The 236,329-nt window shown below is 44.3% G+C and overlaps 3 protein-coding genes across 4 annotated transcripts; 2 read left to right on the forward strand and 1 right to left on the reverse strand.

Moving 5' to 3' along the window:
- The first annotated feature begins 13,167 nt into the window (after nucleotides 1–13,167).
- Nucleotides 13,168–22,706, forward strand: faima (Fas apoptotic inhibitory molecule a). The gene is made up of 4 exons (XM_084309999.1): nucleotides 13,168–13,654; nucleotides 15,643–15,871; nucleotides 20,600–20,649; nucleotides 21,226–22,706. Exons 1-4 carry the CDS (start codon nucleotides 13,541–13,543, stop codon nucleotides 21,373–21,375), a joined length of 543 nt encoding a protein of 180 aa, XP_084166125.1. The 5' UTR covers nucleotides 13,168–13,540; the 3' UTR covers nucleotides 21,376–22,706.
- A 607-nt stretch (nucleotides 22,707–23,313) lies between these two features.
- On the reverse strand, nucleotides 23,314–67,496 carry parp9 (poly(ADP-ribose) polymerase family member 9). Of its 2 annotated transcripts, none has more exons than XM_084311076.1 (8): nucleotides 67,432–67,496; nucleotides 46,905–47,810; nucleotides 44,661–44,894; nucleotides 34,138–34,353; nucleotides 29,930–29,990; nucleotides 29,350–29,822; nucleotides 27,357–27,516; nucleotides 23,314–24,759 (listed from the first exon to the last, which is right to left on the reverse strand). In XM_084311076.1, exons 2-8 carry the CDS (start codon nucleotides 47,781–47,783, stop codon nucleotides 24,479–24,481), a joined length of 2,304 nt encoding a protein of 767 aa, XP_084167202.1. In that variant the 5' UTR covers nucleotides 47,784–47,810; nucleotides 67,432–67,496; the 3' UTR covers nucleotides 23,314–24,478. The 2 variants fall into 2 exon arrangements, with proteins under 2 accessions (XP_084167202.1, XP_084167201.1); XM_084311075.1 differs by lacking the exon at nucleotides 67,432–67,496 and adding an exon at nucleotides 63,600–63,820.
- On the forward strand, nucleotides 66,587–137,511 carry parp14rs1 (poly(ADP-ribose) polymerase family member 14-related sequence 1; the record flags this gene model as incomplete). Its single annotated transcript, XM_084311373.1, has 17 exons — nucleotides 66,587–66,764; nucleotides 66,866–66,957; nucleotides 90,871–90,901; nucleotides 93,027–93,329; nucleotides 94,622–94,846; nucleotides 94,956–97,237; nucleotides 97,462–97,689; nucleotides 102,768–102,989; nucleotides 103,377–103,452; nucleotides 104,142–104,288; nucleotides 114,702–114,764; nucleotides 117,060–117,236; nucleotides 126,622–126,840; nucleotides 128,052–128,648; nucleotides 134,503–134,642; nucleotides 135,570–135,744; nucleotides 136,063–137,511. 17 exons carry the CDS (start codon nucleotides 66,587–66,589, stop codon nucleotides 136,335–136,337), a joined length of 5,430 nt encoding a protein of 1,809 aa, XP_084167499.1. The 3' UTR covers nucleotides 136,338–137,511.
- Between the last annotated feature and the right edge of the window lie 98,818 nt (nucleotides 137,512–236,329).

Raw genomic sequence — 236,329 nt, forward strand, 5'->3', positions numbered from 1 at the left:
GAGCTCCACTGCCCCCGTCAAGTGCGACCTAAGGAGAGGGTGACCATGGAGGAAGTAGACGGAGGCGTCCGAGTGACGGCGATTGAGGCTCGAGACAGCCCACCCGAAGTTGTACGGGAGAGTCCGAGGACTGGCCGTGCCCGTGCAGGCGAATCTGCAAGATCTCACGCCGGCCCAAGTGAGCTGACTAAATCAAGTGCTGGAGAAACACAAGGCGGTGTTCTCCGTGGACGACGGAGACTACGGTTACACTACCACGGTCACTCACTACGTCCCCACCGGCAACGCGTTCCCGGTCAAGCAACGGCATCGCCGAATACCGCCTCACGTGTTTCAGGAGGTGAAGCGGCACGTACAAGACCTGGTGGACCAGGGGGTGCTAGTAGAGAGCTGCAGCCCGTGGGCGTCACCGGCCGTGATCGTCATAAAGAAAGACGGCTCCGTGCGGTTCTGCTGTGACTACCGCCGCCTCAATAACGTGACGCACCGAGATGCCTACCCCCTACCTCGCATTGAGGAGTCCCTAGACGCCTTGGGGCAGGCCAAGATCTTCTCCTCACTCGACCTCACCGCTGGCTACTTCCAAGTGGCGGTGACAGAAGAGGATCAAGAGAAAACAGCCGTCACGATGCCCTTCGGCCTCTATCAGTGGACCCGCATGCCCTTCGGCTTGTGTAACGCACCCGCAACCTTCCAGCGGTTGATGACCGCCGTGCTGGGAGACCTGGCCTTCGACGTCCTACTCGTCTACTTGGACGCCGTCTTGGTGTTCGCCCGGGACTTCGAGAGCCATTGCCAGAAGTTAGACCTGGTGTTTGGACGACTGCGGGAACATGGGCTCAAACTCAAGCCCCGAAAGTGCTTCCTTCTGAAGACCGAGGTCAAATTCCTGGGGCACATTGTCTCCGCGGCCGGCATACAGGTCGACACCGACAAGGTGAAGGCGTTGGAGGACTGGCCAGCGCCACGCTCTGCGAAGGAGGTGAGGCAGGTTATCGGGTTCCTGTCCTATTATCGGCGGTTCGTGCCCCGCTTCGCCCAAGTGGCCCAGCCCCTGCATGCCCTGATGGGAAAAGAAAAGAAGGGGTTCGCTAAAGGCCGGCCCGAGGCCTTCAAGTGGACTCTGCAGTGTCAGATGGCCTTCGATCATCTGCAAGAGTGCCTCTTGATGCCTCCGGTGCTGGCCTACCCCGATCTCCAACTCCCCTTCATAGTGACCACCGACGGGAGCTATTTGGGACTGGGAGCAGTACTAAGCCAGAAGCAAGAGGGCGTGGAGCGAGTCATCGCCTTTGTGAGCCGAGGTCTACGGGGGTCCGAAAAGAATGACCAGAACTATAGCGCGTTCAAGCTGGAACTCCTCGCCCTGAAGTGGGCAGTCACTGAGAAGTTCCGAGACCTCTTGATGTACGCCCAGTTCACCGTGATCACCGACCATAACCCACTGAAACACCTAGGTACGGCCAACCTGGGAGCAGTGGAGCAGCGTTGGAACGCTCAGCTCGCAGAGTACGACTTCGTGGTCCAATACAAGCCTGGTCGACTCAACCAGAACGCAGACGCCCTGTCTCGCATGCCGATGCGGACCGAACCTGAGGTAGAAGATACCGAAAAAGACTTCCTAACCATACCCACGACCGGCACTCACACCCGTCAGGGTCTACCGGAACGGACCGCCTCCTTGTGCGCCCCCGCCTCAGTCGCCCGCGATGGCTACGTCCTGGTCCCAGCGGAAGAGGTACGGGCCCTGCTAGGCCCCGAGAGACCGACCGAGACATGGGAAGTCCCGAGCGCCAGTGCTTGTCGGATAGCAACACAGAAAGGGAACAGCGGGTATGACTGGGCGGAAATGTGGCAGCTCCAGGCGGACGATCCCGAGTTGGGCCCGGTGTGGCGGGCAGTGACCCGGGGAGTTTCCCCCACCAATGTACAGTTAAAGGAGGGAGACCCGAGACTCTGCAAGTTATACGGGCAGTGGGAGCGGTTCCGTCTTCACCAACAAGTACTGTTTCGACGAGTCAGTGACCCCCGGGACGGGGAGGAGGTTCTGCAGCTGGTGGTGCCCACGGCCCTGCGACGGAGGATCTACGAGACCCAACACGAAGATGGAGGACACTACGGAGGGCAAGGGACAGTGGACCTGATGAGGCGAAGTTATTACTGGATCGGGATGGCAGAAGAGGTGAAGAAATGGGTGCAGCAATGCAAGCGATGCGCATTAGCCCAGGACGTGTTTCCTAAAGCTCAGGCCCTGATGACCTGCACCACGTGACAGCCCCCATGGAGGTCCTTGCTATGGACTTTACCGTGTTGGAGAGATCAGTGGGTGGCTATGAGAACGTACTGGTGCTGACCGACATGTTCACCAGATTCACTATTGCCGTACCGACCAAAGATCAGACGGTGAAGACCACCGCCGCCGCCATCATCAAGCATTGGTTCGTGTACTATGGTTGCCCTGCCCGACTCCATGCCGACCAAGGGCGTAATTTCGAGTCGAGCGTCATCAAGGAACTCTGCCGACTGTACGGAATCTCCAAGAGCCGCACCACGCCGTACCATCCCCAGGGGAATGGGCAATGCGAGAGGTTCAATCGGACGATGCACGACATGCTGCGGAGTCTGCCCGCAGAGAAGAAGCGAGACTGGAAAGAGCACCTACCCGAGTTGGTACTCACGTACAAGGCCACGGCGAAGCAGGCGTCCCATCGACGCAAGAGGATTTACGACAGGAAGAGCAGAGGTGCACTCCTGCGGGCCGGAGACCGGGTCCTGATACGCGACCACCGAATCCGGGGCCGTAATAAGATACAAGACAAGTGGGAGCCTACGACATATGTGGTGGTTAAGCAGAGCCACGAAGGGACTCCCGTGTTCACGGTCAGGCCCGAAGCAGGGGGCCCTGAGAGGACCGTGCATCGAGACCAGCTCAAGACCTGTCCGTTTCCAGCCTCCGACCCAGAAGCAAGGGTGAGGGCCCCTCGACAGACTCCTATGGCGCTGCGGAGCTCGTCCGAGTCAGACAGTGGAGATGCTTTCGGGTGCCGCCGAGAACCGCATCCTAGGGCGTGTAACCACCCCAGGCCCGTGCGGGACGCCCCGGAAGAAGCAGCGAACGCTGGGTCCGACGCGGAGTCGACCCCGTCGGGAGGAGACGGGGAGGAAGGCGGAGACGGAGTTGCAGAGGAGGCCGCGGGCGGTCCACCGATGGCCCCGGAGGGCGAGGCCGTGGTCCATGACCCGCCGACGGACACTGAAGAATCCGACACAGAGTTGGAGGCGGGGGAGGTGGAACCCCCCAGAGTGGAGCCCGCTCGGCCCCAGAGGAGCACCAGAGGACGGCTACCCGCTCGGTATCGTCAGGACTATGTGCTCAAGCGCGTGTTCGCGGAACAGTGTGTCCAACTCCTGAAGGAGTGTGTAAAACTGTTGGCATAATGTGTAATTGTCAACCGATGTGTGAAACTGTTGGTCTCAGGACCGTTGTCATGCATGCGTGTGTTTTGTTGTTAACTTGCAGAGGACTTAGCAAGTTCAAAGTGGGGGGAAATGTAGCAGTCTGGAAAATATGGTATATTATTCAGAACTGCTGACTGTGTTTATATCCCTTTTTGTACACAAAGACATTCTAACTAGTGTCATTGATTCACACGAGCAATGACACAAACGTCCCCTTCCGAAGAGCATTGGAATACGGATTATAAATGACAGTACTGATTCATATTCTACAATGCGTCTCCCCTTGTGACTGGCAGGCGGGACCTGCAGGGGGCAGTAGCAGGCAGAGAGTGGCGGAGAGAGCTGGGAGATGATAAAGGGAGGAGTCCAGCGGAAGTCGCTCTCTTCGGCAGTGAACTTGACAAACGAGTAGTCGCAGCTAACGGGGCTCTGGATAGCCCTGTTGCTGACGTTATGCCAGGGGGCCCCGTAAGAGGACAACGGGTGATAACGAGTACTGGCTAGTGGACACGATATCCTAGCAGTACCAGCGGTATTATATGAACAATGAGTGCAGAGCCAGGCACTAGCAATCGAGTTATAGCAGTTACAGTGTGCGGTATAGGTAACGTGCGGTTAAACAATTATCCAAGTCTTTAAGTACCGAGTTATAGTAGCTACAGTGTGCGGTATAGAGCGCACGCCCCAGGACGAACGTGGGCCAACAACCAGTCTGCTCCGGCTGACTTCGACCAGACCTGCGACCGGCTGCCTGCGTTCAGCCTGCCCCGGAGGACTTCACTCAGATCTGCACCAGGCTGCCTGCGGCCGACGGGAGTTCCGCCCATCCAACAGGGGTCGCCATCACTCAGTACATGCTCTCAGCCGGCGCTGCCTCTCTGCCTAGCTCCGCCTGCTGACATCCTCGCGAGAGCGTTCGACGCCATCTTGCCTCCCGGACAACAGTGGAGTGGCGAGGCGGCCATTTCGGATGAGTACAAATGAGCATTGATGCTCCCGATTCCATATACAGTACACAGTGTGGTGCAGCCCGCGGGCGAAAGTAACGTTGCTACTACCAGTTCATAGGGGTACCCCGAACAATATATGCCGGCATTAAGATAGGACTTTATAGGTATTTTGTGGGCTCACTCTTTTATTTCATTCCTTTTCTTTGAGCGTGATAAGGCGTGTATTTCATAAATAATTCCCGTTCAGTGAATCCCTTTATTCTCTTCCCTATGCTCCCCCTTCCTTCCCCATATTCTCAACCGGGGATAGTATGAGTGTAATAGACCTGTCTCAAACCCTGCCCCTTTTCTTGATCCTCCAATCACAGCTGTCGCTTACCTCTGACTTCCTCGTACAAACTTTGTTTGTACGAGGAAGTCAGAGGTAAGCGAGAGCTGTGATTGGAGGATCAAGAAAAGAGGGCAGGGTTTTGAGACAGGTCCATTCCTTAGAGAAGGTAAATACTGTGTTCCGCCCAGACGTGGGCAGCGTTTAGTCTGGGTACCTGAGAGCACTTGGTGCCTGGTTGTAATACGATAATTGATTCATGCCATTGATTCATGCCAGTGTAATTATTGTATGGATACCCATGGTGCAGTAATCACCAGACGTAGCATTGTTGTAACTAGGCTGAGTTACAATACATTCATCCAGAACGGGAGCACTGTGTGCGTGTCTTTTATTATTCCTAACCCTAACCTTAACCCTTTGATGCGGGTAATATATTTAACCTTAACCCCTTCCTATTCTACCTTCCATTTCTATTGTAAGGTTTCTGGTGTCACTAAGGGAGGGTACTGCTTGCGGGGGGAACCAAGTTATTTCTCTACCATCCGGTCATTAGGTGTGGGAGGGCAAAAGAGACAATCGTGGAGGGTGAGGGTGTGTTGGGGAGTACTGCTGACTGCTCCAGAGAGAGGGAGGAAGACCAGAGTACCGGACCAGGTTTGTAAATCCTGGGCCTCATACATCCCCACTGCCAGCCTCCAGTTGACGCTCCGGACCCCAAAGACGGAGGTGCAGCTGGCCAGAGTGCTACTGTGTCTCGCTACCTATTGACCGCACACCACAGTTCCCACGAAGCAGGGATAATCCACCTTGCTACACATGTATAGAAAAATGTTCCCCCAACGAGTAGGCGTGATCAGGAACGGAACGCAACAGTTTGGTGTTACCATAGTTAGTAAGTAAAGCTGCTCCTTGTATTTCAAGGAGCAGCCATGATATTAATAATGGCTCTGGTCAGCATCGCAAACACGTAAACCAAGCTACTGTAGCTACCTTATATTGGTGAACTACGCAGAGGCTGTGACTTGACATTTCTGGCTTAAACATCTAGCCCAGGAAACTAGCAACCCTGCTAATGTTGGCATATTTACAGTTTTTTTTTTTTGTATATTTATAAATGTATAACTGTTGACATGCACTGTCCCTGATCAAATAAACTGAGTAAACTAAACTAAACATAAAGGCCATAAAGGTAGATACATGAATAACCAATTCGTGAGCTAACAAATTGGTTAACAAACTTGATAGATAACTTGATAGCGTTCAACATAACATTATTGTCGTATGGCAGCAGTATAGCTTCAGTACTTCCGTTTCGGTTTTCCAAAATAAAAGCTCAGTTGAAAAAGACTAGGCTACATGCAGTAGTGGATGAAGTACACGGTTCCTTTACTCCTTTTTTGTAGAAATACCAAGATTAAATAGTACTCTGGTCTCTTGAGAAGTATTTTTACTGAATGTACTTAATGGATAACTACGCTCAATTTCATAATTCATGATGTTATTGCTTCATAGACAGTGAATTGTGAAATATTTTATAGATGACATTGAGAGAACCCAGGGAAGTGTTATTCTGTTTGTTCGTAGGTATATTTTCTGTTTTTCAGAACTGAGACTACTACTATAGAATAAAGCTAATTTAGATATAAAAAGTAAACAAACTATGTATGTATGTGGCATCGGTATTGTCAATACCTAAGCTCACATCAAAGGAGCCATTGAACTTGGAAATGCTGTTTGGGGGCCATGTAATACATTTGTAGTGTGTAATTCCATAGTATACGTATAGGCACGTTATCATCTAGGTTTTGTTAAGGTCCTTTGGCAGGCTTCAAATTTAAATCTTCATCAATCTTTGCCATGTGTTCTATGAAAAATCTTCAAAGTAACTAGTAACTGATGGGTTCAGATGTATGTAATGGAGTAAAAAGTACTATTTCATTTGAAATGTAGTAAAAGTACAAAGTTCCCTAAAATGAAAATACAAAGGTTGCATCCTACAGTATGCAATCAGTATAATACAGTATACTTAACAGGGTAACACAGGTCAGCCTGTACTAGAGGCAGATTATCTGTAATTTACTGCAAAAGTGACTAAGTCATCAAAAATGCAGTCAATGGTTGACAATTGTCTTTAACTAGTGAACAACCATTTAATCGCTAGTTGAATTTGTCATTGTGGCATAGCAAATATTTCACATATTTTATTTAAAGGTCCCATATTATGAAAAACACACTTTTTCACTGCTTGTGCACATACATTTGGGTCTCTGATGGCCTACTTTGATTGATTGATTGATTGAAAAGTTTATTAACAGATTACAGAATGGGTACAGTACAGTACAGCTCGATACATACAATTGTTAAGAGGATGCAGACCTGAGAAAGACTTTCGTCTTGTTTCCATCAGGGTCCCCCATTTTCAATTCATCATATGACACACATGACATACAGATAGACAGTACTGCTACATCTATACATTTATGACATACCAGATTTTCAAATACAGTACTGTTTGTGATACTAAAAAAATCCAGAAGAAGAGTATATACATTTGACATAGAAACTGTGCATTGGGGGAGGTTGGGTAGGTGGGGTGGGGCTGTACATTGGAGGTGGGGGGGGGGTTGGGTAGGGGGGGGGGGGACACTGTACATTGGAATACTGACATACATTTGACATGGAAACTGTACATTGGAGGAGGTTGGGTAGGTGGGGTGGGGTTGGGTGGGGTTGTACATTGGAATACTGACAAAGCCATGCTTGGTCTTTATTGTACAACTGGGTTAGGACATTTGTAGGGGCCAGTTTTGAATTGCAGTCTCCCGTAGGTGTTCTTTGAGAGTGTTTTTGAAGGTGGGTAGTGATTTACATTCCTTTACAGCTTTGGGTAGGGCGTTCCACATTGTTGTGGCATAATTGCGAAACGTGTTTCGTCCCTTGTTTGAGCCGAATCTGGGTTTTACATGGATGCAATCCTACCTTGAGGGGAGGGAACAGATGGTGGAGGTAAACGGTACTCTATCCCCCCCCCTCACAGTGAGCTGTGGTGTTCCACAAGGAAGCATACTAGGACCGCTACTGTTCCTAATTTATGCAAATGACATGTCGTCAGCTTGTGACTGCAATTTGTTCCTGTTTGCGGACGACTCAGCCCTGCTGGTCTCTGACAAGAACAAGTTACAGGTTGAAAAAACCCTCAGCTCGGAACTAGGCAGAATCTGCATATGGCTCGCTGATAACAAACTATCATTACACATGGGCAAAACAGAGTCCATTCTCTTCGGTTCAAATAACAAACTCAGCAAGACCGACGGCTTCTCAGTTACAGTGGGTGACAATATTGTCACAAGGAAAGATGAAATTACCTACCTGGGTTCCATCCTAGAGGCTAATCTCTCCTGTGACAAAATGGCATCCAATGTAATAAAAAAAGTCAACCAACGAACTCGATTCTTGTACCGGATCTCCTCTCTGGTAAACAAGAACACCCTGAAGACTCTGGCAGGAGCACTCATTCAGGGGTACTACGACTATGCTTGCACCTCATGGTACCAAAGCACCTCAAAGGCGCTAAAAACAAAATTACAAACATCTCAAAACAAACTGGTCAGACTACTGCTTGACCTTACTCCTAGAACCCACCTCACCCCTGCCCACTTTGACAACCTAGGATGGCTTAGAGTAGACGACAGAGTACAACAACTTGCAATGGGCCTGGTCTACAAGATACACTACACGACCAAGGTACCCATGTACATGTCAAAATACTTCCCAAAGGTCAGTGAATACCACGATCACAACACCAGAGGGAGCTCCACAAATCATGTTAAACCCAGATTCGGCTCAAATAAGGGACTAAACACGTTTCGCAATTATGCCACATCAATGTGGAACGCCCTACCCAAAGCTGTAAAGGAATGTGGATCACTACCCACTTTCAAAACCTCTCTCAAGGGACACCTACGGGAGACTGCAATTCAACACTGGCCCCTGTAAATATCCTAACCCAACCCCCTCCAATGTACAGTCATTTACCTAGTATGGTTTTGTCAATAGTTCAATGTACAATTGTGTTTGTTTGTACAGTGTCTCCTCCCCCCCCCCCTCAATGTACAGTGTTACTTGTTTATACAGTGTGCCCCCCGCCCCCCCCCCCCAACCACCTCCAATGTAAATTACCCAGTATGGTTGTCAATATCCCAATGTACCCAACCCCCCCCACCCAACCTCCTCCAATGTACAGTTTCTACGTCAAATGTATATACTCCCTTTTCTTGACTCCTTCTGTATCACAAAAAGTACTGTATTTGCAAATCTGGTATGTCATAAATGTATAGATGTAGCAGTACTGACTATCTGTATGTCATGTATGTCATATATGTCTATATGAATTGAAAATGGGGGACCCTGATGGAAACAAGACAAACGTCTTTCTCAGGTCTGCATCCCCTTAACAATTGTATGTATTGAGCCGTACTGTATTGTACCCATTCTGCAATCTGTTAAATAAAGTTTTCATTCATTCATTCATTCACATGATTTGTGGAGCTCCCTCTGGTGTTGTGATCGTGGTATTCACTGACCTTTGGGAAGTATTTTGACATGTACATGGGTACCTTGGTCGTGTAGTGTATCTTGTAGACCAGGCCCATTGCAAGTTGCTGTACTCTGTTGTCTACTCTAAGCCATCCTAGGTTGGCAAAGTGTGCAGGGGTGAGGTGGGTTCTAGGAGTCAGGTCAAGCAGTAGTCTGACTAGTTTGTTTTGAGATGTTTGTAATTTGGTTTTTAGTGCCTTTGAGGTGCTTTGGTACCATGAGGTGCAAGCATAGTCATAGTACCCTTGAACGAGTGCTCCTGCCAGAGTCTTCAGGGTATTCTTGTTTACCAGGGAGGAGATCCGGTACAAGAATCGAGTTCGTTGATTGACTTTTTTTTATTACATTGGATGCCATTTTGTCACAGGAAAGATTAGCCTCTAGGATGGAACCCAGTATAATTTCATCTTTCCTTGTGACAATATTGTCACCCACTGTAACTGAGAAGCCGTCTGTTTTGCTGAGTTTGTTATTTGAACCGAAGAGAATGGACTCTGTTTTGCCCATGTGTAATGATAGTTTGTTGTCGGCGAGCCATATGCAGATTTTGCCTAGTTCCGAGCTGAGGGTTTTTTCAACCTGTAACTTGTTCTTGTCAGAGACCAGCAGGGCTGAGTCGTCCGCAAACAGGAACAAGTTGCTAACAGTCACTGTTACAGTTAACAACCCAGTCAGCTGTTGCACACTGCCCATATTCAGAAACTGCACCTTTTAACAAGCTGTTTGGACTTCTATTTACATTTTTCTATTTTCATTTCAAATCTCATTGCAATGCATGGTCCTTGACTCATGTGTGAGTGTAAAAAAAATAGAAAATAGTACACAAATGTGGCTTGCTCATAAACTTTCTTTTCTACCTAAAGTGGAACCTAAAATATGTTTCTGACAACATTTTAAGCAGGAAGTAGGATATGAAATTGATGGATCTTGAGTCATATTTGAGCTGCAATCAATGCCTAGTTTGACAATTTTAACATTTACGCACAGTTCCCGTGGGGAGCGGGAGCAGCTAATTTGCATTTAATTGTACAGACACAGAAACAGTCTGTCGAGATCAGGACAGAAACAGAGGGTATAGAAGCATGCTAGAATGCATCATCTGAGTGTCAATTCCAAATGTAGAGAGGTACAATATGCAGTATGCACACTTTGTTTCTCCACAACTAAATTTGGCAATTTCGCTGTCTGGAAACATATAGCGCTGAAAAGCTCACCTGTTATTAAGCACACAAACTGTAAACATTTGGCAATGTGTTAAACTGTGTTAGCAATGTGGCTCTTAGACTAGATAACAAAATGCATAATCCTCCTGTAAAACGTAATTGTACCTCTCAACCTTGAACCTTGACTAAACACGTTTCGCAATTATGCCACAACAATGTGGAACGCCCTACCCACAGCCGTAAAAAAAAAATGTAATCCCTACCCACATTCAAAACCGCTCTTAAAGAGCACCTACGGGAGGCTGCAATTCGAAACTGGCCACCGTAAATGTCCAACCCCCCCCCACCCCCTCCTAATAGACAGTCTCCTCCCCACCGTATGTATATATTTTCTATCGTATATGTCACAAATGTAACAGTACTATATACCTGTATGTCATGTATGTCCCTATGTCATAAATGTCATGATGTCATGTATGTTGTGTATGTCATAAATGTCACTATGAATTGAAAATGGGGGACCCTGATGTAAACAAGACAAACGTCTTTCTCTGGTCTGCATCTCCTTAACAATTGTGTGTATTGAGCCGTACTGTATTGTACCCATTCTGCAATCTGTTAAATAAAGTTTTCATTCATTCATTCATTCAACCTTCATACAGTTTAACAGACAATATTACTGGTAAACGGGAAAAGAAAACACTTATTTTTCAGAGAATATTCAAAACTTTTCCAAAACATTTTGTTAGTTCCAAACCATTTTCTTTATTTTATTTCATACATTTTCATGACCATGGGGAAGCCTAAATCATAAAACAAGACGAGGCTTTCGTTTTGGGAGAAAGGGCTTGTTTCGCGTGGCTCATTGCTGCCCTCTAGTGGTCCGAAAATAATTATTACAGATTTAAACATATAGTCGCTTTTATTTTTTAAAGATTCTGACCGGAAGCCTTATTCTTGGGGGTAGAGAGAGTGTTGAGGACTTCGCGACGGTGCTCGAGGAAACATGGATGATAATGATGATGATGATGATGATGACTATGACTGCTATGATCCTTTCCCGAGGTCGAGAGCCAGAAGTAGGAGTAGGAGTGAACGAAGTATGGCGCCGTTTTCGGGCCCTAGTTCCCAGGGTTCGACGTCGGGGGCGGTGGAGCAAGTGGTGGCCGTGATGAAGGAGAGGGGATGGATAGTGATATGGAGTGTAGAGTAGGTGAGGAAAACGGGGGAGAGGTGTGGGAAAAGGTGGGGGAAAAGAGCAGGGAAAGTGGGGGGAAGGGGAGTAAGAGGAAGAAAGAGGGGGGAGATAGCTTGAGTGGGTCAGAGGATGAGGGTAGAGAGGAGTTTGTAGGGTTGAATGTAGTGGTACGATTTGAGGGAGTAGACAGAGTTAGGAACATAGAGCCGAGTCAGCTGTCAAAACTCATTCGAGCACAGTTAGGGGAGGTAAGGTACGGAAAGGTGTTAGACGATGGGAACTTGTTTATAGGGTGTGTAAGTGTAGTGCAGGTTGAGAAGGCAAGGGAAATGAAGAGCATTGGCAAAGTGAAGGTCTGTAGAGTAGTGATAGTAGGGGAGAGAAGGGATGGTGGGTGCAAGGGGGTGATTAGTGGAATTCCAATTAAGGTTAGTATGGAGCAGCTGTTAGAAGAGTTGAGGAGTGACAAACGTAATGGGAAAGTTAAGAGTGTAGATGGGATGAAGAGAGGTGTAGAGAAGGAGGTGACAGGGACGATAGTTATTCAGTTTGAGGGTGAGGTTAGTCAGAGAGTATTTTTAGGGTTTTTGGCATATAGGGTTAGGGAGTTTGTGCCGAAACCATTGAGGTGTTACAGGTGCCAGGAGTTTGGACATATAGCTAGGTCATGTAGGAAGGGACAGAGATGTGGTAGATGTAGTGGGGAGCATAAGTATGGGGAGTGTGAACAGAGAGTGGAGCCGAGGTGTTGTAGTTGTGGTGGGAAGCATAGTGTAGCGTATTGGGGTTGTGAGGCAATGAAGCGAGAGGTAGTGGTACAGCAGGTGAGAAGGGAGGATAGGATTTCGTATGCAGAGGCAGTTAGGAAGGTAGGACAGGGAACGCAAGATAAGGAAGGAGAAGGGCATTTGGCAGTAAGGGTAGTGCAGGAGGATCAGGGGAAGCAAGGTGAGGATAAGGGGTTTAGAAAAGGGCATTTGTCAGTAGAGGAAGTACAGGAGGAGAAAGAGAGGGTGTGGGGGGAGAAGTTGGAGATAGTGGCATTTGTGACAAGAGTAGTGAATACAATAGTGATGGTTAGCAGTAGGACAGAGAGGTTAAAGTTAGTAGTTGAAGCAGCAGTACTAGACATGTGTATGAAGGGGTTGACAATGGGGCAAGTATCAAGGAAGTTAGGGAAGAAGGTTGTTGTGAGTGATCAAGTAAGAGAGTTAGGGAAGGTGGTGGTGAGTGTTCAAAAAAGCCAGAGTCAGCCCACAGGAGGCAATAAATGACTCATAGATTAGGTTTGGATAGGGTGGTGAATCGTGATGTTAGGGATGGGGGTTTATTTTGTGTGTTATGGTGGGGTTGAATGGATTGTACATTATGTGGCGGTATGCGCCTTTTGTGGTCGCGATCTGCCATTAACTCATAGAAGAAGAAGAAGAAGAAGAAGAAGAAGAAGAAGAAGAAGAAGAAGAAGAAGAAGAAGAAGCCTTATTCTTGTTCTTGCTAGCGGAAAGCTCGTCTTGTTTTTGCAGTCTTGGAAACGGCAGATAAAACAAACAACAAGCGAATTAATAATAGCCACGACTGTAAAGTTGGATGTAATCTTCGCAACTATATAGCTAGCGTTACCAATACCTAGTATCTACAGTGTCGAATACGAATTATACAGAAATGGACCGACGACGCTGATGTTAGCTATCTTGTATGTAGCTGTTTACGTTAGCTGGCCAGCTATGAAATCACTGGGAGACTTCATGTTCGATCACGTTAACAGCGGTGAAGAAAGACTTGTACTTAACGTTAACTAGCTGCCCCGCATTCATTTACCTAAACAGGTGTTCAGGTGTGGAACATGTCGAACGACCTTGTTGGAGTGTGGGAGGTGGCACTGAGTGATGGAGTCCATCGAATAGAGTTTGAACATGGAACAACAACTGGGAAGAGGGTCATCTACATTGATGGAAAGGTAACTGTTGAACTAACACTCTTGATAGCTAGTAACGTTTGCGAAGTTAACTTAATACCAGGCTCCAGCATGTTTCTTAATTATTATGTATCTCTCTCTCTCTCTCCCTCTCCCGCTCCCTCTCTCTCCGTGTACAATTGTATACATGTGTTGGACGTTTTTGATTCCAGTCATTTATCTGTGTCGTTTGATGTCAGGGTGGTGTTGATGATATAGTTGCTTGATTGATTGAATGAAAACTTTATTTAACAGATTGCAGAATGGGTACAATACAGTACAGCTCAATACATACAATTGTTAAGGGGATGCAGACCAGAGAAAGACTTTCGTCTTGTTTACATCAGGGTCCCCCATTTTCAATTAATCATAATAGTAACGTTGAGCAAATATGTTTGGGCAATGTAGATGGGAAACACTACCAGTATGGGGCAACGAATTAAGTGGGAAGGTCAAACATCCGTTATTCAGATGTTTTCTGTCAACAGGATGTCCCTCTAAGAAACGGTCCTTAATGTTTCCCTGTGTACAGCTGTCCCTGTGATGGGCATGGGCAGAGGCACACATACTCGCATAGCAATATCGTAAAGGAACCATCCTTTGGTCAACAATACGCTCAGTCTGTTCAACCCTGTTACACCCTGATGAAGACTCGTTGGAGTCTAATTGCGTCGGCGATCCTTGTCTAAAATAAAGAAGCCTCGGCTTCTTTTTCAGACTGCCAGCCTCTACCATGGACTTCCTATAAAAGTAAGCTGGAGTCACAGTATTTAACCCTATATTATTTGCCCCATCCTTGAAGAGCACATGTTTTCTTACCTTTTAACATTACCATCATTATAATTATTTTGACCCAGCTCCCTATTTTTAGTTAGTCATGCAACTCTATGTACATGCCCAATGCTCAAGGCCTTGGTAAAAGTCAAGTCAAGAGTTTTATTTGTCACGGCATACGAGTATACAATGAAATGCGGGTGGTCTTGCCCGCAACGATGTGCAATACAGTGGGTACAACATATAATAGAATCCAATACAAAAACATTGTGCAATAACAGGTAACAGGTAAGTAGGTAACATGGTGTGACATCAAAATCGGTATCTGTACATAGTTATTTACAGAGCATATAGGACATGCTAGGTAGCTTTGGTAGTGCAATACACTGTTACTGTTGCTACTACTGATTTAAAGTGGCCTTTCCTTTTGGCAATAAGTGTGAGTGTGCGCATGAGTGTGTGCCCGCTCATGTTAAAGTGTTAAGTGGCTGCTAGTGTGTGAGCGTGCACAGCGTGCGTGTCGTGTGTGTGCTCATGTGTGCTTATGTGTGGATAGTTCAGTGTTCTGTGGTACTCAATGTTCATTGTTCAGGACTCTGATGGCCTGGGGGAAGAAGCTAAGCCTAAGCCTCTCTGTCCTAGTAGCTGGGGTTCGCAGGCGTCTGCCTGACCTCAGCAGCTGAAACAGGCTGTTATTGGGGTGGTGGGGGTCTTTCATTATTCTGCAGGCTCTGGATTTGCACCTCTTGTTGTATAGAACCTGCAGGGGAGGTAGTGCAATACCCGTGGTACGCTCGGCTGAGCGCACCACTCTCTGTAGGGCCTTCTTGTCCTGTGCCGTGCTGTTTCCATACCAGGCAGTGATGTTTCCGGTCAGGATGCTCTCTACCGCTCCTGAGTAGAAGGACTCGAGTATCTTCCCCAATACTCTGAACTTCCTTAACTGTCTCAGGTGGTAGAGGCGCTGTTTCGCCTTCTTTACTACTGTGTCTATGTGTGTTGACCATGTCAGATCCTCTGAGATGTGGACCCCCAGGTACTTAAAAAAGTTTTTCTGGGTAACGTTAGTGTAGCACTAGAAGAGATTCTATGATTCTAGCACTAACCCGGAAACACGAGAAGGGATTTGTGATGTTTCTTGTTCCATAAGAAGACATAACTGGGGTCCTCAGACAGACATGTTCCTGAGAATTTCTTGTTCTGTTTTTTTTTAACAGGAAATAATAAGGAGGGACTGGATGTTCAAACTGGTGGGGAAGGAGACCTTCAACGTGGGCAGCTCGGAAACCAAAGCAACCATCAACATCGATGCGGTCAGTGGCTTTGCCTACGAGTACACCTTGGAGATCAATGGCAAGAGCCTGAAGAAGTACATGGAAAACCGCTCCAAGGTCACTAGCACCTGGGTGCTCAACTTGGACGGCATCGACTGTAGAGTGGTCCTGGGTAAGAACCCTAGTTGTGTATGACCGGCCAAATCATAATCACACATTTTCATGTACCTGGAATTTGTTCTGGAGGATTGCTGCTGCATACCAAAAAAAAGAATGCAGAGAATCAGTGTTGCATGCACACACTTCTTTCTATTACTTGAAGTGTTTTCCGTTCACATCTTATGTCAGAGTTGACGCACTAATCTCTTTATCTGCTTAAGCCCTCAACCCCATCTTCAGTGGGCATGTATCACCTGGGCCTTCTGCTTCTTGTAGCAGTCTTCAAATAATCAGATCACGTAACAGCTTGGATAGTTTAAACCCTTTTAATAGCCCACACTGGTATCCTATAGAGATCTACAGATCTGGACAGGCTACTCGATGTGTTCTGTATACAGTGAGTGTGTCCTGGCATCCACATCCAAAAACTCTTTTGCATACTTTCATTTAGTTTGACCTTATTATTATTGAGAATAAATTAGGTTGAATATGGCTACCAGTGATGTCATCTGGGACATTGAATCCTTGTGTTACAGCTCAATGAAATGATAAGGTAGCAGTCACTATAAGACAACGCATTGCTATTATCATTTAATTGAGCTGTAATTAATAACACAAGGATTCAATGTCACGGATGACATCACTGGTGGCCATATTCAAACTAATTTACTGTCAATAATAATAATAAGATCAAACTAAATGAATGTGTGTAAAACTGTTTAGTTTTTTGGATGTGTGTGAGATTATGTGCTAAATAAATCGGAATCGTTTTTGGTGCCCCTCAAGATCAAAACAAGATACTGACACCTTTGTCAGAACTGCTCAGGCAGGCTAATTGGACCATTGTGTTGTTTCTAAGGTGACTATTGTTTATAATGCAGGGCTTTCCCTAAACAATGGTATATAGCGCAGCGCCACTATGACAAGGTGCCAGCACCACCGTGTTTAAAATGTGTTCCGGACCAAACCTAAAGTTGTGATTCAGCACCATCTTGTTTGAAAATCCTGGGAGAAAGCCCTCAATGACTACACTTTACAAACAACCAAGCATTTATAGGGTTAACCAATCGTTCAAGTTTCAAGTTTCTTTAATAGTTGTCATACAGAAGTACAGAATACTTTTGTACAAAATGCTTCTTACTGTTGCGCTCCAGAGACTGTGCATGACAAGATAAGTATGAAATAAAAACATAGTAAAAATTAGAAGTAAAAAAAGAGGTCACAGTGTTCAGTTTAGACATATGTACAATGTTCGTAGACGTAGTTACCATACAATATACAATACTGTGCAGTGTACTAATATACAATACTATATAGTGCAAGGCATAAATGGACGAGGTGCAGTTTAGGTACAATTCACAGTAGGTGTACGAGTTGTAGTGCAAATCCTTTATCAATAAATATAAAGTGTAAGTGTGTTTGTGTGATCTAAAGTGTGGAGAGTGGGTGCTGCAGTGTGTTGTTTGTTTGAGTGAGTGTGTGCGTGTGGGTGTGTGTGCTGTGTGCATTTGATGGTTGTTGCATAGTGATTATTGTTCGTTTAGCGATTATTGTTCGTTTAGCAGCCTGATGGCCTGGGGATAGAAGCTCCTTCTGAGTCTTTCTGTGCTCGCCTTAAGACTCCGGTATCGCTTGCCTGACGGCAGCAGTTCAAAGAGGCAGTTGTTCGGGTGGCTCGAGTCCTTAATAATTCTCTTAGCCTTCCCCTTGCACCGCTTGTTGTAAATGTTCTGGAGGGTGGGAAGCCCCCCTCTAATTGTGCGTTCGGCTGAACGTGTCACTCTTTGTAGTCTGCTACGGTCTTGTGCAGTGCTATTCCCAAACCAGGAGGTGATGTTGCCGGTCAGGATGCTCTCTATTGTACATGAGTAGAAGTTCCTAAGGATCTTCTGACTGACTTGGAACTTCCTTAGGCGCCTGAGGAAGTAGAGGCGTTGTCGTGCCTTCTTCACAACACTGTCAATGTGTGTGGTCCATGTCAAGTCCTCGGATATGTGGGCTCCGAGGTACTTGAAACTGTTCACTCTCTCAACTGGTGCCCCGTCGATGCTGAGGGGGCTGTAGTCCTTGACCCCCGACCTCCTGAAGTCCACAATCATCTCTTTTGTTTTGCTGACGTTCAGGGAGAGGCAGTTCTCCTGACACCACTGTGACAGGTTCTCTACCTCTTCCAGGTAGGCCCTTTCGTCGTTGGCAGAGATCAGGCCCACCACTACTGTGTCATCAGCAAATTTGATGATGGTGTTGTTGTTCCGCTGTGCTACGCAGTCATGTGTGTACAGGGAGTAGAGGAGGGGGCTCAGAACACAGCCCTGGGGGGCCCCTATGTTGAGCGTGATGGATGAGGAGGTGCAGTTGCCGGCTCTTACCACCTGGGGTCTGCCCGTCAGGAAGTCCAGGACCCACTGGCACAGGTCATAGTTCAAGCCCAGGTCCCTGAGCTTGGCTATGAGTTTGGAGGGGACTATGGTATTGAATGCTGAGCTGTAGTCGATGAACAGCATTCTCACATAGTTCCCCTGCCTCTTGTCCAGATGTGATGCTGCTGTGTGCAGCACATGGGCTATGGCGTCCTCCGTGGACCTGTTGGGGCGATATGCAAATTGCAGAGGGTCCAGGTTGATGGGGAGGGAGGAACAGATGTAGCCCTTCACTAGCTTCTCAAAGCACTTCATGGCTATGGAGGTGAGGGCTACAGGGCGGTAGTCGTTGAGGCAAGCGGGCGTAGATTTTTTGGGTACAGGGATGATGGTGGACTTCTTCAGACAGGTGGGGATGACGGCCTGTTCCAAGGACAGGTTGAAGATGTCGGTGAATACCGGGGCCAGTTGGTCGGCACAGACTTTTAGGACGCGGCCGGGGATGCCGTCCGGTCCTGCTGCCTTCCTGATATCCACTTTTTTAAAGATCCGTCTCACCTCATGCTCTGTTACCCTGAACACTGAGTCTCCATCAGCAGACCCCCCCCCCCCCCCATTGCCGTGGTTTGTAGGCTGGTGTTGTTATTCACAGCCTCAAACCTCGCATAGAAGGAGTTGAGATCATTTGCTAAGGAGATGTCACTGTTCAGTTTGAGGGGGGTTCCTTTGTAGTCTGTCATTGTTCTGAGGCCCTGCCACATGCCTCTAGAGTCAGCCTGTTCAAACTGAAGTTCAACTTTATCCCTGTAACGCCGTTTTGCCTCTATTACTGCTCTCCTGACGTTGTATCTTGCCATCTTGTGTTCTTCCATGTTGCCTGTCACCAGCCCGGTGTTGTATGCTGATGTGCGCACTTTCAGAGCCTCACGGACGGATTTGTCTACCCAGGGCTTTTGATTTGGGTAGATATTAATTTTGGTGTTGGGGATTATTACTTCTACCTGAGTACAGACATAGTCAATCACCGTTTCGGTGTATTCGTTAATATTGGCTGTGTTATCACGGAATACACTCCATTCTGTGCTTCCCAGCACTGCTTGGAGTGACTCCACTGACGTCACGGCCCAACGCTTAACCTCTCGCGAGACCACCGGCGTTCGCTTGAGACTCTGTTTGTACTTAGGCAAAAGGAAAATGGCGGCGTGATCGCTTTTACCGAATGGACTAAGAGCCTGTGACTTGTACCCATTCTTAAATTGCGAGTATACATGGTCTAATATGTTCTCGCCTCTGGTGGGACAGGTCACATGCTGATAGAAATTCGGCAGCACCTTTTTAAGACGCGCGCTGTTGAAATCCCCCAAGACCAAAATGGCAGCGTCAACATTAGCTGCCTGGAGTTTGTTTACCTCGTCGTGAAGTTTTGAAAGTGCGACCCCAGTGTTCGCGTGTGGTGGAATGTACACTCCGATGAGGATGATGGACGTTAACTCTCTTGGGAGGAAGAAGGGTCGACATTTTATCGTGATAAACTCCAGGTCTGGGGAGCAGTGGTTAGACAGTTCCTTTGTGTTGCCTAAATCGCACCACTCCTTGTTTATCATGAAGGCAATGCCGCCTCCTCTCGTCTTTAGTGAATCTTCTGCCGTCCGGTCTTTGCGGAGAACGAAGAAGTGGTCTGCCGGTTCTATTGCGTGATTCGGGACATCTGGACTCAGCCAAGTTTCTGTGAAACAGAGGACGTTACAATCCCGAATGTCCCTCTGGAATTGGATCCTTGCTCTGATGTCGTCCAATTTGTTTCCTATCGATTGCACATTGGCCAACAATATGCTGGGCAATGTGGTTCTGTGTCGTTTGGACCTCAGTCTGTTCCGGACGCCGGCTCTCTTTCCTCGTCTTCGCGGCGGCTTCTGGCCTTGGCCATGGCCGGCATAACAAAGGATCTCGGCGGGCCATTTCTGCTGTTCAGCGATCCGATCCAGAGAGCAATCCAAACGGTAAGTTTTTCTTAATCCAATGTCAATGATTGACTGACGGTCATACACATATAATGCACCAACAGTTGGTGCAAATAAAACTCCTAATACTATAAAAATTAACAAAATAAAGCACAGTCTCGTCGGAGCGATCAGAAATATGTTCGTTGCTATGAAATATGTTTGACCTTCACGATAATTTCCCTCTAGAGATTTCTTCAAAATTAGCAGTGTTGTTTTTCACACAGCACCTCGCCCACACAGCAGCATGCTTTGTAATTGTGCTTCCAGAAACAAGCCGGGCGTAAGCATCTTCACTTGGTGTAAATGGCAGCGATGACGCTGTGTTCTTGTTTCCAGTTGTAGCATTAATTGATTTCATGTCTGTTTCATTCTCCTTAGAGAAGGACACCATGGATATTTGGTGCAATGGACAAAAGATGGAGACGGCGGTGAGGACGATATTTATTTTAAAAGTTTTTGTTTGAGTTTACGGATTTTCAATGCATTTGCAGGGTTTAAATATGAGGTTTTAAAATGTCTTAGGTTTCTCTTTTTTTCTGATACATGCAATGATCAGATTCCTAAGCTTGAAGACACCACAGGCAATCATTCCGTCAGCCCTATTAGAAAGGATAGGGTAGACCAGGGGTAGGCAACCCTAGGCACGCGTGCCTGCAAAAATGAATGGGCAAATGTGAGTGAAATGGTCGCACTGTATGCAGCTGTTTGTCTGCATTGCATTCCCCCCCTCCCAACTCAGATTTAGGGTTGATACAACCATCATAATAATATTGTTAATAACGATAACAATAATGATGTAATAATGTAAAAATTATCATTAAAAATACCTGATTATGAGAAAAAATAATTACGATGCATGGAATATTGTTGAGGCACACTAGTTACAAACTATATTTCAAACAGGCACTCCATGTCAAAAAGGTTGCTGACCCCTGGGGTAGACCTAGAGCAATCTTTAAAATTTGGAGCTGAAACGTAACTTTCTCTAAACCTCTCGTCTGCAGGGGGAGTTTGTGGATGATGGTACGGAGACACACTTTACACTCGGTGACCACGACTGTTGCATCAAGGCTGTCAGCAGCGGGAAGAGACGAGACGGCATCATTCACACACTGCTTGTGGACGGCACAGAGATAGCTGAATGCACTGAATGATCGTGTGTGTATCCGCTTGTATGCACATGATTGACTGTGTGAGAGAGAGAGTGTTGCTAAGACAATATTGGAATCGGCGTCTGACTGCTGAGAGGCAACACCGGCCATGTAGATTTAGGTTCGTACAAGCCATCATCATATGATTCCCACGGCTGAAAGCAATTTCACATTTGACGACCCAACCTCATTCCAGGGAGTACACTGCTCTATCAGGAGTGATTTTACAGTACCGTGTTTGTCAAAGGAGTAACTAAACATATCCTCCCTTTGCTGCCCCTAGTGGTTGATATTTTCACCCTGCTGCTGCACTGTGCCCCCAATCATAATTTCGGTCAGATTGCCTCTTTTCTGTGAAAGAGCAAGAAATCACCCGGAGGAGAGCAGACCTCTAGTCTAGCACATGTTATTTCTTAAACTCTCCTTGAGTTGGGCCTACTACAGTTGAAAATTGTCTAAAGTTCACTAGAGGTCTGCTCTCCTCTGGGGGTTTTTGGGGGGCCGGCCGATATAGCTGGGCTTTCAAGACACAACAAAGTCCCATTATAATGGCCTCCTCACAACAGAACCATAGGATTAAGGTAATAAATCGGCAAAATGCCTCTTTAATGAAATGCCTTTCCTATGATTGATGCAGGTGGGAGATTTTTGCAACAATGTGTCAGTAATTTGTAGGGCTGACCCCGACTAGTCAAATAGTCGACTAATCGATCGAAAGGAGCCGTAGTCGACTGCCAACCTTAGTCGAACACAAAAAAACAAAAAATAATAGTAGTAGACTACCTGTCGACTATCTGCAAATTTTGGCCAAGTAAAGTCGACTATACAAATCCTTAGTCGGGGACAGGCCTAGTAATTTGCTTCTTGTAGGCTGCTGAAGAGGTTGTTGCAGAGGTGTCGAAACATGTTAGTGCATAGTCTGTATCCAAACAGCAACTTTGTGTCTTTTGTCCTAAATCTGTTGAGTTCATAACAATTTCATACAGCGAAATCCATTGATAATACAGTAATGGCAGCCAGGTATGGATGGATCATAGTGGTAAAACTACAGGCAGGAAATTGTAAGTTGTACATCAGTCTGAGAAGTGGGGCAGTGGTACCATTTGTATACAATAGTTTGTAGTGAGATTGGTGTTAAGAGATTAATACGCTGTTATCCTCAGAATCTGAGAGTATGGTGTGTGCACTTAAGTCTTAATAGTTCCATTCAATAAATTCAGGAATTGGTACCTAATGTTTATATGATTATTTTAATTTGTTAGGTGTTATTACATGTTTGTATGATAGTGTTCAAGCCTCCAGATCTTATTTTATTAAATCTATAGTATATACTTTCACTTGCGCAGCTTTCTTTATTGTACTCTTCTGAGGTAAACTACCTTTTACTGGAACGGAATGTTAAGGTCAGCTGATACTTTGGCTTCACTGTCACAATTTCAGTTGACTGGATTTTTACTGTAGTCAGTCTCCATTGTAAATTGGACATATTGTGTGCAATCTGACACACTTGATTTCTGCACAAGCTACCATATACTGGGACAGAATGTGAAGGTCATCAAATGATCAATTGGTTGTTCGTCATCAGGGCCCAGGAGTTCAAACCTTTTAATCCCTATCTGATCAGATTTGGATTCATTCATTTCAACTCATGAATTGAAAATGGGGGACTCTGATGTAAACAAGACGAAAGTCTTTCTCTGGTCTGCATCCCCTTAACAATTGTGTGTATTGAGCTGTACTGTACCCAGTCTGCAATCTGTTAATTAAAATGTTCAATCAATCAATAGGGATTACAAGTTTTGAACTCCTGGGCCCAGATGATCAAGTAGTTATCTGATGTTACTGAAGGAATGTTGCCACACTTCCTTGGAATGGTTCAGCCGGTTCTTGAGTCAGAGAGGGAAGCAGATTAAAACTCGGAAGCACATTTTATTTTTAGTCAAGTTACAATTTAATTTGAGAAATATAGCCACAAGCGGCAATTAAGGGTCCTAGCACAATATGCAACACAGTAGCAATGGGGGCAGGAATAACAGAAGCATGATGAATTGGAAGATAGCACCACCTTGAGGCCAATTAACTTTTTCGTAGTATTAAACTTTGGTCCATACTAGTAATGAACAAACTATACATAAACATCTTTGCATAGAATAAGGTTTTGTTCCAAATCATTCATGAGTAACATCAATTGAGTCTGGCGTTCATACGGTTTAACCTATCAACTTGATAAGTATGCATTCAAATCTGTTGGATTAATTGAGACATGATCAGTAGGGGTGATCGAATTGTAGCAAACCTCATGGGTCCTTATGGCAAATTATCCATGAGAAGATGCATCTCTGGGTGCAAGTTTAACGACAGACAGGTTAGGTAATACACTTAAACTTTGTTTAGTTTGTCCTTATGGCAGCACCAAGAAAAGTTCACATAAGGTCAATCTTGACACGCCTAATCTAGACGAGATGAACAAAATAAATAAAGATTTGATTAAGCAAGATCTTTATGGTAAAGATGAGTTTGTTTTAATGTGGACAAGATTTGTCAAAATGAAAATTCCTTTAATCCTACAAGCAGTGTACAGCAAAGTTATAATAATGCGCTTGTATCATGATTCCTTGTATTGTGGCGCCTTAAGTCCTACCCTGCTTGGCCAAGCCTTGTACGCATTGTGCATCTGATGCACTATTTTCCAAGACAACATAATCTTTCTCTGAACAAAACCAGGTCATTTATCATTTCAGGAAATCAGAAATGTAAAGTTATTGCCTTTCTCTGAAGGCACTTGTGGGAATAGGTAACGTATCATTCATTGTTGCAGGCAAACATTAATAAACACAACATGTTGATATAATATGAAGAATAAGGCTTTCAAAATCAATCATGTTAAAATCACTACAGATTCACATCTGTCTTTGATTGATCTACACAACTGACTGCAGCTGATTGCAACACCAGATTGTCCCCCGATATACACCCCAACAATTCACAATCTCTTCCTTGACTCAATAAAACAAACGTCCACAAACGTGGTAAGAAAATCTGAACTAAATTTTTTTTTAAGAATTCTTTTAAAGAAGACAAAAAAAACAAGCTGAATTAACTCAACTCATCGCTTACTGCAGATGATAATGTACTCGGGCAGAGCCTGGTACCCATTGAATATGACATGGGTATCTTGGACTCCGTGAACACTGTCGTACAGGGTGAGTGGATCAGCGGAGGTGTTTGGAGGCACGATCAGATCTGGTGAACCGTGGGTGGACTTCCCTGCCAGAACCCGGGCCTCCACCAAGTAGACGTACTGGTCATCGTCCTCTGGGTTCTTCCACACCTTCATGGCTTCACCCACAGAGCCGGTGAAGTAGATGCCCTCTCCATACTTTGGGTCTGCGTATGGAGGAAATGGCACAAGACAGTGAAAACTCTTGTAACATTAAAAAGGAACACGCCAACATTATGGGAAATGCACCTACCGTCTTCTCCGGAGTCACACAAAAAGATGGATACCAGTTTCCTCTCTGTGCGATCATCCGGCTGTAAGCTAGCCTACTAAGCCTAGCTTAGCACAAATTAATGGAAGCGGATACTAAACACCTATGGGAGAGGTGTTTTTGGTCAACAGCTAGGCTAGTGGTCCATATCCGCTTCCATTCCTTTGTGCTAAGCTAGGCTAGCTTTCGACTGAACACGAAGAGAGGAAATTGGTATCGATTTTCTTGTTTTGACTCTGGAGAAGACGCATTTCCCATTATGTTGGTGTGTTCATTTAAGTTACAAATGGTTGCTTCCCATTCAAAATACCCTGGGGCATTTTCTAAGGAGACATATTATAGAAAATGGGTTTAGCCTCGTCTTTGTATGGATGTGGCAGCCTGAAATGTTATTTAGGTGCCGATTAGGATGAGGCGCTGACAAATTACATAGGTACTCCTTGCCGTTTGACCTGGTTTTGAAATCGACATTAACAAGTCTAAACAAACTGTTCAGAATTGCTTCCCCTCTATGATGTCACAATGGGAACACAAGCAATGAATTAGCTGTACTGCCCAGTTTGTAAAAGTAAACTTATTTTTTACCTCTTGGGTGTAGGGTAGCCAGGCAGGGAAGGTAATAATTAATAAAATATTTTGTCTCCGTTATACCCACCAAACGCATGTTCAATACAAGGAAAGAAAGAGATGCTTGAAACATAAATAATCTAAATTAGATTTGGACTTAGTTTCTTTGCACAAAACTTAAAACATGTTCCACAGAGTCATAAAATACTGAGAATATACATAATGTCCCCTTTAACAAAATGTCTCCAAGTTACAACATACTGTGGCTTTACAAACTACCGGTAACTAGGACTGGGATAATCAGCGCGCACAGTTAATAATAATTTATTTATTATTTATATATAATCGGAAATAATGTTTTATATAAATAACAATATAGAGTAGGCTATTAAATATTGATGTCAGAAACTCACAAATAAATAATCCAATTGATGTTCATCGCATTGAACTGATTGGTACTTGTGTGATATCAAACACTCATTCTCTTATAACATTTGTGCAAAATTGTAGTTGCTTGTCATTCATTTGTGCACATTTGTGTTCCACGATATCATAATTTTATCATCATTCACAATATAATCCCACTGAAAGACATTAATAGAAAAGATGCTCCAATAAAAGGAACATGGCGCATTAAAAGTTGTGCCAATTGGATGCAAATGTCACAGTTACCTTCTCCTAAATGGACGGGACTTTTACACAGGTGCTATTGTTAGCACAGATTGCAGGACAAGCCTCAAACAAACTAGTTTTATGCTGGATCTTCTTCTGGATTCTTAGTAGATAAGATGGCGGCGCTACGCCCGACAGCAGCCTGCCTCGTCCTGCCGTTCTTGTTTGACACCGTGGGTCCACACATCCTCGCTATTGTCTCTCACTGGCCACTGGTACCGTTCCATCCTGCCTCAAACAAGCAGTGGTTCAACCTCTCCTCAAAAAATGCAGCTTAGACCCCACTCTCCTAAGTAATTACTGGCCCATCTCAAAACTGCCATTCATAAGAAATCCTGGAAAAGGCTGTCCTGAGTCAGCTGATGATGCCCTACCTCAAGAGGAACAACATCCTGGAGAAATTCCAGTCCGAGTTTAGGCAGGACACAGCACTGAGTCCGCCCTCCTGAAGGTCCTCACTGACCTTCTCTTCACCATGGACATTGGGAAATGTGCTGCACTGGTCCTCCTCGACCTGAGTGCAGCATTTGACACAGTGGACCACTCCGTCCTCACTGACCGCCTCCAACAGGGGGTTGGCATCACCAACACCGCCCTCTCCTGGTTCAGATCCTACCTAAATAATAGAACCTACTCGGTGAGTCTAGCCAACTTTTCCTCCCAGCAAGCCAACCTCACCTGCGGGGTCCCACAGGGTTCAAGCCTGGCACCCATTCTCTTCAATCTTTACATGCTCCCCCTCAGTCAAATCATCACTTGGCACAACATCTCCTTCCACTGATATGCCAATGATACCCAGATATACCTCCCACTCACAACAGCTGACTGCCTGAAGACCTGCCTGGGCAACATAAAGGAGTAGATGTCACAATACAACCTGCAGTTAAATGAGAGCAAGGGGGAGATCATTCTGTTTGGCACCACTTCAGTCACTCGGCTCCAGAAACATGGGAAGCCTCTCCTCCTTGGTGAAACCCAATGTGAGAAACCTGTGGGTCTTATTTGACTCAGATCTCAACTTCGACCAGCAAGTGAGATCAGTGGTACGGTCCTGGTTCTTCCAACTGCGCATCATCTCAAAAATCAAGTCCTTCCTCTCCCCCAGCGACCTACATAAAGTCATCATTTTTTCACGACTGGAATACTGCAATTCCCTCTACTCTGGTCTTCCTGACAAAGGGCTTGGTTAGTCTACCTTTGAAATGTCTCTGTTAATAGGATATAATTAAATTATTGTCCAGCCCTCAAACTTACCGTCAGGTGGCGCGTACTCTCTCTGGAAGCCAATGTGGCTGACCAAGCTGTAGAACTGCGCTGGTATGCGTTGGTACATTTGAGTAGTGCCACATGAGTTCAGCTGTTTTTTCTTCAACTCAAAGAGTGCTTTCAGGACAGGGTTCTCCAGTTTGATCAGCTAAGAGAGCCAGGACCATTAACATAACATTTTTATAAAAGAACAATCGTCATACAGTATAGTGGTATAACAGAATCCTATGAATGCATTACAATTTAAGTACATAGAATGCTTCATTTATCCCTTGCATCAATGGACCTCATTCAGGAAACTCAAAAGATTCAGTACAATGAAGAATCTCATAGCATTTTTTTTTAAATGGAAATTGACCCAAAATGTTAGAACTGTTGTTGCAGCATGTCCAGTACAGCCCACTTTTGCAAAAACTAGTGTGACCGTAGTATTAAAGCCCAAATCATCTCAGCTACTCCCACATTGGTTGAGCATAGGTGTGTGAAGCAATTACGGAACCAATTTGAACTTTGACCCAAGTGAGTGAGGCAGAATTCCTTTGCAATTGAAGGCGAACGGCGTGGCCGTTACACGTGGTCCCATTATATCCGCGCCGTCACAGTTCTATTATAGATAGGGATGCACAGAATGGGAAATTCTTGGCCGAAACCGATACCGAAAATAGGAAACAGTTGGCCGAAAACCGAATGCCGAAAGGCCGAAAATGATTAATAGAAATATATATATATAATGTATTTATTTTGTTCAGCTACCTGATTATGACAAAAGACATGATTATGGCAAAACTTAACTTAAATAATATTAATAAAATTCAAGTGCATTTTCTTTTCTCTGTAGTATAACTACAACCAAGTGCATTCAGAACAAAGCCAAGGTGCTTTAAAACTGCATAAAGATCTGCACACATGAGAGGGAGAATAGCTTATAGCAGACTTAATGATGTTACTGTAGTGGCTACAGTAAGCATTTTATATAAAAGTACTCTGTATTTTTGTATGACAACTAATAAAGAAACTTGAACTACTGTCATTCACTGCATTCTAGCCTACATGGAAGGACTTGTATTTACTACATCTCCCGTGACTCTTAGCGGGGGATGACGTAGTTTAAGAAAGACGAGTGAAAGAGGAACTGAAGCGTTGTTAGCTAGCTTAACGCTAATGTTAGTTAAGGTTTTTAACCGCGACGGGCATATAGTAATGGCGAGGATATAAAGCATGTTAAAGACGCATTTATTGGACGCGTTGCGCGCAGAGTTTACATAGAAACAGCGCGAGTCCCAAGAGGAGTTATCACAGGCTGCAGAACGCAGGACTGAAGAGCTCACGTTGCGCATGTAATGACTGAAGCCGCGTTTTGATGACATCATCACAACAACACGCGTTAGGTTACAGGTTGTTTCGGTGAAAAAACTCTTTCGGCCAGAAGCCGAAAGGCCATTTTTGGCCATTTTTGGCCATTTTCGGCCGAAAACTTTCGGTGGCCGAAATTTCGGTGCATCCCTAATATAGAACTTGAAAAGATTTTCCTCCTAGGGTCGTTTAGCCACAGCTTCTTTTTGCAGACAAGACTCATTTGTGCAATGCCTTTTATGAGGTTGACTCCTCACTGTATGCTAAGTAACATGAAAAGTCACACGCATCCCATATTGGGAACAATTGGCATTCGTCATCTGGTATAAAAATTTAGGGTCTGCATGCACATTTTCCCCCACATAAATTTTTAGGCCCTTTTCGAAAGAACAAAAGTAAGAAAATTTTTACATTTTGTGAATGAGGCCCACTGTGTCCACTTTTGACTGGCAATGTAACTCACTCATGATTAATCACTCTGCCCCTAGTGGCAACTCACAGGCATGGCACTTTGCATAAGACCAGTTCATGCAAGAATGCTTCACATCTATGACACAGTGTGTCCTTGTACAATTAACAGTTACAGTTGGGACTGGAGTCCATAATGTTAATGTTACTCTTACTGTACCTTGATCATTCGAAGCCCTTGATCGTCAAAGACACGTCTTCTATTAACGTACTCATCACTGCCGCTGTCCACCGGCTTCATACTAGCCAAGACACGGAGGCTGGTTGACATTTGCATGGTTTGCACTTCCTCCCGGACAAACTCCTTCTGAACATCACAGAGCATGGCCTCCACCTCCAACCCCACAACTGTGACATCTCTAGCAGATTTGCCACTGATCATTATGCCAGCAGCACCTTTGTTGAAGAACTCATTGATGGACACGCCTGGCTTGGCTTTACTGTTTAACTGTTGGAATTCCTGCAGGCCAACGTGTTGGATGAAGTTGTTTTGCGCAATGATGGGGCCAGAGGAATAGAGAAGCCTTTCAAGCCATCGTTTGGCTTCATGAGCCATTTCATCAATGCAAGCGCTCAGCTTGATCTGCGGAGTGGAGGTCCTTCTGTCAGCAAATGTATTCTTGTGCTCAAATCCTGGATGAAAGGATATAGAAAAAGAGCCCAATTACAAATAGAATTATCTTAACAGTTTAACTATCATTTGTTTTTAAATAAATAATATTAGGATGTTCTTTTCTCACCTTGTGAGGAGCTAGGCTGATTCTCTCCATCTTGACAAGATCTCAGTTGATGCTCAAACGCCTGGAGGGATTTATTTATTTCGTTTTTTTTACAATATTAATAGTATTCATGTAGCACATTTCAAAAGCAGTGTTACAAAGTAGTTTACCAAATCCTCATTTTTGTTTATAAGGCAATGACTGGCGTAGCCCCCATGTACTGTATATCTCAGACCTCCTAACCCCCAGGTCCCTTAGATCATCCAACATGGCCCTCCTGACTGTCTCTCGCTCCAAGTCTAAGACTCGAGGTGACCGCTTGTTTGCAGCAGTGATCTGCTCGGATAAGATCTTCTCCCTCTGTGGATGCTTTTAAATCCCGCCTCAAAACCCACCTCTACTCCATAGCATTTGACTAGGATTAATCCCCACTCCCTCCCTTACCATTCTCTTTACATTTTTCTCTGTCAGCCTAGTTCTTATTCTGTCCCCCTTGTGTTGCTGTTCTGTGTTCGGAACAGTGTCCATTGTATGTCATACTGTATCATCTGTATACTAGTGTCTTGTGGTCCTACTGTATTGACTGACCACATCCTGTCTTTTGTCATGTTGTATTGTCATCTGTTTCACTTTGTGACTATGTCTATAGTTTTTAATTTTGTAGTTACTGTACAGCACTTTGGTCGGCTTTAAGCTTTTAAATGTGCTATATAAATAAATGACTTGACATGAATAATAAATTACAGAAAAAGAAAAAAGGAATGAAAATGCCTTTAAAAATCCCTTTAAAATCAAGACTTAAAATCAAGCAATAAAATAATAATGTATGATAAGATAATCACTAGGAAGAGAAACAGTATGGGAAGATGAAGCAAGAAATGTTCTGCTGCTAAAAACCTTTATTTTTTTTCACTATTCAAAGTCTAGCAATGAAAATGATATGAGTGAATGGAATATCTTGATAAAATGTCCCAAAATTTATGATTTGTGAAATACAGGCCACCGCAAACTAGTAGTAATGTTAGTAGAATAAATACAGGGATAGCCCGTTTCTTTTTTTATTGTAGCAAAGGTAGACATAAATGTGATGCCACTTCCAAATAATTAGATTATCTCTATGGCTGTTATATTTCATACTGGCTGCTTGTCTATGCTCACGCTTATGGGCGCTTGTTGAAAGAACCTTTCATGCACCCATCATTCACCTAGCCATGCCCACCACCACAACAGTTCTTCAGGACTACACCACTGCCAGTGTTCTAGCCGTCGCGGGGGATCCTTGGACTGGCATGCTCTCACAACAAGCTTGCAGGTGTCCAGAGGAGGCGTAGCGGAGGGAGTGTGAGACGGCCAGTGGCCACAGTGAGTCCTTCTTATGGGAGAAGGACCCCTGGCCCTGGTTCCAGCGGTCTCTTGGGGACGAAGCGGGTTTCGCCTCAGGGCCTTTAGTTCCCTTGATGGCTCACTCCCGGGGCACGCACTCAATGCACCAATCCATCGGAAAGCGAGAGCAGCAGCCAGTCTGTGGAGGTATGTTATGAGTCATGTCTTTTGCCTGAAATGATGTGCGCGCTGATCAGAAGCTTTTACCTAGAGGGGTAAACTGGCGGATAAAACCTACACCTTTGTAAAGTGCGGCCGCAGGCAATAACATTGCCTTGTTGGCCTCGTATTTATCATTGGACTTATTTATCAGAGAGAAGAGGTGCATCTAGTGATAAATACCTCGTATTTATTCAAGGTGGTGATGGGCAAGGCAGTCTTGGATTCCCAGGATACCTAGACCCATGCCTGGGCTTAACTGCTATACTTAACACAGTGCAGGCTATAGCCTCGAGGAAGGTGATGACCCTAGCCACGATATCCCATAAGCATCCCTGGAGCGAGGTGAGGAAGGTTCGTCTTCTCAAAGCCCCCTCTGAGGAAGGCCATTTTTGGCTCTTCCATAGATGAGGTAGTGGCAGGGTTTCCGTTAGAAAAAATTGTTGCCGGTCTCCGTGACGGCAAGATTTCAATCTACCGGACAAATGAGATTAATTCCGGTCATAGTTTATTGAGCTTTAAAACAATTGATAGGCAGGCTATATAAAGAATGTCATCCTCAAGGCATGTAGATTTATAATATTATTACTTAAAACTATAGGCTACTTTTGCGTATACAGTCATTAATATATTCCAAATAAAATAAGTCCCTCGATACTCCGTGCTGCTGCTGACTTGAAATAAAATAGACCGCGTATGTGGGCAGTCGGTCCGACACTAAACAGCAGTCTGTTATAATCACATTTTTATGAGCTAACGAATTCCGTTATATTGGACATTTGTATTAATTATATCAAGCGAAGAACTGAGAAAGCAGAGAGACGGCAACATTATCGTGGTTTGCGTGACGACTCTCTCCACCTCGCAACGACTTATTTGCAAAGAGTATGGCGCTGCAGAGCAGCTGATCCAGCTGTTATTGGCTCTTTTCTGGGAACCGCACAGCAGCGCCCCCCACCCAACATTGGCTGAAAATGGCTGAATTGGAGTACTGCTGGAATACTGCATTGGGCTGCTGGTGCTATGGCTCTGCAGCTTCACAAAAGTTCGCACACCCAGCACTAAGCTCTCGGTGACAACGTCGTTGTCATTATTAGAAGCAACGAGGAAACAAATGTAATGATCGTTTCGTTCATCGCATAGGCTATTTAATTTTAGCCTATTTTAATACAATTCAAATAATCAAATTGTGCTTAGACTCAGGGAATTATTTTCACCGGACATTAAGACCGGAGAGATGAAATATGTCGGACTTCAACAGATTTTGCCGGTCAAATACCGGTAATTACCGGCTAACGGAAACGCTGGGTAGTGGTGACCTGTAATCCAACATTAACGTTGGATGCGCCTCCAGGCTCCTAGATAGCTTCACCACCCCCATCCGAGTGAAGGAGTGCAACCGTCTCTCCACCAGCAGCACCAATACCATGGCTCTGCAGGGCCCATTTGGGCAACCATGGCATGGCATAAAGCAGAAAGTGACAGTCTGGGGAGGCCGGGATAACACCTGCCCTGACTTCAATAATTTTTTTTTAAAGTTTATTCTTAAGCTTAAAATCGTGTCCAGGGAGCTCCCGTAGCTCACCGCATATCTCAGCGCTATTTCTGCGTCGGGGAAAACCGTGCTCGTCACGGATCTGGGGGACACGAGTTCGATTCCCGGACCCGCCGTCATTTCTCAGAATGTCTTCCCCTGCTCTACATCCCATTTTCAACCTGTTTCTGTCGGTCATGCTTGACCAGAAAAAGCGATAAACGCTAAAAAATAAAGTTTTAAAATCGTGTCCAAAACACCCAACAGACCACAGCAGGTGTGTGCTTGTGTAAACAGAATATGCGTGCCTTCTCTCAGAGAGGGTCAGCGCCGTCATTCTGCTGCGTATACTCGCCATTGATCAACTAGTGTTGTTCACATTAGGGGCTCTGCTTTCCCTTGAGACTGTCTGGCTGCACTAACTCAGTTATAGCAAGCAGCCTTCAATAGGTTCTATCTGATAGACATGGCTGAGAGTTCTGTGTCTCATGTGGTCCTTAATGCTGGGACCTCATCATCATCCCATTGTTAGTAATAGCTGGGATGTGTGATGTAGACTGTCGTTTTACGCACAGTTTACTCTGTGTGTTTTAGGGAGCTGCGCCCTGTTACGCACAGTGTCTGTGTTCTATCCGATCTGTGGTGCTGAATTTCCCTCGGGATTAATAAAGTACTTCTATATTCTATTATGCTCCTCATTAGGACGAGTGTGGGGCTAGGACCCTCCCCACTTTCGATGGTCTGAAGGGACCTCAGTGGGTACATTCATCAGGGCTACAGTACACGCTTGCTTTCCACCCATTAGTTCAATAGGCAAAGCAATACACGCAGCCAGTATGAAATATAACAGGTTATCCTATAACCCTAGTTATATGATTACTGGTCAAAGCGGCTTGCTTTTTTAGGACCGCAGTACTTTTGTACTAACAACACTTTTGGAGGGACAGGAGGTGAACTTTGAAGTAATTTCTTTCTGCATCACTACACAGCACAGTTACTGTCATTTGCCTCTGTATGGTAATATTTATTTTGTATCCCTTTAGAAAAAACCTTCGGATTTGCAAGATTTCACAATTAATCATACCTGGAGACAATTTGGATCGAAGGCCCAGAGAATAGGCACAGCAAGCTTTTTTTTCATTTGCAACATTACCTTCCATGTGTCATTGTCAGAAGGATATATGACAAAGTGGACATCCATCCTTGTTCTGCATAACGAGGCAAATCCACGCACTGCGTCTGTCATGATCTGGGCAACTTCTGTTTTAAGGAACCCCAGGTTACCGGTACCGATAGCAGGAAAGGTGATTGACTGGTGCTCTTTCTTGACTGCCAACTCTAAACACTTCATAATGGTGTCATGGAGAGTCTGGGGTGGGAGGAAAAAGAAAATGACCTATTCTGTCAGTTTACAGTAATCAAATGAGTTAATAACACATAATAAAAGAATGCAATGGAATTGAAAAACGTGATTTTCATTGTACTAAATCTTTCAAACAATGTATGTCATGCTATTCCAATGATCTTGGACAATTCAGTCAATATCTATAAAACCTTTGTCTCCATAAGCTGGAAATCGGAGCACCAAGACTTGATTCTGTGATGTCATCAAATTACTTTTTGGAATTGGGCCATTGAGTTATTTATTGATTGATTTAGCAGGCGCATAGAATTGATCTTTGAGCCATTACGTCCAAATTAGTTTTATTTAAATGTAGGGCTTACAGATATGAATAATTTTTTTTAACCATATCCTAGTAAAATCCCCATGGGTACGGTCAGTGATTCTAGGTGTTCCACTAATCACGGTCTATGAAGCAACTCCCTGATTTATCTCTAGACCAGTGTTTCTCAACTGGTGGGTCGCGACCCAAAAGTGGGTCGCGGGGCCATTTTGAGTGGGTCACGGATGTGTGTGTATATAAAAAAAAATTATAATTTTAATGTTTAAAAAAGGAACATGCCAACATTATGGAAAATGCACTTACTGTGAAAGCGGATACGGACCAGCTAGCCAAAAACACCTCTCTGAGTTTTAAGCCATCTTTTTAAGCAAAGTTTCACTTTAGTTTTGTAATGAGTCTGACCTCCTTTGATTGACAAGGAGCACCAATGATTTCGAGGAAGATCGCGTAGACCAATCGAATTGAAGCACAAGGTCACGTTTACACGCCTCCAGTGCACTCTTTGTTTTCCCCATGCATGTGCGTCCTCGTGCGTGTGCTGGAAGAACGTGTGATACAATTTTCGGGGGCCCTTTCCTCCTACTGTGTGATATAGCAGTGGGTCTCAAAATGGGGTCCGGGGACCCCCAGGGGTCCTTGAGAGGCTTCTAGGTCCCCAGAAAAATGGGGAATAGTTTAATTTCACTAATATTAATATCACTAATAATATTACTAATATTTTATTCACTGGAGGTTCAAGTTAATAGTATAAGAATGACTATTCTGAGCATAGGTTTTGGGCCTTTAGCTTTCATAAGACCGTAACTGGAATATGGGCAATAGCTTGGATACCCCATGCATGCGTAAATGCATGGGGTATGCATTTACGCATCCCTTGACTCCCTCTGCAGTGATGCAGTCAATAAGTGCATATTTTAAAGTCACCAGTCCCTTGTGCTAATGTGTGTTTGCAAAGAGCCATGAGTAAATATACTGGTATTCTCAATAACACCGGTCTAAGGCACTCATGTGGATTAAAGGGATGGTTCTGATTTTTGGAACCCTAGCCCCATTTCTTACTGACCAATGATGAAGTTGATCGGTAGAGTCCTTTCTCCTGCTGGTCTCTGACAAGAACAAGTTACAGGTTGAACAAACCCTCAGCTCGGAACTCGGCAGAATCTGCACCTGGCTCGCTGATAACAAACTATCATTACACCTGGGTAAAACAGAGTCCATTCTCTTCGGATCAAATAACAAACTCAGCAAGACCAATGGCTTCTCTGTTACAGTGGGTGACAATATTGTCACAAGGAAATATGAAATTACATACCTGGGTTCCATCCTAGAGGCAAATCTTTCCTGTGACAAGATGGCATCCACCGTAATAAAAAAAGTCAACCAACAAACAAGATTCTTGTACCGGATCTCCTCTCTGGTAAACAAAAATACCCTGAAGACTTAACAGAAGCACTCATTCAAGGGTACTACGACTATGCTTGCACCTCATGGTACCAAAGCACCTCAAAGGCACTAAAAACAAGATTACGAACATCACAAAACAAACTGGTCAGACTACTGCTTGACCTTACTCCTAGAACCCACCTCACCCCTGCCCATTTTGACAACCTAGGATGGCTTAGAGTAGACGACAGAGTACAGCAACTTGCAATGGGCCTGGTCTACAAGATACACTACACCACTAAGGTACCCATGTACATGTCGAAATACTTCCCAAAGGTCAGTGAATACCATGACCACAACACCCGAGGGAGTTCCACAAATCATGTCCAACCCAGATTCGGCTCAAACAAGGGACTAAGGCCTAACAAAATTAATAGTTGGTTTCAGGTTGGTTGTCAGTTTGGCCATGGGTAGGTAGGGAATTTATTTAATTTCTTTATTTTATTCTTTCCCACGGCGACTATGGATAGGGAATTTCTTTATTTAATTAAAATGTTCACAACAACATGGATGCATGCACTCTGCCAGCATGTTTAATATCCATAATACTAAATGTTTGACTAAGATTTCTATGAAACTTTATTCTTAAAAAAAGAAAAAAAATCGCATTTTTTTTTTTTTATATATATATATATTTTTTTAAAACTCATAAAATATATTGGGTCGCACCTAAATCGGCAGGGTCGGTCGGCAACCTGAAACCAACTATTAATTTTGTTAGGCCTAAACACGTTCCGTAATTATGCCACATCAATGTGGATCGCCCTACCCACAGCCATAAAAAAAAATTTGAATCACTACCCACCTTCAAAACCGCTCTCAAAGAGCACCTACAGGAGGCTGCAATTCTAAACTGGCCCCCGTAAATGTCTGAATCCCCCTCCCACCCCCTCCTAAATGTGTTCCCTCCCCCTCGTATGTATATATTTACTGTTAGTGTTACAAAGGATCAGATTAAACCGAATATATATATTTATTGATTGATATATATTGCATAATATTTGTATATCATCTGATATCCCTTGTGTATTCTTTGTACATATACACGGAATATCCCTTTAACCTAGTACAGACCATAATATTTCGTTCTCCTATTGGACAGCGGTCCCTTAGGCGCCACTGCCATACCCCCAAGGTCTGGTTCAAAGTCACCGCCACAGACTTGCCTGGACATGAACGGCTCTGCGCCAGAATACGAGACAGGAATAAGGCTGGTACTAGTTTGTTCACCTAACGTATAAATACTGCGCAGGTGAATACAGAAGTAGTTCGAGTTACCCAAGTGAAGCCTCACCCACGATACAACGTGCGGTGAAGTATGGCCTGTTTGGCCCCAAATAGAGCATTGAGACAGTGTGCGAATTAATAACTAAAGTATCAGAGTTTAACGCTGTACAGTCGAGTTCGACCTATTCTATTGATTCAGTAATAGTCTATTTATGTATAGTGTATCGTGCGGCTACCGTTCTACAGTGACCAGCATCACCAACGCTTCCTCGCACCAGCTAGTGTGCTTATCCAGGCTGGGCTGCTTACCCTGGCGCTTTCACCCGAGGAGCCCTAGACGAGGACCGTGTGGACATGTACACTGGATAATCTACCCGACGACTACATAGCCCTTTTCGGCTGGATTATATTTGCTTTGGTCCTGTAATTGATGGAGCGGAGAATCGCCTACACCCACAATTGTGTGGGATTTACCCTGTGAGGAGCAACGTCGAGCCCGCCTCTAGGACGCCCGAGGCTGGCTAGTTTTCTTCAATGCGGAGCTGCATACCGGAGAATAGCTGCTGCTTTCGTCTGCTGATCGAGGGAGTAATGTACCGTCTCCCGTAGCAGGAGCTTATTGAGTCCCCGTTGATCCAGACTTTGTTACCGACAGATCCTCTCCCCTTGCTGGCTTACAACCGGAGGGACCCTACCAGTATCTCCCGCTGCCTTACTATTGTACCATAGATATAATTCCTAAGATACAGGTGGTATTCATTATCTCCTGCGTAATAGGAGAACGGACATACGTTATTGATTTGCTTACGCACATTCTTTTGCCTTATAAGCGCACCCTACGTAAAGTATTGTTATATATACTATCATTGCTGCTAATAAATATTCTTAAACCCAGTTTTGTGTGGAACCGCGTCATTGTGGAGGTGTTCTCATCATATACCTGTGTACTGTATGGCCAGTAGTAATGTACATAAGACAGTAGTGGTTTAATGATACCATACTTATTAATACAGTCAGGGAATTGTACCCCTCAGTTACAATTGGTCCTTCGAGCCGGATGGTAATTAGCGTAATATTAATATAATATTAATATTAACATGGCCGATGATGAACACTCCACAAACGGTTCTCCTAAGCTAGATCGCCCGGAGCGCAGACGGCAGCCACCTCTTCACCTAGAGGACTACGTTGTCAGTCCAATACCTAGCTTTAAAAAGAAGTTAAATACGGATAAAGTAACTAAGGCGGATAGTAAAAGTATGCCAAACCCTAACGACCAGGCGACCCCGCCAGTAGAGACCCTAGTGGGTTCTAACGTAACTGACCAAGCTCACGGGGGGGACCAGGAGGGACATGACATGACTTTACCCCCCGACAACGCCAACGGGACAGTCCCCGGAGAGCTCCAGGATAAAGAAAGCGCTCCAGGGACGGAACCCGACCCACTACCAGAAGAGACGCACACCCAGGAGATGGATCTCCTCGGAGCGCGACAGGAGAACGGATCTCCAACGAGCACTGCCAGAAGCCGATCACCTCCGCCTGTGTCTTCCCCCAGCGAAGCGGACAAGATGCTGGCGCAGGCACTCATCGCCACCCTGGCAGCCTCCACCGAACGCGATCGACTTCAAGCGCAACAGACGAGCGAGCGCGAACAAGCTGCAGACCAACGAGAGCGCCTTCACGCGCAACTCCAAGCCCTCAGTGAACGCGAACATTCTACAACCGAGCGAGAGCGCTTCCAGGCGCAACAAAGGAGTGAAGACGACCGCATAAGACTGGAGACCAGACGCCTCCAGACGGAAGAGAACATTGAGAGAAGCCGCGCCGATGCGCAGCACGCCACCGCCAATGCACAACGCGACGCCGCCAATGCACAGCTCCACGCAGCCCATGCCAGCGCCAATGCGCAGAGCGCCGCCGCCAATGCCCAGCGCGAAGCAGTGCGCGACGCCGCCCATGCCCAGCGCGAGGCAGAGCGCGACCGGCTGCAGGCGCAGCTGATGGACAAATTGATTACCATGGCGACACCCCCTCAATCCGCACGGAGCTCCCGGAGATCGTCAAGACAAGGGTCTAGGACACATTCCCCTACCCGACCAAGCGACCCGGGACCCCGCCAACAGGAGGATCCTGTCCACGTCTCCGAACCCCCTCCCCGGCCGGTCCATACGAGACCCAGCAACCGGGAAGAACCGGACCACGCCGAGAGACTGAACAGAAGACTCCAGGACCTAGCAGAGGAAGAGGAGGAGGAAGAGGAGGAATGTCAAGCCGACCAGCAGCAACGTACTCTGGACCAGGAGGCCCAGTACAGCCCCGACCAGCAGCAACGTACTCTGGACCAGGAGGCCCAGTACAGCCCCGACCAGCAGCAACGTACTCTGGACCAGGAGGTCCAGTACAGCCCAGACGTCACCCCCGAGGCACTGCGCTACAAACCCCCGACTCAACTCACGGGTGAGTTTGACGCACCGTCAGCACCGAGGAACAGCACCTGGGTACCCGACCTTCGGTACCCACCAAGTACCAGCCCAAGACGACACGCACGGGGAGACTCGCCCAGGAGGCCTCTCCCCCAACGCTCACCGATGTGCCAGCCATCCATGGCATCGTACCTTGGCACACCGACGTTCCCGGACTTCACACACGAGAACAGAGCACAGTACACAGAGCTACGAATGTGCTTAGAGACAATGATGTCCGATGTACCGGATGAAACGTACAAGTATGCTATCCTACCCAAGCACCTGAAGGTGCCCAGAGCGCACAATATAGCGCTGGCATATTCCAACTCTACTACCCCATACACCGCGGCTCTAGTAGCCCTCGACCAACGTTATGGACGCATATGGGACTACGTGATACAGGAGATAAGAGACATTGACCGTCTCCCCCCAGCCAGAGACAACAGAGCATTGGATGACCTCTCTATCAAGGTACAGTCCCTGGTAGGGATGCTGGGGTCCCAAAAGGAAAAAGGGATACACGAACTGTACGCTAACTCTAATGTAGAGAGAATATTAGAGAAGCTCCCTCCCGCCCGACAAGAGCGTTTTCGGCGGCAGAGAGACCACCGTGACCCCAACGGCCCAGAGGCATCCCTCCTAGACCTGTCTGAGTTCCTCGCCAGGGAGGTCAGCAGCTTACGACTGGACACGTTCGTATGGAGTGGACCAAGCCCAAGACCAGGACCTCGGGGATTAAATGATAACCGCCGGTCGGTGACCGTTATGCACCAAGCCGAATCAGTACCGCAGCACAAGAACCACGACACCCCCTCGACGAAAGAGGAGTGGAAGATTGAATGCCAGTACTGTGAAGGGGAACATCGGCTGTATCAATGCGACGATTTCAAGAAGCTGACCACGGATGAGGTGAGTCAGTGGATCAAGGACCACCGCCGCTGCTTCCGCTGCGCGCGCAGCCACATGGCAGCTGCGTGCCGTTTGAAGAAGAAGTGCGGCAGGTGCGGCGGCACCCACTTGGAGGTCCTGCATGACATCAACAAGCGTCAGCCAGGACAACAGAGTGGGCCCGTCGCGGTAATGTACCATGCCGAGGCGGTGGCACCAGTACCAAAGATCCACCAGACCGCTCCCTGGTGTCCCGACTGCTACAGCAGACACTGGGAGTCACGGTGCTACTCGGACGACCGCGAGTCGGCACCACCCCAGACGATCCAAAGCAACCGACCAACAGGAGTGCTCCACATTGACCAGCATAGCGGAACCCCCCTGAGTGCTCATCAAAGTGGTCAGAGTGCTCCTGAGCTACGAGGACAAGGTCCTGGACACTTACGCCGTCCTGGACGATGGGTCTGAAAAGACTCTCCTCCTCGCTTCCGCAGCAGCCCAGTTGGGCCTGCGGGGTGCCAAAGGTACCATGACCATACGCACCATCAGAAGGGACCAGAAGACCATAAAAGGTGAAAAGGTCTCCTTCAAGATAGCAGCGGTGGACCAGCCCGAGAAGCAGTATAGCATAACCAACGTCTTCACCAGCCACGACATAGGCCTATCACAGTACACCTACCCCATCCCACAGCTGATGGCCAAGTATGTGCACCTACGTCAACTACCTATACCGCTTATCGACGGCGCCACACCGACCCTGCTCATCGGCTCCGACCACGCGGACCTCATTCTCCCAATTGAGGCGGCCCACATCGGACCCAGAGGATGCCCAGTCGCAGTTCAGACCCGACTGGGGTGGACGCTCCAGGGCCCCCTCTACGGACTTGACAGTCAACCCACGTCTACACGCTGCCTACACACAAAGGCGAGCGACACCGGCCACTCCCTCGTACAGCCCGTTGAGAGGCTATTGACATTAAGCGAGAGACCTGTGAGAGAACCGTGGGCACAAGAGGGAGTTCGGAACTCCACCCCCCTCAGCTGCGCTTCAGACGTAGCTGACCTCGAACCTAGCACCCCAAGCGACTCCTTGACGGGGCGGCCAGAACCGGCCCCTCCTCAGACGGGGTACAGAGCAAACAAGAGAAACAAGACGGAGGAGGAGGAGGCACAGCCAAGCACAGATCAAAGCAGTCTCAGGCCCGCTTCCTCCTAAGCCCCCCTTCATCCCGTCCAGTCGTCATGATCATAGACCAGTCACTACCCCGAGCTGCGTGGCCGGCCGGCCGCGTAAGCAAAGTGATCACTGGTGCCGACGGAAAGGTCAGAGCGGCAGAAGTGCTCGTCCAAGGGCGGACATACAACCGACCCGTGGCGAGGCTGATAGAGTTGCCAAGGCTCCCCGACTCGCTTAATGACGACCATGACCCCTGACTTTGTGAACTGCCCTACCCTCACAACGGACATTGAGTAGTGGACAGTGCGGTTAATCTGTCTCTGTTTATCTAATTAGGTGGGACTAATTAGGAGGCGGCTGTTACAAAGGATCAGATTAAACCGAATATATATATTTATTGATTGATATATATTGCATAATATTTGTATATCATCTGATATCCCTTGTGTATTCTTTGTACATATACACGGAATATCCCTTTAACCTAGTACAGACCATAATATTTCGTTCTCCTATTGGACAGCGGCCCCTTAGGCGCCACTGCCATACCCCCAAGGTCTGGTTCAAAGTCACCGCCACAGACTTGCCTGGACATGAACGGCTCTGCGCCAGAATACGAGACAGGAATAAGGCTGGTACTAGTTTGTTCACCTAACGTATAAATACGGCGCAGGTGAATACAGAAGTAGTTCGAGTTACCCAAGTGAAGCCTCACCCACGATACAACGTGCGGTGAAGTATGGCCTGTTTGGCCCCAAATAGAGCATTGAGACCGCGTGCGAATTAATAACTAAAGTATCAGAGTTTAACGCTGTACCGTCGAGTTCGACCTATTCTATTGATTCAGTAATAGTCTATTTATGTATAGTGTATCGTGCGGCTATCGTTCTACAGTGACCAGCATCACCAACGCTTCCTCGCACCAGCTAGTGTGCTTATCCAGGCTGGGCTGCTTACCCTGGCGCTTTCACCCGAGGAGCCCTAGACGAGGACCGTGTGGACATGTACACTGGATAATCTACCCGACGACTACATAGCCCTTTTCGGCTGGATTATATTTGCTTTGGTCCTGTAATTGATGGAGCGGAGAATCGCCTACACCCACAATTGTGTGGGATTTACCCTGTGAGGAGCAACGTCGAGCCCGCCTCTAGGACGCCCGAGGCTGGCTAGTTTTCTTCAATGCGGAGCTGCATACCGGAGAATAGCTGCTGCTTTCGTCTGCTGATCGAGGGAGTAATGTACCGTCTCCCGTAGCAGGAGCTTATTGAGTCCCCGTTGATCCAGACTTTGTTACCGACAGATCCTCTCCCCTTGCTGGCTTACAACCGGAGGGACCCTACCAGTATCTCCCGCTGCCTTACTATTGTACCATAGATATAATTCCTAAGATACAGGTGGTATTCATTATCTCCTGCGTAATAGGAGAACGGACATACGTTATTGATTTGCTTACGCACATTCTTTTGCCTTATAAGCGCACCCTACGTAAAGTATTGTTATATATACTATCATTGCTGCTAATAAATATTCTTAAACCCAGTTGTGTGGAACCGCGTCATTGTGGAGGTGTTCTCATCATATACCTGTGTACTGTATGGCCAGTAGTAATGTACATAAGACAGTAGTGGTTTAATGATACCATACTTATTAATACAGTCAGGGAATTGTACCCCTCAGTTACAGTTAGGATCTGTTTAACAGTACTGTATATTTGCATATCTTGTATGTCACAAATCGTTAGCCTCATAGCATAATTGCCTAAGAATTTTTTTGGCCAAATTGATATTTCTGCCTAACTATACTCTCCTCACACTGCTGCACCACCCTGGCTTAGTGGCTGTGTCCTCAGCCAATCAGAACCTTGTTATTTTAAGAATCCCTTTCTGCCTAACTCACTTGTGTGACTTTAATTAGTTAATTAATTTAATTCGTTTTTTCTTCTTTTCCGAAAGTCTTGAAAAATGACTTAGGCAATCATGCTATGAGGCTAACGAAATGTAACTACTAGTACTGTATGTAACGATTAGATTAGATGATTAGAATATCTGTATATCTGTATGTTGTGTATGTCATCAATGTCATTATGAATTGAAAATTGGGGACCCTGATGTAAACAAGACGAAAGTCTCTCTGGTCTGCATCCCCTTAACAAGTGTGTATTGAGCTGTACTGTACTCATTCTGCAATTATTAAAGTTTTCAATCAATCAATCAATCTCAGCACAATCCATGCTGCTCATACTAGCTCCAGATAGTTAGCCTTAAACCAATACAAAGTCACAAAGTCCTGCACAAGGACTGAAGCTCACTGAAATCTACTTGCACCCTGGAGTAGATTTCAGTGAGCCTCGATCAGTTTGTACAGACAGGAGCTGGACCCCATAGACTTTGCATTGGTTTGTGGCAAAGTAGCCAGAGCCAGTATGAGGAACAGCATGGATTGTGTGGAGAAAGGATTCTACCGATCAACTTCCATCATTGGTCAGTAAGAAATGGGGCTAGGGTTCCAAAAATCTGAACTATCCCTTTAAATCAAATAAAAAGGCTTCATTCAGATATCATGACGTAGACTTTTATAGCTGCAACCACCAGCTGTTTTAACATGTTAGCCCAACAGAATAAAGGCTTTTTAAACCAATCCACGAGTGCCTTGCTTGGACCTCTGGACACGGACCACTAGCTTAGCTTAAAACTCTGGGAGAGGCATTTTTGGCCAACAGCTAGGTTAGCTGATCCGTATCCGCTTCCATTACTTTGTGTAACGGATAACTTTGCTCATACTGTACCGTTTTGGCCGATAGTTCTCCTCTGCTTGCACACACTGTGTGAAAGACTGATTTGCACTGGAGCTGATAAGGTCCTGTACAGACGACAGTTCCAGGTGGGGAGTATTTTTTCCCGCTTTGGTTGCTGTTGAGTTCTTGTTGCATTTTTCTTCCAGCTTTCTTTGATATAGCATTGGAGATTTGCCCGTCTGATAAAGTCATGGACTGTGATGTGGTGTTCACAATGACATCTGTCTGAGAGGAAAAATAATGCAGAGGGGCTCATGAGAAGCGACATCTTGACATCTTCTATTCATTTACAACCATCATCACCTAGCCTATAGTCATGTCAGGTCTTTTATATTTATTAAAATAAATAAACAGGCCAGGGCTGGGTGATGTGGCCAAAATATCACATTGTATTTATTTATTTATTAGATGCAAAGCACCTCTAGGACTGGCAATGTCATTAACTCACTCCAGGGCTCCAGGGTGTGACTGTTTGTTGCATTTTGCGACCAAAACTCAGTGCAATGCGACTGGTGCTTCCCCCCCCCCCCCAAAAAATTGAATAATTTCAGGTAATTAACATTACATATCTCTTGTTGTGGAATTAACACAACATTATGCATACTTTTGACAATAAATAAAATCAGAATTTGTTCTTACTTGCTTGCCTGGGTAAATAAAGGTTATAGAAATGTAAACCGATACCGATATTTTCCGATATCACATTTTAATGCCGATATCGGCCGATAATATCGGTAGGCCGATAATATCGGACATCCCTAGTACTGCAACGTTAGCTCTCATAACGCTAGCCAGTTAGCAGCGCCGGGCGTGTAGCAACATTAGCTCTCATAACGCTAGCCAGTTAGCAGCGCCGGGCGTGTAGCAACGTTAGCTCTCATAACGATAGCCAGTTAGCAGCGCCGGGTACATATAGGTAGCAACGTTAGCGCTCATAACGATAGCCAGTTAGCCAGCGCTAGCCAGCACCTGCGAAATCGAGTGCCAAACTGATGATATCAGACGTTGATATCAGGAGCTATCAGCAGAGCGGATAACATTAGACAACGCCTCATGTATAAATAAACTAAAGTGAATAGTTCGTTGACTGGGTCATTTTGTTTAATGCTTCAGTTATGTTGAAAGAGGAGCCCTGAGCTGCTCATGCACTAGACTGTTGCCGTAATGGTTTGTTGCGTGGTTGACGTGCACTGCTGCAGCAGATTTAGGAGTCTGATCTGACGGTCAGAGCTGAGGGAGTGCGCCCAGTTAGCTGTAAAAATCCATAGATTAGCCGCACCGTTATATAAGCCGCAGGGTCGAAAAATGGGGGGAAAAGCTGCGGCTTATAGTCCGAAAAGTACGGTACATACGTTCCGAATGGACATTTGGATTAAACAAAGTGTATGCAGTGATGCTTTTCCCAGCGGAACACAAGGCTGTTTCAACAAATGTATTCACAAAATGGATTATCATTCAAACGTTATATTATTCGTGACCAGTAAGTAGTAGTAGTTTATTTATTCAGTCATCATCTCACACAATACAATATACACCATCATTTAACAATATTTGATTTTGATCGTCTCGTTTAAAACAAATAAAGCATCAACATTTGCATTGTGTACCTTTCTGTGCGTATTCATCCACAATCTATAGCTCAACATGAAAATATTCGCAATTAATTGTAAAAAAAAAATAAAAATAAAGATTGAATTTTATTTCAACCAAAAATGCTTAACAAATAGTGTTAGTGATAGAAGGGAACTCATTTTGTGCAAAAATGGAAAGCTTTCCAAATGTTCATGAGGTAGAATTGTTACAATAGCCGATAATCCATTTTCCCAAAGATAAATCCCTATACGGGTGGACCTCGCAGGCGGTCCAAAGTGACGTCAGACTACACCTGCAAATTGTTTGCATGATTAAAAACGATGGTTTTTAAGGCGCAGTGGACATTTTTGGGTGCACCTAAATTATGTGCTGGTGCACCTAAATGAAAAAGTTAGGCGCACTGGTGCAACCAATGTAAGAAGTTAGTCTGGAGCCCTGCACTCACTCGTTCATCCATTCAGCCAGTCATTCACACTTAGCCACCCTTCCCCCTAATGGCGTCCCACAAGCATTATGTTGACACCACAAGCATTAGGTTGATCATCAACATTAATCACCCTTCCATGCAACATCAAAACACAATTTTCAAATTCCATGACTTTTCCTGGTTGTCCATTATTGTAGAAAGTAGTGTGTTCTTACCTTCTGTTCCTCTATTTTACCCTTTTCCAAGGTAAGAAAGATGTTCCCAATCTGAACAGTTGATGTTGAGGTTTTGGCAGCACTTGTCCCATGGCTCCCTGCTGCGTGGCTGTAAGGCATACTTGGAGATGCAGTCATTAGTATCCGTTGACAGGCTATAGTCATAGCTGTAACCGATTTCTCGTCGTTGTTCACCAGCTTGATCTCAAGGGGCAGATGTCCTGCATTACTCTGGTCATACTGCTGCAGGGTTGTCACTAGGACTTCTGCACACCGTGGAAGGGGGAAGTTGAACAAGCCAGAACTCAGAGCAGGAATGGCAACAGACTGCAGCTTGTGAATCTTTAGTTGTTCAATGATGCTCAAAACAGCTTTCCTCAGATATGGCTCAGCGGTGGAAATCATATCTTGAGTTGGATTTGGTGGAAGATTTGGACCAACAGCATGGATTATACTCTTGCATGGTAGCAGTCCAGCAGTGGTGGTGATTGCATCTCCTTTTTCCAATGGGCCATTCTTGTCGATGTATTTGCTGCTCTCGCTCTGGATCTCAGGGCCACCAGCTTGACTCAGTGCTTGTGCAAGACCGCCAAAATGCATAAGACGGACATTAGCGGCATTGACAACAGCATCCACTTTTAAAGCAGTGAGATCAGCTTTACATACAGACACCTTTAGGCCATTGGGAAGCGGAACAGAAAACCTCTCCTCAGGATCAATATGTGGCCTCTTAGATTGTCCAGGTCCTGGACCCATGCCATAGAATTTAGCCTCGCATCCAAACTTGCACAGAAGGACATCTGTCAGAACAGTAGTATGCTGTTCCACAATGCTAACAGAGTCTTCATGAAGCAGGACGGTGTCTACATCGCTGGCCATGGCTCCCTCTGGCAATCCAATATCAATCTAGGGAGGAAATGTTGTGTCAGCCAGTGTATCAACATAAAAAACAACAACATTGGTGTTCAGGTTTGGTCTGATGTTGGACTATGTGGCACAAATGTGGTGAGACTCTTGACCCTATTCTTTTTCTTGTGTTGTTCTTTTTACTTTTCTGTTTATATTATACTATGTTTTTTATGTTTTAACCCTGTAGCTACTAATGTGTCGCTAAATGACTTAAATGTAAACAACAGGGTTCTTACACCTTTTCCAAAGCAAAATTCAAGCACTTTTCAAGCTTTTCTATCATCTTACACGGCTGTGCTAAATTAAATATTTACACAAATGATCATTTCACTTCTTCCATCACATTAAATCAGATGTGATTATGCTATATAAACAACCAAAATGATGTAGACATGACATCCTACAGTATATAACCTGGCTGAGCCAATATGAAATAATCACCAGATAAAACTTTAATTTCCATCAAATATTTACTGAATGTGCAAAATAATTGAACAGTCTTTGAGGTAGGCAGTCAATCAAATGTATACAAAATCAAATCAACCTAGAATTTTTATATAACCCCCCCCCCCCCCCCCCCCCCACAGTGGTGTGTTCAGTTGGTACGTCCCAGCAGGGACCAGGATGTAAGCTATATGATGCCCATGTTATTGGTTGCAATACAGACGCACAGTTGACACACGCTCTAGTCTCTATTGTTATTTCACACAAACAGCTACCCCTAGTAGCTGGCTTCTTATGTTGCCGACATATCCTATAGAACATTCCTTAAAATAGAAAGAATTGATTTGCTTGTTAGTCATGTTGATCACAGCGAAACCACAGCTCCGATGCATAATGGCGTTAGCTAAACAAAACTTGGTAAATTGGCTTTGTGTGTCAGAGCGAGCGCACTCAAGTTGTGCAGACTGGACGCTCTGACCGAAGAGTCAGTTTATCAGAAAGGAGCAGATTTTCAGGGTGAATTTATTACCGGTAACTCACCTTACGGTGTCGCTTGTCAACATGAACAATAAACATAGCCGTCTGTGGCAACGCTAGCTCACTAGCTTGTTAACGTTTAAAAAAAAATAATAAGCTTGCCAACGTTAGCTCACTAACGTTACTGCTTACTGGGATTAAAGCAAGCTTTCAGGAGGGGCGGGGGGTGCCGTTGGCGGGGTGGGCACGCAAGTGGCGAGGCTCGAGAGGACTCCTCTTTATTTTGCGTGAAAGGCGAAAGCAATTAGGCGCTCTCCGAATTTTATTCGTTTATCTAAAAACCTAACTATTAAGTCAGATAGCGATTTATTATGAAAGTAAACAGTGCAATTACAATTTCAATAACTTTCCAGCACTTTATATAATTCAAGCACATTTCAAACCTTTAAAACACCACATTGAAATACAAGCATTTTCAAGGATTTCCAGCACCCGTACGAACCCTGAAACAAATATATATATTGTTAGGATATATTATATACATTATAAATAACATATTGCTATTTTTATTTGTTTTATTAATAAAGTTTAAACAACACCTTTTGTTTAAGTATTGTGGAGTGTTTCCACTTTGGTGTTTCTTTAGATTAATATTGTAGTATAATAAAAGGTCACTAGATGTCAGTATTTATCTATCACCAAGAGCCTGCCCTAACCAAAGGAACAGGGATGAATTTAGTGGCACTTCCATGACATTTATCAATATTGATTCAAAATGGTGGAACACTACAGGGAAACGACTTTAGACGCTGCACGGTCTACCCGCCAAAGTGGCTGGTAAGAGTGACGGAGTTACACGCCACTGCCTACCCTCCTTCAACTGGGATGAATAAACAAAATAGGAAATAAAATGTAGAAATGCATGCAATACATAAATAAATATGAATCTCCATATGTAACTGAGGGGTACAATTCCCTGACTGTATTGATAAGTATGGTATCATTAAACCACTACCGATTATGTACTTTAACTACTGGCCACACAGTACATGATATAGATATGATGAACACTTTCCCACCATGAAACGAAGTCCACACAAATGTATAAATCGAATATTTTATATAGCAAAGGGTATATACAACGTTCACTTAATGACATTTATGATTTGAATGCACTTGTAAGGCAAATGAGTATTCGTAGGCAAATCAACATTGAATGTCCAATCTCTGGTTACGCAGGGAGCAAGTATGCAACCTGGTTCTTTAGGGAACTATAGCGATGGTACTTAAATGATTATAGCTGGATATACTAAAAGGGGGGTCCCGCTGGTTGTAAGTCAGTAGAGGGGGGGGGTTAGGAGAGCCGCCGGCGATATCCCATCTGGCCAACGATTTCTTGGGAGAATTCAGAGTGCTGAACACGGTGCCCACAGAACCTCGGTCCACAGATGAATACAGCTGGGCCCTCTTGTAGACGGTAGCTGCCGGTCCACAACGAAGAGACGTGAGGCGACCTCACTCGGGGTAGAGCGCCGTCTCACCTGGACTCCTCTCGGGGGGGTAGTTCCAACACTTACCAGTGTTGGCTGTTATCCATGGCATAATCAAAGCACCCAAAGCAAGTAGATAATCCAAGCCGTGTAGGGCTCGCCGTCATCCGGGTAAGGTAATCCAATGTGCAGGTCCACTCGTCCTGGCCCAGAACTCCTCGGATGAAAGCACCACACGTGGTCTGCCCAGCCTGGTTAAGACTCTAGATAACGCGAGGAACGATGGGGGTACTGCTCACTTTATAACTCTAACCGAACGATGCACCATACATAATAGACTATTATTAACTTAATAGAAATACGTCCCACTCGACGGTATAGTGCCAAACTATGACAATTCAACTATTAATCCACACGATGTCTCAATGCCATTCTGAGGCCAAGTTGACCATACTGCACCACACGTGTATCGTGGGTGAGGCTTAACGTCTTGCCACTAGGTTGGAGGGTAAAGAACTAAGGGCTAAGGGACTAAAAGAAAATTCTACTTTACTTGCGCCATATATATATGCGCTGTGAACAAATAGTACCATTCGTATTTCGGCAGACGTATTCCTACGCGGAACCGGGCTAGTAACGACATGTTCGTCGGCACGATTGAACTTGAACCAAGGGGCTTGGCTGCTGGCGCCAGGTTCTTGTCCAATGAGAGAATGAAACTATTATGGGCTGTTAGTAGACTAAAGGGATATTCAGTGTATATGTACAAGGAATATACAAGGGATATCAAACGATATACAAATACTATTAAAAATATATCCATAAATAAATATATATATTCGGTTTAATCTGATCCTTCACAACACCATATATGAAATAGAACATTTAGATAAGGTGCTACTGAGATGTTTTGGTGAGTTCTTTGTTTTTTTGTGGAAGTAGCCCTTCTTAAAAATGCATGAACATTCACTGATAATTGGTCTGTAGTGGAGTCTACAAGGTCTACATTGCCGGGCCATGTAGAATCCGGACCTTGTAGACGGACATAATTCTTTGCATAGTTTAGTCTACACAGGCCATATTTCAAATAATCAAAATCTTACTTCATTCATCTTAAACATTCTTGATTTGGGGGATTGGTAGTTCCCATGAAATCTGAAGTTGTTCAAACGACAACAGCGATCCACCTTGAATTAAATCACACAGCCGAGTGAAACCTTGTTGGCTGCGTCACAGTCACGAAAGGGGCTACTTAATTCATTAATCCAATCCACTTTATTTATAGAGCACATTTAAAAACAACAAAGTTTACCAAAGTGCTGTACAAGTCCCACAACATAAGATAAAAAAATAATAATAATAATAAAAAAAAAAATTCCAAAGCTTCTAATTAAAATCGAAGCTCGGCCCCGAAGCTTCGATTGCCAAAAAAAGCTTCGAAGGTCAGCCCTACAAAGAGCACAGGTACGGAACGCTGCCATTCGAAACTGGCCCCGGTAAATGTCGAAACCCCACCCAACCCTCTCCAAAGTATATATTTTCTTTTATGATCTGTCTCTTAAACAGTACTGTATATTTTGTATATCTTGTTGTATAAGTCATAAATGTCTGGATGTAACAGTACTGTATATCTATGTCGTGTATGTCATAAATGACTCATGATTAATTGAAAATGGGGGACCCTGATGATGTAAACAAGACGAAAGTCTTTCTCTGGTCTGCATCCCCTTAACAATGGTGTCCTCTGCATGGTTTCAGAAGGCCGTTATTGTCCCCCGCACTTTACAACTATACGTAGCACCGGCAATAGGGTATATCTGCAGAGCCACAGAGCCCAACGTCTGGGCGGGGCTTCGTGGCGTGGACGGGTTTGAGGCGGGGCTTCGTGGCGTGGACAAGTATTGTGGCCTGGACAAGTCTTTGCACTACTGCGCATGCGGATGAGGGGGGGGGGGGCTCTCTCTCTCTCACAACTTCAACGACAGTGTTCTCCTTGATCTACCCTTGTGCCTTTTCTTGAGGAATATGTTACAGGTTAGAAACTGTGGCTCAACAACTTACAGTACTGTATATTTGAATACCGTATATGTCACATGTATCGGTACTAAATACCTGTATGTCCCTATGTCGATATGAATTGAAAATGGGGGACCCTGATCGTAGGGCTGGGCGATATGGCCTAAATATGATATCACGATATTTTCTGACCTTTCGGCGATACACGATACACATCACAATGTTTTTCTTTTTTTCCCCAAACAATTCATTATGAGGCTTACCAAGAATGTATTTGAGTTTGCAAGCTAACATTAAAGACAAAATAAAATACCCATGCATTTAGCATTTTTATATTATATATTAGATTTAGATTGGATTAGATTATATATTGCATATATTTAGCAATGAGATATTATATGATTTAGATATGAAATATGATTAATTGGGGCGGCTACGTGGCGTAGTGGGCAAGGCGCTCGCCACAAAATCTGGAGACGCTGGGCTCGCCTGTTCGAGCCCAGCGCTCCACATTTGCTTTCAGTTTAGCTGGTCGTCCGTACTAATACACATTGGCCGTATTAGGGGGTGGGAAACTGATGGGTGGGGATCGGGCGTTGTGGACAGCGACTCCTACAGGTCGGTTGGTGCGCCTGCGCAGTAGAATCAGGAAGTGTCGGGGGCAGCGTGAGCCTCCCACGCGTTACTCCTCGCCACTGAGAGATCGAGCTGCGCAGGTGAAAAGATGCGACTGCTGTTACCTCAAGTACCAGAGGGGACTTGTGCTATGCAGGGCTCTACGCTAACCTTTTTCACTAGGGGCACAGGTGCTCCTAAATGAAAAAATTTAGGAGCACACAAAGAAATTTAGGAGCACCCAAAAATATTTAGGAGCACAGTGAAAATATTTCAAGTAACAGTTTTTTTTTTTTTCAAAAATAAATATATTTGTACTGTGCGTGCATGTGTGTAAATTAGCTCTTGCTACAACCCTGCATGTTTACATTTTGTATTTTGTACTTGATGTTCATTAACATGTGCTGTCCCTATCAAATAAACTATCAAATCAAACTACTGCTACAAAAGGTTCAGTCACTTAACTTTAGCCCCTTTTATGCATACAATGCTTATGTTTTGGCTGTGTTGCTCTTCTAGAAAAATAATCCTTTCAGGGTTGCCTATTGAAATACTGTACACTTTCCTACTGTACACTTTCCTGATTAATTGAAATGGGGGACCCTGATGTAAACCAGACGAAAGTCTTTCTCTGGTCTGCATCCCCTTAACAATTGTGTGTATTGAGCTGTACTGTATTGTACCCATTCTGCAATCTGTTAATAAAGTTTTCAATCAATCAATCAAACCTCCAGTACAGAAACATTGTTTGAGTTTGCGTGTCAGGTAGACCATTGATTGACAGTCGAGTCTGCCAATTACATCACATCGCTTGCGCTCCGGCGCTGCAGCTGGACCCATTGCCCACCTCTGCTGTTGATAACGCTAGCCAAGTTATTATACACACAGATACACAGTGGGCCAGTGACTTTGGTGTAGGGGTGTAACAATGCATCGATCCTAAGGGGGAAATTCAACTGCATCGATTTGAAAATGTTAGAATAGATTATCGCAATTTTAATGTGTACACGTTATGTTATTGTCATGTCCGTTACAGCCAACACACCGACATACGCTACTGCATCAACGTTATGATTAACAAAGCAAGGCATTCGTTTTGTTGCATTAACGTTATATTACTATTGCTATCGATAAATCTAGGTGTTCTAAAATCTATTGCTATTGGTAAGAGAGACTATAATAAATTGGTGTCTCGGAAAACGAGAGCCCTGATCGCGGAGTTTCAGGAAGTAAACAAGAAAAATGAGAGCTTCCGATTGGTCATTTGCTTTATTTCCCATGAAACCAGTCACTTCACTCTACTGTGATTGGACCGTTGGCTTGAGTGCAATGTGGGACTTGTAGTTTTTTAACGATCTCGCAGCGGAGGAAAAAAAAGACGAGAGAGGCTATAATCTGTATTCGCACAGCGTGCGCGTAATTGATTTTTACCGTTCGCATACAAATATTTTTAGGGGCATATGCGAGCAATTTGGTCGCACTGTAGAGCCCTGCTATGTATGACTTAGTCCACATTGCAGCCGGCTTGTGGGAGGCAAGAAACAGCGTTCGTGACAGGGGAGGGTTGAATTGGATGATACGAAATTGGGATGGGAGAAAATATAGAAAATGGGAGAAAAAGTGGATAAAAAAAAAGAAATATGATTAATTGAAAATGGGGGACCCTGATGTAAACAAGACAAAAGTCTTTCTCTGGTCTGCATCCCCTTAACAATTGTATGTATTGAGCTGTACTGTACCCATTCTGCAATATGTTAATAAAGTTTTAAATCAATCAATCAATCAATCAATCAATCAATAGCATTTTAATGAAACTACTGTATATTTGTATGTCTCTAAATGTTTTGATGAATTGAAAATGGAGGACCCTTATGTAAAAAAGCCGAAAGTCTTTTTCTGGTCTTCATCCTCCAGTCAGTCCACTGTTGTTGTATTGAGCTGTACTGTATTGTACCCATTCTGCAATCGTTAATAAGGTTTTCATTCATTCAATCATTCAGCCGGCAACAGAATAATTTTGATTGACAGTCGAGTCTGCCAATTACATCACACCGCTTGCACCCGCCCTGCTGTTCTTAGCACCAATCGGCAAGCGCTATGCGTTTTTTACTTTCCGCTCTGTCCGCCATTGATTTTGACGAGAGCTCAGCTCAACGACAACAACAGCTCCCCGCGGCCGACGAGTGATTACCAGCGCACCGCAGCATGACTTAAACGAGGCATAATGATTTTACTGCAACGGATGTTATAATAAAAGCCTTTCCATACATCTGTCTGATTGAAAACTTTATTAACAGACCGCAGAATGGGCACGCACAACTCAGCACGGGCTGAGATATGAACAGTATTGTTTGCTATCTATGTCGTCATCAGACGTTGCTATGTTTGGGTAAATACGCTGATGTTATTGAACGTGTAACTATATAACGTTAATGCCACAAAACGAATGCCTTTGTTAATAATAAGTAGTAACTTTGATGCAGTAGTGTGTGTGTGGGGGCGGCGTTGTTCAAACGTTTGAATGGGTGTGGACCAGATTGACGCGGCACAATCCTCTTGGGCAAAACATCACGATATCCACAATACGTTAAAAAAGTGTATCGTTAATGAACTGTACCCGATATTTATATAATATCGTCATATCGCCCAGCCCTAAACAAGACAAACGTCTTTCTCTGGTCTGCATCCCCTTAACAATTGTGTGTATTGAGCCATACTGTATTGTACCCATTCTGCAATCTGTTAAAATAAAGTTTTCATTCACACTCAAATCTGTGTTCATTTTTTATTTTGCATACTAATGTTCTGTGTCTTGAGTCGTACTTGTATTGAAAAACTGATTGTATATGTCTGAGGAGAAGACTGGTACTCATCATCTTCGTCTCCACAAAGTACTGGGGGGTCTACTGTATGTAGGGCTGACCTTCGAAGCTTTTTTTGGCAATCGAAGCTTCGGGGCCGAGCTTCGATTTTAATTCGAAGCTTCGAAAATAATTTTTTTTTTTTTATCTTATGTTGTGGGACTTGTACAGCACTTTCATAAACTGTTGTTTTTAAATGTGCTCTATAAATAAAGTGGGTTGGATTAATTAATTAAGTAGCCCCTTTCGTGACTGAGCCAACAAGGTTTCACTCGGCTGTGTGATTTAATTCAAGGTGGATCGCTGTTGTCGTTTGAACAACTTCAGATTTCATGGGAACTACCAATCCCCCAAATCAAGAATGTTTAAGATGAATGAAGTAAGATTTTAATTATTTGAAATATGGCCTGTGTAGACTAAACTATGCACAGAATTATGTCAGTCTACAAGGTCCGGATTCTACATGGTCCGGCAATGTAGACCTTGTAGACTCCACTACAGACCAATTATCAGTGAATGTTCATGCATTTTTAAGAAGGGCAACTTCCACAAAAAAAACAAAGAACTCACCAAAACATCTCAGTAGCACCTTATCTAAATTTTATTTCCTATTTTGTTTATTCATCCCAGTATCTTTCTTTCTTATGTGTGGAATTCTACAAGGCATGTAGGTGTATATGTATTTGAGGATGATATCCTTCAAACAGGCAATAGTGATGATATAACACACACACACACACACACACACACACACACACACACACACACACACACACACACACACACACACACACACACACACACACACACACACACACACACACACACACACACACACACACACACACACACACACACACACACACACACACACACACACACACACACACACACACACACACACACACACACACACACACACACACAGCTGACGCTTTTATCCAGCGACTTACAAGTTCTGTACGACAAGACAGCAAGAAGGGTACAACTCTATCAGCTGAGTAACAATGTTTATCAAAGTGTTGCGTGTTACAGTGTAGGTTAGTTTATTAGGAAAAGTGCATGACAGTAAGGTTAGTCACGGTTAGTTTTTTTTTTTATCATTTCAGATAATGGTTGAAGAAGTGGGTCTTTAGTCGACGGCGAAAGATTGGACGGGATTCGGCTGTCCTAACTGGGATGGGTAGTTCTCACACACACACACACAAATCGAAGTAAAAAAAAAAATGATTTTTTTTTTAACTTCGATTTTTTTTTTAATGTTCTAAGCTTGTGCCATCGAACGAAGCTTCGAAGTATTTAAGACAGCCCTAACTGTATGTGAGACATATTTCCTTTAGAGTGAAAGAAAAATGACATGTGAACAAGTATGTTGTGTGCCAGGTTAAATGTACTCTACTATTTTTGTATCACAAACAGTGCTGTATATTTGTAGATCTGGTATGTCATAAATGTCTAGTATATTTGTAGATCTGGTATGTCATAAATGTCTAGTATATTTGTAGATCTGGTATATCATAAATGTCTAGTATATTTGTAGATCTGGTATTATGTCATAAATGTCTAGATGTAACATTACTGTCCATCTGTATGTCATGTTATGATGAATTGAAAATGGGGGACCCTGATGTAAACAAGACGAAAGTTGTGTATGTCGTAAACGAGAGAGAGAGAGAGCGAGCGAGCGAGAGCCCCCCCCCCCCCCTCATCCAGACTTGTACAAGCCGCCTATTCTTTAATCCCAGCCCAAGAGTGCTTCCGCATTTTCCCTGATTGGCCGTGACAACGCCTAGCACGCCCCGCGGCAGAGGCGCGTAGGTTGCCGCAGCATTATGCAGCCATAATCCCCCCTGTTTTAACATCGACGGTTAGCTCAACTCGTTCCTCAGCTTGCTGTGGAGCCTGCGGTGCGTTGGTGACAAGTTCGAATCACTTCAAAATTTTTTTTTTTTTTTTTTTTTACGTTTAATCAAGTTTAGGCATTGTTTCGGAGTTGGTTATGGTTAGAGTTTGTCTTAGAGCATGGCAATATAATGCCTGTCTTTCTTTCGCCGGTTAAGTTTAGGCATTCTTTCGGAGTTGGTTAAGGTTAGGGTTAAGTTTAGGCATTCTTTCGGAGTTGGTTAAGGTTAGGGTTAAGTTTAGGCATTCTTTCGGAGTTGGTTAAGGTTTGTCGCAGAGCATGGCAATAGAATGCCTGTCTTTCTTTCGCCGGAGCAGCAGCCTATTTCCGCTCTGCCGCGCCGGTCATGGCCAATCAGAGAAACGCGAAGCACTCTTGGGCTGGGATTAATATAGACGCATCCAGGCCACAATACTTGTCCACGCCACGAAGCCCTGCCTCAAACCCATCCACGCCACGAAGCCCCGCCCAGACGTTGGGCTCTGTGGCTCTGCAAATATACCCTACTCAGCGCCAGCCGCGTCTATGCCAAATACAACGCAGTTCGGTTTCCGGGTTCCTCTGATTGGCCACTAAGCCCACGTGACCGCGGCTAACACGCCCCCCTTATCGCCCGCTGCCGCGCTGTGAAGCGGAAGAGCCAGCGAGGCGAAGCGAGGCGGTGGTTTCAGCAGCAGCGGCCGTCTTCTTCCGAGGCGGCTCGTTCTTATTAATCCCTAATGTCATGTATGTTGTGTATGTCATAAATGTCGATATGAATTGAAAATGGGGGACCCTGATGTAAACAAGACGAAAGTCTTTCTCTGGTCTGCATCCCCTTAACAATTTTCATTCATTCATTTCTCCCCCACTACTCCCAAAAGTAACACTAAATAGATAAAGTACAACAACGCCAGACTTTATGACATGCACAACTACAAGCTTTTAAGAACACTGACATAACCGCTGAATATCACTGAAATCCAAGTTAATGTATATCTTAGAAGTTCTTTGTTTCATCATACAAACAGCCAAAGCTGTCATGTATGTTGTGTATGTCATAAATGTCGATATGAATTGAAAATGGGGGACCCTGATGTAAACAAGACAAACGTCTTTCTCTGGTCTGCATCCCCTTAACCCTTTAATCGCCGTTGACGCTTTTCAGCTTCATTCCCCGCCATGCTTATTCTGCCGATGACGCTGTACAGCATCATTGATATCAATATTTCAAAAATCTGTGATCGAAATCATATTTCTCCCCCGGAGACATTATATGTACTGGTGAGCCCCGGTCAACTCTCTAACGGTTCAAGAGCGCCATCTGGTGGCCGATCGGCGGATCGCCCAGGGAAGAAAGAGGATGTAGACGCTGGTGCTCATTTCAATTGGGTCCGATCACTCGCTATATGTCCCGGGACTCGAGCTCGACACAATACATAGCGATCCGTTGCCAATAACTCGATAAACAACATGATTTGGACGTATATACTATTATACAACCTGGAAATGGATCGGGTATTTCTATATCCCATAATAGAAAAAATTCTGTTCCACGCTCATCGTCCAACGGCGAGAGGAAGCTACGGTGAGTTTCAGCGTTATTTTCTAATGTATTCTATACTAACTGCTCTAATGATCATATCACCCACACTAGATGAATGATATAACGTTGCCCACGGAATTATAAACGACCCCCCGCCCATCCGGTCATCATCAGATCATACGTAGTAACTTCTAGAACCACGTCCATTTGAATTTTTTTATCTGGCACCGATCGCTATCAAACTGTATTTGATCATCAATATAATGCATTTAGGGCTATAAATCAAGTTCTGGAGAAAGCTGCAGAAAACGATAAAAACATACTTATACTTTAGACCGTATTTTAGTATGAATATGTGAATGAAAAAGTATAACGTTGCTACACCCTGAACAATAGATATAGGACTTTGAATGGGCCATGGTAATGTCAATTTAGCAATACAATTTAAAAAGTTATAGCCCTGCAAAGAAGGGGAACTTCTCCATGTTAAATAGGGCTGGCGATCCATGGTAAATTATGAATTTAACCCCGGCGATCAAAGGGTTAACAATTGTGTGTATTGCGCCAAAGGGAACACAGTTTCTTGAGTCTGGCGTTGTTGTACTTTATCTATTTAGTGTTACTTTTGGTAGTAGTGGGGGAGAAATGAATGAATGAATGAAAACTTTATTTAACAGATTGCAGAATGGGTACAATACAGTACGGCGCAATACACACAATTGTTAAGGGGATGCAGACCAGAGAAAGACTTTCGTCTTGTTTACATCAGGGTCCCCCATTTTTAATTCATATCGACATTTATGACATACACAACATACATGACATTAGGGATTAATAAGAACGAAGAAGACGGCTGCTGCTGCTGAAACCACAGCCTCGCGTCGCCTCGCTGGCTCTTCCGCTTCACAGTGCGGCAGCTGGCGATAAGGGGGGCGTGCTAGCCGCAGTCAAATTACGGTGTCTATATTAAAGCCAGCCCAAGAGTGCAAGAGTGCTTCCGCATTCGCCAGTAACGCAATGCGCATTTTCTTTTTTGCCACTCACTAATCGCGAATACATATTTATCCAAACGAGGACCAGATTCACTCATAACGCCATAACATTATTTCGCGAGCCCAGCTGTCAGAAACTGTACATTGTAACGTTAACACAGCCCAGCTGTCAACTGTACATTGTAATGTTATGTTATTTCATTTCATTCATAATGTTATTTCGCGTGACTGTACATTGTAACTTTAACACAGTGCAGCTGTCAACAGGTGGTGACTACGCCACTGGGCATTTATTTAAAAAACATACATACCCTAACTGCTTGTGTATTCTAGCAGTGTTTTAGAGGTTATTTTGTACAGTACCTTTATCTGCACTGAAACATACATTTCTACAGTACATGCAGTTGTTGAGGTAGATAACCGTGATTATGTTTATTTATTTATCTATCTCTCTGTGAGCAAAACCTATTAATTGTGTTGGCGGAATCACGTCAATGTTTGTTATGAATAAAACGCCCGAAATAACATAACGTTACAAAGTACAGTTGACAGCTGGGCTGTGTTAATGTTACAATGTACAGTCGCGCGAAATAATGTTATGAATGCCCGAAATAACATAACATTACAAAGTACAGTTGACAGCTGGGCTGTGTTAACATTACAATGTACAGTCGCACGAAATAACTTTATGAATGCCCGAAATAACATAACGTTACAAAGTACAGTTGACAGCTGGGCTGTGTTAACGTTACAATGTACAGTCGAGCAAAATAACGTTATGAATAAAATGCCCGAAATAACATAACGTTACAAAGTACAGTTGACAGCTGGGCTGTGTTAATTTAAGTTACAATGTACAGTTTCTGACGTTATGAGTGAATCTGTTATGGCGTTATGAGTGAATCTGGTCCTCGTTTGGATAATATGTATTCCATTTCCGCGTGTGAGTGGCAAAAAAGAAAATGCGCATTGCGTTACCTAATACCTGGGCCAATCAGGCGAATGCGGAAGCACTCTTGGGCTGGCTTTAATATAGACGCGCACCGGCCGCAAGAGCCACCCTCCCTCCTCGTCATGAATGAATGAATGAATGAATGAATGAAAACTTTATTAACAGATTGCAGAATGGGTACAGTACAGTACAGCTCAATACATACAATTGTTAAGGGGATGCAGACCAGAGAAAGACTTTCGTCTTGTTTACATCAGGGTCCCCCATTTTCAATTCATCGTAACATATATGACATACATGACATACAGATAGACAGTACTGCTCCATCTATACATTTATGACATACCAGATTTGCAATTACAGTACTGTTTGTGATACAAAAAGAGTCCAGAAAGAAAAGAGTATATACATTAGGCGTGGAAACTGTACATCGGATTGGGTAGGTGGGGACTGTACATTGGAGGTGGTTGGGTGGGTGGGGGGGGGGGGGGTTGGTTAGGAGTGGGGGGGGCGGGGGGGGGTTGGGTAGGAGTGGGGGGGGGGGGGGGGGGGTTGGGTAGGAGGGGTGGGTGGGTGGGGGACACTGTACAACTGTACAAACAACACTGTACATTGGATTATTGACAAGACCATACTTGGTAATTTACTGTACATTGGAGGGGGTTGTGTTCGGACATTTACAGGGGCCAGTTTCGGGTTGCAGTCTCCCTTGTTGTTTTTTGAGAGTGTTTTTGAAAGTGGGTAGTGATTCACATTCCTTTACAGCTTTGGGTAGGGCGTTCCACATTGATGTGGCATAATTGCGAAACGTGTTTAGTCCCTTGTTTGAGCCGAATCTGGGTTTAACATGATTTGTGGAGCTCCCTCTGGTGTTGTGATCGTGGTATTCACTGACCTTTGGGAAGTATTTTGTCATGTACATGGGTACCTTGGTCGTGTAGTGTATCTTGTAGACCAGGCCCATTGCAAGTTGCTGTACTCTGTCGTCTACTCTAAGCCATCCTAGGTTGTCAAAGTGGGCAGGGGTGAGGTGGGTTCTAGGAGTAAGGTCAAGCAGTAGTCTGACCAGTTTGTTTTGAGATGTTTGTAATTTTGTTTTTAGCGCCTTTGAGGTGCTTTGGTACCATGAGGTGCAAGCATAGTCGTAGTACCCTTGAATGAGTGCTCCTGCTAGAGTCTTCAGGGTATTCTTGTTTACCAGTGAGGAGATCCGGTACAAGAATCGAGTTCGTTGGTTGACTTTTTTTATTACATTGGATGCCATTTTGTCACAGGAAAGATTTGCCTCTAGGATGGAACCCAGGTAGGTAATATCTTCTTTCCTTGTGACAATATTGTCACCCACTGTAACTGAGAAGCCGTCGGTCTTGCTGAGTTTGTTATTTGAACCGAAGAGAATGGACTCTGTTTTGCCCATGTGTAATGATAGTTTGTTATCAGCGAGCCATATGCAGATTTTGCCTAGTTCTGAGCTGAGGGTTTTTTCAATCTGTAACTTGTTCTTGTCAGAGACAAGCAGGGCTGAGTCATCCGCAAACAGGAACAAGTTGCAGTCACAAGCTGACGACATGTCATTTGCATAAATTAGGAACAGTAGCGGACCTAGTATGCTTCCTTGTGGAACACCACAGTTTACTGTGAGGGGGGGGGATAGGGTACCGTTTACCTCCACCATCTGCTCTCTCCCCTCCAGGTAGGATTGCATCCAGCTCACTGATAGACTATCAAAACCAATTGCTTTTAGCTTGTCAATCAGAATGGTGTGATTGACAGTGTCGAAGGCCTTTTGTAGGTCCAGCATGACCATGCCGCAGTATTTGCCCGCGTCCACCTCTTGTTTGATGTGGTCGTTTAAATAGAGAAGGCATGTCATACCTTGGCTTTTACTGAAACGACGCCCCTGACCACGCCCCCAAATGTGTCCCCTCCACCATTGAAAACTAAATTACGCCTTGCTGTATTGTACCCATTCTGCAATCTGTTAATACAATTTTCAATCAATCAAACGTATTTGCATTTTAATGGCGGAAATCGGGAGTTTGTCCAATAGAGTGGCTGGTGCGATGTACGACTTTGCTGCATTCTCACTCCCCATCCCGACTGACTTGTCACTTTAAGTTTTGAGTTTTATGGGCGCACCTCGCAAACAAATGCTAGTATGCTAGCGTCCGATCCGACCATTTTCTACGGTCGTGATTCGACCCATTCGAGAAGTCATGAGCTTGCTCGCAATGTGGCATCAGTATAAAAAAAAAACGGGGCGAATCAACTTCGTTTAAATTCAACCCCTCAGTTTATTACCTATAGCTATACTACATCGTGACCAAGGCACCTTACTTCTAATACTTGATTTAATATAATACATGCCAGATGCCACTTGGGAGAGCGTGCAGTTCCTATTATATTGTATGTAATATGTCACAGGTCAAATCAGCTACGCTACTTCACGAGGCATCTTGCAAGAAGATAATTAACGTTCATCTTATTCTTTAAGGCATTTCGTATACTCACCCAACGACGAACCAAACGCACCGCCACTGACACAACTCGAAAGTGAAAGATCAAGAACGCCTGACGTTTACGTCGTGGTTAATTAATTATAGATCCTTCTTACCAAAGTAACGTTACGCGAATACATTCTGTGTAATACATGCAGCATAATGCTTTCGGGAAATGATTTCCTCACAACCGTGAAACGGGCTATAAAACTCAACTATAAAACAGCATTAGTGTCAAGCTAGGTTGAATAATGGTTTCTACTTCCGGTCTGAACTTGTCAAAATAAAAGTCACCATCACTTCTGATTGGCTGAGTGGTGGGAATTATTTCTGCACCCCCACTGCATGTCAAGACTCCGCCCTGTAGCGTGACGAACTGCTGTTATGTGGCCTCCCTCCTCAACTAGGTCCAGGGTTCGATTCCTGCTTGGGGACCAGGTTTCCATGATGCCAGGTACTCAGGTGGGGTATCTCCCAGGCCTTTCTGTGTGGAGTTTGCATGTTCTCCCCGTGCTCGCAAGGGTTCCCTCCCATAAGATAAACCCAATGGAAAAACATGCACAACCAGCGATGCAGTGGTGGGCATACGCGGTCAAACGACGTTTAGGCTACGTCACTGAGGCAGAAGTGCGCGCATCCTATTATTATGCAAAATAGGTGATAAGTGCCGGCCGGGGTATATGGCGCGACGACACAAAAATTACTCGTCGCGCCGGCCGGCACTTATCACCTTGACTGTGTGTGTGTGTGCGTGTGTGTGGAGTGTTGGGCGTGTGTTATGTGACAAAGACCGCCCGTCTCGTCCCCAGCTCCGCCTCATGAAAGAGGAGAGAGACATGTATGCGCGCGGCGCGCGTGCGCGGGAGCGCGCGTGCACGTGGCGTTTGGCCTTGGCCCATATTACGACTGCACCACTGTGCACAACAGATCGCTAACGCTGTGGCGTCCTTGACGAAGACGGACAGGAGCACTTGGATTGGTCCCCGGGGCGCGGCTCACGTTGACGCCCTATCTGCTCCTGGCTGCCCATGGGGGGAAGGACAACGGGATGGGAAAAGTGCAGAGAGACATTTCATCTGCGACTCAGTGCATGTGTGTGTGTGTTCCTGTGGGTCACCCATCTCGCATGTGTGTGTTAAAACTGCATGACAAATAAAGACTTCTAGTCTAACAATTATTATAAATTATTGATTGAAAACTGTATTAACAGATTGCAGAATGGGTACAATACAGTATGGCTCAATACAAACAACTGCTACAAGGATGCAGACCAGGGTCCTCCATTTTCAATTCATCAGGACATTTACAGTATGACATATAAGACATACAAATATACAGTACTGTGTAAAAGAAAATATATATACATCCAAAGGGGAAGAAACTGTACATTGGAGGGGGTTGGGTGGGGGGGGGGGGGGTGGATTTGGACATGGGCCAGTTTCTAATTGCAGCCACCTGTAGGTGCTCTTTGAGAGCGGTTTTGAAGGAGGGTAGGGATTCACATTATTTTACGGCTGTGGGTAGGGCGTTCCACATTATTGTGGCATAATCGCAAAATGTGTTTTAGTCCCTTGTTTGAGCCGAATCTGGGTTGAACATGATTTGTGGAACTCCCTCTGGTGTTGTGGTCGTGGAATTCACTGACCTTTGGGAAGTAAAAAATTTAAAGTTCCTTGTGTATTTTCCCTGTTGCCCCCATTGTCTGCTTACAAGGTTTCCACAGTGGTCCGCTATGGTGGCCTCTGTGACCATAGCAGCAGGGCCCTGTACCCCATTAATATCGGTCACAAACAAAACTCACATTGTGCATGCCGTTGTGTAACCACTGGCATTTTATTAACCCATTGCTTGTAGTGACACAGAGTGTAAAACCTGTGCAAAACCTGTGCATGACCTGTGTGGCTCAATATACTGAGCTTGTAACATAAGTATAGTAGTAACGTAGTTTTTCGTGTTGTTTTTCACCAGTTTGGCTTTTGTAAACTGTGTGATATGTTTCGCCTTTTTGGTGTGGAAACTATGTACTTGACGTCATTTTGGTACACCTATTTGTGGCTGTTGTGGTTACGTGAGGTCTCCCGATGCTGTTTTTGCACTAGCGATTGGTTGTTTTTGCATACGGCTGGGTAGTGACCGGGTAGCGCAGCGGACTAAGCGTCTGTCTACCACCGCAGAGACACTGGTATCGAATCCGGCTGTCAGCGGTGCCTCCGGCTTGGCCGGTCGTCATACTGACACAATTGGCAGTGTCAGCGGGTGGGAAGCCAGTGGGTGGTATCCTGGTCGTGGTAAACAGCGACTCCTACATGTCGGTCAGGGCGCCTGCACAGCGAGGGAGGGAACTAGGGAAGGTAGTGTGACCTCCGACGCGTTACACTTCCCCGGTGAGAGTCCTCGCTGGCAGGTGAAAAGAGGCTGCTGGCTGTCTCCTATGTATCGGAGGAAGCATCTGATAGACTTCAGGGCTCCCTAGACCCTAGAAATGGGATGGGAGAAAAATACAGAAAAAAGGAGGAGAAAAAGTAGATAAAAAGAAAATTAGGCCCTATGTTCCCACCGCCCTATGTTCCCAAATTTCTAAGATTCTTCTCAAAATTAGGCCCTATGTTTATGTTTCCACAGTCCAATGTTCCCACAGCCCTATGTTCCGGGACGAACCCTCTACTACTACAGAGGACAACTGGATAATAGGTTGGGTGGAATTGGCTACCAAATTAATAGAAAGGGGGATAATCAGATACAAGAAATTTATGAAAAAAGGAAATGTGGGAACATAGGGCTGTGGGAGTAAAAGTGCGCTTTTATTTTTAATGCAAAACTTCCCCACAGGAAATGTGATACAAGCTTATTTCAGAAAGGGTGACATACTGTAGGGGAATTTCAGTCAGCCTCCTCCATCTGCAACTCACTCGAGTCGTTTCATCAGAAACGAAAGTGGAAGTGTACCTACTACCTCGTTGAGTGAGTCTTCGACCATCTTGCCTTCACAAACGCGCAGAGATGGCAGACGCCGCATATTCGTATGTGTTGGTCGTTGAGTTCGGCGAGAACGGTAACACAAAACTAAAAAACAAGTTAGTGAAATATTTTCAAAGTAAGAAGTCAAACGGTGGCGACTGTAAAATTCAATATGAAAGCCCCCACAGGACGGCAACGCTGCGTTTCAGAACAGAGGAAGGTAAATTTCGAACCTGCACTTAGACATTAGACGATGTGCAATTTGCCGTGATAACGTATTTTTGTTTGTTTTTGTATTCATATTTTTGTATTTAATTTCAGCCAGGCAAAAGGTCCTGGAGAAAAAGACGCACGAGGTTATTTTGAACGATGAAAGGGTGCTGAAGATCACCGTTCGATTACCAAGTGAGCAGGTTAGTGGCGTAGGCCGCGTAGCGGATAATCTTCCAATCTACATTCTACACAACAAAGTATTATTTGACGTTTCATCTTTTAATTTCTTCTACCCATCGACCTGACTCCTTCTGTATCACAAACAGTAGGCCTACTGTATTTGCAAATCTGGTATGTCATAAATGTATAGATGTAGCAGTACTGACTATCTGTATGTCATGTATGTCATATATGTCCTGATGAATTGAAAATGGGGGACCCTGATGTAAACAAGACGAAAGTCTTTCTCTGGTCTGCATCCCCTTAACAATTGTGTGTATTGAGCTGTACTGTATTACCCATTCTGCAATCTGTTAATAAAGTTTTCAATCAATCAATCAAAACCATACACATAATTCGATTTATCCTTCATTTAGACATCCCATCAATGGATCAAGAATATATTTAGCAAGAGATTTAGCAATATTGTCACAAGGAAAGATGAAATTACCTACCTGAGTTCCATCCTAGAGGCTAATCTCTCCTGTGACAAAATGGCATCCAATGTAATAAAAAAAAAGTCAACCAACGAACTCGATTCTTGTACTGGATCTCCTCTCTGGTAAACAAGAATACCCTGAAGACTCTGGCAGGAGCACTCATTCAAGGGTACTACAACTATGCTTGCACCTCACTGAAAAGTATATATAGGTATTATTTTATGCGTGTATTTATTTTTGTACATATTTAGTGAGAGAAATGTCATTAACACCCTCTTTGGAGGAATTAACCCTTTATCTGCCAGGGATTATTCTGATTTTATACCGTCCTCTGCCAGCTCTATTTGTCTATGGAGATGTTCCCCTAATTTGCAGGGCTATAACTTTTTAAATTGTATTGCTAAATTGACATTACTATGGCCCATTCAACATCAAGTATCTATCGTTTAGGATGTAGCAACATTCTACTTTTTCATTCACACATTCATACTAAAATATGGTCTAAAGTATTCTCGAAGACACTCTGATGTCACGAGACCGCCGCCATCTTGGTATAGGGGGACCATACGGATTTCTACCATCAAATCCATGCATTGAGCTCTGTTTTTATTACATGTTTTATCACATTCTTGTTCATTTCATAACATTTTCATACGATTTGTTTTGAAAATATTGAGGCCAACATGGCATTTCACTATTTCGAAAGCCTTTCTGGTGATTCTAAGGCGAGATATGAGTCAAAGATCTCCCCCTGATTGACTTGACATAATGTCCATACAAAACACCTGCAGACATGGCCATCTCTCGAATACCCAAATTGAAGCTGCTGTGTTACGTTTTGTACTAATAACGAACACAGAAATCCAAATCGCAAGTTTTATATAATACCAGCTGATGCATCACGGAGGAAAAAGTGGCTGGTGGCTAACGTTCGGCTAACTCGCTCCGTGTTGTGGTCGTGGTAGCTACATGCTAAGCTAACGTTAATTACATAATATCGAACCGATAGGAGCTTATCTTATCTAATCTTACGTGGTGGTACCACGTGTGCCACTACCCGATCAAACATCCACGTAAGATTAGATAAGATAAGCTCCTATCGGTTCGATATTATGTAATTAACGTTAGCTTAGCATGTAGCTACCACGACCACAACACAGAGCGAGTTAGCCACCAGCCACTTTTTCCTCCGTAATGGTATAAAACTTGCGATTTGGATTTCTGTTTTTGTCATTAGTACAACGTGTAACACAGCAGCTCTTTGGCATTGTGAAGGACTGAAGAAAATTCCGCTTGATAGTCTTTAATTTGACGCTTTAACGATCCGTTTCTGCACTAAATGAACGTACACAATGTACGAGGCGGGGCAGTTACCCCCCACGCTGCAGTTGCCTAGCAACAACAGGCAGGAAGTTGACTTCGAGAATAAATATGTTTTTATCGTTTTCTGCAGCATTCCATAGAACGTGAGTTATAGCCACAAATACATATATTAGATCATCAAATGTAGTTTGATACCGATTGACGTCAGATAAAAAATTTCAATTGTGCAAGGTCCTAAACGCCATGCCTCATCATCTGCTGGTGACCGGGGGGGGGGGGGGGGGGGGTTTAATAAGTCCGTGGCCGACGTTAACCCTTTAATCGCCAATGACGTGTTAAGACGTCATTCCTCGCCATGCGTAATCTGCCAATGACGTCGTACAGCGTCTTTGAGATCAATATTTCAAAAATCTGTCATGGCAATCATATTTCACCCACGGAGACTTGACGGGTGCTGCAGATCTCCTCTCAACTCTCCAACGGTTCAAGACCGCCATCTGGTGGCCGATCGGCGAATCGCCAAAACCGGAAGTGAGCGGCCGGAAGTGGTGCTCACCCATATTTCGTCCGGCCACTCGCTATCGCTCCCGGGGCTCCATCTCGACACACTGGATAATCGATCGGTTGCCCTAACTCAATAAACAACGTTATTTGGACGTATATAGTATTATACAACCTGGAACTGGACCAACTAGATCGACATCCCATAATAACGATCTTTTTGCTCCAGTAGCATCGCCCAATGCTACGAGGAAGCTGCGGTGAGTTTCAGCGTGTTTGATTAATATTTTCGATACAAACGGCTCTGATCAATATATGACCCATACTACATAAATGATTTAACGTCGGCCACGGACTTATAAACCCCCCTCCGGTCACCAGCAGATGATGAGGCATGACGTTTAGGACCTTGTACAATTGAAATTTTTTATCTGACGTCAATCGGTATCAAACTACATTTGATGATCTAATATATGTATTTATGGCTATAACTCACGTTCTGCAGAATGCTGCAGAAAACGATAAAAACATATTTATACTTTAGACCGTATTTTAGTATGAATGAAAAAGTAGAACGTTGCTACATCCTAATTACAGGGACCGAAACTAAAGCCCGCCAGGGGCGGTCTGTTTTTACCTTTGGCGCATGACACTTAGAGGGCTGCCGCCGTGTGGCGTGTAGACGTGTAGTTCATAACGATACTCTTGTGCGAGTACAGATCCGCTCGTCTTTTTTTTCTCCGCCGCGAGATCGTTAAAAAACTACAAGTCCCACATCGCACTCAAGTCAACGGTCCAATCACAGTAGAGTGACGTGACTGGTTTCATGAGAAAAAAAAGCAAATGACCAATCGGAAGCTATCTTTTGGCTTGTTTACTTCCGTCTGCTCTAGTCTATATCGGACCTCCATGAGCTAACGTTACTGTTTAAACAATGACCCAGTCAACTATTCACTTTTAGTTTAATACATGACGAGGCATTGTCTAACGGTATCTAGCTGGCTAGCTACTGATAGCTGCTGATATCAACAAATGCTCCAGCAATAGTCTATTCGAGTGCATAATACCTCCGTTTAGGGCTGGGCGATATGGCCTAAATATGATATCACGATATTTTCTGACCTTTCGGCGATACACGATACACATCACGATGTTTTTCTTTTTTACCCCAAACAATTCATTATGAGGCTTACCAAGACAGTATTTGATTTTGCAAGCTAACATTAAAGACAATAAAATACCCATGCATTTAGCATTTTTATATTATATATTAGATTTAGATTATTAGATTATATATTGCATATATTTAGCAATGAGATATTATATGATTTAGATATGAAATATGATGAATTGAAAATGGGGGACCCTGATGTAAACAAGACTAAAGTCTTTCTCTGGTCTGCATCCCCTTAACAATTGTATGTATTGAGCTGTACTGTACCCATTCTGCAATATGTTAATAAAGTTTTAAATCAATCAATCAATCAATAGCATTTTAATGAAACTACTGTATATATGTATGTCTCTAAATGTTTTGATGAATTGAAAATGGAGGACCTTATGTAAAAAAGTCGAAAGTCTTTTTCTGGTCTTCATCCTCCTGTACTGTATTGTACCCATTCTGCAACCCTTTAACAAAGTCTTCACTCATTCATTCTGACGGAAACATATAATTTTGATTGACAGTCGAGTCTGCCAATTACGTCACAGCGCTTGCACCCGCCCTGCTGTTCTTAGCACCAATCGGCAAGCTCCTAGTTTTTTACTTCCTGAATGTCCTGTGGCTGAACAACGTCAACAAAGCTACTAACGTTAGCTCCCCGCGGCCGTCGAGTAGGAGACCAGTGCTCAACAGGATGACTAAATGAGGCATAATGATTTTACTACAACGAATGTTATAATAAAAGCCTTTCCATACATCTGTCTGATTGAAAACTTTATTAACAGACCGCGGAATGGGCATATCTCAGCACGGGCTGAGATATGAACGAGTAACGTGTGGACAGATTGACGCGACACAATCCTCTTGGGCAAAACATCACGATATCCACGATACGTTGAAAAAGTGTATCGTTAATGAACTGTACCCGATATTTATATAATATCGTCATATCGCCCAGCCCTACCTCCGTTCCCTCGTTAGCTAGCTTAGCTAGCTCGCGTTAGATCCATCTGTCCCAGTAAACTAAATTGTCTTAACGTTATCTACCGGGCTAGCAGTAGCTACAGATAGCTCCTGATATCAATGTCTTATAACATTGATTGAATGCGTATTCTAGCTGAGGGCATGTTGAATGTGATTTGACAAAAGAACCGTAACGTTAAATAGGGTCCAGCTGCATCGCCGGAGAATCCTTGCATGCTGAATGTAGGGTCTAGCTGAATATAGGGTCTAGCTGCAGGGCCGGAGAATCCTTGCTGGAGCTGGAGGCTACTCAAGTTACACACACAGACAGTGGAGCTGTTTGCAGATAGCAAGCATTTTGACTTATTGCGTGGTGGCGATGTCTTGCAGATAATACAACTACAAGTATGATTATATAATATATATTTTATTTAAAAAAAAAATTATATAAAATATATATATATCTTTTTAATCAAAAAAAATTTGGCAGGTAAGAAATATGCTTGGCGGGTAGACTCTTCCCATCTACCCGCCACTGGCCGGTGAGTCAAAAAGTTAATTTCGCTCCCTGATCCTAAACGATAGATACTTGACGTTGAATGGGCCATAGTAATGTCAATTTAGCAATACAATTTAAAAAGTTATAGCCCTGCAAAGAAGGGGAACATCTCCATAGACTTACAGTGGTGGCAGAGAGGGGATTAAGATCAGAATAATCCCTGGCAGATAAAGGGTTAAATGATTCATGTAGTATTGGCGATATATATATCAGAGCAGATTATACGGTTAATAATAATCAAACACGCTGAAACTCACCGCGGCTTCCTCTGACCGTTGGGTGATCAGCGTGGAGCAGAAAGATCGCTATTATGGGATGTTGATATATGCGATCCATTTCCAGGTTGTATAATACTATATGCGTCCAAATCATGTTGTTTATCGAGTTATTTGCAACCGATCGATGTCCAGTGTATCAAGATGGAGTCCCGCTAGCGATAGCGAGTGCCCGGACGAAATATGGGCGAGCACCACTTCCGGTTTTGGCCATTCGCCGATCGGCCACCAGATGGCGGTCTTGAACCGTTGGAGAGTTGAGAGGAGATCTACAGGAGATCTCAAGTCTCCATGGGTGAAATATGATTGCCATGACAGATTTTTGAAATATTGATCTCAAAGACGCTGTACGACGTCATTGGCAGATTACGCATGGCGGAGAATGACGTGTTAAATCGTCCTTGGCGATTAAAGGGTTAATGGTGAAGAGGTTGGAGGTGGATTGGCTAACATTACACAATGGCTAGTTGTTAGCTAGATAGCTAACTATTTAATTTAATTTCATTCATCATCAACAACATTTCATTCATCAACAGCTAGAAATAGTATTTGATCAATAAGAACATGATACAAATCAGGGTTTCCGTTATGTACGGTAATTACCTTTTTTTTACCGGGAAAATCTGTTGAAGTCCGACATATTTAAATCTCTCCGGTCATAATGTCCTGTGAAAATAATTCCCTCTAAGCACAATTTGAATTGTATTAAAATAGGCTAAAATTAAATAGCCTATGCGATGAACGAAACAATCGTTACATTTGTTAACTTTAGTTCTGTTTCATTAGGGGCTCTGCTTGGCATCACAACTGCACTTCCTCGCGTACGTGCACGCGCACTGAATAAATTCCACAAATGTACCTTTAATACCAGTATTAGTCTGACCACACCCCTCATCAGCTTACCTTCATAAGCAGGTGTGTGGTCACCTGCTCTCCTTCTCGCTTTCACCACAAGAAAGTGCCTCGGTAGTACCCCACTTGACGTGTTGTTAGTGGAGAAAAATTTTGTTTACAAGGAAGGAGATACGTTGACATCATATCTTTATTTTCTCTCTCACTATTTTCGAGAAAATACGGCGATATTGTCTTCGTACTGGAGTGTAGGGCTGGGCGATATGGCCTAAATATGATATCACGATATTTTCTGACCTTTCGGCGATACACGATACACATCACGATGTTTTTCTTTTTTACCCCAAACAATTCATTATGAGGCTTACCAAGACAGTATTTGATTTTGCAAGCTAACATTAAAGACAAAATAAAATACCCATGCATTTAGCATTTTTATATTATATATTAGATTTAGATTATTAGATTATATATTGCATATATTTAGCAATGAGATATTATATGATTTAGATATGAAATATGATGAATTGAAAATGGGGGACCCTGATGTAAACAAGACTAAAGTCTTTCTCTGGTCTGCATCCCCTTAACAATTGTATGTATTGAGCTGTACTGTACCCATTCTGCAATATGTTAATAAAGTTTTAAATCAATCAATCAATCAATCAATCAATCAATAGCATTTTAATGAAACTACTGTATATATGTATGTCTCTAAATGTTTTGATGAATTGAAAATGGAGGACCCTTATGTAAAAAAGTCGAAAGTCTTTTTCTGGTCTTCATCCTCCAGTACTGTATTGTACCCATTCTGCAACCCTTTAACAAAGTCTTCACTCATTCATTCTGACGGAAACATATAATTTTGATTGACAGTCGAGTCTGCCAATTACGTCACAGCGCTTGCACCCGCCCTGCTGTTCTTAGCACCAATCGGCAAGCTCCTAGCTTTTTACTTCCTGAATGTCCTGTGGCTGAACAACGTCAACAAGGCTACTAACGTTAGCTCCCCGCGGCCGTCGAGTAGGAGACCAGTGCTAAACAGGATGACTAAATGAGGCATAATGATTTTACTACAACGAATGTTATAATAAAAGCCTTTCCATACATCTGTCTGATTGAAAACTTTATTAACAGACCGCGGAATGGGCATATCTCAGCACGGGCTGAGATATGAACGAGTAACGTGTGGACAGATTGACGCGACACAATCCTCTTGGGCAAAACATCACGATATCCACGATACGTTGAAAAAGTGTATCGTTAATGAACTGTACCCGATATTTATATAATATCGTCATATCGCCCAGCCCTACTGGAGTGTCTGGAAGATGTTGATCATTCTAAAAATCCTCCACCGGTTTTCGTATTGGGAGCACGCCGCTGCATGCTTCTCAACTGCAGTTCCTTGCTGTGTTTGTTGGGGTGAAACCTGTCAGGCCACAGCTGAACTGTCGGACATGCCGCTGTTGTGAGAAGCGGTGCGTTCCAGGTTGGGTGAGTAGTGTTTTGCTGGCAGGCTCCACTTGTCTGTTAGTGCTATGGGGGCTACTTGACAATGTTTATGGAAACCGGCCCCAGGCTAGGGTCCTTTGTTCAGCCACCTAGGCGACAGAAGGCCTTGGTCTGAAGACCATTATAGTTTTAACTAGTGGGCCGCGACCATTAACACTGGTGATCCCTGTGTGTTTTGGACGAGTGGATTCTCTCTGTCACCGTGTTAAGGCCCCATCTTTCATATCCAAATGAGAGTATTCCTTCACGAGGGGATATGTGCATGGATGTGCGATAGCGGCAGATCCATGTTCAAAGTCAGCTACACAGGCCAGTTGGTATTGTGCTGATTCCGTCGGGTGTTGGTAAGATCACCGTTGTGAAGCGGTGTTGACATCTTGTTTTCTCTTTTCTCTTAAAAAGTGAGGAGAGGTTCAGAACGGCGGCCTGTCTGGGTGAGTGTTATGTCATTGTTTACAGGTTCAGTTGATAGCTGCTTAGCTTACGGTTAGCCAGTCAGCTGTTAACTGCTGCGTTAGCCTGCTGGGATCGCTGCATGGCCTGCTCAGGTTGGGCCTACTGTTAGCCAGTCAGCTGTTAGCTGCGGTGCTAGCATGTCGTGATCGCTAGGTAACGTTAGCTTGCTGCTATAGGCCATGGCCTGGCGCGGGGTAGCTTAGCTTCTCGCGCGCCGCCGTGAGCTCGCTTCTGGTCGCGTGCGTCGTTAGCTCGGCGTCTCGCGAGCAGGAGCAGTAGCACCCGAACGGTTGGAGCGGCCGTTAGCTTGATGCTATTCTGTTGAACGTGCTTTGATTTTAACATGTTTTACACTCTTGACTACGACGTCATCCTTGACAGGGGATGTTTCGTCGACCCTGCCCTGAGCCAGGACGGCAAGGTTGCATCAACAAAGGACTGTAGTGCGGGTTGGAGCGGCGACGCTGCCCAGTTCGAACAACACAGGAGCGGCTGTGTTCCTACGGTGTCTGTGACTGCACTTCGCTGATCTACGTTCCGGGTAGGAACAGGTTTGACCAGACCTTATAACACGTTTTCTGGTTTTACTTTTCTAAATGTATTGTGAATAACGATGTTTTTCCCAAAACGTGTGTTGCTGCAATGCATTTGGGATACGGCGCGGGTTATGTGTGAGCTGTTTTTGTCACTGGCAGTTAGCTTCTCCATGCAAATCGGGATGTAATGATCTGGTTGTTGTGTGAGAAACATCATGGTGTTTATATGTACCGTGTACTCACAACTAAGGTAACTGACCTATGAAGCTATGCTTGGTGACAAGTGAGTAAAAGAATGTTCTTTTCTCAGCCTGTGATGACAATGAACAGTGTGTTCACATATTAACAGGTTTTCCTGTTTTAACTGGCCGTATTGAGGGTAAAATAAGAGGATTGTGTTTCCCCCCGGTTCCCTGGGGACTTTTTCATCCTCCTATCAGACATGTTTGTGCACTGTTTGTGTCTTTTGTGTGGTAGGGATGCGATGTAACTCTTAGCTTGATTGCTGAGGTTGTGCTGAAACTGCTGGAGAAACTTTATTTTCCTAAAAGAAAAAATGGTTTGGTCGCTTTCGTGTGTGCTTAGCAAGGCCTGTGGCCGATACTAATCGAGAATGATGTATTCTCTCATTGTGAAAAACGGCGTTCCTCTGTTGAGTGTTTTTGCCATTTTTTGTAGGTGATGATGGGTTGTGTGTGTCATGTAACCTACAACTGGGTTGGACTGGCCACAGAAGCACATGTGTATGTTGGACCGGGGCTCTTAGAGCCCTCTCTATTCTGTGTTTTTCCTTAGTAAAAATCAGATAGCAGGTTAGCTCATGCGCTGTGTGGAGCTGTCAAACGCTTCATAGAGCTGACTATGACTGTGTCATATTCTCTTTTTGTCATTACATCGTATCATGGGTGTGGGGTCGTAAAGGGGTGAACTGGTAACCTTTCCTCTCCCCCTTGTTTCTGTCGGTCAGGGGTACACCCCCTGTCCTTCAAGGTTCCCGTCACGTGGCGGTTCGGCACGTTACGGGGGGGGGGGGGGGGGAGTTCCTGGTCCCACGGCCTGGTATATTGGGCGTGTGCACCGCAGGAATTCCCCCGCCATAGAGTACGTCACCGTGCGCGTCTCTGTTGGTAGGACTTCCGTGTGCTGTTCAGGTCCATGTGATGGATCTGTTTCAGGGGGGTGGTCAGGGCTCCTCCTCACCAAGCGCCTATTCGGGCCTTCTGTGAGTTCGGACTCCTTCTTCCATGTGAGGGAGCCTCCATCGGAGTACAGAGCCTTCCTCCTCAGATTGTCAAAGTGAGTGGACCCTCTAGAAGGGTCCTATTCTATTGTATATGTATTCGATTCAATTCGATTATTGAGTGTGTATGGGTTCAGTGCCTCTTCCCCGGAGAGCCCTAAAACCAATTTTTTACATGGCTCAAGGTGCAATATATTCTTTTCAATCTGTACAGCTCGCGTGGGAAGTCTCTCTGGGGATCCCCGTCTCCTTCCTATGGGAGGGTGGTGGGATGTAAAAATGTGAAATTTTTTTACCCCTGGCTGTGTAGACTGGGATACATACTGTTGATGCTTCCTTCTTTTCTATTCCAGAAGTGTTGGAGTTAGGGAGTGTCACACCCCTCTTGTCGTTCCCCTGGGCGCCTTGGGGATTCAATGACAGGTCTGAATAGCCTGTTCATTGATGGGGGTGTGTCCCGACGCACGTATAGTGCTAGCTCGCTGTAAACAGGCGACTGACTGGCACGCCTTGGTTGCTTGTGGTTGAAACGGCGTTTTTATAAAGCAACTGACGACCAAGCCCTACGACCTGGGTTGGTTTTTTCGACGGATTCTCGTTCATGTCTGGGGGATGATGACGGAATGGATCTGAACATATGTAGAGGGGTCTCACGCCCTTGGGGTGGGCCACCAGGCGCGGTTCGGCCGAACGTCTGGGTGGCGCCTTTTTCATGTTAAGATCGACACGCATATCTGCCCTTTCTCCTGGAGTTGGCATGTCGGCGTGGTTAGGGCACGGGACTGGTTCTGGTCACGCTGGACCGGATCAGTTGGACCCGTTGTCCGCCGGGGATGCAGATCTGCTGTTCTGGTACCCTGGGGGACTTGGGCTTTTTTCAGGGGGAAAAATGCCAGGTCGGTCCGGGTGTCACAGGGTTAGGCGCTATGGAGACCCTGGTTGGGTATGTTTTTACTCAGCACTGTCGTAATGGCTTGCGGCCATGCCAACCTGTACACGCTCGATCTCGTCGGATCTCGGCCGCTACACAGGTTGGTCCTGGTTAGTACTTGGTTGGGAGACCGCCTGGGAATACCAAGTACGGTGTGCTTAGGGGCTGGTTCTCCATTATTTTTCGCTCCTCTCTCACGCATGGCGAAGAGGGGCCTGTTGGGGGTGGTCTTTGACCTCCTCTGGTGACCCTGTGCTTCCCGTATCGCCAGGCCCGGTCCGAGGTAATGTTCGTCGACCCGTAGGCCTGGGTTAACCCTTTTTTGGAAACTGAGACACTTGTACTGCGGTATAGCCGGTGTATACCCGCAGGTGTGTTTTGGAGTTTTTTCTTGAGGGGTTATAGGAACAACCACCGCATTGGGTAACACCGAGGTGGTTGATTCCCTGGTGTGTTGGAGCAGTGTCAACTCCCGGGTTACCCGGTTGAGGGTGCCCCTGCACGTTCATGACGTCTGCCAATTGTGTCAGCCTTCTCTGCCTCAACCCCTCTGGGTGGGGGTTTTTAAATGGAGGCTTGGTCATGCAACAACGCCAGCATACGCCCCTTCCGCCGGGGCAGCTGTGTTCAGCTGTCCCCTCTGGCGCCTGTCTCGTCCGCAGTCTCCAGGCTAGGGTTAACAGCCTGTTGCCTGGTTTTTCCCCGGTGCGCTGCCTGCTTCCGTTGGTTAACCTTTTTTGTGTGCTTACGCAGGCATTAAAGCGTTCCGTCTTGGGACGGATATCCGTCCATTTGATTTGGAGATTCCGTCATTTGATTTGGAGTCGTGACGGATTTTAACCTGAGCCAATCAGAGGCGTCAAATATCCTTTTTTCCCCTACCGCGGCCGCACCAAACAGTCATTTGCGAGCAATCGGCAAATTCTCAGGCAAATGCAACCAACCAGAAGGCGAGATTGTTCTGAGTTTACAGCCCTTTCACCCGCCTCCGCTGTGCTCAGCACCAATGGGAAGCGCCCATTTTGAGACTCTCTAGCGTCTAGCTCTACTCGCGAGTAAACTTGACTCATCAACACCATGCGGCAACTTTTTACGAGACCGTAAGTTCATTTGACTTATTCTAGTCTAAAGAAACATATATATTACTATTGCTATTGATAAATCTAGGTAACGTGAATGCCACAAAACGAATGCCTTTTGTTAATCAGAACGTTATTTACGCGACAAGCAGTGTGTTGTTGTCGTTGTTGTTGTTGTTGGTGGTGTTTCGTGTGTGTGCTTGCGCCGCTCGCTTTCTGATAAATGTATGAATGTTGATAAATCTAGATAACGTTAATGCCACAAAACGAATGACTTTGTTAATCAGAACGTTATTTGCGGTATCAATTGTTTTTAAGCTCAATAAACGTCTTTCTCCCATTTGTCCGGGAGATCTCTGGGTAACAGTACTGTATATTTGCATATCATATATGTCACAAATGTAACATTACTATATACCTGTATGTCATGTATGTCACTATGAATTGAAAACGGGGGACCCTGATGTAAACAAGACGAACGTCTTTCTCTGGTCTGCATCCCCTTAACAATTGTGTGTATTGAGCTGTACTGTATTGTACCCATTCTGCAATCTGTTAAATATTGATTGATTGTTATTAACAGATTGCAGAATGGGTACAGTACAGCTCAATACACACAATTGTTAAGGGGATGCAGACCAGAGAAAGACTTTCGTCTTGTTTACATCAGGGTCCCCCATTTTCAGTTCATCATAACATATATGACACACATGACATACAGATAGACAATACTGCTACATCTATACATTTATGACATACCAGATTTACAAATACAGTAGCCTATTGTTTGTTTGTGATACAAAAATAGTCTAAAAAGAGTATATACATTTGACGAAGAAACTGTACATTGGAGGTGGTTGGGTGGGATGGGGGGGGGGTTGTAACTATACATTGGATTATCGACAAAACCTTACTTGGTCCCAAGAAGAGGGTCTCGTGTATTAAATAAAGTTTTCATTCATTCATTCACTCTGGATCTTGTAAATCCAGTAGCAATACACACAATTGTTAAGGGGATGTAGACCAGAGAAAGGCGTTTGTCTTGTTTACATCATCAGGGTCCCCCATTTTCAATTCATAGTGACATTTATGACATACACAACATACACATGACATCATGACATTTATGACATAGGGACATACATGCCTTACAGGTATATAGTAATAGTACTGTTACATTTGTCACATATACGATATGCAAATATACAGTACTGTTACCCAGAGATCCTAACAGTAAATATATACATATGATGAGGAGGAGACTGTACATTAGGAGGGGGTGAGTGAGTGGGTGGTAAATAAATATATACAAACGGTGGGGAGGAGACTGTCCATTGTTGTTGTGGCATAATTGCGAAACGTGTTTAGTCCCTTGTTTGTATGATAACAAGCCATTTAGTTCATGGTTCAAAGTGGGGAGGGGTGCTAGCTCGCCATCAATCAGAAGCTAGCCACAAGACTTGCACTCACGCTCTCCAGCACACAACAGTAGGGTCTCTATAGTCACAGTCAGGACAGTAGGCTCGCTCTACAAGTAGGCTCCCTTAAAACGCTAACGCTATTAAAAAAATAATACAGTAGAGGTTAAAATAAGAATATGACTTGGCCAGAAAAAAAGTTCAGTCAGGAGATTTTTTTTTGCTTTAATCCCTGGCTTACGGCCATGCTGACTGCCTGTTCTGCAGGGTCAGTGTGCCAGGCGGTGTACTATTGGGGGGACAGGGCCCGCTCGGCTTACGGCCATACCGACCTGAACACGCCCGATCTCGTCCGATCTCGGAAGCTAAGCAGGTTCTGGCCTGGTTAGTACTTGGTTGGGATACCGCCTGGGAATACCAGGTGCAGTAACTGAGGGGCCTTTGTCCGAATACGCTGGCGATGTGGGGGGCGGGGCACTACGTGCCCACCTGGTGGGGTCTTGATGCTGGCATCATGGACTTCTCCGGGCCCCCATTCCAGGGAGTCCAGTCCTTTTGGTGGGTCTGGGTCTTCCTTCGCGCTCCGCTGCTACGGCCTTGCCACAGGGTTGGGTTTGCCCTTGACCCCGTGATTCTGGGGGCAGTAACGAGGTTGTTCCTCCGTTCGTTCCCGGGTGGCATGCGGGTTGTGCGTGTGTGTAGTCGTGGGGTCAAGCCACGGTCTGCTCACCCTGTGCGTTGGGTTGCTTGAGTGCCTCTTCGCACGGTCGGGTCCGTCGCCTTCCCGTGAAGCCCCTAATAGGGGGGATACCCTCCATTAGGGGGGGTCGGGGGGGCTCGGCCCTCCCTGTTCTGATGGTTTTGGGGGGCTGTCAGCGGGGTGTATTTGTCAGCCAGCGGCTCCGCTTGGCCTCCCCTTGTGCAGTTGTGATGCCAAGCAGAGCCCCTAATGAAACAGAACGTTAGGTTATGACTATAACCAAGTTCTGTTAATTAGGGGTGACGCTTGGCATCAGACGGCCGCTGCAGCCCTTGACCTCACCTTGTGGTGAAAGCTTGGGAAGGAGGAGAGCAGGTGACCACACACCTGCTTATGAAGGTAAGCTGATGAGGGGTGTGGTCAGACTAATACTGGTATTAAAGGTACATTTGTGGAATTTATTCAGTGCGCGTGCACGTACGCGAGGAAGTGCAGTTGTGATGCCAAGCGTCACCCCTAATTAACAGAACTTGGTTATAGTCATAACCTAACGTTTCATTGATGCTTCACTCTGATAAAGCGCGGCTAGAGCGCGCTCGGATTGAATGTTTTTTTTCTTTCTTTTGTATTGAGCGGAGCCTGCCTGGCCGCGTGTTGCTTATTTACAGCGGAACAGTGCAAAAATGCTTCTGCATTCGTCACCGCACGCCACTACGGTAATGCGCCTTTCCTTTTCCTTTGCCCAGGTGCGTGCACCGGCGTGCTCGCCCAGGTGCGTGCACCGGCGTGCTCGCGAGGTGAGGTGCTCGCGCCGCGCGCGCATGCGCATGCGACGCCCGCTTGGTTCGACACATATTAACACGCTTTGGTTCAATTTGGTTAATCACTATGTACACGTGATGGACGCAGCAGGCGATCACTCCTACTGTTATTCAGCTGCGCCGAGGTACATGATTGATTGATTGAGCACTACTGAGCTAACATGAAAGACTGTAGAGGTTGAGTACTTTAATATCTAAAGATGGTAAGTTAAGAGTGTTGTGTTCACTCATAGTTAAATACAGTAGAGGTTGAGTACTTCATTATCTAAAGATGGTAAGTTAGAGTGTTGTGTTCACTCATAGTTAAAGACTGTAGAGGTTGAGTACTTTAATATCTAAAGATGGTAAGTTAAGAGTGTTGTGTTCACTCATAGTTAAATACAGTAGAGGTTGAGTACTTCATTATCTAAAGATGGTAAGTTAGAGTGTTGTGTTCACTCATAGTTAAATACAGTAGAGGTTGAGTACTTCATTATCTAAACATGGTAAGTTAGTTAGAGTGTTGTGTTCAGTCAGACAGTAGACAAGTAGAGGTTGAGTACTTTATTATCTAAACATGGTGAGTTAGAGTGTTGTGTTCATTCATAGTTAAAGACAGCCGAGGTTGAGTAGTTTCTTCTGATATTCCATAGTAAAGTACACGTTAACGTTACAATGTGTTGTGTTCACAACACTGTTTAGTCTGACGACGCGTCGCGAAGTACACGTTAACATTACAATGTGTTGTGTTCACAACACTGTTTAGTCTGACGACGCGTCGCGATAATATACTATATTCCATAGTAAAGTACACGTTAACGTTACAATGTGTTGTGTTCACAACACTGTTTAGTCTGACGACGCGTCGCGAAGTACACGTTAACGTTACAATGTGTTGTGTTCACAACACTGTTTAGTCTGACGACGCGTCGCGATAATATACTATATTCCATAGTAAAGTACACGTTAACGTTACAATGTTGCGTTGTGTTCACTCATAGTTAAAGACAGCCGAGGTTCGCTAACGTTACAATGTTGCGTTGTGTTCACTCATAGTTAAAGACAGCCGAGGTTCCAAGTGATTCGTTGCAATGTACGCGGAAATGCCATATGCATTTGTCTAAAGGCCTCTGCATGCTACAGCAAATTCAAAGCAACTTCGACACAACATCGACAAAGCAACGGTGTTGCAGACACTCTACCTTTATGCTTCTGCAAAATCAACGCGCAGCCTATGTAACATTGTACCCCGTATGTAGCTAGGTTCCCTAGATAGATGACGCTTCCCTTCTCAACCAACCCATTGATAAAAGCAGAAAAATAAGCATAATTTTTACTTCCGGGCGGGGGGTTTCAAAATAAAAGAGCGAGTCTAAAAGCACCGTAAATACGTTTATTTTTTACAATATCTAACGTTACACGAACCTAAACTAATCTAAAGTTAGTTTAGGTTCGTGTTAACGTTAGATTATGTACAAAATAAACGTATTTCCGGTGCTTTTAGTCGTCGCTCTTTTATTTTGAAATTCCCCGACCGGAAGTATTAGTGTCTGTTGCTAGCAGCTTAACCTTTGTCAGCCGGTTCTTTGCTTTTTAACGTAACTTCATTCGTTTCCAATGGAGAGGAGAGAAAGACCGGCTCACATGCAGCTCAAACTACCTATTGGAATAAATTAATTGATTGATGTTTAACTTGTCCCTGTGTGTGTCCAGTCATTTCGACTAGCAAACGTTGTATTTAACGTTAAAGTTACCTCAGGATACCATTGTATTTAGTTGGTTAGCTATGCAGCTAATGTGGATAGCATTTTGTATAGCACCAATGCTAGCTGGCTGGCTACAGGTTTATTTACTAAATTATGGAGGCTTTTTTATCGTCAAGGTAAGAGAGGATTTGTCATGATCAACTGAAGGCGTATGCTATGGAACAATATGTGCTTGGGTTTTCAGAAAAAGGCCAGCTATGTGACGCTAATTATTTAGCATCAACGCTGGCTGGCTACAACAATGGCGGATGGTATTCTCTGCGATACCTATATTATTCTATGACAGCCCCGCCCCCATTCGCTAACCAACCAATCACTGCTACGCAATATCAACGCAACGGTTGTTTAGGTTAGATTTTGGAGACATGTACGCAGATTCCTCGCAACACAGTCTACAAGACCCTAAACAACAACCGCGCTGAAATCGCGCTGATGTTGTGTTGAAGTTGCTTTGAAGTTGCTGTAGCATGTAGAGGCCTTAAGCGGGGTGAAAAGAAAGGCGCATTACCGTAGTGGCGTGCGGTGACGAAAGCGGAAGCATTTTTGCACTGCTCCGCTGTTAATAAGCAACACGCTGCCTGGCCACCATAACGGCAAACAGCTATACGAGCGAGAGAGAGATGGCCAAACCGCTAACCTTAACAAATATTTTATGAAACCAAGCAGGTCTAATAATGACAACGATGTGTGTTCCTATATGTACTAGGGAGTTAGGCAACGCTCTAAAAGCTGTCTGCTGGTTGAGAATTGGTCTTCATTAGATAAACCAATAGATACAAATATGGTGTATGACAAAATAAATATGGGCTGTTTTTAAATTGTGTGAATAGTTGTTGTGAGTACTCGCACTATGTTTCAATATAATCCGTTTGACCATTAATTCATTATAAACACAGACGTAAGGTGTCCACCGCGCTCAGAACGTCAAATTCTATCAACACTTTTTTTTAAGCTCCGGCCAAAATGCGTGGTGACGTGTTGACCAATTTCGGAGGGGGATCCCAATGATATATCAATAAAAACGTACTGTCAGTTCATGTATGTTCACGTGCACAGCAAGTTTCACCGCAGTTCCTGGCATTTTTAACCAGTTGGGGTGTGACAGCTGCTGCAGCTGGATTAGCGTATCGCTGCGTTGGGAGGCGGAGATAGTCATTGGATTCGGCAAATCACACAACGTTTAGATTTCAGTGATAATAATGATGATAATGTTGCCGTCTCAGTAGTGCCAAATTTCTCAGTTCTTCGCTTGATATAATTAATACATGTTCTGTCCAATATAACGGAATTCGTTAGCTCATAAAAATGTGATTATAATAACAGACTGCTGTTTAATGTCGGGCCGACTGCCCACATTCGCCTATTTGATTTCAAGTCAGCAGCAGCACGTGAGTCTATCGACGGGACTTATTTTATTTGGAATATAATGTATACGCAAAAGTAGCCTAGTTTTAAGTTAAAATATTATAAATCTACATGCCTTGAGGATGTCATTCTTTATATAGCCTGCCTATCAATTGTTTTTAAGCTCAATAAACTCTGACTGGAATTTATCCCATTTGTCCGGGAGATTGAAATCTTGCAGGACACGGAGACCGGCACCAATATTTTCTAACGGAAACCCTGATACAAATTCTCACCTGTCTATACATCAAAATCTCTTCTCTTCTCATGTGCACTCTTTTCAGGCTACTGCCCTCTGCTGGTCTACTGCAGTAAAATCATGCAACAAACTGACACATGGACACAAGGCCATGGCTGAGCAAGTGAATGTCTTTATTAGAAGAAAACTACCATTTTAACAAACATATATATATTATTATAAAGGAGAATAATGGGACGAAAAGTGGAAAAATCCAATGATGAGGTCAATGACCCCTCAAGGTCACCAGAGGTCAGTCTGAAAGTGTTTCCACGTCTGAAATCAAACCTTGGGGTATGTAGATGATATGCTGAAATTTTCATGCTTCTTTCATAAAATGCACAATTAGTTTGCTTAACCGCCCCACTATTAGTGTATATATTTGTATTTTATTTTAATAAAAAAAAAATATTGTGGATCCCCATTAGTCTACACCAAAGTGAGACTACTCTTCCTGGGGTCCAAACATAAAAAAAAAAGTAAAATATAAAACCACAAACATTGAAGTACTCATGTAAAATGTTCAAACATGAAACAACACAGTTCACAACATAATAACAATAATACAATACATAAAACAATAATACATAAAAAGACAAAAACATCGACTCAACACTACAATGACTAGACAATAAACAGGGCTGTACGTTAACTTTTTTTGCACATAGCACTGGTGCTACAGAGGTTGATAGTTTTGTAGCACAGGCCAAAATCTTGTAGCACACAAGTATAAAACATGTTATAACAGTCACAGATGTGCCTATTGTATTTGTGTTATTTAGTTGCAGTGCCTGCCATGTTTGGCTGTCATTTTCATGCTGACAAGTTGACGTCACACAGCCAGACACGTTACGTGTAAGGAATTATGGGATTTGGTGTTGGATGTATGGACTCTACTGGGGGTGCCGTGGGAATCACCAGTTTCATCACGATACGATATCAATTCTTTGGACAATACGATATTTGCTGATATCTGCCACGATACAATACGATGCAGGTGCCTGCAATCGATATGAGACGATATCATAAGCCCATTTAACACAATCGGTAACATTTAGATCAACTAAAAAAAGGTAACGAAAATATAATTTGAAAAAAAATTATTGAGCTCTTCCAGACATTTAAATGAAAAAACAATCTATTGTTTTGAACCCTTTATCTGCCAGGGATTATTCTGATCTTAATCCCCTCTCTGCCACCACTGTAAGGCCCCGTTTAGACGGAAACGCTAGCAGGTGAATCCGCAAAAATATCTTTTCGGATGTGCCTTTCGTTTATACGGAAACAGCGTTTTTACGGGGTGAAACCGCAAAAAAGTGAGACTACCTTCCAGGGTGGAATTCCTAGAAACGCAAAAGCTTTGCGCTCTCGTCTAAACTGTAAAACCGTATAAATCTGTTAAAACGATGACGAAAGGGTTGTCACGGCTCTGGTCGCGCGTACTGCTTACGTCACAGGTAGCAGGTATGCGCCAGTAGCCGAGACGTAAACAAAGCAAGTATGTCTGACTATTATCAACGGAGATCACCTGAAGGCTACATTGGCAGTACTTTTAACCCTTTCACTGCCACACGACAGAAGGTTAACCCTTTACTATCACACAACCGGCTGTCGTGTGGCAGTGAAAGGGTTAAATACACAAGAATCTGTCCCGCGGCGTGAGTGGACCCACTGTCTGTGAGTGACTCTGCTTTGGTACAATCACATTCCCCATCCACAGTCTGCGAATCAGAGGCAGAGTAGGGCGGGTCTTCACAGCACGTCATGTGACATATGCGCCAATCGTGTGACAGCGGGGCTCCGTCGTTATAGCGTCGTCTGCACGGAGAATTCCACCCCAAAACGCTCGTCTAAACGTAAAATTTAAAGTGAAACCGCAAGATGACTTTTGCGGTTTCTGTTCACAAAACGCTCGTCTAAACGTAGCCTGAGTCTATGGAGATGTTCCCCTTCTTTGCAGGGCTATAACTTTTTAAATTGTATTGCTAAATTGACATTACTATGGCCCATTCAACGTCAAGTATCTATCGTTTAGGATGTAGCAACGTTCTACTTTTTCATTCACATATTCATACTAAAATACGGTCTAAAGTATAAATATGTTTTTATCGTTTTTTTGATCGGTTTGATACCGATTGACGTCATATTAAAACTTTCAATTGTACAAGGTCCTAAACGTCCTGCCTCATCATCTGCTGGTGACCGGAGGGGGGGGGGGGGGGTTTATAAGTCCGTGGCCGACGTTAAATCATTCATGGAGTATGGGCGATACATAGATCACAGCAGTTTATATGGATCATAATATTCACCGCATCTTCCTCTGACCGTTGGGTGGTCAGCGTGGAGCAGAAAGTTCGCGATTATGGGATGTTGATATATGCGATCCATTTCCAGGTTGTATGATAGTATATACGTCCAAATCATGTTGTTTATCGAGTCATTGGCAACGGATCGCTGTCCAGTGTGTCGAGCTGGAGTCCCGCTAACGATAGCGAGTGCCCGGACCGAATATGGATGAGCACCACTTCCTGTTTGGGCGATCCGCCGATCGGCCACCAGATGGCGCTCTTGAACCGTTGGAGAGTTGAGAGGATATCAACAGGAGATCCCAAGTCTCCGTGGGTGAAATATGATTGCCATCACAGATTTTTGAAATATTGATCTCAAAGACGCCTTACGGCGTCATTGGCAGATTACGCATGGCGGAGAATGACGTGGTAACATGTCATTGGCGAATAAAGGGTTAATACAAATAGACCTCCTATTCACTGTAAAGTGCCACGTTTTGATATATTGAGCTTTAAACTTCAAGTACATTTTTTTGGAACTCACAACACAACACGCAACCTAAAACCCCTTCCTCTCCCAAACCGTTTCTACAATTGTTTTATGTTGCATGATGATCATGAATTCATTTATTATTATTTTTTTTATATATATTTGAATATCAACATTATCTGTCCATCCTCAGTAATCCTCAGTTTACTATAATATACTCCTGACTTCATCGTCTTTCCAAACGCGCACACACAGAGAAAGGGAGTGCCCCCCCCCCCCATTCCCTAGTCTCCACTTTCTGCTGTTCTCTCTATTAAAGCCATATGAAATCCGCGTTCACGTAATCGCGGACGGAATCACGGAATTGACCAATAAAAATGGAATCAACTGCAAATGTGGAATATTGTAGAATTTGGCCTAATCTGGACTGAAATTCTGTTTTGGGTGGAACGTTTGTTGCAAAGCAAACATGACCGGGGAGGCGGGGCCCGCTGCGTGTTAAACACAACACAGCAGTGTCCAAGCGTCTCGCTGCTTCAGTGTTAATGTCGTCAAGAAGCTAAGAAATTCCGCAATAATCCCTAAATTCAGAGCAGAGCAGTATCCTAATGACTTTTATGCCTCCGGCGATACGGTGTTTTGCAAATTCTGTCAACGTACCGTGGACTGGACCTGCAAAAACACATGCGACACTATTGTGATTAAATAGCTATGTAACGTTACAGTACATGGGACTATAGATGGAAATGATAGCTTCTAGCTAAATCTAGTGCACCCATCTATTTGTTTAATGCAAACGATTGTCATTACACACACTGTCCTTTATTAACGAAATAAACTTAAATAGCTATGTAACGTTACAGTACATGGGTATAGATGGAAATGATAGCTTCTAGCTAAATCTAGTGCACCCATATATTTGTTTAATGCAAACGATTGTGATTAAACACACTGTCCTTTATAAACGAAATAAACTAAACTAAAGGTGCCTAAATTATGCATTACTATATTTCATCACAATATAATAGATATAGCTAGGCTACTGACATTGTCATTGTGATAATGTCAGTAGTAGCTGTATCTATTGTTTACACTTGAAATGTGTATTATTTTGTGCATTTTTATTTTTTCACAATATTATTCGAAAAATATTGTGTAAAATTGAACTGTATTTCTGAGTTGCAGCACTTAAAAACATTAAATGGACTGTTATATCTTATTCAATTGTGGACATTTATTCATTCCCACTTATTAGACACTATTTATGATGGTAAAATGAGCATAAAAAGCTAAATACAGAATTCTGAAATATTAAAACGGTAAAAACGGAATTTGGTAAAACATTTTATGGAATTTGGAAAATAATAAAACGGATTTCATATGGTTCTACTCTCTATGGCTCTGCCTCTGATCAGGATTAGCTTGTTAGCTTACGCTAACGTAACATTAATTTATAAGCGACGATGCAAAGCATGTTGGATGCATTTGACCCGTTGTGAAAAAAAACAGCACAGACTTATTTCGGGTCGCAAAATAGGTGGACTGCTGTGTAGCCCTGCTCTGCTTTAATGCCAGCAGACATTAGCACGGACTGGGCGGATACGACTCGCCGAGTTGCCACGACATTTTCAAAATAAGAGTATCGATATGAACCGAACGTTGTTAGCTGCCGGAGCCATAGATATTATAGCTGGAGCTGCGCTTGGGGCAGAAATGAGACCCGCCACAGGATTTTCAAAATAAGAGTGTCGATATGAACCGAATGCCTATCGCACCAGTGCTACTGAAGTAAATCCATTCATCGCACAGACCGATGTTGCTGTAGCACGTGCAACATATATCTTGCACTGTACAGCCCTGATAAATAAAACAGATTGTACAATTAACACCCTAAGCCCCCTCCCTCACCACCCATCACAGCCACGATCCCCAACCCTCGAGAGCCCCAAGTCCGGTACCCCGGCGAGCCAGAGAATCATGCCACTTTAACACCCCGACCCGCCAAGGGCCCCCCCCACCCCTAGCCTGTGACACAAGAAAACAATTTGAAGTTATAAGCAGTTTCGGGAGGAGGGATTCATGACCAATGACAAGGCACCCCATCATGCCAATAGACCTATCTCAAACCCTGCCCCTTTTCTTGATCCTCCATTCACAGCTGTCGCTTACCTCTGACTTCCTCGTACAAAGAAAAAAGGGCAGGGTTTTGAGACGGGTCCATTACGCATGGTTATCCGCTAGGGGTGTAACGATGCATCGATTAATCGAAATGCATCGATTCTAATGTGTTCGATTCGATGCATCGATTTGAATATGTTAGAATCGATTATAATCTAAATTTATCGAAATAAAAAAATGTATTTTTTATTATGTATATATATTTTTTTTGTGTATTGTTTTTATTGACCTATAGTCCATTCATGCTGAGTGAATCAGTTCCCCCAGCCACATTTGTGTATTCAAAATTTTTTTGGGAATTAACTGATAGAAAATGTATCGAATCGTCAAATGAAGAGATTTCATGATGCATTGAATCGTTGCCTGAAGAATCGTAATCGAATCGTTGTGAGGTTGAATCGTTACACCCCTATTATCCACCCATTATTCTCTTTCTCCATTCTTGCATCAGGAACAAATTACCTCTCTCACCCACATTACCACTGGAGCCGGGACCAAGAATATTATGACCCATCTCAAACCTCACCCTCTTTTCTTGGTCAAACTTAGTTTGTCTGAAGGAAGAAATCAAGAAAAGAGGGCGTAGCTCGAGATGGGTAAATTCTGACTCTTTTGACAAGGTCACGGTTTAGTGTTACCCTCATTTCAAATTCACCCCCCAGTTCGCATTGGATTCTCTATAAGCCTTGACTAATCGACTATGTATGGATTCACAAAAAGAATGCCAGTAATTAAATGCACAAGTAGCTAAAGTCAAGTTTTTTTCATTCTCATATTTAGGGAACTCCAGTTGATCGAGCCAAAATGAAATGTAAGTATTGATTAAATGTTGTGCATGAGGCAGTCTATAAGCCTGCTTGTTGTCTGAAAGAGATGATTTAAGACCTGTATCTATTAATTAGGGCTGTCTTAAATACTTCGAAGCTTCGAGGCTTCGTTCGATGGCACAAGCTTCGAACATAAAAACATCAAAAATCTTGCGCCTCCATTCCAATGAAACGAAAGTAAGCGGCGCCTCGACTCCACCTCTCTACAACAAGCACGTGGAGATTATCTGTGTTGAAAACAACAAGGACATGTGCAGCAGACGTCGACGAAGAAGTCATCAGACGTGTGGTTACACTTTAAAATATGCAAAGACAATGCCCAAAAAGCAGAGTGCCAGATATGCCAGAAGAAAATGGCATATCACAACTCTACAACAACTTTGTCAAATCACCTAAAAAACGTAAGTATCGTTGTACACGACGGCGACGCCACACAAAACATTAATAAGGCTATGCCTATGCTGCTATGACTAATGTGTTACCAAGTTGGCTAATTTAATTGTAATCATCTGCTTTTGTAGGTGCATTGTCTGATATAATTATAAATAATAAAATATAATATAATTGTTTGCTTGATAGACGAAGGTTGCAACATAATTATGTAATGTCATGTCGTTGGCTGTGAGAGCAGCCCCACTGCACCCAGGCAGCGCAGCCGAGTGAAACCTTGTTGGCAGTCACGAAAGGGGCTACTTAATTAATTAATCCAATCCACTTTATTTATAGAGCACATTTAAAAACAACAAAGTTTACCAAAGTGCTGTACAAGTCCCACAACATAAGATAAAAAAATATATATATTTTTTCTCTCGAAGCTTCGAATTAAAATCGAAGCTCGGCCCCGAAGCTTCGATTTTCCAAAAAAAGCTTCGAAGGTCAGCCCTACTATTAATAGTATTGAAGGAGAACCTTCCTGCTAGCAGCTTGTGCACTGTGCACCTCCATGATGATGATTGACTAGATACCTGTGCCCTACCTGGTGAGCAAAGAGCAGAATTCTCATCATCTGTAGGCCCATTAACACTTTCAGTGCCCATGACGTCATATGACGTTTTATCAGCCCAATGCCTGAATGCCCACGACGTGTATTAGCGTTTTATTTTTTTATTAGCGATCTGATTTCATATTTCATCAACCGAGTCTCCCGTTGGTACAGCAGCTCCTCCAGCAGCTCAGAATGGAAAAAAGCGCCCCCTATCGTCTATCCCTGAGTAACTGCACGTCAGTCGCTTAGACTGACCTGGGATCAGTCGATATGTAGAGGCGGAGCCAGCTGGCTCCCTGAGCTGGCAAGCTGTCTGCTCAACATGGAAGTCATCGCGGGACGGGAATCAGCCTGGAATATATATTCACAGTAGCCAATCGATAGTAGACAGTAGTGATCGATTTTTGGAATGGCGATCAGGAATTGGAATGATCTTTTTGGAGAACATCTGATCTGAGGTAAGGAATCTATTTTACAAGTCTTGGGATAGTCAGAGTTGTATTCACTGAGATCTGAGCGTTTGCCCTATGTGTGTGTGCGCGATCGCTGATGAGGAACTCAGATAATCGATTTTCAGCTTGCAGCCCCAGCGTGCATACGTACACAGTCACATATACTATCGATAATCTAGCGTTTATTTGAAAAACTATTCATAAATAGGCCGAAAAATGACAACGTTTTTGTGTATTCTAGAAGATTCCAGTAAACGTCTTTTATCATGGAATCTTTTTATTTTACTTGAAAACGAGGGTTTTTCAAAATGCTATAAAACGAAAATGAACCGATAAAAAAACAATCCGCTTCGACAATGTTGACTGGAAAACGAGTCATTGATAAGCGACGGGCAGATTAGACACATTAAAACATAGATTAGGTGTTATTAACGCTAACATTGAAGTGGATGGTGGGCATTCAACCGGTAAATCAAGGTTAAGCTTGGGCTCTGAAAGTGTTAAGGGCAGATGGAGATGCGACAGGGTAGCATGGAGCTGAAATTAGAGCAGTAAATTACTGTGTACTACAGTACATTTGTTCAAGGCAATTGTGTTTTGTAACTATTCTAGTACTTGACGCACTAATGCATCAAGTCTACCACAATTAAAATATATTTCTGTGTGTGCCAGCTGATCTGTCTGTCTCAGCTGATGTCACTGCAACTGATGAAACACACAGAGGTAGTTGCGCACCTGAGGCTGGATTCGAGATGAAGGTGGTGGGTACAGAATATCCAATGGATGAAGAGCCTTGCTCCTGCTCAGCAGTTTTAGGCAACATTCCCGAGGACATTCCCAACATTCTCCAATTCTTGGAGCTCCTGGTAGAGACCATCTCACAGAGGTCCAGCTGTCCAGCTGTCTCCGAAGACTTCAGTTTGGAGATCCTGCCTGACAACTGCTCTGCTGTGGTGACGTTCCATAGTCGAAAAGGTAGATATTTTGTGTGTGTAAACCTTAAACCTTAAGCCATTACTTACTTATAGAATGATTAATTGAAACCCATTACATTTTCAACTGGGAAAACGTCAACTTCCTTTGTCATCTGTTGAATGAATGCATTTGATGATTACAAATCACACATAACGCTGCACTGCAGTAATGACATACAAATTCACAGAGGATAAAAACACAAAGCCCCAAAGTAGGGCTGGGCGATATATCGAGTATACTCTATGTATCACGGCTTGTTCTACATGAGATGTAGTAAATTACTATATCGTGAACATCGAGTATATGTTGTCACGTTGCGGCTGAGATGAGACTTGCTTTAGCGCAGAGCTGTCCTCTCATTTCATTATAGACACATGACCAGCGCGGACCTTAAATTACATGCAATTGTAATTTCATTAGACAGACCAGCGCGGACCTTTAATGACATGCAATTTAATTGACACGAGCAATGGGCTAACGTTAGCTGCTAACCAAGTTATCCATGAGGAATAGCCTAAGCTAACTAGCGTTAGCTGCTAACCCTGGAAAACGCTCAAAGCGGACTCCACAACACTAGTTCCATTTGTGAGGAAAGGGGGGTGGGTTATATTGACAACGCTTGACAACAGATGTTTAAACATAACTTCATATTTATTGGTTATTCGTTTCTTTATCATCCAGTTTCCATCTCCGTGTGTTAAACTCTTCCTGTTTACATTAGAGTGTGACATCACCTACGGCAGCTTAGACGATCAAAACGCAAACCTAGAACATTGAATGTTTTGTTCATTCATGATCAAATTGTTCTGAATCAAGATATATTTTTCTGTTTTAATCTAATCTGACAAGTCGCTGTCTTGCTCGCTCCAACTGCTTTTCCCCATTTCTTCATGTGTGACGCTCTAGCTTGCTCTAGCTGGCAAGCAGGCCAAGAGGATGCTTAAAAACAGCATTTAAAAGTGAACTGTATCCTTCCAGTGACATCCTTGAAAATGAAAAATAGTGCTTGGAAAAGTAATTAAAAGTCCTTTAATTTCATTTTGCAATGTCTGGGAATCCTGGATCAATGAAATTAAAAAGGGTGTTATAGATTTCAAGGTTCAAGGTCATCTTTATTATTAAAACAAGGTAGTAGCCTGGTATATATAGACGGTAAAAACAGTACACACAAAAGTAGATTTGCACAACAAACAAAGGCATAACAATTATATATGTATGATAGTTTGTTAAATTAATAAATGTCAATAAATGTTGACTTATTGTATCTTACGCCTTATTCTTGTTCTTGACAGAAAACACTGCTTTCATTGCAAGTTGTCCCAGGAACAAAACCTTCAACAATAAGGGGATATCTGTCCGATCTCTAGAAGTGACAACCAAAGTTAGAATTGAAGACATATCAAATCTTGGCCAAGACCACCTTCACCTGTATTTTGACACAGAAGGCATGGATGTGGAAAGTGTTCTGCTCAGTGACGAGGAACAGTGTGCTATCATCACATTTACAAATCCCAAAGGTAGTATAATTATGATTTTTCTCATAATGATACTTTCAGTATGAATTCTAAATAATGGAATTGTATATAATGGTCTGATAATAAAAAATATGTACGCTTTTTTTACTAGCTGTACACAGAGTCATCGAAAAGAAGCATTTCATTAAAAAGAAACATATCAAAGTGTTTCCTTTTTATGAATCTTTGGGAATGGCCCTCTACGGCAAAGACAGACCTACACTCAAACTCCCAGCTGCCTTTTCTGAGAGTGTTGATCCTGCTATTTGCAGATGCCTTCATGATAAGCATGAGGTTGCAGAGAAAATCCACAAAGATCTGGAGAAGTATTTCTGCAAAGTAGACTTCCAACAATCAGCTGTTTGTTTAAGCCCTCTACCTTCACTATTACAGCAAAAGGGAGTCAAGGCCAAGGACATCACAGACTGGGCACGTGCAGCGAAGACTGCCTTTGCGCATGCATTGTCAAAGTTCAAATCTCTCCAGTTTCAGGTTGAGTCATCTGCATGGGAAGAATCCGAAAGAGAGATCAGAGAGGCACTGTTGACAGAGGCTGTGGTTGTAGTTGCTGATGAAGACAACGGTGCCTTGTCAGTGGCTGGCCTTGGTGATGACTTGAACAGACTGGAGACGCCTCTTCGGGACATGTTAAATGGGATCGCCAAGCGGGTTCAGAGGAAGAATTCGGGCAAAACGGAAGAGTTTAAATTGTCGCCATCTACTTACCACATCTTGTTGCAAAATGGCCTTCAGGACCAGATATTACATGAATACCCCGAGGTTATCATGTCATACAATAAGGAGCGGCAGACTTTCGTCTCATCTGGCTTAACTGAAGAGGTGTGTGGTGCAACCAGAAAGATGATGGGTGGAGTGCTGGCACTAAAACGACAGATGTTAGAAGTGGATGACTTTGTGCTGGAGTTTCTGAAGGGTGAAGATCAAGAAAGGCTTACCAGCTCTCTCCTCACATCTAAGGGAATACATGCAGTACTTGAGATAACTGAAAACGCAGTGCAGCTCCTTGCTGCTTCAGACAATGTGCTGAATGATGCTAAGGATGAACTGAAAACCCTGCTGATCTCTCAATATATTCATCTTGAAGATAACAGTATCATGAAGATGTCAGAGTGGCAGGACCTGCTCACTGATTTGGAGGATGCCACCAATAATTCATTCAGGAAAATTCAGATATCTGCTACTGTGCCAGGTCAAAAAGTAGTGGTGTCAGGCTACAAGGATGATGTTGAGTCAATTCACAATAAACTTAAAGACTTTTTACAGCAGAATGGTAAAGTTGAAGAAGTTATTGTGGTCACACCTGACACCATTGTCAATTATATTGAACAATATAAACAACATGCTTGGTTAAACCAAGTGAAAGATGGAGTGGTTGTTTCCTTCAACAATGAAGCCATCTGCCTAAGTGGTTCCAGAGCTAATGTCACAGCTCACAAGGACTTGATTAATCAAGTTGTCTCTTCAGTAGTCCTCGATACTCTGAAAGTCTCCAAGCCTGGAGCAAAGAAGTTCTTCCAGGATCAAGAAACTACATACGTTTCATCAGTCATGGCGAGTACTGGATGCTTGGTCCAGTTAGTTGATGAGCTTGATTTGTCCCTTGGACGCCTGGACCAAGCACAGGATTTGTCCCCTGGACCAAAGATCCCAAAACTCGCATACCAGCTTCAGACAACCGATGGCGTAGAAGTAGCCGTTTGTAAGGCTGATCTATGCAGCTACCCAGTAGATGCAGTCGTCAATGCTTCTAATGAAGACTTTGATCATGGTGCAGGCTTAGCAGCAGCACTCCTGAACGCTGCTGGCCCTCAGTTGCAGAAAGAATTAGACAAACTAAAAATACAGGGGGGACGGCTCAAGCCAGGAGACTGCGCTGTGACTGGTGCAGGGGGACAGCTTAGCTGTAAACTAATCATCCACGCAGTAGGACCCCACTATAATCAGGCAGACTCGCAGAAGGCTGTGGGGCAGTTGATCAGAGCTGTCAAAAGAAGTCTAGAACTTGCAGAACTGCACGGCTGCCCATCAGTGGCTCTGCCTGCCATCAGCAGAAACCTGGGGTTTCCTCTTGACTTGTGTGCAGACACTATCGTCAAAGCAGTAAAAGACCACTGTGAAGATCATTATGGGGAAAACACCCTGAAGAGGATACATCTGGTGGACGGTGAGGACGGTGCTGTTCTGGCTATGGAGGCAGCTGTGAGGAAGGTTTTTGGAAACCAAGGCATCAGTCATTCTCAACAGAACCATCCTACAGACACTACCCAGTCTCAGCATGTTAGAACGGCTCAGAGGCAGGCCAACTCTGACCAAGTGCTGACCAAAGAGGGGCTGTGCATTACCCTGAAGAAGGGGAATATCGAAGATGCCACAGTAATTGCAGCTTTTTATTATCTTCAAATTGGTCTCAGCTAGTTAAAAACCTTAATATTCCCAGGGGGATTAACCTTTTATATGATGAGCTATTGATTGTTTCCTCTGGGGTTTTATTATAACATTGTCTTGTAAGGATTTTAAGGCTGACCTAAATGTATGAAAGAATCTGACATATATTAAGCTACATGGAACTGAAAACATTTTTCTTTCATACATTTTAGACTCAGGTGGTTGTGAACACTGTGGGTGAAAACCTCAACCTGAATGCTGGAGTAGTTTCAAAGGCCATTCTCCGTGCTGCTGGAAATAAACTTCAGGACTTGATCAACAAAAAGCAAACCGTAGGAAAAGCCGGCGATGTCATCATTACTGATGGCTGCCAGCTGTGCGACAAAGTCTTTCACGCCATTGCCCCTCAGTGGGACAAGGGACAAGGCACTGCTGAGAAGGTAAAGCTTTTATCTTTTAGAACTAAGCTTGTATTTTAATTTTTCAATTATAGTGCTTAGAAAGTACAATATAAAGGAAAATGCATTTAGCACCTTTTACAAACTGCTTAATTGTAAGACAATAAGGCTGATCATGAATTATACATATAAGGCAATCCCTATGCATTCAATAGTTATTTAACTGGGTCTGAAGTAGCAGAGTGATGATAGGGCGGAAAAACATGTGAGTAAGCATTTTGATATTAAAGCCATGTGTAGAATTTTTGCTCTATTTTCGTGACAGCACAAAGCTAGCTAGCTAGCTACCTTACACTAGGCAAATTGGCAATTCCATTGGGTGCAAGGATAATTCGTTCTGCCTGCACCAGTTTGGTAATTTTGTGGCTCAAAATTAAAGCAATTGAGATGGATGGGCTGGTGCAGCCGGGAGGGGGTGTCTATAAAGATTTGCTGGCGCAATGCAATTTGGATATGAAATTACACCTGTGCTCTGCTGACCCAGATGCCATCTGAGCTCAAATACTGGGGCTCTGTTGCTTTAACCCCTTAAGCCCAATCGACCTGGTACCGGGTTGAGATTTATTTCATGTCATAAATAGATCAATACAGTCCGTTTGTGTTTCCTTTTCAAATGTAGCCAAGAGTAAAGACCCTAACCCTATCAAAACAGCAGTAAATGTATATTTTCAGCACTGTTTGTTTACCAATGATTTTAAGTAGGGATGTTCGATATTGGCTTTTTTACCTATACCGATATTGTCCAACTCTTAATTTCCGATACCGATATCAACCGATACCGATATATGCAGGGTTTCCCCCCCAAAAAAAGGAATAATTTCAGGTAATTAACATTACATATCTCTTGTCGTGGAATTAACGCAACATTATGCATACTTTTGACAATAAATAAAATCAGAATTTGTTCTTACCTGCTTGCCTGGGTAAATAAAGGTTAAATAAATGTTAAAAAAAAACGATACCGATAATTTCCGATATCACATTTTAATGCCAATATCGGACATCCCTAATTTCAAGTGTTATTAGATAAATATGAGCTTATAAAAATCTCTGCGCATTGCATCAGAAACCGGATGATTTAGATGCGAGGAAATGACGCCGTCATGAAATCGTTGTAGTCCTAAGAAAGAGGAGACCCAGGGCTTTCGATGGACGTCGAATTTACTACACTACCCAGCTCACACCAGCCACTGTCAAAGTTGTAGCCGGCTGACATGAAAATAAAATATTGGCATTATTTTCATGATCATATCTCACGGGTGGAACAAACCTGAACATTATTGCCATAAAATAGAACGTAGTTAGTTTCTTTACCTTTCTGTGAACGTCTAGCAAAAACCGCATTGCAATCTGATGAAAAATGGCGGAGCTATTTACATTATAAAAAGTAACTGTACTTACAGTAGATTTCATTCACGTTTTTGCTGCCCTGTCGGGGGCGCCTGGTGGTACTAAATCCAGATTGAACTCTGCCATTGGAAAGGGGAGATTTGGCCCAATCCATAGATGTGTGACATGGCCATAATAAGGTAATTTATAGGCCTTATATTCTATATTCGTATTTCAAATTTTGTCCGGATGGCAAAATTTGGTACTGTATCTACAAAGCCCCCTGTAAATCATCTGCCCTTATTAATTTGCTTAGATTTTTTTTTTACACTTTGTTTGAAGGTGCTGAATGAGCTCACATCTGGTCAATGTTAGCATGGTGTTATTCACCGTCAAAGATGAAAAAATAAAAGGGAAAAAAAGAAAATGTATATTCTCCTTTACTTACTTTTGGGGCAGCATAGGCCGTCGACAACAGTTCACCAGGGTCCTCTGTCCTATGCTTTGCTTTCCAGCTGTTTCCATGTCAGTCCGCTCTCTGTGATGTCTGTCTCCAAGTCCCTGCACCAGGTGTTCTTGGGCTGGCCTCTTTTCCTATTGCCTTGGGGCCCGGGGGTTCCATCTAAGGGCCTGTCTGGTGGTGCTGGTGTTTGGTTTGCGTAGTGTGGCCGATCCATCCCCACTTTCTTCTCTTGATTTGTTCTTCCACTGGTTGTTCGCCCGTTCTCTGCCAGAGATTGTTGTTGCTGATGGTATCTGGCCATATTCTCCTTTTGGTTCATTACAATTTACTCAAGCCTAGTAACAGACACAATATTTCTGACACTGGGAATACATTCCCTGAGATCCATAGATGTCCCTAGATACAAAGAGCATGCAAATGGACCTTGTAGAAGTGGAGCAATCTTCCATTTACTTAGGTATGTATTTTTAGGCGAAAGGAGGTTTAAGAGGTTAATAGCCTATTTGATAGCCTAGAATCTCACAAGAATATGTGACCAGGTATGGACTTCAGGGTCATGTTGAGGGATCTTAATTTTTTTTTTTTTTTTACATATTATGAAAGTACAGATTCATACCTTCAAAATAAGCCATCACTTGAACATTTTGGTGGGATACTTTGCAAGCTACTTCCTATGATTCATGGTGATTATCACAAAACGTATTCAGAGATAATAGCCTTCAAGAGACGAGCAGGCTATTCAGTGACAATAGTGAAACAACTACAACACTACCCAGAAGTCATTGTAATCCATGGCCCCCCTCTCTCTAGGGCAATTAACACCTGGCAGCTTTCCAGTCTGAGGCTCTTTGTTATTACAATGAGTCTGGTGACTGGTAGTGGTAGTGAAAGGGACCCTGATAATAAACAAGAAACTTAATCAAGTTTCAAGATTTTATTAGCATTTAAAATAACACGAGATAAAAATAGACATGCTAAAGTCAATGTTCAATGTTCTGATGGCCTCTCCAGAAGCATTTAGATGTAAATACATGTAGTGTGGTAGTGAAAGACACAACAACTAGGTTAACCTTCTGTAGTCTGGTAGTGAAAGGTTAACCTTCTGTAGTGTGGTAGTGAAAGGGTTAACCTTCTGTAGTGTGGTAGTGAAAGGTTAACCTTCTGTAGTGTGGTAGTGAAAGGTTAACCTTCTGTAGTGTGGTAGTGAAAGGTTAACCTTCTGTAGTGTGGTAGTGAAAGGTTAACCTTCTGTAGTGTGGTAGTGAAAGGGTTAACCTTCTGTAGTGTGGTAGTGAAAGGGACCCTGATAATAAACAAGAGACAAAATCAAGTTTCAAGATTTTATTAGCATTTAAAATAACACGAGATAAAAATAGACATGCTAAAGTCAATGTTCAATGTTCTGATGGCCTCTCCAGAAGCATTTAGATGTAAATACATGTAGTGTGGTAGTGAAAGACACAACAACTAGGTTAACCTTCTGTAGTCTGGTAGTGAAAGGTTAACCTTCTGTAGTGTGGTAGTGAAAGGGTTAACCTTCTGTAGTGTGGTAGTGAAAGGTTAACCTTCTGTAGTGTGGTAGTGAAAGGTTAACCTTCTGTAGTGTGGTAGTGAAAGGTTAACCTTCTGTAGTGTGGTAGTGACGGATAAAAAAACGGATAAATAGTTTTTTTTACCATATTTCTAATATTTATTTTTGATAAATACCAATTAGAAATATCTCGACGAATTACCTCTGAATATGAATCAAAAAAAATATTAAAGATTCGCTCACTAGTTCTACCAGAAACGGAGTTGAGGCGAAGCATTACTAAGCGCTTCTGTAGTGTGGCAGTGAAAGGGTAACCTTCTGTAGTGTGGTAGTGACGGATAAAAAAACGGATAAATAGTTTTTTTTACCATATTTCTAATATTTATTTTTGATAAATACCAATTAGAAATATCTCGACGAATTACCTCTGAATATGAATCAAAAAAAATATTAAAGATTCGCTCACTAGTTCTACCAGAAACGGAGTTGAGACGAAGCATTACTAAGCGCTTCTGTAGTGTGGCAGTGAAAGGGTTAACGCGCGCCTCATCGCGCCCCAGCGCAGTTTACATCAGGGCTCCCACAATAATAAGAATCTCTCTCTCGCTCCGATGAAAAAGCCATTTTTTATCACTCCGTTTCCGTATTAAATTAATTTACTTTTAGCCATTAGGTTGGAAAAAATGCACCCTACCGAAATTCGTTCGCTCATAAAATTCGAACTGTGTTTTAATGGTTTTTAATTAAGTTAAAACACGCGTTTTATAACGGCCGTCAAGGCCTCTTTTTTTTTAATCTTTTTTTTAGACACTGCGTTACGTTGCTTATAACTTATATTATAACATTAAGATAGTGTATTAATAGTGTGTTATTCTCTCTCTGAGAAAGGAGAGCTAATGACGTCTGTGTGTTAACACCTATTAAGTACAGTACTTGGCCCCTGTGGACAGGCCCAAGCCCGCTCGTGTAGTTTTTCTCCTCACTTGGAAGAAAATTTGTGGAACTATTATAACAATAATTACCTCATTTACAAGTTGTATTTAAGTTTGCAACTAAGGGCAAATAAGGGAACACATTAATGACAATTCAAATATGTAAAAAAAATCAAGATTTCGATTTTTAGGATTTTCTGAACAGCAAGACATTTTCTTCATTTCAGAGCACCTCCCCCTTTGCGGATCAAATCGGGTTTGGTCACGGCGGGTCACATATATGGTGCATTCCATTAAAGTCGGAATTAAGAAAAATCTGAGCTACTAGTTAAAGTGCAATGCAATGACCCTCAAAGTCAGAACAAACAATCCTTAACAATTGTGTGTATTGAGCCGTACTGTATTGTACCCATTCTGCAATTAATTAATTAATTAATTAATTAATAAAATTTTCAATCAATCAGGTTTCCTGCCATTGCCCTTGACAAAGATACTGGCATTAAAACTGGAGTTGGTCCCCAGGCACTGCACTATGTGTGGCTGCCCACTGCTCCTAAATGAGCAGTCAAATGATGAGGACTAACAACTTTTCCGAGATGCCGCTATCCAACATCATGTCACACATGTCATTTTCTGTGATTGTCTTATTTTTTGCGGTATTTATCAAAATTGATTTGACAATTACATATCGATACACAGTAAATTTAGCAGAGTACATTTTACTCAAACGGAGTATAATTTTACTCAGTTTGAAATTCTACATGTAATGGCTTTAAAGAGGAGGCATCTACGACATGTCTTGCAGATGTTGAGTGGAATTGTGAGGTGTTGCTTGAACCAGGCGGAGGATAGCGGCCTGGCCTCCATGACGTTCCCTGCCATCGGAACAGGGAACCTGGCCTTCCCCAAAGACCTTGTAGCCTCTCTAGTGCTGGGTGAGGTCCTTACGTTCAGCAGTAACAAACAGCCTAAGACCTTGCAGGAGGTGGTGTTCATCCTTCACCCAAGTGATACACAAACAATCCAGGTAAAGAAACACCCCAGTCTTTGTCATCCAAATCGTAATATGGAAAATGCAGGGTAATATAATTGAGAAAGAAAAATATATATACCCGTAAGCATAGGAATACAAGACTAAAAGGTGCGGTAGGTAATAAAGGTGACACATGTATACTCTATCGATAATGACACAATGCACAATGCGCGTATGTATAATGTACAGATTATATCCTAAATCAACCACATGTACAAATATAAGTCTACTCTGTACAATGTACAATTCTCCATACTAGATAGACACATCATTGTCAGTAAAGCACAATGGTTTGATATTAACATAGTTGTTGAGGCTGTGTTTGTTATGTGCCATGTGTTATGTTCGTGAGATGACGATGACGATGATTCTAATCTCCAGGCATTCAGAGATGAATTTAAGAAAAGATTCACTGCCTCAGGTGGTTCAGCACCAACAACTGCTACACAGAGTAAAGGTGGGGTACATTCAGTTTGATCTTACTCCTACTCTTTTTTTATTTTTTTAAGATTTTCTTTTTTGCGTTTATCGCTTTTTTCTACTGGGCAGTCCAGTAGAGAGAGAGAGAGAGAGAGAGAGAGAGAGGAGGAACGGGAGACAGAGTGGGGGGAAGACATTCGGCAAATAACGACGGGTCCGGGAATCGAACCCGGGTCGGCCGTGCCGCGTCTCAGCGCGTTATGTGGTTCGCCACTGGGGCGCCCTACTCCTACTCTTTTATAAAAATGAAAGTAAAACTATCTGGAATATTGACAATATTAATGAGTATTTTTTAGATATTGGCCAATTAAAAGTTTAGGCGGTAACATATGAGAGGGATGGTATATAGAGTTCTCTGATCAGCACACCAGTGCCAATTAACTTCAATATAGCATGCCCTTGAGTATGTTATTGCTTTCATACTGTATTTTTTTTACATAATCCTTGCAAACATAATTAAGGTTAAACAAAGACCAAGCATTTATTTTATTTAGTCCCCCCCCCCCCCCCCCCCCAACATGGATATAAGAGTTTTGAAAATAAACAAGGCCTTTAACCCCCCCCCCCCCATTCAAATGTAAGTGCATTGTGTTGCATTTGTCAATAAATGTGGTTTCTTAGTGTTCTGTTGCTTATGCTTTTATTTTTTGTTTCCTGCTTTGTCAGGTCCATTCTCAAAAATCACATCAAGCTCTGGAATGCATGAGACACAGATGGGGAATGTGGTCATACAGGTCGCCATGGGAGACATCACCAAGGAGACTAGCGACGTCATCGTCAACTCCTCCAATGAAACGTTCACACTCAAGACGGGTAAACTCTAAAACGTCTTAATCTGTGGCTCAAGTTACTTTTAGAGACTCATGTAAGTACAGTTAGTAGGGGTGGAACGGTACGCATTAGAACCGTGTACCGAACAATACACACATGCCCCGAACCGTGGAGGTCGTACCGAATGGTACGCATTCGAACGTACACCGTTCGGTACGACCTCCACAGTTCGGGGCATGTGTGTATTGTTCGGTTATATAACGTTAGCCTCGAGCTAGGCTAACGTTACGTCTGCAACCCATAACATCCTGGTCCCTGCTGTTGGGACGTACTACCAACTCCACACACCACTGTGGGGGGGTTTATATTCCACATTCCCTTGTAACATCTCCTTTTTTTTTAAGATAACAGTTACAACATTCCTTAGTGCAAATTATTATTAATACAAGAAACCCCATAAACGTCCTTATTTAAAACCCTAATCATCTTTTCTGTGACTTTTACTTTTTGATAAAGTCTAGTGCTGGTTGAGCATTATGCATACTTTATGTTGGCCTTTGTCTATAATGTGGCCACAAAAATGGAAAGGTTTAATAATTTTTTGTTTGCACTGGTAAGTTAATACTTTTTCAGTCAGTTCGGTCTTTGTGTGCCAAACATTATTAAAGGTAAACCTTTTTTTTTACCAAATAAATGAGAACCATTTTTAAATCAGCAATGCCTCCCCTCTTGCTGTACCAAAATCTCTCCTAGCTCTAACCGTCACTGTCAAAATAATGTGCCTGATGTCAAATGGCCTCATTCTTTCAGTTTTTGCATGACTATGTCCTTGAGAATAACTGAAAAGTTGGATTATGTTTAGGCTATATATCTTATGTTGATGTATGGTATTTTTTGGAGTGTTAAATAAACATATTTTTTTTTTAAATAACGTATACCGAACCGTAAACCTAAAACCGTGATCCGAACCATCCATTTTGTGAACCGTTCCACCCCTAACAGTTAGTCAATGTATTAGTTTACTACATTTTCATTTCCTGTGAGAAGTTGACTGTAAATTAGGGATGCACCGAATATTCGGCCACCGAAAATTATCGGCAGAAAATGGTTAAAAAGGCTCTTTCGGCTTTCTTTGACCCGTCTCTCGTAAGCTACGTCATCCCCCGCTAAGAGTCATGGGAGATGTAGTAAATACAACAGTCCTTCCATGTATGAACACTGTGAATTATATACAGTAGCCACTACAGTAACATCATTAAGTCTACTATAAGCTATACTCCCCCTGTGTGTGTCTTTATGTAGATCTTTATGCAGTTTTAAAGCACCTTGGCTTTGTTCTGAATGCACTTTGTTGTAGTTATCCTACAGAGAAAAGAAAATGCACTTGACTTTAATGCACATTTTGTTGTATGCAAAGAGAAAATGTTTAAATTGTACAATCTTTCAGCAGTCAGTCTGGAATTAATGTATGAATTCAAAAGTGCTGAATAAATGTTTTATGGGCCCATACTAGTGATTATTAATATTATTTAAGTAAAGTTTTGCCATAATCATGTCTTTTGCCATAATTACGTAATTACGCATTACTTATAGACAGTAAATTAATTACGTAATTACGCATTACTTATAGACGGTCAATATGGATTTAGATCGAATCATTCAACGTCATTGGCACTAATGGACCTAGTAGAAGAACTGACAAGCATAATTGATAATAAGAAGTTTGCAATAGGGGTCTTCATAGATCTGAAGAAGGCGTTTGACACTATAAATCATGATATTCTGCTACTAAAATTGGAAAGGTATGGGATCAGAGGAGTAGGGCTCAAATGGTTAAAGAGTTACTTAGAACAAAAACAGTTTGTGCAGTTGGGCGAGTACAGGTCCACTCAGTCAAACAATCTGTGGTGTGCCGCAAGGGTCAATTCTGGGCCCGAAACTATTCATACTGTATATAAATGATATAGGTAATGCGTCTAGAATATTGAAAAATTAAATTTTTGCTGACTATACAAATGTCTTCTGTGAGGGAGAGAACCTCCAAATGCTTTTAAAGAATGTCGCAGCTGAGCTATTCAAGCTGAAAGTGTGGTTTGATGTAAATAAATTATCATTAAATATAAAAAAAATAAAAATCATGATATTTGGTAAACGTGATATACAAGTAAATACACCGGTTGAACTAATGATTGATAGTATTAAACTGGAGAGGGTATTTGAGAATACATTTCTGGGTGTGATAATAGACCACAAACTCAACTGGAAACCTCATATCAAATATGTCAGGACTAAATTGGCACGGAGTGTTGGTGTTTTATGCAAGATAAGACACATTCTAAACCAAAAAACACTGTATACACTGTACTATACACTCTTCCTACCATATATGAGCTACTGTGCGGAGGTGTGGGGTAATACCTACAAAAGCACTCTACAGCCAATATGCACCATGCAAAAAAAAGCAATAAGAATAATCAACAATGTAGGATATTATGAACACACCAATAACTTATTTATAAAGCTACAAGCATTGAAATCTATGGACCTAGTGGATTTCAAAACTGCCCTCATTGTATACAAAGCCAGATACAAACTAATCTCAGGCAACATTCAAAAATGGTTCAGAGACAGGGAAGGAGAATATAACTTAAGAGGGAGAGGGAATCTTAAACAACCAATGGTACACACCACGCTGAAAAGCATGTGCATATCGGTGTGTGGAGTGAAGTTGTGGAATAATTTACCTGAATACATCAAACTGAGTAAACATGTGGCACAATTTAAAAATCAGCTAAAAAGATACACATTAGAGAAATACAGAAATGAGTAATGAGGATAAACAAAGTTATGCTATATTGTGTTATGTAGTGCTGTTAGATCCTGATCAAACTGGCCAGTATCACGTCTTCGTCTGTTTGGCCCTCCATCCAATTCCTCTGCGTTGTGTCATTTTAATGGTCCTGACTTCTCCTATACTGGCATATAAGATCCTTATCTCTCCCCGTTAGTACAATCCGCAAACCATAATAAATCTCCACCTCCGTAAGAATTCGACACTCCGACAACGTGAAATACCTTATGAGGAAAAGCGTTGTTTTATTGCTATAAACAGAAACCTCAGCTCAGATGTTAACAGATTGTATTGTCCTTGAAGAGTCTATTATAATGATCTTTCGGTGTGTTCAGTCTATCTAATGATCTTTCAGTCCAGTCTATTGTCCCTCTGTCTCTCAGTCCAACAGTGGTCAGGCCTGTTCGTTAGCCAAGACCATCCTCGTGGTAGCCGAAGCTAATGATGATGTGGCATTCTCCCTTCCCCCCCCCCTCCGTGGTGGAGGAGAGAGAGTCTCTCCTGGTTCCTTCCCTCTTAGTCTCAGTCAGATTTTAGTCTGCCTTACACCCGGAAACACCGTTCGATTTATAGATCTTCGTCGTAGAAACGATAGCCCCGCCCCTCTTCTGGTTGGCAGGGCGACGCGCTGTCATGACAACCGCGTTTAACCTTTACACACACTTCAAAACGTCTCATTCACTGTTGCATTAAAGAGGTCACCCCTCTCCCTCGCTCTTATCTTTGTTCTTACAAGGAATTCATAACAAACTCTCGCTGGCAGTGTGCCTCACAACAATCACCCTGCTCTACCGAACCACGGTCTCCTGCTTCCATGCACATTTCGATCTCACCGTTTTAGCTGTGGTCATTTCCCCCCCAATCTATACATCACATACATTGAAAAAGCACCCCAAATCCTTCATAGTGCTGTACTATATTCACTGCTGTCAAGTGAATAATTTTTTATTTATTTTTTATATATATAAGTAAAAGTATATTCTATATTGTAATATACTAAATTATGTTATATCTAGTAAAATGAATGGAAGAACGAATATAAATGTAAGGGGGTAGGGATCAATAACCTTAGCTTCCCTCTACTCCTTTTTTGGACATGTCTGCTAACCAAACACATTGCTCTTGACCTTTTGTTTATAATTCCTTTTTCTTTTTTCTTTTTTTTGTATGTTTTTTTTTTATTTGTTATGATTGTTTGGTTTGACGGAACAAGATACCGTGATTTGTTTGGAGGAAATGGAGAATTACATGTTCAAAAATAAACTTTTCATTCATTCATAATCGGGTAGCTAAAAAAAAAAACATTATATTTATATTATTCATTTTCGGCCATTCGGTTTTCAGCCAACTGTTTCCTATTTTCGGTATCGGTTTAGGCCAAGAATTTGGTGCATCCCTACTGTAAATGCCTTTACCATAATTGTAAACATTGGTTATATTAACCCTTTAATTGCCAAGGACGACTTAACACGTCATTCTCCGCCATGAGTAATCTGCCAATGGCGTCGTACAGCGTCTTTGAGATCAATATTTCAAAAATCTGTCATGGCCATCATATTTCACCCACGGAGACTTGAGATCTCCTGTAGATCTCCTCTCAACTCTCCAACGGTTCAAGACCGCCCCTGTGCCTCAAATAGATTGCTATCAGCTCTATCTTTAATCTTTCAAAATGTTCAGTTGCTATCGCTATTAGCTCTATCTTTAATTTTTCAAAATGTACAGTTGCTATTGCATGCACTCATCTGTGTTCCACTACACACATGAGTGCATGCTTACCAACTGTCTGTCTGCAACACTACTATCACCAACATCTAAGAAGGGAGATCCCCCCTTGAATGGCCCTTCTAAGGTTTCTCTCCTCCACACTGCCTGTGGAGCTTTTTTCCCTATTGTTAGGTTTTAGTGAGTTTTTCCTTACCTTCGCGTGGGGTATGTCTGGGAGTGCTTGCATTCTTTAATTTATTTGCATCCATCTAAAAATGTTTGCACCTTATGGTGTTCTTGTTCTGTTCTTGACTTATTGTTATGTTTTCTTCTTGACTTGTTTAAAGAAGATCTGTACGGCCCATGGGGACATTAACGTGTGTTGTCGGGCCCTATAAATAAATTTGATTTGATTTGATTTGGTGGCCGATCGGCGAATTGCCAAAACCGGAAGTGGTGCTCGCCCATATTTCGTCCGGGCACTCGCTATCGCTAGCGGGACTCCATCTTGATACACTGGACATCGATCGGTTGCAAATAACTCGATAAACAACATGATTTGGACGCATATAGTATTATACAACCTGGAAATGGATCGCATATATCAACATCCCATAATAGCGATCTTTCTGCTCCACGCTGATCACCCAACGGTCAGAGGAAGCCGCGGTTTGTTTCAGCGTGTTTGATTATTATTAACCGTATAATCTGCTCTGATGTATATATCGCCAATACTACATGAATCATTTAACGTCGGCCACGGACTTATAAACCCCCCCCCTCCGGTCACCAGCAGATGATGAGGCATGATGTTTAGGACCTTGTACAATTGAAATTTTTTATCTGACGTCAATCGGTATCAAACTACATTTGATGATCTAATATGTATTTGTGTCTATAACTCACGTTCTATGGAATGCTGCAGAAAACGATAAAAACATATTTATACTTTAGACCATATTTTAGTATGAATGTGTGAATGAAAAAGTAGAACATTGCTACATCCTAAACGATAGATACTTGATGTTGAATGGGCCATAGTAATGTCAATTTAGCAATACAATTTAAAAAGTTATAGCCCTGCAAAGAAGGGGAACATCTCCATAGACAAATGGAGCTGGCAGAGGACGGTATAAGATCAGAATAATCCCTGGCAGATAAAGGGTTAAAACAAGAGGGGTGACATCAAGACTACTGGTATGGTAGCTTAAATTTAGAGAAGTTTGGAATGATCAAAATGCTGTTGGTTCTAATTCCTGAAACGGCTGGAAAATTGTGGAGAAAGGCGTCTCCTCCCTCAATATTGAACCTCAGATCTAGGGCTGGGCGATTAATCGATATTATCGATTAATTCGAATGAATGATTTAGGACGATTTTGAAAAATGTTATCGATTTTCTAAACAAAAGTCACCTTTTATTTGACAAAGTGATGTTTGGTGAAAGTTAGATTTGCACTTTATTAATCCCAATAGGGAAATTCATTCTTGTTTGATGATCAAGAGGCACCTTTTATTTGTTTTAAGTGAAGTTTGGTGAAAAAGCAAGTTATTGCACTATTAATCCCAATAGGGACATTCATCTTTGTTTAACTCTTTGATCGCCAGGCTTAAATTCATAATTTACCATCGTTCGCCAGCCCTATTTAATATGGAGAAGTTCCCCTTCTTTGCAGGGCTATAACTTTTTAAATTGTATTGCTAAATTGACATTACTATGGCCCATTCAACGTCCTATATCTATTGTTCAGGGTGTAGCAACGTTATACTTTTTCATTCACATATTCATACTAAAATACAGTCTAAAGTATAAGTATGTTTTTATCGTTTTCTGCAGCTTTCTCCAGAACGTGATTTATAGCCCCAAATGCATTATATTGATAATGAAATACAGTTTGATAGGAATCTGCGCGAGATAAAAAATGTCAAATGGACGTGCTTCTAGAAGTTACTAAGTATGATCTGATGTTGACCGGATGGGGGGGGGTCGTTTATAATTCCGTGGCCAACGTTATAATTCATCTAATGTGGGTGATATGATCATTAGAGCAGTTAGTATCGAACACGTTGAAAAATAACGCTGAATCTTACCGTAGCTTCCTCGGGCCGTTGGGCGATGAGTGTGGAACAGAAATGTTCCTATTATGGGATGTAGAAATATGCGATCCATTTCCAGGTTGTATAATAGTATATACGTCCAAATCATGTTGTTTATCGAGTTATTTGCAACCGATCGATGTCCAGTGTATCAAGATGGAGTCCCGCTAACGATAGCGAGTGCCCGGTCGAAATAAGGGCGAGCACCACTTCATCCGCATCACTTCCTGTTTGGGCGATCCGCCGATCCGCCACCAGATGGCGCTCTTGAACCGTTGGAGAGTTGAGAGGGGCTCAACAGTAGATCTCAGGTCTCCGGGGGAGAAATATGATTTCGATCACAGATTTTTGAAATATTGATATCAAAGACGTGGTACGGCGTCTTTTTGGCAGAATGAGCATGGCGGGGAAAGACGTCCTACGGCGTTTTTTGGCGATTAAAGTGTTAATCAAGAGTAACCTTTTATATATATTTTTTTTTAAGTGAAGATTGGTGAAAGTTAGGTTTGCACTTCAATCCCAATAGGGACATTCATCTTGGTTTTATTTTTTTTTATTTTTTTGTGTCAAATAAAAACAAAGGTTATTTGAATGTTTTCATTGGCGTTTCCAAAAAAATCTATTAAAATCGGATAAAAAAAATCAGGGATTTTATTTTTAGGTCATATCGCCCAGCCCTACTCAGATCCCATGGTTCTCAGCCCTGTGTTTGTAACGAATGCGTTTGTGAAAATGGGATTTGAAGAACAAAATGTATTAAGATTCCAATATATGTCAAGATATTATTCTCTTTTACCTTTATTTACCCATGGTAGGTTCGTTGAGCACACATGCTCCTTCACAGAAGGTAGTGAAAGGGTTAACCCTTTGTTGTGTGGCAGTGAAAGGGTTAACCTTCTGTATTGTCACAGTGAAAGGGTTAATGTGTGGAGCTTCACTGGTTTCAAACAGCAGGGCACAGCTGTGGAGGGCCCTCCAGAGCGTGCAAACGAGTTCAACGCGTTTTTCAACCGCTTTGACCAGAGTGACCTCCCCACACCCCTCCCCCCACCCATCGACACCAGCACCAGATCACACCTACAAAGCAGCCCCCCCACCCCCCACCCCCCCACACCCATCAGCAACGGCACCCCACCCCCAACACCAGCAGACTGCCCACCACCCCCAACCCTGACGATCACAACCAGTCAGGTCAGTAGGCAGCTCTCAAAAATTAATGTAAACAAGGCCAGAGGACCGGACAACACCAATCCCAGGGTGCTCAAGGTATGTGCAGAGCAGCTGGCAGCACCGCTCCAGCATCTTTTCAACCTCTCCCTGAGGCTGGAGAGGGTGCCCCAGCTCTGGAAGACCTCCTGCATTGTCCCGGTGCCCAAGAAGGGACGTCCCAGCACCCCCAACGACTACAGGCCAGTCGCTCTGACGTCACACGTCATGAAGACGTTTGAGAGACTGGTCCTGCAACACCTCAAGCCCCTGGTGCGTGACTCCCTCGACCCCCTGCAGTTTGCATACCAGGCAAACATCGGGGTGGAGGATGCCATCATCTACATGCTCCACAGAGCGTACACGCACCTGGAAAAGCCGCGCAGCTCAGTGAGGATCATGTTCTTTGATTTCTCCAGCGCCTTCAACACCATCCAGCCGTCACTGCTAGCGGAGAAGCTCTCTGCGATGCAGCTGGAGCACGGCTTGGTGGCCTGGATCAAGGACTACCTCACTGAGAGGCCACAGTACGTCAGACTAAAGGACAGTCAGTCTGACGTACTGGTGAGCAACACCGGCGCCCCCCAGGGAACTGTGCTGTCACCCTTCCTCTTCACCCTCTACACCTCAGACTTCTGCCGCAACTCCAGCGGGTGCCACCTGCAGAAGTTCTCAGACGACTCCTCCATCGTAAGCTACATCACCGACGATGATGAGGAGGAGTACAGAGCCCTGGTGGAGAGCTTCGTGGGGTGGAGCGACAGCAACCACCTCCAACTCAACACCAGTAAGACCAAGGAGCTGGTGGTGGACTTCCGGAGGGGCAAGAAGAGGCCCCCCCCGATTCCCATCTCCATCCGAGGGGTGGATGTGGAGATGGTGGACTCATACAAGTTCCTTGGGGTACACCTGAACAATAAACTGGACTGGTCGGACAACACAGAGGCCCTCTACAGGAAGGGACAGAGCAGGCTGTTCTTCCTGAGGAGACTCAGGTCCTTCAATGTGTGCAACAAACTGCTGCAGTCTTTTTACCAGTCTGTTGTGGCCAGCATCCTCTTCTATGCTGTGGCATGCTGGGGAGGCTACATCAACTCAAGGGACACCAACAAGCTCAACAAGCTGGTGAGGAAGGCTAGCTCCGTGGTGGGAGTCGAGCTACCTAGACTTGAGGTGATGGTAGAGAGGGGGATGATAAGGAAGCTGGATGCCATCATGGAGAACCCCTACCACCCCCTCTACGACGAGCTAGTCAAGATGAGAAGCTCGTTCAGCCACAGACTCATCCCCCCCCGACACTCAACTAACCGCCTCGGACAGTCCTTCATACCAGCGGCCATCAGGCTCCACAACAGTGGGCAGCGACTAGCAGCCTCCAGGCCCCACAACAGGGGGCAGCGACAGCGACTGCTACCAGACATTGACCTGGGACTTATAGGAACCCAAGGGGGACAAAGTAGACTACCCTGGTACTTTGATTAATGTATACTCAGTAGATAGTAAATTATTATAACACTACCTCTTGCATACTGCACCTCATGTGACACTGTGAATAATGTGAATATTCCTCAGCTAGTCAGATAGTAAATTATATTGACCATGAATGAATGAATGAATGAAAACTTTATTTAACAGATTGCAGAATGGGTACAATACAGTACGGCTCAATACATACAATTGTTAAGGGGATGCAGACCTGAGAAAGACGTTTGTCTTGTTTCCATCAGGGTCCCCCATTTTCAATTCATATAGACATATATGACATACATGACATACAGATAGTCAGTACTGCTACATCTATACATTTATGACATACCAGATTTGCAAATACAGTACTGTTTGTGATACAGAAGGAGTCAAGAAAAGGGAGTATATACATTTGACGTAGAAACTGTACATTGGAGGTTGGGTGGGGGGGGTTGGGTACATTGGGATATTGACAACCATACTGGGTAATTTACATTGGAGGTGGTTGGGGGGGGGGGGGGGGCGGGGGGCACACTGTATAAACAAGTAACACTGTACATTGAGGGGGGGGGGGGGAGGAGACACTGTACAAACAAACACAATTGTACATTGAACTATTGACAAAACCATACTAGGTAAATGACTGTACATTGTTGATATGTACAGTCATATGTACAGCCATATTGATCAATTTGTTTACACTGCCTGTGTTGTCTTTTACTACCTGTATACTGTGTTGTTTTACTACCTGTACCCCTCCCCCCCTCCCCCCCATGCTGCTATGATGCCTGAATTTCCCCAAGGGGATCAATAAAGGAATATCTTATCTTATCTTAATATGGAGTTTCAGGGCGTTGCTAAAGAAGAGCAAGTGTGTCTTGGCTAGAGGGTATCTGCAGTTTGTAGATTTTTCACTGCAAAAGTAGTTTTACCCTTACTTTAACCCATCATGTCTTCACCCTAACCATAAATATCGATAAGTTATAATGCATTTCAACAAAAGAAAACTTCTAGCCATAGTGTGCTCAACCAACCTATCTTGGATGAATTGAGATAAAAGATAATAATAATAAAAAGAAGAAATACACCTGCTATTTCATATAATTGTATCCGATCTTTCACTCCACCAGGAGTGTCCAAGGCCATTCTGGATGCAGCTGGTCAAAGTGTAGAGGTTGAGTGCCAACAGCTTGGTAAGAACAATCTGATAATATTTTTATTGATACACTTAAAGATAAAGAAGTCCTCGTTGAGAGCATATATCGGGAAGAAGGCAGCATAATGAGAGAGAGAGAGAGAGAGCTAACCGAGAATACCTTGTGGTACCTGAATAGGTATTCCTGGTTACCTGATAGGTATTCACGGTAACTTTAGATATTGATATGTATTCCGGTTACTTGTGAAAAGGAGAGGTTACCAGGAACACCGTTACCATATAGGTATTCACGGTAACTTATATGTATTCCGGTAATTAATGAATTGAAGCTAACACATCATGGAGGCCCAGGCCGTTAGCTACAAGCTAACAACACATCATGGAGGCCCAGGCCGTTAGCTACAAGCTACACACACCCCTACATGTGACCCCCCCCCCCCCCCCCCCTACATGTGACCCCCCCCCCCCCTACATGTACCCCCTCCCAGCTCCTGTATCTCGTCTCATCAGGGCAGAGAAAGTGCTGACGAGACAAAATAGAGCAGAGCTGATTGAGATCAATGAAGATACACTGTGTTATCTCACACACACACGCATACTGTGCACACATACTGTACACACACAGTACACACACACATACTGTACACACACACATACTGTACACACATACTGTACACAAATACAGTACACACACATACAGTACACACAAATATTGTACAAACGCATACAGTGTACACCCACCCACACACACATACAGTACACGCACACACTAGGGGCATGGTGGTGAACCCTAACTCAGGTGACCAGGAATACCTGTTATTTCCAAAATTCTGTTCAAATGCCATCTTGGAATAACAAAACAACGATTGTGTGCAGACAATTGAAAATGTTCGGTTCCTTTCCACTTTCTTGAAGATAGAAAAAATTTAAATACTTGTTCTAGAACTGTATTTTTTGCACTTGTTTGTTAAGTTACTGGGAATACCCTTTCCTTGTTTTTGCTCATTTTAACAGACAAAACACAACACATTCTAGTAATTTTGGTTTACATCTAACCCTTATTATTGCTGTTATGATTTCCAAAAACAAAATCTCACCAATCTTTAGTAAAATAGGAGATTTAAGTGTTTATCTGGAATTGTGAGGATAGGTATTCGCGGTAACCTGGGATCAATATGTGAAACGTAATTATCTCCTAAAATAATTGGCCACAAAAGACAACTCATTTTGGTTGTTCATTGGGGTACCAAGATCATGCCCAAAACATATCATGCATCTGCCATGAAAATTAAGCCTTTTTTGTTTGTCATCAATTGAAGGCCATGAACTATGTTGACTCATATACCTCTACCCGGATTTTTCCTTCAGATTCAGCAAACATTTTATTCTCTTGAGATAACTCAGGGAGAACTATGGCTATATGTTACATGATGATGATATCCCTACAAAACAACCAAAACATTTTAATTCTCCCTCATTACATGATTTTTTTTTAAAGGTGAATTATTTGGCATCTATAACAATCATTCCTGACATGAGAAAAGATTTTAATGTTGTTCGTATAACGTCCTGGGTTATATGGCTTAGAAATGGGGCAGGTTACCGGGAATACAAGCGTTACCCATAGAGAGAGAGAGAGAGAACTGTGTGGACGGGTCCCCTTCTCTCTCTCCCTCTCCCATTTGGGGGGGTCTGCCGCGCTGCAGCTTGTGCTCCCAAATCGGGGGGGGGGCGGGGGGACCTGCACGTGGAGTGTTTGCACGGTGGTCTCTGTCGCTCTCGGTTCGGGAGAGAGAGAGGGTGAGAGAGAACTGTGTGGGCGCTCTGCGTGCGGGTCCCTTTCTCTCTCTCTCTCTCCCTCTCCCGTTCGGGGGGTCTGCCGCTGTGCCGCGCTGCAGCTTGTGCTCCCGAATCGGGGGGGGGTGGGACCTGCGCGCGGAGTGTTTGCACGGTGGTCTCTCTCGATTCGGGAGCAGCTGTAGCGCCGCGGCACAGTGTGTATGTGTGCTCTGTCGCGAGGGTCTATCTGATTCTCTCTCTCGCTCGCTCTGTCAAACCCTGTTTGGTGCGCTACAACCACAGAGCCAATCGGATCACTGTCCGCTTACCCAGCGCCAACTGACGTCAGCATGCGCCTCAAATCAGAATGACCTAATTAAATCGAGCAGGAAATGGTCTGAGCTGAATGAGAGCAATCCGCCAATATGGGATTTAGACACAAAAACACATTGATACTAACTCCTATTACTATAATACAATGCTAGAGACTCGAAGACATTTATAATGCATGTCACCTTTAAATGAAAGTACTGTACACTGTCCACACTTTAAGGATCCGAGCCAAACCCAGGCATGATATTGACCAAGCCTGGTAACCTAAAGTGTAAGAGGATCCTCCATCTGACCGGCAAGAATGACCCCAGCAGCATTACCGTGGCTGTGACAGAAGCTCTTGAAATGTGTGTGGCACATTCCTACACCTCTGTCTCCTTCCCTGCGATTGGCACAGGTGAGTCTTAAGCGCAGAATATGACTTTTGTGTGTTTCCAGTAACAAAGACTCAAGGACGTCATATTAGCCAGGAATAGTTAAAGGGGAGATGAAGCGTTAAACAATATCAGCCTAGTTTGTTTGTTGTGTACCTTGGGTAAGACATGGTCCTATAATCAAATGTGAAATCCTGCTTATTTGTCTGAAAACTCAAATGTAATTTCCCCGTTTTTGCCATGGGTGACCGCCATTTTAGATTTAGCTGGATGGTGACGTCACGGTGATGGTTTGGGCTGGGTCCCGGTTTACAGTGCTGGTTAGATAGCTACGTAAATATGGAGTGTCGTGAAAGTCAGTCAGTAAATTGTCAACCAAATGTAACGTTACCTACAGAAAAAATATATATTATATAATTATATTTGTAGTTGTATTATCTGCGAGACATCGCCACCACGCAACAAGTCAAAACGCTCCGCTATCTGCAAACAGCTCCACTGTCTGTCTGTGTATACTGTGCTTTGGTCAAATCACATTCAGCATTAGGTATCGGTTTCCTTTTTTTCCTCCCTCAATAATATTATGTTATTTATGTACGTTATCATTATGTAAACAAATGCACATATGGATTGTTTGCTGCAACGTTTCTGAATGAATTGAAGCATTAATAAATAAGCAGATAATTAAATTAGATGTCCATAACATTTGTGTTTTTAATTAGCATAGCCTAAATAAATATGAATTCAAGAAGTTAAATACTGAATTAACAGGCTGAAATAACCAATTAGCCTATTTAATAGGCTAAACACTGTGCGTAAAATATAGGCTAAGCGGTGGTAAAAGGCAACTTTGGCTATAGCCTTCTAAAACAGGCTAAACTTCGTTTTGGCTTCTTGAGTTCACATTTCTTTGGTTTGCAGTGGTGCATCTGCGAGCCAATGTTTAATACAGCGTTTTAAAAATCACATTCTGTTACTTGCCCTTCTGCTCTACGGGAGGTTTCTGTCCTCCCTGAGCTCGCCTTAGGACACCTGCGTTACCGTTTGACAGGTGTACCGCCCCAGTCACTCTCCACGTATATATACTCACAATGAATGGTTTTGTTACATGTATTATTATTCTGCAGTGTTCTGGAGGTCCAGATTAATGGTTGGGGTTGGTTCAACGGAGGGGTATGGATTGGGCTATCACCTAAAGTCCACGTTTATTATTTTCTCTCTCTATATATATATATATATATATATATATATATATATATATATATATATATATATATATATTGTTTTATTTGTAAGATAATATATTTACTGTTGACCTGATAGTGTTTTATTGTTCGCCCATATATGCTCCTTGTATCGCCGCTGCTCTATACCGTTAGTTTTGTATACAGCCGAGCCACTCAACACATATTGAACGGAGAAAAAGATAACCGTTAGTTGGAGAATAAAAATGAGGAGAGAGCTCAGCGCTGTGGTGGTACAGGGCTCTACGCTAACCTTTTTCCCAAGGAGCACATGTGCTCCTAAATGAAAAAATTTAGGAGCACACAAAGAAATTTAGGAGCACCCAAAAATATTTAGGAGCACAGTGAAAATTTAAAGTAACAGTTTATTTATTTTTTTCTAAAATAAATGTATATTTGTGCGTGCATGTGCAAACGGGAACGGGACACACATCTGTGCAATAGCACATACCACCAAAGTCACTGGCCCACTGTGTGCGTGTGTGTGTATCTGCGTGTGCAAACGGGAATGGGACACAGACATTTGAACTATTAATTAAGTGATTAATGCCTACTGTGGCAAAGTTGTAGCCAACAACTAGGCCTAATAAGAAAGGCAGTGACATTGAACAAAAAGGAGACACTGGCATTACCACGAGGGCCATCAGTAGAGGGGGGAGCTAGTGTTGCTCTTCTAGAAAAATAATCCTTTCAGGGTTGCCTATTGAAATACTGTACACCTCCAGTACAGAAACATTGTTTATGAGTTTGCGTGTCAGGTAGACCATTGATTGACAAGCGATTGTGCCAATTACGTCACACCGCTTGCACTCTGGCCGCCCGACGCTGCAGCTGGACCCTATTGCCCACCGCTGCTGTTGATAACGCTAGCCAAGTTAGCTGTACACACATACACAGTGGGCCAGTTACTTTGGTGTAGGGGTGTAACAATGCATCGATCCTAAGGGGAAAATTCAACTGCATCGATTTGAAAATGTTAGAATCGATTATCGCAATTGTAATGTGTACACATTATGTTATTGTCATGTCCGTTACAGCCAACACAACAACATACGCTACTGCATCAACGTTATGATTAACAAAGCAAGGCATTCGTTTTATTGCATTAACGTTATATTACTATTGCTAGCGATACATCTAGGTGTTCGCAAATCTATTGCTATTGGTAAGACTAGAATATTACACTAACTTAAGTTAATGTTACTTGTGGCGCAGAAAACGCTCGCATATCACAATGGCGGACTCTCAGGAAGTAAAAGAGAAAATGAGAGCTTCCGATTGGTCATTTCCCTTTTTTTTTTTTTTTTGTGAAACCAGTCACGTCACTCTACTGTGATTGGACCGTTGGCTTGAGTGCAATGTGGGACTTGTAGTTTTTGAACGATTATAGCGGAGAAAAATGCACGATTGAGGCTGTAATCTTGAGTCAAGTCAAGAGTTTTATTTGTCACGGCATACAAGTATACAATGAAATGCGGGTGGTCTTGCCCGCAACAATGTGCAATACAGTAGTAATAACATATAATAGAATCCAATAGAACAACATTGTGCAATAAACAAGTAACATTGTGCAATAAACAAGTAACATAGTAGGGCATATCGGTATATGTACATAAGTTATTTACAGAGCATGGAGGACATGCTAGGTCCTTTGGTAGTGCAATACACTGTTAGCTACGGATGAGGCACTGGGTCTTTCTGTACATGCTAATTTATACAATCTCAGGTTATACTATACTATTTTTAAAGTGACCTTTCCTTAGTGGCCGTAAGTGTGGGCATGTGCAGCATGAGTGTGTGCTTGCTCATGTTAAAGTGGCTGCTAGTGTGTGAGCGTGTACAGTGTGTGTGTTGTGTGTGTGCTCATGTGTGTGGAGAGTTCAGTGTTCAAGGCTCTGATGGCCTGGGGGAAGAAGTTGAGCCGAAGTCTCTCTGTCCTAGTAGCTGGTGTTCGCAGGCGTCTGCCTGACCTCAGCAGCATGAACAGGCTGTTGTTGGGGTGGTGAGTGTCTTTCATTATTCTGCAGGCTCTGGATTTGCACCTCTTGTTGTATAGAACCTGCAGGGGTGGTAGTGCAATACCTGTGGTACGCTCGGCTGAGCGCACCACTCTCTGTAGGGCCTTCTTGTCCTGTGCCGTGCTGTTTCCATACCAGGCAGTGATGTTTCCAGTCAAGATGCTCTCTACAGCTCCGGAGTAGAAGGACTGGAGTATCTTCCCAGATACTCTGAACTTCCTTAACTGTCTCAGGTGGTAGAGGCGTTGCTTCGCCTTTTTTACGACTGAGTCTATGTGTGTTGTCCATGTCAGATCCTCTGCGATGTGGACCCCCAGGTACTTAAAGCTGCTCACCCTGTCCAGGAGCAGGCTGTTGTCCTGGCACCAGCGTTCCAGTACCTCAACCTCCTCCCGGTAGGCCTTCTCGTCGTTGTCCGAGATCAGCCCCACCACCACTGTGTCGTCCGCAAACTTCACTATGGAGTTGGAGCTGAACTTGGCCACACAGTCGTGTGTGTATAGTGAGTACAGCAGGGGGCTCAGAACACAGTCCTGGGGGGACCCGATGCTCAGGGTGATGGTGTTGGAGGTCTGACCCCCCACCCTGACCGCCTGGTGCCTTTCACTCAGAAAGTCCAGTATCCAGGCGCTCAGAGTGGAGCTCAGACCCAGCTCGATCAGCTTGTCCACCAGTCTGGTGGGGACTGGTGTTGAACGCTGAGCTGTAGTCAATGAACAACAGTCTCACATAGCCCCCCTTCTGACGGTCCAGGTGAGAGAGGGTGCTGTGCAGTACTTGGGAGACCGCATCGTCAGTGGACCTGTTTGGCCTGTATGCAAATTGCATAGGGTCCATATCACTGGGGAGGGAGGCACAAATGTGATCCTTGATCAGCCTCTCGAAACATTTCATGGCCACAGAGGTGAGTGCCACCGGTCTGTAGTCATTGAGACCTGCTGGGGAGGGTTTCTTTGGTACCGGGATAATGGTAGACATCTTGAAGCAAGCAGGGACCACTGACTCCTCCAGGGATCGATTAAATATGGTGGTGAACACAGGGGCTAGCTGGTTAGCACTGGACTTAAGTATGCGTCCTGTTATTCCATCTGGGCCAGCAGCCTTTCTGGTGTTCACCTGCATAAATACTCTTCTCACACTGTGTACCGTCAATGAGAGAGCGTCCCCGCCCCCCCGCGGATGCCCCCCCTCCACAACAGCCGGCACGCCAGTGACGTCACTAGCCGTTGAGCTAGCGGCGCCGCTGTTTGCACCAAACCGTGCGTAGAAGGTGTTGAGCTGGTCCGCGAGGGAGGCGTCGTCGCTCCCCATTGAGGGGGCGCTGACTTTGTAGTCAGTTATCGTCCTCAGTCCCTGCCATAAGCCTCTTGTGTCATTCTGTGCCATTTGTGCCTCCATCTTGTCAGCATACGTCTTTTTCGCAAGTTTAACAGCCTTGCGCAGAGTGTAGACTGTTGTCTTGTACTCTTCCATGTTTCCTGACTCAAGGTTGTAGGCAGTGGTGCGAGAGTTCAGAGCTGCTCTGATAGTACTGTCCACCCATGGTTTCTGGTTCGGGAACACCCTCGCCTTCTTTGTGGGGACAATACTATCAGAAAGTGTTGTTATGAAGGACACCACAGTGTCTGTGAACTCGCTGACGTCACTGGCGCTTCCCTCAAACATTCCCCAGTCGACGTCCTCGAGTGCGTCCTGAAGCATGGCCTCTGATTGGTCGGTCCATCTTTTTACCTACGTGACACGACGGCGTCACGTGATCTTTGTTTGTAAGCCGGTACCAGGATAATGGCGGCATGATCCGACGTGCTCGTTGTTCCCGCTAATGGCGGAGCCGGTACAGCCTTGTATCCGGCTCTGAACGGGGTGTAGCAGTGATCGAGTGTATTTCCTCCTCTGGTGGAGCAGACAATGTGTTGAAAGAAAGACTGCATTACTTTCTTCAAATTTTCTTGTTTAGGCCTAACAAAATTAATAGTTGGTTTCAGGTTGGTTGTCAGTTTGGCCATGGGTAGGTAGGGAATTTATTTTATTTTATTTTTTTATTTTATTCTTTCCCACGGCGACTATGGATAGGGAATTTCTTTATTTAATTCAAATGTTCACAACAACATGGATGCATGTACTCTGCCAGCATGTTTAATATCCATAATACTAAATGTTTGACTAAGATTTCTATGACTCTTTATTCTATAATTTTTTTTTTTTTTTTTTTTTTTTTTATATAATATATATTTTTTTTAACTCATAAAATATATTGGGTCGCACCTAAATCGGCAGGGTCGGTCGGCAACCTGAAACCAACTATTAATTTTGTTAGGCCCTAGTTAGTTTCAGTTTCTTTAATAGTTGTCATACAGAAGTACAGAATACTTTCATACAAAATGCTTTTTACTGTTACGCTCCAGAGACTGTGCTAGACAAGATAGTATCAAATAACATAGTATAGCATGTAAATTAGAAGTAGAAAATGAGGTCACAGTGTTCAGTATAGACATATGTACAATGTTCGATGCAGAATAGACGTAACTGAGTTACCATATAATATACAATACTATGCAGTGTACTAATGTACAATACTATATAGTGCAAAGCAGAAATGGGATGAGGTACAATTTAGGTACAATTTACAGTAAGGTGTACGAGTTGTAGTGCAATCCTTCATCAATAAATATAAAGTGTCTGGAGTGGGTGCTACAGTGTGTTTGTTTAAAGTGAGTGTGTGCTATAAAGTGTGGGGAGTGGGTGCTACAGTGTGTTTGTTTAAAGTGAGTGTGTGCGTGTGGATGTGTGTGCTATGTGCGTTTGATGGTTGTTGTTGTTGTGTAGTGTTCATTGTTCGTTGAGCAGCCTGATGGCCTGGGGATAGAAGCTTCTTCTGAGTCTTTCTGTGCTCGCCTTGAGACTCCGGTATCGCTTGCCTGACCGCAGCAGTTCAAAGAGGCAGTTGTTCGGGTGACTGGAGTCTTTAATGATTCTCTTAGCCTTGCCCCTGCACCGCTTGTTGTAAATGTTCTGGAGGGTGGGGAGCCCCCCTCCAATTGTGCGTTCGGCTGAACGTGTCACTCTTTGTAGTCTGCTTCGGTCTTGTGCAGTGCTATTCCCAAACCAGGAGGTGATGTTGCCAGTCAGGATGCTCTCTATTGTACATGAGTAGAAGTTCTTAAGGATCTTCTGACTGACTTGGAACTTCCTTAGGCGCCTGAGGAAGTAGAGGCGTTGTCGTGCCTTCTTCACAACACTGTCAATGTGTGTGGTCCATGTCAAGTCCTCGGATATGTAGGCTCCGAGGTACTTAAAGCTGTTGACTCTCTCAACCGGTGCCCCGTCGATGCTGAGGGGGCTGTAGTCCTTGACCCCCGACCTCCTGAAGTCCACAATCATCTCCTTTGTTTTGCTGACGTTCAGGGAGAGGCTGTTTTCCTGGCACCATCCCGCCAGGACCTTGACCTCTTCCAGGTAGGCCCTCTCGTCGTTGGCAGAGATCAGGCCCACCACCACTGTGTCGTCAGCAAATTTGATGATTGTGTTGCTACTCCGCTGAGCCACACAGTCGTGTGTGTACAGGGAGTAGAGGAGGGGACTCAGAACACAGCCCTGGGGGGCCCCTGGCTACCCTACGATCATGGGTGTTTGATCTGGGTGTTTGATCTGATGTGTGTTTAGATGATCGTGTAGCTCCGCCAGCGCCCTGGCGGCATTCGCTTGGGGAGGGATGTATACTGCAGTCATGATTACTGCGGTAAACTCACATGGAAGATGGAAGGGGCGACATTGGATGGAGAGATGTTCCATGTCCGGGGAGCATGAACTGGAGAGTACCTTGATCTCCTTGGGGTTTACCCAGCCGTTGTTGGTCATGAGACAGACACCCCCGCCGATGCTCTTCCTGGAGGCTTCTGTGCGGTCCGCTCTGAAGACGGTGAAGGAGTCCGAGGGAGAGACGCTGTGGTCCGGAGTCGCTGGTTTCAACCAGGTCTCTGTGAAACACAGGATATTGCAGTCCCTCATCTCTCGCTGGAATCGGACCTGTGCTCGTAAATCATCCATCTTACTCTCTAGCGAACGTGCATTCGCCAGGAAGATGGATGGAATAGCCGGACGGTAAGCAGATATTTTAAGTCTTAATCTGATTCCGCTCCTCTTTCCTCTGTGTTTCTTCTTTGTCCTGCCGCCTTTGTCCCCCTCGTTGTCTCTGTCCCGCCTGATCTCCATTGGCCAATCTTGGCATAAAGTGTCTCTAAACTCCTATTTGAGTCCGGAGTTTAGGTCAATAAGTGACTGGCGGTCGTAAAAAAAGTAGTAAAAACAAACATACCGGTAACTAAAACTGTGCACAATTGTTGCTGAGCAAAACCAACAGCGACTGACCTGGGTCGCGCCATAGCTAGAACACCGTGCAAGTAATTGATTTTTCCGTTTCGCACACACATATTTCTAGGGGCATATGCGAGCAATATGGTCGCACTGTAGAGCCCTGTGGTAACGTTAGTGCCGTTATTAGTTGGAAACGATCGATCGATCTGCCGACGGCGACGGGCAGAGGATAACAGAGAAAGAAGAGACGTTTAGACTGAGTTCGGTTGAGGCTGAACTCATAGAACCAACAGACTTTAGGTGATAGCCCAATCTATACCTTTCTGTTGAAATAATTCTAATTATTAGGGATGCCCCGATCGATCGGCCAGCGATCGGTATCGGCCGATATTCAGTATAAATGAGATCGGTGAATTCCGATAATGCTTTATTTTCGCAGATCGTGAAAACCGATCGAAAAACATGATCCAATTCTTAGCGGAGTTCTCACTCGCTGACTTCTCTCTCAGGCACACAGAGCTGCAGCGCACTGCCCCTCCCCCTCCTCCCCCTGCCCCTCCCAGACCTGTGTCAACAGAGGCTCCTATTGCCTCCGGCAATAGTCTGCTCTAGTCTAGTGCATGGACCTCTGTGAGCTAACGTTAGCTACCTAGCTAACGTTACTGTTTAAACAAAATGACCCAGTCAACTATTCACTTTTAGTTTAATACATGAGGCATTGTCTAACGGTATCTAGCCGGCTAGCTACTGATAGCTCCTGATATCAACAAATGCTCCAGCAATAGTCTAGTAGTGCATGATACCTCCGTTAAGTAGGTAGCTCACGTTAGCTCACTGTTTATATGAAATGTCCAAGTAAACTAAATAGTTTACTGAGGCGTTGTCTTAACGTTATCTAGCCGGCTAGCAGTAGCTACAGATAGCTCCTGATATGTCTTATAGCATTGATTCGATGCATATTCGAGCCCCTGGCTTGCATCGCAGTCACGAAAGGGGCTAGCTGAGGGCATGCTGAATGTGATTTGACCAAAGCAGAGTATACACACAGACAGTGGAGCTGTTTGCAGATAGCGAGCATTTTGACTTGTTGCGTGGTGGCTCGCAGATAATACAACTACAAGTATAATTATATAATATATATATATTTTATTAAAAAAAAAATTATATATATATATATTTTTTTTTAATTTAAAACCAAAAACGATCGGTATCGGCCGATATGGCTCATAGACGATCGGTATCGGTGGCAAACAACGTGATCGGGGCATCCCTACTAATTATTAATCTGGACCTTCAGAACATGCAGTATTATTAATTTGCTCAAATGTTGTGGCCTCACACAGTGCCAACTGCAGGTCTCGCCATCTCGGGTGCCAACTGCAGGTCTCGCCATCTCAAAGATGACAGAGCATGCAGCATCCCCCTGTTGGGGTTGCTCAATGCTGTAAAATATTACATAAATATGTTTTTATGAATAATGATATTTGAGGAGCCTAATAATATTGCTACAGCGTGCTGCAGGTAATAGTAGTAGCTAGGTACGTGGGAGGCTGCGGGCGAAACCATCTCTGTGACGTCAGCAACAAAATGGCAGCGCACATGTTGATAAATGCTACATAAATGGACATAACAAATAGTTTTTTCTTAGAAACGTTATTTTTATAACGTGATTTTTTTTCTGTGGTTTATCTAAATACTAATTTGATGCTATGACTATGTTTATATCGCTATGCTTCATCTCCCCTTTAAGAGATATATAAAGAACTAGACCCAGGTATTTGTTCTGCGGGCTCTTTGCACACTACTGGTATTTTCACCATGTTCCATTTTAGGCCAAGGCAGCACAAAGGCAAGCCTGGCAGCAGATGCCATGTTGGACGCAGTAGTGGATGTGGTGAGCCAGAATACTCAGAGTCTCCTGAGGACTGTCCGGATCATCATCTTTCAGCCTGCCATGCTGAACGACTTTTACAGCAGTATGCAAAAGAAAGAAGATGTTGATCCTCAGGATGTACATGGTTTCTGGGGGAACCTCGGCTCTCAAATAAAATGTATGTACTTTAAATAACACCTGATATTTACTAGGATTCAAAATTGGGACATAATGAATTTGCATCCAACAGTTTCAAATGACCTCTCTTGAGGAGAGTCACGTAGCTTAAAGGGGCACTTGACTTCACCAAAAAACAATGCTGATTTATTTTGCACATAATGTCCAAAAACACATCCAAAAACTGTTTTGTACACATTCATTTAGTTTGTAGTAAAGTACTCTCAATACTTGTGCTCTACAAAATGTATCTGCATTTTGTATACTAAGAATTGAGTACTAGTGCAATGAAAGGATTATCTTATCGGTTAAATCAGGAAATGAAATGGGAGGTGGGCATTTGCTTATATAAAACTTCAAAGTGTAACTGTCTTGATGTAGAATGTTTTACCCCACACTTTTCTACAGAATAAGGTAGCTGTTTCAATATCAAGTATAACACTCATATCTGTGTGCTATATCAGAGAATACTTAAAACTGGTGCACCTCTAATTATAGCCATAACTCAATATATGACACCCCCAATGTTTGGCCTCACAATGCATAATGTGACTTCTTTGTGTCATTATCCTATATTCCTGCAATCGGGCTTGGGAGGTTAGATGATTGCTATGGACGCCAGTTGCCATATTTGGAGGATCACCTCTATTGCATTGCATAGAGAAATCGCTATAACGTACAGAAATAGAGAAAGGGAGAAAAATAAGGTGCCTCCCATAATGGTCATGAGACTTCCAAACCATCTTTTTACCGAGAAATCCACCAAAGTGATCCTCTACATATAGTAATAATAATAATAATAATGACTTGGATTTATATAGCGCTCTTCATGACACCCAGAGCGCTTCACAGAGTCCATTATTCGTTCATACACAGTCATACCGGTGGTGGTAAGCTACAATTGCAGCCAGAGCTGCCCTGAGGCAGACTCACGGAAGCGTGGCGAATAATCATCGCCTACGGCCCCTCCGACCACCACCAACATTCATTCACATGCATACACATTCATACGAGGCAAGTAGGTTAAGTGTCTTGCCCAAGGACACAACGGCAATGGGATGGACATGGGCTTGAGCGGGATTCGAACCACCAACCCTTCGATCATTGGACGACCCGCTCTACCCCTGAGCCAAAGCCGCCCCAGAAATTTGACATGAGCTTCCCAAGCCCAATATACTGTTAAATGCCTATTGCTTATGACACTTTTTTCAGCGTTCTTCACTGGGGGAAGTGCTACCGCTAGCAAGCCACCGAAGAATCAAGCCTTTGTCTTTGTGAGCCAGAAGGTTGATCCAGCTTGCTTTCACATCTGTGGTGACACACGGGCCAAAGTTGACTCAGCCAAGAAGTGGATCGGTGACCTACTAAACAAGAGCCAGGGCAGAAAGGACTTTACAGACCTCTCCGACTCTGACCTTCAGCGCATTGTTGACATCCAGGCCACCATGAACGTGCGGATAGAATACAATCAACATCAAGCCTTACTCACCATTGAGGGACTTCACATGGATGTGCTCAACGCCACTACTGTGATCGATGCCATGCTGAAGAGGGCCCGAGAAGAGGAGCAGTTCCAGAAGAATGTGGAACAGGCAGGCTCTGTGGCCGACTGGCAGTATGGAGCTCAGGGGCTTCAGTTCCAGAGCTTCGACCCCATCACCAACTACCAGCTTGAGGAGGGTTTGAAGAAGCATCAACCGTTTGTGGAAGTCTTTATGCAGGGTCAGGTGTACAAGGTCGAGCTGCCAGAGGGTCCTGCCATCGACGACCAGGGCAACAGCTTCAAAGTCAATCGCATTGACAAACTAGGTAAACTTCACCACAGACTATGCTGTAGATTAACACTTTCAGTGTCAGCCATGGCATAATTCGTTAGTTCATGCCAACCGTTGAGTGCCAGGAACGAGATATGCCGTTTTTTAATAGTTTTTTTTTTTATTAGCGATTTCCATTCATATTTCATCAATCACGTTACCACTGGCATTCTCTCTGAGCTCGAATTGGGAAAATACCGCCCCCTATCATCTCTCCGGATGGTACTGCACCCCATTGGATTAGACTGAATGAAACGCATGGCAAAAAAAGAGTCTGGAATCCACATTTTACTTCTCAGGCAAGTAACGATTTTTCAGCCCGCTTCTATAGCGTGCATAAGTACACATATACTATCGATAATCTAGCGTTTATTTGAAAACGATCATAAATAGGCCGAAATAAATGACAACGTGTTTGTGTATTACAGTAAAGCACGATTCCTGCAGAATCTTAAATTGTTTCTGAAAGTAAAAAAAACGAGTGTTTTTCAAAATGGTATAAAACGGAAATGAACCGATAAAAAAAAAATCCGTTTCGACAATGTTGACTGCAAACCAAGTCATTGATAAGCGACGGTCGTATTAGACACATAGCCATAATTTAAGATATTCCGATCCGTGCAATAATATTCACAGGGGTATATATATTGTCATTTGAAACAAGTTACCAATGCATTGTCCCATGGGATTATGCCCCCTTCGGCGAAATTAATTAGTATCCCCCTCCTCTATCTCTCGGTCTGCCTCTGTCTGACTGTGGGTGACTGTCACTCAAAGCGCCCAAAACAGCTTGAAATCTTGAAGTGGAAAAATGCTGCTTTAGAATACTTGATTAGAAATACAAAACAATGAATTTTTTTGAAAAAGTATTTACAGATGTGTTCCATAGACTCACAGGAATTGTGTAAAGTTGCCCAAATAGTGAAAGGAATAGCAATGCATGTCCCCTTTAAATAAAAGGCAGCTATTGAAAGGATGTTGTTTTTCAGCATCTCCTTACCTACCACACCACCCGACCTCTCTTACACACCTCTTTCCCCTTACACAGAAAATATAAATTAGATGATTTGATGCAGATAGACTTATATAGGTGTAGTGGTTAAAATCCCTGCCTCTGGAACCACATGCTGGCCTATAATCCAGTCTATCCTTCCAGTAGGTCCAGTAGACTTCTCTCATGTGTACCCCTTGCTGGTCCCCAGCTGTGATAATGTAACACTATGCTATGCTAACTAGAGATGTTCCGATACCATTTTTTCCTTTCCGATCCGATTCCGATATCGGCTGATACCGAGTACTGATCCGATACCAGTGCATACAATAAAATAGATATATATATTATATGAATTATAAAAAAAAAATTACAGATACTGTTTTACATATACTGTTTTTTTTGTAATAACTAGAAAGTAATGGTATTTATTCAACAACAGGTGATTGTATAGATTTGTATCATTAATTTACAACTGTGCTCAATGAGTTAGGGCATTTGCCATGTTGTATGGCAAAACACATCATGGGAACGTGGTTTTCCCAATAAAAGAATTTCAATATAATACTATGACTAGCTTGTGGTGATTAGACATAATTCACCCACGGAACTATTGTTGGGACATCCGGGTTGTACAGTAGGTGGCGGTATGCACCTTTCTGTGGTTGTGACCCGCCATTAACCCGCCATTAACTTAATTCCGGGCCAACCACGAGTATAGTCGGGTTAACTCGCCATGCGTTCCGTGCCAATCACGAGTATAGTCAGGTTTTAATTGTTATTTCTTTTATTAGCGATATCCATAAATTTTTCATCCATCCAGCCTGACGTTATCATTGGGAATGGGTCTGAGCTCGCAAAGGGCAAATACCGCCGGCTATCGTCTCCCGGATGGTATTGCACATCATTGGATTGGATTGGCTGGAGACTGCATCAGAAAAAAAAACGTCTGTCCGGGGTTTCCCTTCTCGGGCAAGCAGTATCGTGTTACCACATTCACTGGGGAGGGTGGGAGCAGCGTCGATAATGTGTTTTGGACTATAACGTTGGATCAATAAACGCGATCAATATTTGGAATGGCGATCAGGAATTTGATTAATCTTATTGCAGAACATCTGATGTGAGGTAAGGACTCTATTTTACCAGTCTTGGGTTAATCAGATGTTCCTTTCTCCGCCATCGGAGCGTGTGTGTATGTGTGTGCCGTTAGCGCTGACCAAGGCACGGATAATCGATTTTTCAGCCTGCTTCTCTAGCGTGCATAAGGACACATATACTATCGATAATCTAGCGTTTATTTGAAAACGATTCATGAATCAGCCGAAAAATTACAACGTGTTTTGTGTATTCCACTAAAGGGCTATTATCGAGGATTTCTCTGGAATTACTAGAAATCTCAAACTATACTCGTATTCAAAACGGTATAAAGCGGAAATGTACCAATGAAAAAACAATCCGTTTCGTACATGTTGACTGCAAGCAAGTCATTGATAAGCGACGGGTGTATTAGACCCATAGCCATAATTTAAGATATAGTTTAAGCGTTCGCAAATATCCCCGTCCTCCCATTGACTAAAGCGCTGGCGCGGAAAGGGCCATCAGCAGAGGGCGCTGTTGGCCCGGAATGAGTTACCCCCCATAGAAGAAGAGGACGTTGTTGGGACATTGTACGTTGGACTATCCTGAAGGCACCGGTTCAGTTAACGCTAGCTAGTAACGAGACGGGTATATGTTGTGAATTTCGATGCCCAATAAATATTCAACATTCTCTTTTGAGAATCCGCCTCAGACTCTTATCCTTTGGCACTTGGAACTTGCTGTATTTTGCTTGCAGGTCTGCAGCCATTATTGCTGGATTATGAATAGCCCCAACTTTAGCCAAGGTACCGTTATCAAGCTAAGCTAGCTGACCTAGCTCGTCTTCCCTGCAAGGTTTTCACATCGCATTTGATAACGTTAGTCAGTTAACACTAGTCAGTAGCTACTTGGCTTGAATACGATTTACCGTGGGTGCATTATTGTTGATAGACGGCCATTGTCAGGTCCTGGAGAAAGGACAGGTGATTATCTGATTTGATGTAACGTTAAAGCGGATGTTGTTCCAACTAGCTAGCTTTTCAGCTAATGCTATCATAACACCAGCAAGCGAAACACATCCGAACTCCCCGTCACACCGCTCTGTTGGGACAATGGAATTTAAGAAAGTATCTGCTGTTAAAATGACAAACAGCATTTGACACTTTAATTCACGGTCGATTAAAAACACGTTCATTTTATAATCCTCACTCTCCGCAGGAGATAAATGACGTCATATGGGATCGGAGGCTAGACTTTTTTTTTTATCTACTTTTTCTCCCATATTTTCTATTTTCTCCCATCCCAATTTCGTATCGTCCAATTCTACCCTCCCCTGTCTCGAACGCTGTTAGGCCATGCCTCCCACAAGCCGGCTGCAATGTGGACGAAGCCTTACATCACGTGTCCCCTCCGGTACTCGAGGAAGCAGCCGTTGCATCTTTTCACCTGCACAGCGCGATCTCTCAGCGGCGGGGGTCTGCGTGGGAGGGACACGCCGCCCCTGTCGCTTCCTGATTCTGCTGCGCAGGCGCACCAACCGACCTGTAGGAGTCGCTGTCCACAACGTCCGATCCCCACCCATCAGCTTTCCCACCCCTAACACTGCCAATTGTGTTAGTATGAACGACCAGCCAAGCTGATAGCAATGCGGAAAGCTGGGCTCAAACCCAGCGTCTCCTGCATTGGTGGCGAGCGCCTTGCCCACTACACCACCTAGCCGCCCGGATCGGAGGCTAGACTTGACGCGTACACGCCGATACCGATACCAGCATTTTAGGCTGTATCGGAGGCATTTCCGATACTGGTATCGGAATCGGAACAACTCTAATGCTAATTAGTACATATCACAGCTGGGCAAATTAACGGTATGTCATGTAATTAAAATGTTTACTTGGATGCATTCTATATTACCTAAACAAAATGTACCACTCTTTGTCAAAACAATTGTTTTAAATTTTTGTATCTACTTTTTCTCCCATTTTTCTATTTTTCTCCCGTCCCCAATTTTGTATTGTCCAATTCTACCCTCCCCTGTCTCGAACGCTGTTAGGCCATGCCTCCCACAAGCCGGCTGCAATGTGGACGAAGCCTTGCATCACGTGTCCCCTCCGGTACTCGAGGAGGCAGCCGTCGCATCTTTTCACCTGCACAGCGCAATCTCTCAGCGGCGAGGGTCTGCGTGGGAGGGACACGCCGCCCTCGTCGCTTCCTGATTCTACTGCGCAGGCAATTCCAATTGTATTAGTATGAACGACCAGCCAAGCTGGTAGCAACGGCAAGAACTGGGCTTGAACCCAGCATCTCCTGCGTTGGTGGCGAGCACCTTGCCCACTGCGCCACCTAGCCACCTCAAAACACTTGTTGATATGGTCCATCGTTTAACTTTTGTCAAAATGTCATTGTTTAACTTTTGACAAGGTGGACCATTTCATCAACTTCAGGGTGAGTGATAAATGGCCTGAATTTTATAGTGGATCTATATTACAGGTACTACTACCAGTGTTTCCCACAGGATTTTCAGAGACTATGGGGGGTGAACCTCCGGCCCTCTAGGGGACCTTTATTTTTTGTGTACATTTTAAAGTTAAATGCATCAATCTGGTGCACTTTGAGAGCAAAATAAAGAGGCTAGATCTATGATGAACGTTGTGCTCAAAACACAAAATCGACTAGACTAGTGCTTCCCAATCCTCTCCTCGAAGCACCCCAGCCGTTCAATGTATTTGTTAAATTCCACCACCAGCACACCTGATTCAACTTAACTAGCCCTTTATTAGTTGAATGAAGGTGTGCTGGTGGTGGAATTGAACAAATACATGGAACGGCTGGGGTGTCTCGAGGAGAGGTTTGGGAACCACTGGACTAGAGCATACATTTGAGCCATCAAAGAAATTAAGCAAAAGTGGTTACCTGTGTTGAACTGGTTTATTTTTTAGAAAATAAAAAAATATAGTGGATTACTATTACGACTACTACCACTGACTATTACTGATACATCCCCATTGGCAAACTTTATATTTAAAAACATTTCTTTTTTATTAACTTTTTTTTGTGTTCATTATACAACTGTAGCGGGACTAATTAGACGGGCCGCCACAGTCTAGGTAATTAATGGGAAACCCGTCTACTACTACTGCTACTAGGCGTACTTCAGCTCACTACCCATTCATTTGCCTGGCTGTAATATGTAGCTAGCGTAGCATTGCCTCCACCCACACCCCCTCCCTACTCTTGTCTCCCTCTCAGCCTTCCTGCTGTCTCAATAAAGAAAAACAATACTAAAGATAAGATAAGGTATCCCTGTGGGGAAATTGTTATTACAGCACTACTAGTACAGTGCATAGCAATAGACCACTGCACGTCCGCGTTACATTGAGCTCATGGGAGAGAGAGCGGGGGGAGAAAATAAATGAATGTGGATGAGAGCCTTGGCATTAAGAGGTTGTAGCTACAGCTGTGGGGGTGCTAGACACATGATCCAATAGACTGGAGTGTTCAGGAGACTCAGGCGTATAAAGGTCTATTGGATCATGTCTCCTGCACCCCCACAGCCGTAGCTACAACCACTTAATGTCAAGGCTCTCATCCACATTAATTTATTTTCTCCCCCCGCTCTCTCTCCCATGATTTCAGAATACCGGAAGTGTTACGGTGGTCTATGGTCGAAAGAAAATGTACAATGGTAAATAAAAATAAACAAAATAATAAAAAGATGAAAAACAAAAAAGATAGAAACACCAGTTCAGCAAGTTTAAATCTGTTATGTGCTTTATGGTTCCAGCCATGTTCTGCCTGCCTACTACCTGGGAAGATATGCCAGCTGACACTATTTTTAAGTCCTTCCCCATCCTGCCTGGAAGTGCAGAGTACAACAAAGTCCTGAGCCAGTTCCAGGCCTCATCCAAAGGCACTGTTGTTAAGGTACAGTAATGGTCTCCATGTAACATGTACACTTAATTGACACACTATTTTGGTTAGTGCATTACATTCAAGCTAGGTTTTGTTGTGTTTTTTGAGTTGTTCAATCAAAGTTAGAATAATGCCAACCTGGGATTAGAGCTGGAACCACGAGACACTCATGACATAACCTTTACACACAGCCCAATGGCAGGGCACTTGGCCCTACCCTGCTCCATTAACACATCCTGCGCCAAAAACGAGTTTACTTGTTATTGCCCACCAATCTAATAACGGCAACAACGAGTTTACTCGTTTTTATGATCGTTATTTCCTTTATTCGCTATTGGCATTCATAATTCATCCAGGAAGGCTCCGGGAGCTAGCTGGACCCTGTCTGATATTTCAACGCATCAATACCGCCGCCTGGTGGATTTCGGGCGAGTTGCACTCCACTCTAAACCGGATGTGGCGCTCTGTGCATCAGGGGAAATCCTCCGGCAGAGATATCTTGTTATGTTGATCAAGGCAAACACTCGAGTGCATTTGATCGCTTTTGAGACACAAGAATCAATATGCTTTCGGCGTTTATTGCATCATACAAAAGGAAAATGGATCTAGCAGACATCAGATAATTGGAACTTTTTTTTCTCCAGACGCATCAACCACAGGTAAGAGGAATCTAACGTTAATTCCAGCTTGATTGTTGTAATTGGTTCGGAACATGACCGAGGCTTTAGAAAACACTGAGCACCGATTTTTCATGTTCTGAATCAATTATTCCCGGTGTGAACGTGCCTATTAGAGACATTACTCATTTGAGTTTGAGTTTTTATTTACTAGACACAAGGTGTGACTTTAGTTTTGCAACCAGCTATAATTATGTCTCAAATGCATTTTCTAGTCAGAATATATGTAGGTTTTGACTGGAGTGAGTCTTTTGCCCCTCAGATTGAGAGGATCCAGAACCCGAGCATGTGGCAGAGCCTCCAAGTCAAGAAGCAGGACATGGAGGGAAGAAACCATCACAATAACAACGCAAAACTTCTCTTCCACGGCACGTGCCAAACCAATGTAGACCGCATCAACGACACCGGCTTCAACCGCAATTACGACGGACAAAAAGGTGAGACATTTAGTTTAGTCAGTGATTTGCAGACAGGGCTGTCATGGGACCAGCCGTGTACAATCAGCAAAACTGTTCCCTCTCAAACTGCTCCCTCTTTCTGTCAGTGTCTAGATATGATTTTCTTAAAAACGTCCGTACTCCTTAAAGGACCATACAGAGAAGTCAAAATGACAACGGTATCAGGGACTGATTACTGCATATCTCTGATTACTGCATGTAATTTCCATTCTATCTGATGCTGATTGCGGTTTTTTCTATGGCTTTCTGTGGCGTGATTATCAGTGGATTCACCTTTTGCTATTCTCCTCTTTGCAGATGATCTTTGGAAAGGGACACGCTTTACTGTAAATGCAGCTACATCTGAAATATACTCCAAACCAGATACCCAGGGCCAAAAGTGCATGTATCTCTGCCATGTCCTGACTGGGGATTACACTCTGAGACAACCAAACATGATCACTCCACCAGCCAAGAGCTCCAATGCCAATCACCTCTACGACAGTGTGGTGGACGACATGAATACTCCAAACATGTTCATGGTTTTCCACGACCAAATGGCCTATCCTGAGTATTTGATTACTTTCCAATAGTGGAGCAGGCAGGGGAACAAGTAATAAGATCCCTTACATTTCATATGCTGCCTTATAATCTTTTTAATAGCTGTTTAGTGTGCTAATGATTAAGAGTATTTGATCGAATCGTTTTTTAATCATGTACCTTGTCCATTTTTACTGCTGAAATTCTTATATTCCGAGGGCTCTTGGTCTTATACTGTAGGTTATGTTTGAGTTACTCATAAAATCACAAGTTAATCATAAAAGAGAAAAATTGTAATTTCTGTTATTACAGCATTGTTCTGTACACTGCTCTGGGTCTGAAGTATGATAGCTGAGATATTTTAAGCAGTTGATCTGATTGCATAGAACAAACATTTTGACATGGAGGGCCCAGGGTTGAAATGTAACAAGGGCGGTGGGCCAAATAATGCGATTAAATGTTGTTCATGTAATAACTGTAACAAGTAAATAATAAATGCAAGTTTTAGTTAAATTGCATCAAAATGGACCTGATCATTCTCTGGCACTCTTGTGAAGGGTCAAAATTAAGGCTGTGGAGGGCCAAATTTCACCCACATGCCCTACTTTGGGCAGCGCTGGCATAGAATAATTGCATTGTAAAAGCATTGCTCCATTCTAGGAAACCGTGGGATACTAAAACCTGTATGCATGCTTATCTGTTGTTGGCTTTCTGTTTCAATAAATAACCATTGGTTTTAATGTCTGACATTTAAATAATTGAGAAGAAAAATAAGACAATCTTTGAAGACGAGCACAGTAATGTAATTCGATTTCTAGGCTACATGCCAGTATTTGAGTTGAGTCACTAAACCTCAACGGCGCAAGTGCAAGTCCCAATGGAAATTTTCAAATGTTGATGATCTGTTGCCACATTCTAGTTATGCACCTTGGTTATAATCCAAACACATCTGGTAGTGGAACTATTACTCATGCATCTTGGTTATTATAATCCGAACACATCTGGTAATGGAACTATTAGGGGGGCAGTGCTAGAAAAAAGCACACGATTCATTGAAGTAGAACGTTTATTGGATATGTACTTTAGTATCACATGTAAAAGATACTCTTACATTTGTATACATTCTTTTTTATTTCAGTACTTCTAATCACTTACTGTATATTACCTATTGTTGGCTTGAAAACAAAAGTGAAAGAATTTCTGTTTCAATAAATAACTCATCCATTTTCGTCATCCATGTCTGACATTTAAATAATTGAGAAGAGAAATTAGAATCTTAGTACTAATTTATGTTATTACGGCATTGTTCTGTAAACTGATCTGCGTCTGAAGTATGATTGCTGAGAAATGTTTGGCACTTGATCTGATTGCATAGAACAAACTTTTTGACATGGAGGGCCAAGGGTCGAAATATAACTAGGGTGGTGGGCAGTGGGACAAATAATGTGACTAAATGTTGATCATGTAATAAGTGTAACAAGTAAATAATAGTGTTTTAGTTCAATTGCATAAAAATTGACCAAATAGATTACCTGATCATTCTCTGGCACTCTTGTGAAGTGTTCAAATTCACCTGCAAGCCCTACTTTGGGCAGTGCTGGCATATAATAATGGCATTATAAAAGCATTGGGTTAATCAAAAATGAGAGGCTGGTGGAAAGTTCCTGCTCCATTCTAGGAAAACATGGGATACTAAATGGTAAATGGCTGCATTTATATAGCGCTTTTGTAACAGGGGTACAATTCCCTGACTGTATTAAATAAGTATGGTATCATTAAACCACTACTGTCTTATGTACATTACTACTGGCCATACAGTACACAGGTATCTTTAGATGAACACTTCCCACAATCACTCGGTTCCACACAAAACTGGGTTTAAGAATATTTATTAGCAGCAATGATAGTATATATAACAATACTTTACTTCGGGTGCGCTTATAAGGCAAAGGAATGTGCGTAGGCAAATCAATAACGTATGTCCATTCTCATATTACGCAGGAGATAATAAATACCACCTGTATCTTAGGAATTATATCTATGGTACTCTAGTAAGGCAGCGGGAGATACTGGTAGGGTCCCTCCGGTTGTAAGCCAGCAAGGGGAGAGGATTTGTCGGTAGTAGAGTCTGGGTCAACGATGACTAGAGAGACTCCAAGTACAGGAGACGGTGCAATAATCTCTTGATCCGCAGACGAATACAGCTGTTCTCCGTGGCATGCAGCTCCGCATGGAAGAAAGCTAGCCGGCCTCAGGCTTCTGAGAGGCGGGCTCGACGTTGCTCCTCACAGGGTAAATCCCACACAATTGTGGGTGTAGGCGATTCTCCGCTCCATCAATTACAGGACCAAAGCAAATATAATCCAGCCGAAAAGGGCTATGTAGTCGTCGGGTAGATTATCCAGTGTACATGTCCACACGGTCCTCGTCTAGGGCTCCTCGGGTGAAAGCGCCAGGGTAAGCAGCCCAGCCTGGATAAGCACACTAGCTGGTACGAGGAAACGTTGGTGATGCTGGTCACTGTAGAACGATAGCCGCACGATACACTATACATAAATAGACTATTACTGAATTAATAGAATAGGTCGAACTCGACGGTACAGCGTTAAACTCTGATACTTCAGTTATTAATTCGCACGCGGTCTCAATGCTCTATTTGGGGCCAAACAGGCCATACTTCACCGCACGTTGTATCGTGGGTGAGGCTTCAACTTATTGGATAACTTAACTTCTGTATTCACCTGCGCCGTATTTATACGTTAGGTGAACAAACTAGTACCAGTCCTATTCCTGTCTCGTATCCTTGCGCAGAGCCGTTCATGCCCAGGCATGTCTTTGACGGTGACTTTGAACTAGACCCTGGGGGTATGGCAGTGGCGCCTAGGGGACCGCTGTCCAATAGGAGAACGAAATATTATGGTCTGTACTGGGTTAAAGGGATATTCTGTGTATATGTACAAGGAATACACAAGGGATATCAAACGATATACAAATATTATGCAATATATATATATTCGGTTTAATCTGATCCTTCGTAACAGCTTTTATCCAAAGCGCTTTACAATTTGTTCCTCACATTTTACCCATTCATTCACACACCGACGGTGGAGGCAACCATGCAAGGAGCCAACCTGCTCATCGGGAGCAGTTAGGGGTTAAGTGTCTTGCTCAAGGACACTTCGACGCGCTACCGAGCCACTGTCGTCCCCGGATACTAAAACCTGTATGCATGCTTATTATCTATTTTTGGCTTGAAAACAAAAGTGAAAGAATTTCTGTTTCAATAAATAACCATTGTTTTTAATGTCTGACATTTAAATCATTGAGAAGAAAAATAAGACGATCTTTGAAGACGAGCACAGTAATGTATTTAGATTTCTAGGCTAGATGCCAGTATTTTAGTTTGAGTCACTAAACCTCAATGGCTCAAGTGCAAGTCCCAATGGAAATGTTCAAATATTGATGATCTGTTGCCACATTCTAGTTATGCACCTTAGTTATAATCCAAACACATCTGGTAATGGAACTATTACTAATGCACCTTTGTTGTTATGATCTAGAGGGGGGCAGTGCTAGAAAAAAACACACCATTCATTGACATACTGTAGAAAGGTTATTGGTAAATGTTATGTTACACATACATTTCCACTGAAATTGTATTGAAACATCCAAACATAAAGTCTGTAATTATAGGTTCAAAAAAATTTTATTATGTATTTATCAAGTGCTAAACTACTGTAGTATCTTAAACCAATAACCAAGGTTTTGTCTAAATTAGGACATGACCTTTAGTCTCTATCTCCACCTCCAGGTTAGCTGTGGAAGGTGCAGGATCCTGGGAGCTATCAATCACCCTGTAATATGATTGAAAGTAACTAAGTACTTTTACTCAAGTAATGTACCTATACAATTTTAGTATTCCCATTTTAGGGAACTTTACTCCATACAGTTCCAAGAAAATATCCTACTTTTAATCTTTAACATCTATATATAACATGTGCTAGTTAAAGGTATAATCTGTAAAGTTGTAAACGGCTAATTCTAGGCAAAAGAAGATAACATGGTACTGCGCTTTGTTTACAGTTTTTGTTTTTGTCTGATGTGTGGATTGGATTTCAGTGGGTATAGGGGGAGGGGTTGCTACTGCTGGCCATAGCGGAGAAATTCACAGTATTAAAAAAACCCAACCCACATTTTGTGGGGCGACAGTGGCTCGGGAGGTAGAGCAGTCGTCTAGTAATCCGGAGGGTCCCGGTTTGATTCCTGCTCCTCCCGGGCAGCCTGTCGAAGTGTCCTTGAGCAAGACACTTAATCCCTAATTGCTCCTGATGAGCAGGTTGGCACCTTGCATGGTTGCCTCCGCCGTCGGTGTGTGAATGTGTGAGTGAATGGGTAAAATGTGAGCAACAAATTGTAAAGCACTTTATCAAAATAAAATAAAAAGTAAACAAAGCACAATACCAAGCAGTCATTCGTCTTGCAATACAAAAATCACTGTGCCTCATTCTTTTTTCATAATCTTTTCTCATTACTGGAACGAATTGGTAGTTATTTTCTGCCGATTCACCACTGCCACATTTTTGAGTAATGGTAACAGATTATGAAGAAAGAACGGCACAATGATTTTTGTATTAAGGTAAGAATGGCTTGTTGGAGTCCAAAAAACTGATATGGTAACAAGGGTTATCATACATGCAATAAATTCATGATGTAGGCTACTTTTATTTTTTATTCATTTATAAAATACATTTATTTTAGGTTAAGCTACTTGAGAACATTTAATATCAAATACGTGTATGGACTACTAAATGAAAGTAAGTTTTAGGCGGTGGTGTAGTCTGGCTTTTTGCTGAGGGCACACTGGTTATTGGGGGGGGGGGGGGGGGCAAGCAGCGTTGTGGGCGTGGCAAGCCTGGTAGAAAAACCAGGGAGAATTGTATCCCTTGTCTAATAATTTTTTTTTTGATCAAATTTTTTTATTGTTATTCACACGAAACAAGACAACACATTAACCACAATCACAATACATAGAACTTCACAAGAAAATAACAAAAACAATAATAATAATAATACAGACTAACAATTATACAGACAAGAGAAAAGAAAACAGAGTTCAACCTTCTAAATTAATTCCAAGGGGTACTATCTAATAAATGGTCTTTCCCAGTGTTCAGCCCCGATTCCCGGCCGTGTGACCCTATATTAATAAAACGTACATCTCCAATCCACCACAAGGACAATTTTTTGGGAACACGACCTGAAAACAGAGCAATGAACCTTCATGAAAAAACAAAAACCTGTAGAGGTGTTCCATAGACTCACAGAGACCGTGTAAAAGTGGCCAAACAGTGAAGAAATAGTCAAATAGCTGCCCCCCCATAATATCCCCAGCTAAACTCAAGATGACAAGACAAAGGACAAGACAGACAAAAACATTTCCTCCTCCCCCTCCCAAGAGACCGCCGGACTCACCCGAACACGCACCCCAACCCCGCTCAGCCGCACACTGCGGTCTTTACCTTCTCAGCTGCTGCGAACCACAGGTCAATTCCAGCCTGCCCCACCCCAATCACCCGGGCTGTGGATATCTCAAGATAAATCACATCCAATAGAGTTAGGGACCAGTTAATCATTGTAAGCTTCTCAGGCTCCTTCCATCTTATTGCTATTAGCTTCTTCGCTGCTGTGACGCCCGCTAGGACAACCCTTTTCAGTTGTACGGACGCGGGTAGTGTCGTTATATCGTTCAGGAGTAGCGTAACAGCTGTGAATGGGATAGTTAAGCCACACAGATCTGAAAGTTTGTCCGTTATTGACCTCCAGAAGCGGGCCACTGGTGGGCAGTCCCAATACATATGCATATAAGTGCCGGTGGCCTTTTGAGAGCACAAAGTGCACCGAGAGTCGGTTATCAGTCCCATAGCATATAGCTTCCTAGGTGTAAGATAGGTCCTATGAATATAATTAAAATTAATTTGCTGGTGATTGGGGTTGCGGGAAGATAATGCCACATTTGCCCAAACATCATCCCAGTCAAACTCGGGGTCCAACTCCGGGATATCCACACGCCAGATTGTATCCAATGATAAATTTTTATACGTGGATTGAATTAAGAGCGTATAAAAGTCGGAGACAAACCTTCTGGATGTCGTCCTGTCCACTATGAGCCTGAGGAAGGGGTGTGGGTGCAAGGCTTGAGCCCACGGTACGCCATGCGCCCTCAGTGCTGACCTTAGTTGAAGGTAAAGAAAGAAGGACTCGCCGGGAAGATCATAAAATTCTCTTAAGTCCTGAAACGCACGGAGGCCGTTCTTATCATAAATATCCTCCAGAGTATGCACTCCCCTCCTTTGCCATTGAGGAATATTAACCGGCTTGTGTCCAACAAGTAATTGCTGGTTATTAAAAATTGGAGAGTCCAGGTGCCAAGGGCATTTAACCCCACACGACCTCTGTACATTACGCCACGTTTGGATCACGTGAGTTATGATCGGTCCATACCTCAGCCGGCATTTCGAAATAGAGACAGTGGAGTACACTACATCCTGCAATCTTAGCGGAGATACCGCCGCCGCTTCTAAGGAGCGCCACGATACAGCCTCTACAGGGTCCAGCCAGCACATCAGAGGTCTCAGTGAAAAGGACCAGAAATAAAGTTTAAAATCAGGGATTGCGAGGCCCCCATCTTGTTTTCTACGTTGAGTAGTAGCCCTTTTGATTCTCGGGCGTTTGTTATTCCAGACAAACTTAGATACCATCGATTGTACCTTGCGCCAGTGGTCTATTGGAGGGGGCAGGGGGAGCATTGAGCTAATAAAATTTATCCTAGGCAGGATGTTCATTTTGATTATGGAAGCCCGGGCTTGTAAGGAGTTAGGAAGGGACGACCACCTGTCTAGATCCTGGCGTATTTTATCATAAGTACCCGTGAAGTTGTACTTAGTAGTTTGGTTCAGCGTGGGGAATATCTCTATGCCCAAGTATTTAAAATGTTCTACTATGGGGATATCAGCTGGTAGTCGTACCGCCTTGGCTAGTTCATTAAGAGGCAGGCAGGCTGATTTGTTCCAGTTAATCTTAAAACCTGACAATTTACCAAAGTCGTCGATTATCCTCAATAATTTTGTGGCCGACCGGGAGGGGTCGTCCATGAAAATCAGCAGGTCATCCGCAAAGAGAGTATTGTTGACCATTATGGGGACGATGTCCTCCGATTGCCTAATAAATTGGGCCAAAGGTTCGAGGGAAAGCGCGAACAGTCCCGGGCTCAGAGGGCAACCCTGTCTAGAAGATCTGGAGACTGGAAAGAGTGTGGAACAGTTTTTGCCTGTCAGTATCATCGCAGACGGCGAGGCATACAGGACTTTAATCATATGAATAAAACTCTTTCCAAGACCCATGACCTCAAGTACCTTCCACAGGTATGACCACTCAAGTCTGTCAAACGCCTTCATGGCATCCAAAGACAGAACTGTGGATGGAGTTGTATTGTCTTTACTGTTATCGATTACATGCAACAGCCTCCTAAGATTATCTGCAGCCAGACGCCCCGGGATAAAACCAGTTTGATCGCAGTGTACCAATACAGACATAAATCTCTGCAGGCGACGGGCCAGCACCTTGGCAAACACCTTTAAATCGGCCCGAGAAGACTCAAGGGTCTATAGCTACCACAATCATTGGGATCTTTGTCCTTCTTGAGAAGTAAAGAAATCAACGCCATATTGACATCTCTTGAGAACTCCCCTTGTTCGATAGCGTAATTGATCATATCGAGCATCAATGGACCCAGTTGGTCCCAGAAAGCTAAATACACTTCGGGTGGAATACCATCCCAGCCTGGTGCCTTACCCCTCTGCATTTCAACAATAGTCTCCCTCAATTCTACGAGAGTAATCGGTCTCCCCAGTTCCTTGGCCTCTTCCTCAGAAATGTGGGTTATCTCAAGCCCGCCAATGAACGATTCAAATTTAGAGTCATCCAGATTACCCTCTGAGCTATATAACTGTGAGTAAAACTCTTTAAAAGTGTCATTGATCTTTTTCGAATCAGTAGTGACTGCACCCTGGCTCGTCCTAATCGAGGGGATATCCGAGAAATGATCATTTGAGCGTATTTTCATTGCCAATAGATGGCTAGGTCTGGAGCCGTGAAAATAGTAATTTTGTCTTGTCCTATGTATCAAGAACTCAGACTGTTGTTTAAGTATGGAGTTTATTTCTTTTTTGACTATCTTACGTTGTGTGTTTAGTCGTTCATTATAGTCAGTTTGCAAGGATGCGTATAGGTCCGCATATAATGATTCCAGTCCTTCTAGCTTTTTTGACCGGGATTTTCGCAAATTGGAGGCAAATAGTGTGACATGACCCCTGATGAATCCTTTCAATGCGTTCCACAGGACCCTAGGGTCTTCTACTGTGCCAACGTTGATCTGCAAAAATTCAGCTAGTTTACTCCTGAACTCAGAACAGAAGTCATCGTTCTTTAGCAGGGTCGAATTAAAACGCCATCTGGGAGCTCTTGCGGAGAGCCTGCCAAAGGTTGCCGTAAGGAAAATCCCCTTGTGGTCTGAGAGAGCCAAGGGAACCAATGAGACATCGAAACTATCAAACATATTAGGGGACGCGAATGCATAGTCAATTCGAGAGAAGCTTTTGTGTCTGGCTGACAGGTGAGAGTAATCTTTGAGGGAGGGGTTGCATAAACGCCAAAGGTCTGTGAGCCCTGTGTCTTTAGCCCACATCCTAAGGGCCTTAGAGGCCCGTTTTTGGTCGCTCGTTTCAGAGGGCCCGGACCTATCCATCTCAGCATCCCAGCACGCATTAAAATCGCCACCCACCATGAGAGCGTATCCATTAAGTTCCAACATATTCTTCGTGATTGTATTATAGAACGCTGAATCAAATGTGTTAGGAGCATACAATGCTATTATAGCCATCTTCCTATGCAAGAATTCAACTTTTGCTATAGTAATCCTTCCCTCCGTGTCCGACCATACATCCAAGATTTTGATATCAAGGTTACGTCTTGTAACTATGACTACTCCTTTCGTCTTATCATCGGCTGAGGATGAGGAGATAACGTGATATTGCCGATTTGCCAGTCTTGACACGTCACCTACCAATAAATGCGTTTCACTAAGGAGAGCAAGGTCAATATTTCTCCTCTTCAATAGCCAAAGGACACTGGCACGCTTGTGTGGGGCGTTAAGCCCTCCTGCGTTCCAAATTAAAATATTCAATTTAGCCATGGTCGAGCTTGTATAAATGCGTAGAGAACATACCAGTGCAGCCAGGCTGAGTACAGAGGTGCCGATCCCGGCGGGCCCGGACGGTCAATCCCAGGAGTTCAGAGGAGGAACAATTACACACACATAAAACAGTACATAAAACACATAAAAATACCACCCCAGCTACAACCCCTCCCCCTTCTACTCTAAACCCTAACCCACCCGTCCTAATATAAGGTCCCCTATACCCACTCTCCAATCCCCACCCTATGCCCCATCCCCTGAGGATGGTCATCCTCCTATCACTTCCCACTAGAGACATGGATTAATAAGACGCTCCCCACTCCAACCCCCCTCTAGATAAACCCCTGAGTGAACCCCCACTAGTCCAATAAACACAAATAATAATAAAATAAAATTCAATAAAGATATCGGTCGAAACCCACCTGAGCCCTGGCCCCAACATGAGACAACCATAATGGTAAAAATAGCCATTATTAAATAATAACTCCACATCAACCTGCAGCCCTCTATTTCCGAATCTGCGCTTCAACATCACATTGTTATAGCCCAAAAGGGTTTAGGAAAATTCAAAACAAAATTAAATTAAAGCATCCCAGCCGATAGTCTAAGGCAGGTTCGGGTCACAGGTTAATTGTGCAAAATTGTGTGAACAGTGTCAATTAAAACCATGACAAAAAAAAAAGAAGGGAAAAAAGGGTTACGGTCAAAATGCACCCCTTTAGCTGTCCCTCTGATCAGGCACAACGGCTGAAATGACATAACCTATGTAAGAATAGAATTAAACACATTCATTAATTAATCCGGGGATGGTAATAGGCAACACCTGACACCACCTGTTATCATACATTGTTTCAATAAAGATATCGGTCGGAGCAGTTAGTCCAAGGTAGGATCGAATCACAGTTAAATTGCTCATTCAAATGCCATTAAAACAGCGACAATAATTATTATATAATTACTCAGCATCAGCCCTGTAACCATCTACCTTGGAGTCTGCATATTAATGTCGCAACGTTATAGCATAAGTGGCTCACGGAAAATTCAAAACAAAATTAAGGCGAATCAGCAGTTAGTCCAAGGTAGAATCGGATCACATTTAAATCGCGCATACAGATGACATAAAAACAGCGACAATAGGAAAGAAAAAAGAAAGGAAAAGAGGGGCATGGCTAAAGTGCAGGCCATATAACCATATAGCCTTGAAGTGCAAGCCATACCCGACCCAACCTGTTATCATATATTGTATATGCATATTCAACCGACCTTGGCATCTACTTGGATCCCAACGCTAAAAAAAAACCTGGATATAAAAATAAAAGCATACCAGAAGTTAGTTAGGGACTCGGTCACTCTTGAACTGTGCAAACCAATGTCCCTTTGAACAGCAACAGCAACCAAAATACGTAACCATTAACGGGTCTCGAGTGTCTCAGCGCAGACTATAGGCGAAGCCCGCTGGCCAGCCCGAGGCTAGCGCGTAAGCTAGTGATGAATCCGGATAGCACGTTAGCTTATTATGTACATTGTTCAGCTAGCTCGTTAGCTTCCAAAGAGGCGATACACAAGTACGACCATGAGGTCAGCTTTAGCAAGTAACAGAAGTCATTGGGAAGCCCCGCTAGTTGGATGGGCAGAGGACAGTTAGCATGTCTGGGCATGACAGCAAGTGTTTGTGAATAGTCTACCTAATCAATGTATATAGGCCCAAACCGCCAAGTCACTCACCCTCCATTGATATCAAGCAACAGACTCGGGTGTCTCCGCGAGATATTCCTTCGCTTTAGCCAACGACCAAAACAAACGCTGACCACCGACCTTCTCCAACACAGATAATTTCGCGGGAGCGAATAACGTGGGCCTCAGGCCTAGTTTCCATAGCTTAGTCAGGACCACCTTGTACTCGGCTCTCTGTGCTTGAACCTCCGGTGTAAAGTCCTCGAAAATGGCCACTTTGTGATCGCCAAGCCTCAGATTACCCCTCCTGGTACGAGCCGACCGCATGATGATTTCTCTCTGCTGGAGTCTGTTCAGCTTGACTATGATGGGCCTCGGCTCTTTGTTCACGCCGGGAGAAAACCTGCCCGCTCTGTAGGCCGATTCACAGATAGGAGGCATAGGGAGGACATCCGTCCCTAGTATCTTCTGCAGCAGTTCGGGCACGGTCTCAGAGAGACGGCCTTCACCGCTGGTCTCCGGTACTCCAACAATCCTGACGTTGTGGCGTCTATCCCGGGACTGCATCTCCTCCATTGCCGACTGTAGTTTGTTGACTTCAGCCTGCCTAGCCAGCAGGGCGGATTCAAGACCCGCCATCTTCTCACACTGTGATGATACCTCCGTTGTTAGCATGGCTAGTTCGTTAGCATTAGCCGAAGAGGCAGCGTGTATCGCCTCCATCTTGTCTGTCAGCGGTACTACCGCCAGCCGAATTTCTTCTGATATCTCACGACGGAGGCTGATACAGAAATCCGCCAACACTTTCTTCTGTGCTTCAGCGATGCGTGTCTCAGAGTCTGCGTGTAGCTTGGTCATGACCAAGAGCACAGCTTCGCTTAACTCCCCGACAGCGGGAGACGGTGCGGCCATGCTCGGCGGTGCCGGTGTCGTGCCTAATTCTTTCATGGCTCTGGTTTCCACCCCCGCCATCGTAGAAAGTCGAAAAAAGTTGATGAATGTATACTAAACACGACGACCTAGCAAACAGATAAAAAACAAATAAAAATAAAATAAAGACTAATGGGGAGAAACGTATATTCAGCACGGTAGAAGGGAGCTCATGTGAAACACGTCTACTCCATGATCGCTCAGCTCCGCCCCATCCCTTGTCTAATAATAATAATGATAGATATATGGGCGTTTATTTGATTTTGGGCACTTTTGGGAAAATGAATTTTATCAAAAATATAATTGCATAAAACCTTCAATTATGAATTATTTAAGCTTTATAGTCATTTAGTCAGGAATCGTAATATGAACATTGTTGTAAACATCACTTTATGGAATTTAATATATTTAACACTTTTCCTAGAATGTCAGAGAACATTGTCATTACCATCACGTTACCAAATAACTCTTTAAAACGTTTAAAATTTGTGCTTTTAAGGCATTTATGTAACATTATACCTTACTTCTGATGTATTAGTGGTTTGAAATATTTTACTTGAATTTAAACATGCTTTAGATCTTTGGATGCGCAACCTTTTAAATATATTGCTAGATCCTGTCAAGAAAGATACAATTACTACAACAACAGGTCAATGACTCTTGTTTTTCATACATAAAATGTTAACACATTGGATGCTAACGATGAATGACGAATTGTCGCTTGGTTGCCACCACTCTAATCAATGAGAGGACGAGCACATTTGCGAACGCTTGAACTATATCTTAAATGATGGCTATGGGTCTAATACACCCGTCGCTTATCAATGACTTGCTTGCAGTCAACATGTACAAAACGGATTGTTTTTTCATCAGTACATTTCCGTTTTATACCGTTTTGAATACGAGAATAGTTTTGGACATTTCTAGAAAGAAAAAAAGATTCTGCAGTAATAGCCATTTACTGGAATACACACAACACGTTGTCATTTTCCGGCTGATTTATTAATCGTTTTCAAATAAACGCTAGATTATCGATAGTATATGTGTACTTATGCACGCTAGAGAAGCAGGCTGAAAAATCGATTATCTATGCCGTGCCTGGCGCTAACCTTATGCACACAAGAGACACGTTGTGATCGCTGTGAAAAAAACATCTGATTACCCCAATACTGGTAAAATAAAGTCCTTACCTCAGATCAGATGTTCTGCAAAAAGATTAATCCAATTCCTGATCGCCATTCCAAATATCGATTGCGTTTATTGATCCAACGTTATACTCTGAAACACATAATCGACGCTTCTTCCAGTGCCCTCAGTGGATGCAATAGTCTCAGGTTACATGCCTCAGAAGTAAAATGTGGAACCCAGAGTTTTTTTTTCTGATGCATTCCCATCGATTTCTCGTCGTTGGCACCCAATGTGTTAAGGGAGGGCTTGTAATATAAGAAAACATGTAGTAAAATGTCAGATTTAAACTATTTGTTACAAATTTGTTAAGAAATATGTCATGTGTTGGTGATGACTTACTGTTGTGGTAATGACAAAATATGATTGGAATGACATTTAGATAGATTTATTGAATTAATTCATGGATACAGTAACACAACATCAGAATCATAGGTATTGTACCATCAACAACTGTTACAACAGGATAGGAAAATCTAAGAAACCATCTAAAAAACACTGACAACCTTTATGGTTTCAAACAACATACATTAACAGTAGAAGAGGTTTGTTCTTTTAACATGCCTACATCTTCTTCTCCATGAGGGAGCATACTTGTTTCCAGACAGAGGCATTGAGCATCATATGTCTTTAAGTAATCGGTTGGGGCTCTGGGACAAGGCCCAGCACATTTTCCATTCTATACCATATTATGTCATCTCTCTATGGCCAGAAGAAACGGTTTTCTCCAATCCGACTCATTGTTTTGACCAGAACAGAACTGTCTGAATCCACATCTTGGATAACGAAGGTTATCCTATAACCCTAGTTATTTGAGTATAGTGAGCGCTCTGCTCTATTGGAACTATCCCTTTAATCATATGCTATCATGAAACTTTCAACCATGTGTACGCACCCACCTGCCTGACCACTCCCACGTCTGCTCATATATAAGCGGGGTCATGGCCATACTACCAGCTCCTTCCCTAGTCTTTCACGCCGAAACGGAAGATACGTGGGGTCCTCAGTGAGTCAGAGCAGAGCGCTCACTATACTCAAATAACTAGGGTTATAGGATAACCTTCGTTATTTTTCGTATAGCTTTGCGCTCTGCTCTATTGGAACACAAGAGTGGAGCAGAACGGAAAGCCAGACAGATGTACCCGCTGAGGTCCCCTACAACCATCAGAATACCGGGGAGGATCCGGGCCCCCCCACCCCCCCTAGTGAGGGACGGGAGGGAGATCGGACCCGACTGTGAGAAGAGGGTTTAGCACCTCAAACACACAGGGTGAGCAGACCGTGGGACTTACCTTTGTTTAGGAGGGCCCGCGACTACTCGGATGTGCATCCTGCACGCCACCAGGGAACGGACGTGAAGCAAAAAAAACTGTCACATCTCCCGACATCGCGGGGTCGGGGTAAAAAAAACAACAACCCTGTGGCAAGGCCGTAGCAGCGGGGTGTGGAGGAGGCCCCAGGCCACATCCCGGGGGTCAGGACCCCCTGAAAAGGGGGCCTGGCGAGGTCAACGAGGCCGCGGCATCGAGACCCCACCAGACGGTCACTGGTGACACAACCCCTCACATCGCCAGCGTATCGGACAGGGCCTAAAATAGGTGAAGGCCCCTCTCCCCCTTGCACGCCGCTCCCAAGGAGGCTCCCCCCCACAACGTCGTGGGGCCAGCTGGCGCACCGGGGAGACAACGCTCCAAGGAGGTTGATCCCTCAATCCAGGTCGACAGGTCTTAAGAGCAGAACTCAACCTGCGCCCGGAGCACTGCGGACTAGACAGGCGCCTAAGGGGCTTACTGCAAGAACAGTATCCCGGCGGAAAGGGTGTTCGGTATGCCGTGCACCATGTCACAATCTCATGGGGCCACGAACCTCGCGGAGTCGGAGTTAGCCAACTCCGCCAGCGAACAGATTCCACCATGAACCCTGACCCTGCCAATTTATTAATCCCGCGGGGTCGAGGTTCAGAGAAACAGTTTGACACAATTGGCAGACATCACGAAACATGCAGGGGCATACTCTCGGGCAGCCGGGGTCAGACCCGGGCTCAACCAGAGAGTCGACTCTGCTGGAGACAACCACCCCCCTATGTTTATTAACAGAAAGTGGTTGCTCCCTTAACCCACTAAGAAACCCCGGAAACATAACTGCACGTATACACAGGCTATACAATGCAGTTCAACCGTTTCAGGTTTAAAAAGGGTTAACCCAGGCCAACAGGTCAACGAGGGGGAGGCCCGACCTGGGCCTGGAGGACCGGGACCTACACAGGGATGCATAGAGGAGTTGACAGAAGCAGCCTCCCCGACAGCCCCCTCCCATCCCCGGTTTAGCAGGGAGGGAGGGGTGAAAATGAATGGAGAAGGACCAACCCACCTAACATTGTGCAAAAAAGGTACAACATAGTATGGACCAATGCACACCACTGTTAAGGGCAACTCGTAGTGGCACCTATATGACACACACATTCATCAACCCCTGTGACGTCCGGCCCGCCCTGGCATTTTCCGCCCGGAAAAGCTCAGGGTCCTTCGGGGCACCAGAACTTGTCTGCGCCCCGGCAGACAACTCACTAGGACAAGTCCCGTGCCCTTGTCACGCCGCCGCCCCCAGTCCTAAGATGGGGGTAGGTACGCATGTCGATCCAAAACATCACAGATGGCGCCACCAAGACGGTCAGTACGCAAACGCACTGCTCCCGGTGGCCCACCTAGCGGGCGTAAGACCCCCCTGCCAATGTTTTGATCTACTCCGTCATCTCCCCCAGAGATGTACGCGAGCCCTCGAGTCTAACCTAGTGCACTGGCGCTCGGTAGAGACAAAAATCTCCTTCCCAGCCGACCGCATAAAAAACGCAGTTTTTATGATGTTGGGCAACCAAGGCGCGCCGGTCCCACAAAGCGTATTCAATTATTGAAAAAACACCCTGGGCCAGCGCTGATCGTCTCATAAGACCACACGCTGATTCCATAAAACGGCGTGTATGCTCGCAAAAAACCCGAGAACAGTGATGGCGAATTTCTAACAAGAAAGAACCCACAATGTTTCCCCTTGCTGTCTGGGACGAGCAGCAGGAAGCCGGTCTACAAAAGACACAGACACGGGTCCTCACACGACGAGCCTGGGAATAAAAGAAACCGTCAATTCTGCTCTTTATGTAAGAGGGGAAGACAGCGGTTTTCCCAGAGACCTCAACGTGAGTAAAACAATTGAAAAAGGTTCATGTAATAATTGGACTAAGTGACAAAACGGCCCAATAAACACTACTGATAGAGAGCAGAGCAGAAGAACAAATAGTCTTGACTGCATTGCATCACCTAGCTTTTACAATGACAGCGGTCTGTAGCACAGGCCCTGAAACTCACGGATATGTCTGTGACGTCTTCCATGGCCGGGGAAATCCTGTGTCCCACCTATCCTAATATGGTGTGGGAAACAGGGAAATCCCCCCCCCCCCCCTCCCTGTGATGAGCTTTCTCTCTCAGCTCGTCATGGAAACTGATAGGTAGAAAGGCACAACCTCTCGGCCAATCAGTTTCGTAAAGGATATAACTATATCCGGGGGAGGGGTTTATTTGTCCACCCCTCTCAACACCTCACCCCAGATACGATGCAATAAAAAAGGCATAGCCGTGACACCAGTCGCATAGCGTGCTACATGAAAGCACATATACCTGCTAGGGTAATAGCTTTACATCCTGTACGCCAGCCACAGCTGATAACCTCGTTTGTGTAAAAAACGGGTTTTATTCCACGGCTCTGGCTTAACTTGCCACCCGCTATTTTTATCTTTACCCTTAAGCAAAGAAAAAACATCAGACTAAAGAGAGGGACTCAAAAGGTCCTCGGTTCATATGCTACATATGTACAACTCTGTAAGCTAACACCCATACCAGTTGTGGACTCAATGCTACGTTTACCTAAACGTATTACATGAAACACACACAACTCTCATCATACAATAAAACCCCAAGTTCACTTTTACTCACGTAAGAAAGAACGCTGTCTTAAGTAGAGAGAAGGACATAAGCCCTTGGCTAAGTGCTAGAACTACAGGCCTTGCTAAGTTATACACAATAGCGACCAAAGCACATTTTCAGAGATGGAGTGGAGGTACCACCCTGCCCGTCATCAGCCCCGACATGAAGCGTGCCAGCTGCGCGATGTTGGAGGTTGCAGCCAGGCTCTGGGTCGAGGCGATGAACACCTGGTCACTCCATATAGCCAACTGCTTAGCCGACTTCCCCTGGGGAAGTGGCTTTTTTAACGGCTCCCACACCATCTCGGGGCAAAGGATGGATGCCATCGGGCTATCAAGTCGTTGTACCCCTTCCTTCAACCCCTGTACCAAACCCACCACCCTCGTGAAAGGCACGTAGGTGGAGGTAAGGCTGACGATGCGGGGAATTACCTGTCCCCGCGCCACGTAATCCTCCATCGATGGGAAGAATGGGCAGACAACGCCCGCCTCCCTCACAGGACATTGCCAGAGATGACCTATCATGTCATCGGGAACAGGTGCCGGCAGTGACGTCGGCAGCGGCACACCGTTAGCACGGGCGGCTGCCGTCATGAGCTCGGGGAACAAGGCGCGCAACTCCCTTCTTACACTTCGCTCGCATCCCTCGCGTTTGGGAGACTACACTCACTGCCTCCATAGGATAGGTGGGAGCCAACATCCGGTGCGGCAAGATTCAAAAGCATTATCAAATTATAGTGTGTTTGGTAATGACACACAATAAACATATTCTGTAGTATGAGTAAGTAAATGTGAAAATATCTTACATTCCTGGTGATCAAACATCAGTCTTCCACTCTGACAGCCATGTGCTCCACTGTCACTACAGGTTGTAATGGGTACCAAAGCAAGGGGCGTAGCCAAAACGTACCGTTATTCTATAACCATAGTTATGAGTATAGCGAGCGCTCTGCTCTTAGTGGAACTGTCCCTTTATCCAGTCTAATAATGAATAATTTTCTCCACATGCACACACCCATCCGCCTGGCCACACCCACATCCGCTCCTCTACATAAGCAGGGTCGTGGCCACACCATCAGCTCCTTCCCAAGTCTTTCACCACCGAAGGCGAAGACCACAGGGTCCTCAGTGAGTCAGAGCAGAGCGCTCGCTATACTCATATAACTATGGTTATAGAATAACCGTACGTTATATATCGTATGGCTTACACTCTGCTCTTAGTGGAACACAGGAGCTGAGCAGAGTTGAAGCTCGACAGATGTACCCGCTGAGGCCCCCCACAACCATCAGAACCGGGGAGGACCCGAGCCCCCTGGACCCCCCTAGCGGAGGACGGGAGAGAATCGGATCCGACTGTGCGAAGAGGGTTTGGCACCTCAAAACGCACAGGGTGAGCAGATAGTGGGACTTACCTTCACTCAGAAGGACCCGCGACCACTCCCACATGCCACCAGAGAACGGACGGGAAGCAAAAACACCTCCGTCACAGCCCCCAACATCACGGGGTCGAAGGTCAAGAACCCAACCCCGTGGCAAGGCCGTAGCAGCGGAGCGCGGAGGAGGTCCCAACCCTAGGACAACCTGAGGGCCAGGACCCCTCCCATCCAAGAACTAACCAGGGCCGAACCTGCTTAGTTTCCGAGATCTGACGAGATCGGGCGTGTCCAGGTTGACATGGCCGTAAGCCCCAAGAGGCTACCCCCCCACAATACTGTGGGGCCAGACGGCGCGCCAGGGAGACAACCCCCAAGGAGGTTGATCCCTCAATCCAGGCAACAGGCCAGAACTCGACCTGTGCCTGGAGCACTGCGGACTAGACGGGCGCCTAAGGGGTCTACTGTGAGAACAGTACCCGGCGGAAGGGGTGTTCGGTATGCTGTGCACCATGTCATGACCTCCACAAACCCCTCCAGTGGGGTCGAGGTACAAAGGAGAGGTTGACACAATTGGCAGACGTCATGAAAGATGCAGGGGCATACTCTCGGGCAGACGGGGTCAAGCCCGGCCTCAACCCGAGAGTCGACTCTGCTACCAACACACTGGAGAACCAACCACCTCCCTATGTTTAGTTTAACAGGAGGCGGTTGTTCCCTTAACCCACCAAGAAAAACTTAGAAACATAACTGCACGTATACACAGGCTATACAAGCAGTACAAGTGTTTCAGTTTTCAAAGGGTTAACCCAGGCCAACAGGTCGACGAGAACGAGTCCGGACCTGGGCCTGGCGGACTGGGACCCACACAGGGATGCCTAGAGGGGCTGACAGCAACCACCCCGACAGCCCCCCACCATCCCCGCCCAGCAGGGGGAGGGAGGGGTGAAACAATGGAGAAGGACCAGGCCCCCTAACATAGCGCAAGGTACAACACAGTATGGACCAAGCACGTCACTGTTATGGGCAACTCGTAGTGGCATACATATGACACACACATCCACAACATCAAACCCCGCGAAGCCCGGACCGACCCGGCATTTCCCCCCCGGAAAAGCACATAGTTCTTCAAGGTACCAGAACAGCAGATCTGTGCCCCGGCGGACAACGGGTTAACTGACCTGGTCCGGCGCGACCAGAACCAGTCCTGCGTCCTAGTCACACCGCCATCCCCAGTCCTATCTAAAACATCACAGAGGGCGCCACCAAGATGGACAGTACGTGAATGCGCTGCTCCTGGTGGCCCACCTCATGGGCATGAGACCCCTCCGCCAATGTAATGATCTACTCCGTCATCTCCCCCCGGAGATGCACGTGAGTCATCGAGTCTAACCTAGTGCACTGGTGCTCGGTAGAGATAAAAATCTCCTTCCCAGTCGCCCGCATAAAAAAACGCTGTTTCTATGAATTGGGCAACCAAGGCGCGCCGGCCCATAACGTGGTTCCACATTGGAAGCACCCAGGGCCAGCGCTATATGCACGTCAAGAACCTGAAACACATCAATGGTGAATTCTAATAAGAAACACCAGACAACGTTCCCTCCATGCTGTCTGGGACGAGCAGCAGGAAGCCGGTCAATAAGACACAGACACGGGTCTTATATGACGCGTCTGAGGGCAACCTCGTCAATTCTGCTCCTTACATAAGAGGGGAAGACAGAAGTTCCCCCAGAGAGACCTCTACGTGAGTAACAATTGAAAAAGATACATGTAATAATAATTGGGCCAAGTGACCAATGGCCCAATACACACTGTAATAGAGAGCAGAGCAGCAGAACAGTTTTTGAATGCATCGCATCATCCAACTTTGACAAAGACAGCGGTCTGCAGCACAGAGCCTGTAACCTCATGGCTGTCTCCTGGCCAATAGGAAAATGCGCCCAGTGACGTATCCCATGGCCGGGCGGAAATCCCATGACCCACCCATCCTAACATGGAGTGGAACCAGGGAACCCCCCTTCCCCCTCCCCGTGATGCGCTGACCCCTCAGCCGACAGGGAGACTGACAGGCAGGAGGTCCCACCTCCCGGCCAATCGGTAAAGGGGGGGAGGGATTTATTAGTCCACCCCTTATGACCCCTCACCCCTGATACGATGCAACAACAAAGCAGAGCCATGACACCAGTCGTAGCACGCTACATGAAAGTGCATTATACCTGTTAGGGTAACAGCTTCACAGTCTGCACGCCAGCCACAGACGATAACCTCGTTTGTGCAAAAAACTGGCTTTATACACGGCTTCAGGCTCATGTGCGAACTTGCCACCTGAATTTGTACACCTTTACCCTAAAGTAAGAAAAAACACAGACCAAAGAGAGGGGCCAAAGGCCTTGGTACAAGAGCTACACATGTAAACTTCTGTAGGCCAACACCTAACCCAGTTGTGGACTCAATGCCACGTTTACTTAAAACGTGAAACACGATACACACAACCCTCTTTCACAATAAAAAAGGGCAAAAAGTTCACTCTCACTACTGCAAGAGGAACGCAGTTTTTTCGCACGGAAGCCTCCGGTAAGAGCGTCGGCGGGGGGTATGTCTCCTGACCAACAACGGCTGGGTAAGCCCCAAGGAGGTAAAGGTACTCTCCCGTTCATGCTCCCCGGACATGGAACATCTCTCCATTCAATGTCGCCCCTTTCCACCTACCCCGAGAGTTTACCGCGGTCATAATGACCGCAGTATACATTCCTCCCCAAGCAACCACCGTCAGGGCTCTGGCAGAGCTGGCGGAACATCTCAACATTCACCAGATAAAACATCCGGACGCAGCCATGATAGTGGCCGGCGATTTCAACCAGGCGAATTTGAAAAAAGTGATGCCGTCCTTTTTTCAGCACATCGCCTGCTCCACCAGAGGGGGAAACACGCTCAACCACTGCTACACCCCATTCAGAGCCGGCTACAAGGCCGTACCGGCTCCGCCTTTAGCGGGAGATACTAGCACGTCCGACCATGGCGCCATTTTTCTGGTCCCTGCTTACAAACAAAGATCACGTGATGGCGTTGTGTCACGTGAGACAAAAAAATGTACCGACCAATCAGAGGCCATGCTGCAGGATGCTCTCGAGGACGTAGACTGGGGGATGTTTCAAGGAAGCGCCAGTGACGTCAGCGAGTTTGCGGACAGCGTTGTGTGCTTCATAACAACACTCTCGGATAGTATTGTCCCAACGAAAAAGGTGCGGGTCTTCCCAAACCAGAAACCGTGGGTGGATAGTACTTTCAGAGCAGCTCTGAAATCACGCACCACTGCCTACAACCTGGGCAGAGAGTCAGGAAACATGGAGGAGTATAAGGCTACAGTCTATACTCTGCGCAAGGCTGTCAAACTTGCAAAACGGACGTATGCTGACAAAATGGAGACACAAATGGCACAGAATGACACAAGAGGCTTATGGCGGGGACTGAGGACGATAACTGACTACAAAGTCAGCGGCCCCTCAATGGGGAGCGACGACGCCACTCTCGTGGACAAACTCAACTCTTTCTACGCTCGGTTTGGTGCAGACAGTGGCGCCGCTAGCTCAACGGCTAGTGACGTCACTGGCGCGCCGGCTGTTGTGGAGGGGGGGGCATCCGCGGGGGGCGGGGACACGCTCTCATTGTCGGTACACAGTGTGAGAAGAGCATTTATGCAGGTGAACACCAGAAAAGCTGCTGGCCCAGATGGAATAACAGGACGCATACTTAAGTCCTGTGCTAACCAGCTAGCCCCTGTGTTCACCGCCATATTTAATCGATCCCTGGCGGAGTCAGTGGTCCCTGCCTGCTTCAAGATGTCTACCATCATCCCTGTACCAAAGAAACCCTCCCCAACATGTCTCAATGACTACAGACCGGTGGCACTCACCTCTGTGGCCATGAAATGTTTCGAGAGGCTGGTCAAGGACCACATTTGTGCCTCCCTCCCCAGTGATATGGACCCTATGCAATTTGCATACAGGCCAAACAGGTCTCCCAAGTACTGCACAGCACCCTCTCTCACCTTGACCGCCAGAAGGGGGGCTATGTGAGACTGTTGTTCATTGACTACAGCTCAGCGTTCAACACCATAGTCCCCACCAGACTGGTGGACAAGCTGATCGAGCTGGGTCTGAGCTCCTGGATACTGGACTTTCTGAGCGAAAGGCCCCAGGCGGTCAGGGTGGGGGGTCAGACCTCCAACACCATCACCCTGAGCATCGGGTCCCCCCAGGGCTGTGTTCTGAGCCCCCTGCTGTACTCACTATACACACACGACTGTGTGGCCAAGTTCAGCTCCAACTCCATAGTGAAGTTTGTGGACAACACAGTGGTGGTGGGGCTGATCTCGGACAACGACGAGAAGGCCTACCGGGAGTTTGTCGAGGTACTGGAACGCTGGTGCCAGGACAACAGCCTACTCCTGAACATTGGTAAAACCAAGGAGCTGATCGTGGATTATAGGAGAGGACAGCAGGAGACACACACACCACTGAGGATAAACGGGGCTACCGTGGACAGGGTGAGCAGCTTTAAGTACCTGGGGGTCCACATCTCACAGGATCTGACATGGACAACACACATAGACTCAGTCGTAAAAAAGGCGAAGCAGCGCCTCTACCACCTGAGACAGTTAAGGAAGTTCAGAGTATCTGGGAAGATACTCCAGTCCTTCTACTCAGCCGAGCGTACCACGGGTATTGCACTACCACCCCTGCAGGTTCTATACAACAAGAGGTGCAAATCCAGAGCCTGCAGAATAATGAAAGACACTCACCACCCCAACAACAGCCTGTTCATGCTGCTGAGGTCAGGCAGACGCCTGCGAACACCAGCTACTAGGACAGAGAGACTTCGGCTCAGCTTCTTCCCCCAGGCCATCAGAGCCTTGAACACTGAATTCTCCACACACAAGCACACATGAGCACACACACGACGCACACACTGTACACCAGGGGTCTCAAACTCGCGGCCCGCGGGCCAATTGCGGCCCGATGGATGATATTTTGCGGCCCCCTACTTGACGTCAACGTTTAGTGTTAATGCGGCCCGCGCGCTACTGTTTGCAGAGTCGTTGCGTGAGAGTTGGAAGTTTTATTTATTTAATCACTTGTAGGCTACCATAGCGCAGGCTCATGACGGCAACGTTATATTAGTGACTTGGTTGAAACGTGATTCCGGAGTGATATCAAGTAAAGTGGAAGGAAAATATATCCTCGCTATCTCCTCTGACTGCGAGCAGTGCTCTGCATAAGCGGCTGGCTGCACTGACAACTGTCTGTGTCTGTGTACGGGTCTGGTCCAATCACATTCAGCATCCCGTCACCGTCCCCCCCCCCCCCTCACCCACAGTCTGCGAATCAGATGCAGAGTAGGGCGGGTCTTCACGGATTGCATGTCGTCTCTCTCTTTCAGTAATGTCAGAGCAGAGTTGACGGCGCATCTACAGTAAACTCGCTCCCAGTTTTATCTCCGTGAGATGAATCATAAATGTAGCTACTAGCCTAGTTTCGCCAGCAGGCAGCCAGCAGAAAAATATGGCATTTTAAAAGATGGTCAGTAAAAGAAAAGTCGACTGCAATTCAAAGGTGAATGGACTGAAAAATATGCATTCATCCCGAGTCCCAGCACCAAACCAATGTGACTATATGCCAAGAAACGGTAGCTCTTGTGGAGGGTGGCAATTTGAAAATAATGTATGACTGAGTGATGGAGACCATGTTTGAAGGCAAACAAAAGCAAATCCCCCTCAGATCGCACAGCAACCAGAATAACTGAAATACTGGCTGGTGATTTGATTAAACAGATTTGTGATAGAATAAAAAAAAATGCACAGTGCATTTCCATAGCTGTGGATGAGTCCACTGACACCACTGAGAAGCCTATGTTCTGAAGAACCATTCATGTTCTGAAGAACTGTTCATGTTCTGAAATGTTATTGCTAAAGATTGAGAAGATTGGATCAGTTGTACTTTTTTTTGAATACTTGAAACCCTTTTTTTGTGGAATATTTGATGCGGCCCAGCCTCACCCAGACTCTACCTCCAGCGGCCCCCAGGTAAATTGAGTTTGAGACCCCTGCTGTACACGCTCACACACTAGCAGCCACTTTAACATGAGCAAGCACACACTCATGCGGCAAACGCTCACACTTATGGCCACTTTACAAAAGGAAAGGTCACTTTAAGAATAGTATAGTATAACTTGAGATTGTATAATATAGCATGTACATAAAGATCCAGTGCCTCATCCGTAGCTAACAGTGTATTGCACTACCACAGGACCTAGCATGTCCTATCATGCTTTGTAAATAACTTATGTACATATACCGATATGCCCTACTCTGTTTACTGTTCTATTGCACAATGTCGTTCTATTGGATTCTATTTTATATTATTACTATTGTATTATGCACATCGTTGCGGGCAAGACCACCCGCATTTCATTGTATACTCGTATGCCGTGACAAATAAAACTCTTGACTTGACTTGACTACTTCTACCTGTAGAGTAAAAGCTTTACATCATGCATGCCAGCCATAGCCGATAACCTTGTTTGAAAACAGGTTTCCCACAGCTCTGCTTATGTGTGAAAAACTTGCCACTCGTTATTTTTATCATTACCCTTAAGTAAAGAATAACAAGCTAAGAGAGGGACTCAGGCCCTCGATCATATGCCATGTGACGTACATGGGTACGTGAGTTGGTCATTACCATTATTACTGTATTTATGACACCATCTGAACATCAGGTTAGTATATGTAAATATGTTATGTTTTGGATGTGTGTGTGTGTGTGCATGATAGCTAATGCTGTCTCTTTTTCTCTGTCAGGTGCCGCCCGTCCCTACACTGAAGAGTGCTGATTGCCTAATGGGTGACAGCTGATGGCAATCACCTCAAGAGGGACGGGTGGACAAATACCTGACAGCATACACTCGTTTGGGCGCCTCATGGAGTCATTTGCCAGTGACCATAGAGTTGGAGGTTGCCATTGTTTACCACTGTTTGTGTGGAATAGTTATTATAACACTGTCCACTGTTGTTTGTGTGGAATAGTTATTATAACACTGTCCACTGTTGTGTGGGACTGATTTATTGTGTGTTCATGTTGTTCACACCACTTACCTGGTAGGCATTGTAATTGTGTTGGTGCAGCTACCAGGTGAGTATATATATATATATTGTGGCCTCTTGCCTTTTTGCCACTGTTCGTGTAGAATTAATATATATATCTATGTATTGGGCCTTCTGCCTTTTTGCCACTGCTTGTGTGGAACTATATTGTGCTGTGCACGTGGTGTACATTTGCTGGGGGATTCCCCAGACTGCCAACTGCAGGGTTTGTGGTTGTGTCCTGTGACACTAGGTCACTAGGGCTTGTGTTGGCCCTTGTGCCTTACTTTATTATATTTGCTTGTGTGTTCTCCAACTACCCTTTTCCCTAATTGTTATATGTTTGTGGGATTATTTCCCCTCTTCCCTCATCCTAAAGCAGTGGAGGTTTGAAGTCCTACCATGTATAATAAATATGTAAAGTACCGGTCATAAACCGAGGTCAGATTGATTATCCCATAACTCATTGGTCCGAATCCCAGCTTCAAGCAGCGTCCTGCGAAGTTTGGGACGTCTAGGACTCAATTGTATCTATAAACTTCAGGGCTTAAACTCAGCCGACCTCGGCTCACACACAGGCACCCCCAGTCATACAGATGATTGATTGGAGTTGCGGAGTTTACTTTTCTTTATTCTATTTTGCTTTAATCTACTCGGTTGGCCGTATTACTGCGAAGTGGTTGACATGCAGAACCAAACGAGTCTACAAAATGTTGTTGTTACTACTGACCGACAAGAGACAGCGAATGCACCGTTCCGACCCCCGTCAGTCATCGACCTTAGGTCGAGTGATTGAAGTTGCGGAATCTTTTATTTTATTTGCACTGGGAAGGACTCTCTTTATTCAGATGAGGTCCATTTCCCTTATCCGTTACACGTATTATCACTGTATGGCTTTACTTGATAATCCCATTATACAGTACACGTATTATCACTGTATGGCTTTACTTGATAATCCCATTATACAGTACACGTATTATCACTGTATGGCTTTACTTGATAATCCCATTATAGCTAGGGATAAAGCCACTTACACGTATTATCACTGTATGGCTTTACTTGATAATCCCATTATACAGTACACGTATTATCACTATATGGCTTTACTTGATAATCCCATTATAGCTAGGGATAAAGCCACTTATTCTATTTTGCTTTAATGCATAATCCTATTTCTCCTTCTACTCCGTCTGGCTAAAGCCTTACTCAGGAGGTTTTTTACATCATAAATCAGGCACATTACTGGACCGCGTGGTTGACATATTTCTCCTTTTACTCCGTCTTCATTCATCAAAACGCAAAGGGTGAAGTTACAAGGCAAAACACATTTCATGCTTACCCGGCCGTCCGGCCGTCTGGTCAGAAGAAAGGATACAAAGGATATTTATAAAGAGGTATTTTTAATTAGAAAAAGCTAGTTACAAGAAGAGATTGAAGTGGAAAATTTCCAATTCAGTTTAAAATAAGCAGAAAACAGAACATCTCATCATTGCACGGCTTGTGCCCCGTGTCTGGCAGCAGCATCTTCATCTCTCACAAAAAAGTCCCCTCCTTGAATGGGCAACCGTCTCTTTTATATCGACATTGTACCATATTTCCGATTGGTCTAAACACAGTGATGTCACAGGGATGTCATTTTTGTTTAGCAAACCAAAATACAATACATAATTCGTATGAACTCCTCCTTCTTTGTACTAACGTTACTTCTAGTTACCTAGTGGTTTTAAGTAACAGAAAGTCCCTTATTCCTTCAGAACAGACAACGGCTTTGTCTGTGGTGACCACGTGACATGGTACCATGCACGAGGCCATCCATAGGATTTCTTATCAAGCTTCCTTAAAGATCCAGAAAACAGTTTTACACATCATTCTTTTAGTATAATTATCTACTGACAGTTAATTATAAGCATGCCATTTATGAAAACTTTTACTGTACACATTAAACATTTAATTGTTATATAGTTTTTTTAAGATTTCCTCTATAGTTTCAGGACTCCCTGTCTTTCAACCCTCAACCTTTAATTCCCTTCCCGTCTGAAAGGGTTAACATTTTACAGCTCTCTCTCCTCTGCTGAGGCCCACATTCCGCAGGTTGACTCCCTTTTGCCTGTTGTCTGTGAAGAACTGTGAAGAACAGGCCCCTTCTATGGAGACATTAAAGGCTCAGTTTCATTTTTTAAGGTCCATAAAAGAATATACTGGTCATATAGTATATTTGATATACTACAATGACCAGTACACATCATACACAGTATACCATGACCAATGACCAGTATACACATTATACACAGTATACACTTGATAATCACATAATGGCAACAGTCCTTCTTTTTAAAGTTCATAAAGGTATATACGGCTATATTGGAACGAATCAGGATGTCATTGTCCAAAAGTGTCACTTGTTCTGTGGCACTTCACACCCACTCTGTCATCCTGGGAGGTCATTGTCCATCGTCAATTGAATAATTGAATAATGAAGCATATAATTACATGTGAAAAATAGGTATATACGGCTATATTGGAACGACTCAGGATGTCATTGTCAAAAAGTGTCACTTGTTCTGTGGCACTTCACACCCACTCTGTCATCCTGGGCGGTCATTTTCCATTGTCTTAATAGCGTCTGTACTGGGGGACGAGATGGCGATTGTGGGGTCACGTGGCTGTGACTCTCCACACCCCCTCTGCCATCTTGGTACCTTGTTACCCTGGTAGCCGGCGGGAAGACTTGCATCTGTTGTTCCCTGTTGTTCCCTGCCTCTATGTCAGTGGAGGGAGATACTCGTTTTGAGGTGGAGCCTGGCGCCTCATAAAGAGGAAGAATGACTACATTGTCCTCTTGGTTTTTTCCATTTCCAAACTCGTCCATGATAGTGTGTCGCAGTGTTCTTGAGCGAGACACATAACCCCTCACTGCCCCTGTTAAGCAGGTTGGCACCTTGCATGGCTGCCTCCGCCGTCTGTGTCTCTTAAGCCCTTGCTGGTTCCTGAAGCTCATGTAACACTGGTCACAGTAGTATGGTTTCTCTCGTGTGTGCATCATGTGGTGTTGTTTAAGTTCTGCCTTCCTCTTGAAGGTCTTTCCACACTGGCCACAGCAGTAAGGTTTCTCTCCTGTGTGTACCACGTGGTGTAGTTTAAGACATGTATTTGTCTTGAAGCTCTTCCCACACTGGCCACAGCAGTAATGTTTCTCTCGTGTGTGTACCATGTGGTGTAGTGTAAGGTTACGCTTCGCCTTGAAGCTCCTCCCACACTGGTCACAGCAGTAAGGTTTCTCTTCTGCGTGTACCGTGTGGTGTTGTTTAAGTGCTGCCTTCGTCTTTAAGGTCCTCCCACACTGGGTGCAACCGTAAGGTTTATGGTCTGTATGTACCAGGTGGTGTTTTTTAAGTTCTGCCCTCGTCTTGAAGGTCTTCCCACACTGGTCACAACCGTAAGGTTTATTTTCTGTGTGTACCATGTGGTGTTGGTTAAGACATGTCTTTGTCTTGAAGGTCTTTCCACACTGGCCACAGCTGTAAGGTCTCTCTCGTGTGTGTACCATGTGGTGAACTTTAAGCGCTGTCTTTCTCTTGAAGCTCATGTCACACTGGTCACAGCCGTAGGGTCTCTCTCCTGTGTGTACCACGTGGTGTAGTTTAAGACATGTCTTTGTCTTGAAGCTCTTCCCACACTGGCCACAGCAGTAATGTTTCTCTCCTGTGTGTACCATGTGGTGACGTTTAAGGTGAGCCTTCGTCTTGAAGCTCCTTCCACACTGGTCACAGCAGTGAAGTTTCTCTGCATGAAACACATTATAATCACACTCAGTGATTACTGCCTTGCCCGGTTTCAGGGGTTCTTTGGTCCTTATTTCCATTACCTGTTTCCTCAGGTTCCGGTAATAAGCGCCTCCTGCCGTTACCATGCTTGTTTCCCATCTACCATAGCTCGTCAAAGATGGTCCAGTGAAGGTGAGAATTGACCATGGTGCGTCAGAGTTGTCGGTCCAGACTGGGTAGTTAGTGACTGTTATGTCTGGTGTTTCTTTGTGAGAGTCTGTAGATATTCCTCTCGCCCCTGAGTGTTCACCACGGCGAGAGGTATAGGCTGCTCTCGCTTGTTTCACTTCCTCGTGAACACGTGGTCCTGGGCTTAAGCACCCCAGGGAGTAATCTCGCCCTGGGGTTGATGTAGCCATTGGTGTAGCTGATCCCCCCAGCGTCTGTAGTTGTCCCCCGTTAGTAACTTCCCTCATTTCACATCCAGAGGGGTCACTAATGGAGCGGGGTTCCCTCTGGCTGATGTACTTGTGAGGGGGTACAGGCCGTGCTTGGTCTGCATCTGCTCCTGAGTCCTGACTACGTTCCTGCGTCACCCCCTCCTGGGTGTGCCTCGCACCGGAAAACTGGAGTGCAGGGCTTCCAGGGTTAGTGAAACCCCCTGAGCCTTCTCTCTCAGTGCTGGGAGGCCGAGTGTCTGGTATTTCCTCATACATCCTCCCGGGTCCAGGCGGGGGCCACGTGATTTGGGCCCTCTGTTCTGAGTGACTCGCTTCCCGCGGTGTTCCCTGAGGACCAGACCATGTCTGGTTTCTGTATGCCACCTCGTTCATGACCTGTGTGAGGTCTCCGACCATAGTGGGCTCAATTTCTTCGAACAGATTTCCCCAGCCATTACGGTAATGTGATGGCCATGCCTCCATTTGAGCTCTGCGCACTGTGTTTGCTTGGTATTTGTCCGGGACTAGCAAGACCACTGCCATGGATGCAGCTGGTATTTCTTGGTAGGCTTCCAAGAAGCACCATATGCTCGTGTTGACGTCATAGTGCCAAATCCCTGTTCCGAACAGTGTCATGACTAGGCTTGTTATGCCTACTCTCTGGGCTTGTCTGAAAATGCTCCTGTAATATGCCAGGAGTACTCGGGTTTGGCCTTCAAGGTCTGTTCCGGGCAGTATGTCTTGCATGGCAATTGTCAGTATCCCCTCGTAACCCTTATTTTTAAGTAGGTAGGGGACTCCTACCAGCACTGTGCCATCCTTAAGGAGGTTATGAGGTTGTCTGGCCACTTCTCTTGCACACCAGTCGGCGTAGCCGGGTCCTGCCATGTCTTGTATGGCTTTTGCCATTCCCCCCCCATTACGTAGGCCTCTGTTGGCCGGGTTAACCACAAATGTGTGGTTTCCTTTTGGTACAAAGTTTTGTAACCATATGGAGCAGACCCATAGGTGCTGTATATGCTTAGGGTTTCCTGGTTGAGATCTGGGTTTGATAGTACATGATATTTCATTCAACCTTGACATGCCAGGGGGCATGGTCTGCTCCTCTGGCGTAGAGTTTGTTGTAGGGACTTGGGGCAGGGGGCTCCACTGTCCCTGAAGTCCCAGGCCTTCGGGCCAGTATGCAGGGGCCGTAGCCGTCGGGACCGTTCGTGTTCCAATTACGGCCTGCTGTACAGCTGGCAGCTCTGGATATAGGGATTCGCTTGGTTCTGTGAATTCCTCACTTCCCGCAAACGTATCAGGGGACTCAGGGCGTTCCTCCCGTTCTCCTGGGTAGTCCAGACCCAGGTCGGGTATAAACACTCCCAATCCCTCCTCCGAGGGTAATTCCTCCTCTATGATGTGGGAATGATTGTGAGACATCGTGTTAGCACTGGTTTGTTAGCCGATGGTGAGCTAGTTAGCTTGCAGTTCTGTGAACGGTCCTTTTTGACTGTGCTCCACATCCAGTCTACCCTCCTTGCATACAGTATCTTTGGGCTAGGGAGCCATCCAGTTCGCCTTTCTGTGAACGGTCGTTTTGACTTCGCTTCACATCCAGTCTCCCCTCCTCACAAACAGTGTCTTTGGGCTAGGGAGCCATCCAGTTCGCCTTTCTGTGAACGGTCGTTTTGACTTCGCTTCACATCCAGTCTCCCCTCCTCACAAACTATCTTTGGTTCGCCTTTCTGTGAACGGTCGTTTTGACTTCGCTTCACATCCAGTCTCCCCTCCTCACAAACAGTGTCTTTGGGCTAGGGAGCCATCCAGTTCGCCTTTCTGTGAACGGTCGTTTTGACTTCGCTTCACATCCAGTCTCCCCTCCTCACAAACAGTATCTTTGGTTCGCCTTTCTGTGAACGGTCGTTTTGACTTCGCTTCACATCCAGTCTCCCCTCCTCACAAACAGTGTCTTTGGGCTAGGGAGCCATCCAGTTCGCCTTTCTGTGAACGGTCGTTTTGACTTCGCTTCACATCCAGTCTCCCCTCCTCACAAACAGTATCTTTGGGCTAGGGAGCCATCCAGTTCGCCTTTCTGTGAACGGTCGTTTTGACTTCGCTTCACATCCAGTCTCCCCTCCTCACAAACAGTATCTTTGGTTCGCCTTTCTGTGAACGGTCGTTTTGACTTCGCTTCACATCCAGTCTCCCCTCCTCACAAACAGTGTCTTTGGGCTAGGGAGCCATCCAGTTCGCCTTTCTGTGAACGGTCGTTTTGACTTCGCTTCACATCCAGTCTCCCCTCCTTGCATACAGTAGCTTTGGGTAGTTGGCTCTCCAGTTCGCCTTTCTGTGAGCAAAGCATGAATGTGATTTTTGCATTGTAACTTCACCCAGTAGAATTTTCACAGTAATCACAAATATATACTTTAAATGCGATTCTTTCTTCGAGTAGAACCTTCTACAATTTTGACTTTAAGAAAACATTACGTAACTTTTTAGTCATAAGTGATCTGTCACCGTAATCACAAATATATACTTTAAATGCGATTCTTTCTTCGAGTAGAACCTTCTACAATTTTGACTTTAAGAAAACATTACGTAACTTTTTAGTCATAAGTGATCTGTCACCGTAATCACAAATATATACTTTAAATGCGATTCTTTCTTCGAGTAGAACCTTCTACAATTTTGACTTTAAGAAAACATTACGTAATCTGTCACCGTAATCACAAATATATACTTTAAATGCGATTCTTTCTTCGAGTAGAACCTTCTACAATTTTGATTTTGCCAAATCTGTAATTTAATTTTACTCCAGAGGCTTTTGACAGTAGTCCTGTCTTCTTCGGCCGTTTAGCACCTATTTTGGTTAGTATAAATGCACATCGCCAGGGACGCCATGTAAAGTACCGGTCATAAACCGAGGTCAGATTGATTATCCCATAACTCATTGGTCCGAATCCCAGCTTCAAGCAGCGTCCTGCGAAGTTTGGGACGTCTAGGACTCAATTGTATCTATAAACTTCAGGGCTTAAACTCAGCCGACCTCGGCTCACACACAGGCACCCCCAGTCATACAGATGATTGATTGGAGTTGCAGAGTTTACTTTTCTTTATTCTATTTTGCTTTAATCTACTCGGTTGGCCGTATTACTGCGAAGTGGTTGACATGCAGAACCAAACGAGTCTACAAAATGTTGTTGTTACTACTGACCGACAAGAGACAGCGAATGCACCGTTCCGACCCCCGTCAGTCATCGACCTTAGGTCGAGTGATTGAAGTTGCGGAATCTTTTATTTTATTTGCACTGGGAAGGACTCTCTTTATTCAGATGAGGTCCATTTCCCTTATCCGTTACACGTATTATCACTGTATGGCTTTACTTGATAATCCCATTATACAGTACACGTATTATCACTGTATGGCTTTACTTGATAATCCCATTATACAGTACACGTATTATCACTGTATGGCTTTACTTGATAATCCCATTATAGCTAGGGATAAAGCCACTTACACGTATTATCACTGTATGGCTTTACTTGATAATCCCATTATACACTACACGTATTATCACTATATGGCTTTACTTGATAATCCCATTATAGCTAGGGATAAAGCCACTTATTCTATTTTGCTTTAATGCATAATCCTATTTCTCCTTCTACTCCGTCTGGCTAAAGCCTTACTCAGGAGGTTTTTTACATCATAAATCAGGCACATTACTGGACCGCGTGGTTGACATATTTCTCCTTTTACTCCGTCTTCATTAATCAAAACGCAAAGGGTGAAGTTATAAGGCAAAACACATTTCATGCTTACCCGGCCGTCCGGCCGTCTGGTCAGAAGAAAGGATACAAAGGATATTTATAAAGAGGTATTTTTAATTAGAAAAAGCTAGTTACAAGAAGAGACTGAAGTGGAAAATTTCCAATTCAGTTTAAAATAAGCAGAAAACAGAACATCTCATCATTGCACGGCTTGTGCCCCGTGTCTGGCAGCAGCATCTTCATCTCTCACAAAAAAGTCCCCTCCTTGAATGGGCAACCGTCTCTTTTATATCGACATTGTACCATATTTCCGATTGGTCTAAACACAGTGATGTCACAGGGATGTCATTTTTGTTTAGCAAACCAAAATACAATACATAATTCGTATGAACTCCTCCTTCTTTGTACTAACGTTACTTCTAGTTACCTAGTGGTTTTAAGTAACAGAAAGTCCCTTATTCCTTCAGAACAGACAACGGCTTTGTCTGTGGTGACCACGTGACATGGTACCATGCACGAGGCCATCCATAGGATTTCTTATCAAGCTTCCTTAAAGATCCAGAAAACAGTTTTACACATCATTCTTTTAGTATAATTATCTACTGACAGTTAATTATAAGCATGCCATTTATGAAAACTTTTACTGTACACATTAAACATTTAATTGTTATATAGTTTTTTTAAGATTTCCTCTATAGTTTCAGGACTCCCTGTCTTTCAACCCTCAACCTTTAATTCCCTTCCCGTCTGAAAGGGTTAACATTTTACAGCTCTCTCTCCTCTGCTGAGGCCCACATTCCGCAGGTTGACTCCCTTTTGCCTGTTGTCTGTGAAGAACTGTGAAGAACAGGCCCCTTCTATGGAGACATTAAAGGCTCAGTTTCATTTTTTAAGGTCCATAAAAGAATATACTGGTCATATAGTATATTTGATATACTACAATGACCAGTACACATCATACACAGTATACCATGACCAATGACCAGTATACACATTATACACAGTATACACTTGATAATCACATAATGGCAACAGTCCTTCTTTTTAAAGTTCATAAAGGTATATACGGCTATATTGGAACGAATCAGGATGTCATTGTCCAAAAGTGTCACTTGTTCTGTGGCACTTCACAAAATATAATTTACTATTTTTGGAACAACGCCTTGTGTTTACTTTCTTACCTGCTCGGGACCGTGCTTAGTGCACTACTGAAGGGGCTGGTTTTCACATACAGCCCGCTTCAGCTTATATTTTATATTGTCATTAGACATTGCTATGTGACATGCCACTATGTACAGCGTTGTAGGGTAACACCCAGCCAGTTGTGAACTCAGCCACGTTGTCTAAACGTTACATGAACACACACAACTTCTCATCATACAACAAAAAAACCCGTAAATGTTTACTCATGTAAAAAACAACGCTGTTTTCAGGTAGAGAGAAGACAAGCCTTGGCCAATGCTAACCTAAGCTATACAAAAGCGACCAAGACAATTTTCACACCACATGTCGTATCTCCAAATGTAGTAAAGTAACATATGTATTGTTAAACAAAGACATAGTTATTAACCAAAAACATTCGGGAGGGGGAGGAAGGAAGAGTGGAGCAATGTCCTACGGACATCTTACCTGCACCTACGTACGCAGGACAAAAGGCTGCAACACAGGTTGGTCTACCACGTTGACGAGGCCTCTCGCTGGCAAGGCCAGAAGAGGCAATGGCTGGAGCCTCACTCCGGCGTGACGCCCCCCTCCTGCAGCCGGTCATGGCGCAGGCCCGACGACATGTTCTGCCAGAGATGACGTCGTAGTCAGTGCCAGGGCCCGCTATCCTCACGGCTAGCGCCAATGGTTGTAGCATAAGCTAACAGCTAACTCCAGGCTAACTGATAGCATCAAGCTAACGTTTCTAGCCGAGCGTAGCCGGCAGCTAACGCAGTGGCAAGCTAAGCGGCTACTACTGAAGCTGTACAATGTGAAAATAGCAATACAGGCCAACACTTCAGACAGCCGCTGTCTTTTCCTCTTCTTATCCGAAGAAAAAAGGAAAAAAGGCAACACACGTCCCTCACACAGAACAGTGTTTACCTCGTTGTACGCGGGTTGCAGCCGACCTGAGCTCGGAGATATTCTCATAATGAAACACCAAGCTCACCCCCCTTGCGCCGGGTGTTTTTCGTCTTGAAAAAGCAGAACCAGCGTGGCGGCAGAGGGTATCCGTTTGTCCAGAGACCCGGGGAATTGAACCGCAGATTCAGAATCACGGTCCCAGGAAAACAAAGCTACGACGTCACTGAGGAGGAGCCTATGTTATCGCGGGGCATCAGACTAGAACCCCCTCCACGCCGCTAAGGGGCAGCGAAAAGGATTCTAGCCTGGAGCCGACCTTCGCAAGCTGTGCAGTTGTCCCCCCACAACTGACACACCTGGCGCTCGCGTCGCAAAAAAATCACCCGCCCAGAGAGGCCGTCAGCCCTCACACAGCCGACCACCTCCCGAAGCATAGTATCCAGCTGCAGAGCCGGAGACAATGCCGGCGGGGATTGCTCAGCGACGCGCGCCCCTAATGCGAAGCGCCGGTGGAGGTCAGAATTATCATCATCTTCTAGACTCTCCGGTGGCGAAGACATTGTCGCTTTATTTCCTCGAAAATAGTGAGAGAAAACAAAGATACAATGTCAACGCAGCTCCTCTTCTCCAATAACTATTTCGGCACTAAACTTAAAGTGGTGTTGTACAGACACTTTTTGGTGGTGAAAATAGGGAAGGAGCTGATGGTGTGGCCACGACCCCGCTTATGTAGAGCAGGGGTTCCCAAACCTTTCAGGCCAGGACCCAGAAAATAAGGCATCAGAGAGCCGCGGCCCAATGCACATCGTCAGGCTTTTTTTTTTTTTTTTTTTGCCAGGCGACCGATTTATGTGCATAATCTGTTATTTAGTTTGAAATGTTCGTTGAAATAAGTAGATTTTTCGTTTTTGTTGATTTATTAAGTTAATATAAAACCATATAGTCACATTTTAGAATACAATAGAATAGAATTTTAGAATACAACTAGAAACACTGTCCTGGCCTGCTTCTAAGTTCAGTGGCCTGACAAAAAAAAATTAGATTTTTATTTTTTTGTAAATCATCTCGCGGCCCACCCGTGGCTGCTCGCGGCCCACCTTTGGGTCGCGACCCTGACTTTGGGAACCACTGATGTAGAGGAGCGGATGTGGGTGTGGCCAGGCGGATGGGTGTGTGCATGTGGAGAAAATTATTCATTATTAGACTGGATAAAGGGACAGTTCCACTAAGAGCAGAGCGTAAGCTATACGATATATAACTTCATTGTATTGCAAATTGTTCAACGTGATGGTAATGACACAGATATTAACACTTTGATCGCCAGGGTTAAATTCATAATTTACCATCCCTCGCCAGCCCTATTTAACATGGAGAAGTTCCCCTTCTTTGCAGGGCTATAACTTTTTAAATTGTATTGCTAAATTGACATTACTATGGCCCATTCAACGTCCTATATCTATTGTTCAGGGTGTAGCAACGTTATACTTTTTCATTCACATATTCATACTAAAATACGGTATCGTTTTCTGCAGCTTTCTCCAGAACTTGATTTATAGCCCCAAATGCATTATATTGATGATGAAATACAGTTTGATAGGAATCTGTGCGAGATAAAAAAAATTCAACTGGACGTGCTTCTAGGAGTTACTAAGTATGATATGATGTTGACCGGATGGGCGGGGGGTCGTTTATAATTCCGTGGCCAACGTTATATCATTCATCTAGTGTGGGTGATATGATCATCAGAGCAGTTTATATCGAACACGTTAAAAAATAACGCTGAATCTTACCCTATCTTCCTCGCGCCGTTGGACGATGAGCGTGGAACTGAAATATTCCTATTATGGGATGTAGAAATATCCTATCCATTTCCAGGTTGTATAATAGTATATACGTCCAAATCATGTTGTTTATCGAGTTATTTGCAACCGATCGCTATCCAGTGTGTCAAGATGGAGTCCCGCTAACGATAGCGAGTGCCCGGACGAAATATGGGTGAGCACCACTTCATCCGCATCACTTCCTGTTTGGGCGATCCGCCCTTGAATGGGCCCTAATAATGGCAATCTAGCAATAGAATTTAAAAAGTTATAGCCCTGCAAAGAAGGGGAACTTCTCCATGTTAAATAGAGCTGGCAACGGATGGTATATCATGAATTTAGCCTTAGGCAATCAAAGTGTTAAGTTAAATATTTGGCAGAAAATCATTGATTCAAATGTAGTTATAGTTAAATATACATAAAAGTATTGTGTTTTAATTGTTTTTTCTAGAGAAATACAAGACCAAACGTTAAAACTCTGGGTTGGGGTCGGGGACAAGGTGAAAATGGTAAAATTCCAACATTAAACAACAAAAAAGAAGATATAAAATGTATGTTTCAAATTGAATAATTAAGTCTAGGTAAGTAATTAATGAAACTAATCAATGATAGCATAAAGAATCTGGAAATCTTTTTTTTCTTTAAAATATATCCCAGGGACATGAAAATGCCCAAAATCAAATATTCACCCATATATACAATACATACATCCACACATAACTGAGATCATTCAGCATTAATGAAAGCCAATTACAATTTAATGTATTTATGTATTATTCATTTATTTTATAATTAATTTAACGATTTAAGAGTGCAAGTATTCGACGGCATGGTGGTGTAGTGGTGGGTTCAATTCCCGCTTGGGGACCAGGTTGCCGCGTTGCCAGGTAGGCCTACCCAGGTGGCGTAACTCCCGGGCCTTTCTGTGTGGAGTATGCATGTTATATTTCATAATTGTTTCGCATGACCCCCCGCATTTCACTGTATGCTTGTATGCCGTGACAAATAAAACTCTTGACTTGACTTCTTGCTTCACCTATTGGATTTGGACTATGCATGCGCCTATTGCGCACGTTGAAAGAACTTGTCATGCACCTAAGCACCTTACACTCCCAACAGGGGATTCCTGCAGAACCGCAGATTGGGGCCCACAGCTGGTTGGGCGTGGCTTGAGGGGCCCACAGCTGGTTTGGCGGGGCATACAGCTTACCAAGCACTAGTGCGCATGCGGATGGACTGAATTTGGGTTGCCAGATATGTGGATGGACCGAATTTGGGTTGCCAGATTCTTTATTTAGTTTATTTAGTATTAACATCGCATTAATATATATATTCTATGTCCTTCTGTATGTATTAGTTTGCATATACATTTGTTCATCAACTAACATTCAAAGATATACATTCATAAATTATTAATACATTCTTTTATTTATTTATTTAACATTTATTTATCCAGTGGAAACCCATTGAGACCAAGGTCTCATTTACAATGGTGTCAAACAAATGTCAGAAGCAGCAATGATACAGAAGGTAGTAACTAAAGGTAGCCTACACAAGGCACACAGTACTGAAATATAAATACTCAAATGCAACACACAGTAAACATAGCAACAGTCATACATATATGGTGAAAATATACACGATACACATAACATATTCACATAATATGGTGCAAATACACAAGATACACAGACATAGAATTGTACTAAAATACTAAGGATACTAAATACAGGAGAAAACAGCGGCAACCAGGGAAAGGGATACGAACCCAGGTTAGTGTAAGCCAGGGATGACAAGCGAAAATGTTAGGTTATGAATATAACCAAGTTCTGTTAACACTAGTGGACGCTCTGCGTCTGTTGCATATATCTCGCTTCAGCATATATACACTGAATAATTTCACAAATGTACCTTTAAATGCCAGCATTCATCTGGCCACACCCCGATCCGCTTACCTATATAAGCAGGGATGGTGCCACACACTCATCTCCTTCCCAACAAATTTCACCACAATGAAAAATCAAGGGCCACAGCGGCGTGTAGACGCAGAGCGTCCACTAGTGTTAACAGAACTTGGTTATATTCATAACCTAACGTTCTGTATCACACTAGCTCCCGCTCTGCGTCTGTTGCATAATAGGAGCTGAGCGGGAGCTAGAAGCTCGACAAATACACCCCGCTGAGGCCCCCCACAGCCATCAGATCAGGGAGGGCCGAGCCCGCCCGACCCACCCTAATGGAGGGCACCCCCCCTATTGGTGGCTTCACGGGAGGGCGACGGACCCGACCGTGCGAAGAGGCACTCAAGCAACTCAACGCACAGGGTGAGCAGACCGTGGCTTGACCCCACGACTACACACACGCACAACCCGCATGCCACCCGGGAACGAACGGAGGAAACAACCTCGTTACTGCCCCCAGAATCACGGGGTCAAGGGCAAACCCAACCCCGTGGCAAGGCCGCAGCAGCGGAGCGCGAAGGAAGACCCAGACCCACCAAAGGGACTGGACCCCCTGGAACGGGGGCCCGGAGAAGTCCATGATGCCAGCATCAAGACCCCACCCGGTGGGCACTTAGTGACCCCGCCCCCCACATCGCCAGCGTATTCGGACAAAGGCCCCTCAGCCGAGCGGGCCCTGTCCCGCCAATAGTACACCGCCTGGCACACTGACCCTGCAGAACAGGCAGTCAGCATGGCCGTAAGCATACAAAAAGGTCAACCAACGGAAGCAGGCAGCGCACCGGGGAAAAACCAGGCAACAGGCTGTTAACCCTAGCCCTTGCATGACCAAGCCTCCATTTAAAAACCCCCACCCAGAGGGGTTGAGGCAGAGAAGGCTGACACGATTGGCAGACGTCATGAACGTGCAGGGGCACCCTCAACCGGTGAACCCGGGAGTTGACACTGCTCCAACACACCAGGGAATCAACCACCTTGGTGTTACCCAATGCGGTGGTTGTTCCTATAACCCCTCAAGAAAAAACTCCAAAACACACCTGCGGGTATACACCGGCTATACCGCAGTACAAGTGTTTCAGTTTTCAAAAAAGGGTTAACCCAGGCCTACTCCGTTTTAACCTCAAGCAACCAAGGCGTGCCAGTCAGTCGCCTGTTTATAGCGAGCTAGCACTATACGTGCGTCGGGACACACCCACATCAATGAACAGGCTATTTAGACCTGTCATTGAATCCCCAAGGCGCCCAGGGGAACGACAAGAGGGGTGTGACACTTCCTAACTCCAACTTTTTTTTTTAATAGAAAAGAAGGAAGCACCAACAGTATGTATCCCAGTCTACACAGCCGGGGGTAAAAATTGTTCACATTTTTACATCCCACCACCCTCCCATAGGAAGGAGACGGGAATCCCCAGAGAGACTTCCCACGCGAGCTGTACAGATTGAAAAGAATATATTGCACCTTGAGCCATGTAAAAAATTGGTTTTTAGGGCTCTCCGGGGAAGAGGCACTGAACCCATACACACTCAATAATCGAATTGAATCGAATACATACACAATAGAATAGGACACCTTCTAGAGGGTCCACTCACTTTGACAATCTGAGGAGGAAGGCTCTGTACTCTGATGGAGGCTCCCTCACATGGAAGGAGGAGTCCGAACTCACAGAAGGCCCGAATAGGCGCTTGGTGAGGAGGAGCCCTGACCACCCCCCCGAAACAGATCCATCACATGGACCTGAACAGCCCACGGAAGTCCTACCAACAGAGACGCGCACGGTGACGTACTCTATGGCGGGGGAATTTCTGCGGTGCACACGCCCAATATTCCAGGCCGTGGGACCAGGAAACTCCCCCCCCCCCTCACCCGTAACGTGCCGAACCGCAACGTGACAGGAACCTTGAAGGACAGGGGGTGTACCCCTGACCAACAGAAACAAGGGGGAGAGGAAAGGTTACCAGTTCACCCCTTTACGACCCCACACCCATGATACGATGTAATGACAAAAAGAGAATATGACACAGTCATAGTCAGCTCTATGAAGCGTTTGACAGCTTCACACAGCGCATGAGCTAACCTGCTATCTGATTTTTACTAAGGAAAAAACACAGAATAGAGAGGGCTCTCTAAGAGCCCCGGTCCAACATACACATGTGCTTCTGTGGCCAGTCCAACCCAGTTGTAGGTCACATGACACACACAACCCATCATCACCTACAAAAAATGGCAAAAACACTCTACAGAGGAACGCCGTTTTTCATAATGAGAGAATACATAATTCTCGATTAGTATCGGCCACAGGCCTTGCTAAGCACACACGACAGCGACCAAACAATCTTTTCTTTTAGGAAAATAAAGTTTCTCCAGCAGTCTTAGCACAACCTCAGCAATCAAGCTAAGGGTTACATCGCATCCCTACCACACAAAGACACAATGTAGTGCAACAACATGTCTGATAGGAGGATGAAAAAGTCCCCAGGGAACCGGGGGGAAACACAATCCTCCTACTTTACCCTTAATACGGCCAGTTAAAACAGGAAAACCTGTTAATATGTGAACACACTGTTCATTGTCATCACAGGCTGAGAAAAGAATATTCTTTCACTCATTTGTCACTAAGCATAGCTTCATAGGTTAGTTACCTTAGTTGTGAGTACACGGTACATATAAACACACATGATGTTTCTCACACAACAACCAGATCATTTTCACATCTGTAACAACAACCCGATTTGCCCGGAGAAGCTAATACCAGTGACAAGACAATTCACACAAAACTCGCGTCGTATCCTAAATGTATTGCAGCAACACACGTTTTTGGAAAACAGCGTTATTTACAAAACATGTAGAAGGTAAAGCCAGAAGACGCGTATAATGTCTGGCCAAACCTTTGTCCTACCCGGAGCGTAGATCAGCGAAGTGCAGTCTCAAGACCCCGTAGACAACACAGCCGTCCTGTGTTGTTCGAACTGGGCAGCGTCGCCGCTCCAACCCGTCGCTACAGTCCTCTTTGTTGACGCAATCCTTGCCGTCCTGGCTCAGGGCAGGGTCGACGAACATCCCCTGTCAAAGATGACGTCGTAGTCAAGAGTGTTTAAAACATGTTATAATCAAAGCACGTTCAACAGAGTAGCATTAAGCTAACGGCCGCTCCAACCGTTTGGGTGCTACTGCCCCTGCTCGCGAGACGCCGAGCGAACGGCGCACGCGACCAGAGGGGAGCTTGCGGCGGCGCGCGAGGAGCCGGAGCTACCCCGCGCCAGGCCTTGGCCGATAGCAGCAAGCTAACGTTTCCTAGTGATCACAACAGGCTAGCGTCGCAGCTAACAGCTGACTGGCTAACAGTAGGCCCAACCTATGTAGGCCACGCAGTGATCCCAGCAGGCTAACGCCGCAGCTAACAGCTGACTGGCTAACCGTAAGCTAAGCAGCTATCACCTGAACTTGTACACAAAGATATAACACTCACCCAGACAGGCCGCCGTTCTGAACCCCTCCTCACTTTTTAAGAGAAAAGAGAAACAAGATGTCAACACAGCTTTACAACAGTGATTTTACCAACACCCGACGGAGCCAGCCCAATACCCAAACAGGCCTGTGTAGCTGACTTGAACATAGATCTTCCGCTATCGAACATCTATGCCCATATCTCCTCATGAAGGAATACTCTCATTTGGATATGAAAGAAGGGGCTACACGGTGACAGAGAGATACCCACTCGTCCAGAAAACACAGGGATCACCAGTGTTAATGGTCGCGGCCCACTAGTTAAAACTACAATGGGCTTCAGACCAAGGTCTTCTGTCGCGTAGGAGGCTGAACAAAGGACCCTAGCCTGGGGCCGGTTTTCATAACATTGTCAATTAGCCCCCATAGCACTAACAGACAAGTGAAGCCTGCCAGCAACAGTACTCACCCAACCTGAAACCCACCGCTTCTCACAACAGCGGCGCGTCCTACAGTTCAGCTGTGGCCTGAAAGGTTTCACCCCAACCAACACAGCAAGGAACTGCAGTTGAGAAGCATGCAGCGGCGTGCTCCCAATACGAAAACCGGTGGAGGGTTTTAGAATGATCACCATCTTCCAGACACTCCAGTGACGAAGACAACATCGCCGTATTTTCTCGAAAATAGTGAGAGAGAAAATAAAGATATGATGTCAACGTATCTCCTTGTTCTTCCTTTCCTCGTAAACATTGTTTTTCCAGCCAATATTTTTCTCCACGTCAAGTGGGCATATGAGCAACACGTTGCTTGTGATGAAATTTGAGAAGGAGATGAGTGTGTGGCACCATCCCTGCTTATATAGGTAAGCGGATGGGGGTGTGGCCAGATGAATGCTGGCATTTAAAGGTACATTTGTGAAATTATTCAGTGTATATATGCTGAAGCGAGATATATGCAACAGACGCAGAGCGGGAGCTAGTGTGATACAGAACATAGCAGCAATCAGGGAAGAAAAGCAATATTGGAACAATGAGTTGTTGATTTGAAAATGTTTTCTGAGGTTGCAACCCTGATGAAAGCTGGCAGTGTATTCCACGGTTTGGGTGCACAAAATGAGAATGCAGTATCCCCAAATATTTTCTTGTGAACGTGTAGTATACAGAGAAGGCCAGCATCAGAAGTGATGTTCACTAAGCTGGTAATGTGATGGTCTTGCTGGGAGACCAGCTTGGGTATACTGGTAGTGTGATGTAGTAGGAATGGTCCCCATGCACCCCATGGGTATACTTGTTCTAACTTATCTTTTTGTAAAGTAGGCCTACCTGACACATAAACTTTGGTTACAATTAAAATGTTAATAATTTTCTAGAGGTTTAAATTGCTGGTGTCAAATTGACCTCAAGGAAACCAAATGTAATGTCAATTTGAGGATAGCAGGATGTTAAATGCACACAATATTACTTTAGCCTTTCCTGAGCTAGACATTATCAAACAGATATATAAGCAGATGTATGGATGTCTGGCATCTATGTCATGACAGCTAAAGCTCCTTTTGGTTTAGTGTCTGTGGCTGTGCAGGGATTCATGGGAAAGGAAACCGGTTAGTTAATAATGGGCTGGAGTTGGGGAGCTCCAGTAGCTCACCACGTACCGCGAGTGCTATTTCAGCGCCGTGGACAACCGTGCTCGTCACGGATCTGGGGCTGAGCGCGTTCGAATCCCGGACGGCAGCCGTGCCTTTCCCAGAGTGTCTTCCCCCCCATCTGAACCCTTTCAGCCTGCTTCTGTCGGTCGAACTTGACCAAGTATGAATGCGAAGAAAAAGCGATAAACGCTAAAAGAACCAGCTGACTGGTCAAAGTTTAAAAAAAAAATAATGGGCTGGAGTTTAAATGACTTGTACCTGAGGCCTGACTGGACTAGGGTGACCAGATGCAAAAAGTCCAAAAGTGGGACAACAGTAAGATTTTGGTGGGACAAAGTGGGACAACAGTAAGATTTTGGTGGGACAAAGTGGGACAAAGTGGGACAGATAGATAATGTAAATTTTTTTATTAGAATAACTGAGTCTGGCAAAATGACAGGAGCTAGTTTCATACCACAGTCGGCTGACCTGTATGAATGGGAGTGTTGTACTGTGTGATAGACACTTGTTATTTCAGCTGCAGTGACCTTGTCCGTCTGGCTATCATTGTTTGGTTTAAAAAGAAACGTATCCATAGATCTGGATGTTTCTTTTTGGTGAACCACTTTCAAGTGAGACTCACGTCCACTGTGGCGCTTCAAGTCGTATTCTCCTCCATGCGCAATTGAAAACGAACAATGACACAAAACACAGAAAGCCTGCTGCGGATTGCCTGCCATCTGCCTCACCCAGTCATGTGTCGTTTGCCAGTCTTGGTTGTAACTGCAGGTCCGTTTCTTTTTACTGCTTTCCATCTTGAACTAGTTCGCTTGTAATGTTGTTGTGTTTTTTTTGACCAATCAGATTTGCAATATGAGGTAGCGTCACAAGTTCAACTCTCACGAGCAGAGCAGTGTGCTAAATTACTATAACCAATCAGATCTGCGATATGAGGTAGCGTCACGACTCAGTCACGTCACAAGCAGGCAAGCAGCGCGCTAAAGTACTATAACCAATCAGAGCAATGTGTGTGGACAAGAGGCGGGTTGCTACGTTTACTGTCTGTAGGGAGGGGCTTTTAGACGCATGTTTTTTTTGGCTTCGAAAAGAGGGACATCCTCTCAATATGAGGGACGTGGGACATTTGGTCAAATGGTGGGACAGTACAACCAAAAGGGGGACACCTGGTCACCCTAGACTGGACACGTGACATCACTGGTGGTCCACCTGTCACCTCTGACATGTCACTACCATGACTGCACAGAAACCTGGCACACAACATACTTGTTCACATATATCATTTTGCTTTCACTCTAAAGGGAATATGTCTCGCATAGACCCCCCAGTACTTTGTCGAGACAAAGATGGGAGGCCCGTCTGTGGACCCAGGGATGCGTTCTTCATGGGACGAAGTTTTGTGAGCAGAAGCGCGTGCACGCACACGCACGGATGTGCACGGCATGCGCGTGCACATAGGAATGTGCTTCACTCGCCAACTCGCTATAACTCGCTCTGCTACATTATTGTAAAGCCATTGACCAATCATGATTATGGTGTACAAATTACCTTCACTTCTTACCAGATAAAAAAACTTTGTTGGGGGAGGTATATGTGCTTCTTTGATCTCATTAATCTTTTATAATATCCTCTTAATGGTTTATTCTGTATATATGGCTGATCAGTAAACACAATGGGTTTGATAACCGTTTATTTTGTGTTTCTTATTGTTTTGATAAGGAACCCACAGAGATGCAAAGATTCTATTCGAATCCAGGTACTTTCTGTGTGGAGTTTGCATGTTCTCCCTGTGTCTTTGTGGGTTTCCTCCAGGTGCTCCAGTTTCCTCCCACCATCAAAGATATGTACACTCCCGTCTGGAGTGGAAGTGAACTCTGGGCATGGGGCCAACAATTGCACCCAATAAAATACCATCCTGTTACTGAAACATTGACACCAGATGTCAGGGGCCTATGAAACAAAAAAGGAGTAAATCCTCCAGAGAAAGGAATTGCTTAGAAGCAGGGGTGTAAAGTAGTTGAGTAATTGTACTTTGTTACAATACTTAAGTACTGTTTTGGGGGATTTGTACTTTACTCAAGTATTATTAGGTTTGTATACTTTGTACTTTTACTCCATTACATTTCAGAGAAAAAAAACATACTTTTTACTCCTTACATTTAAAATGCAGACCTACAAAGTACAAATCTCACAGGTCCAACTATTTTAATTAGAATATTTGAATTATTTATCTGGTCGAACTGAATGAATGAATGAATGAAAACTTTATTAACAGATTGCAGAATGGGTACAGTACAGTACGGCTCAATACATACAATTGTTAAGGGGATGCAGACCAGAGAAAGACTTTCGTCTTGTTTACATCAGGGTCCCCCATTTTCAATTCATCGTAACATATATGACATACAGATAGACAGTACTGCTACATCTATACATTTATGACATACCAGATTTGCAATTACAGTACTGTTTGTGATACAAAAAGAGTCCAGAAAGAAAAGAGTATATACATTAGGCGTAGAAACTGTACATTGGATTGGGTAGGTGGGGGTGGGGGGGACTGTACATTGGAGGTGGTTGGGTGGGTGGGGGGGGGGGTTGGGTAGGAGTGGGGGGGGGGGGGGTTGGGTAGGAGTGTGGGGGGGGGGGGGGGGGGTTGGGTAGGAGGGGTGGGTGGGGGACACTGTACAACTGTATATTGGAGGGGGTTGTGTTCGGACATTTACAGGGGCCAGTTTCGAGTTGCAGTCTCCCTTAGGTGTTTTTTGAGAGTGTTTTTGAAAGTGGGTAGTGATTCACATTCCTTTACAGCTTTGGGTAGGGCGTTCCACATTGATGTGGCATAATTGCGAAACGTGTTTAGTCCCTTGTTTGAGCCGAATCTGGGTTTAACATGATTTGTGGAGCTCCCTCTGGTGTTGTGATCGTGGTATTCACTGACCTTTGGGAAGTATTTTGTCATGTACATGGGTACCTTGGTCGTGTAGTGTATCTTGTAGACCAGGCCCATTGCAAGTTGCTGTACTCTGTCGTCTACTCTAAGCCATCCTAGGTTGTCAAAGTGGGCAGGGGTGAGGTGGGTTCTAGGAGTAAGGTCAAGCAGTAGTCTGACCAGTTTGTTTTGAGATGTTTGTAATTTTGTTTTTAGCGCCTTTGAGGTGCTTTGGTACCATGAGGTGCAAGCATAGTCGTAGTACCCTTGAATGAGTGCTCCTGCTAGAGTCTTCAGGGTATTCTTGTTTACCAGTGAGGAGATCCGGTACAAGAATCGTGTTCGTTGGTTGACTTTTTTTATTACATTGGATGCCATTTTGTCACAGGAAAGATTTGCCTCTAGGATGGAACCCAGGTAGGTAATATCTTCTTTCCTTGTGACAATATTGTCACCCACTGTAACTGAGAAGCCGTCGGTCTTGCTGAGTTTGTTATTTGAACCGAAGAGAATGGACTCTGTTTTGCCCATGTGTAATGATAGTTTGTTATCAGCGAGCCATATGCAGATTTTGCCTAGTTCTGAGCTGAGGGTTTTTTCAACCTGTAACTTGTTCTTGTCAGAGACCAGCAGGGCTGAGTCGTCCGCAAACAGGAACAAGTTGCAGTCACAAGCTGACGACATGTCATTTGCATAAATTAGGAACAGTAGCGGTCCTAGTATGCTTCCTTGTGGAACACCACAGTTTACTGTGAGGGGGGGGATAGGGTACCGTTTACCTCCACCATCTGCTCTCTCCCCTCCAGGTAGGATTGCATCCAGCTCACTGATAGACTATCAAAACCAATTGCTTTTAGCTTGTCAATCAGAATGGTGTGATTGACAGTGTCGAAGGCTTTTTGTAGGTCCAGCATGACCATGCCGCAGTATTTGCCCGCGTCCACCTCTTGTTTGATGTGGTCGTTTAAATAGAGAAGGCATGTATCAGTGGAGTGGGATGTTCTGAAGCCAGATTGGAATTCGTAGATTAGATTTTTTTCCGCAAGGTATTTTTTGACCTGTTCGTATACAATTTTTTCCATGACTTTCGAGATGGAGGTAAGGATAGAAACAGGGCGGTAGTTGCCTGGGTCTAATTTACTGCCTTTTTTGTGCAGAGGGGTCACTCTCGCAATTTTGAAGTCCTTGGGGACGTGTCCCTGTTTTATGGAGAGGTTTATTATGTGTGTGATGACTGGGGTGATGGCGGCTGCTGAGTCTCTGAGGAATTTGGAGGGGATGTTGTCATGGCCAGTGGCCTTGTTGGGTTGGAGGGCGCTCAGTTTTTTGAGTACCTCATCTGTTGTTACCATTTCCAGTTTGAAGTCGTCTTTGTGGACCCCTAGGTTCTTGTAGTATGCTACTATGTGTTCTACCCCATAATGCCCTGAGTGGGAGGGTAGTTTGTTTACCAGTGTTGTGGCTATGTTTGTGAAGAAACTATTTAAGTAATTGGCTACATCCAGCTTTTCTGTGATGAGCGTGTTGTCCGTCTTTATGTTTATGTTTGAGAATCTGGTTTTAAGTTTTTTACTGCAGCCTAGTTGGTTATTGAGTAATTTCCAAAGTTCACGCGGTTTGTTTTTGTTTTCCTCGGTTTTGTCATTGATGAATTTTTTCTTTGCTGTTTTGATCATGGAGTTTACATCATTTCTTAGTCTGTTTCTTTCCAGTTTGAGTTCAGTCACGTGGGCTTGGAGTTCACTGCTCGTGCTTATGTTAAGCTTTGACTGACTTTTACGAAACTCAGAGCATTTTTTGTCTCTGGTTTTCATAGCGGTCAGTATTTCAGCGTGCATCCACGGCTCAGCGCGATTTTTTACCCTGGTGGTTAACATTAACGTTATTAATCCTGCAACTGAAAAGTACCTCGCGGAAAAAAATCTAATCTACGAATTCCAATCTGGTTTCAGAACATCCCACTCCACTGACACATGCCTTCTCTACTTGAACGACCACATCAAACAAGAGGTGGACACGGGCAAATACTGCGGCATGGTCATGCTGGACCTACAAAAGGCCTTCGACACTGTCAATCACACCATTCTGATTGACAAGCTAAAAGCAATTGGTTTTGATAGTTTATCAGTGAGCTGGATACAATCCTACCTGGAGGGGAGGGAACAGATGGTGGAGGTAAACGGTACCCTATCCCCCCCCCCCCGCACAGTGAGCTGTGGTGTTCCACAAGGAAGCATACTAGGACCGCTACTATTCCTAATTTATGCAAATGACATGTCGTCAGCTTGTGACTGCAACTTGTTCCTGTTTGCGGACGACTCAGCCCTGCTGGTCTCTGACAAGAACAAGTTACAGGTTGAAAAAGCCCTCAGCTCGGAACTAGGCAAAATCTGCATATGGCTCGCCGACAACAAACTATCATTGCACATGGGCAAAACAGAGTCCATTCTCTTCGGTTCAAATAACAAACTCAGCAAGACCGACGGCTTCTCGGTTACAGACTGTAGGGTAAGCACTTATTCCCTCCGCCCTGAACATTTATGGAGATGTATGGGCCTTTTAAGTCAGTGATAAAAGTGTCTTTCAAGGATAAGTGAGCTCCTGCACTGATTATTATAGTTCAATATTCAATATTTGATCACCAAAAACCCCCAAAAAGCATAACAAGGCCCCTCCCCGCCCAAAAAGGGCCCTCAAAAATAGCACAGGCCCAGTGCCCTTTTCAGCCTTTGAGCACCTGCCCCTCTAACGTCCTGTGCACGTCCCTGCTATAGTGTATATAGATACTGAACTGTATAGGACTTTGAAGTTATGTATCCCCCACCCTGTACCCCCCCCCCCCCATGCTGCTTTGACACCCGAATTTTCCCAAGGGGATTAATAAAGGATCATTTTATCTTATCTTATCTTAACCTGAGCATGACATGGCCACCGTGTGTGAATATGGTCAATGGAGAGAGCAGGCCTCGGTAACGGAGACACATGGGACCCTGTATCTTCTTCACCCCTGTTTCCCTACCCCAGGGACACTGCCCAGTACAACACAATGCACTGTGGGATGTGTGCTGAAGGATTTGGGCTGGAGTTTCTCTCGCCGAGGTCTCCCTTTACTTCTTCACTCTCTCCCCCACTCTACTAAGGCACCCCAGCTGATGTAGGCTATGGTAATTGAAGTGAAAGTATGTTTTATATGTAATTTAAATGATTCCCTGTGGGGGGGGGGGATTATATGGCTGAACGTGCTTCTCGTCTTTAGCTGCGCTACTCATAGAAGGGGGGGATTTGAATTTAGATTCAAATTCAGCGGTGGTAGGCTACTACTTTTATGTCTTATTGGCAACAGGGTACAGTGTTCTGTGGTCCGTAGGCTTTAAAAAGGGTAGTTTCCAATTTGTCATCTCCTATTTGTGGGATATGCACCGTAATGCTCACCATGAGAATGCTTCCCATTGACTTCCCATTGGCCACTACACAAGAGACAGTCAGACTTTGATTATGCAACCCCAACTGCCTAAGCCATTCTCATCACATGACCCCGGTGGTGGAGGATCATGATGCTTATCCTGACTATAGGGCTTGTATCGTGTCGGGGACCACAGAACCCTATCACCCCCCTACGGCGTTGTTTCCTAAGACTGAAGAAAAAACGGAAGAAAAAAAGGTTCTTTGTTATTGTGACCAAAGATAAGCTCAGTGTTCACTTGGAAAACAAGTGAAAACGAGTGGACACTGCGCTCAAGTTGATGGGAGGAATGTTTATAGTGGAAAAACAGGAGACGGGAAAGAAACCTTTGGCTGATAGTAATTTATTAATTTCTTAGGATTTCTTTTGGTCTAATAAATGTTTAAGGTTCTTAGATGGATCCCCTGCTGCCTCCTCCTCCTCTTCCTCCTCCTCCTCCTCCTCCTCCTCCTCCTACTCTTCCTCATCTTCCTCCTCCTCCTGCTCTTCCTCCTCCTCCTCTTCCTCTTCCTCCTCCTGCTCCTACTCTTCCTCATCTTCCTCCTCCTCCTCATGCTCCTGCTCCTGCTCCTCCTGCTCCTGCTCCTACTCATCCTCATCTTCCTCCTCCTCCTCCTCTTCCTCATCCTCCTCTTCCTCTTCCTCCTCCTCTTCGTCCTCTTCCTCCTCCGCCTCCTCCTCATCCTACTCTTCCTCATCTTCCTCCTCCTCCTCCTCCTAATCCTCCTCCTCCTACTCTTCCTCCTCTTCCTCCTTCTCCTCCTCCTCCTAATCCTCCTCTTCCTTCTACTCTTCCACATCTTCCTCCTCCTCCTCCTACTCTTCCTCATCCTCCTCCTCTTCCTCTTCCTCCTCCTCCTCCTCTTCGTACTCTTCCTCCTCCGCCTCCTTCTCCTCCTACTCTTCCTCATCTTCCTCCTCCTCCTAATCCTCCTCCTCCTACTCTTCCTCCTCCTCCTCCTCCTCCTCCTTCTACTCTTCCACATCTTCCTCCTCCTCCTCCTCTTCCTCCTGCTCCTGCTCCTACTGAAGGAGAAAGGAGCTTCTTAAGGAAAGCAGACGAGGCTGGTCTTAATTATTATCGACAGAAGTTTATTCAACTTAAAGCATTGGTTCAAGACAGAACAGAATTGATACAGAACAGAATTGATATGGAACAGAATTGATATAGAACAGAATTGATACAGAACCGAATTGATATAGAAGAGAATTGATACAGAACAGAATTGATACAGAACAGAATTGATATGGAACAGAATTGATATGGAACAGAATTGATACAGAACAGAATTGATATGGAACAGAATTGATATAGAACAGAATTGATACAGAACAGAATTGATACAGAACAGAATTGATATGGAACAGAATTGATATAGAACAGAATTGATACAGAACCGGCAGAGAAGGAGGAAGAGAGAGATGTCCCTCCCCTTACATTGACATTTTATAGACATTCTAGAACAGTTGATCACATGACAACATGACAAGTTTAAAGGATAACTCCAACATTTTGGGAAATTAGCTTATTTAACATCTTCCCTGGAGTTAGACAAGAAGATACATACCTTTTTTGTCTCTGTGCGTGCATTTAGCTTTGGGAACAGACGCTCCGTTAGCATAGCTTAGCTTCATCACTGGAAGTGAGGCAGGACAGTACCCTGACGTTCCCTACAGGTTTGTTGATATTCTCATTCCTTCAAAGGATCTGAACCGATTGAAGTTTATGGATACCATGACTTAAAATCCTCTTACCTTGACGATTAAAAGCCTCCCCAATTTAGAAAACAGTAATCCAATGGCTGGTATTGATATACTACTAACTACTGCACGCTAACGGAGCTAACCGGACACTCAAGCAGATAACGAGAGCAATGACTTCCTTTCTGGGGGGTTTCAAAATAAAAGAGCGACATCTATAGCAGCGGAAAACGTTTATTTTGTACATTATCTAACGTTAACACGAACCTAAACTAACTTTAGGTTAGTTGTAACGTTAGTTTAGGTTCGTGTTAATGTTAGATAATGTACAAAATAAACGTTTTCCGCTGCTATAAACGTTGCACTTTTATTTTGAAAACCCCAGAAAGGAAGTCATTATATTTGCTTTACACATCCTGTTCTGCGTTAGCTCCGGTTAGCTCCGAGCGTTCAGTAGTTAGTAGTATATTATCAATACCAGCCATTGGATTACTGTTTTCTAAATTGGGGAGGCTTTTAATCGTCAAGGTAAGAGGATTTTAAGTCATGGTATCCATAAACTTCAATCGGTTCAGATCCTTTGAAGGAATGAGAATATCAACAAACCTGTAGGGAACGTCAGGGTACTGTCCTGCCTCACTTCCAGTGATGAAGCTAAGCTATGCTAACGGAGCGTCTGTTCCCAAAGCTAAATGCACGCACAGAGACAAAAAAGGTATGTATCTTCTTGTCTAACTCCAGGGAAGATGTTAAATAAGCTAATTTCCCAAAATGTTGGAGTTATCCTTTAAACAGGCGTATCCTCCCCTAACATCATACGATCTCATGATCATGACCCAAATGCTTCTGCACGGGATATGTCATTATGCCTTTGTTTGGTGCAGACAAACACAGCCCTCCACAGAGGCCTGTTAAAGTTAATATTCTACAGAGTTCTGTGGGAGGCTGAGATCGATAGTAATGATGTAATTATGATCTCATATGATATAGAAACTATACATTTCCACTACACTACTCTTCCTCATCTTCCTCCTCCTCCTCCTCCTGCTCCTACTCTTCCTCATATTCCTCCTCCTCCTCCTCCTTCTGCTCCTCCTCCTCCTCCACGGGGAGCAGCGTACTGGCTCATGTAAAATGGCAGGCCATGCATTATGCAGCAGCTTAGGCCACAGCGCTGGGTCTTCATGTCCTCGGCTACAGTCCACCTGTCGCTGCTCTGGTCGTAGCGCTCCACGTTGGAGATGGAGGTGAAGCCACTGTAGCCTCCGACCACGAAGAGCAGGTCGTCCAGCACCGCGATGCCAAAGAAGCTGCGGGGGGTGATCATGGCGGGCAGGGCACTCCAGGAGTCAGTCAAGGGGCTGTAGGCCTCCGCGCTACGCAGGTAGTTTACACCGTCAAACCCTCCCACCTGAGGACAGGACACATGAGAGGAATGTTTTAGTGTGTGGCTCAGGCAGGCAGGCAGGCAGGCAGGCAGGCAGACACTGTATTAATCCACTTAGGGAAATGAGGGCATCACAGCAGCATTGCAAGTCAAATGATACATATCTATAAAAATATCTAGTATAAAATTTGTCTCTGTGTGCACCTACCGCATAGACTTGTCCTCCGTACGCAGCGACTCCCACTGCCCAACGCCTGCTGCTCATGGGGGCGATCCGAGTCCACTGGTTGGTGTCTGGGCTGTAGCACTCAGCTGTGAGCTGTAACCAGCCACCACAGATGTAAACCTGTAATAAGAAAGAATATTCTAATTTAGTTTATATATTCCATTTGATTTCATTCTACTTTAATTGTCTGTTAATGTTGATGCACCAAAGGACCCAGACACATCTTTTGTATGTGCAAGCTTACTTTGCAATAAAGACATTTATGATTTCTGATCTAACGTTCCTTGTGTTCACACGTATTTCCAAACTATATCCTATTAGAACCAGAAACACATCATATCCTACAATTGAAACCACTTAGATCAGCCTGCTTTAGGCCTAAATCTTTCAAATAAATACTATCTATAGAAACAAATCTCGCTTACTCACGCGGATCAGCACCTCCCAATTAAGAATGGAACGTGCAATCCTCAAACTACTCATAAAATAGACCAAGCTGCCTCAAAATCCTCTGACTTGAAAGGCCTATAAAACCTCCTAAGTCAGACAAAAACAGGCAAACCTTAAACTTAGGTCAACTTTGACCCTTGATACTTGTGTGGATCAACAGTATTACACACAGGACCACTTTGGTACACAGGACTAACTAAATTAGGATAAATGATAGGGTTAACTAATAGACCTCTAACAGGAAGATGCAAAAAACTATAAGCAAATCCATCCCCACATCATAACCTGTCTCCATAAAAGCAACTAATTTGAATGGAACGAACAACAATCCAAGGTTTGATCAACCTGAATGGATTGGCCAACTCTGACGAGGGCGTATGATAATGCGGTATACTCAGACATATACAAAAAATATATATGAGTATACCTCTGGCCGAAACGTCTGTTGACTCAGAGTACATCACTGATGAGTTGTTCGTAAATTGCCACCAAAAAGACTCTAACCCTTAGCAATCAAAAAAAGAAAAAAAATAAGTAAATTCGCCGAAACACACCGGCTCTGACCCTTGACCTTAAAACATAACACACTAACTAGGTTATAGACGATTGACATTTAGAGGAGTCGGAATGTCTGAACCCAGACCTAAGGAGAACACAGAGACATGGGCACATGGCCTTGCACTCATGACTACACATGTCTGCCCCCCCCCCCCCCTGAACACATAACACCTCGAGCCTCCCCTCCCACCAGCTTGGGACAGACAAATAGACAATAGAATGTAAACACAGGACCTTGAAACAGGAGTTATCTGCCTCATTATAATAATAATAATAATAATAATAATAATAATAATAATAATAATAATAATAATAATAATAATAATAATAATAATAATAATAATAATAATAATAATAATAATGATGTTATTATTAATAATACTAATATAAGCAATAATAAATAATAATAAGATTAATAACAATAATTATGATAGTGGAGAAATGACTAATAGAGTAGACTCAGCTATGTATTTCCTTATTCACAAATTGTATCCTCAATCAATAAAATAATTACTTATCCAATCAATCTATTTTCCTTAATTAATTAATTAAAACAAAAACAGAATAAATATGGCTCTCTACATAAAAATTTACTAAAGCAACAGTACCCCAGAATGACCAGTAGAGGGCGTTAATATAAAAAAACAAACCAAAAAGCTAATACCCAAAATGACCTACAGAGGGCGCCATTTCCTCCCCTAAAGAAAGACATAAATAACAAGATTACAAATGAGATTAATTATTAAATAAAGACCCTACCACGTCAACACTCTCCCCTTCCATAAGAATAATAATAATAATAATAATGATATTATTAATAATAATAATATTAGCAATAATAATTAATAATACGATTAATAACAACAATAATCATGATAGTGGAGAAATGATTAATAGAGTAGACTCAGCTATGCAATTCTTGACTCACTATTTTTATCCTCACAGAAGGTTAATTGGTTAATTGGCTAATGGGTTAATTATTAATTAATATCAATTGATTATTAATATAATTATAACAATAATTATTATTAAAACAAAAACAGAATAAATATGGCTCTCTACACAAAAATTGACTAAAGCAACAGTACCCCAGAATGACCAGTAGAGGGCGTTAATATTAAAAAACAAACCAAAAAGCTAATACCCAAAATGACCTACGCGCCATTTCCTCCCCTAAAGAAAGACATAAATAACGAGATTACAAATGAGATTAATTATTAAATAAAGACCCTACCACGTCAACACTCTCCCCTTCCATAATAATAATAATAATAATAATAATAATAATAATAATATTATTAATAATAATAATATTAGCAATAATAATTAATAATAAGATTAATAACAACAATAATCATGATAGTGGAAGAATGATTAATAGAGTAGACCCAGCCATGCATTTCTTGATTCACTATTTTTATCCTCATAAAAGGTTAATTGGTTAATTGGCTAATGGGTTAATTAATTATTAATTAATATCAATTGATTATTAATATAATTATAATAATAATTATGATTAGATGCGCGGCGTTTACTTATATGATAACTCCTCTCTGTTCTCTTATAAAAACATGAGTTATCATAAGATGCGACGAATGAAATAACAACCTCTCCACTTTCTCTTAAAGAAATATGAACTAATTTCAGAGACGCGGCGATTAAGATAATAACCTCCCTCCTCTTCTCTTATAAAAGTACAGGTTATTATCAATATTATTATTATTACAACGACCAAAACTGAACAATAACTCACCTTACACACCTGGCTTTCTCTCATAAAAGTACAGGTACAAATTACTCTGGCACACCTGGCTTTCTCTCATAAAAGCACAGATGATAACTATTATTGCACACCTGGCTTTCTCTCATACAAGCACAGATGATAACTATTATTACGCACCTGACTTTCTCTCATAAAAGTACAGGTAATAATTAGTCTTGCGCACCTGGCTTTCTCTCATAAAAGCACAGATGATAACTATTATTACGCACCTGACTTTCTCTCATAAAAGTACAGGTAATAATTAGTCTTGCGCACCTGGCTTTCTCTCATAAAAGCACAGATGATAACTATTATTGCACACCTGGCTTTCTCTCATAAAAGCACAGATGATAACTATTATTGCACACCTGGCTTTCTCTCATAAAAACACAGGTAATAATAATTATTATTATTACGCACCTGACTTTCTCTCATAAAAGTACAGGTAAAAATTACTCTGGCACACCTGGCTTTCTCTCATAAAAGCACAGATGATAACTATTATTGCACACCTGGCTTTCTCTCATAAAAGCACAGATGATAACTATTATTACGCACCTGACTTTCTCTCATAAAAGTACAGGTAATAATTAGTCTTGCGCACCTGGCTTTCTCTAATAAAAGCACAGATGATAACTATTATTGCACACCTGGCTTTCTCTCATAAAAGCACAGATGATAACTATTATTGCACACCTGGCTTTCTCTCATAAAAGCACAGGTAATAATAATAATTATTATTACGCACCTGACTTTCTCTCATAAAAGTACAGGTAAAAATTACTCTGGCACACCTGGCTTTCTCTCATAAAAGCACAGATGATAACTATTATTGCACACCTGGCTTTCTCTCATAAAAGCACAGATGATAACTATTATTACGCACCTGACTTTCTCTCATAAAAGTACAGGGAATAATTAGTCTTGCGCACCTGGCTTTCTCTCATAAAAGCACAGATGATAACTATTATTGCACACCTGGCTTTCTCTCATAAAAGCACAGGTAATAATAATTATTACGACGGCTAAAATAGAATAATGACTCTCTCTACTCTCTCTTAGAAAAGTACGGGTCATTACCGCAACGAATAAAATAGAATAATAACTCTCTCCACTTTCTCTTAGAAAAGTACGGGTTATTACAAGGACAAACAGAATGATAACTCTCTCTACTTTCTCTCCAAAAAGTACGGGTTATCATTCAACATGACTGGAAAAAGAATCTGGAAACTGGAGTGGTCCCTTGAGCCCATAATAGTTCTCTTTTCTACCTCTAGACCCAGTGGGATATGTGAGCAAGGAATGAGGACCGTGCACGGCAAACGAAAGTGCGCCACCCCGCTGCCGACCGCTTTATACCAAACTGGTACTGGTACCAGGGAGTGGCCGCCCGCAAAACACACAAATCTAGCACCCTGTGTCCCTCAGTTCCACCCACCTTGCCCTGGAGGGCTGCTGCCCCGGCGCCACTCCTGCGCTCCAGCATGGGTGGGATCAGTGTCCACTCGTTGGTTTCAGGCTTGTAGCGCTCGGCGGTGTTCAGGTCCATGTCTCCATCAGACCCTCCCATGACGTAGATACAGCCGTCCAACGCGACCACGCTGACGCGACAGCGGCGTGAGTGCATGGGAGCCACCTGCAGCCAGCTGCGAGTGACGGGGTTGAACCTGCTCACACTGTTCAAATACTCCAAGCCGTTCCGGCCGCCGATGCAGTAGACCAGACCGTGGAGATAAGCGGTGGTGTGGCCCCTCTGGGGACTCTCCCGCTCAACGCTCACGTCCATCCATCCACCGGCTCGGATATTGTAAGCCTCCATGCCACCCCAGCCTCCGATGGCCAATAGGACCTCCTGGGGCCGGCGTGGGCGCGTCAGGGGGTTTGGGAGCCTGTCGGAGCCAGGGGGGTTCAGGACGCTGAGGATGAGGGGCCTGCAGTCGTGGCTGTCCCTCACCAGAGGGTTGTTCTGGACGTTGCTCCTGAAGTAGTCAGGCCTCATCAAGCCCATGCGAACCTGGGAAGAGACAAGCAGACAGCGGACCACTTAGACATCGGTTGTAGACGGTTTCTGTTGCTAGGGAACAGTTTGGACCCAAATGTTTGAGAACCACTGTACTAGGGAACCTAGTGTTGTTTTAATGTAATGCACAGTAATACAATTCGTTTTATTTTATTCATACATAAAACAGAACATAACAGTACAATAATAATAATAATAACAATGACAACAGCGACGACAACAATAATAACAGTAACATGAATCATAATGACCTTGACAAGAGACAGACAAACAAGAAAAAGTAAAATAATAAAAATTTAATTAAAAATAAATGTGGCTCAGGCACTAGCAACCATGTTTGTGTATCCGTAATACAATTAGTTACCTTGGGCAGCAGCAAAAGGATGTGTGTTTTACGCTCCTCACGGGAGTGGTCGATCCAACGGAGGATGGCCTCGAACACCGTCTCCTCACTCTTCACGTTCAGGTCATCCCTCTCGATGATGTCCACCAGTTGCTGCGGGGACAGCTCCACAAACTCCTGTGAGACAGGCAACATCTCCTCAAAGTGGCACACGATGAAGAGATGGGCCTTGCGCATCAGGGGAGTCTCAGGGCAGTAGTAGATGTCCGCGAACCTCCAGATGCCGACACAGTTTTCCAGAGACAGCTGACCTTCTAGGAAGTCAGAGCACGCTCCTACTATGCCAGGGACGCGAAGCTGGTCTGCAGCCACCAGAAGCTCTTTCACGTTCTCTGCTGTCACCAGCACAAAGCGTGTGTAGGCGTACTCTATGATGAGCTGCATGATACCCGGGGACACCCCAGGGATAGTGTAGACTGGTTTCTCTGAGTCGCTCCAGCGAGTGAAGAGGGCTCTGTGGGACGCAGAGTATAGAAATATCTGATGAGTAAACAGTAAGCAACATTCTGTCCTGTGTAGTAATTAGGGCTGACCCCTATTAGTCGAATAGTCTACTAATCGGTCGAAAGGAGCCGTAGTCGACTGCCAACCTCTTAGAAGTGTGGCTAACGCTAATGGCACGCATACCAGAGGCCAACTGCCTAAGAAAACAGGCACAGAGGCACTGAAAGAGGATTTCACCCATCTAATGAACACACTAGACTAGACAAATATCAAGATGTATCCATCAGTGGACCAATTGCATGCTTTTGCAGAGGACAGGAAGCCTTCAGTCGACTCCTTCAGACATTAAGCACCCCCCACAGCCCAAATGGAATGATACAAAAATATATATATATATTATACTTTTTATTTTTTTTATTTTGTATAGTCGACTAATAGTCGACTAATGGCAAATTTTGACCAATCATAGTCGATTATCCAAATCCTTAGTCGGGGACAGCCCTAGTAGTAATATATTTTCACTGAAGAACTTCTACAGTGAAAATATATTACTACTAGGGCTGTCCCCGACTAACAGTAGACATATAGTATTTTTTTATTTTTTTAAACTTCATTTTTTAGCGTTTATCGCTTTTCTGGTCAAGCATGACCGACAGATGCAGGGTGAAACGGGAGGGAGAACAGGGGAAGACATTCGGCAAATGACGGCGGGTCCGGGAATCGAACTCGGAGTCAACCAGATCCGTGACGCAGCACGGTATTCCCCGACGCTTTCGCGTCGAGGTACATGGTGAGCTACTGGAGCTCCCCTACATATAGTATCTTTTTACAGCCTGAATGGTATCTGTTTACTAACCAAGCTAACCTGAACCAAGCTAACCTGAACCAAGCTAACCTGAACCAAGCTAAACTTACCTGAAATAGTTACTGCAGTCACACAGGATGTTCTTGTGGGCGTTAAACTCAGTGCTGTTGACTTTAATAACCACATCACAGAACCTTCCCTCCATCCGCAGCTCATTAAGGATTGTACAGGACATTGTTTCCTCTTCCATGTGGGGATTTTAAATTGTATCTACAGAATATATTCAAGCTTACAGACGAGTAGCCGGAAACAACAAGTGAGATCTTCGCTTGTCTTCTGAGATCTGAAATCTTCTGAGAATTGTTGAATATACTGTACACAAATGTTCTAGAAGGTTCTATATGACATCATACTGTGACATCACAAATGTTCTAGAGTGTTTGATTATGACATCATACTGTGACATCACAAATGTTCTAGAATGTTCTATTATGACATCATACTGTGACATCACAACGGAACATGTTTGAGTTGAATAATATAAATAATATGTTGACGTTAAAAAAGAACAAATAAAATGATAAAAAAACTACATAAAACAATGATACAAATTATAATAAAATATTTAAGTAAAATGTATAAAGTTTTGAGCAGTGCCAACTGAGTCTGCTCTCCTAACAGACTTGGGGTCTGTAGGGTAAGCACTTATTCCCTCCGCCCTGAACATTTATGGAGATGTATGGGCCTTTTAAGTCAGTGATAAAAGTGTCTTTCAAGGATAAGTGAGCTCCTGCACTGATTATTATAGTTCAATATTCAATATTTGATCACCAAAAACCCCCAAAAAGCATAACAAGGCCCCTCCCCGCCCAAAAAGGGCCCTCAAAAATAACACAGGCCCAGTGCCCTTTTCAGCCTTTGAGCACCTGCCCCTCTAACGTCCTGTGCACGTCCCTGCTATAGTGTATATAGATACTGAACTGTATAGGACTTTGAAGCTATGTATCCCCCACCCTGTATCCCCCCCCCCCCCCATGCTGCTTTGACACCCGAATTTCCACAAGGGGATTAATAAAGGATCATTTTATCTTATCTTAACCTGAGCATGACATAGGAGCAAAATGGCCACCGTGTGTGAATATGGTCAATGGAGAGAGCAGGCCTCGGTAACGGAGACACATGGGACCCTGTATCTTCTTCACCCCTGTTTCCCTACCCCAGGGACACTGCCCAGTACAACACAATGCACTGTGGGATGTGTGCTGAAGGATTTGGGCTGGAGTTTCTCTCGCCGAGGTCTCCCTTTATTTCTTCACTCTCTCCCCCACTCTACTAAGGCACCCCAGCTGATGTAGGCTATGGTAATTGAAGTGAAAGTATGTTTTATATGTAATTTAAATGATTCCCTGCGGGGGTGGGGGGGGGGATTATATGGCTGAACGTGCTTCTCGTCTTTAGCTGCGCTACTCATAGAAGGGGGGGATTTGAATTTAGATTCAAATTCAGCTGTGGTGGGTGACAATATTGTCACAAGGAAAGATGAAATTACCTACCTGGGTTCCATCCTAGAGGCTAATCTTTCCTGTGACAAAATGGCATCCAATGTAATAAAAAAAGTCAACCAACGAACGCGATTCTTGTACCGGATCTCCTCTCTGGTCAACAAGAATACCCTGAAGACTCTAGCAGGAGCACTCATTCAAGGGTACTACGACTATGCTTGCACCTCATGGTACCAAAGCACCTCAAAGGCACTAAAAAACAAATTACAAACATCTCAAAACAAGCTAGTCAGACTACTGCTTGACCTGACTCCTATAGAACCCACCTCACCCCTGCCCACTTTGACAACCTAGGATGGCTTAGAGTAGACGACAGAGTACAGCAACTTGCAATGGGCCTGGTCTACAAGATACACTACGCGACCAAGGTACCCATGTACATGTCAAAATACTTCCCAAAGGTCAGTGAATACCACGATCACAACACCAGAGGGAGCTCCACAAATCATGTAAAACCCAGATTCGGCTCAAACAAGGGACTAAACACGTTTCGCAATTATGCCACATCAATGTGGAACGCCCTACCTAAAGCTGTAAAGGAATGTGAATCACTACCCACTTTCAAAAACACTCTCAAAAAACACCTACGTGAGACTGCAATTCGAAACTGGCCCCTACAAATGTCCTAACCTAGTTGTACAGTAAATGACCAAGTAAGGCTTTGTCAGTATTCCAATGTACCCACCCAACCTCCTACAATGTACAGTTTCTACATCAAATGTATATACACTCTTTTTCTGGACACTTTTGTATCACAAACAGTACTGTATTTACAAATCTGATATGTCATAAATGTATAGATGTAGCAGATGTCTATCTGTATGTCATGTATGTCATATATGATATGATGAATTGAAAATGGGGGACCCTGATGTAAACAAGATGAAAGTCTTTCTCTGGTCTGCATTCCCTTAACAATTGTATGTATTGAGCTGTACTGTACTGTACCCATTCTGCAATCTGTTAATACACTTTTCAATCAATCAATCAATCAAACCGCAGGTAAACAGCCAATCAAATCCCCATCAATGGAAAATGAACCCGCCCATACCCATGCTGATTGGTCCTTGTGTAACACTAGAAAGTGGGGATCTTTGATTAAACACCTGCTATCAGAAGAATAGACAGTCAGATCGGCATTATGCTGTGGTTAATATTGTAATATTAGTCAGGGTACTCCAGTATTCTGTCTTTAATATTGTGATATTATTCAGGGTACTCCAGTATGCTGTGGTTAATATTGTGATATTATTCAGGGTACTCCAGTATTCTGCCTTTAATATTGTGATATTATTCAGGGTACTCCAGTATGCTGTGGTTAATATTGTGATATTATTCAGGGTACTCCAGTATGCTGTGGTTAATATTGTGATATTATTCAGGATACATCATTATTCTGTTTTTAATATTGTCATATTATTCAGGATACTACAGTATTCGGTCTTTAATATTGTGATATTATTCATGCTGTGATGTGAATGCCGTCCATGTTAGTTTACCTTCAATGGAGAAGTGCATTAAATCATTTTAATGCAAAAAAGTGTCATTTCAGCATTGTCTATCACAGAACACATTCCATTGTGGGCAGAGTGTGCTTGGTTTCATTCCAGCCTTGCCTAAACACCAGCTAATGATTTCACTAATTGGCTCACCTCTTCAACTAACTCACCTGGTGCAATGTATAGTTAAAATGAAAACTTGGCCCACGATGGAATGAGTTTGAGACCCCTGGTTTATCCCTTTAAAAAAAAATTACTTTTACTTTTTAGTACTTAAGTACATTTAAAAGTAGGACTTTTTTACTTTTACTCAAGTGTGTTTTTAGCCAGATACTTTGACTTTTACTTGAGTCAGATTTTGAGACAGTACCCATACTTTCACTTAAGTATAATTTCTGGGTACTTTTTACACCCCTGCTTAGAAGTAAAAAGGTGGGTGCTAACACGCTTGCCCCTCTTGTATCCGCTATCCTCTACAAATCTGATCTGATTCGGACCGCAACTGACTGTGGGGTTTTACAGTTCAGACATATCTGGTACAGTAGCTCTAACTGTAGGGTTTTACAGTTCAAACATACACAGCCTCCATCAGAGGAGAGGATAAAGGCTCTGTCGGGCAGCTGACCATATCTCCTCCATCACACACAGATGATCAGACACACACACACAGGTGATCACACACACACACAGGTTCAAGTTGAAGAAGTTTAATTTTAATGTACTGAATAATACAGGTACTTACATAAAACACGTGCACTTTACACTATTTATATGTACCAGTTACACATGGCTCCAAAGAGAACAGTAAAAACAATATTTAAACAAAAAGAAAATTCAAGGTGTAAGACCCAGGAGGACTGCCCACTGGACCTGGACAGTTCTTTTTTGCTGGGCCCTTGGTCGGTTTCCACCTCCACTCTTATCGTCCTTGACATGCCTGGAAAGATATCAGATGTTGTATGATGAAGAAGAGAATGAGAATACCAACCTGGATTAAGATCAACTTGGTGTAGTCTTGGAGTTAAAAGTAAATTACTCACATCTTAAAGATTATGTTTGAATTGTTTCTTAAATAGAATTGCTCCACCTGCCGGCCAAATCCTTCCCCCTGACCGACCTTTCCATCACAGTCGAGAATGCAGCTGTGACCGCGTCCCCGACTGCCAAGAACCTTGGTGTTGTCCTCGACGACCAGTTGAACTTCTCTGCTCACATCGCAGCGACAACCAGAACCTGCCGATTCCTCCTGAGCAACGTCAGAAGGATCCGCCCCTTCCTGACAAAAGAAGGCACCCAACTCCTCGTCCAATCAGCAGTCATCTCCCGCCTCGACTACTGCACCGCATTGCTTGCTGGCCTCCATGCCACCAAGCCTCTTCAATTCATTCAGAACGCAGTGGCCCGCCTGATCTCAAACCTACCGAAGTATGTCACCCCACTTCTTAGGGACCTGCACTAGCTCCCCATTGCTGCACGAATCCACTTCAAGGCCCTCGACCTGGCATACCGTGCGATAAAGGGAACCGCTCCCGCCTACCTCCGGTCAATGGTCTCTAACTACACACCCTCAAGACCCCTACGCTCTGCATCTTCTGGCCGTCTCAGACCCACTCCTATCCGAGCTCCGGGATGGTCATCAAGGAGAACCTGTCTTTTCTCAGTCCTTGCCCCACAATGGTGGAATGAACTACCCACCCCAGTTAGGACAGCCGAAACCCGTCCAATCTTTCGCCGTTGTGTAAAGACGCACTTCTTCAACCATTATCTGAAATAAAATTAAAATAAAATAAATGTCTAACCCTAACTAACCTTACTGTCATGCACTTGTCCTAATAAACTAACACTGTAGCACTCAACACTTTGATGAACATTGTTACTCAGCGGATAGAGTTGTGCCCTTCCTGATGACTTGTCGTAAAGAACTTGTAAGTCGCTTTGGATAAAAGCGTCAGCTAAATGACTAAATGTAAATGTAAATGTAAATTTCACGGCTGATTCTGTCAAAGACAATTTTACAATAATTACCATTGCCACGTTACAAGAATCAGCTATATGTTCGTATGAAAAGAGATTTCCCCATACCCTGACTGCATCCAGTGAAGAAAAAGGGAAGAAAAGGAAGCAGAGGGGGCTAGTTAGTACGTTTGTGCAAGATCCATACAGCAAGAGAAGTGACAGGAAACACATGGGTTGCTGATAAGCACAATGTCCATTTATGAAAAGAAAAAACTGTGATTTTAAAATGAAAGAGGCATAAATGATATGCCAAGTTTGAAAAATTATAAATGTACCACAGATTATATAACATGAAGTGTTGAGATTCATATGCTTCCAGGAATTCGCCGGAAACTCCGGGAATGGAACGGCAGAGTCAAGCATCGGCTTGCAGTTGTGCGTCATGGGACTTGTGACAAGAGGGGCCTGAGCAACCCAGATGAGCTCCAGGCTGCCATCAACAGCAACAGGAGGGAGGGCCGGCGACAGAACTTTGGCAGCTTCCTGTTCACCTACTGGGCCAACGGGACCCGACCAGGCTGTCATCCCCAAGCTCTCCATGGTCATGGCTGTGGGAATCAACAGAGCCTCGATGACCTCCAACCATGATGATCAAGAAAGGACAGAAGCTGAGCACTGCTCTAAGTGAGCAGGTTGATGAAAGAAAGGAACAGGTGGACTGACTATTGGGATAACTTCCCAGTTAGAAGCAAGATATGGAAGTGTGCCAGGTCATGGGTGTACACTGGACTCAATGAAATAAGGAGAAAATTGTTATGCTTATAGGGAAATGTTAACATGTTCACAATATATTGCTAAAAGGGAAAATAGATATGACAATTTTGGCAACAAACAAATGCCCCAGATGAGAGTGTGATAACAAAATTGGGTCTAGGGCTCTGTTGTGTCTTCACACTAGAACTGGAGGAAAGGCCATGTCATATATCTTCAACCTTGGCTGTGTTTAAGAGACAGACACTGTTTAAAACTGTTGCCTATAGTGTTTTGGCTGTATACTAGTCAGACTAGTTAAAGTTTTGTACAGAGAAATATGTATTTAACACGAAGTGGATAATATTTCCCTCACAAAGAAAAAGCTTACAGGAAAATAAGATACCCATGCACAAGCAAGGGTCTAGGCATGGTGTAGTGGCTATATTAATGTATAATTAATATTAATTAAAGTATTTAAGGGGGGATTGTGGAGGAAATATGCATAATTAACACTATTATAAACACTTATATTAATATTAATTGATTGTAATACCATATCCCTCCACTAGGACATAAAAGGTCATATTAAAGGTCACTTGCAGACATGCCTGTCTTTGAGTGTCAACAAGTAATGAAATGCAATGTCATGTTGTTGATGCAGAATTGAATTCTGAAGTATCATGTAATTTGGCCATATTGTAATTTGGGATAGTATGTCATCATGTGTTGACGGGCCAATTACAAGGTATAATGTAATATTGTGAAGGGATGTCATGTGTTGACCGGCCAATAATAGGGTATATGTCATCAGGTATTATTGACATGTTGGATTCTGTGTCAAACTGATAAGAGATTTGCTTTTGGGATAAGGAGCAGAGCCTTCAAGCTGATTGGTTTAATGACCATTTACATCATGAATCAGATGTCCAATAGGCCACAGGATAAATTACACAAGGGTCATTGATTGGTTAAAGATCATTTTTATGATAAGGATGTCCCACCTTTTCTGTTTGTTATAAAAGCTGATTGTGATTGTGATGTTTTTTAGTCTCTCCTCCAGAACTTTATGAAACACTGGAGGTAGTGAGTATTGAAACAGATAGATATCTCTGTTGGACATAGCTGCAATGGGCAGAGGTAATGATGCGATATCTCTGATTAGCAGAGACCCAGAGACTCAGTTACCGTGTGAAATTGTCGGTATCTTTAATAATAAACTTCTTCAAATTCACTTTAAGGTAAGACTCTGTTTTTATATTATTGCTGTGTAATTATTCTCACCGTATGGGTTCTTAACTGTCACGACACATACTATTCATAGTTTTAAACAGTTATTTGTCTGTGGATGGGGTTTATTTGAATTACTTTTAACCTGGAAATGACTTTTTGATTAATTCAGTGTGTAATATTAACCAATATCTCTAAAGCTCCTGTTTGATACTAAGCATTTTATATGGTAACAAATAGTTGACCCTTTTACTTTGGTCTGATATGGTATAGTAATGAAATTTGAATCACTTATTCTTCTATTTAGTATGAAATACATGGTAACCAATTAAAACAGTTAATGCCTCAGAATCTAACTTAAATGCTTTTGTATAGTGAGAGAGAGAGAGAGATATATTATTTAAGCTGATATGTCACTTGAGACAGAAGTCATTCACAAAGCACATTCCTGCTTCTCTCCCCAAATCTCTGGTCAATGTCCTAACACGTCCTTACTTACTTACTTTACTTACGCCTGCTACCCCTTCTGGGGCATAGGCCGTCAACAAGTGATCTCCAAGCATCTCTGTCTTGAGCTGTTCTCTCCAGTTGGTTCCAGGTCATCTTCATGGTCTTGGTGTCTGCCTCCAGGTCTCTGCGCCAGGTGTTTCTCGGGCGGCCCCTTTTCCGCTTGCCCTGCGGGTTCCATGTTAGGGCTTGTCTGGTGATGGTACTTGCGGGCTTTCGCAGGGTGTGGCCTATCCAGCGCCATCTGCTTTTCTTAATTTCTTCTTCTGCTGGCAGCTGGTTCGTTCTCTGCCAGAGTTCGCAGTTGCTGATGGTGTCTGGCCATCGGATGTTGATGATCTTCCGCAGGCAGCTGTTAATGAAGACCTGCACTTTCCTGATGGTTGCAGCTGTAGTTCTCCACGTCTCTGCTCCATATAATAGGACTGCCTTGACGTTGGTGTTAAAGAATCTGACTTTGGTGTTGGAAGTCAGTTCTTTTGAGCTCCAGATGTTCCGTAATTGCACGAATGCTGTACGTGCTTTCCTTATTCGTGCTCTAATGTCAGCATCTGTGCCGCCCTGCTTGTCAATAACACTGCCAAGGTAGGTAAAGGCTTCAACTTCTTCCAAAGCCTCGCCATCCAGCATGATTGTGTTGGTGTTGTTTGCTGCATTGGTCTTGAGGATCTTAGTCTTGCCTTTGTGGATGTTGAGTCCCACTTGCGCAGAAGTGGATGCCACGTTGTTGGTCTTCTCCTGCATCTGTTGTTGGGTGTGCGACAGTAGTGCCAAATCGTCAGCATAGTCCAAGTCGTCAAGTTGCGTCCAAGGTGTCCACTGAATCCCGTACCTTCTCTGTGCTGTGGAGGTCTTCATTATCCAGTCAATGGCCAGCAGGAAGAGGAAGGGCGAGAGCAGACAACCTTGTCTGACCCTGGTCTTCATTTGGAATGCCTCTGTGAGCTGCCCTCCGTGGACCACCTTGCATGTCAGTCCCTCATAGGAGTTCCTGATGATGGAAACAATCTTGGTCGGCACCCCGTAATGTCGGAGAAGCTTCCAGAGGGTCTCTCTGTCTAGGCTGTCAAAGGCTTTCTCATAGTCCACAAAATGTATGTACAGGGGCGAGTTCCACTCTATCGACTGCTCCACGATGATGCGCAGCACTGCAATTTGGTCTGTGCAGGATCGGTCCTTGCGGAAACCAGCTTGCTCATCGCGGAGTTGTCCATCGATGAGGTCCTTCATCCTGTTCAAGATTACTCTGTTAAAAACTTTCCCTGGCACTGATAGCAGTGTGATCCCTCTGTAATTTGCGCAATTGCTAAGGTCGCCTTTCTTTGGGATCTTGATGAGATAGCCCTCTTTCCAATCTCCTGGCACGTCTTCTTCCTCCCATATCTTCATGAAGAGTGGGTGGAGCATCTTCACCGTGGTTTCTATATCTGACTTCAGTGCCTCCGCAGGGATGTTGTCTGGTCCTGCAGCCTTTCCGTTCCTCAGCTGCTTAATAGCCTTCCTAATTTCTTCCCTGGTTGGTGCGTTGCAGGCTATGGGTAGGTCTGTGTCAGCCTGTGCGATGTCTGGTGGGTTCTGTGGTGCTGGCCGGTTTAGAAGTTCTTCAAAATACTCCATCCATCTGTTCTTTTGTTGCTCCTCTCCCGTTGTTATCGGTCTTCCCTCTTTGTCCTTCACAGGTCGTTCTGGTTTGCTGTACTTTCCTGCCAGCTTCTTGGTGATGTTGTACAGTTCTCTCATATTCCCCTCTCTTGCTGCTTGCTCTGCCTCTGTTGCCAGGTCATCCATATACCTTCGCTTGTCTGCTCTGATGCTCTTCTTTACTAGCTTGTTTCCTTCTGCATACCTTTCTTGTGCCTTGGCCTTCTCTGCTCTTGTCCGGCTGTTGTTCACTGCCGCCTTCTTCTCCCTCCTCTCTTGGATCTTTCGCAGACTGTCCCCTGAGATCCACTCCTTGTGCTGGTGCTTCTTGGGGCCAAGAACTTCCTGGCAGGTAGACGTTACTGCCTCTTTTATCTCCTTCCAACTGTTCTCCAGGGTGCACTCGTCCTCTTCCAACAGCTCCTGTAAAACTTGGAACTTGTTGCTGAGTGTTACTCTGAACTCTTCCAGCTTACTGGCGTCTCTCAAGGAAGCTGTGTTGTACCTGTGTCGTGTTGTATGTGCCGACATCCAGTTCTTTCTCAGCTTCAGCTTCAGGCTGGCTACGACAAGGTGGTGGTCTGAAGCCACATCTGCTCCTCTCTTTACTCTTATATCCTGCATGGACCTCCTGAATTTCTTGCTGATACAGACATGGTCAATCTGGTTCTCGGTTATGTGGTCTGGCGATACCCAAGTGGCCTTGTGGATGTTCTTATGGGGAAAAACACTGCCGCCAATGACCAAGTTGTTCATAGCGCACAGGTCCGCCAGCCTCTCCCCATTTTCATTCATGGCCCCCAATCCGTGTCTTCCCATTATATCTTCGTACCCCCTGTTGTCACTTCCGATCTTGGCATTAAGGTCTCCCATCAGGATTGTGATGTCTCTCTCTGGGTGCTTTTCTATAATGGACTGCAGTCTGTTGTAGAACTGGTCTTTGTCTGCTTCCTCGCTGTCATTGGTAGGAGCGTAGCACTGTATGATGTTCATATTGATCCTCTTCTTCTTGGTTCGAAAGGATGCAGTGATGATCCTTGGACCATGGGCTTCCCATCCTATGAGCGCCGTCTGTGCTGTTTTAGATAGCATCAGTGCTACTCCTTGGGTGTGGGAGGCATTGTCCTCTTCGTGTCCGGAGTACAGCAGTAACTCTCCTGAGGCCAGTCGTTTCTGTCCGGACTGTGTCCATCTTGTCTCACTTATTCCGAGCAGCGTGAGATTATAGTTCCTCATCACTGCTGCTACTTGAAATGTCTTACCCATCTCATACATGGTTCTCACGTTCCACGTACCGATATGGGCAGCCCTGGACGAAAGAAGGGTGATCGGCCGTGTGGCTTCCAGAGACTTCTGGCTTTCACCACATGGTGTCATAGACCTTCTTATCGAAGACCCTTCTCTTCCCTTGGCCAAGGTGTTGATGTCTTGTTTTTCTCTTGTTGGCGTTTCTGTAACAATATAGTGTTTTACGGGGTGGGGATGTTAGCCCCTCGCCCAACCCCCTGGAGGGCTTTTGGAGTTGGCTTGTTAGTCCTCTTCCCACGCCTATTGTCTTCCAGGTGATGGATTGCAGCCTCATACCACGTGAGGCCAGACAGGCTGAGGGTTGTGTACAAGCTGTCTCGGCACGTCAAGCCCAACCAACTCCTGCTACTGTGTATTGAAAGCTGCACTAGGCAAGCTAACCCTACCAGCAACGCAAGACACGTCCTTGTGAACTCCTATATGGCATCTAGGTTCAGTTACAGCTTTAAGTATAAAATAAAACACAATATTTAGTTCCCTATTGGTTATAAGCATGATTATATGTTATCTTTGGATATTAGTTTACATGGTGTAGTTAAAGTTAATATGGTGTTTCCCGGGTCACAGTTGAGGGACTGCACCAATCCTTTCCCAGGACCTGAGCTTCAGCTGCTCAATATGCAAGGCTATTGTTATGCTGCCACAAGATAACACTGCCACAAGATAACATGGTCATGTTGCGACCTGTATCTGCTGTTGTTGTTTTTTTGTTTTTGTTTTTTTTACTTTATTTTTTAGCGTTTATCGCTTTTTCTGGTCAAGCATGACCGACAGAAACAGGTTGAAATGGGATGTAGAGCAGGGGAAGACATTCTGAGAAATGACGGCGGGTCCGGGAATCGAACTTGTGTCCCCCAGATCCGTGACGAGCACGGTTTTCCCCGACGCAGAAATAGCGCCGAGATATGCGGTGAGCTACGGGAGCTCCCCTGTATCTGTTGTCTTAAGGGCTATTTTCGAAGTAATTTCCTGACTTCCATCTGCTGCCCAGCGGCCGTTTGCAACAGTTGTTTCCTGCTCAGAGCCTGGTCTGCACAGCTTGTAAACATTACCATAGAGTCATATGAGCCTGTACGATTACCTCACTAGAAAAGGGGAACTACTTGACAAGGCAACACTTAAAATGCTAGCGGGCGCATTAGTTCAAAGTAATTTTGACTATGCTGCCACCTCCTGGTTTAGTGGCACTCCACAGGTCCTGAAAAACAAACTTCAGACAGCTAAAAATAAATTAATGAGAGTAGTCTTTAAGCTACCACCACGCACTCACCTAGGGCCAACTTTCTTTAGGCAACTAAACTGGCTTCTTGTCAATAAAAGGGTCATTCACATAAAAGTAGGTCTTACACACAAGATAGTTAAAAATACGGGTCTGAAATATCTATCAAATTACTTCAATCGCTTCCGTGACAATCATTCATATTCCACTAGAAGGAGCAGTACTGATTTTATTCTTTCAAAATTCAACTCACTAATGGACACGAATACTTTTTTATATTCTGCGGCATTGTAGTGGAACAAGCTTCCAGTGGCCCTGAAAAACATTGAAGAGGGGGGAAGCTTTAGACGTGCCACAAATAAATGGCTAGCTAGTGAATTGTAGAGTAGCCACGTCTAGGAAGGAGAGGGTAGGGCGTATCTGTTAGTCTCTTGATAGTATATGTTGAAATGAAATACAGGTTAATGTTTTATGGGGTTGCTATATGTTTTATTATGATGCTCTATGTTTTTATTATGATGATCTATATTTTATTATGATACTCTATGTTTTATTATGATGCTCTATGTTTTATTATGATGCTCTATGTTTTATGATGTCTGTCCTTGTCCAAAATCAGGGACCATGATGGAAATAAGTGCTTGCACTTTCTCATGTTTTTATCCCTTGGATGCTGTCTTTACTCCACAATAAAAATCAATCAATCAGTGTGTAGCAGGGTGGATTATCCCTGCTTCGTGGGAACGGTTGCTGGCAGTCACGAGGTAGCTGGACACAGTAGAACTCTGTCTGACTGCACCCTCGTCTTTGGGCCTGGGGCGTCGACTGGAGGCTGGTAGTGTGAGTGGATGGGGCCCGGGATTTACCAACCTGGTCTGGTACTCTGGTCTTCCTTCCCTGCAGCAGGGCGGTCAGCAGTACTCCCCAACACGCTCCCACTCCCCCCAGTTGCTCCTTAAACCCTCCCATACCTCGTGACTGAATTGTAATCAAATACTCTGAGTTCCCCCCGCAAGCAGTACCCTCCCTCAATGACCCTAGAAACCTTACAATGAAGAGGGAACGGTGAAATAGGAAAGGGTTAATTATATATATGTTACCCGCATCAAAGGGTTAAGATAGGCTCAATAAAAGACACACACACCGTGCTCCCATTCAGTCTGATTATTATTGCATCAATTTTCTAGTTACACAATAGCTACGTCTGGTGATTATTGCACCATGGTTATCGTTACACAACAGTTACAGTCTGATAATTATGTAATTACGCCCTAGGCACCAAGTGCTCTCGTTGTACCCAGACTAAGTGCTGCCCACGTCTGGGCTAGACACAGTATCAATACCTTCCCTAAGGGTTTACATATACTGCTCTAGTACTCCGTAATATGGGGAAAGAAGGGAGGACATAGGGGAAGAATAGAAGGGTTCACTAAATGGTAAAATATTATTAAACACACATGTTATCACACTTAAAGGAAAGGAAAGAAAACAAAAGTGTGGGCCCACTAATACCTTGCAAAATCCTATTCTAATGCCGGCATATATTGTCTGGGGTTCCCCTTATGAACTGTAGTTAGCAACGTTAACTTCGCCCGCGGGCTGCACCACACTGTGTACGGTGTAAGGCTCCGGAGCATAGACGCTCGTTTATACTCATCTAAAATGGCCGCCTCGCCGCGCCACTGTTGTCCGGGAGGCAAGATGGCGTCGAGCACTCTCGGCAAGGACACTAGCAGGCGGAGCCGGGGCAGAGAGGCAGCGCCGGCTGAGAGCTTGTGCTGGGCGATGACGACCCCTGCTGGACGGGACGAACTCCCGTAGGCTGCAGGCAGCCGGGTGCAGATCTGGTCGCAGGTAACCGGGACAGACTGATTGCAGGCAGCCGGAGCAGACTGGTTGTAGGTCCAACGCGCGTCTCGGGGCTCGCACTCTATACCGGCACTGTTACGACCCTGGCTCATGGGTACGCAACCTATGTGTAATCAACACCAAAACCCTGTGCTCTAACTCAAAAATGCTACTAAACCAAGGAACTACTAATATAACTATAAACTAATGTACTGGTAACCCAACGGACAAGGACTGTAAGAACCTGACAGCTCTTTCACTAGGCACAGACCGTGCATGTGTGTTTCTGGGTCTGCCTTTGAAGCTCCCCAGCAGGTAACCAATCAGCACTAATTGGCTAATTGGCAGCCCTCACCTGCCTGCCCTGGCGACACAGGAGTGACCAGGCCTCTAGTACATAACACCTCCCCCACCAAACTGGTTGCCCAAGAGGCAACCACTACACAACAACCCATAAACAAAACAAAAACAACTGTGACCCCTTAGTTGTCAGGGCCTCTACCACAACAGCGATAACGGGTACCACAAACACCGGTACTACGATCGTGAGAGGGCGTCTGCTAGCACGTTGTCCCTCCCACGAATGTGGCGAATATCCAAGTTATACGCCTGGAGGAACAAACTCCATCGCATCAAACGATGATTCGAATTCACCATGCTGCGAAGAAAAACCAAAGGGTTATGGTCTGTATACACAACAAGGGGTAAACTGGAGGATCCCACGTAAACATCAAAATGGTTCAAGGCAAGAACCAAAGCGAGCGCCTCCTTCTCTATAGTAGAGTAGTGCAGTTGATGCCTGTCAAACTTTTTAGAAAAGTAGCACACTGGGTGCTCCACCTCTAATGCATCCTCTTGCAGGAGGACGGCTCCAGCACCGAGGTCACTAGCATCCACTGCCAACTTGAATGGCAGTTGAAAATCGGGAGCTGACAGAACGGGAGCGCTAATCAGAATACCCTTGATGCTCTCAAAAGACTGTTGACAAGTCTCAGTCCACACGAAAGGTACCTTAGGACTGAGCAGATTGGTCAAAGGGGCAACAACAGAAGCAAAGTTCCTACAGAAACTCCTATAGTACCCTGCCATACCTAGGAAGCGCTTTAACTCCCGCCTGGTGATGGGAGCAGGGAAGCCCACTATAGCCTCCACCTTAGCTGTAACGGGGCACACATGCCCACGTCCAACCACCTTACCCAGGTAGGTAACCGTGGCCTGTCCAAATTCACTTTTCGCAAGGTTAACTGTCAAGTTAGCATCACCCAACCGCTTGAACACTTCGGCCAGATGCTCCACATGTTGTGACCAAGAGGAACTGTGGATAACCAGGTCATCCAGATATGCCTCACAGAACGCTACCCCGCCCAGGACCTTGTTCACTAGCCGCTGAAACGTCGCTGGGGCATTTCGCATGCCAAAGGCCATCACTGTATACTGGCAGAAACTCTCTGGTGTGACAAAAGCGGATATCTCACGTGCTCGCGGAGTAAGCGGAACCTGCCAGTATCCCTTTAGCAAATCCAATTTACTTACAAAGGCTGCTGAACCCACCCGATCGATACAGTCGTCCATCCGAGGCAGAGGGTACGAGTCCGGCTTGGTTACTGTATTAACTTTACGGAAATCAGTACAGAACCGATGAGTGCAGTCTGGCTTATCAACAAGCAGGCAGGGGGAGCTCCACGCACTAGAACTGGGCTCCGCAATGCCATGTCTCAGCATATAGTCTACTTCCTTACTCAAGATCCTTCGTTTTTCCGGATTCACCCTATAGGCATGTTGCTTAATTGGCCCTGCACTACCAACATCAATGTCATGCTCGAGTACATTAGTACGACTAGGGACATCAGAAAACAAACGTGTATGCTGTCTAAGTAGGCACACCACATCCGTACGCTCAGGAAGTGGTAAGTACGACAGGTGTGAGTCCAAGTCACCTAGTATCTGGGTGTTTGGCAACCGGCCCTGAGAAATCTCCTTCGACACAGAACAGTCGGCTACAATAGGAGATGCAGAAACTGTTAGAACAGCCACAGGCTTGACCCCTGACTGGTCAATCTGAGCCCTATCATTGTACGCCTTCAACATATTGACGTGACATAATCTACTCTTGCGCCTGCGGTCGGGAGTTTTAATCAAGTAGTCGACCTCACCAACTTTGCGCTCAATGGAGTATGGCCCACTGTATTTAGCCTGTAATGCAGACCCAAGAATAGGCGAGAGAACCAACACCTTGTCTCCCGGTGAGAACACCCTATGTCGGGCCCGCCTATCATACCACACCTTCATTTTTCCTTGGGCTACCTTTAGGTTCTCTTTCGCTAGTTCACATGCTCTACTAAGCTTAAGCCTGAAGTCACACACATAGTCCAACAAATTAGTAGAGGAAGGAGTCTGGTCAGCCAACCACTTTTCCTTCAGCAGTTTCAAAGGACCCCTCACTGTGTGGCCGAACACCAGCTCAGCCGGGCTGAATCCAAGAGACTCCTGGGTTACCTCCCTAGCAGCAAACAGAAGCAAAGGGATTCCATCATCCCAGTCTTTGTCGAACTCTGTACAATATGCCCGCAGCATTGTTTTGATAGTCTGGTGAAATCTCTCCAGCGCCCCCTGGGACTCTGGATGATAGGCAGAGGAAGGGCAATGTTGGATAGACAACTGCTGGAGGACCTGAGCAAAGAGACGGGACATGAAGTTAGACCCTTGATCTGATTGAATGACCTTTGGTAGGCCAAAAGTCGAAAAAAACCTAACCAGAGCTTTGGATATAGCTGGGGCTGTGATCTTGCGTAAAGGAATGGCTTCAGGAAAACGGGTCGCTGCACACATAATAGTCAAAAGGTACTGGTTCCCTGTCTTAGTTCGAGGGAGGGGACCAACACAGTCAATGAGGATCCGCTCAAAAGGTTCCCCAACGGCAGGGATAGGCTGCAGAGGAGCCTGAGGGATCTTCTGGTTTGGTTTACCAACCACCTGACACACATGGCACGAGCGACAATATTGTGCCACATCTGACTTCAAACCAGGCCAACAAAAATGTCTCAGCACACGGTCATAAGTCTTCCTGACCCCCATGTGACCAGCAAGATCATGATCATGTGCTAGATGCAGTATATCAGGACGATACACGGCTGGAACAACAATCTGAAACACACTGCCCCAGTCATCCAGACTGGACAGGTTAGGTGGTGTCCACTTTCTCATGAGCACGTCATTGCTAACAAAGTATCCTTGAGACGTATCTACCATTTCATCCTCTAAAACCGCCTCTTCAAAGAGGGACGACAAGGAGACATCCCTGTTTTGCTCTAGTACCAACTGCTCATGAGACGGTATCACCTTACCAAAACCCTCATCAGGGCCACTTTTCAACTCAACAAAGAACGTGTCACTAAGTGTCATATCACCATCTAAGTTAACAACCTCATGGGTGTCACATTTGACCTTTGACATTGCGCGTGTTACCGCACACACAGGAAACACTCCTGGATGCTTCTGTGCGAGCTCATCAGGAACCTCAGAAACTACAGGGACGGGAATTACAACTGGAGTAGCCAGCACTTTGCCACCGGCCAAATCGTTCCCTATAATGAAGGACACCCCCTTTATGGGGATGTGAGAACACACTCCTACGACAACATTGCCTGATACTAAGGGAGAGTTTAGCGAGACCTCATGCAAAGGAGTATTCACAAAGCCTCCTCCAAAGCCCTGAACAATGGCACCGGAATGCAATGAAGAATCTTCCGAAAATGGCAAAATCCCATCCAGAATGAGAGACTGGAAAGCTCCTGTATCTCTCCATATTGAAATAGCCTGCCTTGATCCTAATTCACCAACCAGTGAAACAAATCCCTCCATCCTAAATGTTGAGGAGCCCTCTAGCTCCCCGTCTGCACCTTTGATACTTCGCACCCCACCCTCTAACGTCGGCATAGGTGTCCTGTCTATGATTTCTACCAGAGCCACAGTTTTTACATTTTTCTGCTTAAGCACAGGGCATCCAGCAACGATATGACCAGGCTCCTTACAGTAAAAACAGATAACCCCCTCTGGGAATGCACTAGCAGAGCCACCTTGCCTAGGAGTCGAAGTAAACCGACCAGCAGACACGGGTGCCGGGAACCGGCTCCCCTGAGAAGGACGCCTACTACCCCTGGACTCCACACGGCCCTCCTCTACAAAGACAGACTTGTGTGTTAACACAAACTCATCAGCCAAGACAGCAGCGTCGGCTATCTTCGATACCTTATGCTCATTTAGATGTGTGGAAACGTTATCAGGAACACACCTCTTAAATTCCTCTAGGAGAACCAACTGTCTGAGCTGCTCCCTTGACTCTGCTTTTTGCGAGGTGCACCACCGGTCAAACAGGTTCTCCTTCTCTTTTCCAAATTCAACATAAGACTGCCCCTCCTGCCTACGATAACCTCTAAAACGCTGACGATAGGCCTCGGGGACCAACTCATAAGCCCTCAATATGGAAGCTTTAACAAGTTCATAATCAGCGCTTTGTTCAAGGGACAGAGCAGTGTAGGCTTCTTGTGCCCTACCAACCAAAACACATTGTAGCAGCAGTGTCCAGGCGGTATCAGGCCACTTCAATGTGGTTGCCACCCGTTCGAAAAGTGGAAAATATCTTTCCACGTCTTTCTCAAAAAATGGTGGCACCATCCTAATATTCCTGCCTACATCAAACCCGGAACGTGCAGAGCACCCGCCTGCAAGGCAGCATACTTATATTCAAGCTCCTTCTGTGCACGCTCGTGCTCCAGCAACAGTTGTTTCTCCTTAAACTCACGCTCATGCTCACGCTCCTCTTTCCTCTCTCTCTCCTTAAGCTCACGCTCCTCTTTACTCTCTCTCTCCTTAAGCTCACGCTCCTCTCTCCTCTCCTCACGCTCTCGCTCTAGCTGCCTTTCCTTAAACTCCAACTCCCTAATCCTCCACTCACCCTCTACACCAGGTAATAGCGGAGACGCGCCAGACGATGGAGGCTCCTCCACCCTCTCCTCAAGCACCTGTCCCCTAATGAGCAAAACCCGCAAAGCACCCAAGGCAGATGGTTTCAAACGTTTCTCACTGGGAGTAAGCTCGACCTTGTAGTGCACAGCAAGCTCGAGCAGTTGTTCCTTGGAAAATTTGTCTAATAAGTCATGAGACGGGCGATCAACAAAGTCCCTGATGGAAGCCATTGTCACTGAACTAGACACCCCAAGCTACACACCCAACCTCACAGACACAAAGAACCACTAACGAACCACTGAAGAACAACGAAGAACCACTGAAGAACCATGAATAATGCTAATTGCCAACAATAACAACCAGAATGGAACACGGTGGAAATGTGAGCTCTACGGAGCGCACCTTTCCAGGTTGCACAAACAACCAAAAAAAAATTAAAAAAAAACACACCCACCCTAAATAGACGTGTCATACACGCAGGGTGTTAGGTGCTACCAGGTATGCTCACCAAACACTTAAACAAACAAAATAAATCCAACAAAATTTTCCAAACAGGTGCGCCTTCTAACCTGATGTGACCACATATGCTTCTACGTCTAAACTGCAGAAAACCCCGGCCTACCACATGTCTACCCTAAGAAACACTAAATCAAGCCCTACCACACTACCTGTGTTTCCTGGCCGCCCTAACCTACCTACCCTTAAACTAATGCCCTGTAGACCTAACTTTCTTCAACCACACCTGCTACCAGTCAAAGATCATATACAATCATTTCATTGACCGCCCCAGGAGTACGTGGTGCACCGGACGCTAACCCACAACCAGAAAATAATGTCCCTATCTACATGTGGTGCCTACTAAACTATATATTTTAACAGCATAAGTAGTCACATCAAATTACAAACAAATACGGCATACTCACCTGTTTGATGAAAATGGCTCAGCCCCCACGTTACACCATGTGTAACGAACACCACCCAAACCATAATATGATGACACCCCGTGCAACACAAAAAAAAATAATCACCAAACAAAGTTCTAGGGGTAAAAGATCCCGGATGAGTGCCCAATTGTTACGACCCTGGCTCATGGGTACGCAACCTATGTGTAATCAACACCAAAACCCTGTGCTCTAACTCAAAAATGCTACTAAACCAAGGAACTACTAATATAACTATAAACTAATGTACTGGTAACCCAACGGACAAGGACTGTAAGAACCTGACAGCTCTTTCACTAGGCACAGACCGTGCATGTGTGTTTCTGGGTCTGCCTTTGAAGCTCCCCAGCAGGTAACCAATCAGCACTAATTGGCTAATTGGCAGCCCTCACCTGCCTGCCCTGGCGACACAGGAGTGACCAGGCCTCTAGTACATAACAGGCACAGTAACTGCTATAACCCGACTACTAAGGACTCAGATATGTTATTAGCCGCACGCTACTTATACCGCACACAGTAACTACTGTAACCCGATAATGTTAGTACCTTGTTCTGTACCGTTTGCTCACACACTATCGCTGGTACCTCTAGGATATCGCGTCAACTAGCAAGTACTTCCTATCACCCGTCGCTATCCCACGGGGCTCTCCAGTTTCACTTCTTCAACGGGGCTATTCCAAAGCACACGCCCGCTGTGGCTGCGACCGTTCACGGTCAAGTCCAAAGCCGAAGAGAGCGTCTTCCGTCTCTCTCCTCCATATATCTCCTCCCAACTCTCCCCGACACTCTCTGCCTGCTACCGCCCCCTGCTGGTCGCCTACTAGCTCCACAGGGAAAAGGATTGTAGAATATGATCCAGTAATGTTGTTTATAATCCGTATTCCAGTGATAGAAAGAAGGAGACGCTTGTGTCATTGTTCGTGCGAATATAAATGAAACTAATTAGAATGTCTTGGTGCAGAAAGGGGAGACAAAAAGGCAAGTCAGCAGCTCTGAATAATAAGCAATATCTTCAGGCTGCTACAAGTGTATTTCAATATCTGTTTTATTGATTAATGATATATTTGAAATAATGCAGGTTATAGCTATATAAAACAACAAATGTCTGTCCCATTGTACCAATCAATGGTATATATTGCACGTTGGCTATAACCTGCATTCTTTCAAATGTATAATTAATGAATAAAACAGATATTTAACAAATTAAAAATACAAATGCCACAGAAGGCATTAAATAATATATATATATATATTTTTTTTTATTGATCTTTTCCCCCCTCCATTTTCCTCCGATTTTCTCCCATCCCAATGTTAGTCGTATGCCAATTCCCAGTCCCTTCCTGGTCGCTGCGCACTTACCCCCCACAGTCAGATCATCTGGGAGAGTGGAGGCTACCACGTGCTTCCTCCGACACACGTCCAGCCAATCACAGCTTCTTTTCACCTGGCAGCGCGGATTCTCATCGAGAGGGCGTAGCATGTGGGAGGACCACACTATCCCCCTCAAGTCCTATCCGCGCTTTAGCAGGCGCCCCGACCGAACTGTAGGAGTCGCTGTTTACAACGACCCGGACCCACCCCGCCAGCTTCTCCCACCCTCTAATACAGCCAATTGTATTAGTGCAGACGGCCAGCCAAGCTGGTGACAACCCCGGAGCTGTGAGCTGGATTCGAACAGGCGAATCCAGCTCACAGCTCCGGGGTTGGTGACGAACGCAATCTCCGCTCGGCCACCTAACCGCCTAATAATAATTATTTTCAATCATTTCACAATAATTGCATAATTGTGTTATATCAATGAGTAATTAAGTAATTATACTATTATATTATTTTTCCAAAATAGCTGGTTCAAATATGGTTAATCCAGCTGCCCTGTGATCACTTACTTACTTAGGCCCATCGCTCCCAATGGAGCATAGGCCATCTACGACTTTTCTCCATCCAACACGGCTTTGGGCTGTCCTTTCTGCCTCCCCCCAGGTAGTTCCTTGTCTCTTGAGCTCCGCCTCAGTGTCCCGCCTCCAGGTGTTCTTAGGCCGCCCTCTCTTCCGCTTTCCCTGGGAATTCCAAGTCAGGGCCTGTCGTGTAGTACTGGTAGCCGGTTTCCTCAAAGTGTGGCCTATCCATCCCCACTTTCGTCTCAGGATCTGCTTCTCCACTGGTTCCTGTCTTCCTTTCAGCCATAGTTCCTCATTCTTGATTTTGTTTGGCCACCGGATCCCAAAGATGCGTTTCAGACAGCTGTTTATAAAGGTCTGTATCTTCTGCAATGTTCTTTTCATCATTCTCCAAGTCTCTGAACTGTAGAGAAGGACGGATTTGACATTTGAATTGAAGAGCCGCACTTTGGTTGTCATGGCGATGTCCTTGGAGGACCAGATGTTCTTCAGAATGATGAATGCTGCTCTGGCTTTGCCTACTCTGGCTGTGACGTCGCCATCTGTGCCGCCCTTCTTATCCAAGATACTGCCTAGGTAAGTGAAGGAGTTGACTTCCTGTATGGATTCATCACCTACTGTGACTGTGTTGTTGGTAGAGGTGTTGATCATCATTAGGTTGGTTTTCTTCCTGTTTATTCTCAACCCAGTCTCAAGGGATGTAGTTGCCAGCTTGGTTGTCTTGTCCTGCATCTGGTTGTAGTTGTGTGACAGGAGAGCCAGGTCATCAGCAAAGTCGAGGTCATCCAGTTGTGTCCATAGGGTCCACTGTATGCCGTTTTTATTTCCTTTTGTGGTGGTCTTCATAATCCAGTCTATGACTAGGAGGAAGAGAAAGGGCGATAGGAGGCATCCCTGACGCACACCGGTCTTGACCTCAAAACTCTCAGTTGGCCTGCATGTAAAACTTTGCATGATGTTCCTTGATAGGTGTTTTGAATCAGAGTGATGATTTTCTTTGGGATACCATAATGCCTCAGCAGTTTCCACAGAGTCTCTCTATCCACACTGTCAAAGGCTTTTTCATAGTCTATGAAGTTTATGTATAATGGAGAGTTCCATTCGATGGATTGCTCTATAATGATGCGCAGGGTGGCGATCTGGTCTGTGCAAGATCTGTTGCTCCGGAAGCCTGCCTGCTGGTCTCGAAGCATGGGATCCACAGCAACACTCATTCTGTCCAGTATAATTCTGTTGAGTACTTTTCCCGGTACTGATAGAAGCATTATTCCTCTGTAGTTGTTGTAGTTGGTGAGATCTCCCTTTTTTGGTAGCTTGATGATAATTCCATCTTTCCATTCTTCTGGAATCTTTTCTTCCTCCCAGATCTTGGTGAAGAGGCTATGAAGCATATCTACCGCAGTCTTCAAGTCGGCCTTGATGGCTTCTGCTGGTATTTCATCTGGTCCTGCAGATTTTCCGTCCTTCGTTGAGATAATAGCTTTTTTGATCTCTGCTTTGCTGGGTTTATCACAGTTTATTGGAAGTGTTCTCTCCGCTGGTGTAATGTCCGCTGGCTCTGTCGGGGCTGGTTGGTTCAGTAGTTCTTTGAAATGTTCAGCCCATCTTCTCCGTTGCTCCTCTGTTGTTGTAAGTGGGTTTCCCTGTTTGTCTTTTACCGGTTTGTCAGTCTGTTGGAACTTGCCTGCTAACTTCCTAGTGATCATATAGAGGTCTTTCATGTTGCCTTGCCCTGCTGCTGTTTCTGCTTGTTTGGCTAAGTTGTCTATGTGATCTCTTTTATCCTTCTTAATGCTACTCTTCACCTCCTTATTGGCTTGGGTGTATTCTTCCTGTGCCTTTGCTTTTGCTGATCTTGTTTTGCTTGTGTTCAGTTTCTCTTTCCTCTCCTTTCTTTCTTTCAGTTTCTGAAGTGTTTCCATTGAGACCCATTCCTTGTGCTTTGTCTTCTTCTTTCCCAATATTTCTTTGCAGGTGTCCAGCCACAACGTCTTTGTGTGCTGCCATTGAGTTTCTATGTCCACATCTGTGTCTTCATCCTGTTCCTGTAGTTGCTGGTACCTGTTGGTAAGGCTGATCTGGAATCTACTCTGTATTTCTTTGTTCCTAAGAAGTCCAACGTCATATCTGGTTCTTGCACAAGTGGTTGTGGCGTACTTCTTCAGACGTAGTTTTATGATCGTCAGCACGAGATGATGGTCTGATGCCACGTCTGCCCCTCTCTTGACTCGTACATCTTGCCATGACCTCCTGAACTTTCTGTTGATGCATATGTGGTCTATTTGATTCTCCGTAACTTGATCTGGAGATCTCCATGTGGCCTTGTGGATACGTTTGTGGGGGAAGATGCTCCCTCCTATTACCAGTTGGTTAAGGGAGCACAGGTCTGCAGACCTCTCTCCATTTTCATTAATCTGCCCCAATCCATGTACGCCCATGATGTCTTCGTAGCCTGTGTTGTTGGCTCCTATCTTGGCGTTGAAATGGCCCTGTGATCAGATGAATCCATATTATTTATTTTTCCAACATCAAATCAGAGCATGTGAGCGGAGCGGCGCGGCCGAGAAATCCGCTCTTCGCTCTAGACGGCTTGTTCCGCTCCGCTAATCGCTCATGTTGATCCCGCCGCCACGCCGCTCAGCGCTCCGCTCACCGCTCACCTTCATTTACGAATCAAGCGCTCCCCGCTCCACAGCTCGCTCGGCAGAATTTTTTTTTTTTGGAGCATGATGTAAATTAGCTTGATTTGACCAAACTACAACAGTCTACACCCCCTGGGCCCCTTAACAATTGTTTGTATTGAGCCGTATTGTAATTGTACCCATTCTGCAATGTTAAATAACGTTTATCCATTCAACTAGCTTTACTAAGCCATGGTAGCTAGCCTAGCCACAATGCTATGGTCGATGCCATTCACGTTAGCATGTAAGCTAACAACAACAACAATGGCGGATTATACTTTGGTCTTAGCAGGATGTGAGTGACGGTTCACCCTTCTCATTGGTTGAAAATGGCCTTCATGTTTGTACATCGCCACCTGTTGCTTTGGAATTGTACTACATGTATATTACATCAGTTTCTGAGCGGCCCGGAGCGGATTGGAGCGGAGGAGAACTCTCAATCCGGAAGTCGCGCCGACCCATTTTAAAACCCACTCACGCCAAAACCGCCCACACCGCTCTCGCGCCGCTCACATGCTCTGCATCAAATGCGTAATTTTTTTCCCGTACAAATATTGTCATATTTATTTAAATTATGATGAATTAATTCCAAGGAGGCCTGTAGAGTTGACATGAAGGAATCACTATGATTCCTCCCAAATAAAGCCCTTAAGAACACGGAGCACACCAGTCTGTCAAGTTAAGACTGCTCTTCAGCGCTCCTAAATCCTGCTCTTAGTTAGGGCCGAATCCAGGCAAAGGGACGGTTGGTGAATCCCAAAATCGACCCGAAAATCTCTTAAGTGGCCCTAAGAGCAAATTCTTTGTCTTAAGTCCATTGGTGAATGAGACCCATTGACCCCACAAAATTAGTTTTCACTATGCTATTATGAGCATCAAGTCATGTTTCTCATTTTGGACTAAAATAGAGGAATGTTGCTCAAGCTTATAAAACGCAGTTGTTTGCATGTGCACTATGCACCGTGATTCGTTTTAGCATTACACATATTTTCAAGGTGGCTTTGATGATATAATGAATAAGAATAAGCAACAAATTCCAATGTGTTTTTTTACAACGATGTTGACAATGTGTATTGCGGTGGACATTAATAGAGAATGTGAAGTTGAACACCTTGTGAGCTAGCTAGTGCAGCATGCTAACAAGCTAGCTAACGTTATCTCAACATGGCAAATGACAGACCGAATATAGACCCTAATGTCCAAAATAGCGAAGGTGCCCCTAACTCATTCTGCGCCAGCCATTAGCCGGGTTCCGATTGTAGCTATGCCACGCTTTAAAGATATGAGTGCGTCACCTTGTTTGTAGAGCTATATCTATATTCTATATTATAGCTATGGGGACAATACTATTGTGAGGATTGGTTCTTTCCCCACCACGGGCTTCCTAAAGTACTGTGATGATTGGTCCGCTCCCCACCCACTCGCTCCGTTCCTTTAAGGTATTTTTGTTAATCAATTGCATTTCCCGCCTCACGCTTCTTTCCTGTAAGATGCCGTGTTGATTGGTGCTCTCCCCACCACACGCTTCTGGAGCAATGATCAATTTCATCCCGCAGCTGTCACAGCTTGTCATTAGCGCCCCGTGGCTTTATATACCCTGATCTCCCTAATATCGAGGTTGGATCGTTTTGAATATTCCCTGCATCTGCCTTTCTTTCCCGTCGCTGTCTGTTGCTCCCCAGGACTCTCGTGAAGTATCCCTGTTGGAGAACCTGATTCCCCGTACGAAGCTACGCCTCGTTTATCTGCCCGCTTTACGCGTTGCGCTCTGAGCGGCTCAGACGTCACAAGCAAATTCCTCACCATCACCGTCTGGGAGAATCTGCAGAGCCGCAAACATTCTTCACATGCCAGATTCCCTGTTTGTTCTGTTTTCCACCTAATTCAATCTTGTGACTCTGGGAATAAACACGCCCTTGTTTTTGGCTAACTCTGAAACAACTCTCTCTGTGCCGTTGCGTTTGGGGTCGGTTACAAACCCTAACAACTATGGTCATTTGACAGCAGTGATGCCACTAACGCGTTACTAAGTAACGCGTTATTGTAATCTGATAACTTTTCCCCGAAAATAGTAATCTAACGCGTTAATCTTTACAAGCCAGTAATCTGATTGCAGTTACTTGTCCAAGTGGCTGTGCGTTACTATTTCGTTACTATCTCATCATAATGCAGGCGGAATGCAGTATTTTCTTTCGTTTTCGACAGTCAAAAAATACGTTTGGAGCTGTATTTCCTTGTATTGGGGGAGTGACGTCACAGCACGTAACCTCACGTGTTGTTCCATGCTGGTGGGCGGTGGCTGTTATTGTTATTATCAGGATAGCGAGCTAGCAGGGAGACGCTGCGCGCGGCTCAGAGGAGCCTTCCCTCGCGCGGCACAGAGGAGCCACTGGTCTACTTCACGTTTGTGTCAGCTAACGCGCGGCTCAGAGGAGCCTTCCCTCGCGCGGCTCAGAGGAGCCTTCCCTCGCGCGGCACAGAGGAGCCTTCCCTCGCGCGGCACAGAGGAGCCCCTCTATGTTAAGCCGGGTGAAAAAAAACATTCACTATGCGCGCGGAGGAAACAAAATAATGTCTACCGCATCTGTAATCACAGCACGACCAAACGGATAGAGTGCAGGTATGTTCCACCTTTGAGTTAAACATCTTTTGCATTGCACTATTCATGAACATGGAACACCATACTGCAGTATGTAGGTTGTCAGTAGCCCACAATAATACATAATAATAATAATAATAATAATAATAATAATAATAATAATAATAATAATAATAATAATAATAATAATAATAATAATAATAATAATAATAATAATAATAATAATAGCATAGGAGGAGCAGTACCGTTTAATAGGCTGTTTTTTAAGATCATGAGCTTCAGATACTGGATAGGTATTCAAACATAAAGAACATTTTCTTGAAGTATAACACTCCAACCCATCAAGTGCTCCTGTGGAATGGCTTTTTAGTCTGGGAGGGTTGGTGCTCACGCCTAGAAGGAACAGACTTTCTGACAAGAGGTTTGAGAAGATTCTGTTACTGAGATATAATCACTGGTTTACTCACCCCTCTCCCCTGTTTCACTAGGAACATTAGAACCATATCTGAATAGGGCAGGCCTCAAAGGTAGGGTACATATCAGCCTACATGTGGTGTTATTGACCATTTATCTTTTGTGAAATCTATAGATCTATAGATAGGCCTACCTGCCCTATTAGTACATTTTACTCAAACTGAGTACATTTTACTCAAAAAATGTTTGTCATTCTTATGTTGTGGCAGCAGCAGGGACGACGACTTCGTAACCTAGTTACTTTCAAAGTAACTAAGTTACTCTGATAATCAAGTAATCAGTAAAGTAACTTGGATTACTTTTTAAAGGAGTAATCAGTAATCAGTAATCAGATTACTTTTACAAGTAATCTGTGGCATCACTGTTTGACAGTGACTTTCTTCCGGCCAAGATGCAAAAAAGAGATCATTTTTACATGCATACGTTCGATTGTTATCCCGTGGTGAATATAAGTATAATTTCAGAGCAGTGGCGGCCGCTATGAACTACACTTGGGTGGTCGCGAGTTCATTCATACTACACTAGTACACGTATCATCATCAATCCAATAATGAACACATATATCTTGTCATTTTAAACAAGTTACCATTCATTCATTCAGCCATTAATTATGCATCACGCGCTGCGAAATTAACACGCTGTGTTGAGAGCGAGAGAGAGAGAGAGAGAGAGAGAGAGAGAGAGAGAGAGAGAGAGAGAGAGAGAGAGAGAGAGAGAGAGAGAGAGAGAGAGAGAGAGAGAGAGAGAGAGAGAGAGAGAGAGAGAGAGAGAGAGAGAGAGAGAGAGAGAGAGAGAGAGAGAGAGAGAGAGAGAGAGAGAGAGAGAGAGAGAGAGAGAGAGAGAGAGAACTAATGGAACTGGTATCGCGGAATCACGTTAGTTAGTTAGTTTAGCATTAGCTGAGTGGCTAAGAGAGAGAGAGAGAATTAACTCACTTTGTTTAATTGAAACGTGGTCCAGCTGGAGGGCTTGATAAAGTGTATGTCCACTGACTGTCCCCCAGACTGTTGTCGATGTATATCCACTGCCCACTGTCCAGACTCGAGACTGCATCACAACACAACACACAGCATCGAACATCCTGCAAACTACCTGGCGTTCTATCGTCCACTTCTAAGCAAAACCGAGAAATACGGCTACGGAAAAGTACTGTCGTCGCCGCGTCGGCCAATCAGAGAGCGTCTCCGAGAAATGGGGCTACGGAAAATACTGGCGCTGCTTGCTTAAATGATAATAGATCGCTTGGAAAAGCGCCCGACTTCCATCATAATACATCATATTTCAACGCACAGCGCGTTACGCACTGATTGGCTGCGACGGATACAGCGATGAAACCAGTGCACGGCGTGCACGCCCACTGTAAGCGCTATTGCGTATAGCCAGAGAGAAATGCGGCAGAGAGAAATGCGGCTACGGAACGTATTCTCTAAGACAGTCACTTCCTGTTCATGGAAACAATTATTTATATTTGATATATTAACATTATATTGTGCATTGGAAACACAAACATACTTAAAATGAGTAAATATTATTCATTTTAAACATGTTTATATTATTTATAGGGCTATAAAAAAAATTATAATAATATTTTTTCTTCTTCTCTCTTTTAACCAGGGTTAACCAGGGGGGGCGGCACCCCAGCGCCCCTAGTGGCGAGCCGCCACTGTTTCAGAGTGGTCTGGGGTAATTCCGGAAAGGCTGATATACGTGTATTCTACTATAAGCTTTGGCGTTTCTTGCCTGGACACGCTACTATTCCCAAATCAAATATATATAATATGTATTATGTTTCATCATGAATGCATGAAAGGGGGGGGGGGGGGGTCGTTTCTGATTCTTTGATTGCCAGTAACGGCATTCGTATTGAACACTAAAAACGCTGATCAGCTGGATCGGTATAAAAACATTGCACAATCAAGCTAGAATTGACGTCAGATGTTCCTTACCTGTGATTGGGAGTATTCCAAAAATAATATTCCAATTGTTTGATCGCCATCTGGTCCATCTGATCTCCATCTGGTCCACGACATAACCCACCACAACATATGGATCGGGGGCATTTGACACGCTTCAATGCAATCGGGACAACCGCTCGACTCGCCCGACCCAGAAAACTGCGCCCGGAGACATTTGAGTGTAACACAGGATCTGGAACAGGGTTTACTGCACTCTCGATACTGCCACCTAGGAGGATATGGCCGGTACTGCACCCTCGGGTTCCTGACATTGAATAGAATATTAACATCAAATTAATAGATATGTGGATGGACAAAATTCGGGTTGCCAGATTCTTTATTTAGTATTAACATTGCATTAATAGATCTGGCAACCCAAATTCTGTCCATCCGCATATCTATTAATGTGATGTTAATACTAAATAAACGAAATAAAGAATCTGGCATCCCAAATTCAGTCCATCCGCATGCGCACTAGTGCTTGGTAAGCTGTATGCCCCGCCCAACAAGCTGTGGGCCCCTCAAGCCCCGCCCAACAAGCTGTGGTTCTGCAGATACACCCTACTCACCTTACATCTACCTAGCCACACCCACTTCCGTAGTATATAACCAGGTGTAGTGGCCATGCTCACCCTTCCTCACTCTTTCATGTCAAAGGACAGCTCATATGCATCTGCAGCGAGAGTGTTTCTAAAGAGTGTTTCTAAAGGAAGAATATACTGACCGTAAGATGGACTGAGTTCCATCACCACAGCAGTCCTGTTCGGGGCTACTCTGAGCAAGTGTCCAGAGTAGACGTGATGGGGGATACGAGTGTGAGGCGGTGAGTCCTTCTCGCAGGAGAAGGACCCATGGACCTGGTTCTAACAGTGTCTTGGGGACAAAGCGGGTTTCGCCTCCAGGCCTCTCGACTTCAGTTCCCTTGATGGCTGACGACCTCAGGCTCACTCTCGGGGTACGCGCTCAGCGCACCGATCCGTTGGAACGCAAGAGCAGCGGCCAGTCTGTGGAGGTAGGCTACGGGTCTCTGGAGGCTTAAAGCAGGCTTAAAGCCGGGACCGTAGCCCTGTTCTCAGACTAAATGGAAGTGGTGAATTTCCCTGGGTGTTCTCCTCTATCTAAAAAAAAATATGAAAGACCCCGAAACGTACGTTCTGTGTGGTGTGTCAGGGCTGACCACCCCGACCGCACAGCATGTATCCCTGGCGGAGGGGTGCGGTAAATTATTCCTGCAGATCTCCCCCAGGCTTGTCACGGTTGCGGCCGCAGCCTGCATATTGAGCTCCCTAGGGAGAACACGCGCCCTGATCAGGAGCTGCTGTGCATTTGCACCTTATGTCACCATGAGACACCATTTGTGTCAAATGTGAGGAGTTTAAAAAAGAAAAGAAAAATAGCCCTATCTGTCCTTTTAAAATGGTGCAGGTGTGAGGCTGTCTTTTGCCCGAGATGATGTGCACTCTGATCAGAAGCTTTTACCTAGGGGTAAACGGGCACGTAAAGTGGCGGGTTGGTGGATAAGGCCTACACCACCACTGCACGTGTGTATCATTGGACGTATTTTTATCGTTATCGCTATTTAGAGAAGAGGTGCGTCCAGTGATACATTGTATTTTTCAACGGTGGTGGTGGGCAATGCGGTCTTGGATTTCCGAGATGCAGAGTGTTATGGGGGCCGTTGGGAGAACCCAAGAGCAGAACACAAGGCACAGGAGAATGAGGCGGTTTAGGTTATTTAATGAAAACCCAGGGAAGAACAAGGGGGCAGGTAGTGAAGTGCTGGGAGTGAGAGGAGACAAACAGGCGACAGGTGTCCATGCGGTCCCGGCAGTGGCGGCTGCTGGATGCTTCGCCACTAGGGGCGCTATACCAAACATTTTGCAAACATGTACAAGGCATGCATTGGCGAATATTATCACCATTGCCATCGATCAATATATGATCACAGTCAGTCAAATGCAACCACGTTTCCAATAGCCCAACACAAACACGCACAGCTCTCTCTCTCTCTCTCTCTCTCTCTCTCTCTCTCTCTCTCTCTCTCTCTCTCTCTCTCTCTCTCTCTCTCTCTCTCTCTCTCTCTCTCTCTCTCTCTCTCTCTCTCTCTCTCTCTCTCTCTCTCTCTCTCTCTCTCTCTCTCTCTCTCTCTCTCTCTCAGATCGATTCAATAAGAAACACATGTATATAAGGGCGGCTACGTGGCGTAGTGGGCAAGGCGTTCGCCACGAATGCGGAGACGCTGGGCTCGCCTGTTCGAGCCCAGCGCTCCACATTGCTTTCAGTTTAGCTGGTCGTTCATACTAATACACATTGGCCGTATTAGGGGGTGGGAAACTGATGGGTGGGGATCGGGCGTTGTGGACAGTGACTCCTACAGGTCGGTTGGTGCGCCTGCGCAGCAGAATCAGGAAGTGTCGGGGGCAGCGTGAGCCTCCCACGCGTTACTCCTCGCCACTGAGAGATCGAGCTGCGCAGGTGAAAAGATGCGACTGCTGTTACCTCAAGTACCGGAGGGGACTTGTGCTATGTATGACTTAGTCCACATTGCAGCCGGCTTGTGGGAGGCAAGAAACGGCGTTCGTGACAGGGGAGGGTTGAATTGGATGATACGAAATTGGGATGGGAGAAAAATATAGAAAATGGGAGAAAAAGTGGATAAAAAAAAAGAAACACATGTATATATTGTCATTTTAAACAAGTTACCATTCATTGTCTGAGTGGTTATGCTCTACCCGCGGCGAAATGAGAGAGAGAGAGAGAGAGAGAGAGAGAGAGAGAGAGAGAGAGAGAGAGAGAGAGAGAGAGAGAGAGAGAGAGAGAGAGAGAGAGAGAGAGAGAGAGAGAGGAGAGAGGGGGGAGAGAGAGAGAGAGCGAGAGAGAGAGAGCGAGAGAGAGACCGAATTAACTCACTGTTTACGTGGTCCACTCACTGTTGTCCCGACTCCCCAGACTGTTGATGTATATCAAGCCGGAGGGCTTGATAAAGTGTATAATCCGCTGTTGATGATGTATATCCAGTCCACTGTCCAGACTGCCATATAGCTTGTTAGCTGTTAGCAGTTAGCACCACACAACAAGAAGTTTCTTTGTCCATTTCCGCGTCGAACAGACTGCAAACTACCTGGCGTTCTATCGCCATGCTCTAAGACAAACTCTAACCTTAACCAACTTTGAAAGAGTGCCTAAGCTTAACCGTCGAAAGAACTTGCAGTCACGCTCTAAGACAAATAGCTCGCATCTCAGTCACAACAACACAACTATGATCTCTACCACCAAGCTAGAATTGGAACATATAAATTGGATTCGGCCAATCAGAGATCGTCTCCACGAAATGCTGCTACGGAAAAAAAAACTGACGTCGGCCAATCAGAGAGCGTCTCCGCGAAATGCGGCTACAGAAATTCTTGACGCTGCTGCCTAGACCGCTTCAAATCGCGCCCGGATTCCAACATAATAGTCATATGTTGTAGCCAATCACCGCTTCTTTTCACCTGGCAGCGCGGATTCTCATCGAGAGGGCGTAGCGTGTGGGAGGACCACACTATCCCCCTCAAGTCCTATCCGCGCTTAGCAGGCGCCCCGACCGAACTGTAGGAGTCGCTGTTTACAACGACCCGGACCCACCCCGCCAGCTTCTCCCACCCTCTACAGCCAATTGTATTGGTGCAGACGGCCAGCCAAGCTGGTGACAACCCCGGAGCTGTGAGCTGTGAATCCAGCTCACAGCTCCGGGGTTGGTGACGAACGCAATCTCCGCTCGGCCACCTAACCGCCTACTATTATTTTATTTAATAACGTTATATTGTGCATTGGAAACACAAACATACTTAAAATGAGTAAATATTATTCATTTTAAACATGTTTATATTATTTATAGGGCTATAAAACAAAAAACTAAAAAATATTTTTTCTTGTTCTTATCTCATATAACCAGGGCAGGGCCTGAGGGGGGGCGGCGCCCTAGCGGGTCGCGGACCCGTTTTTATTGGGTCGCCAATTAAAGGGGAACTATTTTACTATTTCTTTCACTATTTGGGCACTTTTACACAATTCCTGTGAGTCTATGGAACACCTCTGTAATATATATATTTTTTTATTCATTGTTTTGTATTTCTAATCAAGTCCTCAAAAACAGCATTTTTCTACCTCAAGATCTCGAGCTGTTTTGAGCCTGGGCTCCAGGTCCAGGTCCAGCCACTGTGTACAGCTCATCCTGCACCTCTCCATTAACATGCAGCGGTGTCTTTCTGACATCACAAATCATCACATTTTCAAATGACTCAGTTCAGTGAGGGTGAATATTGTGAGAGGAGAATTGGAAGAATGCGCCAATATGAGAATTTTGAGACATAGATCATATTAATATAAGTTCACATAGCTAGGAAACAATGCTAAACACTCAAAAAGGCCATTTATAAGATAGTTCCCCTTTAAAAAAATATATATATATATTTTATAATTTTTCTTTTTTTAAGCTGTAGATGTGTTGATTCAGTTTGGCACCACATACTTATGTGAATCTGGGTTTTCTACTCTAGCATACCTGAAAAACAAATACAGAAACAGACTAAATGCTCAGCATGACCTCAGAATAGCACTTTCAAAAACCAACCCCAGAATAGATCTGCTGGTTGAAAACTTCAACCAGCCACATACCTCTCATTAGATTTCATTGTGCGAAATATTATACCCCTTCTAGCATGATGTCAGGTCAGTAGAATTTTTAAATAAGTCAGTACAAATTAATCAGAATGTTGCTCAATGTTGGGGTTTAAGGTTGAGGGACGGAGGGACGGAGGAAGGGGGTAATAAAAAGGGGTGAGAAATAGAAAGAACATTGTTGTGAAGGATCAGATTAAACCGAATATGTATATTTATTTATATATATATATTTAATTGTATTTGTATATCGTTTGATATCCCCTGTATATTCCTTGTACAATATGCATTGAATATCCCCGTTTCTACTAAACAGCCCATAATAGTTTCATTCTACCATTGGACGAGAACCTGGCGCCAGGTTGCCATACCCCTAGGTCCAAGTTCAATCATGCCGCCTAACATGTCGAGGCAACCCCCGGTTCCGCGCAGTAATATGCCGGGTACTATTTGTTCATAGCGCATATATATATGGCGCTCGTAAAGTAGAACTTTCTTTTAGTCCAGTTCTTTACCCTCCAACAGAGTGACAGACGCAAAAGCCTCCCCACGACGCACGTGCGGTGTAGTAGGGCCTACTTGGCCCAGAATAGGCATTGAGATATCGTGTAGATTAATAGTTGAATGGTCATAGTTTGGCACCATACCGTCGAGTTGGACGTATTCTATTAAGCTAATAATAGTCTATTTATGTATGGTGCATCGTTCGGTTCGAGTTCTACAGTTATCAGTACCCCCATTGTTCCCGACGTTATCTGGACGCTTATCCAGGCTGGTCAGACCCCTAGTGGTGATTGCATCCGAGGAGCTCCGGGTCAAGAGCGACTGGACCTGTATATTGGATTACTCTACCCGACGACGGCGAGCCTTCCACGGCTCTTGGATTATGCTTTGTGTGCTTTGATTATTCCATGGATAAAGGCCAACACTGTCGAGTGTTGGAATTACCCCCCGGAGAGGACTCCAGGTGAGGCGGCGCTCTACACGTGAGGTCGCACCACGTCTCTCCGTTGTGGACCGGCAGATACCGTTCCACAGAGGGTCCAGCTGTATTCGTCTGCGGCCCGATGTTCTGTGGGCACTGTGTCCAAGACTTTGGATTCTCCCAAGACACCGTCGGCCAGATGGGATACCGCCAGCGGCTTCTCTAACCCCCCCCCTCCTACTGTCTTACAACCAGCGGGACCCCCCCCCCCCCTTAGTGTATCCAGCTATAATCATTTAAGTACCATCGCTATCGTTTCCTAAATATTCCAGGTTGTATACTTACTCCCTGCGCAACCAGAGATTGGACATTCAATGTTGATTTACCTACGAATACTCATTTGCCATAAAAGTGCATATTCAATATTTCAAATCATAAATGTAATTAAGTGAATGTTGTATACACCTTTTGCTGTATTAAATATTCGATTTGGTACATTTGTGTTGGTTCGTTTCATCAGGTGGGAAAGTGTTCATCATACTTATATCTTGTACTGGGTGGCCAGAAGTTAAAGTACATGAGGTAGTGGTATTAAATATCATATCTAACAATACAGTCAGGGAATTGTACCCCTCAGCTACAAACATGTTTCTTCATTTAAAAGTGTTACAAAATTGGATGTACATATGTTATGAGGTGGTGAAAAACTTAACATTACACTCTGATTATTGCTGTGATGTACTTTTATAATTAAATAAATACATTTCATATACAAGTCTATTGGATCATGTCCCCAGCACCCCCATAGCCATGGCTACAACCACTTAATGTCAAGGCTCTCATCCACATTAATTAATTTTCTCCCCCCCCCCCTCCCCCCCCCGCTCTCTCCTCCATGATTTCAGAATACCGAAAGTGTTGCAGTGGTCTATAGGGGTGGCTAGGCGCTACGTCATATTCCAAAACGCCACTTCCGTGTCCTGTTGCTTCCAGGCGGGATATTCAAAGGCAGTAAAATGGTGCAGTGCTGTGTCCCGTGTTGCAGCAATAGAAATTATGTCAACAAAACAGTCTCTTACTACCGCTTTCCTCCGTTGAATTTTTTTTTACTACCGTTTTATTTATTTTTCGGCTTGAGTTATACGAGTTGAGACCCTTTTTCCCCAGACTTTAAGAAGTCAGTGAAGTAGGATGTGCTCCACTCAGCTGTTAATCAGGTATTCATATAATGCATTGAGGCCAGCTGTTGTAGCCAATTTAATGATTTTCTGACGTTATGTTATTGTATGAAGGCACCGTGTCACCATGAAAGTGTTGACCAATTAGCTGGCAGTGGGCACAGGAGGCGGGGCTCATGTGCGCTCAGGTGCAGTCTATATGTATGTGTTCACAGGTGTGCAGCGGCAGGGAAATTGGGTAATTATCACAGGGAAGCCACACTATCTTTTTACCGTGCTCGTTTGTTTGTTTTCAGTTACATTGAGTCACTTTTTGAGTTTATTTTGTATGCTTATATTTGTCCACACCGCAAGTAGTAATAAAAACTCTCAACAGTAACTGTTGTGAAGGGCCAGATTAAAGCTGAGAATCTACATTTATTGTTTTATATACCTTGTATATTATTTATATATACACGTTATATCCCTTTAAGCCTGCGTGTAAATCCTAGTAATATTCACTTTCCTTATGGATAATGCCCCCTGACGGCAGCGCCAGGCAGTCTCGCACTCAGACAGGTTCAAGGGCGAGTCTGGGCTAGTCAGGACATGCCCTTGGCAGCGCATTGATTCCGGGCAAGTGGTTGGTTTTGGCACTAGAAAGCCACTTAAGTATATATAGCGCGGCAGGTGCGAACACCAGTAGAGTTGTTCATCACGTTCAGTGTGATTCTAATGAAGTGAGAAGCAGTGCGTCTAACAGAGCGTTGAGAACCACGTGCTAAGTGAATAGTAAAAGTGTCAGATTTAATGCAGTAACGTCAAGTTCGACTTAGCTTAATGTGAAGTAAAGAGTCGTTAATTATTGTGTATCGTGCCAACAGCAGTTCGTTCGTGTGCAGCATTACCCAGCAGTTTGTTCGTTTAGCTAGTGGACCTTAGCCAGTGCGCATGGACTAAATACATTGGTGCCAGCACACGAGGAGGCCTAGTCGGAGAACCTACTGGACATGTGCACATGAGAACCGACGGCGGCGATTGCAGAACCAGTATTGGTTGGATTATATTGATTGTGGAACGTACTACCTGGAGAAGAGCATCGTTAATCTCCACTGTCGTTTGGATTTAAACACCGTGAGGATCTACATTCGGGCTGGCCTCATGGACCGAGGCTAGCTGGCTATTATCATTGCTATTGGGCAATTGGATTACAGTTATTGCTTTTGATGCTGAGCTTTGGATTACAAGGACTGGCTTCCGTACGTGAATCCCCTTCTTCTTCAATTGATCAGACTGAGTATCCGAACCTTCCTCTCTCCTCCAGAACTTACAACTCTGGGAGGAACCCCATTGTCTCCAGCGGTACCAGCGTTGCCCTCTATAATTGCCATTCTACGCCAGGCGGCGTTAGCCTAGTACCACATCGTAGGAATTATTCTATTCCCATTGACTTATGCTACTGACTGACTTTATGCCTATTCTTCGCCATACAAGCGCGACCCTAATTCTCATATCTGTAACATTTACTGCATAATAATAAATACCCTCCAATGATATTTCTTTGTCAGTGCCGTGTTATTATGAGTGTCTGCCATATATTAGATGTACTGTCTGGCCAGTAATTAAAGTACATAACTAGCAGTGGTTTAATCTATCACAATCTTTAATACAGTCAGGGTTTTGTAACCCCTCAGTTACAGTAACCAAGGAGAAGACATCATTTTATTATCAACAAGCATCACGCGTAGGAAAGAGCTTCACCCAGTATTCCCTCACTGGCAACATTTCTTGTTAGGTTGCCCTTACACCAGCCATCAATTATATATTATGAATTGAAAATGGGGGACCCTGATGTAAACAAGACGAAAGTCTTTCTCTGGTCTGCATCCCCTTAACAATTGTGTGTATTGAGCTGTAGCCTACTGTACCCATTCTGCAATCTGTTAATTAAAGTTTTCAATCAATCAATCAATCAATCAATCAATCAATCAATCAATCAATCAATCAATCAAGTTGAATAGAGCCCTATAATAATAATTGTCTACACTGATTGATGTGTCAGGAAGCAATCTGAGTCACTCCTCGCCTGATGTTCAAGTTTCAAGTTCAAGTTTTGTTTTATTTGTCACATATAATGTACATTACAGTGAAATGCTTGGTTCTGTGTGAGCCCCCAGTGAGATTGTGATACAGTAAACAGTTAAAAAGAATAAAGGCCAATCACTATACAAAATATACAATATACAAACTAAAGTACAATCTAAAGTACAAAGTGAAGTACAAAATGCAAATAATAAAGTACAAATGCAAGCTTTTTTAAATGCAAAAATGCAAGAATGAGGTAGGGATTCCGCTGCGCACCCTTGGTGGATTGAGAAGCATCCATCTGCAGAACGTCAGCCCAGCACTCTCAGTCCCCACGCTGTCAGGCCTCGCGCTGTCAGGCCCCTCAGGAATTTGGGTCACGAGACCGTCACAGGCCCGCTCAGCAGCGCCACCCACCCAATGGCTGAATTGCCAATGGCTGAATTGGAGTATTGCACTGTGTGGGATTGATTGATTGATTGATTGAAAACTTTATTAACAGATTGCAGAATGGGTACAGTACAGTACAGCTCAATACACACAATTGTTAAGGGGATGCAGACCAGAGAAAGACTTTTGTCTTGTTTACATCAGGGTCCCCCATTTTCAATTCATAATGACATTTATGACATACTCAATGCAGTACTGTTACATTTGTGACATACAGTAAATATATACAAGGGGGAGGGAACTGTACATTTATGATGAATTGAAAATGGGGGACCCTGATGTAAACAAGACGGAAGTCTTTCTCTGGTCTGCATCCGCTTAACAATTGTGTGTATTGAGCTGTACTGTACTGTACCCATTCTGCAATCTGTTAAATAAAGTTTAAATAAACGCATCGCGGATCTGCCCGCAGGAACGCCCTACCCAAAGCTGTAAAGGAATGTGAATCACTACCCACTTTCAAAAACACTCTCAAAGAACACCTACGGGAGACTGCAATTCGAAACTGGCCCCCACAAATGTCGTAACCCAGTTGTACAGTAAATTACCAAGTATGGCTTTGTCAGTATTCCAATGTAAAGTTTTCAATCAATCAATCAATCAATCAATCAATCAATCAATCAATCAATCAATCAATCAATCACGCACAGTGCAATACTCCAATTCAGCCATTGGCAATTCAGCCATTGGGTGGGTGGCGCTGCTGAGCAGGCCGCGTGTATCCTTTCCGCAACGGAATTCGGTTTTGCAACGGAATTCGGTTTCCGGGTTCCTCTGATTGGCCGCGACCACCACGTGACCCGCCCCGCTATCCACCGCTCTGGCGCTGCCGCGTGCGTCAGAGCGAGCCCCACCGCTCTGCCGCTGCCGCGCGCGGCAGAGCGAGCAGCCGCGGACTCGCTCGCTTCCTCAATTTATACGCATGGAAGTATTGACTGAATGAATGAATGAATGAATGAATGAATGAAAACTTTATTTAACAGATTGCAGAATGGGTACAATACAGTACGGCTCAATACACACAATTGTTAAGGGGATGCAGACCAGAGAAATTTCAATTCATATAGAACGACTACGCCGTAACACATCATTAAAAAAATATACTGTTAACTGGAATATGTTTACAAATTAAAAAAATCGCGATTTACCCGCTGGCTACAA

Source organism: Notolepis coatsorum (assembly GCF_963971535.1).
Source record: "Notolepis coatsorum genome assembly, chromosome: 3".
NCBI classification, from domain to species: domain Eukaryota; kingdom Metazoa; phylum Chordata; class Actinopteri; order Aulopiformes; family Paralepididae; genus Notolepis; species Notolepis coatsorum.

Coding starts and splice junctions, on each gene's coding strand:
- faima (XM_084309999.1), top strand. CDS start 13,541: ATGTCGAACGACCTTGTTGGAGTGTGGGAGGTGGCACTGAGTGATGGA. Junction 13,655..15,642: donor TCATCTACATTGATGGAAAG/GTAACTGTTGAA, acceptor TTTTTTTAACAG/GAAATAATAAGGAGGGACTG. Junction 20,650..21,225: donor GACAAAAGATGGAGACGGCG/GTGAGGACGATA, acceptor TCTCGTCTGCAG/GGGGAGTTTGTGGATGATGG.
- parp9 (XM_084311076.1), bottom strand. CDS start 47,783: ATGGCCAGCGATGTAGACACCGTCCTGCTTCATGAAGACTCTGTTAGC. Junction 27,517..29,349: donor AAGGGCTTCGAATGATCAAG/GTACAGTAAGAG, acceptor TGGCTCTCTTAG/CTGATCAAACTGGAGAACCC. Junction 24,760..27,356: donor AGAGTACGCGCCACCTGACG/GTAAGTTTGAGG, acceptor CTCCATACGCAG/ACCCAAAGTATGGAGAGGGC.